At 38.5% G+C, this 229,274-nt stretch overlaps 15 protein-coding genes and 1 long non-coding RNA gene across 29 annotated transcripts; 6 read left to right on the plus strand and 10 right to left on the minus strand.

Moving 5' to 3' along the window:
* Positions 1 to 2,539: 2,539 nt before the first annotated feature.
* Positions 2,540 to 77,227, minus strand: LOC121650823 (septin-9-like). 7 transcript variants are annotated; one of them, XM_042002579.1, is made up of 12 exons: positions 76,917 to 77,227; positions 66,120 to 66,182; positions 44,203 to 44,958; positions 12,719 to 12,928; positions 10,603 to 10,731; positions 10,319 to 10,400; positions 9,869 to 10,006; positions 8,475 to 8,592; positions 8,096 to 8,191; positions 7,888 to 7,984; positions 6,996 to 7,047; positions 2,540 to 3,963 (listed from the first exon to the last, which is right to left on the minus strand). In XM_042002579.1, the coding sequence occupies exons 1-12, from the start codon at positions 76,936 to 76,938 to the stop codon at positions 3,822 to 3,824; spliced, it is 1,905 nt and encodes a 634-aa protein (XP_041858513.1). In that variant the 5' UTR covers positions 76,939 to 77,227; the 3' UTR covers positions 2,540 to 3,821. The 7 variants fall into 7 exon arrangements, with proteins under 7 accessions (XP_041858513.1, XP_041858527.1, XP_041858541.1 ...); XM_042002593.1 differs by lacking the exon at positions 76,917 to 77,227 and adding an exon at positions 68,568 to 68,821; XM_042002607.1 differs by lacking the exons at positions 66,120 to 66,182; positions 76,917 to 77,227 and adding an exon at positions 62,017 to 62,113.
* LOC121650860 lies at positions 25,296 to 28,699 on the plus strand. Its single transcript, XM_042002639.1, has 2 exons — positions 25,296 to 25,387; positions 26,818 to 28,699. Exon 2 carries the CDS (start codon positions 26,819 to 26,821, stop codon positions 28,301 to 28,303), a length of 1,485 nt encoding a protein of 494 aa, XP_041858573.1. The 5' UTR covers positions 25,296 to 25,387; position 26,818; the 3' UTR covers positions 28,304 to 28,699.
* Positions 32,069 to 34,142, plus strand: LOC121650867. Its single transcript, XM_042002652.1, has 2 exons — positions 32,069 to 32,133; positions 33,117 to 34,142. The coding sequence occupies exons 1-2, from the start codon at positions 32,107 to 32,109 to the stop codon at positions 33,840 to 33,842; spliced, it is 753 nt and encodes a 250-aa protein (XP_041858586.1). The 5' UTR covers positions 32,069 to 32,106; the 3' UTR covers positions 33,843 to 34,142.
* An 8,435-nt stretch (positions 77,228 to 85,662) lies between the features above and the next one.
* On the minus strand, positions 85,663 to 88,908 carry si:ch211-188c18.1. The gene is made up of 4 exons (XM_041995718.1): positions 88,777 to 88,908; positions 88,303 to 88,644; positions 87,758 to 87,873; positions 85,663 to 87,120 (listed from the first exon to the last, which is right to left on the minus strand). The coding sequence occupies exons 1-4, from the start codon at positions 88,841 to 88,843 to the stop codon at positions 87,028 to 87,030; spliced, it is 618 nt and encodes a 205-aa protein (XP_041851652.1). The 5' UTR covers positions 88,844 to 88,908; the 3' UTR covers positions 85,663 to 87,027.
* A 5,972-nt stretch (positions 88,909 to 94,880) lies between these two features.
* LOC121633570 (jupiter microtubule associated homolog 1-like) lies at positions 94,881 to 104,164 on the minus strand. Of its 2 annotated transcripts, none has more exons than XM_041975680.1 (5): positions 103,970 to 104,164; positions 101,413 to 101,555; positions 97,968 to 98,116; positions 97,484 to 97,514; positions 94,881 to 95,428 (listed from the first exon to the last, which is right to left on the minus strand). In XM_041975680.1, exons 1-5 carry the CDS (start codon positions 104,023 to 104,025, stop codon positions 95,280 to 95,282), a joined length of 528 nt encoding a protein of 175 aa, XP_041831614.1. In that variant the 5' UTR covers positions 104,026 to 104,164; the 3' UTR covers positions 94,881 to 95,279. The 2 variants fall into 2 exon arrangements, with proteins under 2 accessions (XP_041831614.1, XP_041831622.1); XM_041975688.1 differs by having other exon boundaries at positions 94,881 to 95,425; positions 103,970 to 104,163.
* Positions 104,165 to 104,472: 308 nt separating this feature from the next.
* LOC121648972 (small ubiquitin-related modifier 2) lies at positions 104,473 to 111,648 on the minus strand. Its single transcript, XM_041999499.1, has 4 exons — positions 111,534 to 111,648; positions 109,171 to 109,302; positions 106,493 to 106,564; positions 104,473 to 105,198 (listed from the first exon to the last, which is right to left on the minus strand). Exons 1-4 carry the CDS (start codon positions 111,552 to 111,554, stop codon positions 105,136 to 105,138), a joined length of 288 nt encoding a protein of 95 aa, XP_041855433.1. The 5' UTR covers positions 111,555 to 111,648; the 3' UTR covers positions 104,473 to 105,135.
* A 621-nt stretch (positions 111,649 to 112,269) lies between these two features.
* On the plus strand, positions 112,270 to 122,624 carry nup85 (nucleoporin 85). The gene is made up of 19 exons (XM_041999486.1): positions 112,270 to 112,459; positions 112,987 to 113,077; positions 113,172 to 113,328; positions 113,497 to 113,567; positions 113,656 to 113,699; positions 114,876 to 114,945; positions 115,063 to 115,184; positions 115,402 to 115,536; positions 117,821 to 117,943; positions 118,246 to 118,377; positions 118,465 to 118,571; positions 118,686 to 118,769; positions 118,858 to 118,923; positions 119,015 to 119,166; positions 119,289 to 119,406; positions 119,752 to 119,852; positions 120,401 to 120,552; positions 122,019 to 122,120; positions 122,414 to 122,624. The coding sequence occupies exons 1-19, from the start codon at positions 112,427 to 112,429 to the stop codon at positions 122,510 to 122,512; spliced, it is 1,959 nt and encodes a 652-aa protein (XP_041855420.1). The 5' UTR covers positions 112,270 to 112,426; the 3' UTR covers positions 122,513 to 122,624.
* Positions 122,625 to 122,665: 41 nt separating this feature from the next.
* gga3b (golgi associated, gamma adaptin ear containing, ARF binding protein 3b) lies at positions 122,666 to 133,181 on the minus strand. Its single transcript, XM_041999477.1, has 17 exons — positions 133,087 to 133,181; positions 128,979 to 129,063; positions 128,804 to 128,879; positions 128,634 to 128,732; positions 128,417 to 128,540; positions 128,211 to 128,314; positions 127,994 to 128,074; positions 127,747 to 127,884; positions 127,222 to 127,303; positions 126,995 to 127,120; positions 126,643 to 126,894; positions 126,230 to 126,312; positions 126,011 to 126,147; positions 125,595 to 125,887; positions 125,316 to 125,485; positions 124,501 to 124,611; positions 122,666 to 124,393 (listed from the first exon to the last, which is right to left on the minus strand). The coding sequence occupies exons 1-17, from the start codon at positions 133,124 to 133,126 to the stop codon at positions 124,283 to 124,285; spliced, it is 2,112 nt and encodes a 703-aa protein (XP_041855411.1). The 5' UTR covers positions 133,127 to 133,181; the 3' UTR covers positions 122,666 to 124,282.
* A 1,230-nt stretch (positions 133,182 to 134,411) lies between these two features.
* mrps7 (mitochondrial ribosomal protein S7) lies at positions 134,412 to 136,922 on the plus strand. Its single transcript, XM_042007033.1, has 5 exons — positions 134,412 to 134,475; positions 135,566 to 135,757; positions 135,893 to 135,956; positions 136,061 to 136,228; positions 136,400 to 136,922. Exons 1-5 carry the CDS (start codon positions 134,432 to 134,434, stop codon positions 136,619 to 136,621), a joined length of 690 nt encoding a protein of 229 aa, XP_041862967.1. The 5' UTR covers positions 134,412 to 134,431; the 3' UTR covers positions 136,622 to 136,922.
* A 950-nt stretch (positions 136,923 to 137,872) lies between these two features.
* On the minus strand, positions 137,873 to 141,609 carry mif4gdb (MIF4G domain containing b). 6 transcript variants are annotated; one of them, XM_042006977.1, is made up of 6 exons: positions 141,484 to 141,609; positions 140,557 to 140,661; positions 140,334 to 140,443; positions 139,988 to 140,143; positions 139,124 to 139,216; positions 137,873 to 138,530 (listed from the first exon to the last, which is right to left on the minus strand). In XM_042006977.1, the coding sequence occupies exons 2-6, from the start codon at positions 140,633 to 140,635 to the stop codon at positions 138,303 to 138,305; spliced, it is 666 nt and encodes a 221-aa protein (XP_041862911.1). In that variant the 5' UTR covers positions 140,636 to 140,661; positions 141,484 to 141,609; the 3' UTR covers positions 137,873 to 138,302. The 6 variants fall into 6 exon arrangements, with proteins under 6 accessions (XP_041862911.1, XP_041862902.1, XP_041862885.1 ...); XM_042006968.1 differs by having other exon boundaries at positions 140,557 to 140,644; positions 141,484 to 141,569; XM_042006951.1 differs by lacking the exon at positions 141,484 to 141,609 and adding an exon at positions 141,356 to 141,428 and having other exon boundaries at positions 140,557 to 140,644.
* Positions 141,468 to 146,224, plus strand: slc25a19 (solute carrier family 25 member 19). Its single transcript, XM_042006795.1, has 7 exons — positions 141,468 to 141,747; positions 142,023 to 142,173; positions 142,469 to 142,606; positions 142,695 to 142,865; positions 143,585 to 143,765; positions 144,630 to 144,760; positions 144,844 to 146,224. The coding sequence occupies exons 2-7, from the start codon at positions 142,042 to 142,044 to the stop codon at positions 145,057 to 145,059; spliced, it is 969 nt and encodes a 322-aa protein (XP_041862729.1). The 5' UTR covers positions 141,468 to 141,747; positions 142,023 to 142,041; the 3' UTR covers positions 145,060 to 146,224.
* Positions 146,225 to 146,681: 457 nt separating this feature from the next.
* On the minus strand, positions 146,682 to 206,236 carry LOC121653340 (cytoplasmic phosphatidylinositol transfer protein 1-like). Of its 2 annotated transcripts, none has more exons than XM_042006753.1 (9): positions 205,643 to 206,236; positions 163,589 to 163,737; positions 159,073 to 159,161; positions 156,827 to 156,834; positions 154,291 to 154,362; positions 151,755 to 151,859; positions 150,008 to 150,163; positions 149,338 to 149,401; positions 146,682 to 148,007 (listed from the first exon to the last, which is right to left on the minus strand). In XM_042006753.1, the coding sequence occupies exons 1-9, from the start codon at positions 205,688 to 205,690 to the stop codon at positions 147,697 to 147,699; spliced, it is 1,002 nt and encodes a 333-aa protein (XP_041862687.1). In that variant the 5' UTR covers positions 205,691 to 206,236; the 3' UTR covers positions 146,682 to 147,696. The 2 variants fall into 2 exon arrangements, with proteins under 2 accessions (XP_041862687.1, XP_041862696.1); XM_042006762.1 differs by having other exon boundaries at positions 151,764 to 151,859; positions 205,643 to 206,235.
* LOC121653401 (rano class II histocompatibility antigen, A beta chain-like) lies at positions 177,869 to 179,682 on the minus strand. The gene is made up of 5 exons (XM_042006877.1): positions 179,619 to 179,682; positions 179,249 to 179,515; positions 178,601 to 178,894; positions 178,376 to 178,510; positions 177,869 to 178,286 (listed from the first exon to the last, which is right to left on the minus strand). The coding sequence occupies exons 1-5, from the start codon at positions 179,665 to 179,667 to the stop codon at positions 178,225 to 178,227; spliced, it is 807 nt and encodes a 268-aa protein (XP_041862811.1). The 5' UTR covers positions 179,668 to 179,682; the 3' UTR covers positions 177,869 to 178,224.
* LOC121653446 (H-2 class II histocompatibility antigen, A-U alpha chain-like) lies at positions 180,247 to 182,000 on the minus strand. The gene is made up of 4 exons (XM_042006935.1): positions 181,844 to 182,000; positions 181,474 to 181,716; positions 181,111 to 181,392; positions 180,247 to 180,993 (listed from the first exon to the last, which is right to left on the minus strand). The coding sequence occupies exons 1-4, from the start codon at positions 181,929 to 181,931 to the stop codon at positions 180,860 to 180,862; spliced, it is 747 nt and encodes a 248-aa protein (XP_041862869.1). The 5' UTR covers positions 181,932 to 182,000; the 3' UTR covers positions 180,247 to 180,859.
* LOC121653545 lies at positions 187,252 to 187,881 on the plus strand. The gene is made up of 2 exons (XR_006012813.1): positions 187,252 to 187,372; positions 187,407 to 187,881. It is a non-coding gene; the product is annotated as an uncharacterized LOC121653545 (long non-coding RNA).
* Positions 206,237 to 221,219: 14,983 nt separating the features above from the next.
* On the minus strand, positions 221,220 to 222,833 carry LOC121653492 (H-2 class II histocompatibility antigen, A-Q alpha chain-like). Its single transcript, XM_042007022.1, has 4 exons — positions 222,719 to 222,833; positions 222,349 to 222,591; positions 221,986 to 222,267; positions 221,220 to 221,863 (listed from the first exon to the last, which is right to left on the minus strand). Exons 1-4 carry the CDS (start codon positions 222,804 to 222,806, stop codon positions 221,751 to 221,753), a joined length of 726 nt encoding a protein of 241 aa, XP_041862956.1. The 5' UTR covers positions 222,807 to 222,833; the 3' UTR covers positions 221,220 to 221,750.
* Positions 222,834 to 229,274: the final 6,441 nt, after the last annotated feature.

A 229,274-nucleotide genomic window follows, 5' to 3' on the forward strand; every position in this document is an offset into this window, starting at 1 on the left:
TGTCAACTAAGAGAAACAGTTCAGCAAACCACTGCAGAAGACACCAAAACTCAACAAAATTCATGACATTCACCTCTATTACATGCATAGGTATGCATACACAGGCATTCACATGCTTGCTCGCAATCTTTTTCCATGGCAGCAGTGCACTCACTGACACACATCTGCAACTGTTTTAATTACTTACATTAATTAGCCAGATGCAGGCGCTACCAATGATGCTCTCGTCTCTGTCTCACCTTCAGTCTGGATCCTTTTCTCTGTCTCTAGTGTTCTGTAAGAGTGTGTGTGTGCGTCAACCAGCTTGCCAGTATTGTGCATTGAGAAGCTCGCTTATAGTTTCTAGTAATAAAGCCAGTTACAATCATCAGTTACACATATCTGAGTTTATTCCCACAATAGATTGACCCTCTGAGCCTCCTTTTTCTAACCTATTTTAAACCCACTCTCCCCCAGAATCATCTTAACTGTGATTTCTTTGTTTTCCGAACTCTCGCTGGCACTTCGTTATGGAATTTTTTTATTTCAAACCTGCGTCACATCTATCTGAACAAACCCCTTTCCTCCCTCTCTTTTCACGTTGCTAATTGAATTTCAGCTGACTTTTAATTAACAGCAGGGCTGATTTGCATGAAGTCAGATCATTTGCATATGGCCGCAGCCCTTCCCCCCTTCTATGCGCATGTCTGAGTGCCTGGCATGGAGCCAAGAGGAGGGTGGAAACTGACTTTGGAGAGAGGAGGGAGGAGGAGAAGGTGAGGTGAGGTGCCTGCCAACAAAGGAGAGGAGAAACAGCAGACAGAAGAAGGAGGAGACAAATGGAGGTAACAGCTCCTCACGTCAAATTAGAGAAGGATGTAGATATGCAAATACACAATGGCATAAATATCTCCACCGGTTTTTGCAATCAGGCCGGCTAATTATAAAAATCAAAGTGGGGAAACATAACGCGATGCTGTATCGTTATGCTCGTTTTACAAACAGGTGTTAATTGGTAGCAGAGTGGCTCTATGCAGATTTGCTGGGCAGGCTTGTTAACAGGATGTAGCAATGAGGTGCAATGCATTTGTCAAACAAATAGAGGGGTGTTACAGGTTAGGTAACTGACAATCTGCTCAACTATCTGAAGCTCACCTTCTAGTTAATATTCAACAGAGCAAATTCACCTGTAAATATACTCTGGGACCACCTCATGCATATTCATGTGTTTATATCACTAAGGAGGATGAATTTGTGTAAAGATGGCTTCCATCTAGAGGGCTTGTCCAGCTCCGATAGGTGTCATCCATCAATGTGCCAGGCCTGACCAATGAGCATGCCTTTAATGTCCAATCTGTAATGCTTGGTATAGTGGTTTGTCCATCTTCCTATTGTTGGAGAGCAGAAAATATGCTCATCTGTGCTTAAGTCTGGCTGGAGTGTGGCAAAGCCGTTGTCGCCGAGCACTGAAACAGCTGGAACGGTGCAATCTGGCACAAACACCAGCTGATGTACTCAGTACAACTCAACATGCTTTCAAGCACATACATGAGCACAAACTGTATCTCGTCATTGTCTGAAATGCATCTCTGAATGTGCAAATCTTGTCAAACAAACTGCTTCTTTCACTTTTTTGGAGTTGCCAACTTCATTAGTATCCATAAAGCAAGCAGCTCATTAATGAACGTCATTAAAGCAGGCGGTGAAGAGCTGGGTGGGTGCCAACGAGACGGCTGCTGGGTGGCATGCAGGGAGGCGACGAGCCACGGCTGTGCGAGCAGAGATGCAGCTGCTTCTCTGTTGTTTCCAGGGGGACACGGAGGGAGAAAAGGAGTATGAGAATGCAAAACCCTCAGCTTATGAGATGAGGCGTTCAAAGTTCAAGGTCACGGGCGTCACTGGCATGCGCCACATAAACATCACGGAGGATGGGGTGTGGCAGACACCATTTTAAGGAACAAGGCTGCAAGTCGCCATTTTTAAAAGGCTCTGTGGTGAATCCTCCCTTTACACGAACATTTAAGCCCTGATTTGTAACCAGGTTTTCTGTGTTACATTGTTTATTTTTCATACCGTGATTTTTTGTTATTTTTTTTGTATAAAATAGCTTGTAGTTTGAGTTTCAACTTAATTCAAATGATCTATAATTCAAAACATATTGAGTATGAAAATATCTCGGAACAAGCGTGTTCTTTCTAAATTCTGCTGCTTCAGGACATGATGCTGATGTCTGCACAACCTCACTGGCATCTTCAGGTCCCGTCTGGAGTTTGTCTACTCCCATCTTTCTTACTGAGGACAAAAAGACTCACTCATGCATTCCAGTAATTAGCGCTAATCAGCTATGCACTGACCTGCTCGGCAGCCATATTGATTTCAGAAGCTAATCAAGGAAAGGCTTAATGACAACTTAACTGCTCCAGTAAGTGAATTACACCTGCAATTAAATGCTACGACTTTCCAGTGTTGCAGAAAATTATCTAAAAAGCCGTCCTCTAGGCCATGAGACGAAAATATCAGTTTCTAGGAGTCTTAAAGGGAAATTGCACAATCAGTAAAATATTTACAACTTCAATCTTTATTTCTTTAAAATAAGAAAAGGAAATTTTGTTATCAATAATACAAGTACAAAAATGTATCAGAACACAGTAGAATATACAAGACATGACAGTGACAGCATAGGGAATTATATATGGTTGAAAGAGAAAGATTTTTGGTACATTATGGAAAATAGATAAAAAAAAAACCATCCTGGTCAATGAACGACTACATTTTTCCAGATAAATGACAACAGGACTGAAAAATGTCTAAATGTGTTCTGGTTGGAACCAACAAACCTGCTCTCTTTCCAGTTTCAGCCAACAAGCTAACAAAACATCCAATAAATAAGGCACTACGGTGGGCCTAGAAGCAGGAAAAATATTAGTGTTTGTTTTTGTGTGTGTGCAAGAGTGTTTATTATCTAAGTGAACAACAACTGATGAAAAACATTCACATTTTATAACGTGCATAAATACTTTTTCATCTTAAATCACTCTTAAGATATTTCTATTAATAAACAAGGACATTTATAACTTGAAATTTAAAAAGATGTCAAGGACCTGACGTCTATATTCAACATGAACATATAACATTTAAAGCAAAACACAGGTTGAGACAAAAACATACAATGTGCTATTTGGTAACCTTTAGTTGTGGAGAGACCACTGAATGATGCTGCATGCGTTACATGTTGGGAAAATGCTGCCCAGCCTTCTTCCAACATACTTCATCAATGACAGATGATGTAGTGTGTCCAGTAAAACATGAATACTTTCATACATATTGATAAAAGTGTGTGCATAAAAGTAAAATACTGTTTCTCGAGGCACAAATTCCTACAAGAACTGCCGGGAAAAAAACCCAAAACAAAAAGAATGGCAAAACTAAGTGGATGAGATTAAATGTTACCTGTTAAAAGTAAATCTTCCACTGAGGAACACTGAGTTTAATTTGGTTTGGTAGAAAGACATTTTGGCATCACAAACAATAACTGTGAGATGTGTAAGCAGGTAAAAAAAAAAAAAAAAAATCAAGCTGCAGCACATTATGAAGACCGAATCTTCTCTTCACTGTCTTTAAGTAGAGCATAATGAGCAGATAAGGTTTGTTAAAGAGGCAATAAACTGACATCAATGTCCTTTCAGCTGAAAGGGAAAGTCACTGAAAATAAAGTCTCCCGGGCAGGCTTTGAAAAAATCTATCCCACCTGTGAGATGGGGGGCTGTAATGACGGGAAGACTGTCGTAGAAGATCAAAGTCTCATAGCTAATGCATTACGCTGCAGATGGAGCGGGCGGTGTCTACATCTCGTGGGCGGCCAGATGATGTTCTGGGATACCATTGGCGTGAGCCACTGCCGTGTTATTCTCATTTAGGCGCCTCACGCGATACATTTCATAGTGGATGCTGCTGGTGATGTCCTTAATGTTTTGCATGTGGGTCCTAAGAGCAAAACATAAAAAAACACACACATAGTAAACACTAAAAGACAGAGAAGAGAAAACAAACCAAACCATCATATAAGTCACTGATTTTTAGGTTCAAGATTAACTTAGCTCGTTCTGAAGCTGAAATCCCTGAATTTAAAGTTGTTGTTTTATTTTCTTTTGGTCATTTCAAATTTACTACACAACAAAACCAGGCAAATAAACAAATCTTATTAATCCAGAATTAATTTCAATGTGAAGAAACTGGACAAAAGTGTAGACTGAAGTCATAATTATTACACCCACAATCCTTCACATAGAAATATTCCAAAAGGCAAAACTAACTTCAACAAAGCAAAAATTAAATGAAATATAAAAAGAAAAAAGTCCTTTCTGAGACAAAATTTGTATTTTATAAATAATCATATCTCACTTTAGTATTTGTTGACCACCACATTTTTTAACATTATTTTCAATGTACATAATGAAGAACACCATCTCATATTCCTCATCACAATTACTCCACAAGTTTACCCTCTAACAGATATACATCTTTCTCTTATATCCATCCTGGCCCTTGCCTTCTTAAATAAGACTTGTCCTCGGACTTCATATTTCTTTTCTCCAAATTTAAACTGGATACAACATGGAAGGAGATTATTTTGTGCATCATCAATGCCGGGCTGAGCTCAACTGAATCATGAAATTTCAAAGACTAGACTTTAAAAAAAATATTCCTTCGACTCATTCATAATAGTCCAACCCGTTAACAATTCTTACAGCTTTCTTCTGCAGCATGTAAACTGGTTTAGTATAAACAGAAGTTGGTCCACTGATGTTTCTCTCCATCTGGCATCTGTTGGTTTATCCTTCATTCTTTCAAAGTTGCTTGTCATTGCTGTGCTGATGATTTGCAGTTATACACGCCAACAACTATTGGAAACATATCAGACATGTCCAACCTCAAGGCTTGTCTCGCAACTGTTATCTAAAACATTTCCTGCTACTTAACTTGGCGAAGACAGGAATGATATTGGACATTGGACCAGAAAAGTCATCATCTGACTTCTCACATTGATTATTGTAATGGCCTTCTGTTGGGTTTGCCTAAGAGAAGTTTTGGAGGCCTACAGATGGTGCAGAATGCTGCAGCTTGCATTTTAACGAGCTCAGGGGGAAAATGAACACCTTCCTCCTGTACTGATCCCTCTTCATTGGCCAGCCTATCAGGTTCAAGCTGATTTCAAGGTGCTGTTTCTCATTTATTAAGCTTGGCATTGCACCATCTTATTTTGTTGATCTTGTGCAACCTTATGTTCCTTCTCATGTTCGCTACTCCCAGGGAACTGGTTTTTAAAAGGGTTCCCAAAAAAAAACAAAACAAACAAAAAAAAAAGCAAAGCTAAAGACCCACCTGTTTACTTTATCATACGAGTCCTAATTTGTCCGTTTTACTCGTTTTAAGTCATTTAAATTGCAATGCACAGCACTTTGTTTATAATAATTTATAAAGTTATTATTATATTTTCTATGTGCTTCCTAAACCTCCACATATTAGGGAGCAATATAACACATATAATGATTTTTAATTCAATACATCTTTAATAATGCAGTGGCTTGGGACATGTTTGCTTTTAAGTTGTTTATGTGAGACTTCAAGTCAATTTGAAGTCAATTATCACACGCAAGAATCTGTTTTCATACACTCTTTCCATTTCAACATCCATCATGATTCTGAGCCGACTTCTGTTAATTTTTCCATTACTAAATATTATGAAGCACCTAAACTCGGTGTGCCTGTGCAGAAATGGTTTCTGACACAACAGATGATCTTCCACTGGATTCATTACAGCTGAATACGGCTGTAATTATCTCCAATTATGTTCTTGCTCTTTCCGTTTTAAACTGGAAACACACAAATGACTTAAATTTAATAGCCAATCCACTCGTAGAGCTCTACCCATGTGCTGGTCTACCATTGTGCAGATGCAATTTGTTCACATATGACATTTGATTAACTTTACATTTGAAAATTGCATATTCATAAGACTCAGGACATTTAAGATTAAATTTGTTTGATATTTGTTACCACAATATGACATGAAGACTCTGCATGCTCGGGAACATCAGTTGTAGTGAAATATTTTAGATAAAAAATTATGTTATGTTACTCTGTCAGCAGTACCTTGCAGCTGATGTCACAACAAAACAAAACTTTATTTTTATATCATTTATCAAAACCACAAACTGCTGTATAAAGAACACAAAGTCAGATCAAAAACCATTTCAATGTCCCTCCCCCCCCAAAAAAAGACTTAAAATATGTGTAATTATCATTTCGAGCCACTGAGCCACTCTACTGGCTCCTAGTATTGCAACATATCCAGTAGTTCCAGCTGCTCCTCCATACCTTCAAGGCCATCCATAACCTCACCCCTCCATATCTGTCTGATGATATCCATATTGCTACCCCATCTTGCTCCCTTAGATCCTCCTCCTCCATACATCTGACTGTGCCCTCTGCCCGTCCCTGGGGAGTCGTGCCTTCAGTCGCTCTGCTCCCAGCTTTGGAGCTCCATGCCACCACCCATCAGAAACTCTGATACTCTTGCCATTTTCAAAACCAAACTGAAAACTTACCTGTTCAAAACTGCCTACACACTATAACCACTAAAACACAAATTTACTCTGCCAGTCATCCATTTCTGTATTTTTTGTTCTTCTGTGCACTTTGTTGTTTTATTCTTAATTGCCTTTTATATTCTGTTGTTTTATGTTGTAAAGTGTCCTTGGGGGTCTTGAAAAGCACTTTGAAATAAAATGTATTATTATCATTTGTCACTATATTGGAGGTAGTTTTAAATAAAACAATGTTGTCATGAGGATGTCCACTTTTAAAAGGTCCAAATTCCTCTCAGAGTTGAAAATTCTCATCTGTATATATATATATATATATATATATATATATATATACACATACTCTATGGACATTAAAAAAATTAAACTTATCTGAGTTTTGGCTCTTATAAATCAATAAAATTCACTCACCTGATGAGGAGATCCCTTAAATAGGCAAACTCGCAGTGGGCGATGTTCTCAACTACAAGGAAGAGAAAAAGAGATTGAGCTGTTTAATTAAGTCACATAGAAACTCTTGTTGGTGCAACTGTCAACAACGGACCAAAACAATGTGAAAGCTGTGTGATTTGCTTACTGACTGCTTATTGTAGAGTTTCCTGACAACTCCACTAGGTGGAGTCATTGATCTTAGTGTCATGTTCCTAAAAACACTGAGACGCTTTACGTCTTTTCAACACTCAGATGCCCTCAGCTACTCCATAGATTAGTTACGTCCCTCTGAGGAGATAAGAATCACTACACAAAAACACTCCCACTGTGTGTGTGTGTGTGTGTCTGCACAGCACACTCAGGAAATGAAACTTCCTTAAAGAGACACTATGGGTGGGGCCTCCTCTCTGGAGTGGATAACATAATTAAATATTAAAAGCCCAATTCTACACTAAAAAACATAAATGGTGACAAACTAAACTAAGGGAGTAAAATGAGACTACAATGTTGATAAGTTTCAACTGTTTTACTAGATTTTAGAAAACAAAAGTAAATATAAATCATACATTGATGAAATTTAACGTCATCTTAATTCCTGTACAACAATCCGTCGTGCACTTCATCTTTGCGTCACTGGAGACAGAATAACAAATCAGAGCTCTTCAGACAGACTCACTGTTTGCTGCAGTCTGAGCCAACTGCATGGCACACGCCAGCAGTCTGGGCTGAAAGGAGCTTTGTTTATAGAGGTTGACTGCTTGCAACTCCCTCCCTTTTCTCCTCTTAATAAAACCACTTCCATTTCAATTGTGTATTTACTGTTGTTTTGACAGCTTCTTTTAAATAATAAAAAGGAGAAAAATATTTATACCTTCAATAGTTCCCCACTTTGTCTTTCTCCCTAACAGCCTCCTGCCATTAACCTGGTACTCCTGATCGCTGCCCACAACAGCAAACGGGATCATCTCCTGCTCCAAGAGCAAGGATAAACGAGTAGAGTTAGAAAACATTCAAGTTAGATTAAAAACAGTCACAACTCCTGCCAGCAATTTGTTTAAACCTTAAATGATCGGCCTCACCCTGATCTTTTCGTTAATCATTCTGTCTTCTGCATCCTCATCGAATTCCTTTTGGGGGTACACATCAATCCCATTGGCTCGCAGCTCTTCCCTGATCTGCAAAGGACATGTTCAAACATAGAGCAACCCTTTAACCCACTGGTTTCTTTGGGATACAGTCTAAGACTTTTAATTACAGGAGGAAATAGGCAAACATCAAATTAACTTAAATCTGCGTATCATACAGATTAGAGTTGGGATTAACACAAATTTTCATAAAAGATTTGAGATTAGTCATTGTGGTAAATAAAAAGTTCAGAGGATGGATTTTTATGACCTAATCTGTGTGGATGACAAGTACACAAAGAAATATATTAAAGAGAAAATAGACAAAAGTGACCTTCTTTTTGAAGAAGTCCCTCTCTTCCAGCGTGAGAGTATCTGCCTTGGCAATGACCGGGACAATGTTGACCACTTTACTGAGACGTCTCATGAATTCTACATCAAGAGGCCGAAGGCTGAGAAGGAAAGAGAAAACAAGACAGACAATGGGAAAGATTAAATATATGAACAAAAACATGAGATTTTACCACAAAACTCTCACCAGAGGGCAGATGTTCCTTACAATTCTCCCACATGGAAGAATGACTGTGAATAATGTTTAACTGTTGCATCCATGAGTGATTGTCATTTTTTACAGCCTGTGTTCGCAGCTGCTCAATGAGAGTGAAAAAGACTTGTCGTCCACTTACAAGCCAGTTCATTTCTTACTGTTTGAGACAGCATCTGCATGTTTTGGAGCAGTAGATTCTGGCCTGGCTAACACTACCCTGACAAATATAGCTTGGTGCACTCATGCAAGAGCACAATGAAGAAAGACAAAAGTGAATCATTGATCACATGCACCCACACACATAAAGACTTTGTCTCTGTTGTCCTTCCTGTATGCCAGCTTTTTAAGACAAGTCCTAAGTAGCTGCCGCTCAGACCGTGTGACATCTGCAGTGTTGGGTGGGGGAGGGGGGGGGTGTAAAGACAGGCCATGACACAAATGCCAACAGAGGTGCAGTACTTGAACAGTGCTCTGTTATCAACCGTGTCTGTTGGCTCAAAAGAAGCAGCTGCTTCAACATTTTTCCCAAAAATACTCGACTAGGGTTACGCTAATTAAAAAGAATGACTGCATGGCAAATATATCACTTGATGGACACACAAGAGTATGAGCACCCTCCCCCTAATTCCCTCTGCAAGTACACCCCAATCCCCTTAGCTCCAGTCATTGCAGGCCTGAGCCAACTTGAGTGCAGAGAGGCAAGACAGATTAAGCAGTTCGATCAGAGCCAGATGTGTTCATCTGTAAGAAACTTGGGACACTGTGCTGTTTCAAGACCTGGAGAGAACAGCCTTTCTTTCCAGTGAATGTGGGTTGGAATGGTGTTCTGGGATATCACTCCGCAGGGAAAGCACGGAGCGGGTGTGCATTCAATAAGAAGGATAACAAAGCAAAGATTTTTTAAATTGCTTCAAATTCTAAAACCTGAGAATAAACAAAAGGTAGTCTGTATAAATGCATGCAGACGAACACAGGAGACACGCAGAGTTTCAGCCTGTAATAATAGCAGCTGATGTAATTCTTCCAAAATGTCACCAAGTCAGGTCCCACCCCTTTTTTTTTAATATCAAAATGTGTTATTTTTGTGTTGAAGCATTTAGAAATCTATTTTCACTACATCCCTTTTTTTTGTGCATCTCAATTTCCCACATTGATCTGTTTACTAATTCATGTGTTGTTACCAGTGTCCGGTCGGGGGGATGAAGTATATGCAGCAGTGGACTCTGGAGTCGGGGATCCTTTTCTTTCGGTTGATGTTGATCTCTTCCTGCAGGTACGCTTCATATTGATCGTTAATGAACTTCATGATGGGCTGCCAGCTGAGTCATGGCAAGGATGCCGTAAGATAGTGATCATGGAGGAAGGGGACAGAAAAACAGGAAAGAAGGATGCAACACAGAAGTAGAAAGGAGCAAAGGAAGGAAAGTGGTGGATGATTGAAAGGAGAAAGGAGGAGGGGCTCATACGGGCCGACAAAGAAAAGGATGGAGATAAGAATACAGAGCACAAGATCAGACACAGGAAATGTAAGACAGGAAAAAGAGAGATAAGAGGACAAGTGTTTGGTTAGATGCTGATGTCAATACAACTCTCATTACTTATAGGTCATCGCATATATAGTAAAATTATACCAGTTCTCATTGTTGATCTGGTCCCCAAAGCCTGGCGTGTCAATGACTGTCAGCTTCATTCTCACTCCCTTCTCCTCAATGTCTGCACACAAAAATACACAAACTCAGCCAGTGACAGCACTGCATAGTCAAAAGCATGATTAGTGAATGTTAGATAATCATTTAAACTATGTGAATTGAAGAGGTTGCTGAAAAAAAAAACATACAACAAAAGCGTTCTTGTGTTAAAGAGAACAGCAGAGACAACACAAAGGTAGCACACAGTCAAGCTGTTTGAGCCATACCATGACTGATAGACTTGATTTCAATTGTTTTGGGGATCTTCTCCTGGGCTGTGGCCAGCACTGACTTCCGGCTGACTTTAGACTTGAACAGAGTGTTCATCAGAGTAGATTTTCCCAGGCCACTCTGTCCTGTAAGCAAAAAGACAGATGAGACATAACATCTCTACAGTGGCAGCTTGCACAATAAGGACACTACAGTTTGAATACTGATGCTATTATAAACCCAAATACAATCCATCCATCCATTTTTTATACCAGCTTATTCCAGTTCAGGGTCATGGGTGGGCTGGACCCTATCCCAGCCGCCATCAGGCAAGAGGCAGGATACACCCTGGACAGGTTGCCACCCAAACACAATTTGATAAAAAATATTTCAAGGTAATCTGAAACTCAGGATGGCTGCGGGTGTTGGCTGTCTGGCTGCTACAGTGATCAACCCACCTCTGCCTACAAAAACCTCAAGGCAAAGCAATTTTCTTCACTTTCATTTCTTAACAACCTCTGCAAGACTTTGTCTCTTTAATCTATGGTAACGTTTTCTTGAAGGAACATCAAAGTCTAATGAGTGTGGCAGTTTGTTTATTAAATACTCTATCTTGATAAAAGCAGACTAAAGCTGTACCATGATTACATGGCAAAATGCTGACAAAAGTTATGTTTTTTGGGGGGGTGTTCACTTGCAGGTGGCTATTCACAGTTCAAACTCAAGCAAAAATCAATAATTTATGGAGATAAACCCTGAAACACTTTGGCATAGGCTGCAAATGGCTAAATGCAACAAATGAAGCATCCCAACAGCTGGAGGCCTTAGGAGGCACCACATGATAAATCAGTAATGTATCTGCTGCAGATCTCTGACGGTATTAATTCCAACCTCTGCTGTATGCATACTCTCTAAAAACAGCTGCAAAGGGGTAACATTCTGTCACTGAGAGACATTTCAACATAGAGATGGGGCCAAAATCCCACACTTAGCCTCTGTATGTGGTAAGAATCCCATGGATTTTGTTTCAATTATGTTTAGAAGCTATGAGGAAACAAGACACCAATAGTGATCATGTTCTTACAGATGGGACTTTTTTTCCCCTCTCAAAACTGCTGCTCGTTTTCATCTTGTTGGCAGATACAAGGTGCTTTTTATGCGTTTTAAAATCAGATATTTAAGAAAAACTTCTGTACTCATTTGTTGACATCAGTACTTTGTCTCAAATCACACAGATAAACCCACCTTTCTATTTTTCACAAAAATCTTTCCTACGTTGTTCTCACATTGTTGGCAGAGTGATTTAACCTGAATGTAAAATCCACATGGAAACCAGACATGTCTCATTCTGTTTACCCTCGTCTCAACCCTGAGGCTGTTTCTCAAACAAGCTTTTTTTTTTTCTTTTTTAGAAACAGAAGCCAACCGTCAACATCAACCGGAGGAGACCAGCATTAGAGGGGTGTGATGGGTTTTATGGTGGCTTGTTTGCTGTTGAGGTGTGTGTAATTAACTCCTGCTTTAAAAGTGTCTGATCACAGTGATGAAGACTCAATGAGAGAGAGCATGTTGGAAATCTACTGTGAGCGACTGCTTACTAAAATGAGTTTGAAGCCTCAATTTTCTCAATTTTCCTCAATTTTCAAGAAATGATTAGAAAGAAAAGGACACATGAGTTGGCTGAGGTAGTCTTAAAATAGACATTGGAGTGCAATCGGAAGAGGTTGATAAGATTTAAAAAGCTCAAAGAATGAGGGGAGGAAAAAACAAGATGATGATGACTAAAAGTTTAAATGTAAACTTTTGTGAAAAGTTGCAGGAAGTTATAAGGTCAAAGAACAATTCCGATTCAGGATCATTTTTTTTTATTAAGCTATGATAGGGTAAAGAAATCTTGAACTAATTTTGTTATGCACACAAATAAGTTTAATCATATTTTAAATCATATTTTAAACCCTAATACCAGACAAGTCCATCCAGTTGCAAGAATCCCTACATATAAGATCCATCCATTTTCTATAATTACTCTGATTCAGGGTCATTAGAGCCCTGAATCTTTTGCTCTGTTATGCATTATTTGTGACATTTATATCATCTTAAAACATTTTAGTCAATGTGAAACATAGAACTTACCCACTACCATAATGTTAAGCTCAAAACCCTGCTTCATGGCCTTCCTCCTCATCTGCTCCAGAATGGCGTCAATGCCCACATAGCTGAAGTCTACCACGGGAGCAGAGGTCTTCTCCCCGTACAGACTGCCCATTGCTGGGGACACCATAGCATCAGGCACCACTGCCTCAGACATGGCACTGCTGCTGTAGCTGGAAATCACTTCTGGTCCTGATTTGAGACAGAGAAGGACAGAAAAGGTTAGAGGGATGATGCTAAGCTGAAATACGGAGGTGAAAAGTGTTTGACAGGAAGGAAGGGAGGTTAAGCAAAAAGATATGCAAGTTGTCTGATTAGCAATGCAGAGAATGTGAAAAACAGGTACTGCAGGTGAGATGAGGAAGTGGACAAAAAACTACCATAGCTCAGCTTCTTTTGGAAAATATCTATAAAACAACAACTCCAGGAATTTAGTTCCTTAGTTAGAAATGCCAAACAATTTGCAATGAACTGTTAAATTGCTTAGTAGGTAATTAACTGCTTTTGACACATGTAAATCAAGAAACAATTAAATTAGAAGATTTGGTTGAATTACCAGCCTTTTCATCAAAAGTCTGAAAGTCTGCAGTCTTACTGGCAGCACTGAGAGGATAAGCTTTGAGCTAAATGCTAGTGATAACACATTTATTATGTTAAAAGTTCACCAAAGCAAGAAGTCATTTAAAACCAGTTGGCTGGATTTTGGAGAGCAGCTGCCAAAAAACAGAATCAACCTTTGTCAATCTGCCCAATTCAAATAACTACACAAGTAAATGCATCATACCTGAGGTTGATGGGAGCTTTTAAGGGATTTGTTGAGGCATAAGTGTACACAGTAACTTTATTGACCAAACTGCATAACCGACACTGATAAAGATATTTCAGTAAAAATCAAAACTGCCAAAGTGGTTAAGGTGTTTAATAAATAAGTCGAGGTAACTGGACCCTGAAATGTCTGCATAACATTCCCTGCTAATTCATCTCATAGCTGTTAAGACATTTCAGTCAGGACACGAGGTGGTGGCCTGACTGACGGGCATTGCCAAACTTACTGCAACCCTGCTTAAAACACCTCATGAATTTAAAACAGAAGGGATGCCTGGTCTCACTCCAACACAGCCCCTGGTCTCAACAGAAAACTATTAGAAAATATGTTCTCTAGTATTAAAGTGCTTTAGACTTGGCAGAAGGTTACTCAAACAGTTTGTTTTGATAATGATTAACTTAATGTCCACTTGTGGAATGTTAACAATTGTATGTCTATTCATAAGATAAATATTCAACTTTTAATACATTTATCAAAGTTTGTATGTGCAGAGCGAGCCCATGTCTCTTAGCAACCATGTATTCAGTTCTCTCAGGTGAAGGATTTAGATGACAGTGTTTATATCTGTGTCTGTATGTGGCTGCTACCCTTCACAAGGCCTCCCATCCCCTCACTCTATAGAGCTGTGTTACTGTCCTGTTAACGCAAGACTGGAAAAGGGTCTGAAATCTGATCTACTCTCAGCCAAGCTGCCTCACACATACGCACACAAAGTCCCAGAATACATGCTAGAGTTTGTGCATTTAAGCACGCTGGCTTCAATAACCTCACAAAATGACCCTTTCCTTCGCCTGACAGTACAGCTGACAAGTAGACAAGACAAGGACAAAAACATGCAAACGTGAACATGCACATAACTGACTGCCAGCCAAGATTTTAACAGTTATTGGATTCCTGCCTGCTTCAAGATGAAGTAGTACAGACAACAAGCCAGTTCACTCAAATCACTTAAATCAGCAGGGACCAGCACCACTGCTGCTGGAAACGTGCACACACTTCAAACTGACTTTGGGCTGATTAATGAAAGAAATCAGTGAAGAATAACACTGCTGTGAAAACTCCAAATGTCAAGCTTTACTTTTATAATATGCCCCATTGTGTGAATCCATGTGTCATAGAGGCCCACTTATGGAAGCAGCTCTCCTGGCCTCCTTCGCCACTTCCCCATCCTGTTCCAGCGGTCAGTCAGCAACTTAATGCGATGCAATGCCCTCCACCTCTTCTCTGCTCCTCCCTTCTATCCATGCCTCTGCTTTTGCTTCTCGTTTTCCTCCCAATCTCACCCTTTCCATCTCAAAGTTTTACCTGTCTCCATTTTTGTTTACTTCTTCAGTTTGAAACTCATTTCTTTCCTTCATTCTTCTACTCTTCTGCTATTTAGTTGCATTTCTTTCACCATCTCAGAAAACCCCTTTTTTCCCATTAGATGCCATTGCTGATATCAATCATATGTCTCTGATCTTTTGGGCCAGCACACCTTCTCAGGCAAGGTTGTAACATTGTAAGAACAGTTTGACCGGAGGCACAATACCAGCAAAGCATCAAAGTAAATGGACATAAAATGAATGAGGTTTACTGAGATCTGAGATACATTAGCTTCAGACTGGTACTCAAATATCATCCCGCCACAGCGATGTATGCAAAACTCAAAAATATAATATTGCTATACACCTTCTACAGACTGTAAATTAATAATCTTAAGTTAAACTGTGAAAAATATCTAAAAGCTGAAACAGCTATTTGAGTGATTTCAGACTATTATAACTAGTCAGTTTCTTCTTGGCTTCATTGTGATAATTTGATGTGTTTTTCTATCATTAAAAGGTGAGCATCTTTGATTCTGCTCCTCTTTTCTTTTCCCAAATGTAACAGGAATAGAGATAATTGTATGTACATTTAGAGGGTTTTTGTTGCAGTGATATAGCTTACTAAACCAAGTGTTATCTATATACAAACAAGTTTAAGCTTCATCTTCCAATTTTGTAGCCCCCCTAATTTTGCAATGATCAGTGAGGTTTTAAAAGCATAAGAAACATAGGTGATAACAGTGTTATTGGAATAATTAAATGCGTAATGCGCCACTAAGATTTTTTTCCATTTTGCTATTCAACTGCTAATCTCTGGTCACCATTTATATCCTTTAAAAACTTTCTGTGAAAGTCAGTGTTTGCAACTGACATGAGGACTTCCTGAAATAAGTGGCACATTTCAGATAACAATACAGACCACATTTACTGTATCAACAAATGACCTGTTCTGTTTAACAAATAGTAAACATGCACTAATCTCCTTGTCTGAAAGGAAAAATCCTAAAGCCAACAAGAGACAGGGTGAATAGAGGTGACAGTAAAGAGTAGTCAGTAACTAAATGATTTCCCTGACCAGAGCAGCAAAGGATCTTCAAAGCATTGTTCACCGTCCTTCAAGAATGCAAACTACTAATTTTCCCAAGTCAAAGCAATGTCAAACACTGTAAACAACTTAGCAAACATGTAACACACAAAGAGCCAAAGAGTCCTTGACTACAACTGTGGGAAATCCAGCTTTTACTGAAAAACCACAATAAATCACTTTCATTACAGGTAGTAAACTGTCATCAACTTTAGTAAACAACAAGTCTCACAACGCAGAGATGTTGATACAAAGCATGTCAAGTTGTGAGTGAATTATACAATGTTAGAGCTGTTGTTTGGGGATTGATTGAAACCAGAATGGTGGAGGACTTCAGAGAAGCCTCCATCTGAATACACTGACTATTTATCAGGCAGAGGTATTCAGCACCTTCAGCTCATCTATGAGGTACTGTAGATTTGTAACGGGTCTCAGCAAATAAACACAGGTGTCAGGAAACAAGCAGTTCGTGCATAGTCATATAAATGTCAAAACACTTGACCTCCATCTGTAAAATATCTTGGACTGGGAGCTCACCAGCTGGTTATTTACCCAAACAGAGTGACCTGACTGCAAAAAAAGGGACTGTCAAGTTAAAGTGGGACATTAAGGACAGCTTTATGAAGAAACAAGGTTTTGCGTTAACCTTGGTGGATAATAAAGCATACCAATTTGTTTTTGGTAATTGAGTTAATGGAAACACTCAGCTGGAAGTTTACAGATACCACGTTTTAAACACTGTCATCCAAGATAGTTTCCTCTTAATTCTTGCTTTATATGCTTTTTCTGAGGTTTCAAGACTAAAGGAAAAAGGAATGCCTTTGATTTTAGTGTACCAATCACACTTAAACATTTGAAAATGAGATGGAAGTTGTAGAACAGGTTTTCAAGTTTTGCCATTAACTGTCAATACAATCCGACCCAACTTCAATCCTGATCAAGCAGTTTAGCTCCGTTTTTAAAGCTCACATTTCAGCTTCTTTCACTGAGACTGTAACTGATTTATTAATGAGCAGCTCATGTCTTTGGAGAAATATTTCAAGATTTCTTTACAGCGCTTGTAGTTTGAATTTAAAACCTCAGAGAGAAATATATTTTTACTAGCTTTATTAAGGAGTAAACGAGCCCTCAGTCCAGTTGTTTAAAAGGTTTTCTACTTGGTCCAGTATTGGTATGTCATAGCTATTGTGCTCCCTTTTAGTCTGTAAGACAGCTAAACTAATTTCAGCCATTGCAAAGCAGAGAATGACTCCATGGACTTGCTGTAATGCTGTTTTCAATTACAGTCACTAAAGATTTTTTTCTCCCAGAAGTATCAGATTGCATTGCTTTTCGTAAATACAGCCAACAGTGTTCTATACCACAAAGCATTTTTGAGAATAGAGGGGAAAACAAAAGCAGAGGAGACAAAAGGAGTATAAAGGAAGAAATGCAGAAGTGTGGGGATAAATGTGAGATAAAGTAAAGAAGAAGCAAAAAGGAAAAGGATAACTGAGTATGGGGGAGGTTAAAAAAAAAAGATAAAGGTCAGGGAAAGGAGGACACAGGAAAGCATGCAGAATGGAGGAGGGGGAAGGAAAAAGGAAAGACTGTGTGGACAGTTGAGTTGGTGATTTATTCCACTTTTGGGCCTGAGGCATTCCTCACTAACTACACACAGGCCTCTAAACCAGGATGCAAATACATTTCAAACCAGCTAAACATGTCCCTGTTCACTGCACGGACTTCTCAAAATGCACCAAAACAACGAGGAAATCTGTGACTGTTTTATGTGCTTAGTGGCGTTGTGGCCAAAACCACCGGGCCATGCCACAGCTGTCCAGAGTGTTGATCTTGACAGCGTGGCGAGCGGGTCAGAGGTCATGTTCCAGTTTAGGTTGGAAAGAAGCTGCGCTGAGGTTATTTCCCTTATGACAAACCAGTGGTTTGACCCTCTGTACAAACTGGCTTGAATCAGAAGAGAGGAATCCAGAGAGAGAAATGAACTGGAAACTTGGAGCAAGAGAAGAGTGTTATCTAGGACAGTGAGTCACTCTGATCTTACAAAGTGTTTCCCTTTATTTAGAACTTTTACAACTCCGTGATACATTATGTATCCTATTTTCTGCTATCTTAATGAGCTAAAATCCACCCTGATGTTTTCATTACAAGAATAAGACTCAGCTTAAAGACTGACTAAATAGTCATTTTCATACAGCTCATTCCTATCAGTGAATACAAATCAGAGAAATGTGCAATTATTACTTTTTTCATTTGATTATAATACAGTATATACTAGAAGCAAACTAAAATGTGCAGCAGTGTGCACCAATATCTAAATTACATATTACAGAATCCTTTATCAGTCTTCTTATCACATCATTTTGTTAGGATGCACCATGATTCACAATCCTTACAAGTGAAAGGGGAAGCCAGAATAAGTGTTCAAGTGCTTCTGTGGCGCACCAAGTCAAACACGCATTAGAAAACTAATCCACTAAAATCTTTTTATTTGTCCCTTCTAAAAATATTTACTCCTTTTAAGCTTTATTTACATTTCCATACAGGAGGCTTGCATTTCAGTGCCATCTTAACATTGCTAGATTTGTTTTGGAGGCTTAGTTACTTCTTGAGAAAAGTGTGTGAGTTGCAACCGATTCTATATAATTTGATGAATTTTTTTTTTTCCTGCGCTCAAGTCCTACTAGTGATTCTTCCTATAAGCACAGCAGATAAATCTGTGAATTACTTTAAAGTGGGTTTCAACCAGCCCTCCGATACAGAATCAATTTGATACCCCGGACCATGAGTTCATGACAGACATAAACAAGCATGCACACAAACACATTTTCCAACCCCCCCAGAGAGTGAATCCCTTAATAAGAGGGGGAAATTGGTGTGGTGGCAATGCAAACATGGCTTGTTGTGTTATTAAAGACAGAGGGTTTGTGCAGCAAGGCCAAGTTCCCAGAGTCTTCATCATTCAGCTTGCTGGAGAAATGCACCCTTTGACCCTGCAGGGTCTAACTCACCCATCATGTCACCTGGTACTGGACTGTGAGCAACTGCTTGTGCATTGCATATCAACTTGTCCTTCTATTCTAGGCAAGTGATGCACTTCATTTGCACACTATGTAGTATTTTCATATATGTTTAAAAACTAGCATCAGTAGCTAGGCGTTACTTTGTAGACACTGGAGAAATGCAAATTGCTGTAATGACAGTAGAAGCCCACAGGTTTGTCTAGACTGCCAGAGGAATGTGTTTGGTCTCCATACTGCGGTGGTGCACAAGAGAGCGGTTGTCTTTCTAGGCTCCTCGGCTGCTTCTGACACCAAGTTGCTCACAATAAAAAGGTTCCGAAGCATACTTTCAGGCTTCATCCACATATTCTGAGACACATGCATGCATCAATATACACAACAAATGCACAAAAACATGCAACAGTAGAGACAGACGAGCCAATCCAAGGCTCATGTTTAATTTCTATCTTAAAATCTACAATTATGGAAAGCAATTCCCCTGCAACTACATTCCTCACATAAATACAGCTGAGTGAATCTTTAAGCTTTTCTAAAATATACTATCCCAAATCAACTGGTATGCAATGTTGCCAGAGTTGTCGGTTTTCTGAAGCTCTCTACAAAGAGGCTGAATTATAAATAAGCTTGACATCAACTACCAGCTGCTCACTGTCAGGAGTTGGTAATGTCATTAGCCAGGCCGCGGTAGCCAGCCAATGTTTATCTAAGTGAAGAGGTCAAAATGTACCAGTGAAACGGTTGGCTGACCAAGTGTGGGTTTATAAGGGCTGGGAGGGGATTAGGAATCTGACCTTTGTCCTCACACATGCCTGACCTCAACAAATGTAAAGACCAACATAAATGCCAAATGGACATCTGTCAGAGGAAGTCTCACATATAACACACAATATCAACTTTTATTTTATTTTTCCAAGTCTATGGATCTAAATATATTCACTTTTTTAAAAAAATATATCTTCACATCTCACAATACCCAGAGTTGAGAAGTCAGACAAATTATAAAAGTTAAGGTGCTTTCACACAACATGACAAGCAACTGTCAAGGTTTCCAAGCCAACCGACAAATTAACTGTTTCACTAGTTGGGTGAATGTGGGTTAAAACATTCACACCATTTTCTCAACACAACCAAGAGTCCTCAGGCTCTTTGACACACTTTACTGTCTGCATGTGTGATATAATGGGTGTCACTGAGGTCTTCTCTAGGCATCAGCACCAGTATTTATGGAACATGACTGACCCAGATGCAAGACCCAAGAGTGTAGTAGTAGTCTAAAGGTTAAATATGAGTCATTATTTATGGTCTCCTTAACACTTTACTTTTAAAGTCTTTTAGCTTCATAATAAACATGTTTGCTGTCCGAGCAATACACTACACTTCCTGAAAGTAAGTACATTCCAGCTCTATCTTTAAATATAATACCATATGTGTCTGTATTATGCAGAAAAATTAGATTGTGCACAGGTTAATATAATGAAGTGGACACTGATGCTTGCTTAAAAAAGATACTCTGTGGTCCAAGTCATTTCTTTCTTTCTTTTTTTAACAATATAAAATGTTTTTTGAAAACCTGAAAATAATTCATTATTATGTTTATACAACTTACTTTAATGGGAGACCATGTCTTCTAGTGAACACAAAATGTACATGCTCCCACATGAAAGCTCAAACCAGCTATTCTGGGAATGTACACTGTCAGGCCACAGAAATTAAACCTTATCAATTTTACTTTACAGAGCATGATTACATTCACGAAATTTTTTGCATTTCAAAGATTTAATTCCACAGAAGATACATTATCTTACTCCATTGACTTACTCTGACTCAAAACATGCACAGGCACACAAAGAAGATACAAGATACAGAAGGTGAAAAGGACCTTTTCAGCATCCCATTAAACACTGGTGAAAGGCCACAGTCTGTTCTCGCCTGGCAATGCTCAGAAGCCACAACAGAGCTCCTTTCAACAGCTCAAACCCAAGTGTGTATGCATGCTTATGAGACAATCCAGAGGCGTATAACTCTCTGAAAAGGTGAGGGGTGGTTGTCATTTTTCAACAGTTTAAACCCAAGTTAAAAAAAAATAAGGCCTGGCCCCAAAAACTGTTGCCACATTGAAGTTAGCCAAAAGCTCTTGCCACAATGGCTGAAAAATGAAAGAGAAAAGCAACTTGAAAAGAAAAACTTATCTACATGGGGGTTAACAAGCTGGTCAAACAAAGCATTTCACAAAATAAGGAGGACACTGAAACTTTCCTGTTAGGTCTTGTAGTACTTTAATGTACTTTCCTGTACAAAAACTAAATTGTGAGATTCCTTTCCTCACACAATATAAACCCTTCTAACTATGACTATGCTCTTCTTAGTGCTTGTAACCTGATCTGGCACTATGTCTCTACGAGAAACAGAAAACACTAGAAGAAAAACAAATGTGAATTTAAACAGTGAATGCACAAGCCTCTTTATACATATACATGAGATCATGTGTGTTATGCAAATGCAGACTGAATACAAAGCATGCCAGTGAACAGACAGGGACAACACTAACGTAATAAAACACAGAAGGAAGAAAAACAAATGGACAACACTAATTACACACAAGAAACAAACACCTAAAATTAGTTCTGACTGTGAAACAGAACTACACTTTAAGTCTCGGCCACGTTTCTTTCAGCCAACATGCAAACAAAGCCTGACAATGATGTGATCTGAGCAGCTTAAAACAACACTGCTATTAACCAACAGATGGACTTTTAACAGCAGACAACCTCTTCAAGGAAAGAAGACAAACAAAAAAATAGAACAAAGGAAAAAATGTTAAAAAAAAACAAAAAAAAAACAAAAAACTTACTTCCTTTAGTTCCAACTGCTTCTCATACAAACACACACATTCACGCTCATGCACACATGTGCTCCTTCCCGGTATGCAAAGCACTCACCGCGTGTAAAGTGTGCGTGAGTGTGTGTGAGAATGATTTGTCCCCTGCTGAAGTAAAGCGGTCCAGTGAGAGGCCAAACTCTGCTGTGGCCGTGGAAGATCCCTGACTGCCCCTCCCACCCATGCCCATCATGTGACTCAGCATGTAAAGCAAAAAGATACGCCCACTTCCTTGAAGTAACTCCCCTCCCCTCCCAACACACGCACACACACACACACACACACAAAAAAGGGGGGGGGGGGGGGGGGGGGGGAGAGACACGACCTTAGTAGAGATCACAGTGAACAAAGACAGTATGTTAAGTGTTCGCAGTGTGTAAACAGCAGTGGAGACTGTGTGAGTGTCTATAAACAGACTGGATCAGTTTTATATCCCTCTCCTTAACTCCCACGATAATTTACAACCTTAATTACTTGACCTGACCCTCTCATCTGCTCCTTGCAGGCTGCATTCAACACATCCCACTAATTCCACTCACACACTCCTCACATCAGACTTCTGAGATTCTCTTGAATATTATCTGCAGCAGCAGCTAATTGCACATCCATAGAGTGGTGATCATTCTTCATATGGTAACCTGAATAAGAATGACACTTCCCCCTCAGAAATGGAGAAATTTGAAGTACTTGAACTGTGCTGAATAGTCTGAAATGCAGCATTTACTCACATTATGACAAAAAAATTTTTTTCCATTCAGACTGTTCTTATAAAGAATGTGTAAATTGTCATTTTAAAGATGAAGGAAACAGCTGTTTTCATCCTTACAGGAAGTGTAATTATACACTGCAGTGGCATGAAAGCAATGTTAAAAGCACACGAGCAGACACACATACTCGGAGCAGAACCTGCATACCTTGAAATGAATAATTAGGCTTCTGAAAAAACAGGAATAGGTTGGAAAGAACAATTTGTGGTCATTAATTTTGCAAATAAACACTTTTCTCAGTCCTCAATGTTGAATTCTTCTATGCAGTGCAGCGTTCCCTAAAAAGTCCAAAACATAAACAAAGATGATCATATAAGCCTGATAAAAACAGGTCTTACCAAATATGGAGTGAAAATAAGCACTTGCTGTACTTGTTTTACAATGTGGAAAACCCTCCATTTTCCCCAAACTAAGGTCCTCCTCCATTACAACCTGTCATTCTTTGCTTTTTTTCCTTTTCATCTCTCTCTTTGAAGCCCCACTTTACCTCGCCATAAAAACAATAACCACTTTTACACTGAAGAAACTAAAAATCCAGATAAAACCAGAGTTTTAGAGGCTGGTTTTTGCTTGCTGGATTAAAAAAAAAGCAACACAGCTTAATTTCATGTAAATAGAAGCAAGAAGCCTGTACAGTTTATTATGCCTTGTTCTGCTTTGCAAAGCTCATCTGTAGACTACACATGATCATATCAAGATATTATAATATGATCATTCATCTCAACAGTGCCAGATATTAAGGAAGCCACAATCACGCTAGTGGAGAATATGAAATGTATTTATCACATAAGTAAACAAATACCCTATGCTTTATGCTGTTTTATTAGAAGCGAACAATAATTAAGTCATATTTTAAACAAAATAGGGTGTTACCTGTTGTGTCTTTTATGTTGATTAAAAAGCTAAAAGGTTATTGGGGATAGTCTGAATAGCTTTCTGTTAACAATCTTGCCAACTCTGAGCAATAAATTTTCTTTCCTACATCACCGCCTCTCTGGAGCCAGTCTCTTCAGGTTTTATTGTAAGTTGTCTTTTTAACACCAAACCTTTGAGTTAACTTTCCTGAGCTCCAGAGTGAAAAACTGCTTCCCCTGTTGTCACAGATACCCTAGCACAGAGCTAAAGCCTGCAGTGATCTGCATTCTGCTGTCCTGCAGGTTTTAGTTATGTCCTTGCTCCAACACACGTATATAAAATCAAATGGACCTAACAGCTTCTTGTCAACTTCTTCACAATTACCCCTTAATTTTAGTCATGTGTGTTCAATCAGGGAAACAAAGAAAACCTGCAGGATACCGGCCTTCGGGGACCGGAGTCTGACCCTCCTGCCTTATAGCGTTCCTCGCAGCTGTTCATCAACTTTCACATCACAGAAATAATATAAAGAATAAGCAGAGTTGCTGTTTGAATGAAATTGAAGGCATCACACTTAACTTGATTTTTTGAAGAGGGTGAAAAAAGTTAAGTTATATAAAAGTTAAATATGATCCTTTGTATCATTAATATTTATATAACGTAATTCAGTAAGAAGCGAGTATATAGTGAGCTGCAGTGTACTGGAAAGGGAAATCATCAGCTCTTCTGTACAGTGTAACTATAAGACTATTATTTTTTTGGATGATGCTCTTGTGCTGCCCATGTGAACCATGTGGGTGGTGACCGCAGAGAAACTAAATGTTTCCTTTGTGTGCATTTTTTTAAACTCCTTTTCTGCCTTGCCTGAGGGGAATACCACAGCCTCTATTCAGGATCTCAATTCAAATTCAAGTGGACCTTTATTTAAACATATGTGGCCATATGTATGTAACCTGATTAAAATTACAGTGACACTGTAGGGACTTTACTGTTGTCTGGGAAAAAAAAAAATCTAATCATTACCATTTTAGGATGAAGATATAGAGTTAGGGTGAGGTTAGGTTAAGTTTAAGGGTTGGGTTTTGGTAAATCTCCAGGAACTTAATGGAAGTCAGTGAAATGTCCTCTAAAGTAATGGAAACATTGTGTGTGTGTGTGTGTGTGTGTGTGTTTATGGAGGTGTCACATGAATCCAGCTCTATGGGAAAAGCGGAAGTGCATCCTCGGTTTGCAGGATTTATAGTAAACAGTAAAATGAGACCTAGTTGGTGCTTTGGAAAACCGACTCTACAGCTTTATAACGTCTCTGAACCAAGTCATGTGCATGTCTGTATACTAACAAAGAGCCAGAAAACTAATCTATTGTTTGTATGTTTCTAACTCTCAACCGTGATGGAGTGCTTGAAAGATTTAGTACACTCCCGACTTGAAACCCTCCAGGTATAAGAAAAACTACCTGTGTGACAGCACCTCCTGCTGGTTAATGGCTGATTTGCAGCAGTAGAGGCATTATAGACACTATTGAACTATTTGTCACAAAAAAATAAATAAAAAAAATCAACCACAGTAGAGATACAAAAAAAGGACATTAAATGAATCTACTGTAATCAGCTATAAAACAACAAAGAAAAGTTGGATTCATTAGTTACTTCATGCTGCTAAATGTTTAATCAAAAATCTGATATGCTATTTACATTGGAACAGACACAAAGCTACTTAAACAAAAAACCCAAAACAGTTCCTTGAATGAAGAAAGAAGTTACAAATGAACAGCTGTACAACTAAACTTCCTGATAAGGCTGCCAATAAAACTCTCAGTCTAGTTTCATTATCCAGGAAATGGTAACCTAGATGGAGCAACAACTACTCTCACACAAACAACACTCGGTCGGCAGCAGCTCGGTAATGCAGGTAAGCTCTCTTATTTTCTAGTGTAACGGTACTGATTTGTTATAAACTGTAATTCAAATGTATAAATTTCTCTAAATTTGTCTTTTAAAAAAGAAAAAATACATAATGTTTAGTTCTTTTTTACTTCATGCATTAGACAGATATGGGAAAAGATGACACAGCACTTTGTATCAATATGCTAGTTATTTTTCCACATATAAGAAAAGGAGAGTTAATTTGTACAAAGCCTATCACAGCAGAATAAAAAAAAAAGTTTATATATATATATATATATATATATATAAATTTACACACACATATTTATTAAAAGTGGGTGTTCATTGATAATCTATAATAAATAAAAATAGCAGCTTACCAATATCACCAAATCAGTGGGGGTATCATGTTACAGTTAAACCACTAGCTTAAGCCTGGTACACACATAACAATATTTGGGCTGTTTTTGTCCCGATTTTGCCTCTTCCCGACCTCGGGTGGCAAACGCCTGATCATCATGAGATTTCCCTGTCCAATCATCATACGGTCTGTGGTGTGTTACGAGCCGATTTGTCCCGATAATCCACTCCGAAACGGGCTTTAGCAGACAATTGGGAACATTGAACATGTTCAACATTTCAGTGCTGATTTCTGAAGACTCATGGACTGTAGCCAATCAGAGCGCTGGCTGGGGAACAAGGAAGTAAATAAAGTCTGTGTTCACGCCGTCTCCAGTCTGTTATCTTTTTCAGTTCTGGCTTTTTCTGTTAACAATAGTCCCAAGACCACCATCATTCCCTCGTCCTATATATCCCCTTCCATGCTGTGTATTGTGTTTTCCGATTGTCAATATGTTTCTTCTTCTTCGTTTTTTGCTGGTTGTTGCTATGGTTCTTCTTTTACGTTTCGACATTTGTCTGGCTCGGAGGACTAGATTATAGAGGAGTTGCTGGACAGCATCGTCTTGTGTTTGTTGTTCTGTGATTACATTTTCGGAGCACACCACACACAGTACGATAAAAACTGATTTTTTTGATCTTCACATCAGGTCTCGACCAGAAAAAGAAAATCTCATAACATTAAAAAAAAATCATTATGTGTGTACCAGGCCTTAGACATGATGTATTTAATGTCATTATAGAACAATTAACATTTGATATTATGATTATTTTGAGTGTTTTCCCCACTTCTTTTTACCAGACCACTTGGAACCTTGTAAAATGCTTCATGGCCAGTTAACTGTCAATGATTCGATAGTTAGAGACACCTGAGTAATGCTGACAAAAAGCAAAACCCTTCAGTTTTCACATGACTGTGCTACTGAAAACAAGCATTTATTTTTAAGGTGTAATATTTCATTATATTTAATAGATGTGTCCATAGTTTGAAGCTAACCCTAACTATGAACAGTAACACGAAAAGATAAACAGTGACATTTCTAAATTTCTTTACAGGATGATGAAGACATCAAGATTGATCATGAGTTGCTGGATAATGCTGTTCCTTGCTCTGACCTCTGTGTCAGCAACGCAAAAGTTCAAAACAATCAATGACCTTAAGAAAATCAACTTTGGTCAATCGGTGCCATCACACAGTCTCTTGCTGCTGTACTGGTTTGCCAATGAAGTTGATATTGACAATAATCATGTCATCCGGCTGACCTTCAACCCAAACAATGGTGACTATGGCTCGCATCATTATGGAAATTATGAACGGCTGTTGGAACCGCTACCTCAGGGATATCGGTACTACACTGTTGGAAACCTCAACCAAGAGATGACGTCGATGCAACTTCCATCTTATGTTGTCCACCCTCGAATTGGGTTTGAAGGAAGAAACAGAGACCGGATTATTTTCAGGGTCAGGCAGCAAAATGTGGAATGGCAAGCTGGACAGATAATAGACAGAGTCTTCATCACACAGCATTATGAGACATCTGATAACCAGGGGACCAGGTACGACCCAGCACATACTTACCAAGTCACCAACAGCCTTTTAAGACATATCAGAGAGTTTTCAGCAGAAGAAAGTGGCGTGAACTTGCTGGTGAATCTCAGAGATCGATTTGGAAGTAATGCAGATGATGCCCAGCTTAGATACATTAGAAACTCGTGGGGGAACCTTGCTTGTCTTGGACTACTGCTGTTCATTGTGATCCAGGAAAAGAACACCGCAGACCATCACAACAACAGACGGCAGCCTAAACCAAAAAGGAACACACACCCTGATTTTGTTGTCAATATCCCAGAAAGAAGACAGAATGGTGTTTCTGGGATGTTTGTGAGTCTTCAGCTAGATCAGCCTGATGAGATAATACTTCAAGTGGTGACAGGCACAAATGGAAAAGCCAGCATTTTTTGGAACAATGTTCCTAAAAGTGATTTAAAAGAAGGTGTGATGGTTGTGCTTTATAAGAATAATGAAGACGAAAAAGCCTTGACCTACAAATTTATTGGGGACATGAAAACAGGTACTTATAAGACATCAGTACCCCTGAACGAAGGCCTTCAGGTTCGAATGCATAAAGTGAGGAAACTATGGTGCTTCTGGTCAGGCATCGGAGAGGAGATATACAGGGGGGATGAGTTTAAGAATCCCCCAGCAGTGAGTATAAGCGGCTACAACGCTAGCCTGCAACTTTTTGCAAAGGATGGAAAGGCTTGTGCTCGCTTATTTGTGAAGAAGTCTTTTAATGACTGGAGGTCCAAATTCAAAAATTCTTGGATTGGTTTCTACAGCTCTCCAGACAAAGCCACAAAGAACTATGAATGGTGGCAGTGGCAGTGGGCAACAAAATTAAACCTAAGCACAGATTATCAGGACTCTACTTATGATGTCTACGAGTATCACTCGGGTATGGCAATAGCTCCAGGGGTTCAGGTACGATTCATACTGCGGGATGAGGTAGAGCAAGCCCGCACCCCACGCTGGAGGGAATGAGGACTGTAACGAAAATGTGAAAAATCTTTTTATACAGAATGTACCATGTACAAAATGAGATGTATACTTAATATAATAATTTGTATTTTGATACTTGTTTTAAATCATACTTTTAGTTGTAAGGCACAGTGGTGTGGTGGTTAGCATTGCTGCCCACAGCAACACAGTCACTGGTTCGAGCCTTTATTGGGGACGGGTTTGAACAAGGGCCTGTCTTTGTGGAGTTTAGGGATGTCACGATTATTTTATTTTACAATGAATCGCAGTAATAAATGCTACAATCAATCATAAAGATCTCTCAGTATCATCCCTTTCAATAAAAGATTATGTATAAACCATATCAGCAGATTAGTGGAATGTCCACATGGAGCGAAAACAAAGTTTTGTTTCTGGGTTTTAAGAATAAAAAAAAAAAAAAAAAAAAAAAAAAAAAAAAAAAGACCAAGGTGTCACTGTGGAGGACGGCTCACCAGCCTGTTAAGCAGGACATAAAAAGTAGCAGAGAAGGGTGGAAGTATATCCAATATGTTTCACCACCTGCAGGATAACCAGCAGCAAAGGTAAATGCATCATGGCTAAATGATGCTAATATTTATCTAACATTAAAATGAGGTGTTATCCTGTCATTTGCTATTTTGTGATTATGTCTGACTCGGGTTGGTCTGAACGCTACTCTGAGTTATACAAATGATAAAAAAAAGACTAAATACGGATAGTTTTGCTGTTCAAACATATTTGAACAGGCATGAGATCCGTGGCCTTTAGTCATCAGTGTGCAATGGTCAGTTTGTTCTAAACAAACAACAACTACTCTGCTCAAGGACAGCTGGAAGTCAAAGTTAGTTAAATGTTTTTCCTGTGTTTCTAAATTCTTTTACAGAAAAATGCCGCCCATGTCCAGGTAGAGGACTTGTAGCCTTTTCCATCTGTTTTCTCCAGAAATCCAGAGTTAATATGTGGGATTTATTTATTCTTCAAACATCTGAGGAGATTTAGCTGAAATCAGACTTAGTTACTTTACTTTGTTGCATATTAATTAATTATCTTGGCATAAAAAGATAGGAATAAATAAAACTAATAGACACGAGGAGTGTTCAGGTGATTTTCCACATTATAGTGTCAGGAAATTAAATTATGTATAATCATTGTGATAATAGGAAAACCGTTATTTCTTTGAGAATAACTGTAAGAAAATCTATAAACATGACATCCCTAGTGGAGTAAGAATGTTCTCTTTGTGTAGTCTGGCTTCCTCTCACCATCCAAAGACATATGTGCTAGGTTAATTAATCCCTCTAGATTCTCCTTAGGAGCAAATGTGAGTGGTTGTTTGTCTCTCTTTCTTAGCCCTGTGATACCAGTGTTGTCCAGGGTGTAGCCTGCCCCCGCCTGCTCATTACCAGAGTAAGCTCCAGCCTACCTGTGACTAAGTTGGAATAAACAGAAAAAAAAAAAAAATCTTTCAAATGAGTTCATTATCAAAAATGCTTGTGTCCATGTATGTATATATTTTATTCTTAAATACTTTAAAGAGGATAATCACATTGTGGCAAAGTCCTTGTTTGTGTTTTATTTTGTATTTTTCTTTATGTTTTTATTGATTTAACTCAATTGATTCACCATTTTATTCTATTTATATATTAAGTGAATGTTTTATTTGTGAGTGAGAAGCTGGTGTCAGAATTCTCATATAAAAAACCCTTATGTCCTGTAAATAAATAAATAAAATTAAATAAAGGTATTTTGGGATTGTTACCCACAAGATTTGTAGTTTGAAACTGCAATAAAATTATGAAAAAGGAATATTTTTTTAAAATTCTTCTTTTTCCCCATTAAAGGGTTCTCTTTTTGTTAATATTATGATTTAATTAATCACCACCTTATAAACCTCTTATAACAAGCCGTGGCTAATTGGAGGATTCCTGATGTGCCACATAACTCTTGGGCTGGTGTGCAGGTTAAAAAAATGAATGAATGAATGAAGGAGGGAAGGAAGGAAGGAAGGAAGGAAGGAAGGAAGGAAGGAAGGAAGGAAGGGGCTTACGCTTTGATCCAAGCAGTTATTTAAAAAGACTCAGTATGATGGAGAATAACATCACTGTCTAGTTTGTTTTGACTGATGATTTAACAGAACTGTAAATGTAGGGATAAATAGATGTCGCTGTGTTGTTTAAAACAAGCTAAACTTACTGGTCCCATCCCAGTGTAGCCACTGCCAGAGAGCTGTGTTTAATAATTCCAGAGGCATCTATAGACTCCATGTAACATAAAAACAGCAGAGTTACAGTGTCACTATAGTAGATATATGTGTCTGAACAGATCACATTTTCTTTTTATTTGTGTACGTCATGAAAAACATTTCAGTGGGTGAAATCTAAAATGAACTCAGACATAAAGAGAAACTAAGGAAGGTGCAAAAAACAGACGAGAAGACAGGAAGTACAGATAGAAAACAGCAAAAAGAAAATGACAGAGAAAAGAGGAACAAAGAGAGGAAGAAGTTTGTATGAAACATAAGTTTCTTATTTTGGTCGTTATTGTGGTCTCTGGAGATGTGTGAGCAATAACAATCTCTCTATACTGCTCTGTTTGTTTAGCTTTGCACACCTATGAAAAGCATGGAAACTAATTTCTTTAATCAATATTTTTGTAATCTGGTGCATTAATACAGGAAATTAGATTTCCACAATAAAAACTACAAGATTCTAAGTAGTAAACAGATTTTTCTTTTTTTTTTTTCCTTTCTTTCTTTCTAAATACCATAATTCAATATTCTAAAAATAAATTTGACTTTATTAATCATTAGTGTCATCCACTGAACCATCAGATTAATAAGTGAGAAAACTTACATTGTTGCATTATTACTTTTTTAATGTGAGATAAAAAAAAGAAAAAGAAAAAGTTAAAATGGGACTATTAACCTCAATGTACCATAGACTTCCAATATAATATTTTTGTGGATAGGATTGCATTTTCTGACGTGCACTGGGGCAAAAGCGCCCTGCATGATAGAGCTGAGGAGAAATGATGTGCTGTCGTCTAAATAACACTAATAACCTCAGACTCAATAGAAATTGCCCTAATATAATTCATTTCTTTTGATGTCTCCTAGCGATTTACTAGATTTGTAAATCCCTGTTTCAAATCAGACTGGAGCATCTTTTGTTGCTGGTCATTCCTGTTCCACATCACATAGCACAACAAATAGACCAGCTCTGTGACTACTCAGTGATAAAACAGGGCTAAATCTATTTAAAATTTTATTTCATATTTTTAACAAGCATTAGCAACTCTGTGGTAATTAAGTTAAAAAGTTATAATCGTTACAGCGCAACAGAGCAGATTAGAATGGAAAAAAGAAAAATAAATAAATAAAACATTTAATTTATTCATTTTAAATGCCATATATAGTAGATGTTCATTTGCTCAGTATTTGTATTTGGGTGTGCGCAATAAAAAAAGTTAATTATAAATTCATAGATTACCAATTTTAGAAGCAGTAGAAATAACCACACTCAAACTAGAGCAACTAAACAGCAGGCTGCACAAAATTTGAGTGCACAGCCACGTCCGTACAATTCACATCAAACCAGACTGTCCACCACATGCGTACCTGCCTTATTTCTTTTTGTCAGTCCTGAGCTAATAGCTAAAACATGAAACAAAATAGGATGTGTAGTGTGGATAGCTTCTAGTTTCCATCTTGCTGTACAATAAGCAGTTGCTGTTGCTTAGGTTTCATTTTCTATGAAACAGCAACCGAAAGAGAGTCACCTCCCCTCTTGCACAAACCAGAAGAGCAGATGCTTGAAAACAGCCAACCAATGCAGGTAAGTTCTCTCTTTTTACTAATGAAAAGATTTGTATTTACTCCCAAATTCAACTATAATCTTTGTAATTCAATTGTTCTTAAGAAGGCCATGATGTTTAAGACAACACATTTACTAAAATTTGCATTTTAAAACAAGCACAGTGAAACTGAACATTCAGGAAGCTTGAGGGCATTATTTGCTTCCTTACTGTCTATGTGAACATGTGTGAAGGTTTACTGTAAAGGTTAATTAGATAAAATAATTGATTTAATTATAAATAAAATACTTTTATATTATATATATTTTACTTTATAGGTATGTGTAAGAGAATTCCACTAAATAAAATATTGTTTAACAATTTAAATGTAAAAAATATAGTTATAATTAACATCACAATGTATTTTGGCTTTACCCTGACACACAATATAGATTATTAGTGTTTTGAAATCTCCCCTAGAACGTTACGTAAATGTTGAATTTAACATTCTCATGCAAAAAAAAGACACCAGTAGGATTTAAATAAACATTAAAAAGGGAAAAATCACAATGAAGTTAAATTTAGCAACCTTTTTATTCTGAACCAGGGACCTGCACTCATAAGCTTTTAACAAAAAAAAAACAAAAAAAACAAAACAAAACAAAAAAAAAAAAAACACAGCACTTTCGCTGCTATTATAATTGTAGGGTGTTCCGACCGCCCCGTCACCCCGAGAAGATCAAGTTAATTTTATTTTCCATCATTACTTAAATATTATTTCATATTTTCTATAAACAATTATTTCATATTGGTTTAATATTATCAGTAACATGTTAATTCCACTGATCTCTTTGCATTAACACATTAATTATGACACCCTTAAAAAAAAAATTTGATTGTTCATATGACTAGATACCTACATCTGTAGTTATATACCTATAGTGATATTCAGATGCATTCAAGTTATAAAACTGTAACAAAATGTATAGTATGGATAACACTTCTAACAAAAATTCTTTTACAGGGAATAGAAATGTCAAGAAAAATCACAAGTTGCTGTGTGGCACTGTTGCTTGCCCTGACCTCAGTGTTTGGGGCTCAGCAAAGGCTAAACTCCATCAATGATGTGCAACTGCCTAGAGATATTCTTGAGCTGCTTCGCTGGTTCGCCACTCAAGTGACCATTAACAATGTCATCCAGCTAAACTTTGCCTGTGGTGAATATGGCTCACATCATTATGGAAATTTTGAAAGGCTGTTGGAAGAACCACGCAGAGGGTACCGATACTACACTATTGGTAATATCAATGAAGGTTCGTCTCATCTTGACCATCCCTGGACCCAGCATGCTGGACAGAACAAGGCTCGGATCATATTTAGCGTCAGGAACGAGTATGGAACTCAATGGACTGTGGACAGAGTCTACATCACACGGCATTATGACGCATCTAGTAGACAAGGAACAAGCGAGTATGATCCGGACCAAACATACGAAGTCTCTACCAACTTTTTAAGAGAAATCAGGAGGTTGTCCATTGAAGAAATCCAACGGATTGCTGGCGATTCCCAGTTCAGAAACAGATTAGGTGCCCGATCACAGGAATTTCACTTCCCCTACCAGAACAGCTCCAGACTTCAATCTACTACAAGAGCAACCGATCAGAGTGACCTGTGCTACAGAATTCTTGCAGTCATTGTTATCATTTTCTTATTCATTATTGTTGCCCCACAACTTAATGTGAATAAATAGCAAGACATTAAAGAGAACATGAATCCAGACAGATCAACCAAACTAATGATGGTGGCAAAAACCAGAAAGCCAGCAGAACCTTTAAATTGACTGGTGACAATTAAAAATTTACAAAACTTTGTACCACCAAGCGGCCACCAGGTGCTATTTTATTCAGTTGTGTGCTCAGCTTTACTGGAAACTAGGGCTGGGCAATTAATCGAATTTTAATCGCAATTACGATCTGGGTTTTCAACGATCATAAAAATGAAATGGTCCGATTATTTTTTGTCCTTTGATTTGTGCTGTTTTCAAATCAAGCGCAGCTGTCATTGCAGCGCTTTGCTGCAGACTCCTCCCACAGCCCCGACCGCTTTAGTTTTATTCAGAACGAGTTGCAGACAGCTGGACACACGGGAGGCGGCGTCGCTCCTTCTCCATCATTTTCTATGTAAACTTGCGCGAGGAAGCGAAAATCGCTGCCCTCCTCCAGCCAAGCGACAGGCGACAGTCGTGCATGTAAAATGTTGCGTTCGTGCACGCAGACGTGCACACGGGGGCTTGCGACGCAACACAAAAAAATAGAAAAATGTTCAAATTTTGTGAGTCGCAACTAAATAATCCACCAGCTCCCAGAGTCACAGAGAGACAAACGTTATAAACAGAACTTTTTTCTCAATTAACTCAGTGAACAATCCGGGATTTAAGAAACTCATCAACACTTTGGACAAACGGTATCACCGCCATCTCAACTCCATTTTAGTGGAGTGTCTCTCTCTGCCCTCTATGAGTGTAGTGAGGGTGTTGTGAAAGACGTGGTGACAGTCCGATGTTTCGCCACCGCTACGGACCTGTGGTAAAGCCGCACCAGAGCCGTATAGAAATGTACATTACAAGATACATTTTATTGACGCGGATTTCAACTTGAAAACGAAATGTCTCCAGACAATTTTTTTCCAGATCACACCAGACGGAACATAGCTGCTGGTCTGAGACAAACAATAGCTATGGGGACCTGGTGGAAAGAAACTAGTCTGCATTACCACAGTAAACACTTCAAATGTAACCCCCCCCCCCAAACCTCTTATCTATAATCGTGTTAAATAATCGAGATCTCAATTTCAATCAAAATAATCGTGATTATCATTTTTCCCATAATCGAGCAGCCCTACTGGAAACACTTGTTCTTTTTCTGTACAAAAATGCACTGCCATGCTTTTCTTTACATAATGTCTAATAATTGTGACTCACCACTGACTCATGATTCTGTGTACCACAGAACTGAAGAAAATATACAATCTTGATTAGCATTATTTTATTTTTACTTATGGCTTTGGATTCTTTCTGTACTGTTTTGTTGTAATTAATTTTATATGATGCTTTATTAACTTACTTTTTGAAATACTGTTCTTTAGACTGAGTGAAAGACAGGATGTAATATTCTTCAAATTAAAAAGGCAAAACTGTTTAAGAATCACAACTAAAACTGGAACATTAAAGCCTATTCACCAGATTTTTAACAAAACAGTCAATTTCTACAGAACTTCAGTAAAACATGCATCTTCCTCATTAAGCAATTAAGTTATCAGCACATAAAACGGTGAAATTAAAGAAAAATTCTGACTTGTTCTTGTTCTTTATGGTTTTATCAACATGACAGCTTAAATGTGATTTTAAAAAAATAAAGCTGATCTGAAACATATGTAAATATTCTAAGCTTTATCAAATCATCTATAAAAACAGCCATTTTTTAAATAAGCAAGATTTAATACATTTTTACTGCACAAACCTGTTCCTATTGTATACAGTAATGCTCTGCCTTGATTTTAAACATGTAATCTGTTATTATTGTGACTCATCTGATTCATCTCCTCTGTGATACAGCTGGAGAAAATATAAAAAGTTCTGTTAATTTTCATTGATACACAAGCATCTATTGTTGTTCACTTATGGTTTTGTATTTTTCTGTAAATATTCATTTAAAACTATATTTCTGAAGTAAGGCCTGTTCAATCCTTGCAGATCAAATCCAACCTTTGACTCATGTGTTCCTGCTGCTTCCATCAGGTACATCCTGCCAAGATGCAAGACTGCAGCCATTGCCTTGTTCAATAAGCTGCATCTATATATCAATATATCAAAGTCCTTTTAGATATTTTTACTGCTTGCTTTACAAAAAAAATACCATCACAGGAAAATAAAGATTCCTTGAACCTTGAACTCCTGTCAGTGATCTAATTTTAATCTCAAGAAAGCTGGGTGCAATAAAATGAGACACGTTATTACCTAACTTTTTTTTTTTTAAAGATTCCAACATGTGTTATGTGAAAATGCCCACTATCCCTCATCCCAATCCCAATGATTTACTGCAGAAATAATTAACATCCCTTGTGACAAGCACAAGTTGTTGTCTGTAGCCAAATTTCAGACAGACTTATCAATAGGCCTTTATGTTTGTGTGAAAAAGATGGATAGTGTTTTCTAAAATGGTGAAACAAGGGTAGCACTCAGCAGACCAGCACAAGACAGATCATGAGATGAGTCATCTTAAAGTTTTGCAGACTCATGGAGCAGAAAAATGAAGATCAAAAATTTTTTTTTTTTTTTTTTTTTAAATGAGAAAATGGTTAACAAAAGTTATTAGGCTAATTTGGGATTATGACATTTGCAGGCTTTGGTCCAAAGTGACTTTGGTTTTAGCTCATCTCAGACAAATCCCATTCATTTTCAATGGGGGGGTGCAGAGTCGAAACTGTGGGAGGAGATACATGCCAAAGTTTTGTGACAGAAATGGAAAAAGTGATAATAATATGTGTACCAATGCATTGGCACCCATAATTATGCTGTCATTAATGATAAACATAGTAGAAAAATGAAATCTGCAAATCCTTTACAGTACAGAACTTACCAAAACTACAACAGGGTTCGATATAACTTTTTTTGTCCAATGGCTACCCGAAAGCAAGAAGAGCATACTGCATGAATCTACCTTGATATACTTCCTTGCTTCCCCTTAGCTCAACTTCCCTGTATAATGTCATGTCATTGATAGAATTGATTAAAAAAATAAATAAAAAATAGAGATGCACAGATACCAATACCAGTATGTAGTATTGATCTGATACCGTGTGTGTAGTCGTACATGGTATTCCTAAAAGTGCTCTGACACTACAAAACAAATACCAATGTAAAGAAAAAAAAACACTAAAAGCCAGTAAATCAGGTGGAAAGTCCAAGACCAACACCCATGTTAGCAAACATGACATTATAGCACTACTAGCTGACCATAGATCATACCTGCTCTCTGAGCTCAAGACATCCTTCCAAAAACTTGACAAATTAGACAGACGGGTGATCAAGTGGACTGGTCGGGCTCTAGATTAAAGGATTATTAGGCGCACAAAAAAAAAGAGAATTAAAAAGGTAAACTACCATAGGTACAGCATATCAGCCTCATTTGATTCTTGTAACATTATCATAAATCCAGCAATCCTGACTCACAGCTCTACATCAAATTTTCTATAATATACAGTAGAACCAACATGAGTAATAAGTATTAAGGCTGTGCATCTTCACTGGTCTCACAATTTGACTACAGTAATCTTGTCAAATGATTCAATTTGATTTAGTGATGCATCATGATGCAGCCCTCCAAGGCTGGATACAGCTGCATATGGATACAGCCGATGCAACACGATGCATCACCGTGTTGTATCCTCTGTTTTCTTTGCTTCTTTATCAATGAATACAAGCAGTCAAATAATTATGAACTCCCTGTTTATTTATAATTATTTCAGAAATACATTTGAATTTCTTTATATTGACAAAAATACACATGTAAACAATGATGTTACTTTCAATTTCATTATTGAACTTTATTTTTCCATTGCTGGAAAATCAAGAAAAATGACTGAAATGTGACATTAATATCAAACTTCCTTACAGTAAAGCAGTGTGTTTTGTCCCTTCAGTCTTTCTGTAGTCAGAACAGACAGAAAATGAAACTAAAGAAGATTTTTTTCATGCTCTCCTTTATAGCCAAAAAACATTTGTCTGTAACAATTCTAGTCAGTTTTTTGTAGGACAAAGTTTATTAAATCCCTTTAGTCCATTTGTGCATGCTAACCACTAGCTTGCCAATAATATTTTCCATAGACATTAGCCTTAAGCTAACTTATTGGTTTTTATACATTTTCATGTGTAATCTTACGTGATTTCCCTGAGACAATGAATGTATTTCCAGTGAAATACTTACGTACTTTTTGTATGTTTAGTTTAACAGTTTTCCTAAGTGAAGCCTCTTCCAATAAGGACTAATAATTAACTAGTTTAGGGATTAGGAAGATTGTAATTTCAACAGTAAAATTACTTTAAGAATTTCTTATCTGAAGCACTTTCTTTCTGCATGTATTACCACACCCTGTCTTGTCATGCATGCATGAATACTGACACCAGAAGATAAAATTCTAACTATCCCTTTACACTGAAGTGTTTGTGGCTGTGTGAGTCAAGAAAAATGCTCCTTCACAATGTTGCAAAGTAGGGTAGGTTCATGCATTTCTTTTACAAAGACTGAGATATGCTTAATAGCAGCTTGAAAAATAAATCAATATCAAGACAAAGGACAAGAAACTGAGATGAGCAATGTCTGAAACGAATCAATGTTTTGGGTTTTTTTTCTGTGCGTGTTTAAATGTCTGTGTGTAAACATGAGATCACATCCTGTTGAGACCCTCCAAGACTGGATACAGCTGCTCATGGTTACAGCCGACAAATCAGCCGAAGCAAAGCATGTCATTACAGCACCTTGTGCTGCTCTTTAAAAAAAAAAAAAAAAAAGGAAAAAGAAAAAAAAAAGAAAAAAGTAAATTATCAGCCTGTTCTTCAGTCACTCTCCCCTGGGCTAGATATTCTTAAACCGTTGTAAGGATTAGTTTATACACTGTAAACATGTAAGAATATCAGAAATCATGCCCATAGACACCAAAAGCAGTTATACATGCAATAATTTAATGTGACAAACGGGCCACCCATGCATACCACTGGCTTCCAACTGGACACAGAGGTAACACAAGCAGCAACAGAAATAAAGAAAAATGTTCCAAAAATGTAAAACATTTCTAAAAAATAAATAGTTTAAAATTTGTGTTTTTTGAGTCTTTCCTGCATGAGACAACAGAAATCAAAATGGGGCATTGGGCATGTTGCTAAATCAGTGTGGTGTGTCTAATATAGTAATTTTTCCCCAAATGACTGAAGGCTAAGGGGGCTTTTCTTATTTAGTTTTCATTAAATCAGTTTCTTTCTTACACTGTTTACACTTACTTTAAATCTTTCCCCTCCCTTCCCCTCTGTGCAGGAATCCTCCTATTTTGTCTGTCTCTCTACTTCCTATCTCTTCCGCGCTCTCTCCTCCCAGACTTCTTTCTTGCAGGGCCTCCCTCCATATGCTCAGCTAAACAGGAAGGTGGTAATCTGAGCCAAATGTGGCAAGAACTTGAGGCTTAATCCTCTCCCTTTTCCTTGCTCATTTCCATTCTACTTACACAAGGCCACACTTCAGATATTTAGTGTACTCATGTGCTGAATGATTTACTCTACAGCAGTAGCGATACCCAACAAAATATAGTTAAAAAGTATCTTCAGTTAGAGCCAAAAATACAACTAAAGGTCTGGTTTTTTTAAAGGCTGTTTGGTGGATAAAGAAGGAAACAGCATATAACTTAAATAAGTAGAAACTGCAGTCTATTTTATGTGAAATGCTTTATGACCTCCGGATTTGGAATTTTATCACCTCCCTGCTGCCTACGCCTGGATACAGCTAAACCAAAGAGAGCAACCCAGATACACATCTGTATAAAGATGAAGTGTCTAATGGCACAAAAGAGGAAAACAACTTATTTTTCTATAGGTTTCAATTTCAAGCCTGCTGCACAAATAGGCACATTTTATGCTAATGGTGAAAAATGATATGCCAACTCTATTTCCATCTTCTTAATTGACATACCTTGCGCAGATCCCTGCTAAGACATTGTAATATTTTTCTGGGCCAATGATTGTGGGCAATATTTTTTAATTAGGGTGCCTTCACATTGGCACCGTTTGGTCCACTTTAAACAGCCCGTGGTCCTCGTCCATGGATAGTAGGATTCGTTTAGCAGTGTGAACACCAAGCGCACTTTGATGTTGACCACAGAGGTGTACCTTGGTCTGCTTAAAAGCCGGGGGTCTCGGTTCACTTGCAAGCGGACTATCCTGTGGACCAAAAATGACCGATGTATGCCAACAGTGATAAAGCAACAAGAAGATGATGATGAAGTAGGAGAAAATGGCATGAGGTATTGTTTGGGTAGGAGGAAAAGCAACGCCAACAGCATATGTCCAGAAAAATGTATATGTAATATTAGGCACCCCCAACCTCCTCATGGCTCCTTCCAGTTTTTAATTGCATTATAAATAGCCCACACTCATGCACACACAACTCAGGCAGGGGGGCAGGGGGTCTTCCTACGCCCTCGTGTCCTGGGATGCGCTCGGGGCTGCGGTGGGTGGAGGTTTCGGTGCCTGCCTGGAGTCCTGTGTGGGGTGCTGTTGGGCACGTGGGGGGCTGCCCTCGGTGCCGCATTTGGGGGACTGGTGAGACCACAGGGAGAATGTATGTGGTTGTGTGAGTGTGTGTATGTGGAGAGGGTCGGGTCTGGGGGCAGTAAAGGGGGTGCTGGTGGGACCTGAGGACATGTTCTTGTCCCTGGGGTGCCTAACATTGGTGTTGGGTTGGCGCGGCAAGCGGTGGTTTTGCCTGGGGCAGTCAGGCCCCGTTGGGTTCCTGTGCGGGGCTCTGCTGGGGGGAATGGGTGGCTCTTGGGCCTGTGGGGTGCCTACCCTCTGTGCGGCCCGCACCGCGGCGCCCAGTACCCGCTGGGCCTGCTCACCGTCACCCTAGGCTGCCCTTGCCCCGCTGCACCGGGGGGCTCCGGTCTGGGGGCCCCTCTGCTCTGGTCTGAGTGAGCCGCTGCTCTGTCTGCTTTGGCCATCCTGGGCTTGGTGCTCTGTGGACCTGCTGGGTCTTTGAGGCCAGGATTGCTAGAACATTCCTTGCAAAAAGTGCAAGGTTTGGAAATACTCTTGCAAGGCTCCACAATAAAAATCTGCATGATAAGTAAACACTGTCCTAGACTATTCTGACCACAAAAAATAAGAAAAGAAAAAAATCACTGTGACACACCCACACAAATGTAATCTGTCACTTTTACCCACAAAACAGCATTTTTGGGGGTTACCTGTTGGGTACCTGACCCGCTGCAGGACTCTGCCCAAGACTGCATCATTTACAGTTACAGTTTACTTGCAGTAAAGGAGCCGGTGATAGTGGAAAGATTTCCTCTTTCAGTCCTATCTAATCAAGAAGCCCGGTTTTCTTCTTCATCCTGCTTTTTCATTATTGATCAGTGGTTGTTTTGTGGAGCATTGCCCCCTAGTGAGGAGATGTTTTAACTATGTGGTGTTGTCCAGAAGGTTTGGTCTGCTTGAGTCTAACTGTAGTGTGAACACAAACCTCTAAGCTCTAACGGCAAAATTTCCCCCATCTCACCACAGTATATAATACTTTAAAAAAAAATCCTGGACCCAGCTGTGACCTGGATCACCCCCAAATTTAATCACTTGTTCATTATTCAACTTCTGAGATTTCCTGAAAAATTAATTAAAATCTGTCCATAACTTTGAGTTATGTTGCTAAAAGACAGAGCTGAAAAAATATCCTCCGCCTTGGCGGAGGAAACAAAACAACTAACGGGAGGCACTGCTCCTGATTCCCAGCCTTGTGCATCCAACTAGAGCAAACCAAAAGAGGCAAAACAGTAACACTTGCAGCCCCTAGACACTATAGTTAATTGAGGTTGGGGAAAACTAAGCAAATTTAGGTGTAAAACACTTTCAGTAATGCAGATGAAAATACAAATTTTCTCCTGAGAATGCTGCTAAAAAAGAAGTCATGGGTCATTAGCCTTCAAGATCAGGTTTAATTTAGTCAAAGATGTGTGAAATGCACAGTAGGGCTGCACAGTACACAAAAAATGATTATCATCACAGTATCTAAATGCCTAATATCAATATTACTAAATACTCTTTTCACAGCACACATTTTGACTTGACATAGGACAAGTACAAAGTGGAGCTTCTGCTTAGAGATAGTTCTGCTTTCCACAAGCTATTTAAGCAATGTGGCCAAAAATAGAAATGGTATACTTCCCTCTTAAATACACCTTATCTTAAGCTACATATATTGAAGTATCTTCAGTATTTAACAACCTATTATATATTTTCCTATTATCTTGCTGCACTCTGGTAAACAGCAATTAGTTTTCAGGCTTCCTTATTTTGTTTTGTTTTTTGTTTTGTTTGTTTTTTTAAGTGTTGAATCACAGCTTTTAGAGATTTTAGAGATTGAGATGTTAAGATACCATTTTTCTGTCAGATACCTATTCTGATACACGGTGTATCATTTAAATAAATTATATTTACTGTAGACTATTATTCAATGGCCTAGTATAGGTTAAACTTTAAATTAACACATGAAAAAAAAAGGCTAACAGAACATTTTTAATTATTGAGTAGTTAAATCAAAGAATTTTTATTAAAAAAAAATCTTGGAATTAGCTTTACAGTGGACGACAGTAGCTGGTCATCCAGCACAATAAATTATAAAAGCTTTCTTTTACAAATTCCTCCATTTTTTTTTAAAAGCATTTGCCAGTGTTTGTTGTTTCTGCAGTTTGTAGCGCTTTTCCTTTAACTCTTCAAAACCAGAGCCTCGACACAAAATGTCTAACATTCTTTGAAATACCTTAACTCTTCGACCGTTTAAGCTATCGATGACAGATTCTGAAAGCTGAGCAGCACAACTTTGCGTCGATATACACATTACAGTAGTAGCACCGCTGCCACAAAAGATGACATGCTGACATAACGGCAATGCTAAATGTTAGCAAACAGCGACATGTAGCTGCTTCTATGCTTACTAACTCAAAACAATTGCCACGCAAGATTGTGAAAATTCCTGTGTGTGTGGGGGGGTAGTGGTGTTTGGTCAAAAAGATAAATAAATAATTATCATTCTCTTTTCCCTGGTATCAGATGGTGTTAAGATAGAAATATTGCCTATACTGATCCCCTTAGTTTAGGCAGGATCAGTGAGTATTTCAATGCTAGCATCAGTATTGATATAAAACCAGTTAGTAGTGTCGGTATTGATACTAGTATCAGAAATAGGCAGTGTAATATCTTTAACTATAAACCAACACGGTGGACTAACCAGTCCAGTCATCAGAATGATTGAACACAACTGGCACAAAATAGAAAAATCAACATCACTCCAACACACTTCATTCAAAGCTTCATTGTGGGAGGACTACATGAGGAAAAGTCATTCTTCCACTCTTTAAACCTGACCTGGTCTGGTTCAGTGGTAAGTTCAACAAAACAGTTACACACAAGGATGTCGTAACTTCACCAATGCATATGGTGCAAGTTATTACAAAAACATGGGATGCTCGGTTTAAGCTTGGCAAGTCTTCTGTGCCATATGTCAGGGAGGTCAGTCAGCAGTGGCTAAAAGGTAAAACCCCTCCTTGACAAGAAAAAGGGTATATAATTTACATTCTTTATTCAATTATTCCATCAACACATTACAGCGTATGTGACAAAGATGAAGTAATAAAGATCTAAGAGACATTAACACATCTTAATTAAAGGAATTAACAAAAGTGAAAGCTACACAAAAACCCAACCACTATTTGATTTTGATGTGATTGCACATTTAACTCCAGGTTTGCTGCCCTGTTCAGCTGCCTGGTTGAGTTTATATTTTTTAAGTGCTGTTATGAAAGCAGCCCTGGAATTCTCATCATTGCCCTTCATGACCTAAATTCACAGACTACACTGACAAGCTCAAGCACTCGTGGTAAGCATCTTTTTTTGTTTGTTTGTTCACAACTGAACCTTGACTATTAAGTACAACAACCTTGAAAAAATACAAAACAAGCTCACAAAAAAGGAACATTTTAAAATGAGGATTTAACTGTGTGTGAAAAAATGTGTGTGTCAACACGACTGTCTAAAAATGACAGAAATTAGAAACTTAGCAACACAGGAAAGCAATCATCAAAAGATTTCATCATAGTTTAGCTGTTGCTGCTGAGCTGTTGCAAGTTTCTGGATTTAGAAAGATGCATCATGCTAAAACCAGTTACATCCGGTATTGACAACAACACTGCATTGAAAAACACAATTTGATTGGGTAGATCTCACAGGCTCTCTCACCTCCACAGACAAAATTTTCATTAGACTTTCTTATGTAATACTGAATTGAGAAGGTACTCACTTTCTGTTGGCCGAGTTGTGGGTGGATCTGTGATCGGCAAATTCACCCTTTCCACCCGTGGCTCTGCAAGGGAAGGCAGGGGGGCAGTGGGTGCAGGTGGTGGGTGGTTGCTGTTCTCCACCACATTGCCGGATACCAAACTGTCTGGCTGTCTGAATACAGGCATCTCTGGCCTCCTGAAGAGACCCTCAACTGGGCTGATGTTAAGGGACGTGGGTTCTGCTCTTCTTTGAGGAGGCTCAGGGATCCTAGAGGTTGGGGCAGAGGACAGCTGGGGGTCCATCCTCCTGGGAGGAGCAGGGGGCTCCTGTGACCGTGTCATGCTGAGCTCTGCCCGCCTGTTTGTGGTGCTGGAAATGGAGTTGGAGGAGCTATCCAACGGGTTACTCCGGTTGCTCAGGCTGACCTCTGGTCGCTTCAGGCCAAAGCGGGCGATACCAGCACTGGGTGAGTTGTCAATCTGCTTGGAGGAAACCTCAATGGACATTTCTGTGCGGCGGGAGGAGGCTGTGTCAGGGTTACGACCAGCTGATAACTCAATGCGACTCATGCCGGTCTTTGGGGAACGTAGACTGGAGGACTCTGAGCCAGAGGTTCTGGAAGAGGAGTAGTCTGAGGTGCGGGAGCTCAGGTCGTAGCTCCGCTGGCTGGATGTGGAAGATGTGGATGAGCGGAGGGAGCTGGTGGTACGGCGGGACAGGGGTGATGGGTTTGTGGATGTTTCTGTTTCCTCCACCTCAAACGACCGTTTCAGTGCTGCAAAACACAAAAAATCAGTGGTTAGGAAGAGAAGAATAACCTAAACAGTTTAATATTGACTTAAACACTTTCAAAATCATTATACAAAAGTAAAATAATAATAATTATGATAATAATAATAATAAAAAATAAATAAAAAAAAAGTAAAAATCATAAACCTACAAATAAAATGGCAAACACGAGGATTAAATAAAAAAAATAATTTTAAATGAAAATGAAAATAGTAATTCTGTAGCTAAATCGACTTATTTTTAAGGAGAGCTGCTTCTGTTGCAGCAATTTCACAGGTTATTTACAGGTAAGAAGCAAAATGTTTTCATGTGGGGAACGGTGATATTAATGACAACCGGAATTTTACAAAAATCGTTCAAACTCTTACTGAACAGGCTAATCTTACCCGACTTGACACGCTTCACGTAGCTCGTTAGCATTTCGTCTCGTCTGTAAATGGTAACTCAAGCAATAAAATACTTCCTAAATTTCACCACGTAGAGTCTACAATATATTTTTCCGCTAAAACCCACTGGAAGACAAAGCGGACTAACGTCTCACACACCTGTTAACGCCCCCGAGACGAGAGCCCCTAATTGATCACGTGACTCTCCCAACCGTCTCATATATATAAATTCCAACTTTTAGAAAACATAACTATATTAAATCACAAAATAATGTCAGTAGCCATTAACATTTCAGCCAAGACCAACTATTTTTGTTTGTTTAAATAAGGTAATGTCACCTTACAGTCACTGTATGAAAATTGGGAAAACGGTTTTAAATATAATTGTGCTGACACAACATTATCGACCTACATGCAATATTGTAGGAAACCTCTGCTTAATGCCTAAGAAATGTGCTACTGAATAGCTTTGTGCTAATATTCTATAAAGTTAATATTTTTTGTCAATCTAACCTCAGGAAAACTAAGGGGTAATGTGATTTAACAGTCTGGGTTTCTATCAGTTATTAATGGCTCCACCAGTGAGTCAGTGATAATGAATGATTTTTCTTTTTTAACTGCTCACATGGCTTCATTTTAATAAATGTGCAGATAATCAAATGATCTCATCAAAACTCAAAGATTAGAGAATGAGTCCAAAAACTAAAAACAGATTTTTGTCTCAGAACTTTGTTCTTCTCCTTTTTTTCCTCTCCCATTAATCATTTCCCAACCAGTAATTTTTTTCTAGTTTCAATAAATGCAAAAAAATCGTGTATCAAGACTCCACCTACTGCATCTACAGCAGTTACACTGTTTACATACTGAGTATTAACAATTTAGTGATGCTGTATGCAATTTAATATCAGTGAGAGTTGTGAAGTATTTGTTGTTAATGATTACGTTTTCTTGCATTACAAATTAATAAATTTAGCTATTTGATCCAAAACAACATACAAGTGACAAAACACCTCACAGTATTTTTGTTTAAATGTTTTTTTTTTTTTTGTTTTTTTTTTTACCCAGACAAAGAATCTTACTCCAGGCAATTTTATTTTTATTCTCTCCTGTGCTTGTTATACTGTAAAAACTGAAATGTATGTTTTGATCTGGACCAAACCTAAACTGAGCACTCCATCCATACCACCCAGCTTTGTCTTTAACTTAATATTTCTGTTGTTTTAGATGCTTTTTTCCTAACAGTTCATCTCCATGTCAGATGTTATGGGTGACTCCTGGCTCACCTCAGATCAGTTCAGAGCAGCTACAAAATCTGGAGCAGCAGCATGGCCTCCATCCCAGAAAATGCACAGGGATCTGGCCTGCTTCAACTCTGGCAAGTCAAGCACCAGCACGGGAGTTTTTTTTTTTTTTTTTTTTGTCTGAAAACACATGGTGCTTTAAAGAAATATCAGTAATCTAAACCTTTCCTTTCTGAATCTTAAAAATATTGAGTTGACATTTGAATCTTAAAAATATTGAGTTGACATTTGTTTGAGTGGGTTTATAGCTTTAAATGACAGCACAGTTAGTAATTCCAATCTTATTCTAATAGATAGGATTTCTTAAATATAAACCTCCATAAATGTGCATAATAATGGTCGCTCATAATGCCTTGTATACCTGCTCTGCCTCGTTATATTCTCTTTAATCCTATAGAAATTATTTAAATTCCTTTTACTCTACCTGCTTGTAAGTATTAAGCATGACAGGAAAAGTTCCAGAAAAAAACAAGCATGCGGTATACTGTTCAGCACATTTCCACCTTCAAAGATCATTTCATTGATCTGTGACAAAAAGCTCATTGTACTGCTCACAAGGAATTTTCCTGGAAGACATCGCTGTCCATCAGCCTTTTCAAGCAAGAGCCATTAACCACACAAATGAAACATGAGTAGGAAATATGCATCATCCACTGGAAGGACTGCTGCGACAGGAAAGGAAACATTTTTCAGAGGAAATAAAATGAACAATTAATGAGAAACTCTGCGTATCTGTTCTAAAAGCACATTTTAGTAATTTTTCAAAGGTTTCAAAGCCTGGTACATTTCCAAAAGAGGTTAGAATGACCAAAGTGGATGTAGCAAATGTTTTGCCTTATTTCAGCAGCAACAAACCAGCATTTGGGTTAGGTTTGGTTATCATCCCAGATAAGAAGAGCCTTTATTTTTAGTCTTTGGTCTTTTTAAATGGTTGTCATTACAAAGTTTGTCATTACAGTTGTGGAGCTGTTTAAGTTAGCAGCAAAAGTGTCACACACTTATAAAAAAAAGTGTGTTTGGCTGTTAATTTCCTATAATGACCTATTTGCCTTGAACTGTGCTCTGTGACTGGTAACAGAAGGCCAACACAGTGACGTCCTCTCAGACACACTGGAGACAGAGGCCTTGTCAGATGTGTTACTATCTCTCTGGATGTGTGTGTGTGTGTGTGCGTGTATATTTAAACACAGCTGGAGAGTAAAGCAAACACTGCCTGTTTTTTTTTCTCCAGTTGGAGCCAAACCCTCTGCCTTTGGTAACATCGCTGCATCATGGGATTTGCACATATTATGGATAACTGTTGAAGGAGAGATCACAATTTATCTTGTTTGTATTTGTATGAACAAAACTGAACATAAGCCTCTTTGCATTTCAGTGACGGTGTGTGTTCGGATGTTAATGCATGGCTGTGTACACGAAAAGGTTAAAAGGACAGTGTTTTAGGTTCACAGATATGTAAGCCTTTAAAATCAAGCACAGATAATACTAATAACAAAGTGAACTAAATTCCCTCCCTCCTTTTCCTTACCTCTTATTTAATCCCAAATGATCTCGAACTCTAAACAATACTGCAAATGATCTAACCACAAAATAAAGAAGAGATTTAGCCAATCACAATGTCTTTTTACTAAAATTTGCTCAGGCAAGGACTGGATCCATGTATTCCTCTGAAACATATTTACACTGCCAGAAAATCACATGATGTAGCCTCTGCAGTGTAGCATGTACTGACTGAGCACCACATTCTCTATGCCTCTTTGAGCATGACAGTGGATGACCTGCACTGGTCTGTGAGGAGCAGTTTGTCTTCTGCATTTGACAGTAAGCAAGAACTTTTGCCAACCCATTCATCTTAATTAGTTTCAAAAAGCTACAATCCAACTATGACCAACACCATACACAAGTATCAGCTGTAGTTTGGTACACTGTGCTTGTGTTGTATATTTTATAATCAATTTATTTTACTTTTCCATTTAGTAATTCAGCTGTTAAATGTGAAGTTTGTTATTCTACTTAGTTTAAGTTCGCCTTGCATACAAGAGGAAATACTGTGCATTTAACACAGCATCACTGCTAGTCAGTTTTTATTGAATCAAAATAGGCCTCACTGTTTACTGTAAGTATTAAGTTACAGTTAATGCAAACCAAATATTTTGCAGTGCAGCTGCTTCACGTTAAAATCCTTCAGCTGATGAGAAACAGGATGTTTTTTATTGTGAAGTCTTGGGAAACACACCTGAAGTTAACTGAAATATTGATCTAAAATGTGTTATTTTAAGAGTTTCTTTATAGTGCATTTGGAGAAACTTATTAAATACAGGATTTAGGGTTGCCCTAATTAAATGGTTTAGATCAAAAAGGCTCAATGGTGAAGCCAAAAGGTAGCAATACAGGCTACGCGTCCCTTCAGTGAACAAAAAAAAAGGTGACACAGCTGCTAGCAGTAACATTATACACCAAAAGTAACATTACAAAGCAAGCAAGTAACATTATAAAAGTAAAACTTCACATTAGAAGAATTTAACAAGTTCTTTCACTTTGACGGCATATGAGAAAAAACATAGATGGGGTCTCAGTATTTTTTAAATTAATTAGGCATACTATTATTATTCTTTTAATATTTTCTATTAGTCCTTTTACTAATGTAATACACTACACTGAATACAGAGACAATCACCAACTTTCTGTTAACGTAGCTGCACAGCAAGTACTTTCTGGAATATTATACAGCTGGTGCTGTTACCATCAAAGCCATGAATTATTCACAATAAAGATCAAATTAATTTATCTATACTCATCTTCTTTCTTTACAATATAGTGGCTTTTGTTTTAGAATGTGTTTTGGGCCACCAGACTTTGTAGTATTTTTGTAGTATATCAACAACAGGAACCAACAGAGTTCAAAATCAGTTCATCATAATCAGCTGAGAAGATAAAGTGTGCACTATATCAAGCTAAAAGTGACAAGAGAAAACTGACAAATAATCAGAGAAATAAAACAGTAATCTCTGATTATTTTCCACTGGTTATGATCTGAGGCACAAGTAGAAACAGCATCAATCTGTATAAGTCTAGAACATTAATTTGAAATTATTGCAAGATGAGGTCACTTCCTGGTCATGTTCATACGTTAACAAACTTAATTTGCATAATCTACCCCATTCCATAGAAAAAATACAAATGTCCAAGAACTAAAAGATTGTTTTAGCTTTTGGTAAAAAAAAGAAAAAAAGAAAAAAAAGGGTCATTTAAAAGACTCAGTGCTTTTGGTAGAAAATTGCCTTTTGTTTTCTAATACCTCGTTTCCACCAATGGAAACAAGTCAGGACGGGACCGTCAGGGTGCGGATATGGCCTTTAAACTGTAATCTCGTTGCGTTTCCACAGCCAAATGTAACCTTACTTGAGAGGCGAAGTATCAGGTTGATAGCGATAGCTGCATCAGCTACATAACAGCATGACGCCATCTCAGTGCAGCGCCTTCCTTAAGGTAAAACCGAAACATGACTCAGAAACAAAGGAGGAAAATGGCAGCCATCCAACAGTTTGTGTTCTTTCTTCTTGGCAGTGCTTCAAAATGTCCTTTAACAATTTACTTTTTTCTCAACCAATCAACGGATTGCAATGTGTCAACCTCCACCCTTTTGGGTCGGGTCGGTTAGATTGGTACCCGAACAGAAGGGTCCCAACAAAGTAGGATGGGTCGGGTTGAATATTAGGTTACCCTTTCCAGTTTTTAAGTGTGGAAACACAAAAAAATGCATCCCGACCCACCCGTGTCGGTGGAAACGCAGCTTAAAGGCTGTGTGTGGTGCTTAGTGACATATTGTGGCAAAACTGTAGACTGCCTCCAATTAAAAAAATGAAAAAGAAATAATAATAATTACTCATATTATTTCAAATTTAACAAACTCTTTCTGCAGCTAGAGTTAAGTTTGTCCACTCTGGGTTACTATACTAAGATTGCTGTGCAACATGATAGCAGAGAAACCATTTTTAGATATAACTCACTGGTATTAAATTTATTACCTTTATTAAAATGCTATGCTTTACCTTTTTCTTGCAAGTCTACAATAATAAAATGCATGAATACTATATTTAATTTCTATCAGTAAATGTTGTAGATTGTGACTTTAAATATTCTCAAAGCTCAACTTTCTGCTAACAGATTACTGTAAAATAAAAACATAAACACAACATAGCTTGGATTCACAGTACATAAGAAAATCTTTGATAATGAATTTTTATTTATTTATTTTTCTTTTTAGCCATAGTATGAAATGGGGCTGACTTTCACCACATGATTTTCCTTTACAAGACCATCTAAAATACAAAAAACAAACAAAAAAAAAACAAAACAAAAAAAACAGCACAGAGCAGATTTAAAGCCCTGCTGTTCGCTGTGCGGAGTGACCAACGGTGCTTCCCTGCAGCACCCAGCAGCTGCGTCATTACCAGGAAACCTGTTCTAGCTGGTGGGTTTGGAGAGGCCTGATCATAGTGATAAGGAAAGAGACTCGTGAGGAGGCTCCTCTGTGGGAAAACACTTCCTCCATCTCTCACACTGGGTCAGTAAGACAACCGAGTCTGACCGTTACTGGTTACATCTGTTCTTTAAAGAAAGAAACTATATCAAAAGCTGCTTAATGACACAGTTTCAGTTTCTTTACAGACTCTAGGGCAGCAACCTTACACAATTCCTGAAAAATTTCAAAGCCACGGTTAAGTGGCAGTTAGCCTATAATAACAGCTTTAATTTAAAAAGACGTTCGAGGCCCAGAGTTGCCCGATTCTTGCGCAGATTTCTCTCTGCTGCCATTAACGAGTTTTGTCCCACAAAACATGGCAGGCTGCCTATTTTAGATGAGACTGCTGAAACTGCTCTACACACGATTAAGAAACAGAGCATTTACTATGGCCTCAACTTCATATGACAAATGCTCTAATTTACACTATTATATAGTTTATAATCTTTTATAAAAATCTCTTGATTTCATTGATCTATTGCTGTCTGAAAGCCTTGTTTAATTTCAATGTAAAAGTCTTTGTTATTGTGATGCACTGGTGAGTGCCACACAGGCTGGGCCCCAAGCAGATCTGTAAAAAGAGGCCCAGCTGTGCTCAGATCCACTCCTCCACTGCCTACTCCAACATTTTCATCCACCACAGAAATCTACTCCTGTGGAATTTCCTCCCTTTGGACCAGCAATTGCCTCTAACATGCATTACAGAGAGAAATAAACAGTTGTCTTGGTAGTACTGGTGGAAGCAGAACTCACTAGGACTGACATTTTATTAACTTTACATATAAGTTTATATTGTCTGGCGTTCGACTGAAAATAATATCTTCAATTAAACAGACACAAGAAAGCTTTTTGCAAGACAAGTCAGAGAATATAAAAATATGAATTCTTGTTTAGAAGAAGACTCGGCTGTTTCACCAATGATCTGTGGCAGTTTGTGAGGCCGGGACCAGAGCTGAGGTCATCGGCCTTAAGGGCAAGAGGATCCCGTCTCTGTTTCAGCTTCTCACTGGAGCTGAACGCCCAGCATAATGCATTTCCAAACAAAATACTACGATTACAAATATTGAATTGGCTTAGATTTGATTGGCTGCAGGTGTGAGTGTCTTTGTTGTACACCTGCAGACTTGATGACGATCGATTAATTAAGTGCATTTAATTAGCAGCATCTGGTCGCTTCTCTCTCACATGGAAGCAAAAAGGGTGCACTTAGTTTTCCACACAATGGTTCTTCTTTTTGGCTGAGTGTTTGTTTGATAAATTAATTTATGATCTGGTGAGAACCAGAGGATTTTACATTGTCCTGATATGTAAAACTTTTCACTTGAAAGAGCATGCACTTTCTTTATTCATTGCTATAAGACCAAATGAATGGTAAAAAAGACAGAGCCTTTTCTACCATGTTTGAAAGTTGTCCTCACTAGCGCACACACCAGATGTCATGAAAGTGAAAACAGCTCAACCAGTTAAAAATAATGTTTTTCTAGAGTTAATGAATACTACACTCCTAACTGTACACAATGAGTAAGAGGAAAATATAGTCTGTTATAACAGGGTAAGGTTTAGGATAAAAAATAACACAAATACATCTTAAAAAAGCAGGAAAGTTATATTTTCAACTCCTCCTATCCACATATTACAATATACACATATATTTATCCTATGGTTGAAAATTGCTTTAAAAACACAATAAAGGTTTATATTTACTAAAACTAAGAGTCAGTAGTGTCAGTGTTGATGGAAATTAGAATAAAAAATTTCCAAATGGTAGAAATCAACTAAAAAAATCCTTTAAATTTAGTTAAATTTAGAGTTAGGAACCTCATCTGCCCTAAAAAAATCCAACATGGCTGCCTCATGCCTAAAAAGGTAATCGTATGAGATACACACATGATACTATCCAGCTCCTATCAGTGAACACATTATTTAAAATTACTTGCTCACTAAGAAAGCAAATAGGACATCCAACTGTAAATTTTAGTCATTATATACATGGAGGAATATAAATTTCAGTGTTGCAGAGATAATAAGGTAGTTTTATAACACCAAATGATTTTGAGGCAGAAAAATAATCTTTTTCTTATGCATGAAACAAAATTTGTTTATTTTCAAACTGGTGGTCTTTTTTTAATGTATATTTTAAATTATACATGTTCCTGACTCCAGATCCCAAACAGTGGTTGTCTGATGTGTTAAAAGTGGCTTATTCATAAAAATATGCCATATAATTTTAAAAGGTGCATGAAAATGCATTTTAGTTACAATAACATGACCACTATTTACTCAGTTTTCAAGCCTGATTCCCACAAGGTTCCCCTACTGTGTCAGAGTCCCACAGGGTCACGCATCATGGTCCACGATGGTGACACAAAGGTATTACCACTCTCTGAGCCCAACCAGGGGGCAACACAGTCCACTGACAATCACAACAGCAGCCCATTACACTGTTGTTCCAGAAGAGGCATGTCTAAAAGCATGACTTGAAGCCACAAGCAAACCTTTTCGCCCCTGATGCCCGTCTTTTCTGAACACCACTTATCTTTATGCTCTGTTGCACTGTGTAAGCCAGAGGTCTGAAGACCTAAAGACAGGAAGAGAGGCAGAGGCTCACCATACATACCACAAGCAAACTGGTGTTGACAGAGGAGAAGCTCTGGACAAGTGTGGATGCGTTTTTAATGGCTATGTGTTTGTGTGAGACAGCTTGGGAGACAGAAAGACAGGTTAGGGGAGAGGTGTCGGCCTGTCAACCCCCCGCCCACCCTCCCTTCTCGCATCCACTACCAGCCAGGCCAAGGGGCTGTGGATGGATGAGCCGCTGAGAGAGGCGAAGCCAGCGGAAGGAGAGGTGGAGGAGTGGAAGGAGAGGGATGACAGGGGGAATCTGTAGGTCTGGGGCAGAGGGATGACAAAGAAGGAGGAAAGATGGATAAGCAAGGGGGGGAGGAAGTCCAGGTGTTCACCTGACTCCTGTATGGTCAACTGCAGTCTCCTGAGGGCTCAAAATACAGTATCATTTTTGCCTTTCTGGGCTCTACAAAGAGTTCAAATCAGCTGCATACTTTCCTCTGAGCACAAAGTTTCTCTCTCAAACAAGTCATCCACAAAAAAACAACACACTTTCATGCCTCTCAACATCAGTTAAAGAGCACTAAAAAGCAACAGTTTAAGCAGGAGTTTTCCTTTCAAAACACCACACCTCACAGCAGACGTCAACAGACTCCGTTTTTCCAGATCCTGCTCGATCCCAATCAAACATGTGGAAGCTATCTAAAGTGTCCTCATGGCAGGGTTAAAGACAGCCTCGCTGCACAGAATGAGGAGAAGAAAAGCAGTGAAATGAAAGAAACTGACCTTCAAAGTCTGATATGATCCCTTCCAAGTGAGCGTTGACAGTGGAATCAGACATTTTGAGGCGCAAGTGTGTGTGTGCGTGTGTGTGTGTAATGTGAGAAAGGGAGCAGGGTTCCCTTTCCCCAGCAAAGGAAAAGTCTTCCTGAGGCGCAGTCCCACTTTTAAACAAATCCCAAATTAGGAGCCCTTGTAGAGTCGAGGGGAGAGTTAAAAAAAAAAAAAAACACAAGAGTTGAACAGCTTGATCTCTGCCTGTCTCTCCTGTTTCTTACAGCAGCAACTTACTTTTTTCTTCTCCTCCTTCCCTACTTCCACAGCTTGGAATGAGCCAGCACTGACAACCCCCCCACCGCCCTCCTCCTCCCTCTTTCCCTCTCTAGCTCACCACCTTCCCTCCCCCCCCCTTTCTCCTTCCCTCCATATTTCCCTCCCTGCCTGCAGCCCTCCTCTCAGATGGAGCTTCTTTCTATGAAACCTCTCATTTTCAACTGGGCCGGCTGAATCATTCAAATGCACTTCCTGTAGACACGATCACATGACCGATTGCACTTTTCCTGAAGTTTTGTTTTAAACCTGTTTGAATATGGCAACACTGATATCCTGTGAACACAGTAAACACCCGAAGAGAAGACCTAGTTTGCAGAAGATGGAGTGAAAAGTTAAACAAGAAATATCTGGAGTGAACGCTATGGACTAATATGGTCAGGGCAGGCTCACACAGGCGGCCAGTAGATGGTCAGATATGCTCAGTTGCTCTGGAGGCAGACATCAATAAATAAGTAGGCTAATGACTTAATGACCACATGAATGAGCCTCTGTGTGTGGGGACATAGGGGGAAGGGTGGACAAGGGTGTTGGTCAGTGAGTGTGTGAGGATGTATCTTGACGGAGGATGTAGCGGTTGGGGGATGTCTGTAACTGTGTGTCACTGAATGTATGTCAAGAATGCACATTGATTGCGTACGGCCCTTACAACTGCCTTATTTCTTGTATCTAAAGCCTTTCTCACCAGACATGTCCATTATTAACTTTAATTTACACTTTTTGTTTGAGCTGGAGTTAAACAGTTGTCTAACAAGCAATGCTTTGACACCCTTAGGCAACCATACAGGCAAATAACTGAAAACACACTGCTAAGGGCCTCAGTGTCATTCAGTAGTGAAGACAGCAAACACTAACAATGCAGTTGTCATGTTTGTGTGTGTGCATGTTAGCAGACTGTTTTCTCTTTTTTGACATACTGCTTTCTAAACTAAGGCAACCTTGGGAGTCATCATCATCGTCACCTGAGGCAGAAAAAACGAGAGGACTCAAAAATGAAAAATGTATTTGGAGAGGTGAAAGAAATTAAAGTGAAAGATATGGGTAATGATCCGAATTTAAGCTGCAATAAATTGCTCAAGTTGTAATAGGAACAGAATGAGTTTACGGTCCCCTCAATAGCAGCTGTCACTTGTTTGATTTATCATAATGGGCTTGAGATTTTGCATGTCTGGAAAGATTTCCCCCAATTTGTTGCTCACACTGGAATCAGAGTTAAAGCTTTCTGTTGATTTAGGCATGTTTACCGATCATAAACACAGATGTTCGCAAAGTGCACAAATACACAGTGATGTGATGATTTTGAGAATAAATATGAAGGTTTACTGAAGCAGAAACCTTCAAGTTGAGATTAATGTTACACCACATTTCTCTGTCACTGAACCATGCAAAGAATGTAACCAACAGAAAAAACTAGAAACGTCAGCGAATGTCTGATATCTTGAAATCCTTTTGAAATGACTGTTAAATATTTTTTTTCTGTCTCACTCATCTTTTTTCTTGCTTGCTCATACTCTCAGCCCCATCCAGATGTAATAGCCTAAATGTACACTTAAGTGTTTTTCTTACAGAAATAAGCTTTGAAATACATCGCAATGTGTCACTGCCTCCAGCAGAGGTCAGCATTACACTTGTATATCAAAGTTGTTGCTATGGGCAACAGTGTTAATGGTAACAGTGTCACTACCATAAAGTAATATAATCTGGAAATAGATAAAGATAGAGACATGAGGAGAATCTTGCTTCAGACACACCCTAGACCCACACAGCATATCCTACCCAACACGTGTGGTAAATTCCTTCACCATCGCACACACACATGCACACATGGGCTGCATGTGCTCACACAGACAATAAATATGTGCACAGCAGACACATGCAGAACTATGAACAAGCATGCACTCTGAGTCAAACACACAACCCTTATACTGAGGCACCAACATCTCTCTATCTTTGTGGGGACACAATGCAACCCTTGACTTGAATTTAAACCACTAACCCAGATCTCTACTTTATCTTTGGCTTAAGACTGTTCTAAAAAGAACCCTGAAACCAAGTGTGCACCTTCAATTGCACTTCACAAAGTAACTTCAAACAAAAAAAAAACTGGCCACACTAGGACAGGATGACATTTACACACTCATACACAAAACTGCATACTTCCTTTCACTGCAAATCCTTGCAAGCCCCAGCAAGCCCAGACAGCGCTAATCAAATCTGCTGTAACAACTGTCACACTGAGAAGGCTAGAATGTTTTTCACCCTGTAAGGAGCTTCATTCATATCATAGCGTTTATGCACTCGTTTTAAATCCCATTGCTTATCTGCTGTTTGCAGAACATGTACCTTGGATATGGCATAAAATGACTTGAATGTGTGTGAGAAATGTTTTAAAATGTGTTGCTTCCACATAGTATAACTACTATAACTTCAGCTTCATATGGTTTTAAATGCAGTACACTGCCTTTTCTTTCTTACAAACCTCATTTATCATCTGTAAAGCTGCACTCTCATTTTAAAATGGGTTTTGAATATGGGCGTTTTTGTTCTATCATGTATGTGAGTACGCAGCTGCTGGTGTTATGTTGCACTGCAACATACAGATGAAGAGAGACAGAGACAGCCGCCTGCTGTTTAAAGAAATCCACAGCACCAGCACCACTCTAGAGGGGCTCCAGCCACCCTAGGAGCTGAAAAATGAGAGGAGCGGATTGGGCTGAGAAGAGGATAACATCTATAAACAAATGCCAAGCCAGTGTGGCAGTTGTGGGGCTATGTCAGGGCAACAAGAAATTGCATATGTCAGTGGAGCACTTATGCACAAATGCAAGGAAACAAACAGCTTGTAGAAAAACAGTGAGCTAAGTTAAAAATAATAGTGTTATGTTTGATGATATCTCACAAGTATGTGAGAGGCTAAAGATTTGCTGGTGTGTATGGGATCGTTATCCTTTTAGTTTTGACTAACTGTTAGCTGTCAGACAGGTGGCTTCATTTTTTACCATAGACTCCAAATAGTTTGAAAAGGACTTTATAATCCTTCCCAGACTGACGAGCAGCAACATTAGCTTCTCTAAGATACCTGCTGATGTCTGTCCTCTTTGGCATTATAGTAACTTTCACCTGAATTTCCACCAGAAAACTGTCAAAGCTCCAGTCTTTATAAAGGTGTTCACATTTGCTAACAATCAATAAAGTACATTTGATTAGCAGAACCAGGCTGATACGTGAGATAGCTCAGTTTTTAATAACATAACACAAAAGTTATTTGTTTTTCTATCTGTGTTTTATTTCACACTGTGTCACTCTTAGACAGTCATTGTTACTTTCAACATAACCAGGACCAGTCATAGAGGAAACTCTGACTTCCTGCTGTGTTTGGTTTAAAACAACAAAGGTTTTGTTGGCTGTGAGGTGGACAACTCACCCATGAGTCAGGCCTTACCAAGGAAGCCATCTGGAGGAGCTAAAATCTGTGAGTTGGAATGTGCATGCGCTCATTTGCTTATGTATGTATATTTTGGATTTCACCGGACAGTTACTGCTACTCTGTTTACATGGCAACCTCTATAATAAGCAGATGTACCTGGCTCAGGGCTTCAGAGGGGATAAATAAGGCAAGAAGGAGAGGGGGGAAAAGGGAAAAAGGTGTGCCAGTTGTCTCCCTGAGCACTTAGGAAAAAGAGGGCTTAGTATAAAGGTATACGGAGATGCGAGGTGTCACTGAACCCCTGTGTCTTTCGTGGAAAGCTGGAAGAAGAGAGATATGCCTGCTGTGTGGGAAAAAGCAACACAGAGCAGTGCTAGCATGACTAATGCAAAAAGCCGTACTGTTAGCGTAAGCCCCACAAGAAAAGAGCTTGGCTTTCAGCACAGTACAGCACTGTGCTTTCAGTGATTTCAGCCAAATGTGTGAAAGAATGGCAGAGGAATCACCGCAAAGAGGATCTCTGACAGTCTGATATGCAACAGATTTCACTAATAAAACCCATGAACAGCCAAAGGTGCATGAATACAGTTACTAACACAGTGTCAGGGGCTGCATTAGGTCTGGAGACACACACACACATGCACATAAAACCCTTTCCAGGGTGCATGGCCAAGTAGCTTCATTTAAAGTAGATGCACAGCTGTGGTGACAGCAGCTGCCCTTAACCAAATGTTAAACATCAGCACCAAGCCAGGCTCCAGTAACTTTAATCAAATGCAGCACCTGTTGGAAACATGGCGTGACTGCCGCACACTACACGCATGGACGCACACACACGCACACACACACACACACACACACACACACATTTTGTTTGCAATGTTTGTGACACACATGCTGCTGCCTGCATATGTGTGTGTTCTCTCATGCGTAGGATGGGATGGCTTGGTAAATACTGAGAACAGCTGTCCACCACCAGACATAACTTTCAATAGCCCTCACTGTCTCTCTCTCTCTCTTCATCCTCCTCTGTCCTCTGCCTCATCTCTCCACCAAGTAACAGCTCTGTACTTGCAAGGCAGTACTTTCATATGCAGGCGCATATTGTTCTTGTCAGCATGTTACCATGGCAACTCATACAAAAACACCAGTTAACACCCCACTAGGAGTCTTAAAAAAAAGTTAACTGACGCAAAGATGACGGAAACATCAAAACAACACCTATTACTTTGTGTAAGTTTTCTCAACTGAATGAGGTTAATGTGTAAATAACTTAACAAAAAAATAAAGATTTATTTGACTCAGCATCTCCACCTGATAGGGGAAAGATATATTACACAACAAATAGAAAACGTTTAGCAGACTCAAGAGGTCTCTCTCTGTGAATTAGTTAAAGATTAGCAAGATGGTCAGAAAAGCCTGCTTAGCTATTCTAAAAGTCATGACCGGGAGATTTTATTGAGCCTCTGACTTTGTCTGTGTCACACCAGATCTCATCAGCTGATCTCACTGTGACTGGAATTAATGAGACCCGTCAGCCACTTCATGCTTTGTTCACAATCTCTGTGGTTCATGGAGAGTTTCTGTCGAAAACATCATCACTCCTGATTCAGGAGGGGGGACAGGAAGCAAAAACAGCCTGGCAAGTCATCATCAGCACCAGAGAGTGAGAAAGACTCGGGATTAATGTGAACTGAACTGAACAATAATGACTTCTAATTTAGCTGTGATTTTTTTCCCTATTCAAAGACTGTCCAAGAGCCAGATAAAGCATCTGAGGTACTATTTGAATATAGTTTCTTAAAGAGGATCACTGCAGACTTTCCCAGCTAACTGTGAGGAAGACCATGTCAACATAGAAAGATGATTATCAGGAACATGATGAATACCTGATTACACATTGTTATTAGTTTCGGTTATTAATATTTCTAGAGGAAAATAGTTGAGAAAAACAATCTTTGTTACTAATTTTGTAAAGTAATATTTTATATTTTCACAAAGACACCTCTTTACATTGCTCTCAACCTTCACAGAGGGGCATATTTTTAATGCAGTCATCTTTGCAATTAGCCATCTTCACTATCCAACACTTAGTTTCATACCAAAGCAGATCTTTATACTCTATGTTTTCTAGGCAGAGCAAAACTAAAGCACCAACAACAGTACCAGGAGCAGCCCATAGCTCAAATTGCTCCACATATTTGTGATACTGCTGCCAAATGGCAGCAAAATGCTCCAAAAAGAATGTGGATGTGTGTCTGTGGGAACTGTGAGCACTCTACTCTACTTGTAAACCCAGGGAGGCAAACAGACTGTGTTGACATCAAAGTTGCAGAATGCAGCCAGCTGAATGCCCTGCACCTTACCTTTTGTCAGTGTCCACTAAGCTACCAAGATAAAACCTTGGCTCTAAAGCCAGTGTTTGGTATGTCCCTTATGGGGTACAGTAGAAAGAAAGTGATGCAACATGGGAGACCTAATGGAAGAAAAAACTATGAGGTGCAAATTTTGATGTAAAGTAACAAAGAACAACTTTTGTTTTACTAGAACTCAACACTGACATTGTTGTCAGGAGCTCATTGTGTACACACAAAACATCCCACTGACCCGAAACAAATATATTCTGCATTAATGAAAATGTAAATACATGAAAAAATAAATAATTGAGTGAGTATTTAAACATGGCAGTAACATAGAGTGTCTGTCAAGCTGAAGCTGTTACATCCCCTGAAGGAAGCACCTGCACACAAAGGGGCAACATTTCATACAACCTGTAGGTGCTAGAAATGTTGTGTCACACACAGAAACCTCATCAACCACACTTCTACATGTTCACACATTGTATGTCTTATGCCCACAAGCACACACACACACACACACACACACACACACACAGTAACAGACGGCTGCAGCAACTTGACCATTTCCACTGCTGAGATTTTTTTCTTGCTTTTTCTTTCTTTTTTTTCCCAACATTCACACTAAAACCTGTAAACATTCCATAAAGAAGCAGACTGCTTTGCCTCACTGATGACTTTAACATAATGCACACACTTCTTTGAACACACACTGACATGTATTGAGACAAACCAGATGTAGACACATGATTATGAGTAATATATGGGTAAAGTTTGACTCTTCTTGTGAACTGGAGCAAGGTTTTCTCAGTCCTCTTAAATAAAGGAGGGACTCACTGATGGCCAAAGAGGGTTAAAAGCTGCAAGGGACAAGAGTAGTACTGTTCAAACAGAGCTCTTTCTTGTTTTCACACCAAGGAAGAGTGGGAGAGATGGAGGAAAGGTCTACGAAGAAAGTGATTATATTTTGTATTAAATGTAAAAAGAACTGAAAGTGATGGACAAGACTATGTGTGGAAAGGTGATAGTGACTAACGTGGAAAGACCAAAACATCCCACTGGAAACAATGAGACACAGGAGGGTTGAGAGACAGAAAAACATGCAAACTACATGAACAGGACAGATTAAGACCAAAGCGGGTCAGCTAAGCTGCTACACAAACGCTGCAGAGCTCCCAGCTCCAGCTCCAAACCCCAAAGAAAACATGCAGTCAGCAAACAGGGCAGAATGAGAGAGTGGAAAATACCACAGAAGGGGGAAATAGATTCATGCAGAAAAGTCACTCAATCACAGTAAAAGTGATGATTAAACTACACTCAAGAGAGAAACTTGAGCTCACCCAGTTTCAGAGACTGTAAAGAGTTTGTCTTACCTGAGAATTTGTCCCCCTCCATGACGGGATCACTCCCTCCACAGCCACATGTAGTGTCTGCTCTATGACTCCACTCTCTCCCACCCTGCCTTTTTTTAGACTTCCCTCGTCAATTGCTCCCTCACTCCTTCCCTCCTTCCCTCCCTCCCTCAGTTCCTCTTCCTCCCGATCTTGCTCTCTTTTTTCTTTCGGGCTCTCCGTTCTCCCTCCTTCTCCCCACTTTGATTCCTTCAGTGTGTCTTGCTAATGAATTCACAATTACGACATCCCCATGTGCTGATCATATGTTGCATTCGCTGCCCTTTCTTTCTCTTTCCTCTCTTTTTTTTTCAGATCAGACCAAAAGACTGAAGCTGCATTGTACTTTGAAAATAGAAACCATTAGCTCCGCCATGTGACATGGATGGGCTCCTTGTGGACAAAAATAATCATCAGGACTTGAAAACTCTTCTGTCAGCTTACTTTTAATGTTCCTTGTGTGTGTGTGCTGCAATTCATTTGACACCAACTGCAAACTTGTCGAGCTGCTGTGAGAGTTCGCCCCAAACTGTGTCAAGGTTTCCTCACGATGAAACAGATACAGTGAGACGACTGCAGCCTGCTGAACTAATACTGATGTGCAGAAACAATGAGGAAAGCGAGGGAGGAATTTGACTGACACTTTTCCAAAGCAGACAAAGCTTACTTGTGTTACAGATGAGGAAAAGTGACAGAAAGAGAAAACACCAGAGAGTGAACTAGCGTTTCTGAACACAACACCAGTCCTCGCTCTAAAATGTGTGTTCAGGAAACTCAGATGACCTCTGACTGTTGGCACGTCCCTCACACTGCGCCAGGGGTCAGAGGTCACATGGCAAGCGTCTGAACCCTGATAGAGAGCTCAAACACACTCTGACATGTCAGTCTGTTGTCTTGTGCAACACCCACATCCCCAGTGACCCATTGCATATGTTTGAGTTTGCATGGTAGGATTTGTTGTGTTTGTGTGACTGCTTTTGTCATTTTTATTAACTTGTATCTTCAACAAATCTTTATTTACAGCCAATCACAAAAGTTGAGTACACTGGTTCATGAAATATGAAAAATTTGTACACTGGCGGCCCCAAATGGCCAAAATGTGGAACTCTGGCGACTTATAAGTAAAGAACACAGAGTGCACATTAATTTAGGACTAAATACAGGAAGAGGGTTGATCTAAGGCAGAGGTAATCTAAGGTCACCACAATAGAGAATTTTTTAATCTATTATTACCCGGAGGGATGCACATAAACTTCATTAGGTACCAGGTTCAACCCCCTTTATGCCTTCAGAACTGCTTTAATTCTTTATGGTATACTTTCAACAAGGTGTTTGATATTTTAGTCCATCCTAACATGATAGCATTATACAGGTGATCCACTGGATTGAGATCTGGTGACTGTGGACAGGTCACTGGCTTACAGTAAACTGTCATCTTCAAGAAACCAGTTAGAGATGATTTGAGCTTTGTGACATGGTGCATTATCCTGCTGGAAGTAGCCATCAGAAGATGGTTTGCTGCGGTCATAAAGGAATAGACATGGTAGCTGACAAAATAAGGTAGGCTGTGGCATTTAAACAACTCGTAGTAAGAGGCTCCAATTCACAACACAGTCATCTCAGGGCCCGTTGCATACGATCAATTTGAGGCAATCCATTGTCATCCAATCAATACTAATACTTTCCATTTTATAAGAAATACTATCCTAGTTAAGGCTGTTATTTCAACACACTAATCAAACCAGGAAAATTTTTTTTCAGTCTTCTTCTGTCCATTTTCAGTGAGCATGTGTGAATTGTAGCCTCAGTTTCCTGTTCTTAGCTGACAGGAGTGGCATCCAGTGTGGCCCATCTGCAGGGCTAGTTTTGTGTGAAAATCCCAGTAGATCAACAGTTTCTAAAATACTCAGGCACCTACTACCATGCCTACATGCCCTTTCTTCCTCATTCTGATGCTCAGTTTGAACTGCAGCAAGTAATCTTGAACATGTGCAAATGCACTGAGTTGCTGCAATGTGATTGGCTGATGAGAGATTTTGCGGTAACAAATAGGTACCTAATAAAGTGTCTGCAGTGGTGAGTACAATATATTATAATATTAATAGTGAGCTGTGTAAGTTATACATGCCATTTGCAGCACTGCAACATCCTCTCCTCATCACAGCTGCTGGATTTTAACTGTTCTAATAGCAAGCAGGATGGTTCCATATGATCTTCCATAGGGTGATAAAAACTCCCTTCCTTCTGAATCATCTGAAAGACCCTGAAAAGATTCTGAGATGTTCTTTTTATACCCAGCGATTTCACTGACCTGTTACCAATTACCCGATTAGTCATGAGATGTCCCACCAGGTGATCCTTTAAGCATTACACCACTTTTCCGCTTTTTTGTCTTTGCTTTACTTTGTTTAAACTGCATATATAAATGGTTTGTAAGTCATTGCATTCTGTTTTTAATTATTTCATGTGCATGTGTGTATGTCTAATAAAGTCAGATCTGCCAACCCCCACATGAAAATTAACCACACACAAAAACAATAGGCTGAGCTGGTTACACATCCTCCTAAACACATGCCTGCAGGGTCTTAAATATGCCCTGTTGGCAGATTTGTTTTGTGTATGGAGCATCTCCCTGCAAATGCACACACACACACACATTTACACAGAAAATGCCCTACAGTGTCTGCATCGTCAGGGAGGTCTGCTGACATGCCGAGCCTTATCCGCAGCCTTAAGCACTTCCCAACAACCAGGGCATCAGTTTGTACTTTTAGATACTTTAACTGTGTTGAATCTGCTCTACTGGAACTTGTCTTTCACTAATGGTCCACATTGTTGGCTCCAGAACTCAGACTGGTCTGTGTAATGCCCCAGTAAAAGCTATACATTTCTATATACATTAAAAATACACACAGGGCCTTTAAATAAGTTTATCAAGTTTAGGAGTATAATGTTTTGTGTGTATTAAGTTTGCTCAGAATTTGAGTGATGTATAGAAGATTTTTTCCCACATAAACCATTTTCTTTGTGACAGAGTAACTGAGCAACGAAAGTTCCCTGAAATCAGTTATGACTCACACACTGTGCTGTGCTTGTTGTCTTGGTTTACAGTCATAGTAAATATGTAATGAGAAAAACTAAAACAAAATTTATTTTTCTGCGTGTCTCAGGGAAGAGTCAACTTCTGGAGTCTCATTTCTGAGTCTCACCCGAATTTGGAAGTGTTGTCTACACACAGATCACAAATGATGTCACCACTTTCTGTGTCAAGAAACAGCTTACATATTGCAAATTTCATAAAAGCCAGCTTTTGAAACACAGTCAATCACAGGGTGCATTTATGACTTTAAAGTGACAGCTGGTGGTGATTATGCTCAACCTCTGTATTAGGTTGTTTCCTGGGTCTACTTTTACTGATGCTTGTTTTATGTAACTGGCACAGCATCAACATGTTCGCATTACACCAGGGACACACAAATGCTAACTATTGAACATGTATGACATGGTGCTTTCTGTTCTTTGTTAAACCTCTCATGACTCATTATCAGCTGTTATCTGGACAGGAAGCAGTACCGACTCTGCCTGTACAGTTGAAGATTATTGACACAGATCTATGTAATAGTTCACAGGAGCAGTGAGCAATTACCTGAAAGTGGAAGAGGATTGTCTCTTCTTTTGCAATACCTCAATCTGTATGTGCAGCATACACATAGCAATTAATCATAGGTGCATGATGTACAAAACACTGCACAAGGTTATAAACATTATATGTCCAGTTACAATCTTATCCATCATCCATTACTCATTCCTACCAGGAACTGGCCTGATCTGTCATTCTGCAGCATGGTAACGACTTCAAACACTCAGTCAGAATCATATAGACCTGTCTTTTTCATTACTCAGAAGAGCAAGGAGCTCTGCAACGTATGGTATTGTTACTGACACATAGCCCTAATCTCTGGGATTGCATGAAGTTAATTGGAAAAGTCTTATAAGCATATGTAAATTCCTAAGTGTTTAGGTTGTTGTGAATGGATGTTGGGAGGAATGGATAGAATACAATGACAGTAGTGGACTCTACTTACTGGGACTGGTGATGCCAGATCCCTCCCTCTCTGTTCTCCTCATTCGGCCGCTGGCTGATCGTGCTGAAAAAAAGGCAGAACAACAAATTAATAAAATCTCCTGCATTTTGGCTTCATGTTAATAATGTTTGTGATATAACTCAGCCTTAAGAAAGAACTCCTTCATCAGCATCCAGTGTGGAAGGATATGACATATCTGAGTGGGTTCAAACTGCCCCAGAGGCTGCTGGTTCAGTGGTACTCTGAGGAGCACCAGCTACATCCACAGAGACATGAAGAGCCGCAAATGGAAAACAATTACTTCACATTATGTCCAAGGCCAAATTATCTTCAGTTGCTATGTAGAAAAATAAATTACACCCATGTTTAAATAATTCTTTTTCTTGGCTGACCACAGAGAGACAGACTAGTGAAGAAATGCCAGAAACTTTGGTTTGTTCTTGTTTTTCTGAACTGTTAAAATCAGACCAAAGCTGCAGTTACAAGAAAACGCTGCAATTTTTTTCCTTTTATGTTTGAGTATCACAGGCTTTTGTGGTAGTTAAAAGGTTAATTATAAATATGTTAAATTGAAATGTCAGAAATAAATACCAGAGATTATATTAACTGTTTACAGGAAGAGCCAAAAATGGTGCGCAGAAATCTAAAGATTTGCAGCTGTAGTTACCTTGTAACTATATCTTCTTTTCAAAGATACTTGACAGTCTTATAGTGAAAAGGGTTTACTAGACTTATATTCTCTCATACTAATATATACTATCATACTAATCTAACAAATCAGCATATATACAGCTGGGGCCTACATGACGTTGGCTGGTTTAGAATAGGATGAATACCTCTTCCTATTGACTGCTAATCTGATGCAATGCTTTCAATAATCTCTCATTGATCGTCTCTTGTGTGTATGTGTGCGTTCAGCTCTGCTGACTCACCAGCATGGAGGAAAGAGCTAAACACAAACACAAAAGTTGTCTGTTCAGATTGTGTTTCAGCTTTGCTAGACTAACCGTGACGGTTATTTTCTGGTAAGTATGTGACTACACGACTGCAGTGATTCTAGGGAATAATCCTACAAAGCACATTTAAAGTTAGCTTCTGTAAATATGCTGGATATTTGATCTGTATTATACAAGCCAGTTCTTAATGTCAAATCTAAAAGAACACAAAGTGAGAGCATGAATCACCATTTTTTTTTTTTTGTCAACATACAGCTTTACCAAGAAAAGCTTACTGCAGTTAAATGTTCACTTCAACTATTCCTAGAACAGGCAATGGCATGTTAACAAGGCGCCACATCTCTAAGGTCAACCACACTCGCTCTTTTCTCTTTCCACTTCCCGTCCTCTCCTGCATCAAATGCTGCTCAGATGAAGTAAACTAAGTTCATCCGGTAGCTGATGAGTCAGTTGTCCCGTCCTGTTTTTTTAAGTTGCTGCATATTCTTCTAACCACAAATAGACCTTTAGAGAAGTTTAGAGAATGATGTGACCTTCATTTTTTAAACCCATTTCACCATCCTTCTTTCACCCTTGTTGTTCAAACTGAAAGTGAGTGTTTATGGTTATTTGTCTCATTTCTCTTTGCGTCGGCTCGCTAAAATATAAGGATATTTGGATAAACTGAGAAAGCAAGTGACATTGCAGAATTAAATAAGCTTTATAGAAAGAATTGGGCTTAAGTTGTTGCAAATGACAGCTATTATAGTTCATTCAAAGAGGAATTATTAAGCACTAACTGTACCATCAGACTTACAAAAGGTAACAGAATCTGAGTTACCTGTACAAACCATATCTTTTCTCAAATGAATATGTAAGTGTGCTGTATTCACAGGCAACTATTAATGTCAAATAATCCATTAAAAAAAAAATCCTTCTTCACTTTGTTATCCTCAGATTTTGATCTGTTCAATCCAGTAGCAAGTGAGCCAAAATAACCGTATATTCTTCACTGATGCATCCAGACAACTTAATATATAAATAGTCTGTCCTAAGTTATGTAGTAGTTCCTGACTTTGTCAAAAACAGCCAAATTCTTCCAGAAATAATATATCTGAGTTCTTTAATCATATCACAAACAGTTATTCTTTTGATAAAAATGTTGTATTTCATCTGCTGCCCTTCCTCTCAGACAGTTTGGAGCCCTGCTAGAGGATACCCACCTCTTTCTTATGACGTGGAGCTAAGCTAACAGTTTTTCAAAAAGTAAGTTTTGCCTTAAAAAACACAAGACTGTGTTTACATGGTCACTTTTGCACCAGACAATTCTTGACTTTGTCCTTAGTCCTTATTTTCTCAGCTAAAGAATATCTGTCCTGCTCCTTGTCACTGCAGGCATGGTGGCTGTTATACACAACCGATCAGCTTTGACACAATATCTGCTTGTTTAATCCCAAAAACATCCATTTAGAGACTGTAAAAATAAACTCTAACCCTAGAAAAGAACACTTACCATGTTTTTACATCTTTCCAAAAGTATTGCCCAGAAGTAATCATTAAAAAAGTTTGTCACAACTCCTACAGCAGCTCATCCACACGCCATGATGCTGAGACTGAATGTGTTTTGTACACAGTGTCAGTCAGTGTTGGAAAATGTGCATAAAGTAGATACAGGGATAAAGTCAGAACACTCACGTACGCTCCTAATAACTGTAGTATATCCAAGAGTTTGAAATGTATGGAAAAAAAGTCAGTTAAATCTATCAGGCCTTGCAGCTAAAAAACATGTCTGTACCTATTTACTCTTGAAACTGGGAATTCAGCCTGAAAAGGAGTGAACACACAGATGCATAAACACACACACGCACTATTACCCACCCTTGCAGCAAAAACACTGTAAAGTTTACTGCTGCAACAAGGCAACAACTCACATAGGCAGCAGCACAAAGTTGAGCTGGTGTGTTGCTGTGTTGGGTTAAAATGACGTAAGTCAGCCATGTTGGAAACTGTGCGCAAACAGTAAAGCACATATACATTTGCTGTAATGCGAACCAAGAGAGTAACACCTGCAATACGTTGGTACAAAAGCGTATTTGTCTACATTATGTTACACGCACCTGCACAGTCTTGTCTAGGGCCACAAAAATACACACACACATGCACTCACACACACCATAATCCATGCCCCCTTTTTTTCCTTCAAGGGAATTTGTAATCTTATTATGTCATATTTGCTTTATGACACCACTATGTGCAGAGGAGGTCACTATATGTACATGATGTATAAGTATGGGAGCAGTATTTACACTTCTGGAAAATTTGCACCTTCTTGGGGGTGTTCCAAGTCATAAAACAACCCAGAGTCAACATATAGATCCCTTTGTGTTTGCTACAGGCCTCCACTGATTGATGTCGAATGCTATGTTTAGTGAGACTTAGCGTGTGTTTGTGTCATTGTGCGTGTTGCATGACCACTGAAGTGGGGCAATGCCTGGACAAATAACGTCAACTGATTAGTTGTTGATGCTAGAGAAGGTAAACAGAGGGAAGAGGGTGCTGCACTTTGACACACTCAAAGCACAAGAGCAATCACACATCCGTAGGAGCTTACTTCAATCTACAACTCTAACCCTTAAAGTTTGATCCCTCCAAAAGCCCATTGTGGGATACCTTCCTCCTCTACATACACAAACACATGCATTATGGCCAACAAAAGAAGGTGGATTGACTCACAAAATTTTAATGCATGTTCTGTCTCTGCAGAACACACAACCACCTGAGATTCTTGTGTTTGCTCAAGGAGGCCACGCCATTTGTATTTGAGCAGGAAGACAGAGGAGGTGAAGTATCTTTACCTTCCCTCTTTCATTCCCTCCCTGTCCCCCCTGACCTCTTTTAGTAACACACTAAAGCTACAACAATGTGATACAAGGCTTGTTTGAAAGAGAAAATAAAAAACAGTTACTTATGATTTACTCATTTTCAGTCCAGTCTTCCCTGGTCATTTTAATAGCAACATGTTTTTGTTTTAGTTTTTTCTTCTTTTTTTTTTTTTTTTTGTCTTGAAAAGCCATTCAAACATTTAAAAAGGCGCCTAACTCAGTGAATACTTTAGTGTTGTGTACACATATAACAGACAACCTAGCAAAGAAACTATTAAAAATTGCATCTTTTGGCACTTTGTTACCAGCAGCCTGTTGCAAAGTCACAGAACTTGTGCCCATTTCTATAATTGTATCTATTAAAAAATATAAAAGATAACACAGTTTTACATCCACAAAATAATCAATTATTACCACCTAGATGATTCCCAAAGAGGTTTAGTTTAAAAATTGGCATAACTCTGCTTGGTGTACACAGTTCTTTAAAGATAGGAGGAAACTGAGCTAAGGAGGGGGTAAAGAACAAAAGAAGTGGCAGACCTAAAAGATAAAATAAAATTGACAGAAGATAAAAAAATCTCTGAAAGTGATGTTCTTAAAGGTCCATTATTATGCAAAATTAACTTCCTAAAGGTTTTCTAACAGTCATACATGTCCTCATAGCCTGTGTATGAGGCCCAAAATTGAGAAAATTCTGTCTCCTCTCTCTTGCTTGCTCTACTTTTAGCGAATGTGTACTCAAACTGGTGAGTCTTAGATCTTTTACTTTGTGACCTCAGAAAGGAAAATAACCACTGCCCCCGGTAGCGGATACTGTCATTGACCTGCCCCCCGGCTAGCTGAGTCTGCCCTCTAAAATCACTGAGAGGGCACCAGCGAAAACCAGACCCTCTCCCAGGGAGTGACGTGGACAGGCACCACTCATGAACATTTAAAGGTTCAGACGCAGAAACAGCCCGCTCTCAGTAGAACTCACTGGAGCCACATTTGGAATGGCTGAGATTAAGGACCAAGGCTGACTTTAGGGTGATGAACTTTGAAAACAATGTTGCTGGACCTCTGACACCCATATGAAATTGTTGAAAAAATGTATGATACGGGACCTTTAATAAACATGAATAAATCCAGCAAAGACCTGACACAGGCCAGACAGCAGCCTCTGGCCCTTCAGTTGATCCAGCTACTTTCCATTTCTGTAAATTGCTATATTGATTCCCCCTTAAAAAATGAGGTGTGGCTCCAGACCTTTGCACACTAACCTCCTGCATAATAAGAAGAATTCTTTACAATCAGTCATCTCATTTTTCTCACAGCTTTGAAACTGTCAAACATTTTACAGCTCTGTTGTCTTCATTGTGTGGTAATTATGCACTTGATTTGAAAAACACTTGTATTACTGTGTAATCAAACCATCATTTATTTTCACATTAAGGTATAATTTATATTTTGATCATTTTTTCTTCATTTCGCATCTTAATAGCGACTTATGACTGCCTTTTACTGGAATATAGTGTTGTTCTGTTAAACCAAGATCAAATATATTATTTTAAGTAAGCAAAATGTTTCTCTTCCCTTTTTCTGTTTCTGTAAGTGTATATATATATATGTCTGTCTGCAGAGCCACATACCACAGGTTTTAGCATAGCTAAAGACGCTCAGTAGTACTGTAAGTATAGATAATTATCACACAATTACAATTTTTCAAGTTTAAATTACGATGTTAAAAAGTCCTACATCTTTAAGTCCCAGTTTCCTGCCTCTGTTCCCTTCCTGCTCATCCATCTGTTCCATTGTGTTTTTATGGCCCTCATAACATGTTATGGGTATGGAGCAAACAGCATTTCACAACTCTGAAAGAGCTGGGAGTGGATGGGGGGATGATGAGAAAGAGGTTGAGTGAAAGAACTAAAGCAACCAAGACCGACTTAATGGCAAGACAGCCATTTTTCAAGATTGTTTTTACAGCCCAGATAAGAACTTCACCTGTTTGCAGCCGAGCCAGCCCTGAAGTAAGAACTGCACCAAACACACCCTCACGCCCACACAGCGGCAGCCTCACACAAACATGTAGACACACACGTCGTTTGGAAAAGCCATTGGTCGTGACCCTGAACCGCACTCCTCCCAAATGAATAGCCGCTGTTCTGACGCTGAAGGAATAGGCTGGCAACACCTTTTCCTACCTATTTCTCACTCAGCCGGCTCATTGAAAACCAACACAGCTTTGCCAAACACACACAACCTCTGTGTTCTCCTCAAAAAGTCCACATGTCCACATTAAATACTAAAAAAGGTGTTTTAAAGTGGATTAGACAGGATGCTAGTGCAGTCCATAAAACAATACTGCTGTGGAAGATAAGGATCAACCCTCCCTCCTGTGAGTCTGTTAAAAGCACGAGAGCCAGTTAAATAGTCCATAGAGCTTTATGAGTTAAAACTCCCGCAGGAAATATGTACTTACAGTACTGTCCGCCATGAGTGAACAACTAAGTGGGTGTATGCACTTTTAGAGAAATGTTAGGGGGAAGGATTTAGAGTTAAGCTGCATTTTTAAAGGCATCTGCATGTTTGCAGAGATTTTCCAGTTTGCATGAAGGCGGAAAATGGAGACAACAAAATAAACAATGCAATTCCTTCTTCACACTGAAGCATGAAGCATCATATTCGCGATGCATGCATTGTACAGATTTTGTTTGTATATGGGAGCGAATGATCTCATGACTTCTGTAAACCAGCTTCTGATTTAGCACATAGCATCAAACAAATTAGAACTGATAATTATCTGATTATATGGACCTGAAAAATGATGCTCAAATTATAATGTTATAAAACATAGATGTCTCTGCAATGAGATGAAGACATGATTTCTACAAAATCCAGGATTTTCATGTAGTATTACTGTGTTAATTTGACTCTCTAACTGGTTCCCTGAACAAACATTAATCACAAACTTCAACCGATTGCCACATGCAGTAAAGTCTGAATTCAAGTCATGACAGGAAGCTGCTGCTCCTGCCAAAACATAGGAGTTGCTTTTATTTGAGCTCTGGCTCTTGGGTCTTCTTAACAACAAGCACTTGATCAAACGGTTAAATTGTCATTCCGATACTCATGTCTGGATGTCAGTGCACATGTTCCACATCAGAACCTCTCTGAGCCTGCCATTACCTTTTAACTGGCTCTGTCCCTGCCTCAGGCCTGCAGTACTGTACAGTACAGTAGTTGTTAAAACCCCAACAGCAGCAGTCTGCAACACAAAGCTGCATTCTTGGCTGCTGATGATAAACACAAAGCAGTGTGGACACTTCAGAGGCGGCTCCATGCGCCTGCAAGGGGAGAAGATTGAGAAGGACAGAGACAAGGCAGAGACTGTTGGTCTCCTGTAGCCAGAGGAACTCTTTGCTGCAGATGATACTGAGATGTGGATATTATTTATATTTGTAAATTAAATAATTCATCCACCCTTTAATATAACACAGAGAGGGATACAGCTGCTACATTTAATGTACATTTTTATATCTGAACATTTAGGACCTTTAGACATTCAAAAAGAAAAAAAAAATGAACTTTTGAACCCTACAGTGAGAGGATCCACTAGCATTATTCCTTTGTTTATCTTTTAATTCATCACTTATCTGACCAATTTTGGATAATGTTTCACTCTGTCACAGCTGGATTCTTGTTTCCTGAATACTCACTTTGCTACTTGTGGTTAGGGTTTAGGGTTATGGTTAGCTTTAGCAGCAGCCTGAGGTTAGTGACTGGTGAGAGTTACGGTGAGATAAAACACTGTAATGGAAGCAGACACCAATACAACAAGCTCTTTCACAAAGAAGAAATACATGCACTATTCATTAACTTTATCTTTCAACATGGTGTGGATGCAGACAAAATAATGTAATGTGGAATTCCCCCACACAGAGGTGCAGGGGTTTGCATGGTTGCCTCAAGTTTGAGTGTTTTACCTGCGCCTGTGTGGGTTGTCATGGAGTTTCTGAAGTCATACATAATTGGCTGTGAGTGTAAGCGTGCATGGCTGCATGTTTGTTTGTGTTAAGCTTTTGATTGTCAGTTGATCTGTCTGAAATGTAACTGGCTTTCTCTTCTTGCCCTGGATAGGCAGATTCAGCCTATGTCAAGATAAGATAAGATAAAAATAAGATAAGATAAGATAAGATAAGATAAGATGAGATAAGATGAGATAAGATAAGATTAGTTAATTATTTAGAAATTGTAAATATGGAGTAAGAACAGATTTAATAAACTCGTTGATCAATCAACCATTTGCCCTTTATTTATTTATTTATTTGGGAAAAGCAACATGCAACATAGAGTGTCTGCAGCATTAATCCAACAAAACATTCAAAAGACCAAAAAATAACGTCACTTCATTTATGTTTTATGTTTTATCATCATTCATTCATTCAACTCTGTTTTCTACGTGTCCAAAGCTCAAACATGTGGTTAAAAAACACCTCTATTTTAGATCATACAGACCATTGCACTGTACATGCATGTCCACATGCTCCAATACCTTATTAGTCCATTATTCACAGGCTTCTAGCTTCCAAAATTGAAGGTTAGGCCATCCTCGGCATGCTTTTTGCTAGATGACAGGGCAAATATGTCTCAACACAGTTTATAGCTTGACTTTTAAGTTTCCATCTAACAATCGCTTTGGGCTCTGAATCAAAGCCACGCTGACTCTCCAGTATAAACAGACTAAAAGCCGTAATGAAGCGCAGAGTGAGGCAGTTATCACACAGGTACAAGCAGAATTAAGTTTGTATGAGTGTGTTTTGAGTGTAACATGAAAGCACATACCAGGAGGCGTAGAAAATAATGACTGTGTGTTTGTGTGTGTGTGTGTGTGTGTGTGTTGGAGAGGGCTGTTATTCATACAGGTTACTCATTGATCCAGACAACCTTAGGGAGTGGTGTACAAGGCAGGGATCGGCTCCAAGAGCAGGATTCAGCTGTGAGGGGTTGCATGAGTGAACACACACACACAGACATATACACACAGAAAAACCACCCCTCTAACATGACATATTCACACACCATTTTTAAATGGGTCTAAAACAACCTTCACATGTGCCAGATACACAATCTGCTTGTCAATGTGTGTTTCTGCCAGGCCATTTGAGTACAAAACTTAAACACACACATGCCCCCACACACACACACATACACCCCTTCACATCCCTGATGCTTGCCTAAACACCCTTACACATTTCAGAGGAAGGGCTTTCAGAACACATCCATACATCAGACTACACACACACTTTGTTATTAGCTGAATCCCAAAGTGGAAGCTCTGACAAAGAATGTGACAGCTCCACACGTCGCACAGCACAGAGGGATAACACACACTCACACACACACTCAACAGGCAGAGGAGGAGGAGGAGAGGCAGCATGACCCAACATGCGCTTGGCTCCAATGGAAAACTGTCAGACGGTCCATCGCCACAAAGACTCTGGGAAGAGGAGCCGGGAAAGCCGGCATTCTGCGGGCCTGGACTGAGCCGCAGTTTGGAGAGAGACAGAAGGGGGGAGGAGGAGAGCCAGGGAGCTCTGAGGAAGATGAAGGTGATAAGAGAGCTGTAAGAAAAGAAAAGGAAAGTAAAAGAAACCTGACAGGGTAAAACAAAGAGAAGGAGAGAAAGGGAGATAAAGAACAATGCAAAGTTGTTTGACCTGTCCAGACATCTATATACTTATGCACAAATACAATCCATAGCATTACATTCATTCTAAAGTTCTATATCGATTCATTTGAACTCATTTCCCTTATTGAAGGTCAAACCCTTGTGCAACAGAAACTGCAGCTAAACTCTAAATCAGTCCTGCACATAAGTTTAGAGGAAGTAGACTATGATTCTCTGCACTAAACAGCTTTGCTGTTTACTTCGGTTAGGGGGATTTCCTTAATGAACCCACTAGTACGAACTGACTCAACATTGCCCAACAATTTCTCACTTTTTTTGCTGTTGCAGTGCTGAGCATAAAAACATTTGCTTGAGCTTAGATCATAATAAACCACATATAAACGACATATAAATTACATATAATTACATCTACACAAAACAACAAGCAGTAAAAACCTTACTCTATCAGAATTTCTGTTTTTTGTTTTGCTTTGTTTGTTTTTTTGTTTTTTGTTTTTTTTACACAAAATACAAAACTTGTCATAATCAACTATTATTCTTATACTTTTGCCACTAACAGGTATATAAAACTGGATCATTTCTCAACAAATAAATAAGCTACTTATTTTTTTTTCTCTCTTTTTGCTTAATGTGAATTTCTATATCTAATTTCAAGCTGGGTGGAATTTTGATGATGTTTTAGGTACAATGAGTGGACATGAGTAGTGGTGGGGTTGACAGATCTCTGTAAAGCCTCATTGCAGGAATCTGTTGAGTGTGTTCACCTCCACATCGAGATAAAAAAAAAACAAACCTGTAGCGTGTGTGGATTTGATTCAGATGCATAAAACAGGTCGGTCTTCAGGTATTGGAAAGAGTGAAGGAGCTGCACCACAAAGCTGTCATGTAAATTAATCTTGCACAACTTCTACCAATTTAAAATCTTCTGGGGGAATCTAGCGCATGCATTTAACTCCCCCCTTGTTTTTCAAAATGATAAAAAGAGACAGATACTCGGAAAAACGAGCTCAGCTCTGTCATGATGTCACAACCTGTCCCCTGTGTCTAGTCTTGTCAAAATTCAAACCTGAAAGAAATGTCTCAAAAACCACACCCACAGATCCCTGCGTGGGCCCTTTTGATAAAGGGAAAATTCAAACTCACTGACGTTCACCACGCAGTGAAAAAAAACGTGGGCTGCTTGCTTTAAATGTGCTGCAAATTATGTGAATTCTCGTCCTACACAGTAAACTTTTCCTATAAACCTGCTGCATGATGGGATTGTGCAAAATAACGCGCATTTACGCACTGCCACAGTCAACATGCTCACCTGGATATGAAGATTTCTTCATGATTGCAGGTTCTCCAAGTTGCTTGATGATTAATATTTAATAAACCGCTCCGACTTCTCATAAAATGTCAGGATGATGTTTGCATCCGTATATTTTCCAGTCAGTTTCTCTTTGTGCGTCTCTGCCTCCTTCAGTGTGTCACTTCTGTCACAAATCGGTTTAAAAACTCGCCTGGCGCAGGTTAACACACTCTTTTTTCTTTCTTTCTTTCTTGTTTGTAACTTCCTAACTTTATCCTTGTCTATATTTTCACGTCGGTCTACTGAAGGAGACAGTCTGCTGGGAATGCATACAATCACACCTGCGCCCCTATAACGCACGCCCAATCCAGGAGCGGGAGTGGTTTACAGTAAGTGCTTTTCCAATCAAAGCTCAGAGGTGAAATAAACGCGGCTGTCTTTGAATGATTTGGAGTGTGAGCTTTGGGCGTGAAGGGAGAAATCTGAAGTAAATTAAGCTCAGGGATCCTGGAATCCAGCAAAGCTTCGGTTAAAGTTTAAAGAGAGGACGTGTGCAAAAACTGTCCACAATGTCATCAAAATAATGTGTTTGTGTGAGGTCCTTTATCACTCTGTGCCATCACACACCCAGCACTACATGTGAGTAGTGTTAACAAGCATGTGTTGAGGGAGTGTGGAGCAGGAGGAGTTATCAAGTTTATGGTATAAAGCTTTGTCTCTTAGTGGAGCCACATGTGGAATCAGCTCACATCTCTTTAAGTGTGTAATTTTTTTTAATGACCTTTAACCTGCATGTATGTATGAAGTTTTAAGTTACTATAAGTTGCATGTATTAGCTTTATCGGAAACTCATTTGGATGTAAATATTGATAACTCTTCTGTGTTTATACATGGATATAATTTTTATAGGTATGATAGGAATATAAATGGGGGAGGAGTGGCATTTTACGTTCAGGATCACATACCGGTAAAGATTAGATCGGATCTTGGCCATATTGGTGTTGAAGCATTATGGTTGGAATTGCACTTACCATACATCCGACCTGTCCTAGTAGGTTGTTGTTATAGACCTCCAAATTCGCCAATGGTCTGTCTAGATCAGATTTGTTCTATGTTAGATAAAGCATGTGACTTAAATAAGGAGATCTACTTTACTGGAGATTTAAATATTGACTGGAGTCTGAATAATTGTTCTTTAAAAAATAAATTGCAATCTTTTACTGACACCTGTAATTTGGTACAAGTTGTGACAAAACCAACTAGAGTTTTTTACACATCTGATGGGAAAAAAAACCGCTACATGTATTGACTTAATGTTTACAAATTCTGTAGATTTCTGTTCAAAAGGAATTTCAGTTTGTGTTGGGTTCAGTGATCACAACTTAATTGCAATTAATAGAAAGACCAAAATCCCCAAATCAGGTCAGAAAATTATTATCAAACGTAATTTAAAAAATTTTAATGAAAGGAGTTATGAGGAAGAGGTCAGAAATATTGATTGGTCTCAGATATTACGAGAGGATGATCCGAATAGAGCCTTGGAGGTCTTCACTAGGTTATTAATGCCAATTATCAATAAACATGCTCCTCTGAGGAAAATGACAGTAAGGAATGCTGCTTCCCCCTGGCTTGATCCTGAACTTAAAGGGTTCATTAAGCAAAGAAACGAATTAAAGGCTGAAGCAATCCTATCGGATAACAGGGTATTGTGGAATAGGTATAAACAACTGAGGAATTATGTAACCAAATTAAACAGATCAAAGAAAAAGGCATATTATGGAAGAAAATTCGTAGATGTAAAATCAGATAGTAGTAAAATATGGAAAACCGTAAATGAATTGGTTGGTCGGAAAGCTAAATCTTTTCCAACATTTTTAGATGTAAATGATTCCTTCCTGACAAAACCAATAGACATAGCAAACTACTTAGGAGACTATTTTATGAGTAAAGTTCAAAATCTGCGAAAAGATATGATCTGTACACCAAAGATATCATCTCATCAAACAATCAAAGAAAGAATTATGTATAATAAATCATGTCAATTTAAATTTGATAAAGTGAGCATAATTACTGTAGAAAATGTGTTAAAGCAAATGAATTGATGAACTTGATGTAATGTTGTTGAAATTGGTGTCTGATGTGATTGCTATGCCAGTTTGTTATATTATTAATCTCAGTTTGGAAAAATGTATTTGCCCAACTGACTGGAAAATAGCTAAAATTGTGCCTCTTCTTAAAAATAACAAGGAACCATTTTCTGGAAAAAACTGTCGACCTATAGGTATTTTACCAGTTTTGAGTAAAATTATGGAGAAAATCGTTTACGATCAGATTAATTTGTATTTTAGTAAAAATGGTTTAAATTCAGTTTATCAGCATGCTTACAAGAAAGGGCACTCCACAATGTCAGCTTTAGCTCAAGTGACTGATGATTGGTTAAATGAAATTGAAAATAAAAAGTTAGTGGGTACTATATTATTAGATTTAAGTGCAGCTTTTGATTTATTAGATCATGAGCTATTGTTGGATAAGTTGATTTGGTATGGGTTTGAACTTTCTGCGGTTCAATGGATTAAAAGTTATCTTGTTAATCGAGAATTTAAAGTATTGTTTAATGGTAGCTACTCTGAGAAGAAGATGCTGTGTTGTGGTGTGCCACAAGGGAGTTGCCTTGGGCCACTTTTATTTTCTATTTATTTGAATGATTTATCATTTATTTTGAAACAGGCTACCATTGCTCTGTATGCGGACGATTCAACGGTTTATGTATCTGACACAAATGTACTTAATCTGAATGTAGTTCTGAATGAGGAGTTGAGACTGATTGAGAGCTGGTTTCATGAAAATAAGTTGGTGATTAATGCAGAGAAGACTAAATGTATTTTAATAGGATCAAGTTATCTTCTTAAAAAAGAATTTCCTGTTTTGAATTTGTTTATAGAAGGATGTCCTATAGAACAAGTGACTGAGGTCAAGTTGCTTGGGGTGACAGTGGACAGCATGTTAACTTGGGACAGTCAAATAAAGGAAATATTAAAGAAAATGGGTAGGAGTATGGCTTTAGTTAAGTACTGTAGAAAATGTGTACCAAACCAAATCAGGAAAACATTAGTTGAATCAATAGTTCTGTCACATATAGACTATTGTTCAATCATTTGGTCTAATACAACAGATACTAATCTAAATAAACTGCAGATAGCGCAAAATAAAGCAGCTCGACTTGTCTTAAGCTGCTCATTTAGAACAAATATTAGTGAGATGCATGGCCGGTTAGCCTGGCTGCATGTGAGGGGCAGGATAAAATATTCCTTAATCATGTTCCTTAGAAATATAATTATAAGGAAAACACCTGAAATATTGTATAGAAAGTTGACATTTTTCAAGGATGTGCATGAATATTCTACACGACAGATTGGTGAGAATCGTTTTTTGTTGCCGATTTGTCGTACCAGCCAGGGTCAGAGAATGGTTCGCTATAGGGCCATGGTGGCATGGAACTCACTACCACAGTTTCTGATTTCTAATATGTATACAACTAGTTTTTATAAAACAGTGCGATTGTTTTTATTTACTTTAGAATGAATATCATTTTATACTATGAACTATGACTGAACTTGTTAGATGGTGCCATTTGTGTAGGGCTTATTTGAGAATTACTATAATGACCTTAGTAAAATGAATGGAGATATCATAAATTTGAAATTATTTTGGTTTATTTGTGTTTTCATGTAGAGCTTTTATGTATATTTTATTAGTTTTTGTGGATGATATTTTGTAATTATGGTTCTGTATGTATTGATTTTGGGAATTATGTTTGTTATAATTTTTGTTAGGGAGAATGTTGTATGTACATTGTTAAATGTTTTTGCATTTATAGCCTGCTGATGTAGACCCCAGGAAGAATAGCTGTTGCTATGTCAGTAGCTAATGGTGGATCTAAATAAAATAAACAAATAATAAACAAAATAACCTTTGAGGATTCAGAATGTCAGACTGTAACAGCCTGTTTCATGTTAATCAAATTCACATCCTGATGACAGCTCCAAGCTGCAGAGACCTCTTGTGGTTGCTGCCAGGACACATCTTCCTCCTCCTCTTCCACACTAATTCTGCCACAGCTGGTAACTCAAATGTCTGGAGAATTAAAGGCAAAGAGTCTCTTGCTTACAGAATTGCTTAAAAATGACTGAGATAGATTTTTATCAGTTTTTTGGGAATCCTGTAAAATATTGAGTTGGTTTGAAATAATTTCCAGTTTTTGAAAAGTATGAAAAAATAAAAAGGAGTGGATAAAAATTTGTGTTTTCCAGAGTTTTTTCCTATCCTATTTTCTTAAAGATAAAAATCTGTTTTTCTATTTATTAAACTAACAGTGCTAAAATAAAAAAAAATTCAGCATGGGAACAAGCAATAAATGAGGTGAGTTGTAAAATCATGTACACTCTCTCTGCAGCAATCATCCCCTGCAGGGCTTTAAAAGCAGTGCAGCATGAGGTGCATCTGCGTTGGCTGTATTTTTCTGATCTGAATCCATTTTATGCAGATTTTATTTTTCATGGAAAAATTATTTACATAGTTTTTGGAGAGTGCAAATAAACTAGCAGATACCATATTTAATTTCTCATTACTTATTATTGTCATTTACACAAAAAAAAGAAGAATATAGTGGAACTAAAATACAATATGGCATATCTATGATATTACATTTTGACATGGAAAAATGAAAAAAAAAACACCTTGATCATCATCAGCCGCCATCACAATGCCTGCTTCCTAAGTGTGTCATCTGTTGGTGCTAAGCTGTGACATTTCCCCGTTCGATGCTTATCTTAAAGAAATGTGTTTTCCCAAGCATGTGAGTGAGAAGTGCTACGGAAACACAGTGTTGATCTGTTACAGAAAAACATTGGCAGTGTCACTTGTGGGTAGGTGTGTGAGCAGCATGACCCAAAAAACAGAAGAGCATCTGAATCACCTGCATAATCAGTCAAAGGCATGTGAATGTATTACAAATGAGTCTTCAGTCTTTCTCTTGTTGTTACAGATTTATCCCAAAACTTGGATGGGTAAAACCTTATAAAAAGTTAAATTGTGGTCAAACAGTGACCCATTAACTTGTTTACTTGTCATGATAACTATGATGTAAGACTTATTTAGACTGAAGGAAAAGTCCCCATTTAAACCCCTTCAGTTTGAAGTTGTCGCTGCAGTGAACTAGTTATTTTTATTTGCACCTTAACACACCATCAGTAGCCACAAACCTCATCAGGCCTTCTGCTGGGATGGGATAATGTCTCACATATGCTGAATCAGATAAAGAGTGCACAGGATGCTTCAGATTGTGGTGGCTTCAGGAGGAAGTGAAAACTGCATCTGGCACACAAACATGGCTCTCTTCTGTTTTTGTTTTCAATCCCTTCCTTCTACCCACCAGACAATCATCAGACTTTCAGTCTGCTCCCAGCTACCTGCCTACCATCCTACACTTGTATTTTCCAGGTTAGAGATCCAGTCTAGTAGTCCTAGGAAGGTTTCTAGCTAGGTGACATGAGCCAGAAGTATCAAATTTGCAGCCATCATAGGAGTTGATCAAATGAATTAAGAAAATAAGCTTCAATATTTCCTACAATATCAAAACAAGAGAAGTCATAAAAGTGAAATAAAATTTAATGTCTTTGCCTAGTGCCTTATTTGTTTGGCCCTACTAAAGAGAGGACAGGGCCCACTGACACAAAAACTTAAAACCTCTGTAGGAAACCCAGACAGTTGAGCTTCCCAGCACCCCATTTTTTTTGTTGTTGTTGTACTTACTTAATATTCATGCAGCTTGTTTCTTCTGGTGGAGAACTCTCTACACACTCTTTGGGGTTAATCTTAAGCTTAGGTTTTATCAACTTTAAAACTTCCTGTCTACCTGGTTTGTCTGCATTTTGATCATTCTACACAGCTCTTCTAATTCACAACAACACCTTCAGCAATGCTGATTAAAGTTGTGTCAGTGCTGTAAAACCCAAAGTTAAAGTTGCAGTTAACTCTATTCTCACCAACATCAACACTGCCGATTTGACATGGTGCCAATATTAAGCTCGAATACTTGCTAGACATTTTGGCCTAGATTCAGATTCACACAAACCACATAGGTCACCATCTGTCATAACAGAAAAAACCAACAGCAGTTAACGCCCTAAAATCCTTTAAATTTGACCTAAAACATGTTTTTAATCATAAAAGACGTGTTGTGGACCACCTAATTTACTGGACCCTTACCGATGTAACAGGTCAATTGCGGATTGTTGCCTAGTATGCGTCATTCAAATATCAAGTATCTTAGTTTTCCAATGGAACTTGAAAGGTAGACTGAGTAAAATACATATGTATTTCTCACTTAACGCCCAATGTACATCTAGTACCAACAGGTAAACAAGCTCAAAAGTAAGTCACAGCACATTTATATGTACTCATCATCCACAAATTTGAGTAAGATGAGGAAGTACTACTTAGTTTTCTGATAAATATCACTAAATTTAATTTTGCATTTGAGTAAAAGAGCATTTGACCTGTGCTCATAGATGTGAGGCGATTACCACATCCTGTTACTGCAGGTGAGATAAAGGTAGTTTAAGACATGTAAACATCCGCTTTAATCTTTGAAAAATTTCCAATTTGCATAGAAAAACTCTGAGCAAATAGGGCCACTTTGAAACCAGTAACTTTTGAAATCAAACACCTGCCCACACTTCTGAGAGCACCTACCGATCATAACAAGTTTCCACTTTTAGCTCTGCTACAAAAAACAGCTTCTCACATATTGTAAGTGCTCAAAACCCATCAGTGAACAATGCAGCTGCAGTTCAAGAACTGCTTTTATTCCTTAATCTTTGATTGATTGCATATGAGTGTGCATATAATTAGATCTGTTACTGAGGTGTGTGATTGTTGTAAACCTGATTGTCTGTGCTTGAGACTGTTTATTTTCTATTAATGTGTAGAACAGCACCTTTGGGGTGTTAATCTCTTGCTTTGTAATATCATCTGACTCTCATGTCTTCAGTGTTTCCTGTTACAAGTTATAACAGATATAGTATTTGCTGCAGTTGCACAATCAGAAGTTTTCCACTCTTGTTCAAGTTTTTTTTTTTCTTTTGTTTATACAAGGACTAGAAGAAGCTCTTTTCAGGGTGCAAAGAAATTGTGACATTGCGGTAAGGATGCTCAAAGTTCATTGTCTGTCAATGTGTTTGTACTGTTTTTCTTGTAAAAGGGGGTCTCAGTTTCCGTTTCACTCAGGCTACTCGCCTCTAACTATGGTTTCCATATGTCACCAGCCTTTGAACAAGTGGTCTTCAATGCATGCACACAGACGCACAACAAAACCTGCATGCTTGCACCCCGTACCCTGACATTTCCCCTGTAAACACACAAAAGGACATGCTTTACACGCGTATATCACTTAGTATCGCTTCACGGAGGAAAGCAGAAGTCACAGCTTTTGACCACACAGGTTCTACACAAGCAAACATTCAGCTAACTTGCAAACTGCAAGCAGATGAGATACTTTTTCAGCACTGAGCATTGACTCATACACTGTCTCTCAGCCCTGAGCTTGAATGCAACTTGTCTTGACTTATATTGTTTGAACGAATCCCTGATTTACAGTGTTTGAAGATTCAGTGTTTGTATAAGTGAACACATGCACTGACTTGACCCGGTGCTGGTAATAAATAATTGTCCCTTTTCTTTTGTGTGCTGCAGACTTTGAAATAAATAAAAACCTTAAAATACATTTTTAAAACAATTTACTGTACTATGTTATATTATATTAAAAGTGCTGCAGCCATGACAGTTTCAAAAAAGAAAACAATGTGGTATCAAACCATTTGATTTGATCTGGGCTGTAGGTGGATGCCTGGAAAATTTAAACCACAAACCAGGTGCAAAAAAATTATGAAATCACTCAAAGCTTTTTCTGTATCATAGTGCATCTTACTGTAAGAAGGTTAAAATGGTGCTGCCCATCATCATCACTGTTCAATTCTTCAATCTCTTCTGTACCACCAGGCTCAAGTTTTAAGGTTTATTGCAACTCCACATGACAAAAAGTTAGGATTGTATTAAAAATGCACATTTGAAAAAATAGGGTTACCTTCTATATTACAGCTAGGTTTTACACTGGCTTCCAGTCAGTCACAGAATAGATTTTAAAACCCTTCTGATTGTTTACAAATCCCAGAATGGTTTAGGCCCAGAATACATCTGTGATATGTTCAGCGAATATAAACCTAGCAGAGCTCTTAGATTCAATGATTCTGGTCAACTAGTCCAGAGCAGAGTCCAGACTAAACATGGAGAAGCAGCATTTAGCTGTTATGCTGCAAACAAGTGGAACAAACTGCCAGTGGAGATTAAAATTTCACCAAATGTAGACATTTTTAAATCCAGGTTAAAAACATTTCTTTTCTCATGTGTCCATGCATGAAATCTGCACAGTACCTTTTATCTTATCTTGCTTTTAATCATTTTAATGTAATTTATGATTTTATTGTGATTCATGCTATTTGTTGCTGCCTGTTACTATTTCTCAATATCTGTAATGCTTTTAATCTTTTGTGTAAAGCATGTTGAATTGTCCCGTACAGGAAATGTGCTATACAAATATATTGGTGGGGTATTGTTTAGATAATAAATATGTACTAGTCAAGAAGCATCTCGGCTTTCTGAAATGTCAGAATAAAGGCATTTTACCAGAGAGAAAGAAAGAGAAGAAAAAACCTTTTCAGACACAGCTATAAAAATTCCACAAATGAATTGATTTTTATTTATGTGAAAATGTATATCAGTGAAGGTTATTGTCACAATAGAAAAATATTATCAAAGCTGCATTCAAACATTACCTTAGTTTATTATAAGTAGTAATAAAAAGTTAGTGAACATCTGAAACTAGATATAGATATGAACATTTATTTACAGGGCTTCTCCATTAAGACAATGACTTTGAAAGAATTTTTGTAAAGTTTTCCCTGACAACAGGGCATATAAAGTGTGTTCAGTGGTTTTAAACTCCTCTTTTAGAGACACAACTGCTTTATGTAGGACCTCAGATGAGGTTCTATGGATTTTCCTCTGGAGTTTGTTCTGTGAAGTTCTTTCCAAAAGCATAATGTGCAATCCTGAAACAGCTGGAAAACAAAAATCTACAACCTTGCTAAAATCTGCATTAAAGGCTCCAACAGAACAATCCCTTTCTGACAAGCTGTACCATGTTATGTTTAGAGGGCAAAATGTCACTCCACATTAATACCAATAATCTCAGCAGAGTTTGATAGAAGGAACATCGTGGTTTGGTGCTGTTTTAAGGCTTTGCAGTCATGAAAGGACAATAAATTTAACCCATTAAGGCCCGACCCTTGAAAAAACGGTTAGAAAAGTCCAATTTTTTCAATATGAGGTCTTTATTTGGCCCTTTAAGAAAATGTGAAAAAATAAAATTACATTTTTGGTGGGAGGGGGGATCTACTATTTATTACCGTAGGATATTTTAAAAATATTATAATATGGTTTTCTGCTTCTTTGTATCTATTAGGGGACAGAAGACGAGTATCAGATTGTGTTCAACAGGATTTTGAGCAAAGTTTATACCATAAATTGAAACAAAATGTATGTAACAAATATGTCATGTCGGGCTTTTATGGGTTAGGATTATATGAGCCATCTGAGACTGTGACCCAAAGCAAACAAGTAATTTAATAACAAAGTTAAACATAGCTATAGAAAACATCTGATGGTGGGGGACATATAAATAAAACAACTTGTTCTTCCACCCTGCAGTGTGAGCGATTTTTAGATATTTACAATGATTCTATGAACAATTTAGCTCTTTGTGTGTCTCTATAATAACCTATTAGCATATTTTAAACTTGAAGAAAATGAAGAATCTTTAAAATTGAATATGCACATATTAACATAAAAAAAACAACTCAAACCATTGTTGGACTGCACCTGACACAAAGAGGTTGCAGAGTTTGTCCAAGAACAAGACGAATAGTTTCTTCACATGAAGCTCTCTTGACTCTGGGATGCACTTTACAGCTGTTGGGTTAGGGTTAGCTGACTCTTGCAGGTAAACACATCTTCACCGCCTCAATGTTCCTCTCATGTCCTCGTAAACATCATTGGTAACATTATGTTTTGATTTCCTTGTGGCTGACTTAGACCTGGTCTGAAACTGCAAAAGGATAGAAATGTTAAAATATGCAATTTCTTCTTGCTGAGGCCTTGGTCTAATATCTCTATGCTTTTGTGGTGCAAAAAACTGTTGATATTCTGCATTTCTGTCTATTTTCTAAGAGGGTTTATTTTCAAATTTAATTAAAAAGGTTAAAAGTCCTTTACATGTTAACTATTGTGACTAACATAGCATTGGTCCGTGAGGGCTACAGGTGTTTTTTTAATGGTTTCAGGGAGGTCTCGGTTTAATAGACTGGTTTTAGAAGCTGCAATTTGTGAAGAAGCAGAATATTGTATTAAGTGACACTGTTTATCTGCAGTGAAGACAGATCTTGAATAACACAAAAAAGCTCAGCAACATTACAAATGTTATCACTAAACAAACATTCCTGTTTGGTAAATTTGAATGAAAATATTCTAACAAGGGCATGTAGAAATTTTTTGAGCTATGAATGTTATAGTATATGGGACAGATTTAAAAAAGTCCAAGTGAGTGTTGGTGTTTGTCAGATTACAAGAAAGTGGAACCTGCCCCCATAATTCCAACAGGGCTCGTGAGTCAGATAGAAATACAGTCATCATCAAATCATAAAACACACTCTTACAGACCCAGAATGATTAACAACCAAAAGTACCTTGAGGGTGATCCATATGAATAATGCCGCGACGATAACCAGCAGCACAGTCCCAGCGATCACAACAGACACAATTACCAGACTCTGATCTGATGGGCCGCATTCCTGTTTGTTTCCTTGAAATTGCATTCAGAAGTCACTAAATTGTTCATTCAGTGAGGTTGTGATTAAAGCTGCGATCTGTGGCTTAAGAATCATTTTTAGAATGAGTCATTTAGCTTCTTGTTTTGCTATGTTTTAGCCTGAGAGCTGATAAACTTTCCCTGACACAAGTACTGGTGCAAAAGTGCTTCAGAAAAAATAATTACATTTCTATTCAGATTATAGGAAATAGAAAACTTTACTTTCTGTAACAATGTGTGTGAAGTGGATGTGAACCTCCTATCCTAGAATACCTAGAATTTCAATGACATGTATGATTGTACTGTTTGATGATAATCAATTACCTCTCTCACTTTGATACACACAGAAAATGTGCAGTAGAGTGAAAAGGTTAAGCTAAACTCCATAGATTTAATATAAATAAATAAATAAATAAAGCTCACCTTGATGAGGTTCACCTGTCACCACCAGGAGCACAGATCCTTGACCATTTATGATTTTTTGGTTTCCTTTTTCTCCTATTTTTTTGTACTCGCAATAATATGGTCCAATATCATTTAAAGTTAAGTTTTTGATGAGAATATCCACATTGGGGAAGTCTCCATTTGTCTGACTTCTTTCTTTAATTTCCTCTCCGAATAAAACTTTTTTGGACTTTTCTGTGAAAAGAAGTCTGACTGTCTTATTGAGACCTTGGAACAAACTCAGGAACTCATAATCATTAGAACCTCTGCACTGGATAGTGATGTCTTCTCCGACTTGTTTCCATACCACTCCTTTCTTTTCTACATGAAAAAGACACAAACGTTACACTTTCATGCCATATTATACTTGATATAACTCATTAATCCTTCTTATTGGATAATATTTACTTCAAAACACATGAAAATAGTTTTCTTTTACTACACCTATCTTACCTGCATCATTCAGCCCTGTGAAATAGAGACCAAGTAGAGTTATTATCGTCAGATGGAGAGAAGACATGTTGACAGTGACTGGCAAGGTTCACTAGAAATCTAACTCCTCAGTAAGTTTGCATACGCTTTATACATGCTGAAACATGATAGCTAAAAACAACACGTGACCTACATTATGCTGTTTGATGTGGGAGGAAAGACGTGAGCATAACTAGTGTGCAGAAAGTGAAATGTAGATCACCAAAATACACTTTTATTTTGAGATCAGGATACTGGCATAGGAAGTGAAAATGCACATTTGGCTTTTTTTCCCTGCTTGTCTGGACCATAAAACAACATGGGGCATATTGTGTTTGCAGCTTAAACCAGACTTGCTGACACAGATTTTTTTTTCTCAACATTTTCAAGTCCAGATATTACATTTTCAAAATTAAAATTAAAAATTAAATCAAGGCCTTAAAGACACATTACTCAACCTTTCAACCCTAAAACTGCAGGAAAAGGTGAAGAAATAAGCGAAAACTAAAAAGATGGAGCATCTAACTGCATTTTAATTATATTGGAAACTGTAAATATGAGTGCAGAATTTATAGAAATCAAATAGCTGTTTATTTCTAAGTTTAAATAAAATGTTGAACACTAGTAACAGTTTTAAAACTTAATGAAGAATTGATTACATACATACAAACCATTCATAATTGCTAAATTAGACTAAAATAGACACTGAATGATAATAAATGAAGAGCCATTTGGGAGATGCAAGAGTCTGACTCAGGGATCCCAAATCCTAGTCCTTGAGGTCCAGTGTCTGCATGTTTTTAGATGTTTCCCTGCTGCAACACACCTGATCTCAAATGGCTTGAAATTAAGCTCTACGCAAGCCTGTTAATGACTCATCAAGTTTTATTTACTTTTAGGTAAACATGTTAACCCTGTTGTTTCAGCACGTCTGCTCCTTTGAATAAATCCTAGTTTATATGTCCACCTCATCATCCTTCATCTGGGTCCTCCCCTCTTGTCACTTCTTAACTTTTACTCATTTTTGTAGTCATCTCTACTGGTGTCTTGAAAGTATTTCAGCAGCTTTAAAACTTGATGGCGAACAGCTACAGTCAAACAATCAAGCTTAAAGTGTTGAGTTCATGTGCAAAATACATTTCTAAGACAGTATATTTATTAATGAACGTCATGAAATATCTTAATAAAATCAAACAAAACAGAAGACAAACCAGAAGTATATCCTGTTATACATTGTTCACAGCTCACACACCTCATTCCTCAAGGGAAAATAAACACATTGTTCTACATTAAACCTGTTTAAAGGATTATGGCAGCGATATGTTTAGAGTCTGCTGTGGAGCTACAGTGCAACTCTGAAAGTAGGTCAGTTGTCTCAGTGTCAGCAGAGGTTGGAGGGCCTCTGTTTCAGCATTGGTACTGCCCTCTAGTGGCAGCAGAGCAAACGTGCCCCTGCATCAATCAATTAAATAATCACTTAAGGCAAAAGGTGCCTTGAACTTTTCCACATTTTGCCATGTCACAGCCACACACTTAAACATATCTACACCTACAACTACACCTACAACTACAACTACAACTCTTTGGTGCATGTCTCTACCACTTTTGCACTGAATTTTTTGTCCATTCTTCTTTGAAAATGGCTCTTATTTGGATGTAGGTCTGGACTTTGACTGGGTCACTTTAATGCCATCATCCAGCCCTTGGCTGTATGTATGTTTCAGGTTGTTGTCCTGCTGGAAGGTGAATCTCCACCCCAGTTTTTAGTTTTCTACAACTTCTAACAGGTTTTCTTCTTAGATTGCCCTGTATTCACCTCCCTATCAACCCGGCTTCCAGTTTCCCAGTCCCTGCTCAAGGAAAGCATCCCCACAGCATAATGCCGCTACCACCATGTTTCACAGTGAGGATGCTGTGTTCAGTATTAGTCTGTGTCACACAGCTTTTTGCATTTAGGACAAAAAGATTAACTTTTTGTGTCATATGATCAGATCGACTTATATCACTTTTTAATTTGAACCGTACATGGCTTGTGGCAAAGAACATCTTATGGCTTTCTTCTTGCCACTCTTTCATTGAGGTCTGATTTATGTGTATCATGTGGAAAGATCCCACCTGAGCTGTGGATCTCTGGACTCTTGGGTGCGTCTCTAAATAGTCAATCAACTAGTAAATTAGAATACTTGTTTTCCATTTAGTCAGTACCTTCTGTTTTATTTGTTTATTTGTTTTGAGGACCACCACCTGCCCATCCACCCTGTTTGCTTCTGTTTGATTGATTTCCACCTGCCACTTACGACAATAAACCCCTTGTTACTCCACCTTACATCCGGGCATCTTTATTCTATCTTACTTCCATTTTCTCAGCCAAGCTGGGTCGTAACATCTCTCTTTGCCCGGCCGATCAGTTCAGGTGGACGACCTTATCTTCACACATTATGAATCATATGGAAAAAGATTGTTAGAATAACCTCTGATGATTATTTGTGAATTATAATTTTAGATCCTTATTGTATAATATTAACCATTTAACATTTAAACAATGTTCTTAAGTGTTTTGCATAAAATATATGCAAGTGTTTACTTGATGCAGAGTATGACTCTAGTACAAAATTCATGGATGTTACTTAAGTGAAAGAATAAATTAGACAAAAAAATAAAAAAAATAAAAAAGACAAGACAAGACAAGACAAGAAGAACAGAAGACTGATCATACAAATTTAAGTCCAAACAAAAATATCCGGCCTTTTTGTGGATGATTTCACAATAATGCAGGTTTTTCTGCACTCAGAAATACTTTCTTATTCTGTGGTCTCAATGCACTTAATTAGCCTGATCAGTTTACAGAAAATCCTACTTTTAACACTAGTGTTTTTATTTCATTTTGCTATTTAAACCAAGGCTCTTAGGAAAAAAGAGATTTTGTTGCTTGTTGCTTAAGCTTGCACAAATAAGACCTCTAAATCTCATAATAATAGGGCAATATATAAGGTGACCAAAGTGGTTTGATGCTAAAAATTAAAACAGCAAACCCCATTAAGCTGCGAGAGTCCCTAGGGAATTGTAATCTCAAACAATCAATAAGCACATTACAGCCGTCCTCGGCTTTTGGAGGTAGAAAATTTACACTCACCACCTGCTTTTCTGTCTCCCTCGGGCGCAAAGCAAAACAAAAGCTCCCAGTCTAACCCATCACTCTTTTCTTCATCAGGCCCCCTCCTCTAGTCAAGGATGTTCAATATAAGGTGCAGGAGATGCTGCCATGAGGGCTTTTATGCTCCCTTTGTCACTACGGAAACAGCACAGTCCATTTGCCAATCAGTGCTTCCTGTTTTGGTCTCCTGGTGGGTGGGAGGCATTACATTTCTGAGCCTGTCAGATAATCAGGATTGTGTGTCTGTGGCTGCAGAGAGGCCAGGGAGACAAGAAAAACAGTATAAAAATGTCTCATCTAATCATTTAATTATACGTTTAAACAGACAGTGCAGCAAAATTAATCTTGCAGTTCTGTGTACTTTTCAGACCAACCCATTTACCAGAGACAGCCCAGAGAAGCTGCTGAGTCAGTCCAGTATCGATTGTCTGACTGTTGCCATGTCACTCAGAGATGACTCACCTCAATTTCCCAGTTAACTTCCACTCTTACATATCCTCTTCCTCCATAAAGACCTCCTGACACACAGATGGCCTCATCTGGACTGCATGATGTTAATAACCCTGTCAATACACCGAAGCTGCAAATGAGCAAAGATGCTAAAACATTCATCACAGACATCAGTTAAATAACTTGGCATATGGCTGTGGGGGGAGGAAAATGGTAATCTCTAGTCTTTGTAGAAAGATTAGTAGGATGATCAAGGCGGATTGACGAGAGAGTCTGTTTCCAAAGCAGTTTTACTGATTAGCTGTTGAGGAGGACAAAAGTGCAAATTGCAGAGCTGTATTTGGGAACCACAGACAAGTAAAATGTACAAAGCATTTTAAGCTCAAATGAGAGCTGAGTAGCAACATTAATCTCCTTTTTTAGTCTTTTGTACATACTAGAAGGTTATATGCAGTGTTGAAGGAGAAGAGTCTTTTCCTGAAGTAGGAGGGGTAGTACTAAAAATCAGATTAAAGCACCTCAAAGATGTGTTTGCCTTAATATATGTACTTGCATCCAGCTACTGGTCATATGTGCATCAGAAGGTGATAAGAGGAAAGTACCACAGATCCAGGCTGACTCTTGTAAAGGGCACAGGATTTTCCCTGTGGAAACAGCACTTACAGAAAACAAACACTCATTGAGCACGCTCTCAGATCCTGGCATTTCTCCAGGACAGGAAGTTCTTTTCCTGGTCCTGAGTGACCCATGCATGCCTTTCTGAGCAGATGAAGGCTGGAACACACCGCTGCTTCACAGCACTGGGCCGCTCATAGTTTAAGCCTGAAGGAGTTTGAGTTTTGGCTCACGAGGAAATGATAGACTGGAAATGTACTAGCAGTAAATTAGAGATATGGCTGATGCAGATGAACGGAACAAGTTTACTTGTAATTAAGTTGAAAGACTTGCAGGATACTAACATTAAATGTTGTAGCTTGGTTGGCACGTTAGGTAAAATGGCCCATTTCTGTCCTTTTCTTCTTCTAAATATTGTGTTTTAACAGTAAAACCTTAAGTTAGTGGAGCTAAGCTTTATTATGAATAATCTGAAGAGGAGGATCTGCCTTCTAGACCCCTTGTGCCTCTTAAAAGGAGGCTTACAAAGACTCAAGTCAACAATATACTGGCATTTAAATCAAGATTTTACACTGTAGACAAGAGGACTTAACTCAAAGTGGTCATGCTGCTGATATTCTGTCATACAGATAAGAACCTGTCTGTGAGATCTTAAAAAGAGTTTTTTTTTTCTTCTTAGAATTAAGCCCAGTAAATTCATTTGGGCACATGTGGTTCCCAGTCTGGCCCCTTTATCTCATTTCCTGATTTGTACATCCTAAATACATCTCCTCATGACAAGGATGTAAGGAGAACACACAAAGACGGAGGAAGTGAGATGATCAATATGTAACCCAGTTGCATCATCTGTCCATTCTTATGCTGCAACACACTGCTGGATTTGACTATTTCTTTTTTTATGTCAACTTTTTTTTTTTTTTTAAATCAATGTACAATGTGTTGTGCCCCTTTGACATGTCACGGATGCTGGAAAGCATTCTGCTCAGCTTCTCCAGCAAGCTTCGGATGCATTTTAAGAAGATTTCCATGTCACTCGGAATGATAGACAAGACCAAAAGTTGTAGAAGAATCTCAAGTCCCACAATGTTTATAGATGCCAAAAAGCATTAAAATGTTTGTATTTCTGGGATTTTGATCAGTTTAATATCTGTGCAGCTGCCTTTGATGTCACCTTTGACCCCTCAGACCACTTGACTTTTTTCCAATTATAAAATATCTTTCAAGCATCAATTGTTGAATAATCAAAGGATGGATAGAGCACAGTGCATGCTGCAGCTTGGTGATCATGTTGCAAAGATTCAAATCTTCACTATTCAACATTAAAAAGCAACCTCCCTTTTCCCCTTTTTGATGCTTAAGAAGGTAAAGGGTTCAGACTAAAACCAAATAAGGTATCTTTGAGCAAAGCTGCAAAAGTAATGTTTCATAAATAACATTACATCTTGAAGGGATCACTTTTCACCTTTTCTATCCGACTTTTGTTTCAAAAAGCCCAACCTTGACAAAATGCAACACCCACCTTAAATCAGAAATGCTCCGCAGAGCCAAATATTCACTGTATGATGTCATGAAAAGATAGTGCAGCTTTACTTTTGACATAACTAGCAGCAGCACTTTGGCCGGGCAGGTTTCCAGTCCTGAGCCTGTATTTGCTCTCAACTGCAGCCGTCTTTAGGCTCCATTTCAGATAACATAAATAATACGCAGCTCTTTGCTTCTGGATGTTTCTGCACATGGAAACCAAAAAAAAAATAATTAACTGAACCACTGCATCTATCTTTCTTTCTTTCACATGTCATTTGCAAACTGAACAACTGAATTATAACCCCATCTTTTCCATAAGAAGACAAAAATCAACCACAGCAAATTCATATGAATCTTTATTGTATTTAGAAATCCACGCATCAAATCTTTATTTTTTTTCTTTTACCATTTACAACAGGGGAGAATGAGGGACAAGCTAAATGTCTTGCCTTTCCCAGCAGGCGCAATGCACTACAGGATGGACTGAAATGGAGGGGGTGTGGGAGATACATAAAGTGCTTTTGTCAACAGTTTTCTTCTTCTAATAAAAAAGGGATCAAAACAAAAGGTTTGAGGGTGGAAAGAGGACACGAGGTCCTGTGGACGTGACAGCATGAGTGGTGAAGGAGGGGAGGTGGTGAGACGTTGAATGATGAGGAAGAGAGTGGTGGGGGTTTGTATCTTCAAAAAATATAAAAGCGTTTGAATGAAAAAAATGAGAGAGAGAAAAAAAGGAGGGGTTTCAACCCAGGATGAGGCTGGACTTGCCACCAGGAGGGTTTTTTCTGCCGCCTGCAGAAGCGGAGGCCCCTCCTGACGGGGCAGGAGGCTGTGATGTTTCCCTCTGCTCTTGCTCCTCCTGCTCCCCCTCCCCGTTGTCAGGGTATTCTGCTGAAACAGCAAAGACAGCAGGTGAGTCTGCAGGTTTGATTTACTCTTTTTTACATAAACATTCACAATTTCATTGCTGCTCATCACTTTTTCATCTTTTCAGATTAAAAATTCAGAAAAAAATAATAAAAAAATGTTCTTAATACATAAATATTGACAGTTAAAAGCACAAGCAAAAGAAAAAGACTGATGGCAAGTTGTGTAGAACATATACGATGATCACTTTTATCACTGTTGTGATGATAGATGTTTGTTTTCTGATGTATGTCTAAAATATTTATTACTTCCATCTGATTGATTCTCTGCACCTTACTGAGCCACGTGTGGTGGTGGTAGGGTGGTGTAAAGTTTTAGCCACTTAACTGTGACGCATTTAAATGCCACTAATTGCAATATTTACAGGAGATAGCTACTTTTTGCGGTTTCTTTAAATCCCAGTAATATTAGCCTCCGTGATGCTAATGCTAACAAAATTCAGTTTGGAATGAGCATATGACTTATATGTGATCACACAGTGCTGGATATCTAACTACATGTCACTGTCTGCTACTAGATTATAGTAGATCTTTTTGAGACCAAATTGCTTTATGTACACAGAATTTAGACAGTGCTAGAGTTGAACACAGCTGCTATATTTTAAAAAGGTGTGCAAAGGAAAGAGCATAAGTAGGTAGCAACACAACTGTCCCACAAAAGCAGAAAGTTTGAAAGAGATAGCTATTACCCTCAAATAATCTGTTTTAATTATTTTATAGAAAACACAGATGGAGCATATACAGTAGATATAAAAAAATCCTCCTCTGTGCCAACTGAGACATAACAGTAGTGAGGAGCTACAAGCTAATTTGTTGAAAGTTTTTTATTAATTAATTTAAAAAGATAAAACTAGAGCCAGAATGTAAGCAGATGTAGCGATGGCCATCTTACTTGCTAGTGATATCTGGGTTTAACCACTGCAAACTAAAAATAGGTCCGAGGCCATTTTTTTTTATTTCCTAAAAGAAAGCTGGTCAACACCACTCAGATACCCTCAAAGACAAAATTGTTAAAAAATAGTTACTGAGTCTCCAATAACTTTTCACTGAAGAGAGAAACTGATATGCATTTTGGCTTTGTAGGGAAGAGCAGAGAAGCTGTACAAGCAATCACTACTAATGCCAGAGGTTCTTGTTTATCCATTAGTGCCCAAAGTGCTGCTGCTTTTGCAAACAGAAGAGAATAAAACTAGCCCCTTTAAAGCTCTTAAAAATAGGGCATTTTTCATCAATTCAGTAATATTTTAAAGACAGAACAGACTGAAAGCTTCCAAGTATGACTTTCTTGACAGCAGCAGTGGAACAGCTGTTGTGACAACTCCATTCATCACAGGTTAATAAGAGCGGTGCCACAGATATTAGGACTGCATAGCTCTGTGAATGTGAACCCAGATGTTCGGACTTTTCCTTCCTCTCTAACTAAGAGACAGCAGACAGCATTTTATCTTCTCCAAACTGAATCTGGCTGAACTTCTCTGTATGACACGTTTGTTTTAAAGAGATGTTAGAATAATATATCGACTAACTTTTAAGTGCTTGAAAGGTTTTGCCAACATATATTATTATGCGTACACAATACATGTTTTTAAGTTTAATAAACTCCCCCCTTCCTGCTCCATTATCCAAGGAGCCAGCCACTCTCTTGCAAACATGCACCTGGAGGTTAATAAAGAGCTTTTCATACCAAGTGAGGCCTGCCATTAAAGAACAGCTGCCTGACTACAGATGTCATGCCACCATGACAGAGAAAAACCACATCAAAAGGGGTCATGTGTTGTTGACTTAGAAAGGGAGAACATGTGTACAGTAAGTTTAAAAAAAAAAAAAAAAGTTGTGGTATGACTGCCAGTAGATACAAAACTGGCCACCACAATCTGATGTGGAAGGGAGAGTGTAATTACCCGATCTGTTATTGAGCACCATGAAGCTCTTCACAGACTAATACGAGTCATACACTGCTGTTTAGACACAGTGTGGCAGACACTTCTTATAAAACAGCTGAAAAGCTCAGGATACTTACCATCGTTGGGTTGTTCGTCCCCGTTCTCAACCTACAATGAAAACATAGGACAAGATTATCAGCTGGCTCCCTAAAACACACTTTATTACAAAAATATCATGTTGAACAAAATCCAGAAGGCAAATGATTAAAATAATTGCTTCTGTGGCACTGTTTCTTTGTTTTCTCATAACTCCTGTTTCACAGCGTCTTTATTGAAACTCTTCAATTATAAAATTCTTTCCGTGTCTGACAGTGAGGACTAACAGAGTAAAAACCAAAAATCCACAAGGGATTACAAATGTCAGTGGATGTTTATCAAAAAGAGAAAAACCTGGACTACTTTCAAATAACCAGATCAAGTCGCCCATCCCCCCTCCCTCAATACATTTTCCTCTGAGCTATGTGAAACTACACTTTATCTATGACTGTTTGCTCATCAGCTCCAGCTAGGCTGTGTCTGTGTCTTGCAAGCAGAGGCTGTCTGACTAAAAATGATGAGTACCTCTTGTCTCTGGTTCCAGACCATGGCGGCCCCAGAGTTGTGGATGGTGGTCAGCTCCGGCTGGGAGTTCTTGGGGAAGAGGAGAGGCTGCTGGCAACGCCTCAGTGGGGCTGACGGCTCCCCACACAGGGTTCCAGTGGGTGCACCAGCTGGGTGGGTAAGAGAAAATTCTGCTTTAACACTGCGCGAACAATATATACTTGAACACTCACAGCCATGCTATTGTTTTCCTGTCTTTTACCTGGCTAACAGATTATGGTAAAGCCAAACAGGAAGCACAAATGACAAATCATGAGCAAGGCTTCAAAGCAGCAGAGTCATACCATATGGACACTAATCCAATTAGCCACAAAGCCAACCCAGACCTTAATGTCTCCTGTTCAACTGTGCTCACTACAAGCTTCATCTTCTCAGATTTGATGAAACACCAGCTTTATGAGTGACTCTGACTGAAATAATGCATGTCAAAATCTCTGGGAACCAACAGGAAACATAACCAAATCCGCTTGGGCGGCTGCAGCAGGCCCAGAAACGGGGTGGAAGACTTCCAAGCAGACAACCTGAGAGCCAAAACTCACAAAACCCTGTAGCGCCTGCATTCTCCTTTAGCAGAAAGAGCATTAAAACCCTGTGTTGGCCCACTGTGTGGAGGCAGGCTGTGCTTCCCAAAGCCACATAAGGTAACACAGCTATCGCCCAGAGGGCCAGGGAGGGGACGGACCATGTTTGTCAGGAGGAGCACAACGCCTGCTGAAGAAGCAGAAGAGTAGCCACTGCTGTTAAGGGAGTGAAGCGAATCATCAGCACTGTTGAAAGCCCATCACTCAACAAGAGCTCCATCTTTACAGGCTCAATATTTTTGAGTCTGATTAGTATAGTGTCCAGTAAACAACAATAAGAAGCACTAGAAGATTGAACTAGATTGATAGTGAAGACAAAGATGCATTATGTTATGATCAATACAAAACATTCTACTTATCCTGATGGGCCTCTAGGGTGCATAATAGAAGTGTATCAAAACAATAAGATCGGAAAAGCAATTGTAAGGCTGCTGGTAGTACAGCCTTCCTCTCTGGCAGAAAGTGCTTTTCATTGCGGCCAGGAGATGAACGCACTGCCTAATATCCTGCCCAACAACATGCCAAAGATTCTGGCCAACATTAATATGCCTCTATATGAGCCTAAACACAACATCACATTTAATTATTTCATCAAAATTATATAATTTAGTTATAACTGTCATTGGACGTTTCCTTTTTGGGGATAAAGCAACTGCAGGAAATGTAGTTAAAGCACTTCAAGTTAACCATTGTTTTATTTTAAATACCAACTATGTTTCCAGGTGTTGTTTAAGGGGATTTTTTGGGAGATTAATACATGTGTACTTCTCTGTGATTGAAAGTATACATTGCATATCTGAAGTGACTGCAAACTCAAATTCTCTGGCATAAATTAAATATACTTTACTTATCTGGTAGGGAAATTAAACAAACCTTACTTGGGACTGCCTACATCTGAAAAGAGCTTATCCAGCAGGCAGTTCTCATCTGTATCTCATCCCAGCTTCAAATCATGCTGCATTCATAGTACCTCTAAAGTGGGATGTTGGAAATCTTAATCTCTTGCCATTTTTTTTTTTGCTAATTTTCATAAGACTAATAATAAATAAATAAATAAAACAGACCATTTGATACAAGGGCTCTGGCTTCTGATTAGGAATTTTAAAAAACTTATTTTCATTTGTAATTAAATACACCACAAAAGCAGAACACCCCAATGAAAAAATGAAATACAAACATAAAACAATAACACCACCAGACAAGTGTTTAAATCTGTATTATGCGTGGTAGTGGGAGCTCCTTTGTGTGATATAAAACATTTGAAGGGTTATTGATTGAAACTTGTGTCCAAATTTACACTTGTGTGGTAGTGTAAAGCAGTGTGACTGATCACAAATGAGTAACACCCTAATTTAATGGAATAAGAAGCAGCTGAGAAAAGGGCTGTAAAGACAGGACTAAGTAATGAGCTGCTATACTGACTCATCATTAAAACTCAACCTAATTTAGTCAGTTTGGTAAAAAAAGAAAAAAAAAAAAAAAGATGGCATGACAGACTTCTTTTAATGTACACAAACATATCAGCTTTTTTGTGAAAATCGTTTAAATAAACAAGAGGCAGAAGCACTAGCGCAAGACAGCATTTCCGACTGAGTGCAATATTGTTCCAGATGGCCCAGACAAGTCCTTCGCCTATAAAACGCATTGTTGACCATTTACTAAGGAATTCAGACTGCACAGTTGCCAGAGGAACGGTTGTTCATTTACAGGCTGCACAGAAAGCACAACGCTCACAAAATGTGCTATTAAGGTAATCCATCATTCCAGAAGAAATTAACATCCTCATCCAGTTGCATGCATTAAAAAACAGTGGGACAAATCTGACAATCTCTCCCGAACTGGACAAGGCCCCAAGTGAAACAATGCAGGCAGGAAAAGGCTTTACAGTAATCAGCTGCAGGCTATAAAAGGTCAGAGGCTGAAGTAACAATTTTAGGCCAAATTCTTCATTGTCCACACGCCCAGAAAATTTGATATAAACAGTTTCTACAAAGCGGTCAGTGTAAAAACATGTGATTTCTGGAATCCTACCCATGTAGAGCCTGAAATTTCCTCTTTATGCACTTTATCAAATCTTAACCAAACAATGTCTTGCTTTGCTGGATAAGAGAATACTAAAAAGTGAATAATGTGTGACTGAAACTTTCCTGGGTTTAATATAAAAACACTGAAAGGCAATAATGTCAGATTACATTTAAACCTTTGTGCCTGTAAGTTCACACTGACCTTGAAATCTCAAAGCTTTCATATCTGCTGCTGCTTCACTTGTTCCTCCATGTCTAAGGCCATGCATTTCACTATGCCAGTGGTTCCCAAACTTTTTGAGTCATGACCCCTAAGATAACATAGGTTGGTGTTTCAGAACCCTCCCCCAGATTTGTTTTTTATGCATAAATGCATTAAAAAATTAACCTGTCCACAGATTCATCTCTTTGCATTACTGTTAAAACCATTAAAAAAAAACCTACTCTTCCCACAGAGAAGTGATCTAACCCTTATTTAACAAAGCCTAGCTTCAAATTACCCTTATCCCAGTAGTGTAGGGATTTTGGCTGTTACACACGTGGGATGTTGAGTCTGACAACTGAAATGGAAAACCCTAAATAACCCTGCAGTTTGTTTCCTTTCCTAGCTCAAGTCGAGGGAATTAATTCCATGGTGCTTTCTGCTTGCTTAAGACTTCTCATACTTCTGTCTGCTTTTGTAATAATGAGCTTGCCGACAGTTATCTGTTAAAAGTAAACGTGAAAGCGTTGATTGCTTTAGCTCTGATTTGTCACATGCAAAAAAAAAAGATGGATTAAAATGATGTTAGTTTAAATTACTGGGGGGATTGTTCCTCCGATGGGCGTGGGGGTCATCAGGTTCTGCAAAGATGCTAGAGGCCATCTTGTTCTTGCGCTGAGGGGTTGTGTTTTCATCTGTGCCAAAGGAGAAGCTAGAGTCCCCACCTGGCGGCCGAAGTACCCTTAAAAGAGTGAAACAATAAATTAATAAATAAACAGATTATAGTGTTACTTGATTGACATTGTTTCTAACGTGCTTCCATCCCCCTCTCTTTAGGGCCAAACTAAAACACAAGGCCATCGTGTCATCAGTCAATTTTCAGCTGAACAGAAGAAAAATCAATAGTCAAATAAAACATAACACCCCCCCCCCCCCCTCAGGTTCTTGGAGGCATCTCCCTACTCCACCCTATATATATATATATATATATATATATATATATATATATACACACACACACACTTCACACAAAAGACCCCCACACCAGCTAGCAGCATGGTCTCCACTCTCTGAGATGCGGCTGTCGGCCTATCAGACAAGCAGTCACAGTCTCTGCCCTGCAGCTGACTCCAGTCACATATAATCACAGAGTTAACTGGCTAGCTGCAGCTTCTCCACACAGATTCCTTTGCAATGACATGCAAGGTGACAGTGTTGTTTTTCATGTAGGACTGTTATCCTATATGAAAAGGATTATTTCACATTTGATTCTTCATTTAGAGCCAATATCACACAATAAGAGGTGAAAGGTCTGAGGTCCTAGGTGAAATAGGTCATCTGAGATCAGAATGTTCTAGAAAAATCTACAAAGTATAGAAGCAGAACAGTGAATTAAAACAAAAAGGCTGCTTTCCACTGATTTCCTTCTATCAGCTAAACAAAGGGAACTCAAAAGTGTAGGGAAACCCTTCTAGCATACTGTGCTGAGGGACAGTTGGGGTGGACGACAGACACCAGTGTGCTTCCACAGCCCATGCAGGACCCCTCCCTCTTTTTTCCAGCAAAGTCCTCTCCCTTCAGAGTCTCTGAAGCCACCAGCTGACACACCGAGCAGCTGTCCAAGGACCAGACAGGCAGATGGAGTTCAACAAACAGCTCTGCTCCACAACATACAAAGAAAGCAAGTACAGACAAATCTACAAAATGCACTGTATCAGCATGATCCCCCCTTCCATTCATTATTGTATGCACACTGGTGTCCGCCACACATGGCTGTGACAATAATGCCTAAACCAGACTTCACCTCCTAGCCAGAAAGGATGAGCTCATGGTTTCCACATGGACTGTGACAGGGAATTGCTTTTAGCTGTATGGCAGCAGACCCCACCCTAAAATCAAAGTGCAAATGATATCAATAAAATAGCACTGGATTGGTAGCAAGAGGACAATTTTTGAGGGAGGCAAAGCCAGGGCAGATGCAAAGACTCCACAGTCAAAGATGGCATGTCTGATAAAGAAAGGTAGGAGGCTTTTGATGGCCTACTAAGATTTTAGCCACATCTCTGGTAAACTTGCCTCTCTACAGCTCACTATAGTCAGACAGCAACAAAAATGACCAGCAGCTGGTAAAAAGGAGGCTTTAAGGACCACAAGAAAATCGCTAAGGAAAGATTTTCAGCCTTAGCTAGCCCCCACCCAAGCCCCTGCATCATCCGAAAACATCATGCGACTTCACGACGCTTGATGACTGGCCATTTGTCATGCTCACTCAGCAAAGTCTAGCAACACTAGATTTCCAAACAAAAAGAAAATGTAATTTGAACGCCCTAGAGGCATACAGAGGCAGCCATAATTTAAAAGGCATTGTTACACTCTTTACTGCAAAGGAGGAATTCATCCAGACGATACGCATCACTTACAGGAAAGGAATGACTGCATGCTTGGAGGATGAGTCTTTAGGTGGTTTTCCATTAAAGATCGCGTTTAACAACGTGTGCACACATACAATCTCGTAGCCAGATACATTAACACCACAGTAAATTAGTTTTATAACTTCCATTCACCCTGACCATATCAGATAAGGACTTATGCAGATCCAAGTCTGGTCCTGGATTCTTCCTGTAATAAATCACATGCTGCGATTTAGCGGCTATGAACAGTTGAAAATGAGAACCACCACTAAACTTAAATGAACACATTTAGACATCCTCACAGGAGAAAGGCTGAAACTTAAACTACAATAAGTTGTTTTGCCGTCAATAACAGCCAATAGAGACCCGACGTTAAGAAGTTTTATCCACATCCTGGAAAAGAAAATATAAGGAGAAAAAAAATCCCGTGGGCCACTTTGGATCTTTTTCTTTTCGACTCGTGTGAAGAAAGCCCACATAGGCTAACATAACTAACTTAGTGTAGCTAAAGGGTATGAAGCCACGGCAACCCAATAAGATTAACTCAATTAGCAAGACTATGTGACAGTTTAGCTCAATCCAGAAATATCCCTGCCCATCCTAAACGGGATAACATAAGTCACCAGTCTGCCTTTCCAAAAAAAAAAAAAAAAAAAAAAAAAAAGCTTTTGCTAGCGAAAAGGCTTGCCCGCATCCCACTTCTTTTGTTCCTCCATGAAAGGTTTTTTTTTTTGGCTCCTTTTACCTGGAACTGCTTTTAGCACCAGGGTCCATTCCTTGAAACGTGGTTGTCGTTGTCATCTTTAAGGGATATTTCAATGTCTTTGCAGTCGGAAACAGTCAAACTAATGTGAAAAAAATTAAAAATGACAGCCTCCTCCAAGCCCGCAGAGATGCGACGGGATATAGACTCCACCCGATACTGAAAAACATAACCAAGACCAGACCCGTTGGTTCTGCGGTGCCAACCCACGAAACCCAGCCCACCAGCATTTGACCCGCTCTGATTGGACAGGACTCAATAAAACTCCTCTCTCATTGGACAGAACCCCAGCGGTCAAATATCTTGTTGGTAACAGGTCTCAGATTCATGTCAGCGACCAGCTTGGATCCCTAAGGTTGTGGTCCACTATATATGTATCAACACTGATTGTGACAAGTCAAGAATGTTTTGATTGTCTGGGAAGTTTCTGGCACAGTAAAATTGTCATACATTAATGGAAAAGCAGACAAAATGAAAGTCTGGAAAAAAGACAATATCTTTATTTTAACAGGCATTTTAATAGACAACACAGATGTTTATTAACTGAAACATCCCTTCAGGCTTCCCAAAATTTGAAATGGCCAAGTGAACAATTAAGACACGTCTCTAAACATTCAATACTACAAAAAAAAAAAAAAAAAAAAAAAAAATATATAAAATCAAATATATTTTTTTGATGGCAACAGAAAGTAAATAGCAGAAGTCCCTTCCCAAACTGGATATATGTTGCATTAAGTGAAAACTGTATACCTTAACAGATTTGCTGGACAATGACCAAGCTTAGCTCAACAATCTTTGATCAATAGTCAGCAATCTCCATTCTCACCCAATTACTAGTCTTATCTGTCAACATCTTTAAAACAAACCCTTCAAACTAGGACTAGTGGTCCTCAACGTTTATCACAAAAACAGCACAAATAAAACCAGAACTTAAGGTGATCTGCATGTAGTTTATATACAAAGACAGAGTAGTAACAGGAATAAGAATGAAATTATTATACAGCAGTTAAGTGTAGCAGAGAAATGAAAACTTCCTCTGTAAGGAATTCTCTTGAGACAACTGGACGAGCTGCAAAGAGCCAGCCGCTGATTTCCAGGGGCTGGGGAAGTTGGGCGTGTTGAGAGAAAATGACGACATGTGCGGTTGATTAAAACAGGCCTCCCGTCTGTTGTTGAAACACGTCAATTGTGTCTTCATCTTCCATTTCCAACTGTACAGAAAAAAACAAAAACATGTATCACATGAATTTCACTGCTGTCAGTCAATGTTTCTTCAGATAATTTTGCTTTGTTTAGCAAGAATACTGAAGACAACTACAGAGCACAAGTTAAATGTCAAGATGTTGCAGTTATGTGTTGTGCGGCCTTAGGGGTGGCACTGTGTTGCCAACGTTTGCCTCCCATGACTTCAGTGTGCAGACGGACTTGTTAGCACTGCAAAAACAGACAACAAATTGCAACCACAAACTACAGGAACTGTAAATAGTAGTTGTCTACAGAGACACTTTCAACACCACACAAAAATTAAGATGTAGTTCAGTGCATTCTTACAGCCAGAGGCATCACAGTGATGTGTGACAGATTTCAGCCCACAGACATTATAATCTATGTCCCTAAATTGCTGTTGTCAAGAAGCTGAAAGACATTTGCAGAATTTTAATGTCTGTGTAAAATAACTTTAATCCCAACACGAATTAGAGTATAGAATATATATAGAAAATAAAGAGAACCAAAGTTAGAGTTTTGTATGAAATATGAAAAGAATGCATTAATACTCATGCATGACTGCACATGAAAGAAACATCATCTTAAAGGAATGATAAATAATGAAGTGCATGAAAGAGGCTGAAAGTGCTATTCAAAATCAGTTTGTAAAGTTGTTTAAAATATATTGGCTGCAGACATTTAAAAAGACTGATTATGTAGTACTGAACTGTGAGATAAAGGTCTTAACTGTCTTTCATAATTTTTGAGTTGTTTTTTTTTGGGTTGGCTCGGGAAACATGAATTAATGACAGAAGCTAAGCTGGCCTTGGCTATCACCATGACTGTTTCTTCTTCTGTGTAATGCAGTAACAACTGTCGGAGCATGTATATGTTTTTACTCCAGCCAATTTAAAATGCTGACTTGGTAGTGGGAGCGATGACTTGGCGAAAGTACTGTTATTGGCAGTTCATTGTAATATATGAGCTCTCTACAATACCTAAGAGGCCTAAGTTGACATGAGTAGATGTGAGAGCTGTCAATCAGAGCCTTTAGGAGATATGGCAGCAGAGCTTTAGAGTAGAGATCATTGCTTCATTTTTATGAGACTGAAACGTATTTTTTTTTTTTTTTTAAATTCCATGAATATTCTTTAATTCTTTAAAACTGTATACCTATGTAATACTTCTTTACATTGACTTCCAGGGCAACATGGTGCCTTCTAAGCTCTCCATGGGTGCCTAGATGTTCAGAAAATGGTCTGAACAACAAAAGTTAATGTTGTACAACTTCAGACTTACCTGTGCTGGCGTGTCTGTCTCATTTATCGGCTGTCCGTCAAATCTGAACCTGATTTGCCTCATTGACAGTCCCTGAAAAGACAAAAACTTTTTGAATCACATCCATTTCCTTCATTAGTAGACCCCCCTTCATTCCCTTTTGCGTGCCATTCTAGGACATTAAATGTCAAACAGCCAAGTCTGCTGTTGCTGGCAGTAACATACTAAACAATCTAGAGTTACATAAATAATCAGCCAAATAAAAAGCTAACTTAGCTTGATTGCCATGCTAGTAACCAAAGCAGTAGACATTTCAGAAGATAGCAAGGTTATGGCTGCTAGCCTTGCCATGCTAATCCCCAAATGCTAAAGTTACTGCTAAGTTCAAAATAAGTAAAAGATACTGAATCAAACTATACTAATAAGGGGTCTTTCTGTCACCGATTCGGGAGTGTGAAAACAGTCTTTATAGCAGTACTGAAGATGTTTGTTTTAATTAAAATGCCATTAGATTTGCTGTTGGCAATTAAAAAAGTCTGAGTGGGTATACAAAGAAGCCAAATCGAGCAACATATCTCCTAAAAGGGCAAGATTACACTCAAAGACTTACGTCTACAACTAGTAACATTTTCTTGCAGCCACACATCTGACTGCCATAAAAAAATGTTATTGGCATGTCAAACACGTGTGTTTATATTAAAGTAAACTGGGAGGTACAGTGTGCAAGAACTACTGACATCTAGTGGTAAAGATGGGGCTTCAAACACCGAGTGGTTGTGAATGGACAGTGGCTGTCGGTGGCCAAAACTCTTCCAGACATAAACAAGTTTTGATCTGCGAGTAAATTCAGTGGCGTCAGGTGCAGTGATGACTGCACTACAGGCAAATACTTTTGGTGTCTTCGGCGTTACTTAACCCAAACGGTGCTCTAGCACCTATCAAACAAAGCTGGTATTTCAGTTTTAAAGCTATGAGAGTTCTCACTTCATACACAAAGTTGTTTGTCTATTCAGAGACACCATTGTAGAAATGGTGGCATAAATATGGCAGCTGCCATGCATGCAGACCTATGGCAAACAGAAATGACTAATTTTTAAGAGAAAAAAGACATAAAAGTTTGAGTAGGGATTAGATCCTAATAGTCAACCACACTGCTTTTTAATTATATATAAACATTTTTCTGCCATTGACCTTTGATTTTGTTACATGCTGCATCTTTAAAAGATCACTTTCTGCGTGTTTCAGTTGATTAAATTTTAAGTGTCGTAAACAACTTATTTTTGGCTTCTTAAGATTTCTTTTTAAGCTTTTATTGTACCACAGAAGAAGAAGAAGATACAGTTGTCACTGTATGCAAGCTGAGGGACAAAACCAAAAGTCAACAACTCTGTAAGAAGTTACGTATAGTTTTGTCTAAAAAATTCATATCAGCCCAACATAACAATGTGATTTGATTGGAAATACTGCTTTACATCATCTGTGAGCATTTTGAACACATGGTGTGATAAATGACTCCTAATGGCTTCTTCCACTTACAGCTTTAGAAAAAGTCCTCCACTTCACCAAGCAATGTGTGTGTCAACGCTCAATTCTTGTAGCAAAGCTTTGTTTATTTTGCTTTTACATTGTGAAAAAACAATTAGCAGCTAATTATAATAGATTAAAACAAAGAATGGAAAAGGTTTAGACAGACAGGTTATTCTTTTCTTTAACACAATCTGACAGGTACCCCTCAGAAGCTGATCATGTTGAATCAAAAACAAAAAAAACATAATTTTTTCTTTTGGTACACACACACAACAGCTGCAGCTCAGACTGCAACTGTGTCGAAAGTGATACAGAAAATGTTACTTGGTTTGATTTTGTAAGATTGCTGCCACCACGTGAATGAGATTAATTTACATTGCCTACATGTTCAGTTGTTGTCAGATTAATGAAAAGCAGGACATATCTGAAGGTGCTTGTAAATGGTTACATAAACAGCTCTAAACTATATCAGTTCATCAAATATATTATAATATGAACTAATCATATTATATCATAATGTAAATGAAGAATCTAATTGAGTAGCCAATTTCAAATTCAAGTTATTTCGTATTTAAATCAAACATTTGCCTTCATATAGGCAGAGATTCCTGTAGATATATAAAAGACAAAGATGATGAAAACAAGCATGTGTTGCTGTGTTAAGATAGGGCTGCTAGGCTTTTAGCATCAATGTGCTGCTAGGAGTAAAACAAATGAATGAAGAATAAGAACATCTCCTCTTTCTGTGGTTTTTAAACTCAGCTAGATGATAAATGTATATTTGTTTATTAGTGGTAGTTCAGTGATTTAATGTTGGAATGAGATTACACTATCAAATAAAAACAAGGAATGTCAAATGTTGCGTAGCCAGAAGTTATGTGTAGGTGTTGAGAGAAGTGGATTTATTGGATAGAAGACAGGTGTAAAAGCTGAACACAGTAGTTTAGTTGTTTTTAAATCTAATTTTGCATTTCTTTTAAAAAGAGAATTTAGCACAGAAGGAGCACAGAGGAAAAATATATGGTTTAAAAAAGAAAACTTAAAAAAATAATTTAAAATGGATAAACTGCATGCGCAGTGCAGTTATATAAAGAAAACAGTTTGCTCCTGTGTGTGTGTTTTTTTTTAAATGAAACATAAACATTAGTATAATGATATATGTTTGTGCCCACCTGTCTCTCGCAGTAGGCCTTCATAAGTTTGATGAGCGGCGTGTGTCTTTTGATCTTGAACTGCACAACAGATCCATCCTGACCTGCTACCTTCAGGTTTATGTGTTCGTTGTTTTCCGTCTTCACTCCCTCCTAAGGAGAGGGAGAGAGACAAAGATACAAAACAAACAAACAAGAAGAAACAAACAGGGATTTAGAGCTGCAACTGTTATTCGTTTGTCGATCATTGTAAAAAGAAAAAATTAAAACTTCAAACCCCAATTTATCAGGTTTATGGAACAAAATGCTACACGATCACAATTTAGCAGATGCTACGAGCAGCATATTTCTCTGCTATTAGGAATCAGATATAGTGCCTTAGAGGAGTATTCATGTCCTCTGAAATACACATTTTTCTGTAACAGGCCATTCCAAAGTATAACTATGAAGTGGGAGTAAAATATACATGGTTTTCAATTTTTTTTGTTTTACAAATAAAAACCAGAAAAGTGTGATGATGTGCATTTTTAGTCAGCCCCTGTGAGTCAATGCCTGGTACCAGCACCTTCCTCTGCAATTACAGCTGTGACTCTTTTGGTGCCCGTCTCTACCAGCTTTGCACATCTAGAAACTGAAATTTTGCCCAATCTTCCTTCCAAAATAGCTTAAAAATCAGTCAGACTGGATAGAGAGCATCTGTAAACAGCATTTTATAAGTCTTTCCCCATATTCTCAACAGAATTTTGGTCTGGACTTTCTAACACATAAACATGGTTTGATCCAAACCAAGACATTGAAGCTATGGCTGTATTTTTTTGGGTCATTGTCCTGCTTTAAAGTGAACCTCTGCCCCAGTCTTTTCCACCCTCTAACAGGTTTTCTTCTAGGATTGCCCTGTATTTATCTTTTCATCAATTCTGACCAGCTCTGACCCAGACATTGCTGAAAAAACAAACAAACAAACAAAAAAAAAAACATATTCCCACAACATGATGCTGTCACCATCATGTTTTATGGTGAGGATGTTGTGTTCAGGGTGCAGTCTTCATTTCACCACAGATAGCAAAGATCAATTTTAAATTCATCTGACCAGAGCACCTTATTCCACATGTTTGACCCTTACATGACTCGTGGCAAACTGCAAACATGACTTATACTTCCATTAGGATCAGATTTGTGGAATACATAATTAATAGCTGTCCCGTGGACATATTTTCTCACCTGAGCAGTGGATCTCTACAGCTTCTTCAGAACTACCAGAAGCCTTTAGGCTGCTTCGCTGACTAGTGCCCTCTTTGCCTTCACAGAACAGCTGTATTTATACTAAGAATAAATTACACACAGGTGGAATCAATTTATTAATTAGGCAACTTATGAAGGCAAATCCTTGGACTGGATTTTATTTAGGGGTATCAGAGTACAGGGAGTCTCAATACAAACGCATGCCACACTTTTTAGATTTATATTTATAAATATATATATTTATATATATATATAAATATTTTGAAAACCATGTATACTTTTCTTCTATCACACAAAACCCCAATAAAATCTGTTTGGGTTTGTAGTTGTAATGTGACAAACTCTGGAAAGGTTCACGGTGTATGAATACTTTTTAAAGTACTGTAGTTTCATGCAGAAATCTCATTAAAGCTTTAATATTAAAATGAGCTGTTGACGAAAAAAAGTACATAAATGTAATTACACAGATCACCATGTAATACATGTATTTATGGATTCTTAAGAATAATTTGGTCCTACTTTGAATTCTCTGGTGCTTATTTTCCTTTTATTTGTATTTAGATTTAGCGTATGCAAAATCAGAACATGCCACAGAGATACCGATCAGAGAGCTATTAGATTTAACATATTAGTTGTAACGTATCTATGTCTACAGACGTTTCTGGGGGCACCAACTCCCACTCGCAAAAGCAGCGCAACCCTTTCTCACAAACAGATACACACATAAACATCGGGAATGACACCAGCTGGTTGGCTGTCTGTGATCAAGCTAAAAGCGATGTGCGCGCCTCGGGATGCGCGCTCACAAACCTTCCGGTCTATCAAAGTAGGTATTGATAGTTGAAATCTAGCGCGCAACTTTGGAAAAAAAATATAAATGAAGTACAGGCAAAATGCGCGTTACTGTCCATTTTTCTTTAATCTCCTACACCAAAGGCCCGGTGAAAAAACAGCAGTAATTTCAAACACAGTAAAGCCACTCACCTTTGGTTTTCATCAGCCATGAAATGTAGCACGCAACTTTGAAAAAATATATATAAAGGTACAGCCAAAATGCGTGTTACTGTCCCTTTTCTTAAATCTCCTAGGCCAAAGACCCGGTGAAAAATAGTAGTAATTTAAAACACAGTAAAGCCACTCACCTTTGGTTTTTCATCAGCCATGGTCACTCTTTTGGCGCTTCTCTACGCTGCCACACAAAGAATACGGGTGCGCGCACGTACTCGTCCCCCTTTAAATTATTCTTGCAAACGTGCGCGGCCATGCGCCAGTGCGCGTCCACCTCACGTGAAGGTAAGTGGCTACAAGTAGTCACGAGGACAAAAGCGCAGTCTGGGCATGGACGAGAGAGTCCGCCTGCGCGTTACAGAGATACCAAGCTTCTCGTGCACGCGCACAGCTATGTTTTCCCTTTTGTCTGTTGCTTAAAACGCACAGATATTCCACAATATCGCTGTCCTCACAGCGCTGATATCGTGATAGCGTTGCACCGTTCAGTCAGCATCATCAGACATTGCAGTATTTAAAATCGGAGTGCAATATGTGCATTTTTCGTTGTTGTTTTTATTTTAACCCTATATATTCCAGTGGCCATCTTGTTTTTTCTGGAAAGATGAAGACGTACTAAACGGTTTCCATATATAGAGTCAAGATTCCTCACAGCACTGATTTTTTAACAGATTCCAGTGAGAGTATCTGGCTTGCATGTGCACTATAATGACAATTTACACAATTTTATAATTTAGTTCCTTTCCGTTTTAACAATAAACAGTAAGTCATCATTGCTTTTTTACTTTTGGTCACTTGTGTGTGCTGCTGCGACAAGCGCTCATATCATGGTTTGAGAGCGCGACATAAAGACAGGCATAAGGATGGGCAGCCCTTCCTTGACGTTTTAACGCATGCGCCACAGGGGCTTTCGAGTGAAAGACAGAGGCGCGTAAGCAGAGCTCTTCTGCACATGTATTCAATGGTATGTTTATAGGTGATTTGGTGCAGTTTCGATTTCTTTTGTACCGATAAAAATTGATTCCTAATGGAGGAGGTAGACGTTGAGCCGGCAATTACTGTAAGTTATCTTTAAGTTTTTTATTTTTTTTTCCTTTTAGTATTTACACCCGCCTGACAGCGCTGCTAACAAGCTAGCTGTGTCTCGACAACCCATTTGTAATTATAAGTGTAAATATTTCTTTAATTATGAAACATACGAAAACATACGAAGCATATATTTAAGGCAGGCAACAGGAATGCATGGTCTTCAATAATGTTGCATGGTCGTCAGTAATGTTGAAACTCGACGTACTGAGAAGCGAATAGAGTCAAAGCTAATTTATTTAAGTGTTTGAAGGGCGACGTGCTCCTTGTCAGAAACTGGAATTTGAGCTACATCGTAGATCATCTAAATTGTAAAGATAAAAGATTCATTTTTAGTATTGAATAGTTGTGACAAAGAATGAACCCACTTAGACTAATTTAATATTGCTGTACCTGCTTCCGTGTTTCGAAGACATCCCAGCTTTTAATGGGTTGAAAATGCAATATTGTTATTACTACTTATTTAAGTGCATTCACTGTGATTCTGGTCTATAAATATAGAACATCCCTGTTATCAGACACGGGAAACATATGGGATTTGCATGGGGTCCTGGTGATATCCTTGTACATGAGACCATATACAAAGCTTCAGGTAAGAGTTAATATTGCTAAATACTATTTATTATCCCCCCCCCCCCCCTTATGTTTTTGTTTTTTTGTTTACGATCTCAATCTTCATGTTTCAGGTGCTTCAGGACCAGGATGCTCTTTCATCCATGAAGTCAGGAAAGATGAAGATATATATTCCCCCATTTTACGCAAGCTCTTTAATGAGTCACATCACATCTTTGTTGGCTTGCAGACCATCGGAGAAGACCTCCCCAGCAAGACCAAGAAACCCCAGTAAGGCCACTTTAAGTAATCCCATGGACTCTGTGCATGCTATTGGATTACTTTTCAGTTTCAAGTTTAAAAAGGGGGAAAAAATACATAAATAAATAAAATAAAACAAACAGATATGGTATACAAAATTAAACTGACTTAGAAACGTATACCTGACTTGTTCTGCAGATTTGTCAGCATCAGTAAAAACTATAGATCTGTGATCCGAGCCTGTATGGAGGAACTGCAGCAAGTTGCTGGTAGGATTTTTCTAATGTAGTAAGAATATATTGGCATCTAGTACATACTCAAGGATAATCAACTTAACTTATTTGTTTTATCTTGCAGTTTCTACAAAAGATGCAGAGATGGCAATGCAGTATGGAAATCAGGCATGTACCACTGCTACAGCTTGAAAAGACATCTTAGCACTTAGAACCATCTTTTTTGGCCCATTAAATGCAATTGGCATAAACCAGGGGTGGCCAACGTTGGTCCTCAACAGCCACAGTCCTGCAGGTTTTACATGCATCCCTGCACCGACACACCTGACTTAAACTAATGAGTCATTGCGCAGATTCTTACAGGCGTTTGGATCCATTTAATTTGAGTCAGGTGTGTTGGTGCAGGGATGCATGGAAAACCTGCAGGATTGTGGCTCTCGAGGACCGACGTTGGCCACCCCTGGCATAAACACTTTTTCATTGACAGGTTCAGCCTTTCTTTCCTTGTTCCATTATTTCATGATCAAAAAGATAAACGTTTGTATGTAATTTCAAGTGTGCTGTTTGCATATAGAAGGTGCTGCTGTGAACCCACAGCATGTGTTTTAAAAATTAAACAGGCCATTTGTAAGGTGCAGGAAAAACAAAAAACTAAAATTCATCAGAGAGAGTGAATAGAAGAGGTCAAATTAACAGTTTGATTTATTTAAATTTTTTTCATGATATCCAACCAAATGAGAACACTTTAGGAGAAAAGATGTATTGCACAGACTGTTGAGGTGCAAACCATTTTCAAGCCTCAAGAAAGGCCAAATAAGGGATGGGGAGAACATCGGCTAACTATGTTGGAGGGATGGCAAGATGAAAGAAGGCTTGGAAAGCGGGTGGATCAGATCATCTGTAAAACACATGGTGGCAGTGTGATGGCGTGGGCATCACCCATGCACATTTAATATGTTTTAGATGAAACCGAAGCAGCTGAATTCTGAAGTGACAGGAATATTCTTTTTGCTTAGATTCCCCCAAATTCAGCAAAGTAGTATTCCTAAACTGAGGCGAAGATCCTGAAATTAAAGGTGACAGTGTGCACTTTAAGCACGGGTTCATTGAAGTGTTTTTATTTATTCATTTATTTTCTTTAACAGCACTGAATATCAAGAAGGAGTTCAAACATCCTTGCTGGCCTGTATTTGTTTCACAACATAAATATAGGATAAATTAGAAAAGTAGACCTGTTCACACAGAAGACATGCTTCACATGTCTGAGCAGAAATTAACGTCTTTGTTTAGTGGCAGTTTCTGTTTCTCCTCATAACCTCTGTCTGGCCTTTTTCTTGATTTTAGGTGTCTATCCTCTTGGCCATAGAACTGATCTGGAATCTGTGTGAAGTGCTTTTCATCGATGCTGCTCCTGGTCAGGGTCTACCTTTGTGTTTAATCACATTTCTGTCTCTTTGGAATACATGTTATTGTGTAAGTTTGTGAATAGTGAAAACACCAAAAGCTGCAATGTGCTTGTGTGTTTTCTCAGCGGGCTCTCTTTTGCTTCATCTGCTGGACTGGGTAAGATTACACAAAGCGGATGTGGATGAGAAGGCCAGGGACGTGCTGCAGAGCGACAACCCTGCTGAGCATCAAGACTACTGGGATGTGGTATGTGAAGTACTTGTGTATATTTACATCTATCTCTAAGGCAGTTTACACACCAGGGTCTGACATGGATGATTGCTGTGAGATGTGGTGATGACTTTCCTTAGAGACATATTCATGCCCACAGCCATCAAGACTGTGTGTTCCTCATGAGTTGTTCCACCTGATGTGGACTAGGGTGGGAGATCTCAGTCACATGTTTTGTGTCTGTGCTGTGAAGGTGCTGAGTTACGTGCTGCAGGGCAGGTTGGAAGAAGCCAGACAGATGCTGGTGAAGCAGGCCACTCTTCAGCCTGCTGCAAGGAACATGTACAAACTGATGGATAGCTTACTCAGCAAAATGCCTTTTTACAATGTAAGTACATTGTAATGGATTTATAATTAACAAGTATCTCTGTGTTTTCCCTGTGATGGACCGGTGATTTGTCTAGGGTCCATCCTGCCTACAGCTGAAATAGGCTGCAGGCCCCTTGTGACAATGGGAAAAAAAAAGGGTTGTATAGTAAATTTCAGGCACAGGACAAACTGTTTCTTTTCTTACACCACAGCCCTGTTTGTGAAAAAGTCACACAAATGCATAATGTCCTCTGAACGAGAACAAGGGAATGACATGCCGCAAAGCTCCCTAACTGGACAAAATCAACACCCTGGGTCACAAGAATACCCCAAAACCACACCATTACCACTAACTCCCTAAGATAACTTACTAGAAAACAATTTATGATGATGTAGTGGTATAATATGAATGGGCTAACACTTCTAATGAGCTTTCTGTTACAGGGCTTTGCATCTTAATCTGCTACTGACCCAATCTACAGGACTGTCTCAGAAAATTAGAATATTGTGAAAAAGTTCTTTATTTCCTGTAATGCAATTAAAAAACATGAAATGCCATACATTCTGGATTCAGTACAAATCAACTGAGATATTGCAAGCCTTTTATTGTTTCAGTATCGCTGATTATGGCCTACAGCTTAAGAAAACTCAAAAATCCCATCTCAAAATATTAGAATATTTCCTCAGACCAAGTAAAAAAAAAAAATTACAACAGCAAAACAAAATCAAACACTTGAAAATGTCCATTAATGCACTCAGTACTTGGTTGGGAATCCTTTTGCATGGATTACTGCATCAATGCGGCGTGGCATGGAGGCAATCAGCCTGTGGCATTGCTGAGGTGTTATGGATGCCCAGGATGCTTCAATAGCGGCCTTTAGCTCATTTGCATTGTTGGGTCTGGTGTCTTTCATCTCCTTCTTCACAATACCCCACATATTCTCTATGGGGTTCAGGTCAGGGGAATTGGCAGGCCAATCGAGGACAGTAATGCCATGGTCGGTACACCAGTTACTGGTGGTTTTGGCACTGTGGGCAGGTGCCAGATCATGCTGGAAAATGAAATCATCATCTCCATAGAGCTTTTCAGCAGACGGAAGCATGTAGTGCTCTAAAATCTCTTGGTACACAGCTGCATTTACTCTGGACTTGATGAAACACAGTGGACCAACACCAGCAGCTGACATGGCTCCCCAAACCATCGCTGACTGTGGGAACTTCACACTGGATTTCAAGCAACCTGGATTTTGCGCCTCTCCAGCCTTTCTCCAGACTCTGGTGCCTTGACTCCCAAATGAAATACAAAACTTGCTTTCGTCTGAAAAGAGGACTTTGGACCACTCTGCAACTGTCCAGTGCTTCTTTTCCATAGCCCAGGTCAGACGCTTCTTCCGCTGTCTTGAGTTCAGAAGTGGCTTGACCATGGGAATACGGCTATTGTACCCCAGTTCCCTGACACGTCTGTGAACAGTGGCTTTTGATACCTGGACTCCAGCTTCAGTCCACTGTCTTTGAAGCTCCCCCAAATTCTGGAAGCGGCTCTTCTTCACAATGCTGTTAAGGCTGCGGTCATCTCTCTTGGTTGTGCAGCGTTTCCTGCCACATTTCCCCCTTCCAACAGACTTTTTGTGAATGTGCTTTGAAACTGCACTCTGTGAACAGCCTGCTCTTTGAGAAATTTCTTTTTGTGTCTTACCCTCCTGATGGAGAGTGTCAATGATGGTCCTCTGGACAGCAGTCAGATCAGCAGTCTTCCCCATACTTGTGATTTAGTTTACTGACCCAAGCTGAGTGTTTTTCAAGGCTCAGGAAACCCTTGCAGGTGTTTCGAGTTAATTAGACGATTCAAGTGATTAGTTGAATAGACCTACTAGTATACTTTTTCATCATATTCTAATATTTTGAGATAGGATATTTGGGTTTTCTTAAGCTGTAGGCCATAATCAGCGATATTGAAACAATAAAAGGCTTGCAATATTTCAGTTGATTTGTAATGAATCCAGAATGTATGACATTTCATGTTTTTTAATTGCATTACAGGAAATAAAGAACTTTTTCACAATATTCTAATTTTCTGAGACAATCTACTGTAGTTTGAGCCTCTGTATATTTCTAGGCTTTAAACAGACTTTTCTAAACTTTTTAACTCAAGTTCCTGACTGGCACGCCACTTTTCACATCATTCTAATAGTCAAAGGGAATAAACATACCATTTGTTTTCATCCTGTTTCACAGTTTAAAAATGATATTGAATCATCAACAGCCCAATGTTGTCTTTCTTCATTTCTATAATACTCTCTCAGCCTGGTGGCTCTCAGACTTTGACAGAATTTGATGTAAAATGGAGGCACTGGCATGAGGAAGTGGGGCGCTGCCTGCAGGACAATTCGTTTGCTAGCAACCAACATCTGGAGCTCATTTGCAAGGTCGGTACCCTTTGTGTTGTTTTTATGTTTTATGTAAAGCACTTTGAATTGTCCTGTACATGAAATGTGCTATACAAATAAACTGCCTTGCCTTGCCTTACTGAATTCTTTTTAAGTCTTTTTAGAATAATGTTATTGGTGTGTGTAGCACACAGGATGTCCTTTGTTAAGTTGCTGTACTGGGAAGCTGTGGAAGTCATTATTAGGACTGTGTTCTCATGATTCCAAAACAAATTCTCTTTATTGCACTGAATGATATGTAAACTTTTTCATTTCTGCTTTTCTTTTTCTTTCAATCTTAGATCTTGCTGGGTGATGAAGATACTTTGCTGGAGCATAAAGAACTGCTGAGTACCTGGTATCACTTCCTTGTCACAAGGCTACTTTTCTGCCATCCCACAGTAAAACCCACAGAGTTGCATTACTATGCACAGGTACACACATTCTGTACTGTTCACTATTTGTTCTCAATGCTACTGTGTTCATGTTTTACCTTACTTCTGCCTTTGTGTGCACTGCAGTCATGCATGACCATGTTTCTGGACTCAAGAAGTGTCCCGGAGCCTCTAGACAGCATCTTACTAGCTGCCTTTGAATTTGACATCCATCAAGTCATCAAAGACTGCAGGTTGGACAATGGGATTCCATCCAGTCATACATGAACATTTAAAGTACTTAACAAGCCACATACACGAACTTTTAACTCTTCCATCATTAAATCTTCTTCATTGTGTCCACTTAGCATTGCTCTGAACAACTGGTGGTTTGTGGCTCATTTAACAGACCTGCTGGACCACTGCAAACTCCTCCAGTCTCACAATCTACAGTAAGAGGCTGTGTGATTATTTTTGATCAGGAGATTATGAGATTTCACTCATTATTCCGGTTACATCAGTGCACCTGTTTGTTTTCAGCTTTGGGTCCAACTTGAGAGAGTTTCTCCTGCTAGAATATGCGTCTGGTCTCTTCACACATCACAGGTATGCTTATCTTTAGGCCCAGTATGATTGGCTCCCTCATGATTTTGTCATTTTGCTTACAGGAGTTTTTTTTGTGTGTATTTCTGTAAAGTCTTTGGCAGCTGGCAGTGGATTATTTCGACCACTGCCCAGAGTTTGGCCGCGTCTATCTGGAGTTGCAGATCGAGCGTGTCCCTTTGGAAACGGAGCGCAAAGCCCTGAAAGTCCTCCGGATTTGTGAGCAGAGGCAAATGTCAGAACAAGGTATCAGTCTTTCTTTCACTGTATCTCCACCTCTGTTAGACAAACACAGACACAAAGGGAGAGTTATGTTTTTTTTTTCCAGTGCAGTTCAGACTTGATGTTTATTTCTTGTTCTGGTTCAGTGCGGAGTATCTGTAAGATCATGGCTATGCGGGCTCTAAGAAACAACAGACTGGGTTCTGCTCTCTCCTGGAGCATCAGGGCCAAAGATGCTGCTTTCGCCACCCTCATCTCAGAGAGGTTTGTTCCATTAACAATGCAAATATCTGAATCTTCAAGGGCCCAAAAACTGAAGATCACAATGTGTTTTCTTGCCTCTTTAATGAGCATATCATGTCTTTATTCTCTACTATCAAACAATTCTATTCTTTTGAATCTTCCTCAGATTTATAATGAAAATTCATCTTATAATTATTGGGGTCATATGATGAACTTTTACAGAACAGTGTGGAAGTTCACAACTAAATGATCCAAAAGTTTCTGAACTCTCTGAGCTTTGTGGAGTCTATTTTTTTTTTCTTCCAAGCAGTTGTCTTTCCCAAATAAGTTTTGAATCACTTCTTTGTTTGTGTGTGTGTGTGTTAGGTTCCTACAGGATTACTGTGCCAGAGGGACTTTCTCTGATCTGGATCTGATTGATAACTTGGGTCCAGCAATGCTGCTCAGCGACAGACTCACTTTCCTCGGTATGAACAGGGAGCACACTCCATCACACACACTGTAGTAACAGTGGCACGACTCCTCTTGTGTGTCTGCTGCATCACTCTCACAAGTTCAGTCCACACATGAAGTGCCAGAACATTCAGTCAGAGAAGATTTTCACTTGGCAGCTTCCCTCCTTCTTTGGCAGTCACATGAGACTTGGACACAGAAACATCTGTCAGCTGAGATCCAAGCAGAGCTGTGTTGTGCTTAATGCAGCAGCATGTGATGCTGGGTTACTGGAGGAATATCCGATGGGAACATTTTACTGAAAAACTAATATGTGGATCTTTTTTTTTTTTTTTTATGGATAATGGCCTTTTGCAAACTGTAGATTACTTATTGTAGAAGCTGTATACAGAAAACCTTCCAGTAATCTGCATCTAAATTATCATTCTGGACATACAACAGTACATACAGCATAGTCACATTCAATACTTACCAATCAAACTGCAATGTATCAACATAGGTGGCAATCAAATCACTTTTCACTTCATGAGCAGTCTGAAAACATCACTTTTTTATTCACCAGGGAAGTATCGCGAGTTCCACAAGCTGTACGGAGAGAAGTGTTTCAAGGAGGCTGCAAAGTTGCTCCTCTCCCTCATGACAGCCAAGATTGCTCCCCGAAGCTTCTGGATGACTCTGCTGACCGATGCCCTGCCACTGCTGGAGCAGAAAGAGGTCAGTCATACAGGATTATAGTCTAAATTTAATTTGGTGTCAGTAGAAATGTGCACCCAAGGTGCTTTAAGGATGTCAGGTTCTTTTTAATTAGTCAAAATAGTCATGTTCACAGATGAATGTTGGATTCACTAGTTGCTGCCTCTCTATACCAAATTATTCCCCAGCTTATACTTAAAAAAACAGTTTTAAATACCTTTATTCACAGTATGAAGTGTCAAGTTTGTATTGGACTGTGGTTCAAAACATGTGATCCAGTTATTGCATAATAAAAGAGCAAACAATTTTTCCTGTTTTGAACACTTGGTCTTTGCAGTAGATGATCACAACATTTTTGTGTACATTTCTGGTTGTGTGGTACTTTTTTAAGAGAACTTTAGCTTTGCAGCCACTGTGTATTTGCTTGTTCAGCACATGTCTGTGAGTGAAACACAAATGTGTAACTGATTATAAGTCTGATCTTATAAGTTCTGTTATGGAAAGGATAAAAATGCAGTCGATATTAAGGTGTAGTATTCTGAGAAGAACAAAGTAGGACGCTGAAAGAGTGGTCTTTGTTGAAGAATAAATTCTTAAATGTACAAGGGGGGGAAAATGCTTCAAGGATGGATGAACCTAATGGCACAAATGTTGCAACTTCCACGTGCTACGCCTGCAGTAGATGATCTAATCACATGAAACCTTTCAGTCAGATTTAGCAATAAGGAGAGACTCATAATTTTGGCCCTGAACCATCATATTATGATAATTGTTTTGATTTTATGAAGACATTGTTGTAATATGGGTCATTATCAAAAGACACCAGCACCCTGATTTTGGATGTTCTTCAGATTTCATATCAAACAGGACACAACACATCAGATGTTAATTGTAAATTTCTGACTTTTTCCTTGAAAAGTTTGATATTTTTTTCCTGATAATCTTAAATGTAATTATTGTAAATAATAATTTAATATTTTTGTTGTAAGTTTGCAAATTGACTGTTCTATACGTAAACTTTGCATGGTTAAGCTCTGGCTTTGTGTCACAAAACCAAGTTGTATACTGATTTGCTTCATTAAGCCAAAGTGAATTACAATTTTTTTGTTGTTGTTGTTTTGGTGCAGATATTAACTTGATGGATTTTGCAGCTGTCCTCATCCTGTAGCCAAAATGTGTCTTTACTCCTGCAATTTCCCTTACGCAGGATTCCCACAGATGTGATTCCCACATGTTTACACTCACCGTTGGTTAAACCTGATGCTTGGAATTGTAAAAAACAATCAGTCATGAGAGCTGATGAAATTAGTTGGGTGATATGATCGGTTGGAACCTCCGCTTCTAAAAGCAAAAACACAAGATATGCTAGTAAAGCAATGCAACCGACCCATAATCGAACAATCCAATGCAAGACATCCCTCTGTTTAAACTAAATGTGCATGTGTGAATCTGGCCAACAATGTACAACTCTCATTTCATCTTTTCAGGTGATCTTCTCTGCAGATCAAACCTATGAACTGATGTTCTGTTTGGAAGAGCTCACCTCCTCATTGAACGCTGCAGCTCCCGGCACTGACAGACCCATGCAGGTACAAATAGCCTTTATTAAAGATTAAAGATGTTACTTTAATCTTCCAAATTAAACACATTGCTTGGGGCTTTTTATCTCAACAGAATTCTCCTGTTTACATTTAAAAAGGCCTTATAACTTGACGTGCATACTTAAGACCATTCATTAATTATTTTTCTGCTTCAAGGACAATTTTCCTCTCATGCTTTGCTTCTTCCACACAAATCCAAGCCTTAATGCACATCTCATCTAACAGCTGCTACAAACTGTTGCACCTCTCAGTCAATCATGTTTTTTTTTTTGTTTTCCCAGGAGGAAGACGTAGAGCTGACTAAAGTGGAGCTCCTGAGACTCGCTCTGGCCAGGAATCTGGCCACGGCCATCGTCAAAGAGGGGACAGCGGAAACATGAGGGAGGCTTGACATTTAAAGAGAAAGATTTTTCATTTTTTTTTGTACTGTGTGTATATATATATAAAAAATCGAGCAATCCAGATGTTTTGATAATAAAATACTTTTCATGTTCATTGAAATCTCTGAATTGATCAATAACTTAATATCAAGCAACCATGAAGAATTTATTTTATTTTTCTCATCAAGCAGCGAACAAATGGCACATGACAAGTTCACATAACTTGCCGTGCAACAAACAGCAAGTACATTACATTACACAAAATGAACAGTAAACACACAATTCTGTACATCAACATGATGATGAGTTGAGGACCACCAGACATGGAGCCCACAGTGGATTCAAAGATTTCATCAAGACCCCTTTAGTTTCTGCCATCATGAAACACTCGAGATGCTTCATTGACAAATGAAAACATGTTTTCAGGAAATTTAGCTGAATTATTTTGGGTCGAACTCAGAAAAGAGTTTAAACCCTCTTCTGTAACTTCAAGTTCGGTCTGTATTATTTGTTCAGTGTTTACAGCTTTATGTGGCTGAGGAACTGCAGTGGGATGTTTTCTAACCATTTTTGAGCTTTGAATCTCCTAAAAGAGCACTCCTGCACCAAAACACTGAAACCAGACGTCTTTAACCAAAATTAAACCACCTGTTGACAGACCTGAGGATGGCCACTCAGACGCTTGCCATCCAATCTCATGGAGCTTTAGTGCTGTAGTAAGTTACTGAATTAACCGTGTCAAAACTCTACTCTTTAGTGTGCAAGATAGAAAAGGATATGAACTGTTTCTGAATCCAGTTTAAAGGAAGGTAGATGGATTTATGAAGATATCTTTTCATCACTGGAAAATCTGCCTGCTGACACATTTAAGTGCTGAAATAACATGACAAAAAGGTCTAACTAACACAGGACAATAAATATAATTTAATACAGAAAACTAAATGCTCACTGGCAAAAATCTGTCTGAAATGTCGACAATTTGGCTGAGTCATCTTCATAATAAAAAAGTAAAAGCTAAAAGGAATCACAGAAATCCAGTGTTGGACTCAAGTCCATTATGGCTCATCTGCAGTTAGAAATCCCTTTAAGTAAAGTTGGTTGCTTCAAAAACAACACTGTCAACTAATCTAGCACATGGCTACATTAGCTAGTTAAACTAAAACAATTCAGTGAAGAATGTGAAAAATACTGATGAATAAAATAAATCGGCTCATCTTTATGAAGCAATGATATGTGACTGAATTCTTCATATAAACATCTATCCAGATCTTCACAACTCTGGATATATTCAAGTATTATTTGCAGGCTGTGTAAACGTTGAGCCAGAGCGATAAATAAAAGCAGATCTACTGGCTCTGGGACTTCAGAGTTAATTTCTTTTAAATATTTGTTCTGCTGTAGTGCATCAGTTGACAGGTTTAATGCAATAATTCTTTATAATACATTCAAATATGACTGATTAATCTCAGAGACAAAATAATGGTAATATATTAACTCAAATATCCTGTATACACCGTGGCCACATGTAGTATCTTTGCTTTGTTGAAGATCTGAGAAAAATAACAAGCACGTCATCAATAAATCTTTTTAAGTGTTTTTCTGTTTAACTCTCAGTGCCAGTGATAATGGTTAAAAAATGAATAGCTGTATTAAAGGCAGCGATCAGCTGAACATCCTCCTCTCCCGTCTCTCTGGGATGGATGTGAACACATGCACACACACCCCTTCATAGAGTAAAAACTGGCCTGTTCCTGCTGAGTCTTAATACTGCTATAGATGGCCCCATGTCTCTGGCGGGGGGAACTGGTCTACCTCTCCGACCTCGTTGCACAAGCGGTCTCCCACTGTGAAGGCCAGCTTGTAGCGCAGACGCACCTTTTCCTGTGAGGACACACAATCGTACGTCTCAACATCCAACATTTCACCCTCGCTGTGTTTTTGCAGCTTGGTATTTCATTGTGATTTGTGCGTTGCTTGATACCACCTACTTTTGCTGGATTGGCCAATAGCATGATTTGTGTAATGGAGGCTGGAGGTAAGATGGGGTTAAATGGGGCCAGTTCTGTTCCCGATGGAGGCTGCAGCTTCACCTTCATTGACTGGTGGAAGATGACAGAAAAGGGTAATGATGTGTGTGTGTGTGTGTGTGTGGGGGGGGGGGGGGGGGGGGTACTATTCCAACATAAGAAGCTTTACTCATCTATGTATACATGGTAATGACAGTATCATGGTATGGGCCTGTTTTGCATCATCTAGACCATCTATGACAAAGATTCATTTTAAACCTGTGAATTCTCAATTAAAATTTCATTAAGCTCCTCTGTCTATGAACTAACTCTAATGAGGAAAGGGGTCCCACAAAAGGACAACAGGTCTAACCACACAACCCATTCCACCAAAAAATGGTTATTAAACAATAACTTGTCCTTAAATAGGCCCTGACCTTGGCCCAGTAAAATGTGGAAGAACCTACAGTGAGCAATGCATGTGGTCAAACATGATTAAACTTAACATCTTAAAGCTGAAGCAGTACCATATACAGAAATGTGCCAGAATTCTTTAGAGCTGATATAAAGAGCTGGTTGATAAAGCTCAGCACCATGCACTGATGTATGTTCACTACCACTATGTTTCTCTTGGTTAAAATATGGAATTCAAATGGTGAAATTTTGAATATGTGCATGCAATGGCATAACCATATCAGAACTATTGATAAGCAAGACCAGACGATTTAGTCAACACAAGGTGATGTTTGCAGTGACTGTAAAACCAGGGACGTTGAAACATCAGTTTCTGCCTTTACCTTCGGCACAGCGGCTTGCAGGAGTACGTTGTGAACAGGTAGGGGTGCTGTGTTGAGCATCGACACCACGATTACCAACACGTCGGGTCTCCCAGGGGGGCAGTCAGAAGCAAAGTTAAGGAGCACACGAACACCATCCTTATCATAGGCAGTCACGGGTAAAACTTTACCTGAAGACAGACAGGGCACAGAAAATCCATAACAGGTAGACAAACAACCCTGTGAGCTGCTGAGGTATATAGAAACACTTAAGCTTAACCCCATATTGGTTGTTCTTACTGGGTCTGATGACTTCCAGAGGGACGTGCACGTTGCTAAGGGAAATGTCTGTGCCTCTGGCTGGGCTGCCTTGGAGGGGCGGGTGGCAAGGAGATAGAGAGCGAAACAGCGGGCTGCCTGGAGTCATGTCCAGGCTTGGAGCCTTGGAATGGGACAAGGCAGGAGAGCTGGGCATTGTGCTGTGGAGAAGTGAGGCTGCAGTGGAGGGAGAGCCCTGCTGGGGTACGAGGGGAGGTGCTGCTGCTGCTGGTATCCCAAAGCTGCTTCCTCTGGCCATCATTTGGCTGGACAATCTAAACAATCACATAGGACAGATTTCTAAAAGAACTCACAGTCCTGTCAGCTTAGTTAAGACAAACAAGGACAACAATGTTATGTTAATGTAAGAAATCTCTGAGCTTATGAGGTTTTTGTACTTCTGCTGATCTGAAAAGCCCATCATGGCTAGATCCTGCAGGCTCTGCAGACTGTGTGGGGCAGCTGGTTCAACTGGGGGCACCACTGGACCAGAGCAAGCAGAACTGCTAAACATATCCACACTAGCTGCCGGGGCCTGCAGAGAGCAAGCAGAGATCATTTACACTCCCCCTGTTACACAATGACCAACATTCTGGGTGTAATTACGTTACATTTACCTGCAAAGAAGTCCACTGACTGGAGATTTTATCCGACTGGGGTTTTGTTTGGCTGCTCATTGAGGTAGGAGGGTCATTGAGTCCTTAAAAAAGGGTGCAATCATTTGTATAAAAGACAATATACTTAAAGCTGCTGTTCAAAATTTTGAGAAACCTGAGTATTTCCTTTCTAGTTCAAAGAAATAGGAGGAAGCTGATACCACTTATCTGCACAATACATACAGCTAGAACCTGGAGTAGCTTAAAAAGGAGGCCTATATCCAGTCTGGACTACACTCACGGAGCAGTTGCCAAGCAACTGCTTAACATGTTTTTAGCGACTGACCATGGTGACTCATCTGAATAAATAAGGACATTTCTGAAAGAGTCTGGCCTTTTCTCCAACTTTATCAGCCAAAATTAGGATACTCTACCGAGAGACAGCAGCTCATCATCAAGTAAAGAGAGCGAAGTGGCCGTTGTGTTCTGGGAGGGGCCACTTGGACTCTTGCTCTGACTTCTGTGGGAACTGAGAAGGTGTTTTGGTGGAGGAGGCAAGACAGGGATGGGAGATGCTGGGGGGTCTTTGGACATAGGAAGTGAGGACTGAGAGGGAGGAGGAGCAGGGTGAGGGGTGCTGGGAGTACCAAGGCCACTTAGGTCAATCAATGTATCTGTTGTCTCTGCTGAATGACAGAAAAAAAGAAGAAACAAAAGACAGCAGCTGTTGAATTGATTGAAAGCAGCAGGATTTAAAAAAATAAATATTTTTTTTAAAAATCTCACCACTTTCACTCTGATCAACTGAAGACTGACGTTCTTCGTTGTCATCATTGATCTGCTGACCCTCGACAATCTTCTTATACGAGGTGATCACCCTGGAGAGATCATCACTGGCCTGGAGAATGTCACCTGAAAAGTCAAAGGAAAGTAGTCATAGATTATACATAATAACATGAGCAATCAAAAGACAGGACCCCCACAGAGGAAGAAAGAAAAAGAGAAAAACAAACCTAGGGTGGTGTCATTGTCTTCTGTCTCAGTGGCCATCTTGAAAGCAAAACGCCTCAACTTGTCACAGCGTTCGTAGAGCTCCTGAAAAGAAGAAAAGAAGCAGGTGCTGTATAGTTAAAACACTGCTTTTGCATGTGATACATAGATATTGCTGAAAATATGGAAGTTAAATGACTGAAAAGAGAAATTAAGTTCAAATAATATATAAGAATTGCATAGTAGTTTACACACTGTATTTTATTATTATTATGCAACAAGTTCTAATCATTAATGTTGCCTTCTGGATGCAGGATAGCCACTGACCTCCTTAACCCTACAAACAAGAGCATCCATGGTTCAACACAATTAACTTCTTATTTGAATACACTGCAGCCCAAAGACCATGACTCTTCAATATACTCTCAGTTTAAATGGGCCCATTAACTAATTTTACTGTCTCAAATTTTTGTTTTGAAACAGGGTCTCAGATAAAAGTTTGCCATGTTTTTTTTTGTTTTTTTTTTTGTCTATGTGCTTACACACACCTTAATGATCTCCTTGTCTGAGTCGCTGGAAGTGTTTTTATCGTAGTGGGACAACATCTCAGTCAGCAACTTGACGTTGATGGTTACCTCCTCCAAAGTGTTTGTTCGCTTTGTAACCTTCTGCACCCGAATCTCATCCTGATAACAACGAAACGTGACAACATTCGTGTCAGAAACACTGCAGGAGTGTATGTGAAATACAACATGCATTAAAAACATGCATTAAGACTTATCTGTCAAGTCTCACCTCTTTTACCATGTTTTTGATTAATCTGTTGGCCTCTTGAAGGTCTTCTGGATTTTTACTTCTGAGAAGCTCAGCAAGCAGCTACAGTTGCAGACACACAATTAAACATCAACATCTCCTGGAAACTTCAGTAATTTAGACAACATCTACACTTCCTTTGCATGTTTTTTTTAGCTGATTCAGAAAACTACACTGCAGTTTTTTTTCCATTTCTCACCTTTCCCATGTCCTCGTTGTCAAACACCGGGTGCTTAGGCCGTGTTGGAGGAGACTGAATCAGAGTCATTTCCACTGGTAGCTCCGGGTCATGTGTTACAAGGCCTGGGGAGAAGCTTGGATCAATGAGTTTCTGATGCAGCATTTTCATGACCATCATGTTGATCATACAAAATCATTTAGCCATAGATCAACAACCACACACACCTTGTACCCTCAGTGCATGGTAGGCTTCTTTGATCTTGGTTATATTGGGAAAAGCAACCGTCCAGCTGTACAGCAATTCTATAATCTTCTTCTTCACCTTCTCAGGCGTACTTTTGCCCACATACTGAAGACATAAAGTGGTTTAATAGATGCTGATGATCATTTGGCATCACTGTTTTAACATCATAAAATCTTAACTCTTTAAAAGGCAGCTCACCAGTGGAGAAACAAGTTTTACCAGCTCATTTAAAAACCGATATCTTCCCACCTCATTGTGAAACCTTCTCCCACAGTTCTTCATACATGCCTCTAATACCTGAAAATAAATATTTATGTTAACAGTTGGTTTTGGGTTGAGAGGGGGAAAAATGGACAACTATTTCTTACTGTCAAAGCCTGAAGAGCCTCCCATTCCTGTGAGTAGTAAATTTTCCGAACAAGCAGATTCACTGCTGTCTGCGGACTGAAAAAACAAAAACACAAAAACAAACAGGAAAAAAAATCCAAATAACTAACTTCTCCACAGTCGATAGAGATTTAAAAAAAAATGTATTATACATACCCTTCCAATTCCCTGTTTACTTGATCACAGAAGCCGATGATGTACTCCCAGTCCTCCTGTCTGTTTGCTGGATGGGTGGCTTTACCTATCAGAGGCATACACAAACCAAGCAGGTGTGTTTGAGGAACATATATGATGTACAACTCATATCATGCAAAGTAAAACTTATACTCACTACATTTACTGAAGATTTTAGAATTAAAAACTGTTATCTGCTTAAAAATCTACCACTGTTAATAAACTCAGCTAAAATCTGTTCAGAATACTCTATAAAAAAATGCAAATCAAAACTGGTTCCTAAACTAGTAAACACAACACCAGTTTGTGTGGGAAAGCTTTGAAAATTTTCAGGATGTAAATTGTGTCACTAGAAACTTCTGTTGAGTCTTTTGCACTTTCCCCTCTTCATTACAACTCAGCTGTCAGGTGTTGCATGGATATTTGACAAACAGTTTTTTTATCTCTGTTCTGTTTACACACACTTAAGATAATCTTGCATAAAACACTGTAGTTTTTAAGAAGAGACGAGTGACAGACAGTCCCTGCAATTGTAATTTCAAACAAAAACTGCATATTATAGTTTGCAATATAGCTTAAATTGTTATTAGGTCCCAAAAAGTAGACTTTTTCCACATTAAAAAAAAAAAATCCACCTGGAAACTAGGAAAGACAACTGTAATAATAAAAAAAAAGTTTTCTAGATAAATAACGTAATGTTTGCTTTTTTCCAAAGCTTGCAAAACTCCTGAATGGATAGAACAAGTTTGGTTTAGTCAACAATGGGCTGTTGATACCAACACTCAAGTCATTACACACCGATGCTTGGCCAAGAACCTTTGACAAGTTCACAAGATAAATGACTGAGCAAATCGTCATGGACTGCTTCAGGGTGCGCTTGTTTTAATTCACACAGTGACTTAGGCTAGTTAACAGTTCTGTTTTGTTTTGTTTTAGCCACCAAAATCTGTTTATTATAATCATTATATGCTTTTCCACTTTACTTTTAAAGTAGACACTTTTTTGCAAGTAATATTATGACTCATTGGGCCTCTGGTAAATCTAAGTGATCGGCTACTGCCTCAACTAAGATGACTTCCTGAGTGCACATAAAGCAGTGGTTGGCAACTGGCAGCCTGTGAGCCAGTAATATCTGGCCCATCAGATTACATTGAGATATGGTAATGTTGATAGCGCTGTTAAAAGAACAGTGTGGCCTCTTTAAGAATGGTCGAGCTGAGAGGAGAGAGAGACCCAAAGAGCAGAAGTTAGAGTGTTAGGAAGGGGAAGGGGAACTCGGAGCAGAGAAAGTCGCTGTGAGAAACTTCCAGTTCAACAGTGAATGTTTTGCCACCAACTTTAGCAATAAACACCACACAGCTCCTTTAGTTCCAGCAGAGTCCCGTGTCTGCTTCACCACTGCTGGGTAAAGTGAAGGGAGCTAACTGAAGCTAGCTGCAGCTTCACCCAGGAGTAATCACCTCTCCTCCACCTCCTGAGCTTAGTTTCAATGTGGAAAGTTTAACAGCTGTTGTTGGGAGTTTTCTGGGATAGTGGTGGCAACAGACCAGAGCTTTATGGATGGTAAACCATCAAAGAAATGTTGCATTTCAAGAACAAAAAGACCAGACAGAAAGAAAAGGAAAATAACTTTTGTTGTTGCTGTGGGTGCGGTGTTTAATTTAGCTGGCAAAGAAGCCGCCTCTTAAATGCAGAGGGATTAGATTCAATTTCATCATCTCCCTGACCCACTTTCTCATCTACTTGCTGAAAAATAAAGGACACTAAAGCCCCACAGTTAAAAAGATGAGATAAAAACAACACTTGTGTATGGAACACAGATTACACTAATAACATCTCATACATGTTTTATAATTATTTTCACCTGCAATTCAGTTGATCAGAAAAAAATTGGCCCCATGCCAAATGTAGCTGCCAGCCCCTTACATAAAGAGTAGAAAATAAAGATCTAAATCAGGACTGATTTAACAATCCCTTCAAGATGTGACATGGAAGCAGATACTGTAGCATTAATAGGGTTGAAATTTCGGAAAACTGGTTATTTTCATGTTATATTTTGTGAGAGAAAAAAAAACACATTTGAAATGTTTTAGTTGAGAAAGTGTTTCAAGGTTGACATCATGGTAATGCATCTCAGTTACTCAACACTATCAGTAGTACACTTTCTTAATCCTGCTACATGTTTAACAGACCTATACGAATAATGATCAGCTCCATGTGCACTGTAGACCGGTTCTACAGTACCATAGAAGCAGAAAATCTGTCTCAATTTATGATTTCCTTAGATAGGTACAGTTTCTAAAAGAGTACTTTTACTGTGAGTTAGCAAGTAACTGTGCTTGTCTTTCAGTGAAAAACACTCACATGCATATATTAAAAGAAAAGTATAATAAAAACATAATGCTTACTAGAGATTGCTTCTTTTGGTTAACCAGCTATGATCCCAGTAAAGTACCGATTTACTGTGTGCACTGAGTCAAGTAAAACAAGAGCACCCTGATGAAGATGGGGACTAGTTTCTCGATTTATCTAGTATTCTATTGGCTGGAGGACATTTGACAGACAGCTCTTTCAGCAACCCAAGAGAGAGGAAAAAATATCCAAGGGCATACGTTTTGAGAGCAGATAATGTATTTGAGTGTGAGAGAAAGAGACCAAGTCTGAGCGCAGGAGATTTGAACCTGCAACACTAAACTTGAGAAGAGGAGCAGAGTTTTGAAAGGAAGAATGATATATTTGAGAGCAAGAGGGGACTTTCTGAGTGTGAGAGCAGAGTTTTGAGAGAGAGCAAAATTATATTTGAGCGTGAAAACCAGAAATCTTTCTCTCAAATCAAACAATTATGCTCTTGATCAAAGATATGAAAATACCCCCGTAGTACTCCAGCTTCCTCCCACCGTCCAAAGACATGCATGTAAGGTTAACTGATAAATCTAAATTCTCCCTAGTAGTGAGTGTGAGCATGAATGGTCCAGGGTGTACCCTGCCACTCACCTGTTAAAATGCTGGGTTAGGCTCCATCTACCCAGCGGCCCTTAATGGACAAATATATACAGAAAGCTGGAGCCTATCCCAGCAATTAGCAGACAAGAGGCAAGGTACACCTGGGAAAGGTTGTCAGTCCATTGCAGGGCCAACACAGGGAGAAAAAACAACCACTCACCCTCACTTCGAGAGAGAATTTAGAGTGACCAACTAACCTAACATGTATGTCTTTGGACGGCTGGAGGAAGCCGGAGTACCCAGCGGAAACCATGCATACAAGGGAAAAACATGCATACTTCACATAGAAAAGCCACTGTTCGAACCTCCCCCAGGCGAGGTTTCAACCAGCTGTGAAGCTGTGTATATGAAGGTACATGAAATCTCTTTTAATATGAATGTAACTAAAAAACTATAACACTTACAAACTTTTTCACAAACATATAATGAAATATTTTTTCTTTTATTTTGTACACTGATGATTTGGGTTTGGGAGATTAGGATTGTTTTCTTGTTAGTAATGTTAGAAATCATTGTTTTAAATCAAACAACACAGTATATCATGAGTCAAATTTTATTACAGTAGCCAGAAAAAGAACTGTCAAATAACTAAAAGAGTACATTTTTCTTAATTGTGATGGTGTGAATATACAGGAGCATACATTGAGGGAGGAAAAACCTATAATTAATATAATTACTTAAAAAACACAAGGTACATGAACGTCCACTCCTCAAATCCTGCTGTCATTCTCAAATATGACCGTGTAACATTTGTTGTAACTGATAGGTTGTATATGATTCATTAATTAAACTATTTAATCTCTCTTTCTGTGCACTGAAACCTGCCTTGAGCTGTGTAAAGTGATAACAAATAGTAGAGCCTCATGTCTCTTAATCATTGCGCACACTGAGCTGATAACTGTGCCGCCGACACACCTCTCCACCCATTCTGCTAATAATGCAGACACAGCCTGGATTTCTGCAGGCTGACAAACAAACAGACAAACATCCTGCCTCTGCATTGATGGCTCCTTTGTCGAATCAAACGGAACAATCTATCGACCTAATTATGCATATTTTTAAATACATAACCGGATTAACGACTCACCGAGCCAAGATTCAAGCGTCTCCCCTTCCTGGTACGCCATAGCACTAAAGTATGGCACGCCAAATGTGCCATATTCGCACGATAATTTACGCAACTTTAACATGCTGTTTGCATGTTGTTTGGTAGATAAAGTATGTTTTAATTTTTCTCGTATTACAAATGCAGCCCTTAACTACACAGGCCGTTATCTACCAGCTGGAAAACAATTGACAGCCTATTATTTATTTATTTATTTTTTATTACTTTATTCAGTTGGAAGTAATATAGAACCAACTCAGTGAATGTCAACATTAACTAAAGTGTCCCATGATATGTAGAGCTTAGGAATTTCAGAAGTTTAAGTGAATCAAATGTTATTTAGTAATAACTAATCATGTCAGTTTAGTAAATTAATATAATGAGAATATTATGGTATAATTACACATTTATTAATTTATTATAAATTAGAATTATTATAAATGAGTATAATTACAGCATTCTATACAAAAACCTAATAATTTAATCATATAAATTTATTATTATGTCTTTATTTATTATTATTTATTAATTTAATGATTAATTTAACATTGTTAAAAAAAACATTAATAACATTAGCATTTGGTTTTCTGTCAATGTTCAGTGAATGTTGTTCCTATGGGAAATTCTAGGTAGGCTGTCACATTTCATGAACGGTAAGCAGCTTTAGGGTGCACACGTTACGTAGGATACTCCATAGCCTTCGTAGTCTGTGCACTCTGAAGTGTGTAGACTAGACCCTGAATTTGGACACAGCTTATGTCAAAGCCGTTGCCATGACATTAAAAAAAAAAAAAAAAAAAAAAAAAAAGCAAAACTTACATTTGTACACATTGCACAAAAGATACTAAATGTTTTATAAAGGAACGAGCAATGCTCTCAACTGCTGCTGGGGGGATGCTCTACTTTGAATGTGAAGATCTAAACCTCCATTACCTGAAAAAATAATATTTTAAAACAAAACTTTTATTATTATTATTAATAATAATAATAATAATAATAATAATAATAATAATAACCCCCCGTTCACCATTCTTCAACTTTCATGTCTTTTAACACCAAGTCATTGTATAAACAAAAGCATAAAGTATTGCCAAAAATGGCACCATTTGCATTCCATACATAAACATTCACCCGCATGTGCATGAGATGTTTACATAGTGATTAAAATAAATAGCATACATAGATATATTAAGTGATATATTGAGTCTGTTTATTCCATTAAAATTTGTCAGAATGCATGCATAATTTTCAAACCAGCATTTTTTTTTCCCTTAGGCATCATTAGGACCTACTAACCTAGGGTCCTAACAGGCACTCACGTTTCAAGATGGCTGCTTCCATCTCGGGATTATTAAAACCTTGGACACCAAGGTAATTTTTACATTTCATACTTCAGAAGTGTTAGCTCCTACATATTAACATACAATTGTATCATTTCCTTTTTGTTGTGTACACATGAAGATAACTGTTGTGGTTACTTTGAGCTGCAGTGTAACAGTAAAAGAGGATCCTAAACTAACACAGTAGTGGCAGGACTAAACCATTTAGTTTTCTGTAAAAATACGCTAATAACAGTTCAACGAAGAACAATAGTCTATCGTTCTCAACGCTACGCGTTAAATGATCAAAAATGACGAAGGCGTCAGGTATCGACGTCTTTCAAGGTCCCACATTTTTTCCTTCTTCAATGTCCCGAGCGTTGTCTTCATGCACTGTCACGTTTATCAAAAACAGTCTAAACTAAAATTTAACAGCTATAGTGGAGACACATAACTAACCTCGTCTTTTCATCGTATTCTTCTGTTTAGCATGGCTGGGATCGACTCATTCTGGATGCACGGTCCGAATGACTATAATTTTTATATGACTGACTAAATGGAATTTTAAATGCATAATCTATGTATTTAAAAAAAACTGGTTTTATCCAGTATTCAACTGAGATTTACATTTAGACAAACTCAGTAAAAAATAAAAAGGTTTAACATTTCCAAATAATAACCAGTGTGCAACAGCTTTTTATTTATTTCTTGTAAATGTTCTAATTAGGTAATTACTTGTGACATCCTTTCTCCAAACACATCCGACACCCTCCCCTTATTTAGTTTTCCATTTTGTGCACTCAATTCTCAACTCTTATTCATGGCTTACTCCCTCCTACCAGAGATGTGAACAGAAGAGTATTAAACCCAATGAGACGACCTTGCTTCTTATAGTCATTTTAAACTGATGTTAACTAAATATCAGATAGTGATTAAATCTATTTGAGTCATGGTAGAAATGTACTTTTAATTCCATTTAACATGCCACGTAACAAGCATCTTTTCTCCTTGATCCTCTCTTTGAGATGTCCTTTGCTTTTAATAGTTTCTGGGCCACGAGCAGGGGAATGGAGGAAGCAAAGGGGCTGAAATAAAAGAAATTAGATGAGCTGTTCGTTTTCTAATGTCTCCTTTATTGGCAGAGTGTTCCTGGTGAGATGGAGCAGATACAACCCTTACTATCTGGAGCCAGAGGTCAGGAAGGAGGTGTACAGCCAGCCAGAGTCAGAGCTGAGTGCTGAGGAGAAGGAGCAGCGGGAGCTCAAAACGCTACGACCCATTAAAGCAGCCACCAGCGCAACCTCCAGCTCTGTCTTTTACGACCCAGTCATCAGGTAGGACAAACACTGGTTACTGCAAAAGAATACCTCCTTTTTAGTCAAAAATCAGTGAAAGCTCAAACCAATAGATAATTTTTTTTGTTGTAACAAAAAAAAAACTATATGTATATAATTGTTTTTGCTTTTCAGTAAATTTATCAACATGATCATGAAACATGGGAACAAGGTGTTGGCTAGAGAGATCATGACAGAGGTAACCTACACCGACAAAAGGAAGCTTAAATCTTCAGAAGCATTTCTCGTGTTGAATAAATTATGCTCATTTCTTGGTGGCCTTCATATTTTTATTCCTTCCAGACACTGGAGAACATAAAGAAGAAACAGGTTGAGAAATACCATAAAGCTCCAGAGGGGAAGAAAGAAGAGATCGAGTGTAATCCCTACGCCATCTTTCATGAGGCCCTGGAGAACTGTAAGCCTGTTGTCGGGCTGGCCAGCATTAAGAAAGGTGGAAAGTTCTACCAGGTGAGTGACAAGGCAAATCCAGACTTTTCAGTTGGTTTACAGATTTTCTTAAATCATCTTTCGACAACTGAAACAACAAAAAAAAAAAAGAATCCGTCCTATTTGAAACCTTGTAATTGTTTGGCTGCAAATCACAAACATAAAGATGACTCTTGTTTTTCCTCCAACCAGGTCCCTATTCCACTTTCAGACAACAGACGCCGCTTCCTCGCTATGAAGTGGATGGTCACAGAGTGCAGGGAAAACAAACACAGGCGCACACTCATGTATGAAAAACTCTCCCAGGAGCTTTTGGCCGCTTTTGAAAAGGAGGGCAACGTTGTTAAGAAGAAACATGAGCTGCACAAGATGGCCGAAGCCAACAGAGCTTACGCCCACTACCGCTGGTGGTGAAAAGAAGCCTCTCACCAAATAAAGCTCTGTTGTAACGCAGATTCAAGCAGCTCTTCAGACAGATGGACATGATCACTCAAGCCGCTGTTGTAAACGGCAAACAGAACTATTCCTGTTGAAAGACTTCAATGTTCAAGGTGCACAGAGATGAGTAAAATATGTACAAGACCCAAGTATGGTTCACTCCCTTTTTGTACTGAGGAAATTGTATTGTGTATGTTAAAGTCTGCTCAGCTGTGTTTGTAGTTAATACGCATTAAATACAACAAGTTGAAAAAAGGATTTATTTGAACAAACAGATAAAATGTACAACCAAACGGTAGAAAAATGGAACAGTAATGTAAAAGTATTGCAAAACAATAAAATATTGGTACATAAACTGCAGTCAGGTTTGTGGCCTGTTAAGGGATTTTGAGGATTATATGCTGTAAAGTCTGCATTCAGACTTATTTCTGACTAAAACGTAATACACAAATCCTTTCTGGTTGTGTGTGTGTTTTTTTTTTTACCAAATAATATTTGGTTTAACATCGTGACAAACACCAAAGCTGCACATTTACCTCTTCTAAACCTGGAAAACTATAGTAATGAGAAGTTTTACTTGTTACTTCTGAGTTTGGAACCAAAGTCTTCTTGCTAACATGGATCATTATTTAAAATTTAGATTTTTAAAGGTCAAATTGGCATTAAGCCTAATGTACTTACATCTAGCAGGTACAGGCTGTAAACAGCATTTCAAAGAGGTGTAATTTTGCTGCACTATAAAATTGCAGTTATCTTTGTGTCAAAGTGATTTCAAGGCACAGCTTTGGTTTGGTGACCTTAACGCGATCACTGAGCGTCAACTGAGTTCAGTTATAACTGTGTTGCTTAGAGCTGATGGAACCTGGATTTGTATGAGAAAATACTTTGCCACTAACCTAAATGACCTGAAAATATACAAAGCACCATAACTGAAGCTGCACGGATTCACCCTACTGGATAATGCTGGTCATGTTCTGTTGGCACTACATGTTTGATAAGAATTATAAATCCATATATTAAAACCTATAGAAAAATGTTTCACTATGGAGTAACAAAATTTAACAAACTAAATAAAAAAAATCCCTGAATTAAGACAGCTGCTCCAATGACAAACCAACCATCGTAAAAACTGCCTTTGACTGCAATTCAGACTTTTTAGAAAGTATTAATTCTTCACCAGAATAAATTATTAACACACATTTCAACTGATTAAAACGATTTTTTTTAAAGAAAATCTATGAACAAATCAGTTTTTCTCTGAGCGAAGTGTCTTATCCAACTTTTTTAGATTTGGTAAACTAAGTAGAAATGTTCCAAAAACACAGGAATGCAAGAAAAATCAAAAACTTAAAAACAAAGTTCAAACTTTTCTCTGGAGTCAAACCTTAGAAAAAAAACTTCTAATCAGAATGTCTGAATGTGGCTAAACCTCATTAACTGAAACTGAAAGCTTTCTGAACTATTGCACATCCCACATCCACATGTCTGAGATTCACAAACTCAGCCAAATCTCCAGCAAAGTCAAAGTCTCCTTCATCTTCTTAAACTCCTCTGATTACCTGGAAGATGATTCTATCGTGAAGCTGCTGGTTTTATAATTCCTGGTGACTAAGGGAAGGTATCCAAGGTGCTCCGAGTGTCTCTCGTAATGTCCGTCTCAGTCTGCTATTTCGCTGTAATAGTATTTGTGGGCGGTGCTGCTGAGCATCCAGCCTCCGGCCCTGAACTCCAGGATCTCCAGCAGCAGCAGACGTGTCATGGAGGCGAGTCCCTCCTGGAGAAGGAAGCCGTCCCGCAGCAGAAAGAACAGCTCATCCATCCGCTGGCTGTTCATCTTCTCTAGCTGCTCTCCGATGCGATGCAGCTGCAACACCAGGCAGTCCACCTGAAGAGCATTACAATGAAGTCACACAGCACAATGACTGCTGGCTTGTTTTATGTTTTCTGTGTTGAAAGAGACTATTTTAATGTCATATTTAAAAATTGTACTTAAAAAATTATGTCTAATATCTCATAAATACTTGTAAACATTCAGGATAAATGACCTAACGTTTTTTTTTTTTTTACTTTCGCCTTCAGTGCAAATTTTGTATAAATGAATATTTACCTTGTTAATCCATTAACAAGTTGAGATCAAAATAAAAAAAAAAGAAAATGTCCTTCAAACTTTTGAGTATTTAATGGTAACAGGGACAATTAATGGACTGTAAATGCAGTAAAAACATGTCTCAAGTATGGATCTGAATAAAGTAAATTCATCAGCATATATAAAACATTTTAATGCCCTGTGTTTGCATCTACAAAAATAACCCAAAACAAAACAAAGAACATAACTTCCCACACAACCCAGCACTATCTAAGACATGGTTATAGATATATGGATATATAACATTAATACAAAGAAATTACTGATAAGGACTGTTATATTTCCCAATATAAAAAGCCACATGTATCCACAACACATGAATTTAATTTTACCTCTACTTCATTCATTAGAGCATCTGGTTTGGCCAGCCTCATCAGACAGTCATACACCGGATGGACCAGGGCCACCATCGGCATGTTGTTCACCTAATACAAAGTGAAGACAAGTGACTAGTGGTTGCAACGCCAAAGATCACAGGGGGAGCAGAGGTTTTCACTCCAGAGAAAATGTCAAAGTTAGATTTGCACAGCATGAAAAACACTGTTTTTACACTGGTGTGGTGTGTTGGTTGTGTATTTTATGGCACTGGAGGGAATAAAATAGTTCTTGAAAGGCCATAACAATCTATGCAGTCAGCTAACTGATGCTTTTTCAATTAAAAAGCCAAACGTGGGGACATAAACCCTTTACAATGATACAAACATGTGGATACAGAGTTCTAAATCAAACATGATGCAGGGGAAAAAAACTGAGACTGGTCTTACAGCGCAACGTGACACATTCACATCCACGTAAAGGTTCTCTAGCTTTCTGTCTGAGAGAAATTCTGAGTTAATATGTAGGATTTAGTTATTCTTTACACAGGAGAGGAGATTTAGTTGGAATGCAACGTCTTAGTTACTTTACTTTGTTGTGATATAAGTGATTTTTTTTTAGCATGAAAAGATAGAAATAAATAAAACTAATAAACATATAAGGAGTGTTCAGGTGTTTTTACACATCATAGTTTTGGGAAATTGATTTATACATAATAATCATGATAATCATAAAATTGTGATTATTTCTTAGACAATAATCGTACCAATAAAAGCTGTAATCGTGACATCCCGTTTCACAGTACTGCATAACTTGGTGTTTAGATTGAAATATTTTTAAGGAATCCCAGAGAAAAAGTTTAGAAAGTTTCTAGCTTATACCTTGAGGTAGTCAAAGATGTTGCAGATGAAGGTGACGTAGCACACCCACTCCTGCAGTGAGTGTCCCCTCATCGCTTCACGATCCTTGAACTCCTGTTGCAGTCGGTTCAGCAGGTTCGTCCTGAACATGTTTCCGCTGCTTTGCTTGGCCTCGGCCTGGACAAAGTGATCACAAGAGATTCACAACACATACCAAAAGGAGCAAAAAAAAACAAAAAAACAGGAAATACAGTAGTGTTGGTAATAATAGATGGGTTAGCATCCTGTTGATGTAACACAAAGTAGCAGTAAGGCATAATCAGGTATGCAGATACAATCATCATTGCCTTTTGGCCTTAGGTCAGACCTGCACAATGGTGTAGCAAATACGTCCAGCCTCTTTACTGAACATCTGATCCTTCAGAGACTGATCCACAATGACATCTGATACCTTCTTCAGGTTCACTGAACTTGGATCTGAAAGAAAGAAACTTGCTCTGAAAACAGGCTCATGGATGAAAAGGGTGCATGTGTTGAAATATGAAATATCAAACTAATCGAATCGTACATAAGAGAAATTAAAAGCTAACCTTTCAATGCAGTTTTTAGTAAAATCTGTGTTTCCACATCAAATGACTGGATCCTGTAGTCCTCAGTCGAGTTATCCATTATAGATGGCTGCGTACAAATAGCACCTGGAAGATGTCACGTTGTGATGATCAGTCTTTTTACTGCACTTTTTCCAGTAGAACAATACAACTTAATCCTTTAAAAAAAACGGAGGGCACATAATATATCAACGTTGCAGACAGTACTTGGGAAAACAATACACACAAAATCCTGTAGTCATCAGTTTGTCTGCTTCCCACAGTTCATTCACTCACGGATGGGGTAAATACTGCAAACTCAAGTCAACCAGACAGCCAAATACTGAAAACCAACAGGTCTAATTAAAGCACATGAACGATGTTTTCCCATTGAGAAATGTTAAATCCCAACGCGTTAACCACAAAATCGTTGCAAGTGAGCTAAAGCACATCAAGTTACACAAAAGCTTAGCTAAAATACACATTTAAAAATGGTGTTTTATTTAGTCGCTGCTTTGACCACGTAATTGAACAAAATAACAACAAATAAAGTGATGACTAAACAACTACTATTGCTAATCCATATATACTTTACTAGCTTGTGTGGCTCGGCTGTGGTGGCGAACATAGGCTGGCAAGACGAGGGTCAGGTTCAATATTTAACCGTGTTACAGCTACCCACCAAAAGAAAAAAATGCATAAATGTTACATATTTCAAGGTAATAAAAGTAAAGCTCAACCAATTCGCGCGGAACACGAACTTATGAGCTAAAAAGTACCTATTTAACGCATCTAATCATACCACTGAAGCCCCGGTAAGCACGTCCATCGACGTAACCGTCATGAGAAGTATCCGCATCGAGATAACTCCCTCCCTGTCTTCAACCCAAACTAAATAACGTAGACACAACCAAAAGAAGTAGACTTTACCTTGTTTTCTAACTTATTCTGGAAATCACAAAGCTAATCCAAAAACGATGCTACTCTTGATGTTGGTGGCGGTATTGTGAGCTCTGTTGGCGTGAAGCCGTGACATATCTTGTCGCGATATTTCCTCTTTGAAAGGTGGAGTACTCTGTGTCAACGGAAGTATCAGTAGTTTGTGGCAGGCTGTAGGAACCGTTTTTGTACTTCTCAAGTGTCGTTTTATATGTCATTGGTGTCAGTGCATTTATGAAGGGCCTTTTCTATAAGGTAAGGAAAAAAATCTATATACATTCCCGTATAAATACAGTAACAAGACAAACCGAGCAGCTGCTGTGTTTTTAGCTTAGCTTAGCTTGACCCAAGGTCCCCCTGCCTGTCCTCCACATGTTGAAATTGGTAATTTTTTTCTTTCTTTCGTTTCACCGATGAATAAAGTGATAAAAATTGTCATTCAGGGAGGATGCGACCCAACCGGTTATAAAAATACATTTATTTATTTATTTTTTTCCAGAATGAAACTAAAGCTAACAATTTGTTTTTAGTACTAACGTTTATAGGGACATGGTGGGCTATGATCCCGGAGCAAAGGGTGCTGCTTTCAGCCCAGAGGAGGCAGCCCTCGCTGGTTCAGCTGCTGGGATGGTTACCAGAGCCCTCATTAGCCCCTTCGATGTAATTAAAATCCGATTTCAGGTAATGATGTAACGTGGTTTCTATGTGACATGTCACTTTTGCATCCAGGTGGTGGCAGAGGAGAGCTAAATAAGGATGCATGCTGACTTTGGAGCTGCAGCATTAGCAGTTGCGATGATAATTAACATACTTTTGAGATGTGTAAACCAGCTTTAGTGATACATTGATATTATATACCACAGTGTATATATTGTGGATCAAAGTCCTGTGTATTATCATCATCATCATCACATGCTGCAGGGATAAAAATGCTGTTTGCATCATGTGCGCTTATCAGTACTACTGTGCCCTACAGTTACAGATAGAGCGGGAGGGAAAGTATCAGGGACTGTTTCAAGCAACTCGCTGCATATATGCAGAAGAGGGAGTCTCTGCTTTCTGGAAGGGTCACATTCCGGCACAGCTCCTCTCCATCTGCTACGGGGCTGTCCAGGTAGAGCTTGTGGATGGTAAACTGTCTATTAAAACTATCTGAGAAATTCTCAATAACTCAGACCTGATTGCATGTGTGTGCTTTGCAGTTTGCCAGTTTTGAGTTTCTGACGGAGGTTGTCCACAAGTCCACAGCATATGACAGTCAAACAGCAGGAGTTCACTTTATCTGTGGGGGCTTGGCAGCTTGCTCCGCTACAGTGGTATGCCAGCCTCTGGACACACTGCGGACGCGCTTTGCAGCTCAGGGAGAACCCAAGGTAGGACACACCACTGCTGATTAAATCAGCTGTCAGTTTTTAAGTGATTTTACTGTAATATATGGTTTTTAATTATTTAACGAGGTGAAGTAATCCCCACAACCACCAACAGCTATAAATCTGTTGGTGGGGGTGCATAGTGGTTCTCTTTAAGCCTTTATGTCTCCTCTGATGCTCATATTTCACCCCAGTAATAGCATGAAAAACAATTTGGCAGTCCTTTTTCAAAGATGAAAATAGAACATAAAAGTTATGTTGTATGAGTGTATGAAAACAATCAAGATTGGCTATTTTATAGCAAACCTTTATACCCTGTATTTTGGATGCATATTAAATAATTTGGGGGGATTTTGGAAACAGACCTTTTCAAACAGGACTATTCAAAGTATGAAATACTGGACAGCCTTGGATATTTTCTCTTAGGTATCATAGGCAATGCAGGTAGCTGTTTTTGAACAGTGTTATATAGTGAAATATCATTTAGCTATGAAGTAGCCTTGGCATTGTTCTGAACTGTGCTGTATTTGCCTGTTTTGATTTGATCAACAGTATCGCCTATTAATCCTTGTGTCCAGGCTTTGCTTTGTAATTATGTCTTGGTTGCAAAAATTTGAATCCATTATACCGTTAAATGAATTCTGCTGCTGGAAAGTGCTGAAACAATAAAAGAGGATTTACTTTCTTGGGCTGATATTAAAATCCCTCGCTTGTCTGTACAGGTATACGTTAACCTGCGGCATGCTGTTTCCACGATGTGGCGTTCAGAGGGAGCTCTGACATTTTTCCGCGGCTTGTCTCCTACACTGGTGGCAGTGTTTCCTTACGCTGGACTGCAGTTCTTCTTCTATAATGTCTTTAAGAAACTGTTGGTACCTCCACCCAAAGCTGGAGAATCAGGAGGTCAGTCGAGAACAATTTTGTAATCTTGTTCATTAATCCCTAAGATGCTGTCCTGGTGAGGTAGTTTAAAGTCAGAATCAGTGTGCTGGTTTTAGTATTCTGAGTTGTTTCTTCTTCCCTGCCACTGAACCTGAAACAGTTGTCTGACTCAGTGTTTCATCCACGCTGTATTTCACTTTAAATTCACTTTAAATATCAATTTAAATCAAGTGAGTATGATAGCTTTGAACAAACGTTTGTCATGATGTGATTGGTTGCTTGGAAAGAATGTAATTATTGTGGTGAACATGCCACATGCTTATCTTTTTATTTCTGTACAGTGTAGATGGTTGTAAATCTGAAACGGCTTAAATATTTTCAGACTTGATTAAACTTGGTTTACAGGGAAAACTTTATAGGTTGCAAATTATCTTGATGAATATTACCAGCATTTAATATTGAGGTTATTTTAAAATGGCATTGAGAAAGTATGTTGAATGTAAAAATGTAATCTAAAGGTGTACTTTCAGTTTGAATAATGACACCTTTTTACATGCAAATCACCTGATCATTAATTCTGGGACATGCTATGACTTTACAATTCATTCACCTTCAGTAGCTTTTATCCTTTAGGTTATAGTTGAACAAATACTCTAAATTTGATTTATCTTTTTATAGACAAATATATAAATCTGCATGTGCAAATATTCATATTTCTAGCTTCACTAGATTAAAATACAGTTTGTTTACATATAGATTATGAGATATCAGAGCTCCATGGATAGGTAAATTAACTTGGAGCTGGTTAAAACTAGCTCCTGGAACAGACTCTTCCATCACAATTGTTCACATATAAAAGCAGAAATCTTTCTGTGTTTCTTGAAGGAAGTATTAGAAGCTTGGTCTGTGGAAGTGGAGCTGGAATGATCAGCAAAACCATTACTTACCCTTTTGACTTGTTCAAAAAGAGACTGCAGGTGGGGGGCTTTGAGGCAGCCAGAGCTCAGTTTGGACAGGTATGCTCTCATCTAACACATTTTAAATGGCTGGAGTGAATAATCTGAGTCTTATGTAAATGTCTCCCGTTTCTTCTGTGCAGGTGAGGAGTTACAGAGGCCTGACAGAGTGCATGGTTAAAATAGCCAAAGAAGAGGGCGTCCGAGGCTTCTTTAAAGGCCTCTCACCAAGCCTTGTGAAGGCTGCACTGTCAACAGGCTTTACCTTTTTTTGGTATGAATTTTTCCTCAATGTCATACATAACTTCAAGGAGAGACGGACAACTAATGGCCACACCAAAGACCTGAAGGAGAGATAATGAAGAAAAAAAAGTACAGAAATTGAAAATTCTGTACATTAAAAATGCACGTTTGCACTGAAGATATCATGGTGGTTTCTGTTATGTTTACATAAAAGAACAGCAAAACATAACTACAACTAATATTATTTGTTTTGTCATTACATCATATGTTACACAAGCCCTGCGTTTCTCAAGTTGTATATCATCTGGGTTTTTGATGTGTCTTTATTTTATACACATTTTATATTTAAATGTTTTCGGAAATGTTTGGTATTGTATGTCAACAGTATACCTGTTTCTGCTCCAGGAATGATGAAAAAGTAATTTTGTCCAGAAACCTTTAGGTTTATAGATGATTTACCTGTGTCAGGAGATAAATATCAGAATAGTTTTTCATGTTCAAACTGAACATTGTAAATTTTGGATGAGTCACAGTTTTGCCATTAACTTAAATTTCTTAGATGGTTTGCCACTCAAATGGAAGATGGTATTATGCCAATATTTTAGCTTAAGAATTGTGTGGCGGTATTGTGCATATTTGATGTGCACTAGTGTACCACTTGATATTTTTTCTGTTATAAAGTCTTTTTCCTGGTAGACCAAGGTAACACTAAGTATGGAAGGTCACTGTTCAGTTAAACTCACCAAGAAGCCACTTTATTCGTGGTTGAGCTGATGTGTCTCGTCACTGTAATTCTCAGGGCTTTACTTGTCATGAGGTTGTGGTTATTTAATTTGAATACTTAATTTTTTGTAGCCCTTTGACCAGACTTCATATAAATGCTGGGTGTTTCACAGGTGTAACCATGTACAAGTGTTGTAGAGTACAACTGAAAATACAGTGGCCCATTGGTCCAGTTCCAAATCCTTCTGCACTTACCTTTTAGCTGTTTGCTGAGGGAAGGAGTTGCTTTTAAGAAGTAGTCATTATTTAGCTTTTTTTTTTTTAACCAAGCCTTTGAGGGTAAATACTTGATCCCTGAAAGAAAAGGGAGGTGTGGCCAAGTGAGGGAATTTGGATTTGGCCTTTTACTTTGGTCCAACACCTTTTTAAAATGATACTTATGTAAATAAGATTCAGTTTGGTAAACCTTCATTACTACTTGTCTGTATTTACCTGTTTTTTCCCCTGTTTTTTAATTCTTTGTTTTATTTCAACACTGATAGAGAATATTTCCCAGTGTGTGTTTGTGCTTTGCTTCTTGAAATGAAATTTTTAATTTAGTCGTCAAGAGACTGAGATGGAGGTAGATAGAATTAGATGTGAAGAAGATATTTGATTGCAGTTCACTCTCTGACTAGTAATATTATAAAAAGGGACACAAAATCAGCTTGGCAGAAATAAACAGAATTAGTTCCAATGGAGACATTACACACTGTCTGATTTTTGCCAGTCTGAAGACTTGCTTGATGTCCAGCTCTGCACAAGTCTGAGTCTGAATCAAGTGTGGTAAAACAGGGAAACCTCTGAAACCTGCAGGACAACGGCCCTAGTGGATCAGTATTGAGGATCCCCAATCTAAAACCTGCAGGACAACGGCCCTTGAGGACTGGGGTTTGATATTCCAAGGCTACAGGATTGTTGACTGTAGATTATGTTTAATTCAGATAAATTAAATTATTAAAGGCTTCTCACACTGTTATGGATGCACCAGTATTTAATATAATCTCATTAAAAGAATGAAAAACCCATTGCAAATATGTCTGAAAATAAACAAAACTAAAATGAATATAGCAGCAAAACAACACCACATGACCACTCTGTAAAACCTTAGGGTGAACACATCAAGTATAAGGATGGGATAACAAAGAAAACATTAAGTTAGTAAATATTTCAAACTGGGCTCAGCGTCAAAGTCATGCTGTCAACATGAGGACTTTGTGGCTGACAAAGGTCACTATGAGCAAACAAAAAAAAGCATTTCAACCATTACCTACTGCACACAACAAATTCCATCACAGCTTCATTACTGGACGTATGACATTGATTTGAAAGTACTTACATTTTATCAATTCAATGATTTTCATACTGTATATATAAGAATATTTCATCACTGTACACCTGACTGAAAACTATGATACTCAACTGACACAGTGGCCAATACAACCATTAAACCACAAGCTTCAGTTAATAAAGACAGATAACCAGATGTTTAAAGATAAAGAAGAAAAACAAAAATTCTGTATGTGTAAAATTTATATCTAGTAACTGAATCTTAGACACCCTGAGCTTGGATGGAAACAAGCTGATGCTCTGTGGGATAAAAGATTTCAGGAATGTACGCTACGCTCAGTTGGGCTTATTGGTCTCCATACTGACTGATGCAGAATGTAAGCTTTTTTTTCTAAATGAAGAGATGAATGAGGAGCCTGCAGCTGTTTTTTGTTAGACTCTCACAGGAATGGCCTTGACCTTCACACCTTGCAGGACTTCTTGCTGTGGAGATGAGGCTGCCTGTCTGTACCTGTGAAGACAGTCTGAGAGCTGCTGGCTTTGCTGTAACTTGGTGATTCCACTGAGGGGCAGGAATGACCAAGAGAGTGAAAAGTCTTCTTCACTACAGTTGGTTGTGAGGGGGAATTTTGGGAAGTGCTGGGCAGGCTTCCTCGACTAATCCACAGGTTGAGGGTGTATACAAGGAATGGAAGTCCCACTCATTCTGGCTGCGAGCTGGAGTTCCAGGAGAAAAAGCTGGGCAGTTTGAAGATTGAATCTCTGCGACCGGGATCCGGCAGGGTCAGAGTCTCGGGAGCAGACTTCTTCCTGGGACGCTCCTTGGGGACTGACAGGAAGTCTGGGGCTTCGGTGGAAAGGGGAGTGGAAGGAGCACTGTTGGGTCCACTGCGGGCGCTGGATGGTAGTGGGGTCTCTGAGATAGAAATGGCAGGGGGGAAGGTGCCAATCTTCAGGTTGGTGGCTTCCTGTGTGGCACGTTCGTATTCCCTCACCTCCTCCATGGTCATATCTGATGGGATGGAAGTAGAACAATGTTGGGGCTGTTTTGTAAACAAGACCTTGAGCAAATCTCAGTTTTTATCAACTTGTCTTAGAAAGTGTTGGCTCTGAAAATGAAACGTCCTATTTGACACCATGCCCATCCTAGCAATCAGCAGCCATGGACTCCTCTAAGCAGCTGTGCAGCACTGTGAAAACTGTAAGTAGGAAAAGATACTTCACAGCAGTAGTGGAATTAAACTTGAGCAAGCCCAAGAAAACTTGAGATTTGCTCCAATATAGCTGGAAAACCTAATCAATAAATCTACTGAAGTGCAAAAAAAAATTTTTTGGCAGAAAACTCTCAGGAGAGGTGGAATACTACTGTGTGCTGCAAGACAAAGTGTGAATGTCACACAAGAGTCATCAGAAAGAAAAAAAAATGCTGTATCTTTTTGGTGGTTTTTAGGGGGTAGTAACTAACTGGGTTTAGAGTTAAACTTTATAGAACAAAGTCCCTTTCAAATATCAGATCATGCACCTTGACACAGAATATTTTAATAGTAGAGGATGAATTCATTTCAATACAATTGTGCACTGAATGCAAACACTGGTGATTATTGAAATATGGTTTCTTCAGTTGGAGAATAATCAAAACACTTTTATATCCACTATGTTTTATGTCAACAAGTTTAAGCTAAAGATCTTATATGGCCCTCAGTCCTTCAATCTAAAAATGCTCACTGTGCATGCAGACAGGCCAAGAACTTAGAGTAAAAGGAAGTTTTTCGCAGGAAGATTTGATAAAAAAAAAAACAAAAAAAAACTAAATCAATGAATAAATAAAAAGATAGAATTGCTGGCTGCATTTAGAGTTACAACCTATGATACTTGGTACTTTTCCATTTTTCACAACTGAAACACTGACATAATGAAACAATTTAAATATATTAAAACTTAAAAACATTAAAGACATCTTACATATTTAAGATGTACATTTTGCAGGTCAGGTACTTTTTAAAGAAAAAAAAAAAAGAAAACCTGTTATTCATCATCATACAAATTATGACTTGGGGTACCCAAACATTTGCATTCTGGTCTAGAGTTATAATTTAATTTGACAGTCACCCTTTATTATCACTGTATTATGATAAACATAGTAATCACTCCATCATTCAGGAAACTAAACAGACCTTGTCACTCAGTCAGTTATTGTTATGTAAAGTAATCAGATTACCAGAAAAACTGTAAAAAAAAGTTACATGCATCTCTGACTTGATCAAATTGAAGTTTCAGGAGTCCTGGAGTGAATCTGTACTAAACTTTTTCACATTTAGTATTGCCATCTGTAATATACTTACCAATCCATTCATCCACCCAAGCAAAGGCCTGCCTGTGTCCTAGAAGCAGGACATCTCGAATCACCTGAAGACAATTAGAAAAGTAGGGACGAAAGGAATGAAGTCACACAAGAAGGGGGTTGAAGGAGGAAATTCAAGGTGAGAAGATGCGAATGATACTGCCTAAACTCTGCCAGTGAACGAGAAAGAGTTTAAAAACAGTTTGACTTTCTTAATGTTTCCATTCACTCCTGTGATTAATATGAGTCAGTCCAAGTGTAACTTTATGAGTAGTGACTGTGTGTGTGTTTGTGTGTGTGTTCCCTCCTAAAGTGAGCTTTAGGAGGGAACAGGAGACAGTTTGACCCAGGGACAGATGCTGCAGGGAACTGGGTGAAATGGGTACTGGGGAAATAGTAGATATGAAGTTTAAATGCTGCAGCCTGAGCTCACTGTGAGATGTAAATAGGACAGATACTGTAGAAGGTGATAATGGAAGAGATGATGTGGTTCATGGCTTTGCATCACATGTTGTCAGTACAGGAAATTGGATGCCTCTGGCACTGACAGCAATCTATGCAGGTCAAAAAGTTGGACAAAGCCAAGAGTGAATTTCAGCATTGGTGCAGAGAGAGAGAGAGAGAGAGAGGGCGAGAGAGAGAAAATCAGAAGACAACTTTTCTTTTCTGACCTTGTGTACAAACTGTTCCACACGTGTTTGCAGACCCCAGACTTCAAACTTGACAGTGACTAGTTTGTAAGAGCACATGATGGGGTCATGGTTGTTAATCCATCCTTCCTGAAGGTTCCCTCGGTTAGTCTTCTTCGACTTAAAATACCGAAGGTCCTGCAAGGACATAAGACATCAAGTTCAGAAAGATCATGCTTCTCTCTTTAAAAAAGAAGAAGAAGAAAAAGACTTATTTCTCATAAGATTTGCAACCCAGACCTAATTAGTGGGCTCTGTTGTTTCCTGGCATTTATCTTTCTCTCACACTCCCATTGATCTATCCTTCCCTGCCTACAGGACAGAAACACCTGCATTCATTATGAGACTCATGCAAAAAACAGCCAAGCTGCACAGATGGAGTCCCTCACCTCAAACTTTACATGCATTAATCACTGGTCCCTAAGGACTAATTATGCTGCGGTGCTCATTTTTCTTAGGGTCATGTATCTGGCTGTGACAGAATGTTTTCTTGGGGTGATACAACTCTCTGCATCCCTGCGGGAATGCAGTTGTGGTGGAGGTGGAAGAGGCCTGTTGAATTAGTCTCTGCATAAAACGTGCCACCTTTACAGCAGTGTATATTACACCAAAACCTGTATATACTGCTCAACATTCATTCTTTTTTCACGGATGCACGCGTTACCTATGCCATGCACACTGATGCGTCCCTGATAATATTACTGATGCAGGATTTTGAATAGTGTTTTGATGACCTGTCCTTGTCCTCATAGGCCTGGTAGATGTGGCATCCAACTCTTTCAAAAAGAATTTCACATTTTGATCCTTCAGACTCAAGAACAGTTTTTCCACTTTGTCTCAGTTTATCTTAAATTAAACTGGGCCTGTAGAAGGTTTCTGGATCTTGATTAGAAAAGTCTTCCTCTTGGTGTAGTAGAGTTTTAATTTTCCACTGAAGACAATCGGCCGAGTGTTGGTTTTTTGCTGTGAATACTCAGGCTCTCTAAAATGCTCTATTCTACTGTAATGAAGTTACATACATGTTTCCAATTAACCAAATAAGGGATGACATATTCTACCAGTTTTCTTTTTCTTTGTAATTTCTCTTTTAATGATGAAAAGAGGGTTGGTGAGCTCAGCATAAAACCTTTCCATAATGACCCAAAAAACTCTGATATAACAACTGAATTAGCAATACTTTTGACATCCTGTTGTCATAAAACTTATTTGTGTTTCAGCCAACCTAATTAAATACATTGATATTAACATTTGCCATCTGATATCTATCTTTAGCTCTGGACAGCATCTCTGTGCTATTCTTAGCTCTGAGTGTGTAAAAGCGGTGGCCCATAAAGCTCAGTGGGAGGTGTGTACGTCTGTGTGTGAGGGTGTCGATAATAAAACACCACTGCAGTGCTGTCATGACTCCTCCTGATTATAAATAGCTCTCCTCCTTATGACCATCACACCCTGATAGATGGGCCAACACACATGCATACAAATGTCAAATCCCCTCACTTAATGTCCATTGCCTCCCTCCGTACATCGACACACACATCCCTTCCTTCCATCACTCGGAGGGGACAGATGGCCAGCTGGTGGTCAGAAACCGGATGCTGTTGCTCATTATGGATAACACACCACTGCTCACATGCTATCCATGGTCTGCCTTTCTAATTTGTCAACATACTTTCATTCACAGTTTCTTTCTATGTCTGCATGTGCTCCTTCTTTCATTCACTGATCTCACTTCACTCACCTCTGACTCCTTGTAGTGGCGTTCAGGGATCTCATCGTAGGCAATGTCCACAACACACACCTCTGTTTCTTCCTCTCTGGGCTCAGTGCCAAAGATCTAAGGAGCCGGGAACAATTAGGTGTGAGAGGACAGTCAGTCAATACGGCTTGTTAAATGTTAACAGATGCTGTGGGATGATGTGCTGTGACTGTCCCGTGTCACTGAAACATAACTATAAAGCACGTTCATATCTGAGGTTCATAGAGCATTCAGATAATTTCCTACTGGACATAAAAGTACAGAAGTGTCTGTCTTTCTGAATTTTTCTCCCAGACAATACTCTAAACAAGCTATCATTTGCACCTTGTGTTAAGTTTCCTGCCTGACTCACACAAGAGGAAATCAGTTTGAAAACTATTTTACTCCTGTGACAGTGACTCTTCAGTAAACCTTCTACACACTTGAAGCTCTTATACAGCTGAAGCAAAAGGGAGAAAAAGCAGGTAGATGAATGGAGATGTTAGTAAAAAGAGAAGAGAACCAGAAGAGAAAGAACAGTGGTGATTGGATAAATGGTGGAGGCAGTGAGGTGGTGACATGAGAGAATAGGAAGCAAACCCTTTATTGAATGTTTTTACACCCCCATTTGTTACAATCACTTACAAAAGTGAAGTTAAGACCATCTGTGAGAGCGTCATAATGCAGCTGTAGTTCCTCTGGCCTACCACCAAGTGGCGCTGTAGCCTTTTGTTTTCAGCTAATTATGGATGTAAGCAATATTGCACAATTTTTGTGTCCATTCTGCCAATTCAAAGTGTTGAGTGGCTCTGAGGACAAGGTGGCGAGCAAGCAAGTAGCTTTTTACTGCAATGAAAGGACTGCTTTCACATGTGATAGTCAATATTTAATTTTTCATGTAAAGTTTTTCCTTTCAAATTTTTGTGTAATATTAAATGTGTTAATGTAATAGCCAGTTGTTAATATTAACGGAAAGGAAATGTTTGTTATAGCTGTTGATAATATAGTTACAACACTGAGGCTGCGGCAACAGTTTCACTTCTTTTTTTTTTATTATAATAATTTAACTAAGCTCTGAAAAATATCCCAAACTTTCCTGAAAAACTCTACTGGAATTAAAAAAAACTTTAAAAGAAACATCACATGGATTTGGATAGATTTGTGAATCATAGCATCTTTTGCATAAATATGACCTCATGAATTTTTCACACAGGGCATAACAGTAGACAAAAAGTGCCCATCTATCTTTTCAATACCCGCTTAATCCAATTTAGGGTCATGGGAATGCTGGCGCCTATCCCAGTTGCCTTCAGGGACAGGTCACCAGTCTTTCACGGGGTCACAAACACAAATGAGACAAACAACCACTCATGCTCGGTCCTAGGGTGAATTTAAAATTTCCAATTAACCTCACATGGATGGTTTTAGATGGTGGAAGGGGGCATTGACAGATATGGAGAGCATGCAAACTCCAAAGAGAAAGGCCACAGCTGAAGTTTAAACCAGGAACCTTGTTGCTCTGAGGCGACAGTGCTAACCAACACCAGTTTGGAGAAGTTTTAGTCCTTTCCTCTTCAGACAACAGCTCAGGAATATTAGCAAGATTTCTCACCTGAACTACTCGACTTGTACAACATCTCTCTTGGATTAAAGCATTTAATTTTATTCTTCTTCAACTATTTGCTATAATGGCATGCTTTGGGTCACTGTGGTACTTTATGACCCACTCTCTGTTAAGATTCAGTTTGCAGACAGATATCCCAACATTATTCTTTATTTTTAGTGGTGTGATTTAGAATAAATTCATCCACGCTCAAACCATGATACTATGTTTAACATATGGGATAAGCGTCTTAAGCTGCAATGCAATGTTTTGAGAGATGGTGGACTCATGAACATTAATATCAACTACCATGTGAGAGGAGTTCTGTTCTGAGTTATGTTGCACTCTTCACCACCCTGTGGATATTTGTCTTCTGAGAGCCTTAGAAATCTTACGTGTTTGTACTCAGATGTACTCAGATCCTTAAAAACCATCTTTGTACTCAGATACACTTCTACAAACAAGTGGATGGATCCTTGTTCTTCAACCTATTGATTAAATACACCTTTAAGAAACTATAATTCTTAAGCTCTGTGGAATTGAAAAACAGTATTTTTGCTGCAAGGTTAAACCTATTTTGCTTGTATGAGATGCCAGTGAGGTCAAATTTATTTGAAAAAGAATAATACAGACAAATTCAATAATGCTGTGTGTAAAAAGTCTGCAGGAATGTGAACATTGCAGAATGAATCTCTTTATAGTCTTCAGTCACAATGATGCAATAACCCTGTCACAAAGAGAATTTATTAGTTTTAATATGGAGGCTCTGAAGCATGGAGATTGATAAAGCATATGAAAAAAATGAAGTGATAGAACAGATAAATAGAGGAATTGCATGTGCACAAGAAATGAGAAAAATGCTTAACCTGAAAAACCAAGCTGAGACCCCCCCCTTAAGTAACACCTTGTGTCTTTGTGCTTACTCACATTATCATTGCTGCCTTTGTTGTCCTCATATTTAGACTCTATGTGGATGGAAAACTTGGGCAGAAAGGAGCACTGGAGGGGGAAAAAGACTGAACAGTGAGAAATCAATGTGCACTATTACGATTTTGCCATGATTGCCTGTCTTAATGTTGTTTGAACAACATCAGACTGACACGTGAGACTAATTGCACATCTCTATTACTGAATTATATCATGCAAAGCAAATAAGCAGCACCGGTTAGTTTCCTGCTTTATAGATTTATATCATCACACATGCATAATTTCTTCATGCTCAGACTTAAAGATAGAATTTATAGCCTTAGGACACGTTGAATTCTGTACATCAGCGCTTAAACACAATAAAATGGTAAGACACTTCCAATCATACAACAAAAGAGTGAAGTACTGATTACATAAGCTGTTAAAGTAAATGCGAGGTGTGTAAGATCCCTTATGCAGCACAGGAAAGAGTGAGATTTTGATCAAGTTGTTGTGTGACTTTGAGTGTGTATTGTGCGTTCCCAATCTATCAAGTAGGTTGTGTTCCAAACAATTACTCATTAGACCACTAATACTGCCAAGTGAAAATTATAACAAGACTACCTATTTTTAATTGTAGAGCCATTGTCATTGCCACAACCTATCATTATCTTCATCTTATGCATCAACATCAGCCACCTCAGGCAAACTATAACAGAACATTCCCAAGATAAATAAGTCCCAGGAGGCTGCATGACTACATACGCACCATCAACACACTCTATAAATACTCATTTAACTTTTTAAGTGGACCTCAGGCTTTCAATGGGCTCTCGAAAAATATTTGAAAAGTGAAATAGTTTCTCAAAGTAGCTGTACTAACTTTAGGAAAAGATCAGCCGTCTGCTTTTTTTCTGCTACATTGATGTTTCTGTGTTGCTTACGACATACAGTGGGCAGTGTGTGTGTGTGTGTGTGTGTGTGTGTGTGTGTGTGTGTGTGTGCAGGCAGCTTATAGGTCACTACTCCCAGAGTAAATCAATGTTTTTTTTTTTGGCAGCAGTCAAATATCCAGTCATACAGCTGAGAGCTGCGGGGTTGTGAACATCTTTGATGAGGAAATTTCCCTGATTAGTTTATATTGACAAGTGGACTGGTGCAGCATGGTGAGCAACACTGAAGCAGGTGTTGCATCTCATCTGAGCCAGCAGGTGAAGCCCATACACATCCCTGCTTAGATCTGTAATCATGTGTGATGCGGTTGTTGGTGAAACAATCTGATTTCAGATGCAAGTGCACAATATGAGCTTCATTTACCGGGTGAGTGGGTCTTATCCCACATGGATGGGGAGAGGAGTTCAAATATCCTGAGCACCTTCCTGTGGGGGCTGGCACGACATTTTTACAGCTCACTGAGAGATGCACATATTCACACTACTCTGAGGAAGCCACACAATCTCTAAGAACTTACAGGATGAAGGAGCAAAGACTGACTGATGAATAATTCAGCCTTAAAGGTGGTCTTTTAAGGTGACATCAATATTCTTTTTGACCTGGGTTTCCAATATTTTTCTGTTTTGCTTTAAATTCTTGCTCTACTCATTATCTCCAGTGATGCACAGCAGGAAACCACAATGAAGATAAATACATTAAGTAATTCTACAATAGAGAAGATTTAATCACTGCTTCACATACTTTTTATGTTAAATTAATTCATCTTAGCGAGCAGTGGTTGTAAATGTCACAGCATGGAGATTCTAAAATGCTGTTTCTGCTTTGATTAGACTTTATGTGCTGTGAGCACGGGTTGATGAAAGAAGGTCAGAATAATAAACACAAAGTCACATACATGTGCACAACTCTCTAACTGATGCTCTGACAGCCTAAAGATTTTATAGTTTTGCAATGTGGCACTAATGTCAAAAACAGAAATACAGCAGTTTGTGATATATTGCAATATCTGTGTAATGAAAGAAATAAACATAAATTTAAAAAAGAACTAATGTTTCAGAAAGAAGTCACTTATTTTTTTCAATGCACTATTGCATGTGTCCGTATCCCAGCTGGGTCTTTCAATAATTACGCAATAGATATGGGCATAAAGTGGCTCTCAGCTTTAACTTGAGGGTGTTGCCATTCAAATGGGATGAAGGGTTTAGGCATTAAAATGTGAAACCCTGTGTTGATTTCAGGGGCTAAAATATTCATAATTTCTTCATCAATTAAACAGGTTTATAGTAGACTATTTTAAAAGCTGCTACCAGGTAGGAAACATCAATTGAAACAGTAGACATGTGGAGGGTTATGAGACACACTGGGGTAAATGCATAACATTGTCATTCCCACAAATATTGGATGTGACAAAGTCTGGCTCTGATGATTTACTGCACAAATAATGGCAAATAAAGAAGTATGCAATACACAATCCTAAAATGCATAAATTTCTGCAATGCCAACTTTGACCTCAACAATGCAAGCCATGCATGCCAGCTGTTGGATCAAAGGTTTTTTTTTTATTAATGTGTATGTATGCATGCAGACACTAAAAACTACTCACCGTGTACTCTGATCAGATTGTCAGCAGAGACCGTCAGTATCAAGAGGAGGAATGGGAAGTGAGGGGGAAGGGGAAAGACAAGAGTAAGGGAAAAAAAAAATGAAACAGTATGAAAACACAGGGAAGAAAAAATTGGAAAGGACCATTAAACCTCAGCAAAAAGCACTATAGCCTCAGTAAAAGCACACGACAAGGATTTTTGCAGTGACATTTCCATTTTCTATAAGTCTTTGTGACACTGAAACTTTATGTGCATGTTTCCAATGATTTAGACACTTTGGACAGACAAACAGACAGAAGAGTGGCTTATTCCTGCTCAGCTAATTCTCTGTTTTTTGTTCTTGAAAGGTAAACAGAATGGCGAGGCTTTGTGATATTTGCAGGCTGCTGTATTGTGGGGACTTTTTAAACTTTTTCAGAAAACTGCTAAAGTTTCAAATCATACTCTTCAAAAATATCATATTAAACTAATTTATTTATGACATTTTCACAAATATTGACTAAATCTTGTAGTAGTAGTAGCATGTAGTCTGAGGTGGATTCTCAAAAAGTGAAGAGTAACATTGTAAAATGCAGTGTGACATATAATAAGGCTTTAAATGTGGCTAATAACAGATATTGTCACATTTTATACAACACATGCAAAGGTCTCTCGTTGATAAGTTACAAACATGCTATAATCCCTTTAAATCCTTCAATTTTTGCCTAAAATGTGTTTTCATGGATTAGACTGGTGATGGACCAACTATTTTACTGAGCTTCTTTAACTGAACCATCGCTGATGTAACAGGACTGTTTTTGTTCCAGGACTATAGTATGACTTCAAAGATTAACTCCATTTGTGACTAGTCTGAAATGAGAGTTGAATGCTTAATCTACAGCAATGATTGTAGCCTGGAATGGTACCCATCATTTAAATCTCAGGAATCTTAGCTTTCCAATAGCATTTAACATACAGGTACTTCAAAGGGAAACTGATTAAACATAATTATTTGTCATGTCACGCCCACAGGATGTCTGGTACCAACAGTTTAAAGCACTTGGGAGCTAAGGAGACCTCGGGTCCCCTAAATTGCAGATGAGATCTCCTGAAACCACCCAGTCATCTGAAAAATAGTCCACTTTCAGGTTATGCTCTATTTTGTTTTCCATAAGGTTTCCAATTAAAGGAGTAGCATTAAGCTGTCAGTTGTATGTTTATTATTTTACTACATCAAACCTAAAAATATTTCTTTACTATTTGAGATGATTTTGCTTTGAGGCTATTTGTGACCATGCATGCATAGTGACACTTTACTGTAATTACTGGACTGACACAGCCACTCTTAATGCTCATGTGTGGCAACCAGTTTGTGGAAAAGTGTAATAATAACTGTTTTGCAGCCCAGGCCACTGTGACTTGAGGTAGAATAATAAACAGGATTGACCTCAATCCTGTTCAACTTTGGTGTATTTTAGGATTTTGATGATGATACAAACATGTTTCTAAAATAAGACACAGGTGATCCATTCTGTTTAAGTGACTAACTCATGACTGGAGCTGTTGTTTCAGCACCATGGAGAGCAGATTAGTTTGTTTGTTGAACCACCATGAGTGGTGACCATTTAATTTGCTTGCCTTTAGTGGTTGTAATAGAATTTTCCATTCCTTTTTCGATTTTTGATTTCTGTTGAAATCTACAGGTAAAAAGTCAGAAATGCATGTACATTGCTTGGTGCACACTGTGGTACATGCCCCAAATCCTGAAATAAGGCTGCCTCCAAAGCCCTGATTGCAAGTAAACAAAGCCAGAACTTTTTCATTATTATTCTCCAGGTTGGTTCACTCCATACTCATTTAAGAATGGCCTGTATTGAAAAAGTTTGAGCCCTTTTTCAATAACTCTAATCACAAATAACAATCTGAACCCACAGAGAGAGCATTTGAGACTTCACTATCTATCCCTACTCCATTTTCGTTGCACGGACAGTTGGTTCCACATTGTTTTGCCCTCTTAGTGATCCCATATACCTGCTGTTAGCAGGTGAACAGGGTCATGTTTGTTGGGATCTGCAGTAAATTTGTTGTTATTACAGAAGTAACAATCTTCACAATGAGAAACACTTTCCTTTATTTGGAAGCAGTTATTTTCTTCACCAAAGCACTGGAGATAAAAACTGGTTGAAAAAATATATACATGTAAACCTATACTCTTGCATGATTGCTCACTTATAAAGAAGACAAGGATATACAATGAAAAAATTACCTGTGATAGTGTACGGGTAATAGTTCCACGCCTTTTCTGTGACATAGAAAATTTTGGGGACCACAGCTCTGGCCCAACTGGGCAGCTTGCTGAAACACATACAAAGAGAGGCAGATAGGTTAATAAAACTGAAAAGGAAGAAGGAAAAAAGGGAGGACTGATGAGGCAAATAAACGGTGTGCTGCAGAGTTATATTGGTCTTCTCTTGAAGCTTCACAACCTTTTTCCCTTTGCCCTGACAGGCAGAACTTTCAGTGAAAAACATCCAGCTGTATGGAGCCATAATGGAGGCTGGACAATGCAGTCATGATGGCCCCCGGGAAAGCTGATTACACTGATTATGCTCTGCAAGCTGCAAGGGAGTTTCACTAGAGCTTGCTCTGTGACAAATACAGGGGGGGAGGGAAGGCAAATCAAAAAGAAAATTAGCAAAACTAGCCGTGGATCAGCACAAATGGATTCTAAATGGTCAGCTGCAGGACAATTAGGGGGTCATGGATTTGAGAAATACATTAAATCACAGGTAGATAGAGGAGGTTAACTTTCTAAAAACATCTCCTGATTGGCATTTGATATTAGCAGAAAAGACGGTACTGACAGCCAATTATTCAGTCTCATCGGAAACAGTTCAGCCCAAATCACATTTAGTCTGAATTTCTTTTGTCTGGATATCAGCCTATCATGTACAGCAAATAATCCTGCACAGGAAATGGATACATCCATCAGTTGAGCTGTGCCAGGTTTTATTTGCAGGTTATTCTCTTTAAGTATCAGATCATCCTCTTTTCTTATTCTGTGTCTAGAAATGACAGGTTGCCCATGTCTTTAAAGACTACAGGGACATGGGACAGACGGTTCCTAGTCCCTCTCCAATGGCCTGTCAAACAGCCAGGGGAGTATCCAAACTCAGCAGAATGGTCACATGTCCTCACACTGTCTTATTTAAAAGCCACACACACACATCCACAGACTGCGGCTATAACACGGTAACAGGTGGTTTGTGGGTGGAGAGAGGCAGGCTTGGCGTCCGATAGCGACTGCTCAAATTATCCATCACGTACACTGACCTCATCTCACTCTGCCCCCGCACACAGCGACAAGCCCAACCAAGCACACTATGTCTTCTTTTTCTCTGAGTTTGTAAGTGACAGTTCATTTCCCAAATGCACACTGGCTTGCCTTCTCACCACAAAACGTCACCTCTTGGTTTTGCAGCTCTCTTTTAGTCTTTTGGGAATAAGAGAAACCAGCGGTCTGTTACAGAACTTAATTGTTACCACTATGCACTCTGACTTTCATTTAGCCAACATTAGATATAGGGGAGGATATTCTGTAAAAATATTGTGAAACTACAGTCAGGAAAGAAAATGACTGTATATGAAATCAAAATGCTTTTCTTCAGCTTAAACTTTTAAGATATAAATGATTTATCAAAGTGTAAGTGTGCTGCATTTTAACTGCAGAGAAATAAAATAATGCCCCTGGTAGATAGCTGTTACACTACACATTACTTTGTGTATATACCATACATACATGTATGCATAATATTTTTGGTTATTTTTTAAAACGTTTTGTTAAAGGGTCAAATAAACAGAAAAAGAATTTTCTGTCTGGTATTTATTGGGTTAGGAACCAAAGGGTTAAAAAATAGCACATAATCCAAAGCTTCAAAACTTTTAGGACTCCAAGTCTGCAAAGGCTTGACAGAGGAGGAATATCCAAGCATTAAGGCGATCCGAAAGCACAGCTCAAAAATCACAAACCTATAAAAAGAAAAGAAAAGAAAAGAAAAGAAAAAAGAAAAGAAAACTTTAGCCTGGTGACCTGTCTAAATGGAAGCAACACAAACCCTCCATACTGATAAATATTGAGTCTGTCATCAAAAACTCATCAAAAACGTCAACTTGGTACATTAAAGTCCTGGAAACAACTCAGTGGTTTGACTTTGACACATTAAGGTATGATTTACTGTATCATATTGTTCTGGACTGAGCTGTCATCCATGTGAACATTTTTCACTTTATGTGTCACAAAACATATAAATCATATCAGCTAAAACGTAGCCAGCCAAGACTACTTTCTAACTCTGGAAGGAAATCTATCATTTTAAAGGAAATTACTTTGATGGATTTGTACTCCTGTTGAGCCTAAACAGGGGATGAGATGCCTGCAGCCCATAATTGTTCACAAACTAAATAATTTACTGTTATCTATTGAAGGACCAATCAAAAATGCATGAAAACTTCTTTAAAACCACCCAAAACACTAAAGTATTTCATACAATATACCCAGTATAGAGCACAATAATATTTGTCTGATAAACCCAAGCCTCTCTTATCTGTCAGCATTAAAATTCTCCCCAGGCTCATCTTTCTTTTTGTCTATATTTCAATCTTAATAGCCTGAGTTTTCTCTCAGCTAGATTCCCCTCATCGGTCTGCTTGATAAGAGTCCAACTCTTCATATTTCTTCCAAAGGCTCAAATCTTCTTTTGCAGTGATGCTTCACAGAAAAAAAAAGCTTTTGTGGGTGATAACAGGTCAAATTCTGAGGAAATTCCTACAAAGAGTGAGGAGGCTACACACCGAAGCTAATTCAATTGTAGTCTACTTAACAGAAAATCAAACACCCAATTTCATGCTTATCAATTTTCATAAAGGGTCAAACAGTCAAAGCTGAAAACATGCATAGAGAAGGATGAAAAGGGACATTAAATTATGTGCTTACACTGTCAATGTCTACAAAATGACTGCAGTGATTACTACGGCTTCAAGGTCTCATCTGACATGATTACAATATGAACAGCTTGCTGATAAGAATTTATTGTCTGGTTTTGAACAAACAGATCATTAGACAGTCCAGCATGGATAATAAAACGTTAGCACCAAGGGTTGCTCAAAGATGAGTGTCAACGACTGCTATGCAATGATAGGAAGTCACATAATCTTTTCTTTATCAAATCTCTCCTGGGAGCTTTATTAGAAGCAGTTCAATAACTAGGGCTCTGTGCTAGAATGCTGAGGATTATTAGTGTGAGATGAAATATTAGTGGGATATAAAGTCTTTAGCTGGATGTGTGGGATTTGACATTTCTGAGGGGACACCTTTGTTCCTCCTATGACAAATAAATGAGTATTAAGTACAATAATAATTACAGATTTAATATAATTAACATTATTAAACTGAAGTGTATACATTTTTTAGCCATACTTAAACATGTCAGAATTTAACATCTGGTAAGAACATGTCAAGCTTTTTCAAGGCTTCATGGGTTTTGTTATTTTTAGTTCTGTTTTATGAGTTCATAGATTATCTGCTTTTCTTTATGATCTAAGTCTTATCTGTTTTTTGTTTTTCTTTAATGCTGTGACAGCATTTTGATTAATTTAAATTGAAGTTTGTTGTTTTCGCTCATCTGAGAGATCACACTTGTCTACAAAGATGAATTCTACGAAACTAGCTTGGTTTTCTGAAAAAAAAAACCAAGATACACTGTACTAACATACAGCTAACAAACTGAAATACATAACAAAGAGTATGTTTTTATTTCTGTTAAGGCAGATGATGGTAAATGATGGATTTTTCAAAAGACTTCTCTTTGCCATGATTGTTTATTCAGCAATTTATAATAATTGCGTTAAAGCAGACAGCCCCCAGGAGCAATCAGAAATCTCATGGGAGCTAATAGGTTAATATAGCAATGCACAGGAGATTGTAGTCAGAAAAAAAATAGTTGATATCAGTTATAGTATTTAGCTGGTTAAGACTGAAGTGATGGAATCAACAAACTATACTGAGTGGAGTACAAACACAAAGTTGAGTATATTAGAAAGACTAAAAACAGGGAGGGGTTGTTTTTCCTCATGTTGAGGTGTGTTCGTGACAGAAACTAAAGATGGATGTTGTTGGTTATGCCTGGTTTTGCTGCCATACAGCCGTGTCTATGTGAGATGATTCAAACATCTTGTGGAAGTGATGTTTACTGCATGTTGTTCTCAGGATAATTGTAGTTATTGTAAACATTACATCTTTTGGCTATTTCAATTTATACTGCTGGCAATATTTTTAATATGTAGTTGTGTGATGTTAGTTTGTTGAGTAAATATTAATTTATCAGTTGCAGGACTTTTCTGAGATACATTAAAGAAAGAAATTTCAGTTGCTTTTACAATCCCTTGTCTGTACCTTCCCTTGTGGGGCAGATATCAGAGCGACAGGTGCTGCTGTGAGTAGAGAAGCCAGTTAGCTGGGTGCTGTCCTGTTTGCCTGAGACACTTGAGCGCAATATCCAACAAGAAACCAATGTTGCATTACTTTAAGATGTAGTTCCACTTAAGCTCAAATAAGACATGTTTAGCTTATCTGAACTTCTACTTTTTAAAGGCTGTTTCCAAACTCTAAACCAAAAATGGGATTAATCATTTTTTGTAAGAAGTACAGTCATGTGAAAATGACGTAACCATCTTGGTACTTTTTTCCGTCACTGTAAGGAAAATGGCAGGGGTGAGACACTCACTTGTTGAGGTAGATTCGTTTCTCTGTGAACTGGCCTGATCCATGCTCGGGATCCTCGTATGGCTCATTCTGCACCACCTCCACACCTTCCCCACGTTCACTCTGTTCATGACTGTGTTTACTGATCATGTACAGCTGGCCGATTCGGTACTGAAAAACAGACAGGAGACAAATAAACAGAGAAACCCAATTGATGCTAATGAGGAATCAAAATCAATTAATGTTCTTATAGCAGCAAACAGATGCAAATGGACGAAGAGGTGACTGAATGGAAAGAAAATCTTTGTAGTTAGAGTCCAGCAACTGACTTAGCTGTATAATTTTACAGCAAGCATTAAAAATAAATGCAGAAGGGAAAATGCCGGGATTACTGCTCATAAACATTCCCATCACATGGGAGAAGTTGTCATAGAGGAAGCAACTAGTGGATTAGGAGCTGCATAGTGACAAAGACCTCATATCAAACAACAGAAACAGAAGCAAGAGCCATTTAGGTGACCCCCTCCCACAGTCCCTTGTGACTCATCAGTCAGCACCCACAATCTTTTACTCATCGCTCATTGACCCACTTGGCCAAGTCACAATGTCCCTTTGAGCCGCCATTACAGGTCAGACTTTGGAGTCACATGTCAACTATTTTCCATACATTTGGAAAATGACAAGGGCTGGAATGAGGATGCTCCATGACAGAGATTTTCAACTGCTTGTGGACCTATTTCTGGCTTGGGGAAACCAATACAGCCCTGATGGTGACTTGTGCTGCTCTGCTGGAATGCTGAGGGGTCATGAAGGACTTAACTGACACACAGTATTACTCCAACCAAGGATAGCTGTGTTAAGCTGATGGAAAAAAGGACAAGGACCGCTTGGGATGTTGAACTTGCGACTCAACTACTAAAAGCCAAGAATGAAGAGAAATGTAATAGCGGAAAAAAAAAAAAAAAAAGAAAAAAAAAAAAAAAAAAAAAATATATATATATATATATATATATATATATATATATATAGCTAGTTTATATGGAGCAACAGGCAGCGAGTGGAACTTGTTATATCATAATGCCAAATTTTTCCATCTGCTGACCATGAAAGAAAAGCAATGAGCTGTGAAAGAGAATTCCCAGCTGGAATGTTGATGGCGGTGTGTTTCTGACTGCACAGCTGTTGGAGTCTGGCAGAATTTTTCTGCCACAATAACACAGTCACAGGCCAGGCATGCTAGAGGAGGAAGCTGTACTTAGACACGCACAAGCACAAATGCCTGTGGAGATTTATAGCTTGATCAATCATATGGCCAATGAACATATTATGGAGATTTATAATCCTAAAGTGGTTTTCAGTAGTTTTTACAGAACTGAAATATTTTTTAAAATAAAAAAATAAATATAAATAAATATATTTAAAACGTTATTTTCTCTGTTTAACATTTTGATTTGTAGTCTGTTTGACAAAGTGCTATATAGATAAAGATTGAGTGACTGATTATGGTAAACATTTATTGATTTCAGCTTCTCAGATATGACAGTTTGCTGCTTATTTTGCCTTAAAAAGAAACTGGTTATATATTATGGCTTTAAGGATTCTTGTTTAAATCAGAAAAAACCCCCAAAACACTTTCATAGCATCATCATGGTTGAAACGAGTCATCAACAAGAAAATAATCCCATACTGACTGGTCAGTCATTGCATTTGTTGTAAATGTAGAGGGTTTCCACAAATTAAATATTTGGGATATGCAGGGTTTCCTGAGCCAGTAACACAAAAGTTGTGGTGCTCATTGCCAAGAAAAAATGTCAGGTATTTTTGTGACTGGGTATTGCATGTTAACCTCAAGCAGGCAGTTCGAAAACTAGTGTGAAGCACCAGAGATGAAACCAAAGAGAGGAAATTATCAGGATGTCAGGAATGAGCAGTTAGTAGCGCTGCCACTCCTCTGCATCAGAATGAACTAGTGGAAGGGGTTTGAACACCTGACCAGTATACCCCTCTAGACACCTGCCAGGGGAAGCGGTATAGACATTACCCAAAGGAAAAAGATCTTAGGGCAGACCTTAGACTTGTTGGAGAAATTGTACCTCTCAGCTGGCTTGGGAATGCTACAGAGTTCTTCTAAATAAGCTGAATGAGGTAGCTGGGGAAAGGGAGAACTGGGGATCTCTACTGAGACAATTGTAAAACTTGAACCAGTTACAGAAAAGACAGGAAGCGAATGACAAACTGTGATGGTTGAACAAGAATCCTATATTAGGGAATTTGTTTGCTATCTTCTCTCCTCCCTTCCAACCTTCTTAAGCAGTTTGTATTATTTATTAAAAAAGGAAGCAATTAATAATGTTTCCCTGGTTGTGTTTAACCCTCTAAGCGCAGGAGTCACAAACTTGCGACAAGAACCAGGCCATGTCTGTAGAAAGAAAGCTTTAACCGGTTACCAGTTTCCACTGTTAAATGGCAGACATATAAATCGACCCCTAACAATCAGCCATGGTTCGTCAACAATCAGCCGTTGCTGATTTTATATATATATATATATATTTATATAGAGTTGATTACTGCCTCAGAAGAATATCTGGAGATACACACATACACTGTCAGTCAGTAGTCTTTGCATTGGAAAGTAACAGTAAAGGGATAACCCATGCTTAAAAAACTGTTGTGAAAGGTTCTTGGCCAAGCCTCGGTGTGTAATGACTTGAATGTCGGTATTAAAAACCTGCTGAGTTTTGTAAGCTTTGTAAAAAAGCAAACATTCTGCTATTTATCTTGAAAACCACTGGAAAAATCACCAGCTACAAATGAAAAATCTGCATTCTGTTGTGCTAGCAAACATACATCTCAGAAGAAGAGGATGCTGTTATGTTTACACAAACTTCATAATCTAAATGGATTACAATGCTACATGCCAGAGGAAAACATAATAAAGAGTGTGCATTTCTTAAAAATATCTTCCATCTCAAAATAACAAATAAGATTTATCTTCGTTATTGTGTACACAAACACAAGTGCCTCATTTAAGGGATAAAGTAATTTCTGTTAGGTCTTACTGATGCCTTATTTTGTCCACCTCTATAGTTAACAAAGATGCTTTGTTAAGTATAGAAATAAAAATAGGTTGTTGCTTCACTCAAGAGACACCATTTTGAGTGAAACAAATGTAAAAGATGGTGAGTAGCAAATGCAAATCTTTCCAGTGGATGCTTATTACAAAGTGAGAGTGCCCATTTTAGAGGACCTCTCAGTATCTTTGATCACACTGATGGGTAGCAACAGTGAATTAACAATAAGCACCATCTTTTTCTGGCCTCCCCTCCCCCAGCCCTATCGACTAAATCAGGGTTCAGATGTTTTGTGTAAACAAGCCAGCTATTGTGCCATTTTTCCTACCTGTCTTTGTATGTAGCTCCTGGCGTACATTCAAACTAAAAGCTACAGCTGATGAATGAGATGCTGCTTTCATTATTGTCTTTGGAAATCCCACTCTAATGACCAGAAAGAAGAAGTGGCTGGCGTTTTGGGTAGAGTGGCCATGAATAATTGCTTATTATTTCCCTTTCTCTCCCTCTAAAGACTGCAGAGCCATGGGGTAGGATCAAGGGCTGACAAGAGGGGGAAATATCTCGTGTTCAGGTGTAATTGCTTTTCTACGCTTCTTTTCACCTGTCACTGGATTTATCTGCCTTTTCTTTTTCAATTGTCTTCTGTAGTGTTCCTCCTTATCCTCAGAGTTTCAGCCTTTTTACCTAACTTTTCTCCAAACTTTGCTCTCAGCTTAATATGTTCTTTCCATTATTGCAGCTCAGCCGCCCCCAGCACTACTACACCTGATAGCTTGAGTATCATGTCATACCTCATGTAGTGACTTTTACTACTAGTAATAGCAGTTTGTTAGAAAAAGAGCCAACGGAAGAGTTGAACATGATGAACTATTCCAAGGAATGGAAATTCCCCTTTTCATTAAAGGAAATGTCATCTAATAAAAACAAACATCAACTGAATATGTTGAGTAATATGTTATTACAATCTACAATACAATACAATACCATAGATACAATACAATCAAAGGTAGATGTTTCCGCAAGGCAGTTATAACAGTGTGAAAGACTATAATTTCACCACACTTGGTGAAGTCCAGGGCTAATTCCTTCATGTCAACAGAGAACCTAGTGACAGAGAACCTAGTTTGAAATACTCATGTCATTCATTTCTAACTCTGTGGACGGTGTGATGGTTGAGGTAGAAGGACTTGTTGACTTTTCAGGATCAAATAAAGAAAGGGAAAATGGGATTTATTTTAATTGTTGGAATTCAAATTTTGCAGTATTGCGAAGCAATAGTTTTGATCAAAAGCTGGAATAGACTTGCTAAAAGAAGGATGGGATTTTTTAAATATACAGAAATTAAGTAATCTGGTTTCAAAAATTGGGAATCATGGTTAACAACCATTTAGTTTTCTACATAAGTGCAACCGTATTCCCTAGCTTTGGAGTTGTTTGTTGGTATCCATCCAGTCATTTTCTACAGCTTATTTAAGGTTGCAGCAGCTCAAGCAGAAAAGCCCAGTCTTCCCTTTCTCAGGTCACTTCTTCCAGATCTTCCAGGGGAATCCAAGGTGTTCCCAGGCCAGCCGAGAGACATAGTACATCTAGTGTGTCCTGGGTTTTCCTGGAGGCTTCCTCCTGCTGGGATATGCCTAGAACACCTACTTGGGTAACATCCAGGAGGCAGATGCCTGGGCTACCTCATCTCAGTTGCAGAGAGGCAGCGACTCAACCCTACACCACATCTGGATGCCCAAGCGTCTCTATTTCTATGGGAGAGCCCAAATGCCCTGCAGAGGAAACTTTTTCCGGCCACTTGTATCAAATATCTCATTCTTTCGGCCAACACCCACAGCTTGGGGGAAGGAATATAGATCGACTGGTCAATCAACTTTTGAATTTCTCAGCTCCTTCTTTACCACAACAGACTGATATAGCATTTGCATTACACCTCATGCTGCACTGACCCACCTTTTGATCTTCAGCTATATTCTTCCCACACTCATGAAGAAGATCCTGAGATACTTGAACTCCTCCACTTGTGGAAGGATCTCATTTTCAGCCTGGAGACAGCATTCCACCTTTTTCTGGTTGAGGATCGTGGTCTTGGAATTGAATTTTTAGTACCCCTGGATACATCAAGACTAGTCTTTGGTTTGTTGGTTGTTGTTTAATAAACATCACTGGAAAAGGAAGATGCACATAACTTAAATGGCTACATAAGTTGTGGGATGTATGACTATCTAAGGTTAAAACAGAGAGAACACATTCGCTCACTGATACAGAATTATCTAAGTCATTCTGGGACAACAACAGTCTTGAGGTTACATCTCCGAATAAATTACATATCAGCAATTAACTATCAAAATTACACTGACATGGGTGGCACCTGGCTTCTCGCTTGTCACAACTGAAAGAATAAGAGGATGCTCCATGCTTGTCCTAAAATAATTTTATTTAATAAACCACATCCTGATTTTTGGGAGTTCAAAAAATGAACAAAAAATAAAGAATAAAGAAACCACAGTAAAGTTTAAGAGTGATGCTGTTTGATTCTAATATACACACCTGAGTCACTGTGGATTAACATGTAAATGTACAATGTGAAGCACCATTTACAGATGACAGCATTAAGCCTATACTGTGATCAAACTGTGTTTTTCTGTCTCTTTGTTCTAACACAGCAGCAGGTGGCGGGGAACTGTGGTAATCGTGCCACTGCCAAGGAGTGTGTTACTGTGAGTGTAAGATAAGAATCCTCACTGACAACACACACACTGAGTTACAAACATGAGACAATACTGGACACAATGCTAGGATGTAATTAAAATTCAAGCTCAGACAGAGTAATTACTGCTCTGAGTGCTCAGTATTCTGGGATAAATGACTGTTCTCCTGAGATGTTAAGCCTCTGCACTAAATGTCCATTTTAATCTGTGTTCTTGTGTTTGTTAAAGACAGAGATGTACAAGCACAAGCAGAAAGATTGTACTTTATTTAAATGCTGCAGTAAAATCTCATGTTCTTATTAGGGTTACTGTTCTGTTCACACAACAGTCATTATCATTTACACGTGAAAACCAAAAATATCTAAAGTGTGTAGGATTGTCCAAACAGTACATGGTGTTCAACAGAGTTATCCAGCCTCTCACAGCTGATTTACACAACAGTGGCCAAACAAGAAATTCAGAAATGTAAATGGAGACAGATTTATTTAGACTGGCTGAGGCTGATCCTGAGCTTTCATATGCGAACCATGTGCCAACAAAACAGTGCCAGTCAAAAATTTGGACACACTTTCTCATTAAATCCAATAGGCAAATGTGTCTAAACATTTGACTGGTGAAGCAAATTATGAACCTTGGACTGCAAATGCTGTTGTCCTTTATCTGGATAAATGTGTGACACATCCTGTACTAGCCCAGCTTCAGTACAATTAAAATGCAATCTAAGCCTTTCTGATGACATTAGTTGACACGTCATTTATTACAGGTGTGTAGCAAACGTGTTTGTCAATTTAAATGCAAAAAAGAATTGGAAAAATAAAATAAAAAACTGAGGTACATACTGTAATATCCCTTCAGGATTTGTGAAATTGCAACTTCTATTTTCTTTTTCATCAGACAGGAAACAAGAATCATTCATCAGATTGAAAAACTCCATTAAAAACATTGTAGAGAGGCTCAGCATCTGCCATAAACTACATTTTGCTCAGAGGAAGAGTTTTTTCATGTAAGCATGACCAATCCATGGAGTTGAGAAACCATGGCTGACATTTTTAGTTTATATGTTTATATCAGCATTGTTTTAGGTAAGTAAAAATGGAAGAGACGATAATGAAGCATGTAAAATAGAGGAAAAAACCCAACATCTGTGGAACATTACAGGCTTTTTAAAAAAGAGGAAAAATTCCTGATGTTTATGATTGAGAATGTTGTATAATGAGAAGCCTGGAGAGCTCAATACAGCAACTTCAGCCCTACGTGAGCTGAGCACCGCTGCTTATTCTTATGTCTCTGTCAGACTACCCAGCACCATGGGACATATAAATCACCATAACATCTCCTAGTTAAGTGCTTTCAAATATTGCTTCACGCAGATGAACTGAAACAATAGCCGTAAGTAATTTAATGTGAAGAGAAACATTTGTACGTATTTGTGAGCTGAAGTATTTAAGAGAAAGTTAAAGTTCCTGTTTTTGAGCAATTGTTTCTCAGCAACCACACAGTGAATGACAGAAATGCCAGAGCACATTCACCTCATTAACTCACAAACTAAGGCAAGCATTAAGTATTTTTTTTCCATCCAATCTCAAAACCCACATTTTCATTCTTTCTGTCTTCTTTCTCTTCTTTTTTTTTTTTTTTTACTTCTCTGGGAATAAAATGAAAGCACCCCCCCCCCCACCACCACACACACACACACACACACTCTTATATACACATTGCTGTGTCAGCAGAAGTGTGGAAATGCTCTCAAGAGTGTGCTTATACAAATTCACTTGGCACAGACGTGACATATGCAGTGCAGCAGGATGTAGAGCGGCAAAGCACTTATGTGACGTAATTTTATGGATCCATTTTTTAAATCATAAATCATATGGTTAAAAAACATAATTTATCGGACATACCTTGTGTTAAGAGGTTTTAGTGTTGGTCAGGGCTGAGCTTTATTCCCTATACCTTTCTGGTCCATAGGCACTGCACTGCAAAGCAAAGCAGCTGCAATATGTTCTGACATATTTCATCACAGCATGCATTCATGGTTTCAGCTGTTTGTGCTGCAGCAGCTCCTCTGAACCAAATACCCTGTGCAGCAGCCTGGGTTTTAGCTGATTACTGTTTCTTTTTTATCTTATGTTCCCTGAGAGTGAAAAACAAGGTGAAATTTAAGGGCAGAATAAAAGGCCTAAACAACAAACTGAAAAGCCATCAATTAAAGTGTTCAGCAACCTCTCTTCAGATGAGCAACCATTATAGATATGTGTGTAGAAAATGGTTTTAAAGAACCAATTTTGAAGAAATGCATCTCACTGAAGACGAATGGTATTTTTATTATTCGTGGTGCTCAGAACGAGCACAAAGGGGAAATTTAGCAGTGACAACAAAAGTAACTACTATGAATGCACCTGAAGAGAGCTCCTCTCAGGGCCCCAAGAGCAGATTACATAAACTGTTTCACAGACGTGTGCTGGGGTGTAACTTATTTATACTGATCGTTGCTGGTGGGAAAGAGCACCTTCCTCTCCTGCCTCCCTTTCTACCCATTTTCTTCCCCCCTCTGTCCTCTAATACTGGATCTCTGCAGTGTCTGGGGTCACTGAACTACAGATTATATAACGCCAAGATCACTCACTACAGATCACTCCAGCATTCATCATCTTTACTCCCTGCCTTGCAGCACATTGGAGAGATGTGTTTATATGCATGTATGAAATGGAGAGAAAAGAGTGTGCGAGGGAGAGAGAGGGGGAAGGAAATGGTCTGAGGTAAAGACAGGGGAAAGGAGAAGAAAGAGTGAAGTGCTGAAATATGTTCAGGAAACTGTTGTGACATTACATAAGAGAACTTGACTGAGGACAGCTGTCTTTTGCCCTCTTCACAGTTGCTTTCCTAATCTATATTCTCCTTGATGCATATTAGTTTCTCTTTCAGCCTTTGCTCTGTACACATTCACTTGCTGAATCTTTCCCTTTTTCAGTTTTTCTCATTTCCTCTCCTTTGTCTTTGCATATCGTCTTAATGCAGGTTTGGCAGAATTATTCAGCCATGCTAAAAGAGTCATGAGGAAGACAGCATTGAAGCCGTTTCACTTGAACATGTCTGAATTAAAATCAGTTTGACAATACATCAAAACAAATTTGATGTCTCCTGGTCAGATGACATGAAGTTATTGTGCTTATTGAGCACTTGCTAATTCCTGCATTATATTCCAGTGTACTTCCAGTTATTTGTATGTTAACATTTGCTTTATGTCATATTTGGTGAGTTTTGTTTGGAGCAGAAAGGGCAAGACGGAGAATCTAAATGTAGGAGATGACTAAGTAGGGGATATAGCATTTTAATAAAACTGCACAAAACCAAGTAGGTCTCAAAGAGAGAAAATCAAACACAAGAAGTAAACAAGAGCAAGAAAAGACACACAAGGAATGTAACACTACATCTCAATGAATAATGAAGCAAAACCCAAAATATATCTTTAAACTTGTGCCTTTTTTAACTGTTTGTCAATTTGCGTGAATTCATATTGGCAGTGTAGAGTAATATTAAACTATAATAAAACAGCAACAGAGTAATTCCATCTCTGACTTGTTGATCTCCTGACTGACACAATTAACCTCAATCATTAGTTAGTTTTTCCGTATGTGACCAAGCAACTGCAAAATATTTCCCCAGTGTAATACTTCATGTAATCGTCTTTGCTTGGGAGCAAATGAGAGAAATAAATCTTCAGAACTTCAGTCTGCTGCACTGTAATGACCATGAGAACCTAATGTCAGTGTAGAAATAACTACAAATGTGTTCCAAAGCTCGATTTGGGTCTGAAGATTAATAAAAAACTATATGTAAATCTCTGTTTGTAAAATGAGCTCGGGTATTTGTAATCCATAAACATAGATATGCAACCTATGTACACAGATGGTACATTAATGCTGACACTTTTGCAATCTTGGATACCCACAGATATACATCCTATGCGAAAAAGAGATTTGTAAGCAACTTCATTCTTCGAATGAGCAAGGAACTGCTCACAAGTCAGTGTGGCTGCAAAGACCATGTTGTTGCTGTCATAAGTCTCTAGAGTCTGTTTCTGCCCTTCTGTTTCCTTTTCCCGTTTCCCCATGTGTCTTTGCAGTATGGGTGTGGGTGTCTCTCTGCTCTGTCAGGTTCCTTAAGCACAGCTGCAACTCACCATAACACCAACTCTGCACTTTCAGTGAAAAAATTCTTCCAAGTGAATCATTTCAAGCTTTGTCCGTAAACATCACTGTACTTAAAGCTCAAATATCCTGTCTGCTCTTTGAGTCCAGAAACTTGCCACTATGACAGGAGCCCAGTTGTCTTTTATCATTTAGATGTCTCCAGTTTTTAGATTAAACTTTCCTTAACTGAAGTGGTTCTTGATTATATGAACTGAAAAGAAAACATTAATTTACAAACCAATAAGAAGACAAAAATCTGTCTTTTTTTTTTTTTTTTTTTTTTTTGTAATATTGGTTAACTTACTAAAATCCAAAGGTGCAGAGAAGACAAGATACACCTTACAAAGATCCACCTCAAAATTCAATGTTGCATGGCAGCCGTTCCTTATTTACACTAAAAGTTAAAAAATGATTATTGTTAAAATACGTCAGAAATTGAACCCCCCCCCCCCCCCCCCCCCCCACCCCCCCCCCCTTTTTTTAAATTATTAATACATTTTTATTTTATTATATTATTTTCCCTTTTTTTCTTTCTTTCTTCTTCTCTTTTCCTCCTCATTCTTCGGCAGGTCTTGTGGGTGGCAGGGTAAATGGGACTTTCTGTGGGTTTAGTGTGTTCCTGTCCATTTGTTGTAAAGTGTTGTGTACTCGTGCTGGTATTTTGGTACTGATAATGCACCTACCAGTCCATGTTGGAAATGCATATATCTGCATGATCTATAAACATGTAAGTTTGGTTGTATTGCATATTATCTGAATTGGGGTACATATATATATGAGTGCACAGGCATCACTTAAAAAAAAAAAAAGCTTGGTTAAGAAAAAACAATAAAACAAAAAAGAATAAAGCAAAAAAATCCAAAAGTGCCATCAGTTTTCTTAACAAGGTGTGCAGAACTCATGGCTAATCTTTCTCAGATGAGGATGTAATTTCCAGATTACATAAACCTTTGGGGTTGCACAATTGTTATGTAAAAGAAGGGAACAAGCAGAGAAATAAAAACATATTACTCATACAAGTCTGGCTGGTAGTTCACATAAAAACATGCATTTTGAAATTGTGATGTTCAGGGGATGGAATCATTATAGATGAAGTGGACTCTATTAGAGCCATTTCAAGTAACAAAAAACCAGAAATATATTTTACTCCTTTAGCTTGATTCCCCAGTCAATAGAAACATAGAACAGGTGGTAATCAATCTAGCCCCCTGAGGAGAACAAAGAGGAAGTGAAGCTCACAAGGTCATGCTGATGTGCAACAGGAGCACAGATTTTACGAATTGATTTTATTATAATTGATCCAGTTTTGTTTTTGAATGTGTCACAAATGGTGATGTTTTACTCTAATATCTATCACAATATTTAACTCCAGCTGATTCATGAACACATTCCCTGATATGTAAACCTTTTGTCCCTTTTGTTGCAGTTTGGGTGTTTTGAAATTTCAGATAGCTTGGGGAAAACAATCTTATTTATTACGTATCAAGAGAGCATTGGGCATTTCTTTCAGCCCTGCTGAGATACAGAGAAGGAAAAACTAACAAGAAGATCAGCAAGGGAAAAGAGATGAGAGAGAAAATGAGAGATGTTTAATGTTGTTTTGCTTTGGTCTCCTGTACTTAATGACATTTTCTTATGCTTTTCGTAGCATCCTGATATCGGTCGCTGTGATGTAGAGGTGTGCTGATAGTGAGGCTGCAGATGTACAGTTTTTCTGTTCTTGGAAAAAAACAGGCTGAGGAGAAATTGGAGATAGTGAAGCATGAAACTTGATAATTTTTTTTAAATCTTAAAAAAACCAAAAACAAAACCAAAAACAACTTTATCACCAACATCGTATTTTCTCTTCAAATTCTGATAACTCGTAAACTGTCCATCCTCTAAGAGTGTTTGCTTTCTAATTCTAATGTAAATGCTACAATTGGATTCATGCCTGAACCTAAACCCCTTAACAAATGTTGATGCCCCACCAAGGCCTGGGTCGGAAAAGCCCTGTACATCCCATTCCATGTCCTTCCAACATGATTCAGAATCTGGTTTACACCAACAAGCTACAACCCTCAGCAGCTGAGTAAGAATATTCTCTTAAATTTGGTAGAATCATACCCCTTTTTCCTTTAGGAAACTTAAGTGTTTTATATTACACTCCGGGGTTCACTCCTGTTCCATATTATCCTCCTTTGTTTGGTCTTTTCAAACACACCTCTTTATTCATCAGATATTACATGTATTGTTTAGAGTATTCCCATACCTATAATCCTAAAGCTTTGGTCCCTTTATAGATGACTTACTGAAATTAAAACTCTTACTGAACCATTAGAGCAGTTCTACATACTCTGTGTTGAATACTTTTAAGTAGTTTTCCAAAAATTAATGCCTCGTTATTAACTACATTGTTATTTTCTTATTTGTTATACATTTGACTTATTGTTCAAAATACCCACATTAAGTCTCCATATAGAATATTTATTTTTCATCCAAATGATATATCCAAATGTATAGTTATACCTGTTTTATTATGAACTTTTTGTTTGAACCAAAAAGTCAAATCTGCTGTGTGTCTCTGTGACAAACTGGTAAATATGTATGTAAATAGATAGCGGATTGTTTCTGGAGCTTTACGGTGGTTTCAAGTACACATGCTAAGCCATGGAAATTAGTTTTGGGTGTTGTTTTAAACAGAAAACAACTATAAGAAACAAGAAAACTATAAGAAACAACTTATTTCTTTTATTAATGAGACACCATTATACAAAACATAAAATGATTATTAGTCACTACTAAAAAGTTTATGTTCAAACAAAATCTAGGTTAAGAGTGTGGAGTCACTGTGTGAAGTAAAACAAGGGCAACCTGATGAAGGTGAGGACTATTTATAATTATCTTGTATTCCATTGGCTGGAGGAGGTTTGACAGACAGCTCTTTCAACAATCCAAGAGAGAGGAAAAAATATCCAAGAGCAGAAGTTTTGAAAGAGCAGAGAATGTGTCTGAGTGTGAGGGAAAGAGACCAAGTCTGAGGGCAGTTTTGAAAGAAAGAAAAATATATTTGAGATCAGAGTTTTGAGAGAGAGCAAAATGATATTTGAGTGTGAAAATTAGAAATCTTGCTCTCAAAGCAAACAATTACGCTCTTGAAAAAAGATAGAAAAATACCCCCGTACCTGAACAGTTACTGTGTTCCTACAAATTGATTTGGATGGTATTGCATGCTCTTTTCCAGTCTGGCCCTTTTGGGCTACAAACAGTGGACCACATTAAAATGTCCAGCATCATAGCAAGCAGAATGATAGTCTGGATGCTGTGCTGTGCCGTTTGCTTTGCCAAGGGGAGGCTTATAAGTATAAGGCTCCTCTTGATAGTCATTTATTTATTTATTTACTTTGAATCATGGAATCTATGTAATCTTGCTGGACCTGACCGGAGGGGACAGAAAAAGAAGGAAGACAGCAAAAAAAAAAAAAAAAAAAAAAAAGTGGAAGCAGAAAGAAGAAAGAGGAGACAAAAACAACACAGACAGAAGGCAACCACCCTGCAATCCACACGATTACCAGACAACAAACTGTAACACTCGTACATAAATACACCAGTAAATTTCCTACGGCTTTTACAGAAAAACAGAGCTGTCAGTGATTAAGAATTCTTACATATTAACCAAATCAAAAAGAAATGTCACAAATGTATCACAACACCAACCAGATACAAACTCACAGAAAAAAGCATGCAGAGGATGGGGAGTAGGGAGTGATCTATGATGAGGAGTGATGAGTGAGATCATGCAAATGCGACCATGACTCTATAGAAGCTAGAGGCAGACTAGGGCAGCCCAGAGACCCGGGCCATCAGCAGCAACCCCGCAGCACAAACCCAAACTACCCCACCCCGATGTTGTCCCCAGCCCCATCCGGAGGGTGGCAGAGGAGAACCCCAGCCAGAGCTGCCCGCAATCCTGGGGCACAGGTCCCAATGGGCCAAGACTGTGGCCCCGCCGGGGACCGGCTATCCAGGGTGGCCCGAGCGAAGGGTCCAGGGCCCCAGGAGCCCAGGGACAACCCCCCCCCCCCCCTCACCATGCCCCATGGTGGACAACCCAGGCAAGCCGGAGAACAGCGAGCCCCGAGCCCGGGATACACTAACACCCCCAGCCACCCCTCCCCACCCCACCCTAATGCGGCAGACCGGACATTCCCCAGAGCCAGCAGCCCATCAGCGCAGTCAAACAGGGGTGCCAGCTCCCGGGCCAGCCACTTCCCCCTGCCCACCCCCGGCCACACCCCGGGGGAACAGGGGTGTGAGAGGTCCCCATTACCCTCCCCCTCCCCGCTCCTGACTGTTTATGAAGTGTGTGTTGTTTGCAATTAAAATTGATGGGCAGTGACCACATTGACCTTAGTGGCCTCGCCAACCATGCACTACATGGCACGCCCCCCAGATGTTGTTTATGTGTTGTTTTTTTTGTGTTTTGAAGTCTAAGTGCAATTAAAACTGAGAGGCGCGTTGCCACAGGGTGCACCACGGGAAACCACCAAGAACCGGCAACCACCAGCAACTCCCCGCCATTTTCCAACCCCCAAAGTATTTTTAGGAAGAGTGTGCAGCAGAAAGCTAAGAAGCTGAAACCCATCTCCAGACATAGAGACATATATTCAGAACATCACGGATTGTTTGTAATTATGGTGTTTGTTAAAGCTGCTCCGTTGCTCCCGCTGGAGGGGTGTGTTCCACAGGAATCCATGTTTGTGTTGCTGAAACAAAGATAGAAACATTACTTACTACTATAGTATGTAAAAAAAAAAAAGAAAAAAGTTTATCGTATTTAGTTTAACGTCGTCACCTCGGCAGAATGTAACTTGTTTAGCTGATTTTTTCTTATAGTAAAACAATCCAGAACTCAGAAATATTAAACCAAAGATGAGTCCACACAGTCCAATAATAATTTGAATTTGTGCTTCAGCAGGGAGGGAGTCATCTAAAACAGTCAGGAAACAAAAGATTATTATGAAGCATCTGCACATTGTACATTTTTTCCTTCCATTTTTCATCAAAGAGTCAAACTTACCCCAGACCACAATTTTTGGTTCAGAAAGACTGGCGTGTTCAACCATGCAGGTGATGGTTTCTCCTAAAGTCGGAGTGTACTGCAGAAATAAATGCATCTGGTAATAAAGATCGCCATCAGCCATCACATCCGAATAACTGACTCCTGTTATTACTTCTTGTTTGTTTCGCAACCACGTTATCCTGACTTGCTTTGGGAAGAAGTTATAGGCGCTGCATACAAGCATGGCTGGGTGTCCACCGCTGGACTGCTTCACTAACTTAATTTTGACAGTGGGGGTTGTTGAGAGATTTCCTGGAAGATAAATACATTTCTCACTGTTTCTGAGTAATAAATTTATTTTGCAAGTTGTATATACTTAAATTGATTTCCTGTATTGTGAATCACTGCATTTCCTGAAATAATTGCACTGTGACTGATGGGAAAAGTATTGAAAAGTAATTGTATTCATAGGGAAAACTGAAATTCTGATATTGCTTTAATGGCATTAAATCAGAGTTGAGTGCATAATGTGCATATCAGAGTCACCATTCATGTTAATTTAAACTAAACTTAAATATTATATAATGTATGATATGTCAATATTTTAAAATCCTATTATAAACAAATTATTTCCTTAATAAAACAAAATGAATAAAGATATCTTACCAAGGCTTTGGATATAGTGTACATTGTCTTCACACAACAATTTGATTTCAAATTTTCTTTCAAGTGCATCGTATGGATCACCGTTCCAATGTCTTGAAGCTGCTATTGAATAAGGTGTGAATCCAGTCCAGTTGCCTCTTGTGCTGTTGTACTCCATCATTTTATTTTTATTAAAACTAGATATAATTGTATACTCTATATCTTCAAAGTGCGGCCCCTTGTATGAACAACATGCTCTGACTTGGTAGTAATCTTCATCAGTGAAAACTGTAATAAAAACAAATTTATTGATCACATTTCAATTACTATGATAACATCTTAAACTAAAAATGATACATAAGCATTCAAATAGAAAAATTATATGACTCACCTGGACTGAAAAGAAAGAAAACCAAACAAAACACATGATGAATGTGCATGTTTCCTCACAAGACGGAAACCAGACTAAGGAAACTTCTCCTGGGTGCAGCGTTTATGTTTGTTTAGATAAGAGGAAATGAAAGCAGACCACAATTTACAAAATAAAAGTATGCCTTCTCATGTTTGCTCAGTTAAAACATCCTCCTTACAAAACACAATTTATCGTTAAAATAAATCTAGCAATCATTCTAATCAGCTTCCTAAGTAAATGCCATTATTCATTCATACTTGACTTGAGTTTAATCAAATAGTTGTTTTCTTGCATTGGATTCTATTTCTTTCAATTACAAGTGTGCCAATCATTAAATTATTGTACAAGAGCATCAAGAAAGGGAATAAGAATAAGAATAAACCTTTATCAGTCCCTCAGTGGGGAAATTGCTTTGTTGCAACAGTACAGGTGCAGTAAACAGAAGCACAGAGGTGATATAAAAAAGAACACACACAAAAATAATAAGTAATAATATGTACAGTATATGGTGTGTACAGTATATAAATATGTACAGAAACATGTATATGTTGTATCTAGATCATCTCAGACTAAATAAAGAAAAAGGAAAAGAAGACAATTCCAATTATTGATAAAATACCTAAAATGCACAGAAATATAATCATAATAATAATAATAATAATAGGGACACTTTTTGGATAAAGTGAATGATATTTAGTATCATCAATTCCACTACAGTCAGTTTACATGGCTTCAATTTTACAACAAAATGAAACATTTACAGAAACATTTGAAGGGTGTTGATTTTAGCTAATAGTATGAAATTTGCACAGTATATGTTGCAGAAATATGACTTTTTGAAATATAATAAATCACATGACAATGAAGATGATAGAGCTGTCTTTTCTGTCTGTGAGACAAATTTGGGGTTAACTGGTTGCAGTGGTGGTTTTTAAGTATATTACATGATACAGATACATGCACCTATCACATCATATAATTATCAGGACTTGGCACTTAGGAAAGAAAACCAGCGAGTAGTTCTACAGAGGAAACTAACAACGAAGGGCAGATGTGAAAATTATTAAGCTGAATTTGATATTTTCCTCCAAGATAGTTTAGGAATTTTATTTTTCTTAATTTATTAGTCAGATGTACTTTATTTATCCCATACTGGGAAATTACATCCAGTTATGATTTGCAAGGATGATGCATTCAGAGTAATATAAAGACATGATAGATTAACGAGCACAGTCTTGTATGCAGTGTCCCTTTACATAAAAAAATGTTCCTGCAGTAACTCCTAGAAGTCCAAGACTCACGCCAAGCCCACAGAAAACAGCCGGGCCACAACTTATCTCTTCTGTTTCAACTTCTAGAGAAAAAAAGAAAAATATTTCAAATTTAAAGACATTTCCCAACGTTATTTTAGATTCTGGTCAATTTCACATGTCAAGTTTTTAAATAATATGAATTCTTTTAGGTTTCTTACCCCAAAACCTGGTCTGAGGCTCCTCCAGTGCTTCGTGCTCCACAGTGCAGCTGTAGATGTCTCCTTGTTTTGGAACAAAGTTCAGGTAGGAGAAGACATGAAAAGTCCCATCGGGATTAGCTATAGTTTTGATGAAAGGATCTCCCTCTGCTACTTCTTTGTTGTTCTGTGTCCACCTGATGTTGATTTTAGGAGGAAAGAAGTTGTTGCTCAAACAGATGAGGGTATTGTCTTCATCTTTTATCACTTCATCTCTGGGATAGAGGATCATTTCTGGAGCTTCTGTTGGTTTAATTATATTTGTGTCATTGTTGTATAAGTCAATAGAAACCAAGGCAAATTAATAAGGTAGGTATCCCTTACCTTTAGACCTTGTAACTGATTCATCTGGTTTCCATCTGGATATATCCTGCTTACACACAGTTTGCTGTGAAACTGCATATTCGTAAGACCATTCAGCACGAATAGTTGTTGGTACTTTGCTGTCCCAAACAAAGGTCCCCTTTTTAAAGTCTGCATAGCAGATTTCATCACCATCCAGTGTCACACAGAGTTGAGTATCACTTGAGTCAAAGCATCCATAGCTATAACAAACTTTGTGACCTCCTAGGAAAATGTAAATGAAACAATTGTAATCATGACAAACAAATTCAAAACACATTTCCAATACACCTGTTTAAGTTAATATACAAGTAAACAGATGCAGCAGCTGCTTGGAAATATTTCTACTTACTTTCTGTAAAGATGTAAACTGCTCTTGAGAAAATAATTAGAATTCCAAAACAGATTTTCTTTAATCTGTACCAATTTAAGTGTCCCATCACGGTTTCTCAGGTTCTCTGTCAGCATTCAGCAAGTATGAGGCTTGGCAAGGCTGGCTGTCTTAGATGAAACTTCCTCTTTTCTACGTGTCATACTGCTAGCAATGAAAACAGGAAGTCTGAAGTAAGTAGAAAGACCAGTTTGAACCTCAATAACAATAGACTACAAAATAAATCTTCATTAAGGAGGATCTGTTCCATCGTGTGTGTTTTCCTTTTCTGTTCAGGCTTAATTCAGCTCCATTTTGTCACTTTATTTTCTTATGTCATCAAACTCATCTGATTTCATTGGTCTTCTTGTCTGTTACTTTTCCGAATGGAGATCAGCGTAATCTCCATTCTTTGAAACAGTTTTTTTGTTTTGTCATCTTCCCTCCTCACTGACTTTCACACAATGTTCCTCATTTCCATCCTCACCTTGTCAACAGAGGCTTCAGAGAAGCCTCATCAAAAGTCCCTATCATGTCCAAACTCTCCTCATCCAATTCTAGTAACCACCTGATTTTGTTAGATGAAACCTTCCTAATTTCTGAGTAACATGTTAATACTTCTGGGAACAAAAAGGGGAGGTTTTAAGGAGGCAAAGGAGTTTTAAATGTGTCTCTCTCTTATCAATTTCTTATAGATTAATTTACAGTGGTTTAATATCTAAACAATACACACTGTTTTGGGTGTTTGTTAAAAAAAAAAAGCTACACAAAAAACATAAACTGAGAAAAAATAGTTAAAGAAAGATGCTTTTAACCAAAGTAACTCACATTTGAGAGTAAGAACAACACAAGCAAGAATTCAAACAAGATGGGACATCATAATTAAGTGGTAGTCAGACTGCTGTGAGTCCACTTGGACCCAGATGTTGTCATGTAGTGCTAGAGGCAGTGCATATATATGTATATATATAAATATATATATATATTTTGTAAGTCATTTTGTTTAAATACAAGATCAAGATTTCATCACACAATATCATCTTGGGCATATGTGCACGCAGCTTATTCAGTACTTGAGCCAAAGAGCTGGACAAGAGGAGAAGAGTTAAGATTAGTGCGGAAATGCTCCTTAAACAACTGAGTCTTTAACTTGCTTTTAAAAGTGGAAAAGGACTCTGCCGATTGGACTGAGTTAGGTAGATTGTTCCACCACTGGAGGACAACAGAGGAGAAGAGTCTAACTACTGATTTTGTTCCATGTGGTGGTGGGAGCAGTAGGTGTCTTTCACTGCCAGAGCGTAACTGTCGAGAGGGAGTGTAGCTCTGGATTAAGGAGTGAAGGTAGACCGGAGCTGTTTGGGTTATTGTTTTGTAAGCCAGAAGCAGAGCTTTGAATTTGATGCGTGCTGCAACTGAAAGCCAGTGAAGAGCGATTAGCAGCAGAGTGATAATGAGCTCATTTAGACTGGTTGAAGGCCAATGTGCTGCTGCATTCTGGATCATCTGCAGAGGTTTAATTGAGCATGCAGGCTGGCCAGCCAGTAAGGAGTTGCAGTAGTCAAAGCATGAAATGACCAGAGCCTGGATCAAGAGCTGTGCCGTGTGTTCAGTCAGGTAGGTTCTGATCCTCCTGATGTTGTAGAGAGCAAATCGGCAAGACCGGGCAACCGAGGCAACATGGTCCTTAAAGGTCAGCTGGTTGTCTACCATGACACCAAGATTCCTGGTAGAAGATGTAGGCACAAGCGTGATAGAGTCAAGCTGAACACTTATCTGTGGAGGTAAGGAAGGATTGGCTGGAAAGACAATAAGCTCGGTCTTGGACAGATTTAGCTGAAAGTGGCGATCCTTCATCCACGTGGAGATATCAGCAAGGCGTGCTGATATTCGCATTGAGACGGTTGTGTCATCAGGTGGGAAAGAAAGAAAAAGCTGAGTGTCATCTAATATAAAATATCATTAATGAGGCTATGTAGGTAATGTTCTTATGACAAAAAGTCATAACAAATCATTATTAGTCAATTTTCTTTAACATATCATTGATGCCCTTCTGTTTAAATTGTTTAAAAAACTATTCACTGGAAACCCTTCAAATTTTCTCTGTTTTCTAACCAAATGGTACTCTCCAATGTCTATACCTTTAATTTGGCTCTTATCACAAGCTGCCTGTCAGTCTAAACTTTCAACCTTTTTGGCTACATAAACATTCAAATGAAAACACATTATAATAAAAAAACAAACAAACAAACAAACAAGCAAAACCCAAAACAATCTGTTTAAAATACAAGGCACTGCACGGTCTTGTATGTCCCCCACTGATGGAATTTATAATTTATATTGATGGAATCACTTTCAACAAACCTCAAACAAACATGTGAGCCTCCACTAGAGGAGACTTTGAAATAACATACAGGCGCACAACATTCAGTCAGATGGTCATGTTGGTCCAGGGTGGTAGTCTATGGAACGTTTTACCACAACAGTGAGAGATAAACTAAAAAACTGTCTAAAGTTAAACCAAGACAGCACTCACCTAAAATGTTAAACAGACGGTACTTGTATAGCACTTTTCTAGTCATATTGACCCATCAAAGTGCTTTACACCACATGTCAAATTCACCCATTCACACACACTCATTCAGCACTTATACTGAGTGCTTTTGGTCTATAGACACATTGGGTGGCAATGTAGGGTTGAGTGTCTTGCCCAAGGACACTTCAGCATGCAGTCAGGGAAAACCTGGAATCAATAACTTTCAAGTTGGCAGACGACTGCTCTTCCTCCTGACCTACAGCCCCCCCCCCCCCATATATAGTATTTTGCAGATATGCTGATAACTATGTGTAAAGGTTGTTCATATGTGTGTATGGGATGTCACTGTGCATTTATGTATATAAGCCATTTTTTTAAAATTCTGATTATTTACTATTATATCTATTTGTTATATTTTTAAACCCCGATTTTAAACTTTTCCAGGGACAATGGCTGGAAATTACCCTTTAAATAAAATCTAAAAAATGAAAAAAAAAAAAAAAAAATTGAATAGATCAAGAAAACTAGTTTATTTAAGTTAATATGAATATTGGAATATTAAGTCTGCTGTCATTTCTTTCATATAAAAAAAATATTCTGGCTTTAACAACATTAAAAAGGGGTCAACTGCTTTTTAATGTTGTTAAAGCTGCAAACTTGCATCATGATCACAGATAATTATAATGATGATATCATTTCCCCCCCAGTATTAAATTATATCCATCATATCCTATAATATAATGATGTTTCAAATTAAAATAGTTTTTGTTCATAGACAAAAGAAGGATGCAGATGAATACCATCAACAGAATTCTGATATATTTGTCTTCTTAATGCTACATATTTTCTTAGGTTTGAAGTCTGTCTGCTGGCAGGTGTGTTTACCTGTGTGTGCATACTCGTGTCTGTGTGTGCATATCAGGACAGAGGAGAAGTGCAAATGCGAGACCATAGTCAACAACTCTGGTCCTCAAGATTTAACACTCTGTAAGTTTTAGTGTTTTCCTGCTGCAACACACCTGACTCAAATCAATCTTTAACAGCAGAAGTTGTTGGAGAACCTTTTGATTTGAATCAGGTGTGTTATAACAGGTAAACACTAAAATTTGACCAATTTGACCACTGATGGAGAGACAGAAATGACAAAAGATTGATGACATAAGACTGTCTAGTTCTACCTTCTTTGAGACGTTGTCTACATTAAACCAGGTCCTGCTTGAAAGAAACTGGATTGAATTATTCTTCAGGTATTGTAATTAATTAATTTATTAACACAATTTCTGATTCTTGAAATCTTTATTCTGTTTGTGAAAATTCAAATAAGGCTTGTTTTAGTTTTTTTAAATTTTTTTTATGGCATTTATTTTATACTTTTGAGTTAGCCTGCAATACTTTTGTGTTTCCTCAAAAAAAGGGATGGTTCAGGTTTCCCGTAAATAACAGCTGATGAATGACACGTTACAGTGGTCAGATGACGTTTCTGAGGCAGAATGCTGATGAAATAGTCTAAATAAAGAAGATTAAATTATCCTTTTTGAGCCAGAACATCCTCAAGAGAAGCCAGAGTCACATTTTTTTTTACAATATTAGCCTAAGTTCCTCCTAATAATAAGCTGTAGCAGTTAATAATTCAGTCGTTAAAATGAATGAAAATTGGAGTTTATTTAATCACATCCTTTAAATCACATCAATCTCACTTTTCAGTCTGAACACAAGCAGCCAAAACAGTAAAGTTTGATACAGTTTCTGATTACAGCAAATCTATTTGTCTGCACTTATAATTAATCCGTGAAAGCAATACGTTACAACAACACACTTCCTCTGTTAACGTGGAAATAAAATCATTGTCAGGTGTGCGTGTTACGTTGACTTGATGCTGAGAGGGGCAGATGCAGAGTAGAAACACATAAAGAAACTGAGCAAAACGGCTTTAACAGGTTGTGCTCGCTCTCGGACCATCCCTTTTTTGTGAAGGAATGCAAAAGTATTGCAAGGTAACGCAAAAGTATTGCGAGGGAATGCGAAAGTATTGTGTATTGCTACTATCCTTTATTTGTATTACTGTTAAAATTAGCTTTGCTAAATCTATCAAGTGCCAATATGGCAGGCAAGTTGCTGTGAAACAAAGTGGTCTGTAATTTCAAAAAGGAAAATCATTTAAAATGAAGCATTTATTTCAAAAGTAATGTGTCGCACACTTTACTTTAACTTTAAAAGTACTGCTTTAAACAAATAAACTGCAGGATATTTCCATTACACAGCTGTAGTTAACGTATATTCAGTTAATCTCAACTTAAATGTTAATGTAATAAAATCAAATTAATATGACAAAGAATCAATTAAAATTTGAGGATTTGTTTGTTAAAAGGTAACAAGTCAATATTGTGAATTCCAAAGCTGTGTTTAGCTTCCTTCTATCTAAACAAAGAGGGAACATTATCTGAGTGAATTTCCAGCTATCAGGTGGGTTGCTCTGGTGGAAAAGACTAAAAGCAGAATTAGAATCCAGCTACTTCTACACTGTAAGGAAGAAAGTGATGTTTTAAGAGAAAAATAAAGATAATGAACTCAAACTTAATATTAAGTCAATCTATAAGTCTACTTTTCGTCTTTAAATTTTTGTTATAACATTTAAGCAGTAGGAGAAAAGTGACACTTATGAGTAACAAGGCAGTGACGTTATTAGCCTGTAGAAAAGGTGTTTGAATGGAAATATTTTCACATAAAATCTGCATTCAAAGTGAAAACTCTCAACCCATTATAAAAGCTTTGTGTTCATTATGACATTTGTTACGGATGAAGACAGAAGTTTCACGAGAACATGCGGAAAGTCTGGTTTTTAATAATGGCCTTTATACTTTGTGTAGTAATTCTGTAAAATTAGCTCAAAATGTTTTCAGTGGACGCATGCTTCTTTCTCGGTGTGGAGAGAATGGAAATTCGGAAGAGCTGAAGGAAGAACACAGACATTTACATATGTATACCTGTGTGTGTGTGTGTGTGAACGACCAGAATTTGACATGACAAATGCCAGTTGGATCAACTCAGCACATGTAGATTCATGGGGGCATAGTAATGAGAGGTACTCTGGAAAACTGGCTGAGTCAAGTTATAGAATATTTATTTTCTTTGTTTGTGTTTTTTTCTTTTACATTTGTGCTCCTCTTACACATTAGTGATGTGCCACGTGCGAAAGAGCCGGCTCTGAGAGCCGATGCTTTGGAGTGAATCAGAAGAGCTGGCTCCCATCAAGTGAGAGCCAGCTCCCAGTTTTTTTTTTTTTCTCCTTTTGCTGCGTGTTTCGCTCTCAGGGCTCGGCCTCAGCTCTGCCCTCAGTAATGCTTTGTTTGGATTGGCCTGCATGGACAGGCGGTCAAAAACATGTGTGGATATAGGATCTTACCATTTAGTTTGGTTCTCGTTCTGTTTTGTGAATTTGTTTGCTGTTTTTTGTTCACTTGTGCAATACAGGATTTTTGTTGAAATAGGAAACAAAAGTAAGTGGTTTTGTATCAAAATAAATGCAGAAAAGGAGGCAAATATAAGGCTTCTCGTAAAAATGCTTAACACAAAACAGATTTCAAAACACAATTCATTAATTTTTGATAAATTAGGGCATTTTATGGGGCTAAAAAATAGGCTAAATTACAACATATTGTACCCCGAGTAACCTCTTCACCCATGTAACCCCCCCCAACAATAATGGTGAGTGTTAAAGCTGCTACATGGGCTTAACAAACTGAGTGTATGATGAAAATAGGTTAAAACTTGAACTTGGCTTTAAAGTTTAAAGATATGAAAAATATAAAAACTGTTCTTACCAACAGGAAGATCTGGCTTTGTATTTCCAGTGTAAAAATGTATTGAATAATTAAGTAGTTATTCATTTTTGGAATTAGAGGGAAAGTATTTTTATAAAAACAAAAACTATTTTAGTGGGCATGAGAATAAACATTTTTAATAGAATATAATATTGATTGATATTGAAGTTTAATTATTTTTTAATGGTTACAAACCTCAATAGAAATTAAAATTAAAAGTAAAATATACTTAGAATGTCAGGCTCAGAAAGTTTTAGCAACATACAGTATATTCATTAAACAATTTTTGCTTTATATATGATCAGAATAGAGAGGGAGATGCAGAGTAAGGTAGAGGTGGCAAAGGCCAAACAAAGAGCTTATGATGACTTGTATGCTAGGTTGGACAGTAAGGAGGGAAAGGATGACTTGTACAGGTTAGCAAGGCAGAGAAATAGGACTGGGAAGAATGTGCAGCAAGTTAAGGATAAGCGTTGGTAATGTACTGACAGATACTGAAAGTGAGATAGGAAGATGGAAAGAGTACTTTGAAGAGTTGATGAATGAGGTAAATGAAAGAGAACAAAGAGTAGAAGAGGTGACTGCCGCGGACCAGGAAGTAGCAAGGATTAGTAAGGATGAAGTTAGGAGGACACTGAAGAGGATGAAGAGTGGAAAGGCAGTTGGTCCTGATGATACACCTGTGGAGGTATGGAGGTGTCTAAGGGGGGTAACTGTAAAGTTTTTTTACTAGGTTGTTCAACAAGATCTTAGAGAATGAGAAGATGCCTGAAGAATGGAGAAATGTGATGGTGCCAGTTTTTAAGAAAGCGGAAGATGTGCCGAGTTGTGGCAACTGCAGGGGTATAAAGTTGATGAGTCATACAATAAAGTTATGGGAAAGAGCAGTGGAAGCTAGACTGAGGACAGAAGTGAGCATTTGCGAGCAGCAGTGTGATTTCATGACAGGAAAGAGTACTACAGATGCAATATTTGCTTTGTGGTTGTTGATAGAGAAGTACAGAGAAGGTCAGAGGGAGCTGCATTGTGTGTGTGGATTTAGAGAAAGCATATAACAGGGTGCTGAGAGAAGAAATGTGGTACTGTATGAGAAAGTCTGGAGTGGCAGAGAAGTATGTTAGAGTGGTAGAGGACATGTATGAGAGCTGTAAGACAGTGTGCCATAGGTACGACAGAGGAGTTCAGGGTGGAGGTGGGACTGCATCAAGAATCAGCTCTGAGCCCCTTCTTGGCATGCAGGAAAGATTGTGGCTGACCCCTCCCACCCCAGTCACAAACGCTTCGAGATGCTCCCCTCTGGCAAGAGGCTGAGGTCTTTCAGGACCAAAACCTCACGCCATAAAAAAAGTTTCTTCCCCTCTGCAACCGGCCTCATCAACATGGCCTGGGACCCCCCCTATGACTTTGACACTGGTTCAACCATAGACACAAAAGCTGGAGAGGTGGCAGTATGCCCTGGAAAGGAGAGGAATGAAGGTTTGTCGAAGCAAAACAGAATACATGTGTGTGAATGTGAGGGAACCGAGTAGAACAGTAAAGTTTCAGGGAGTAGACATAAAAAAATGGAGTATTTCAAGTACTTAGGATCAACAGTTCAGCGCAATGAAGAGTGTTGAATAGAGGTGAAGAAGCAAGTACAAGCAGGTTGGAACGGGTGGAGAAAAGTGTCAGGTGTGATGTGCAATAAAAGAGTATCGGCTAGAATGAAAGTAAAGATGTACAAGACTGTGGTGAGGACAATGATGTATGGTATAGAGACAGAAGCACTAAAGAAAAGACAGGAGGCAGAGCTTGAGGTTGCAGAGACTAAAATGTTGAGGTTCTCTTTAGGAGTGATGAAGATGGATAGGATCAGGAATGAGGACATCAGAGGGACAGCACATGTTAGATGTTTTGGAGAAAAAGCCAGAGAGACCAGACTGAAATGGTTTGGACATGTACTGAGGAGGGATAGTGAATATATTGGTAGAAGGATGCTGAGGTTAGGAACGGTCAGGCAGGAGGCCTAGAGGATGACTAAAGAGGAAATTTATGGATGTTGTGAGAGAGGATGTGAAGGTAGTTGGTGTGAGAGAAGAGGATGATTTTATTGAGTGTGTTTGTGGTCTACTGGGAGCAATGCTGGTTTCCAGTCTGCTGCAGGAGCCATGGAAATTGTGTCTGACTGTTAAGTTTACTGATCACTCATTCACACAATTACACGTATACACCATGACTGTAGCCCCTCCCCAGCTGTCACTGAGGACTCTTTTGGTCAATAATATCAGGTGTGACACAGTAACACTTAGTTTTAAACCCAACTTAATCATCGTGTTATCTTGAGAAAACAAGTTTCATTTTCTTGAGGTAATGAGATACATTATCTCATTATTACAAGAAAACAGTCCTTATTATGTCGAGATAACAAGAACATTTACTTGTTATCTTGAGATAAAGATTAAAAACAGAATAATAGTTGAGCATTGATCAATTATCCGCCAAGCAGGTAAAAGGCCGGGAGTTGATTCCTGGTGTGGCATTTGCATTTGTAATCTGGGGCTGTGAAATCACAACATGCAGTCAAAGAAGCTGTAAGTGGGTGTGAAACAGACCATCCTTTGGCTGAAGAAAAGAAGAAATCCATCAGAGGGATAGTTGAAATGTTAGGAGTGACAAAATTAACAGTTTGGTACACAAAAAGAGTGAAATTATAAGCTTGGGAACTAATGGATGTCCATGCAAGAGAACAGAGGTGGAAGCTTGCGGGATTCTTTCCATAGTGATGAAAAAACCCTTCACAACTTCCACCCAAGTGAAGAGTACTCTCCAAATGTAGTTGTATCAATGCTTAAACCATTCATAAAGAGAAGACTTCATGAGGCAGAGGGTTCACCAAAAGGTGCAAACCATTAATCAGCCAGAAGAATAGAAAGTCCAGATTAGACTTTAAGAAAAACCATTTAAAGATGGCATTCTTTGGACAGATGCCACTAAGATCAACCTGTACCACAATGATGGGAAGAAGAAAGTATGGAGAAGGCTTGGAATAGCTTGTGGTGCAAAGTACACGGATAGAGGAGGTAGTTAGATGATGGAGGTAGTTGGATGGCATAGGGGATACATGGCTTCCAATAGCTCTGAGTTACTGTTGATGATGTGACAGCAGACAGAAGCAGTAGGATGAAATCTGAAGTTATAGCGATATACTTTCTGTTCAACCCAGGCAAATAAATGGAAAAGTATGTCAGTTGTTTCATTTGAAGTCCATTGTGTTGGCATAGAGCCCAAATAATGAAAATTGTGTTATTGTCCAAATATTCCTGGGCATAAGTGTATAGTCCACCATGGAGTTTTTATTTGAATTGGGTAACTAATGCATATTATGTGTACATTTTATGTTATGTTTTAAAGTAAATTCATAAGTTGCCACACCATTTAAACCATGTTCTCAAGAAACTACCATTTGCCCCGATAATAAAGATTGTTGCTCCTATTTGTGATGTTAGGGGACAGTTTGTTGCTGACAGTAAACAAGAGACATGCAATAGACATGGACATATAGTATGTACAGTGGACTTAGGTTGTAGCAGCTGCACAAAGGTTTAACAGCCCCCTCACACACACTCCCACACACCAAGACTCCCTCACATGCTCTCCCAGACAGTCAGCCACTGATATTTTATGAGACCCGTGTCCATGGCGACTGTGTGTGAATGCCTATTAGGGACAAAGTGAACTTCACCCAACAAGCACTGTTTGTGACGTAAGGACACTGTGTGTTACAGAGAGACATGTGTACTTACGTATACATATTTCACTCAACTGGCAAAGAGATCACCTTTAAACTGAAAGTTTGGAGGTTTGACAATATTTTGTGTCATTTTTAAAAACAATGTTAAAAATAAAAAAGAGGACCTTAAAACTACCACCAGAACATAGAACTAGTTATTTTGTCCTTCACAAGATAAGTATCTTCATGTAAAAAGTTTCCATTTACTTTCAAATAGTTTTTTTTTTTTCCGCTGTCCTATCCAGCATTCCAACATACAGAATGGCGGACTGTGTGCCATATTTTCCCAGATTTGCTCTACCAAGGGAGAAATGTTATATAAATGGCTGCCTTTGATGTTTGTAATATTTTTATAATTTTTATTGTATTCTTATTTTCTTTAGTCTTGAAATGTCAGTGCTGAAACTGACAGGGAGATAGAGGAAGCGAGAAACAGGAAGGAAAAAAAAAAAGGAGAAAAGGACAGAACTGAAATGTGGAAATAAAACTTGGCTAGGCTGCCTAAATCACATCAGTATTCACAAAAGCAATATAAACTACCACAGTACTACATGATACATAAAGAAAATAGGATAATGATGATGTGAAAAAGTACAACAGTCATAAAATGTACCTGTAGATAAATGTACCAACACACAAACATAAGAAACATCTAGACGGAAGTGGATGGAGAAAGGAGCATGTTTGTGAGCATACACGTGTGTGACCGTGCAACATGGAAGAAATGTGTGCTTGCAAGGGGGCCGTGACCCTGCCGCCCCCCCGCCCCCACCCAACCCAGAGGCCCAGGCAGGGTCTCCCTGGCCCAGAGGTTTAGGACATGCAGGAATGTTACATCTAACCCATGTTGATAAATCCTCACAAATCTTATTCCAGAACTTTTGGACAGGTGAACAGAGCCATAAAGCATAAGTTTCGGGGTATGTAAAAATCTGCTGTGCTACCTGTGCACTGTGTGCAGATATCTGATTAAGACCCATCTTGAACATCCTTTGTCCTGTGTAATGTTTTTTTTTTTTTAAAAAAAGAATCCCACCAGGCTGTCAGAGAAGTGCTTATGTTGACACTTGACGCTTTGATGTTCGCACTTTAGTTTTTTTATTCATAAACTAAAAAAATGAAAATTAGAAATTTCCAAATTATCACAAAATGTTTGTTCTATATCTATCCACAGGTCATCTAGTGGAGTCGGTTAAAGCCATTTTAAGACATATTGCAACCTATTAGCTAAGAAATAATGTTGAAAGTTAGGTAAGTCTAATTCTCCCCTATCTTTAGGCTTCTGCAAAGTTTTTAAACAGATCTGGGGTGTTTTTTTTCCAGAGAAATTGGGAGATGTGCGATTCTAGCGATTTAAACCAGGTGAGGGGGGTTTCATAGGAATCATAGAAAAGAAGTAGTTGATTTTGTGTGGAACCATAATTTTTATAGTGGCAACTCTCCCCATAAGTGAAATTGGTAGAGATTGCCAGTGAGCGAGATCATCTTCTATAGTCTAAGGTAAATGTGATTAAGCTTTGTTAGTTCTAAGAGCCTGGAGGGAATATTTACACCCAAGTATTTAATGTTATCTGATTGCAATGTGAAGCTGGGTGGATTTTGAAAGCTACAGTTAATGGGTAGAACTGTGCTCTTAGATCAGTTAATAGTGTAGTCCGAGAGTGATGAGAATTTATTAATTAGTGAGACTGTTTGAGATAGAGATCTTTGTGAGTTCTGGAGATATAGTACAACGTCATCAGCATAAAGGCTTGTTTTGTGAATTATATTTTTGGACTGAATGCCTTTAATAGCTTGGTTTTGTCTAATTGCAGTGATCTTCAGCTCTCACTGGAGTGATTCGCAGCCGAGTGTGAAGTGGCTGGGATGAGAATCAGCACCTCCAAATCCGAGAACATTGGTCCTCAGCCGGAAAAGGGTGAAGTGCTCTCTTCGGGTCTGCAATAGGGTCCTGCCCCAAACGGAGGAGTCATTGTATCTCAGGGTCATGTTCACAAATGAGGGAAGGATGGAGTGGAAGATCAACAGGCGGATCGGTGCGGCATCTGCAGTGATGCAGACTCTTCATCGGTCTGTCGTGGTGAAGAGGAGGTGAGCCAAAAGGCAAAGCTCTTGATTTACTGGTCAATCTTCGTTCCTACCCTCACCTATGGTCATGAGCTGCGGGGAGTGACCGAAAGAACGAGATCGTGAATACAAGCGGCCAAAATGAGTTTTCTCCGCAGGGTGGCGGGGCTCTCTCTTAGAGATAGGGTGAGAAGCTCGGTGCTCAGGGAGGGGCTCAGAGTAGAGCCGCTGCTCCTCCACATCGAGAGGACCCAGATGAAGTGGCTCGGGCATCTGGTTAGGATGCCTCCTGGACTCCTCCCTGGTGAGGTGTTCCGGGCACATCCCACCGGAACGAGGCCCCAGGGAAGACCTAGGACACACTGGATGGACTACATCTCTCAGCTGGCCTGGGAACGCCTCGGGATCCCTCCGGATGAGCTGGTGAATGTGGCCGGGGAGAGGGAAGTCTGGGTTTTCCTGCTTTGGTAGCTGCCCCCGTGGCCCGACTGCGGCTAAGTGGCAGAAAATGGATGGATGGATGGATCTAAAGATATTGTTTATTGCATCTGGGACATGTGTGATATTACCTGCTGAATCTTTAACAGCTAATATTGTAGATTTTTCCTTGTTTGCTTTTTATTGATTAGCTGAAAATCTTCCAGATGTATTACTGTGTTCAAACGTCTCCAAGCGTAATCTTTGCACCAGAAATTCTGTTCTCTTGTTGATTATTTCATTTAATTTTAGTCTAGCCTTCCTTATTTGGTTCATCATTGATTCATTTGGTGAAGAAATATAGGAGTTCTCTAATGATTTAATTCTTAGTTTTAATTCTTATATTTTTTAGTTTTCTTTCCTTTTTAATGTGATAAAAAAGATCATCATTTTGCCTCGCATTACTGCCTTCCCTGTTTCTCACAGAACACTTGCTGAGACTCCTCGTTTGTCATTGTTTTCTAAGTATATAGTCCATTCTTTTGTGAAATAGCTAATAAAGGCAGGATCTTTAAGCAACACTGAATTAAATCTCAAGTTTTTAGCCGGTGGTGTGATTCTTGTGTTCCTCAAAGTGAGGGAAACTGGTGCATGGTTGTTGATAGTGATGGGATGAATCTGGGTCTCTGAAATCTCACTCACCAAAGTGCTGCTAATCAGAAAATAATCTAACCTAATCTAATAATCTAAGTATGAATGGTGAAAAGTAAAAGGGCTTCTTTTTGTTTAGTGACAGCAGGTGAAGTAAAATCTTGTTTAAGCACAAAAATGCAGCAGATATCAAAGTATCCAGTCAATATCATTATTAATACTATTCACACATTTATACTATTGTAAAAAGCCAAACATTGACTACTACTGAGAAATTTTATAAAAAATACAAAAAACAGATAAATGATAATTTATTTATGTTTATGTTGTGTCTTTCAAAAGTCATGCATAGAGTGAATCTGCATGAAAAATGATAGACTTTTGCTTATCTGGATGCAAGAAATAAATCTTTGAAACAGCAGGGGTGCAACAGCACAGAGATTTGGCAAAGAAACACAGAAAAAGTGTTTAAAAAGGCTCTGCTCTTGCTGCAGGGACACAATGACATCTGGAAAGACATATCTGTCTTCTAGTTTATTGTGTAAACACTGCACTTCTGTGTAATGCTGTACCCAAAGCAACATGTTTTCATGCATACTTTTCCCTGTGGTGTTTTATTACATGAGTTAATATTACTTTAAATGTCAGGTCGATATTTGGAGTCAGTTTTTGATTCAGAAAGGATATATTTTTAAGTAGTTTTCCAGTGGTATCATCTGCGTTTACATAATTTCTTGCACTGTTTTTAATGTACAAAAAACTAAGTAACACATGGACACATACAAAATACATACATACATACAAAATCATAGACACACAAATGGCAACACACACACACTCAGACCATCTGGTGTTTTGGATTTGAAGTTTGCAGTTCCACTGCAAATGCTGAACTTTCTAGCGACACTGTCACTGCCCCACTTCCAACATCTGCTCAACAGATTTTCAGGACTTTCAAAACACATTAAGAATAAGTAAAACTGTATAAATATTTTTATTATAAAAACACTGAGATGAGAAATAAGGCTTTTATCTATGTGCCCCTTCGTTTGCTTCGTTTTAGACCAGTTTGCTGTGTCTGCACACATGCAAAAAGCCACTTCGTCATCAAAGAGATTTCTAATCAACTGTGAACTGCTGATGTTACTATGACAACTGGGGGCACTTGTACCTGTTATTGTGGTATGCACATTGTGAAGCCATGCACGTGTCCACATATGCAGATGAGCCAAGACATATTTCTATGTATATGCGTGTGTCACGGTCAATACATCAAACAGCTGGTATGCAGCACCCATTTTGCAGGTCTAATAGTTTACCAAGAAAAAGGCTGCTTGACTTTGAAGCAGCTCTTTGATGTTCTGTGGTTCAGATATGATATCTTTAAAGCCTCTTGTGGGAAGGTTACTGGGACAAACAGAGAAAGCTTTAACGTTGGAAATTTAATTGCATTGTGGTAATTACCAGGTTGGAGAAGCTGATTAGGTTTGTGCCAACGGGGTGCTGAGTGGGTGTCTCCTAGTTACCCTTTAAAAGCTTTTAAAAGGATCAAACGATAATTATGCAGCTCATTGACTGAATTGGTCAAATCACTTGCTTTGATTTGCAAAAAGAAATTAATTAATGGCACGTTAAATTCTTGTTCACTTCTAGAGAATAAGTGCTGCCATGATTAGTATCTGCATCAGCGTGATGCCACAGTAATGTTATTGTCCAATTAAAAAGAAAATAAAAATGTAAATTGTGTTATTTTCTGGAGAACTAACACAGATTTGATTGCCTAAGATGTAGACAACAACTAGAATGGTAATCTACATATTGCATATTTTCTTGTAAGACTCAGTTGTTTCGCTTCAGACAAGGCGACATCTATAAAGATATTCTTTCTGTACAGCATATACATGTGTATGCGGTGTTACCACAAACTGTATGAAGTACGCAGAAATATCAAATGGAAATTCGCTTTGTATTAGTTGCTTGCTTGGAATTATCTAAAAACCGAGTTGTATGTTTACTTTACTGTAGCTTTATTTAAAAAGTCTGCACTCTCCAGTTCTGAAAAAAAAAGAAAAAAAAGCTTTCTAAATATTTCCCAAAGACTGCGACTCAAAGTGCTTCACAAAACAGGAAGTTTGTATTTGTAAAAGGATGAAAGAAGACAACTTTTCACCTAAATATGAAAGCACCTTTAAAGCTGGCACAGTACTCTATTGTATGATCGCACACTACTGACACTGAAATAAAGTGGAAAAACTTAGTTTAAAGATTTCATGTATTTATTAGTAAGATTGCAGACAGTGTGGAAATGCATATCTGAAAGTCTGTCTTTGAATTTATATGTATATTTATTTTCATTTAATTTATGAACTAAAGCTGGAATTGTCATTGTTTTCCTATTTGTTCGCATTCATGTTACATACATTATATAAAGTTTAAATATGTTTCTCAGCAGTAACAGGTTTTGCAAAAGATCACAAGAGAAAACTGTTTTGAAAGAAAGTTTTTCGAATGCAAATAGCAAGAAATGCAATTTCTAATGCTCAACAAGAAGCGGGTTTGTAACAGTTCTATGCTGAGAAATGAAAATGTATGTATTAGTTTTTCTTGCAGTTTAATTTTAACAACGAATAATTGTGTTCATTTAATATTAAAAATGACTCAACATATCACCACATTATCATATAGAAGGTCTGATCATGCACACAATCCATCACAAGAGAACACAAATGGTTCTGATGCATGTTGAGTTCATTTTGGTTTGGCATGGCCAGCTGCTCCCTTCACGTGCTGCATCTCTCCTTACACCTGCTTCATAACTCTACGGATACATTCACAGTGTGTCAACACAGCTTCTATTCTCAGCAGCCTTTGTTTGTCCTTGTTTAGACAGAATGTTGACAGAGGTTTGAGTGGACAGGAAGAGTGGCAGAAATGGACATGCGACTCAGAGTTTCCTTTTCCAGTAAGGTGAATGAACACTGTTAGATTTCTACTTGTTGCTCTGATATCCATCATAACTCTGATCACAAAACAAAAATATCTAAAATACTAAACTTTTAAGACAATTCATCAGACAAACAGAAGAGAAAATAACCTTTTAGAAGAAACAATGACATTTCTGAAACATTTCTTAATACACTGATATTTGCCCATTTAAAAGTCTCAGTGCTCTGGGGGCTGAGTAGTTAGCAAGGTTTAACAAGCTTTTATTATCTGCACAGAATCAAATGAACATGGGAAGGTTATCCACTTTCACAAAAGTCATTTTTTTGTAATTTAATGTATAGTGCGGTGCTTATGTGGGTTCAAGCAGAGCGAGGAAAGATGATGTGGCTTCAAAGGTCTTCACTTCATCTCTGTTCAGCAGCATTCTGCAGGTATGTCACTCCACTGCTTCAAAACAAATACTAATTCAGTTTAGTTGCTATTTTACTGAATTCAATCTGTATAGCCAATTTCTTTGGATATGTTGGCATAGTGAGTGTTAAGTGTGACGTGTCCGTATGTGTATGTGTTTGTGTGTGGAGGGGTGCATTAGAAAAACATGATACCATTTTCTCTAAGCCCAGGGGACCTGTGTTTGAAGCTCCAAATTCTGATGTGAGGAGTTTCAAACACATAGCTGGAGGCAGTAGCAGTATGGCACAACTGTTACAGATGTCGAGCGTTGGAACGAGAAGAGACAGAAGCAGAAAGCCATCATTTTAGATTAAGTTTCATTTTCAAATAATTGAATCATACATGAACCGATACTGCACAAGAAACTCTTTTATTGACTGCAAAAGCAGCACTTTCCTCTGCCTTTCACATCACTATCAGATTTAAGAAAACACTGTCAGACTGCTGTTTTGAGTTTGTTTTTTTTTGAGTGTGTATTTCAATAAGTTCTCTCATTTTTGTTTGACATTTTTGAGAAAATTTGCATTAAATATTAAAACATCCAAGTTTATTTTGGTTTTCATTCAGACCTTGGTGTATTTCTGTGACTTGGTGAAAGGGACTAATTGAGGCTAAAGAACATTATTGTACTGCATTTATCATAAAGGTCTAAATATTAAGTTTTCCGGCTTTTTATCCTAACTAGTTGGCTAGTAGCTGTTCCACTGGGTTGTTCTGATGCCCAGTGAAGGGATACAATGGGTTGTTTAGATTCACATTCAAGCTTCCCATTACCAGGAAATCAGGCATCACATCCTGATTGGTCAGTTCAGTAACTGACTTGGCAAGAAAATAACCAATATCTACTTCTGACTTCTGAGTGAACCTGGTCATTTTGTCCCTTTACCAGAACCATATAGTTCTACCACAATGACCTAGTTTTTTTTTTTTTTTTTTTTTTTTAACATTTTTTTAGTTTTCTTTTTTTTTTATTTTTATTTTTCACTTGTTGGTAATTATTCTGTCCAACAGAAATGAGATTTTTTCTTAGACTTGTCTTATCCTTCTCGTAAACCCACAGGATTAATGTTGCTTAAAGACACATCTAAAGATGTCAATGCTTTTAAGGTAGAAATCAAAAATTCTGTTTTCACCAGTGATTGTATTTCACTATTTTCCAGTATAAGCTAAAATATCCAGCCATTAATTCACAAATCACAAAAAAATGGATCAACAGAAAAAGAAAAGCTGCAATAAACATTCCTTATTTGAACAAAATCTCAAAAAGTTCTAAATGTTTGTTTCTGTATGCTTTGTGCAACAAATTTCTTACTTTCTGTTGACTGCATGTCTTCAGTTGAATAAACATTCAATCAATAATATTTAGGCATAACTAATTCACATGTTGAGACAATTTCTCTGTGCCATGGTGACACGGGAAGGACTTGTTCTATTTCTCACCTGTCCATTAGTCACCTATGTACTCACAACCTCCAGACACCTGACCAACAGCTCCAGCACAACTACTCTTAATTTAGCTCTCTGCTCTTGGCTATAAAAAGAAAAGTGTTGACCCTCCATGTTTATCAGATCATTAGTGTTGCTACGGGGCAGAGCCATTTCCGCCTGCTTGTTCTTTCCAGCTTGTAACTCTTCCTCTGTTTCTTACGATGCTACCTTGATGGCTCTATACCTGCCAGTTTTAAGACATTTCTACAATAACCATCAAGGATTAGGGCAGATTTGATCTCATGTGGATTTCAAATGCAAAAACTTTCTGTTCCATCCTGAAGAATAAGAATATTTGTGCTTAGCTTTTATATCATGACAGCATGGACGATGAGACAAAGCAGCTTATCAGAACATTAAGTATTTGCAATCTTAATGTTTGTTACAGGTAAAAAGGTTTCTTTACATTTGTGGAACTTTTCATTTGTGAAAGAAATATATTAATTCAGTTTTGCACATGTAAATAATCCAACATGATCAGAAAATAATTCTGTTTTGGCAGTGCTCTGTAGATGTGTTGTTTTTGCATGACCTTGAAATCTGAAGATCTATAAAGATGTGCAGACACAAAGAGAACTAAAAACATAAACAGACAGATACCTGAGTTGATTCAACCTATGAATACATCAAGGACATCACTCAGGAGCCCTTATGTATGGTATCAAAATTACAATTGATAGGAACCCAAAGACAGAACTAGGTGCCTTAATTAACTCTAACTCCCAGCTGTGTCCCAAATAATTATTATTACCATCTATAATGGAATTTTTCTCAATGCACTGATGTATATTTTGCAGAGGAAAGGGGACACCAGCTAGAGTCTGGAAATGTTTTCAGCAGGAAAAGCACAGACATTCTGATTTAATAGAAAGGCTTTAATCTAAGAAAACGTCTTGGAGCAAAATCTCAAAAATATACAACCATCATTAATTATCCTTTTACTGAGGACTCAGCCAGTCTGCCAGACTGCCTCATGCAAAACCAGAAAAACAGGACAAATTAGAGCAAGAAAGATTTAAAATACCATCTTTTTTCTAAGCTAAAAACAAAAATATTGTAAGCGCTTTGTTTGTTCAACCTTCAACCTCGTACAGTCCAAAATTTTGCAGTCATACACAAAGCAAAACAATTATTGGATCATGCCGCACTTTACACACTTTACTGTTCACTAGTTTAGCCACATTTACATTACTGTGCTGAGATTTGGGGAAAAACGAATAAAACTTCATTACATTCACTTATTATCCTGTAGTAAAGGGCAATAAGGGCTATTCACAAGGTAGAACACACAGATCCAGGTTTTATAGTCAAAACTACTGAAATTCACTGATACTGTATCTTACCAAACTGTAATCATCATGTTGTAACGAATTCACCTGACAAATAAAGACTGGAACTTTTGTTTAATCTCCTGACTGAATTAAACCTTTGATGGACTTCTTTACAGACAGCTCAGTTCCTTCTCCCTCCCAGTAAGGAGTGGGAGTTCTGTTAAGACATCATGCAGGAACTTTTTTTTGACTTGGTTCTATTTCCACAGGTCACAGGTCAACCCTGACTTGGGAAGGAGTGGACTTTAAGTTATATCTGTGTGGTGGTGCCCGAGGTATAATCACTATTAACATTAATAATTCATAATTTTAGGTAATTATTAAAATTCATATTCATATTAAACATTTTTTATGTTTAATGATGCTAAATCACTACAATGTATAAGGCAAAAAACAGACAATTATTGGAAAATACTCAAAATTTATACAGCAATCGGGAGGGATGTTATCAATTAAGAAGGGAACATAAATTCAAAATTGTAACGATACAAACAACTTTTAAAAGTTATTATTTTTTTCATTACTCGTTAATTGAGATGACATGGAGATGACAGACCGGAAGTCTATGTGTATGCAGCATATGCATATATATGTATATACGTTACTTTAATTTTTACAAAGGGGTGGGAGCCAAGAAGCTATGCTTCTTCTCACTCTTGTTCTCACTTGAATATGTCAACTATTTTCTCTTTTGTATGTATTTATTATGCTTCTATAAATTCCTTCTATATTGTGCTGTGCAAAGAACGTGTTTGTAGTAAATGGGAAGCCTAGTATTATCTGCATATTTGGAATAAACAATATATAAGCATGAATGAGCTCTGTACAAGCCACCAACCTCTCATTTAATGGCAAAAAATTAAATAATTCTGTTGTTATTACATTTATTGTAAAAATAGCTTAAAGCAGAGGGTTTAAAAGTGCTCATTTTGTGAGTGTTTGTGGCCTTATTTTATTTTTTTTAATAAGGTCATGTGGTTAACTTGAGACTCTTTGTGGTGGTTTTGAGTCTTTATGGTTCATTTGCATTTATTGGTGGTTGTTTGGACTGCCTGAGCTTGTTTTGTGTGCATTTGGGAAATTCCCCCAAAACTGATGTGTCTGTGAGCTGTCTTTATTGTCATTCAGTATTATTCACGATTACAGTGAACAAAACAAAATTCCATTTCAGTGGCTTCAGAAAAAAAGGAAAATAAAGAATATACTATAAAAAAAAATATGTATCACCAAAAAGAAATTCATTCATTCATTCATTCATTCTCTGTTCTTTTGGGATGGGCTCCAGCTTACCCACCACCCGTAATGAACCAAAAAGAAACAAGTTATAAAATAGTGGTATTTACATAGTAACAAAGTATTTACATAACAATAAAATTCTCATGTAATTTTCTATGTCGTGTCACAGCTAACATATTTCCTCTCATCCATTTACTGAGCCACACTTAAAGTTATTTGGATTATTTACAAATGATTGACAACAAGCTATTGTTTATAATTTGCCTTTATACAGAGTGTAAACAAATTCCCTGACCAACAATTAGACAAATTCCCCACACACATACTCTGTCACCGGCCCCTGATGTCTGGCAGATTGTCTGATTGTGCATGCTACCTACCATCTGGTGTGTGTGTACCCGGTCACTTTCTGGCTGAGTGACAAGCTCCTCGGGGAGCAAGGTTGAAACGGGCTTCTCATTAGTCAGAGCACCGAATCTTCACTCTTTAGACGTAAACAAGATCTTGGGTCTGAGCTTTGAGGTGATGTGGATCAGCTCAGTACACAGGGACACAAACAAGCCAGTGCTAACCTCTAAATTCTTACACTGTCTTGTCATCTTCATCTAAACATGTGTGTGTTTGTCATCCTGCAGACATGGAGAGATGTTTAGTGTTTTGAGCACAAACACAGTCATATTGCAAACTGGTAGAAGACATTACACACTCTGCTCTTTAAATAGAGACATAGAGGAAACATGTCATTGGAACATTTAAGCATGAAACATTGTTTAAGCAATATCTGACTTCCTACTTTGCTCATATGCTCTGTGCCGCTTCACAGAGGATCAGGGAATATTTGGTGTGTGTTCTGAGCGGAGAAGAGAAACATCTGCAACAATTTTAACATTACAAACACAATCTTTAGCAGTGCTAAAGACTGAGCTGCAGCAGCTGAAACTGCAGCTGGAAAAGCCACAATAACCTATAAAACAAACAAACAAAAACAAACAAACAACAACAATAACAACAAATAAACATTTAACAAATTCAATCTGCTACTAATAGTAATGGATAGAAACATTACATCTATGCAACATTAAGGCTGCTAACATTTTCTGTTTAACTCAGGTCTGGATGGTCTGGTAACAATGTAAAATCATGCGCTATCCTAACATGCACTGAGAAGCTGAAATCACTCTTTGGTCTTTTTGGTCCATTTTTAAGCAGAAATTTAGCTTCACCGCTTCCATAAGATGAATCTCTTATGAAGAAGTTTGCTGGTGTTTTTGCTATTAAATTTCTTGTCATGTCTTTTGTATTTGTCCGAAATGCCGTTTGTACGATACCACTGCAAAGTCATTTGAGGATATTCTTATTTGTGTCTTGAGATGAGGTGGTAAATGAGGCAAACAATAGAAACAGTCTGATTTCATCATGTTTTCAAGGTGGGAATTGAAGACATGTTTTGTCATGCATCAAAATTCCACATGAGCATCTAACAGTGCATTATGAAATTTGCATCACTACAGATGATTCCACCACATAATAACGACTACCTCTAAATACCATTTGTTCATTCTGCACCAAATTTCGGCTGGAAAATACATTAACTTCCTTTTCATTTTTTTAATTTGAATTTAAAAATATAAAAAGAAGGGAAGACAGAATTAGAAAGGCGAATATAAGCTATAAGTTGTTGTATGTCTGTTTCTTGTTGTGTTCAAAACATCCAAACTGTGAGAATAAGAACATACATGTGTGTCTGATGACACCATAAATTATGTATTTTTCTGCTTACAGATGCACATTTGTAAGACGCAAACATAAATTGTTTACTAATGTTCATTTGCTGAGTCATTGGAAGATCAATAGATTAGGTTGGACAGCATTATTGTCATTACAACAACAGATGGAATAGCCTTTGGCTGGCTATGGAAGACAGCTGCATGTTTCATCACCAACAGAGCGAAGCAAAGCACAGAAACCAATCAGCCTCAGGACAAGATGTGATAAAGCTGCATAGTAGAAATACTTAAAGGTCCAAAGATCAATAGATTTCAAAGGGACACTGTTAAATCCAGCTCTCTTATTGAAAGCACAATAAAAATAACTTAAATTTAATCTTCATTCAGTCCAAGAACACAACAGTATGTCTTTGCTTGATGGAAGCAAAGGACTGAGAGGTGTACAGTCTCCCAACCAGTAAAAACTGTCTCATCATAAACTACACAAACCTTTACAGCACCGTTCAACTTAATAAAACTGCTCAGCTGGAACATCTGTAGTGTTGGCCAAGGTAGCACTGGAGTGAATAATCTTAAGACTTTCTTTCTTTGAAGCAAAGTCCCAGATGCAGTTATCTTTCACCACATTTTTCACCTCTGCTGCTGTTAAAATGTCCATGATGATCCTAAAATCTGAATACGTTTCTTAAAGATGTTTAATTTATTTTTCAAGAAGCTTCTTTAACTTTAACTGACTCGGGGTACTAGGTGTTTGACTGCTTCAGGGGCTTTCGGCACTCTGAAACTATCAAAAGTCAAATGTATGTCTCTGATCAACTCAGTCGAGATATGGGTCATTAGAATCACATGAGTCAAGGTGCAACTGTGGTTAAAACAGCCTGGGGATGATGTCAGTGCTGAATGCCTGAAAATGTGTAGACACATTGTTGTCTGTGGTGTAAAGAAATTAGAATAAAGGAATTGAGAACAGAGGACTTTGTGTCTTATTCTTTCGTAACTCAGTACAATCCAAATGTTCTAGATAAAGAAGATAAAAGTCCTTCACTACCAACAAGCACATAACTCCCTCTGCTGCTTCTGTTACCGCTTAAATGCTTCTACTTCTGTGTGTTGCACAAACAAGCAGCAAAACGAGACAACAACAGCTCCACCCGGCGGTGGCTGCAGGACTACAGCTCTGCTGTAGTTGCCTTGGTGCAAAATACAGTGCAGGCACATCACTGCCAACTCTATAACAATCAGTTCAGCAAAAAAGAAAGAAAAAAAGATTTAGTATGAAAGAGTAGACAACAAACGGCAGAGCTGAACATGTAACAATGAAAACTGAGAAAACTTCACCTACCTCCTCCACTGTGAGGGGCATGCAGATGCGGTACTCCTTCATCAACATTGTCCTCGCACAAAGCTGATGCCACAAGGAGGAAGCTGTAGATTGTCGAAGTTCAGTGTTGGAAGTGATCCACAAAATCACCAAATTCCTTCTTTACTTCTGCATCACAACACCTCCAGCAATCGTTCCGCAGTGTCCAAGCTTCTCTGCGCACACCCGCTCCTTAAGTACAAGAGGTTCTTCCAAATCATGAAATAACCCCACCGCGAGTAGTAGTTACCAGTTCTCCAAACTATTCCTCAGGCATCTATTTTATTCTTGGATAACTCAGAAGCGAAAAAAACAAAACACACGGCAAAAACTCCTAAACAAGTCCTCTACAACACCACGAGCAGCTTCAAGCGACGTATTGTTGCCGCATGAGTTCAAGAGCAGAGCTGAGTTTTTTTTCCCACAGATATATGTTCCTCATTGATCAGTTTTCAGTTAATCATATCCACCAGCACGTCCCCTCGTCTTTTTTAGTTTTCTTTTAACAGATCCTTCCAGAGATGCGCGGCGGTGCGCAGCAGCTGCGTCAAGTGAGCTGGAGCGGAGCTATACAGGAAATGAGAGGACGGAGCCCTCACTGTAAAAGCATCCTTGCAGCAACCGAGGAAACAGACAATCTATATAGCAGAGGACTGCTTTGGAGCAGATTGAGTGAGTTGATCTTACTCTAGCATTTGGCTTTATTGCTGTAGACAAGACGTTTTCTTTTCTCATGGTCAGAAGTCATGCGTATTTTCTTAATTATTTAACACATTTGCTCAGAATAAACAGCTGAGTTTCAGGGATTCAGGTCACGAATTTATAGAGACTAACACATGTGAGAACAACATCTCACAGGACTTATATAGCACTTATAGCAATGTCTCCAGGCTCTTCCCTCATGTTTCTTTCTTGATCCCGAGGTTCCGACCGTGCACTGTCATCAGTGGTTCTGATCATGGACTGAACGCAGCTCTGGAACTGGCCTTGGTCCTTAATTGGAGCTGACCATGGTTCTGAAATTTTGTCAAGACTCAAAGAATTCCACACATGCAGTCAGATAAACGGTTTGTTTGTTTGTTTATTTATTTATTTATTTATTTATCAAAACTCATTTTCTCTTTAATAATCTGGCTAATTAAATAAACAGTTTGTATTTTAGCCAACTGTTTTTTTTCCTCAAAAATTGTTTATTACTATTTTTGGTAATCATTTAAAAAATTTCATAAATATATTGTCTTCAGTAAATAGGTTAATAATAAAAAGTGATAATATTTATTTCTGATGCAGAAACTGAATGAAACTACTTCGTAGTCGTATTATCCGACTTGTGTACAAGTGGGTTGTATTCCATGTCTCTATTGTTGAGGCAGCCAACCAGAGCTGAAGCTGTGTGCCTGTCAGGGCAGAAATCATCAAACTCATTGGTGTTCACCGGCAGTGCGAGATGCCGTCAAGCTGAATGAAGAGTCTTACCAGGTCTTTTTGGCCTGTGGGACTCTGAAGGCAGCTGATGGGTATCGGCAGGCTAAGCAGGACGCGGCTTCAGCTTGGAGATGCCATGGAGAATGACTTCTGGATGGTTTTGAGGAGGTTCTGGTCCACTATCTGAAGGCTCAGGAGGGTGAAGCAGTGCTCCATCAATAGTGTGTACAGTGGGGATGGAGGGCTGCTGACATTGACTCGAGATGTTGTGGGCTGGTGGAAGGAATAATAAAAAGACTTCCTCAATCCTATCTTCTGATAAGCAAGCAGAATTGGAAGACCCAAGAGTGGCCTTTCCCATTTCTACCCTTAGACACAGGCTGAGAAGCTTTGTCATGTGGAAGGAGTTCAGAGTAAAGTCACTGCTCCTCTGCACCATGAGGAGCCAGATGAGGTGGCTCAGGCAATTGGTTAAGATGGCCCCTGAATGCCTTCCTAGTGAGATACTCCAGGCATGTCCCACCAGGAGGAGGCCCCGGGGAAGATCCAGGACACACTGGATGGAAAACATCTCTTGGCTGGTCTGGGACACCTAAGGATCCCCCCAGATGAGCTGGCAAATGTGGCTGGGAAGAGGGAAGTCTGGGATTCCTTGCTTAGATAGCTGCTCCCATAACCAGACCCTGGATAAGAGGCAAGCAAATGGATGGATGGATGGATGCTTTCTTACAGGCTATCTTTCTTTATTGTCTTTGTCTTCTTTAAAATGTAAATCACAAATTATATTTCTGTTTACAATGAAAACGTGGATCATTTTGGCTCAAGGTTGATTTAATATGTCTTTGCTTTAGTTTAATAGAAAATTTAGATGCCATAACAAATAAATAAATAAATAAATAAATAAATAAATAAATAAATAAATAAATAAATGACCTGCAGCCCATCACTGCGTGAGCTACACATTCACATAATGTGTTCAGAGAAATATTCAAAGATGCAATCAAACTATATTAATTACTGGACAATATCATAGCATTAAAAAGAAAGAAAGAAAGAAAGAAAGAAAGAAAGAAAGAAAGAAAGAAAGAAAGAAAGAAAGAAAACAACCCAAAAACAAACAAAAAATAAGACATAAGGCGTTTAAGAGAAGGGATGCACTACATCTTTTTCCAGGTAGATGTCACTAGAGGTCTTTAACGTGAGATTACTTTATAAAGAAGACAGTAGTCTGTGTTTAATTTGTTTGAAAACAATGTTTTCACTGGACATTAAGTATTCACGAATACTGCTGTGCTTACATATGGTGAATTTTCATTAGATACACAGTGGCAGAGCTGTGAGAGTCTATATCCTCTGGGAAAAACTTACAAGATGATGAATTTTTAATATCTAATGGTTGGAGGATAGAATTTCTATGATTTACATGTAAGAAGATGGAGTATACATAAATAGAGACTTACAAATTGATAGCCTTCAAAAAGAAACAACTCTTTTCCATTTTATCTTTTCTTTACCATGTATATCTTCTTTAAATTACTTTTCTTGCTGTTTGGTACAATAAAACACAAATTCCAATCCCAAACATAGATATTCAGATATAAATAGTTTGTGTGTTTAAAAGATATGACAATAAATGTTGCATTAAATGCAATATTAAAACATATTTTGTCATTAGATGAAGAATCATTACAATATAGAATAAAATTGGTAAAATATGTTTTAGAAATATTAGTATTGTGAGCTGGCAGTGGACAGTATTTATAAATAAGTTCATAGCTATTTATCGGTCTTTCATGCTTTACAGTAAGACATTTTCACTTTTTAACTCACTTTAAAATATAGCCAAAAACTGAAATATAAAAAAATCTGCCACTCACTGGATCTGCTGCAAGCTAATGTCTAACCTCAAGAGGGTGCAACACACTTACATGTAGTGTGTGTTTCAAATACATCTCTTATACCATTGGTGTCAGACAGGAGGCATTCACAACCACACAGCCTCATGTAAACATGTGGAGAGAACATAAATGTGCCAGGCTGCACACTGCAGCTTTAACTTATAGTAAAGGCACAAATAAAGGGGAAAACATGTCATGCTTCAACACACACTTAGGATGATACAAAGAAAGATAAATGCTTGCTTTTTACATTAAACTGGCTAAAAGTTCTAGAAAATGTAGTCAGTATGAAGTCAAAACTTTAATTTTTTTTATTGACCAATAGATTTATTCAGTAATGTTTCTTTAGGACTGAAATTCTTTCAGTACTGGCACCTGAAAACCTACACTTTTTATTTACAACATAATCACATATAAAGCATCAGAACAAATCACATGGTTATTTGAAGAACAGGGGTGTGTGCGCGTGTGTGTGACCTACATTAATTCTACACTGTTACGTCTCAACAGAAGCAATCTTTACAGTCAAAATTGTACCTGGCAGCAGGTGAAAATAAAGTACAAGAACATATTTCAGAGTGTTAGGTAGCCTCTGAAATACTGTATTTGTTCAAAACATCTATTGAGCTGTAGCTTCATATGTTGGTGGTGCTGGTGACCTGAATGCCCTTTGAACTAAGTGTGAAAACTCTGCAGGGTCATTATAAAAAGGCCAAGCCATGATTACCAAAAATCTATGTCTTTCTCTTTCAATTTAAATTAGCTTTCTCTTTCTCTATGTTGCGCTACAACAATTAGTTTTAATGAATACCATGTTCTTTTTAATTTAATTTCATGTTCAGTACTTGTATAGTTGCATTTCTTAAGTTGCATTGCTGCTGCCCGATTTATTGCTTTTTTGGGACAGTGACAGTGGTGATATGATAACATTAACAACAAGTGTTATTTATTTTACAGAGTGACTGAAGGCTCCCATGATGCTGAGGCGGACAGGGGGCACAGTCAGATTCATGGAGGAGGAGGATCTAAGGGAGCGGGATGGGGTGGTGATGTGGATGGTATTGAGCAAATATGGAGGAGTGAGGTTATGAATGGTGTTGAATGTATAGAGGAACAGTTTGAACTGGTTATGGTGCAATACTGGTAGCCAGTGGAGTTACTGTAGGATTGGTGTGATGTAGTGATATGAAGGGGATTTAGTGATGATCTGAGCAACTGAGTTCTGGACCAGTTGAAGCTTATGAAGGGTCTTTTGAGGAAGGCCAAACAGGTGGGAGTTGCAGTAATCAATGCATGACATGACGAGACTGTTAACAAGGATAGCAGCAGCATGGGGGGTGAGGGAGAGGTGGAGTCGATTGATGTCTCGTAGATGGAAATATGCAGACCGGGTAACATTATTGATGTGAGATTGAAATGACAATGTACTGTCAAGGTTGACACCCAGGCTCTTAACCTGAGGAGAAGGGGAGACTGTGGCGTCGGCAATGGTTACAGAGAAACTGTTTACTTTGGATAACTTAGATTTTGTTCCAACTAGAAGAATTTCTGTTTTATTACTGTTTAGTTTCAGGAAGTTTGAGATGAACCAGATTTTAATTTCAGTCAAATCATGTCAACTGATGTTCATGTTTTGATTTTAGAACTTGGTCAACAAAATGTGGATTGGTGTAGCTTCACAAGACAAGATGGAGATTCGTAGCTGCCTGCCCAAACTCCTGCTCGCTCAGCACAAATCTGTGCCCTACTTCATTCGTAACAAACTTTGCAAAGTCATTGTGGACATTGGTCGCCAGGACAGGCCGATGAAGGAGGAGGGTGGGAGAGTGGAGGGGCTTGGATGAGAGGTAGAGCTGGGTGTCATCCGCAAAACAGTGAAAATTAATTTCAAATTTGCAGAATATATGGCCAAGAGGAAAGCGGTGTGTGATGAAGAGAAGGGACCCCAGGACAGCGCCCTGGGGAACACCTGTAGTGACTGGGGAGGGGTCAGATCTGAATGATTTTAACTGTATGAACTGAGTGCAGCCAGAGAGATATGAGTTAAACATTCAAGGGGAGTGTGACTTATACCAATGGAGGAGAGTCTACTGAGGAGAATGGGGTGAAAGATTGTATCAAAGACCGCACTCAGATCAAGAAAGACGAGAATGGAGAATAAACTGGAGTTAGCTGTAATGAGGTCATTTGTAATTTTTATGAGGGCTGTTTCTGTGCTGTGATGGGGGCAAAAACCCGACTGGAAGGGCTCATAGAAGTTATTTTGACACAGGTGTGACTGGAGTTGAGTGGCAACTACTCTTTCTAGAATTTTAGAGATGAATGGTAAGTTAGAGATGGGACAGAGGTTATTGAAATTGTTTGGATCTCTACTAGTTTTTTTCTAGAAAAAGGAGTGATGGATGCACTTTTGAATGATGATGGCACAATACCAGAGGTGAGTGACGAGTGAATAATGGTGGTTGTCATGGATCAGCAAACTGGACCACAATAGAGTCAGAACTGAGGATTGGGTGAGGTTTTTTTTTAAATGATGATAGTATATCTAGGTGAGCCGAGTCTGGTCTCGCAGTCTGCCAGCCTGAGAGGGTAGGAGAACCAAGGTGAGATAAAGCGTTATCAGGCGGGAATGTGTAAGATAATGCTCACATACCAGCAGAGGGGATGGAAGCCGGCCGGGAGGTTTTCTGGAACCGAAATGACTGCAATGGGGCTGTGGCAACTGCTGAACCAAAAAACAGTTAGTTGGGTCTGATAGTGACAAGAGCTGAGTTATCCACACTGGATAAATCCTGATAGATAGATCCAGGTAATTTCTCTAGATTATCCAGACGGGAGAGAGACAGGTTCCGAAATCCAAATCCAAATTCTGGGGACAGTCCAAGGGTCAGAGTATCAGCAGAATCAAACGGCAGACAGAGTTACCAGACAGGGGGCAGGCAGAATCAGGATATCCAGGTTGAAAAACAGGTCAAAGATCAGGAACAGGTTTGCAGGAGTTATCAGACAGGGGGGCAGGCAGAATCAGGATATTCAGGTCAAAACACAGGTCAAAGATCAGGAACAGGTTGGCAGGCAGAAGATCAGGGCTGGACGTGTGCAGGGATAAACCGAGACGATCTGGCAGAGAAGAGTTGTCACAGGCTGGTATTTAAAGGGCATAGCGCAGGTGGAGCGCATCAGCAATCAGCTGTGCTGGAGGGAGAATGCCTTCAGGGATGGCTGGGAAATCCCAGTGCCAGCTATGCACCGTGACAGGTGGTTATGAGGAGAAGCAGTGAGAAGAGGCAAAATTTGATCAGGGATGTGGGGAGGGGGTAAAGGTAACAGGTGGTGGGCTTAGATTTGCGGATGAGGTCAGAGTTTTCAGAAACACAGGGAAGTTGAAAGCTAGAGAAGGGCTGGCAGTGGAAGGGAGGTTCAGGAATGGCAGGAGGTGTTAAATTTAAACATAGCTGCTGGTGAATATTGTGAATTTTCTCTGTGAAAAACAGCATTTTGGAGTTACATGTGACAGTTGAGAACAGGTGGGGGGTAGGAAGCTGGGTGGCTAGAGAATCTCATTTAGTAGTGAAAACAGTATTTTGGTGTTTCCTTCATTTGAGACTATCAGGCTGGAGTAGTAGTTTGATTTGTATTGAGAAATCTTGTCCTTGTAATGTAATAAATGAGCTCTGTACATTTCTTTATGAACCATGAGACCAGTTTTCTTATGGAACCGCTCAAGCTGGCGAACTTTTGCTTTCATTGTCCGAAGTTCAGGGGTATACCAGGGGGCAGGTGAGGAGAAGGAAACAGACCGTGTTTTCACTGGGGTAAGGGTATTGAGGATGTTGCTTAAACTATTGTTGTAGTGAGCTACAAAGTCATCCGGGTTGAAAAGATCATCTGGAAGTGGACGATTTTCAATACTGAAGTGGAGAGCATCTACATAAGTGTCCTTTATATTGCAATATGTGATGGTACGTGGTGGCTTGATTGCAGAAAGACTAAGTGTAACATTAAATGAGAGGAAGAAATGTTCGGTTACATGAAGTTCATCAGCTTTGCAATTAGAGTGAATGAGACCAGAGCAGCAGATTGAATCAAGAGTATGACCTTTTGTGTGAGTGGGAATGTCCATGTGTTGACAGAAACCAAAGCTTTCCAAAGAAGATGAAAAGTCTCTGGTAAGAGGCAGATAAGTATTATGCATGTGTAGATTGAAGTCCCCCAGCAATATTATGTTTGTTGATAGGGTGGATAGATGCTTGGCAATCAAAACCCTAGCCAGGGTTTCTATGAAGGCGATGATTTGTGAACCAGAAGGACTTTATTGATTTAGAGTTTTCGTGAGAGAAATTCCTGTGGGACCCACGATGGATGTATCTACGGCGAATTAGAAAGGCAATGTCTGGGTGATGATGGAGCACTGGTGGTGAAGGTTCAGGCAGATGCTAGTGGTGCCAGCAAAGCTCAGTGCCTGTATATCGGAATAAGCCTGCCACTTGATGCTGGCAGAGCAAGAGAAACGTCCAGATAAGAGCAAACCAAATAGAAAGCTTGATTGATGCTTCCCTGTGACCCTGAACTGGACTAAGCAATACAGAAAATGGATGGGTAGTCAAACTGACTACTCCTTCCATCGTTACAACACCAGTCATAGTGCTACTTCAATTCAGGACACTGATGCTCCTGAATTGTTCCTCTGACCTTACAGAGAGAATAAAACCACAGCCTAAATCAGTGGTTTCTAACTTATTGTCCTTCAGGAGCCCCTTCATGCAAATACTAAAACCCATGGACCCCCTGTCCCACCTCATGCTGAAACCATAGTTGGTTTATTTATTTCAAAAGTGAGATTCTCACAGAAAATACTGTATTCTGGCTTAGTCCTGTCCTTCGATAAGGCCTAAGTTAAATGAACAATATATAGCCTTACTTTTTTCTTAAAATAGGGACAATGTGTGGATATTAATCACAATGACTCTGAATGATCAAGGCCTCAAGGACCCCCTGTGCTCTTTCAGGGACCCCCACTGGGGATCCCAGACCCCAGGTTGGGAACCACTGTCCTAAGTGATGATTAATTGATGAAACCACAGCCACACACAAACAACCAACACACAGCAACAGTAAGCACTGAGAAAACAAAGAAAAAGTTTTTAAACGAGAATAACAGACATCACTTTTCACCAGAGATAAACGTTAAAATGGTAAATGGTCCATATTTATTTACTTTACGGTACCTGGAACAATACCCAAACTGCTTTACATCATACATCACATTCACACACACATTCATGCAATGATGGCGGAAGCTGCTATGCAAGACACTCAACCACCACCCATCAGGAGCAATTAGGGGTTCAGTGTCTTGCCTAAGGACACCTCGACATGAACTCGACTTGGCCGAGGATCGAACTGGCAACCCTCAGGTTACAAGACGGCCGCTCCACCTTGCTGAGCCACGCAGCCCCAGAGATAAGGGATTAGAATGTGATAAGAAATGTTCATCATGTCCAGAAAGAGTTATTTTATGCTGGCTGTTAGCATGTAGTGATCTAGCATCATTAAAGAATAAAAAATGTTTAAACAAAATATTATTTTTTTAACAACCAATATAAAATTTTAAATTTATTAATATTAATATTGAAGCGACATCAAGCTTTTCATTTGTTTAATGGAAGCCTGCAAAACCACTAAAATACTAGATGAATTAATAGAATAAATTAATTAAGTCACGCTAGCCAAATCAAATCTAATCAAACCAATTTCAAGAGGCTAATGACTTGAGTTCAAAATTCTAAGAAGTTCTTACATGATTCAAAGGGAAAAATCACAAGCCATGACCAGTTAAAATAAATGTAAATATTTATTATAAACATGCATAATGTCAGAGGGATTTTTACAGAGGTTAAATGGGACAAACATAAATCAAACAACATCAAAAATTTGAAGTGTGAGGTTCAAAACAGAATATTACTGTAAAGTAATGTAGTATGTGGAGAAAACTGAAAACAGAAGTTAATTAACTTGTAGTGTTAATCAAACTAATGTTTAAAAGAGGGCTAGAAAGGATTTCTGAATCCTAAGAAAGCTAAAAAGAGTCTTATCTGTTTAAGCCGGAAGCTTAACTGAAAAGCAAATAATTTCACTAAACCTGTCAGACAAATAACCATTTCTTAGCAGACAAGCAAAGAATGATGAGGCAGGACTCGTCCGGTTCCATTGAATTGAGCCGACCCACTTACGACCGTTGTGGTGACACTCCAGCGCACAGGAGAGAAAGCCTGGATGGGTGGTTTGAATCCTGGCTTGGCTTCCAGGAAGGCCCAAAGATTCGTCACACCTGGTGGTCCACAGGTCTGGGTCTGCAGGTTCTGTCTGCTTATCCGGTCTCATCCTGAGACGTTGCTGGATCTGTGGTGTCAAGAGATAATAAAATAGTAAATATTGTCTGCTGCATTATGGCCTAAATGATCAATGTTCCAGCTTTGATGAGCCAAAAAGAAAAAGGAAAACTTTGTATAACTGGTGCTGAAGCATGAAAAGCCTGAAAAGTTATCAAAATCAGTATAAAAAAGTAATACTAGTTATACTGAGCACTGCTGGTGGGAGAGAGCACTCTTCTCTCCTGCCTCCCTTTCTACCCATTTTCTTACCCCCTATGTCCCCTAGCAGTGTCTGGGGTCACTGAACTACAGATAACGCCAAGATCACTCACTACAGATCACTCCAGCATTCATCATCTTTACTCCCTGCCTTGCAGCACATTGGAGAGATGTGTTTATATGCTTGTATGAAATGGAGAGAAAAGAGCGTATAAGGGAGAGAGATGGGGAAGGAAATGGTCTGAGGTAAAGACAGGGGAAAGGGGAAGAAAGAGTGAAGTGCTGAAATATGTTCAGGAAACTGTTGTGACATTACATAAGAGAACTTGACTGAGGACAGTTGTCTTTTGCCCTCTTCACAGCTGCTTTCCTAATCTATATTCTCCTTGATGCATATTAGTTTCTCTTTCAGCCTTTGCTCTGTACACATTCACTTGCTGTATCTTTCTCTTTTTCAGTTTTTCTCATTTCCTCTCCTTTGTCTTTGCATATTGTCTTCATGCAGGTTTGGCAGAATTATTCAGCCATGCTAAAAGAGTCATGAGGAAGACAACATTGAAGCCTTTTCACTTTCACTTTTCACAAAGTCTGAATTAAAATCATTTTGACAATACATCAAAACACATTTGATGTCTTCTGGGCAGATGACATAAAGTTATTGTGCTTATTGAGCACTTGCTAATTCCTGCATTATATTCCAGTGTACTTCCAGTTATTTGTATGTTAACATTTGCTTTATGTCATATTTGGTGAGTTTTGTCAGGAGCAGAAAGGGCAAGACGGAGAATCTAAATGTAGGAGATGACTATGGGGTGGATATAGCATTTTAATAAAACTGCACAAAACCAAGTAGGTCTCAAAGAGAGAAAATCCAAATACAAGACGTAAACAAGAACTAGGAAAGACACACAAGGAATGTACCACTACATCTTAATAAATAATGAAGCAAAACCCCAAACATGTCTTTAAACTTGTGCCTTTTATTTGTCAATTTTTATGCATTAATTTTGGCTATCTAGAGTAATATTAAGCTAACACAGTAACATACTCGTTGATCCCCTGACTGACACAATTAACCTCAATCATTAGTTACTTTTTCCGTATGTGACCAAGCAACTGCAAAATATTTCCCCAGTGCAATACTTCATGTAATTGTCTTTGCTTGGGATTAAATGAGAGAAATAAATCTTCAGAACTTCAGTCTGCTGCACTGTAATGACCATGTGAACCTAATGTCAGTGTAGAAATAACTACAAATGTGTTCCAAAGCTCGATTTGGGTCAGAAGAGTAGTAAATAACTATATGTAAATCTCTGTTTGTAAAATGAGCTCAGGTATTTGTAATCCATAAACATAGATATGCAACCTATGGACACAGATGGTACATTAATGCTGACACTTTTGCAATCTTGGATTCAATATCCACAGATATACATCCTATGCAAAAAAGAGATTTGTAAGCAACTTCATTCTTCAAGTGAGCAAGGAACTGCTCACAAGTCAGCGTGGCTGCAAAGACCATGTTGGTGCTGTCATAAGTCTCTAGAGTCTGTTGTCTGCCCTTCTGTTTCCTTTTCCCGTTTCCCCATGTGTCTTTGCAGTATGGGTGTGGGTGTCTCTCTGCTCTGTCAGGTTCCTGAAGCACAGCTGCAACTCACCATAACACCAACTCTGCACTTTTAGTGAAAAAAATTCTTCCAAGTGAATCATTTCAAGCGTTGTCCGTAAACATCACTGTACTTAAAGCTCAAATTTCCTGTCTGCTCTTTGAGTCCAGAAACTTGCCACTATGACAGGAGCCCAGTTGTCTTTTATCATTTAGATGTCTCCAGTTTTTAGATTAAACTTTCCTTAACTGAAGTGGTTCTTGATTATATGAACTAAAAAGCAAACATCAATTTACAAACCAATAAGAAGACAAAAATCTGTCTTTTTTTTTTTTTTTGGCATTTTATATGTTGACTGCTGTGCCATGCCTTATTGGCCAGATCTTCCCGAAAAAAGGGACAGTAGTCACAAGGGTCTTTCTGGTTTACTAAAAGTTAAATAATAAATTAAATTTGATCAAAAGCTAACATCCTGTAATATTGGTTAACTTACTAAAATCCAAAGGTGCAGAGAAGATAAGATACACCTTATAAAGATCCACCTCAAAATTCAATGTTGCATGGCAGCCGTTCCTTATTTACACTAAAAGTTAGAAATGATTATTGTTAAAATACATCAGAAATTGAACCCCCCCCCCCCCCCCTTTTTTTTAAAATTATTAATACATTTTTATTTTATTATATTATCTTCCCATTTTTTCTTTCTTTCTTCTTCTATTTTCCTCCTCATTCTTCGGCAGGTCTTGTGAGTGGCAGGGTAAATCGGACTTTCTGTGGGTTTAGTGTGCTCCTGTCCATTTGTTGTAAAGTGTTGTGTACTCGTGCTGGTATTTTGGTATTGATAATGCACCTACCAGTCCATGTTGGAAATGCATGTATCTGCATGATCTATAAACATGTAAGTTTGGTTGTATTGAATATTATCTGAATTTGGGTACATATATTTATGATTACATCCTCATCTTTGTCATATGAGGATGTAATTTCCAGATAACATAAATATTTGGGGTTGCACAATTGTTATGTATAAGAAGAGAACAAGCAGAGAAATAAAAACATATTACTCATACAAGTCTGGCTGGTAGTTCACATAAAAACATGCATTTTGAAATTGTGATGTTCAGGGGATGGAATCATTATAGATGAAGTGGACTCTATTAGAGCCATTTCAAGTAACAAAAAACCAGAAATATATTTTACTCCTTTAGCTTGATTCCCCAGTCAATAGAAACATAGAACAGGTGGTAATCAATCTAGCCCCCTGAGGAGAACAAAGAGGTAGTGAAGCTCACAAGTTCATGCTGATGTGCAACAGGAGCACAGATTTTTAAAATTGATTTTACTGATCCAGTTTTGTTTTTGAATGTGTAGCAAATGGTGATGTTTTACTCTAATATCTATCACAATATTCAACTCCAGCTGATTCATGAATATCCCTCCCTGATACGTAAACCTTTTGTCCCTTTTGTTGCAGTCTGGGTGTTTTGAAATTTCAGATAGCTTGGGGAAAACTATCTTATTTATTACGTATCAAGAGAGCATTGGGCATTTCTTTCAGCCCTGCTGAGATACAGAGAAGGAAAAACAAACAAGATCAGCAAGGGAAAAAGGATAAAAGAAAATGAGAGATGTTTAATATTGTCTTGCTTTGGTCTCCGGTACTTAATGACTTTTCCTAGGCTTTTCGTAACATCCTGATATCAGTCGCTGTGATGTAGAGGTGTGCTGATAGTGAGGCTGCAGATGTACAGTTTTTCTGTTCTTGGAAAAAACAGGTTGAGGAGAAATTGGATAAAGGGAAGCATGAAAGGAGCTGTACACTGTGGATTACTTAGATGAGTGTCACTATTACTGTTACAAACCTTTAATGTCTAGGGGAAAAAGGACCAGTAACAAAGCAAGAATCAGAATCCTGTATAAAACTAATTTATTTACAATATGTACACAAATAAAACCCAGAAAACCCAAAGTAATACAACAGGTTCAATATGAACCAACACAACATGCCCAAGAAATAAATAAATACCAAGTCCAACAATTAACCCAAAGCTCATTTAAACCAAAAGAAAACTTAACTGAAAGTGTCCTGTGACAGGTGTAAGGCCTTACTGGCAGTTTACATATACCTAACAGAAAATAAACACACAGCAGGTAAGTTCTGCAGTTGCTCAGGTTTTAGCCAAAACAAAATAAAGCAACCTCACAGCTCTTTTATCAGACAACCCACTAATACCCACACTGGGTAGCATCCAACTTTCTCACAAGGAGATCAGTCCCAAGTGGTGAACTGTCCTGATAGTACACAGCTGCCTCTAACGAAGATGGTCCACAGTATTTAAAGGTGAAGCATCTTCCTAAATGGCCGGCCTGAAGGGTCCTGAACAGCCAGCGACCAGTCCTGGTGGAGGATCCTCTCGATGCATCGGCAAAGCAGCATTTGTATAAACGGCTGCAGGATGACAAGCCTGCGGCCGTAACAATTACCACCACAGTCAAAAAGTACTGTCAGTCAAAAAACAGGGAATTCTTCCACCCTGTTTTTATGGAATGTTTTTCTATTATTCTTAAAACTACCTCTGATTTTTAAGAACTATTATATCTCAACAATGAAGACTCTGGTTTGATAACAACAGCTGGGCCAAGATGAATTGTCATGTTAATGCTTCAGCAGGAACAGTCCATGAAAATATTTACATAACATAAAATCAGGTGTCTGGTGCTGTTTGGGTATTTTCCATCAGAACATTATAACAGACTTTCAATTAGTTGGCATTATTTTCTTTGTAAATATGCCATTATATAAAATTTATTCATAAAATGTTTTTGTTGACCCTCAAAAAATATATCAGTTTCTCCAAAACATACATATCATTTAAAATTACTAGCCATTGTTGTTGATTTGGAACATTTATACTTAGCCATTGATTTTGATTCCATCTCTTAAGATATTTTTGACAATGTAATTTATATTTGCCAAGTACAGTTTTACATGAGAACAGTTTCAGAAAATATGCGAGTGATTGATTTAAGGCTCCCGTTCTGTCTCCAGGAGAAATATTGATCAGCAAGTTGTTTGCTTTTTATTTTTGGTGTTAAAAAAATACTAGTTTAAATCTTCCAGCAGAGTTCCCTCCTTAATAATTAGCTCGTGGATGTGCACTGTGTCTCACGTGCCATGCTTTCTCTATTATTTCAATATTCAACTCTGTTTCCCATTTTCCCTAATGTAAATGGTTGATTCCCTGCTGTTTTCCACCAAAGCTTGATAATTTTTTTTAAAATCTTAAAAAACCAAACAAAACAAAACAAATTTTAACACCAAGATCTTACTTTCTCTTCAAATTCTGATAACTTGTAAACTGTCCATCTTCTGAGAGTGTTTGCTGTTATGCCTTTTTACATCCAAGTTTTTAGGTGGGTTGGGTCAGGTGCCCCAGGTTTAAACTTCAGACCGTGTACATAAACTCAATATACAAGCCTATTTTTCTAATTTAAATTACTTTATAAATTACTATAATTTCCCATAATTGTAATTATATTCTTCTAATTCTATTATTGGGTTCATGCATGACCCCAAGCCCCTTAACAGATGTTGATGCTCCACCAAGGCCTGGGTCAGATAGCTCTGTACATCCCATTTCATGTCCTTCCAACATGGTAATAATCTCTTAGGTTTGGTAGAGACATACCCCCTTTTTGTTTAGGAAACTTAAGTGTTTTATATTTCACTCTTAGGTTTTCCCATTCCATATTAATTTAGATATCATCTTATCCATTTTTATTCATTTCTCTTAAATCGGTCCTTCGGCCCCTAATAAATCCAGTTTCATTTAATTAATTTTTTCAAATCTTTTACAAATTATTGAAGTGAATAATTTGCATTCAGAATTTTGCAGTGAGATCGGTCAATCACTTTTAATTCCATGATAAATGCTCACAACACTAAAAGAAAAAGAAAGAAATGCTCTGACTTTGTTTTATAATCTGTATTTAAATAGAAATAATTACAGATATAAACCTATATTCTTGATTCAATTATGAAAATATGTACAAATACCTTCAAAACCCAATGCAGTATAATATGTTCACAGAAACATTTGAAAGGTGTTGGTTTCAGCTCATAGTATGAGACTTGCACATTATATGTTGCAGAAATATGACTTTTTAAAAAATAATAAATCACATATAAATGATAGAGCTGTCTTTTCTGTCTGTGAGCAGACATAAACCAAATTTGGGGTTAACTGGTTACAGTGGTGGTTTTTAAGTATATTACATGATACAGATACATGCACGTATCACATCATATAATTATCAGCAGTGAAAACCAGCAAGTAGTTCTACAGAGGAAACTAACAATGAAGGGCAGATATGAAAATTATTAAGCTGAATTTCATATTTTTTCCAAGGTAATTTAGGAATTAAATTTTTTTTTATTTATTAGTCAGATGTACTTTATTTATCCCATACTGGGAAATTCCTTCCAGTTATGATTTGCAAGGATGATGCATTCAGAGTAATATATAGACATGATAGATTAACGAGCACAGTCTTGTATGCAGCGATGCTAGTGTCCCATCACATAAAAAAAAGTTCCTGCAGCAACTCCAAGAAGTCCAAGACTCACGCCAAGCCCACAGGAAACAGCCGGGCCACAACTTACCTCTTCTGTTTCAGCTTCTAGAGAAAAAAAAAGAAAAAAACATTTAAAATTTAAAAAACATTTCTTAAAGTGATTTTAGATTCTGGCCAATTTCACTTGTCGAGTTTCTAAATAATATGAATTCTTTTAGGTTTCTTACCCCAAAACCTGGTCTGAGGCTCCTCCAGTGCTTCATGCTCCATCCTGCAGCTGTAGATGTCTCCTTGTTTTGGAACAAAGTTCAGGTAGGAGACGACGTGAAACGTCCCATCAGAATTTGGTATAGTTTTGATTAAAGGATCTCCCTCTGCTACTTCTTTATTGTTCTTTGTCCACTTGATTTTGATTTTAGGAGGAAAAAAGTTGTTGCTTAAACAGATGAGGGTATTGTCTTCATCTGTTATCACTTTATCTCTGGGATAGAGGATCGTTTCTGGAGCTTCTGTTGGTTTAATTATATTTATGTCATTGTTGTATAAGTCAATAGAAACCAAGGCAAATTAATAATGTAGGTATCCCTTACCTTTAGACCTTGTAACTGATTCATCTGGTTTCCATCTGGATATATCATGCTTACACACAGTTCGGCATATCATCGCATATTCATAAGCCCATTCGGCACGAAAAGTTGTTGGTACTTTGCTGTCCCAAACACCAGTCCCCTTTTTAAAGTCTGCATAGCAGATTTCATCACCATCCAGAGTAATGCCGGCTTGAGTATCACTTGAGTCAAAGCATCCATAGCTAAAACAAAGTTTGTAACCTCCTAGGAAAATGTAAATGAAACAATTGTAATCATGATGAACAAATTCAAAACACACTTTCAATACACATGTTTAAGTTAAGATACAAGTAAACAGATGCAGCAGCTGCTTGGAAATATTTCTACTTACTTTCTGCAAAGATGTAAACTGCTCTTGAGAAAATAATTAGAATTCCAAAACAGATTTTATTTAATCTGTACCTATTTAAGTGTCCCATCACGGTTTCTCAAGCTCTCTGTCAGCATTCAGCAAGTATGAGGCTTGGCAAGGCTGGCTGTCTTAGATAAAACTTCCTCTTTTCTACGTGTCATACTGCTAGCAATGAAAATAGGAAGTCTGAAGGAAGTAGAAAGACCAGTTTGAAACTCAATGACAATAGACTACAAAATAAATCTTCATTAAGGAGGATCTGTTCCATCGTGTGTGTTTTCCTTTTTTGTTCAGGCTTAATTCAGCTCCATTTTGTCACTTTATTTTCTTATGTCATCAAACTCATCTCATTTTATTGGTCTTCTTGTCTGTTACTTTTCCGAATGGAGATAAGTTCACAGAATCTCCATTCTGTGAAACAGTTTTTTTGTTTTGTCATCTTCCCTCCTCACTGACTTTCACACAATGTTCCTCATTTCCATCCCCACCTTGTCAACAGAGGCTTCAGAGAAGCCTCATCAAAAGTCCCTATCATGTCCAAACTCTCCTCATCCAATTCTAGTAACCACCTGATTTTGTTAGATGAAACCTTCCTAATTTCTGAGTAACATGTTAATACTTCTGGCAACAAAAAGGGGAGGTTTTGAGGAGGCAAAGGAGTTTTAAATGTGTCTCTCTCTTATCAATTTCTTATAGATTAATTTACAGTGGTTTAATATCTAAACAATTCACACTGTTTTGGGTGTTTGTTAAAAAAAAAAAAGCTACACAAAAAACATAAACTGAGAAAAAATAGTTAAAGAAAGATGCTTTTAACCAAAGTAACTCACATTTGAGAGTAAGAACAACACAAGCAAGAATTCAAACAAGATGGGATGTCATAATTTCATACATATATATATATACATATATATATATATATATATATATAAGATCAAGATTTCATCACACAGTATCAAGTGCACGCAGCTTATTCAGTACTTGACTGAGCCAAAGAGCTGGACAAATCTTTCTAACTCATTCCGAAGAGGAGAAGAGTTAAGATTAGAGCCGAAATGCTCCTTAAACAACTGAGTCTTTAACTTGCTTTTAAAAGTGGAAAAGGACTCTGGGGATGGGACTGAGTTACGTAGATTGTTCCACCACTGGAGAACAACAGAGGAGAAGAGTCTAACTACTGATTTTGTTTCATGTGGTGGTGGGAGCAGTACGGTGTCTTTCACTGCCAGAGCGTAACTGTCGAGAGGGAGTGTAGCTCTGGATTAAGGAGTGAAGGTAGACAGGAGCTGTTTGGGTTATTGTTTTGTAAGCCAGAAGCAGAGCTTTGAATTTGATGCGTGCTGCAACTGGAAGGCAGTGAAGAACGATTAGCAGCAGAGTGATATGAGCTCTTTTGGGCTGATTGAAGGCCAATGTGCTGCTGCATTCTGGATCATCTGCAGAGGTTTAACTGAGCATGCAGGCTGGCCAGCCAGTAAGGAGTTGCAGTAGTCAACGCATGAAGTGACCAGAGCCTGGATCAAGAGCTGTGCCGTGTGTTCAATCAGGTAGGTTCTGATCCTCCTGATGTTGTAGAGAGCAAATCGGCAAGACAGGGCAACCGAGGCAACATGGTCCTTAAAGGTCAGCTGGTTGTCTACCATGACACCAAGATTCCTGGTAGAAGACGTAGGCACAAGTGTGATAGAGTCAAGCTGAACACTTATCTGTGGAGGTAAGGAAGGACTGGCTGGAAAGACACTAGCGATATACTTTCTGTTCAACCCAGGCAAATGATTGGAAAAGTATGTCAGATGTTTCATTTGAAGTCCATTGTGTTGGCATAGAGCCCAAATAATGAAAATTGTGTTATTGTCCAAATATTTCTGGGCATAAGTGTATAGTCCAACATGGAGTATTTTTTTGGATTAGGTAACTAATGCATATTATGTGTACATTTTATGTTATGTTTTAAAGTAAATTCATAAGTTGCCCACACCATGTAAACCATGTTCTCAAGAAACTACCATTTGCCCCGATAATAAAGATTGCTGCTCCTATTTGTGATGTTAGGGGACAGTTTGCTGCTGACAGTAAACAAGGAGACATGCAATAGACATGGACATATAGTATGTACAGTGGACTTAGGTTGTAGCAGGCTGCACAAAGGTTAACAGCCCCCTCACACACACACCCACACACCAAGACTCCTCACATGCTCTCCCAGATAGTCAGCCACTGATATTTTATTGAGACCCGTGTCCATGGCGACTGTGTGTGAATGCCTATTAGGGACAACGTGAACTTCACCCAACAAGCACTGTTTGTGACATAAGGACACTGTGTGTTACAGAGAGACATGTGTCCTTAACAAGATAAGTATCTTCATGTAAAAACTTTCCATTTACTTTCAAATAGTTTTTTTTTTTTTTTTTTTCGCTGTCCTATCCAGCATTCCAACATACAGAATGGCGGACTGTGTGCCATATTTTGCCAGATATGCTCTACCAAGGGAGAAATGTTATATAAATGGCTGCCTTTGATGTTTGTAATATTTTTATAATTTTTATTGTATTCTTATTTCTTTAGTCTTGAAATGTCAGTGCTGAACCTGACAGGGAGATAAAGGAAGTGAGAAAAAGGACAGAAAAAGGAGAAAAGGACAGAACTGAAATGTGGAAATAAAACTTGGCTAGGCTGCCTAAATCACATCAGCATTCACAAAAAGCAATATAAACTACCACAGTACTACATGATACATAAAGAAAATAGGATAATGATGATGTGAAAAAGTACAACAGTCATCAAATGTACCTGTAGATAAGTGTACCAACACACAAACATAAGAAACATCTAATCGAAGTGGATGGGAGATAGGAGCATGTTTGTGAGCATACACGTGTGTGACCGTGCAACATGGAAGAAATGTTGTGCTTGCAAGGGGGCCGTGACCCTGCCGCCCCCCCGCCCCCACCCAACCCAGAGGCCCAGGCAGGGTCTCCCTGGCCCAGAGGTTTAGGACATGCAGGAATGTTACATCTAACCCATGTTGATAAATCCTCACAAATCTTATTCCAGAACTTTGGACAGGATGAACAGAGCCATAAAGCGTGTAAGATTCGGGGTATGTAACAATCTGCTGTGTTACCTGTGCACTGTGTGCAGATATTGTGATTGATTAAGACCCACCTCGACACTCCTTTGTCCTGTGTAATGTTTTTCTTTTAAAAAGAATCCCACCAGGCTTCGTTCTGACACTTGCATTAGGAGAGCGTATAGCATTTTAATCCAGTTAATGAAAGACGGTCCAAAGCCAAATCTGTTTAAAGTAGCTAGTAAATATTTCCAGTTAACTCAATCAAAAGCTTTCTCTGCATCTAAAGAAACTATTATTGTTTTCCAAGTCATTAATAGTGAACTAATCTATTATCTTAGTTAGTCTCCACATGTTAACAGAGGAATATCTACCCTTTAGAAAGCCTATTTGATCAGGGTGTATAATGAGAGGAGTTCCTTTCTCTAACTTTCTGCTTTGCAGGATCATTTTAGATCTGCATTTATCAGTGATATTGGTCTGTAGCTGGATGGTATTGTGGGGACTTTACCCCGGTTTTAATAGTACAGTAATAGTGGCAGAGGGGATGGGGTCCTGACTGTTTTATGCTTATGCACCAAACAGCAGTTCAGAGTACCCACCATTTTTGGAGTCCTTGGAGGGGGTGTTGAGAGAGCACTCCTTCCGGGGACTCCCTTGTTCTGCTGGGGGACTTAAAGGCTCACGTGGGCAATGACAGCGAGACCTGGAGGGGTGTGATTGGGAGGAACGCCCCCCCTTATCTAAATCCGAGTGGTGTTTTGTTGTTTGACTCTGTGCTCGTCATGGACTGTCCATAACAAACACCTTGTTCAGACATAAGAGTGTCCACATGTGCACTTGCACGAGGACACTCTAGGCCGCAGTTTGATGATCAACTTTGTAGGTGTGTAGTCGCATGTTCTGGACACTCGTGTGATGGAGAGGGGCAGAGCTGTCAACTGATCACCACCTGGTGGTGAGTTGGCTCAGATGGTGGGGGAGGAGCCAGTAAGGATCCTGGCAGACCCATGCGTGTTGTGACGGTCTGCTGGGAACGTCTGGCAGAGTCCCTGTCAGAAAGAGTTTCAACTCCATCTCTGGCAGAGCTTCAACCATGTCCCGGGTGAGGCGGGGGACACTGAAGTGCTCTGTCCTGCCCCAAGTGGAGGAGTTCACGTATCTCGGGGATCTGTTCAGGGAGTGAGGGAAGGATGGAACGGGAGATCGACAGGCGGATCGATGCTGCGTCTGCGGTGATTGCAGACTCTGCATCGGCCCTGTCATGGTGAAGAGGGAGCTGAGCCCAAATGCAAAGCTCTTGATTTACTGGTTGATCTACGTTCCTACCCTCACCTATGGTGAATGAATGATCGCGAATACAAGTGGCCGAAATGAGTTTTCTCCGCAGGGCGGCTGGGCTCTCCCATAGAGATAGGTTGAGAAGCTCGGTGCTCAGGGAGGGGCTCAGAGTAGAGCCGCTGCTCCTCCCACAATCGAGGAGGAGCCAGAGTGGCTCGGGCATCTGGTTAGGATGCCTCCTGGACGCCTCCCTGGTGAGGTGTTCCGGGCATGTCCCACCAGATCGAGGCCCGGGAAGACCAAGGACACGCTGGACTGACTACATCTCTCAGCTGGCCTGGGAAAGCCTCAGGATCCCGTCCGGATGAGCTGGTGAATGTGGCCGGGGAGAAAGAAGTCTGGGTTTCCTTGCTTAAGCAGCTGCCCCCCGTGGCCACACTCCGAATAAGCTGCAGAAAATGGATGGATGGATGGATCTAAGATATTGTTCATTGCATCTGGGACATGAGTGATATTACCTGCTGAATCTTTAACAGCTAATATTGCAGATTTTTCCTTGTTAGTTTTTTATTGATCAGCTGAAAATCTTCCAGATTTATTACTGTGTTCAAATGTCTCCAAGCGTAATCTTTGCACCAGAAATTCTGTTCTCTTGTTGATTATTGCATTTAATTTGAGTCTAGCCTACCTTATTTGGTTCATCATTGATTCATTTGGTGAAGAACTATAGAAGTTCTCTAATGATTTAATTCTTAGTTTTAATTCTTATATTTTTTAGTTTTCTTTCCTTTTTTATGTGATGAAAAAGATCATCATTTTGCCTCACATTACTGCCTTCCCTGTTTCTCACAGAACACTTGCTGAGACTCCTCGTTTGTCATTGTTTTCTAAGTATATAGCCCATTTTTTTGTGAAATAGCTAATAAAGGCAGGATCTTTAAGCAACACTGAATTAAATTTCAAGTTTTTAGCCGGTGGTGTGATTCTTGTGATCCTCAAAGTGAAGGAAACTGGTGCATGGTTGCTGATAGTGATGGGATGAATCTGGGTCTCTGAAATCTCACTCAGCAAAGAGCTGCTAACCAGAAAATAATCTAACCTAATCTAATAATCTAAGTATGAATGGTGAAAAGTAAAAGGGTTTCTTTTTGTTTAGTGACAGCAGGTGAAGTAAAATCTTGTTTGCTGATGTTTCAGTACAAAAATGCAGCAGATATCAAAGTATCCAGTCAATATTATTATTAATACTATTCACACTTTTATACTATTGTAAAAAGCCAAATATTGACTACTGCTGAGAAATTTTATAAAAAATAAAAAAAACAGATAAATGATAATTTATTTATGTTTATGTTGTGTCTTTCAAAAGTCATGCATAGAGTGAATCTGCATGAAAAATGATAGACTTTTGCTTATCTGGATACAAGAAATAAATCTTTGAAACAGCAGGGGTGCAAAAGCACAGAGATTTGGCAAAGAAACACACAGAAAAAGTGTTTATAAAGGCTCTGCTCTTGCTGCAGGGACACAATGACATCTGGAAAGACATATCTGTCTTCTAGTTTATTGTGTAAACACTGCACTTCTGTGTAATGCTGTACCCAAAGCAACATGTTTTCATGCATACTGTTAGAGTAAGCGAAGTTGACAATTTAAAGTTAACAGTTTAAACTTTCTCCCTTAAGGATGGGTAATGATTTGCGGTCTCACCCACCCTGCAGAGGACAGGATGTGGTGGTCACAGCTCTGTGTGATAAGGGTCATAAAGTGTTGTATGCTAATGTGTTTCCCTGTTTGAAGGTTCTCGGTCTCACCCACCCTGCAGAGGACAGGATGTGGTGGTCACAGCTCTGTGTGATAAGGGTCATAAAGTGTTGTATGCTAATGTGTTTCCCTGTTTGAAGGTTCTCGGTCTCACCCACCCTGCAGAGGACAGGATGTGGTGGTCACAGCTCTGTGTGATAAGGGTCATAAAGTGTTGTATGCTAATGTGTTTCCCTGTTTGAAGTTTGCGAGAACTTTGCTTGCTCTTCTGAAGTGTGATAGCTGCTCAATAAAAAGGGTGCACTGGGGTTGAGACTTCGGAGTTGACACCAGACACTCTCTGAGTGCTGAACCACAGTCTCTCCCCATCGCAATGAAGCTGACTTCACTCTGAGTTCTTTGTGTCTTATTTTATGA

This window comes from Melanotaenia boesemani, chromosome 2 (assembly GCF_017639745.1).
Source record: "Melanotaenia boesemani isolate fMelBoe1 chromosome 2, fMelBoe1.pri, whole genome shotgun sequence".
Lineage (NCBI taxonomy): Eukaryota > Metazoa > Chordata > Actinopteri > Atheriniformes > Melanotaeniidae > Melanotaenia > Melanotaenia boesemani.

Excerpts from the sequence above, each read along its gene's own strand:
- mrps7 (XM_042007033.1), top strand. The coding sequence starts at position 134,432 with ATGGCTGCTTCCATCTCGGGATTATTAAAACCTTGGACACCAAG. Across the intron at positions 134,476-135,565 it reads TTAAAACCTTGGACACCAAG|AGTGTTCCTGGTGAGATGGA; the intron begins GTAATTTTTACA and ends CTTTATTGGCAG. Across the intron at positions 136,229-136,399 it reads AAGGTGGAAAGTTCTACCAG|GTCCCTATTCCACTTTCAGA; the intron begins GTGAGTGACAAG and ends TCCTCCAACCAG.
- LOC121653401 (XM_042006877.1), bottom strand. The coding sequence starts at position 179,667 with ATGCACATTCATCATGTGTTTTGTTTGGTTTTCTTTCTTTTCAGTCCA. Across the intron at positions 179,516-179,618 it reads TTTCTTTCTTTTCAGTCCAG|TTTTCACTGATGAAGATTAC; the intron begins GTGAGTCATATA and ends TTTTTATTACAG. Across the intron at positions 178,511-178,600 it reads ACCAAAAATTGTGGTCTGGG|ATGACTCCCTCCCTGCTGAA; the intron begins GTAAGTTTGACT and ends TGACTGTTTTAG.
- LOC121653340 (XM_042006753.1), bottom strand. The coding sequence starts at position 205,690 with ATGTTGATGAAGGAGTACCGCATCTGCATGCCCCTCACAGTGGAGGAG. Across the intron at positions 163,738-205,642 it reads TGCCCCTCACAGTGGAGGAG|TACCGAATCGGCCAGCTGTA; the intron begins GTAGGTGAAGTT and ends TCTGTTTTTCAG. Across the intron at positions 149,402-150,007 it reads TGGAACAGTTTGTACACAAG|GTGATTCGAGATGTCCTGCT; the intron begins GTCAGAAAAGAA and ends AATTGTCTTCAG.
- si:ch211-188c18.1 (XM_041995718.1), bottom strand. The coding sequence starts at position 88,843 with ATGTCTTCTCTCCATCTGACGATAATAACTCTACTTGGTCTCTATTTC. Across the intron at positions 88,645-88,776 it reads CACAGGGCTGAATGATGCAG|AAAAGAAAGGAGTGGTATGG; the intron begins GTAAGATAGGTG and ends TTTTTCATGTAG. Across the intron at positions 87,874-88,302 it reads GACAGGTGAACCTCATCAAG|GAAACAAACAGGAATGCGGC; the intron begins GTGAGCTTTATT and ends TGCAATTTCAAG.
- mif4gdb (XM_042006951.1), bottom strand. The coding sequence starts at position 141,412 with ATGCGGATACTTCTCATGACGGTTACGTCGATGGACGTGCTTACCGGG. Across the intron at positions 140,645-141,355 it reads TGCTTACCGGGGCTTCAGTG|CCATCTATAATGGATAACTC; the intron begins GTATGATTAGAT and ends ATTTGTACGCAG. Across the intron at positions 139,217-139,987 it reads ACATCTTTGACTACCTCAAG|GTGAACAACATGCCGATGGT; the intron begins GTATAAGCTAGA and ends ACTTTGTATTAG.
- LOC121650867 (XM_042002652.1), top strand. The coding sequence starts at position 32,107 with ATGCTTGAAAACAGCCAACCAATGCAG. Across the intron at positions 32,134-33,116 it reads AAAACAGCCAACCAATGCAG|GGAATAGAAATGTCAAGAAA; the intron begins GTAAGTTCTCTC and ends ATTCTTTTACAG.
- LOC121633570 (XM_041975680.1), bottom strand. The coding sequence starts at position 104,025 with ATGACAACGACAACCACGTTTCAAGGAATGGACCCTGGTGCTAAAAGC. Across the intron at positions 101,556-103,969 it reads GGTGCTAAAAGCAGTTCCAG|GGTACTTCGGCCGCCAGGTG; the intron begins GTAAAAGGAGCC and ends CACTCTTTTAAG. Across the intron at positions 98,117-101,412 it reads TCGGAGGAACAATCCCCCCA|CTGGTGCACCCACTGGAACC; the intron begins GTAATTTAAACT and ends TTACCCACCCAG.
- nup85 (XM_041999486.1), top strand. The coding sequence starts at position 112,427 with ATGGAGGAGGTAGACGTTGAGCCGGCAATTACT. Across the intron at positions 114,946-115,062 it reads TTTCATCGATGCTGCTCCTG|CGGGCTCTCTTTTGCTTCAT; the intron begins GTCAGGGTCTAC and ends GTGTTTTCTCAG. Across the intron at positions 118,572-118,685 it reads CAAGTCATCAAAGACTGCAG|CATTGCTCTGAACAACTGGT; the intron begins GTTGGACAATGG and ends GTGTCCACTTAG.
- LOC121653446 (XM_042006935.1), bottom strand. The coding sequence starts at position 181,931 with ATGGGACACTTAAATTGGTACAGATTAAAGAAAATCTGTTTTGGAATT. Across the intron at positions 181,717-181,843 it reads AGTTTACATCTTTACAGAAA|GAGGTCACAAAGTTTGTTAT; the intron begins GTAAGTAGAAAT and ends ACATTTTCCTAG. Across the intron at positions 180,994-181,110 it reads GCCTCAGACCAGGTTTTGGG|AAGTTGAAACAGAAGAGATA; the intron begins GTAAGAAACCTA and ends TTTTTTCTCTAG.
- slc25a19 (XM_042006795.1), top strand. The coding sequence starts at position 142,042 with ATGGTGGGCTATGATCCCGGAGCAAAGGGTGCTGCTTTCAGCCCAGAG. Across the intron at positions 142,174-142,468 it reads TAATTAAAATCCGATTTCAG|TTACAGATAGAGCGGGAGGG; the intron begins GTAATGATGTAA and ends TGTGCCCTACAG. Across the intron at positions 144,761-144,843 it reads CCAGAGCTCAGTTTGGACAG|GTGAGGAGTTACAGAGGCCT; the intron begins GTATGCTCTCAT and ends TCTTCTGTGCAG.
- gga3b (XM_041999477.1), bottom strand. The coding sequence starts at position 133,126 with ATGGCGTACCAGGAAGGGGAGACGCTTGAATCTTGGCTCG. Across the intron at positions 128,315-128,416 it reads CCATGCACTGAGGGTACAAG|GCCTTGTAACACATGACCCG; the intron begins GTGTGTGTGGTT and ends GCTTCTCCCCAG. Across the intron at positions 125,888-126,010 it reads GGCTTTTCAGATCAGCAGAA|ATTGTCCAGCCAAATGATGG; the intron begins GTACAAAAACCT and ends GTGATTGTTTAG.
- LOC121650860 (XM_042002639.1), top strand. The coding sequence starts at position 26,819 with ATGATGAAGACATCAAGATTGATCATGAGTTGCTGGATAATGCTGTTC.
- LOC121650823 (XM_042002579.1), bottom strand. The coding sequence starts at position 76,938 with ATGAAGAAATCTTCATATCCAG. Across the intron at positions 10,401-10,602 it reads AATCAAGTCTATCAGTCATG|ACATTGAGGAGAAGGGAGTG; the intron begins GTATGGCTCAAA and ends TTTTGTGTGCAG. Across the intron at positions 7,985-8,095 it reads TGATTAACGAAAAGATCAGG|GAGATGATCCCGTTTGCTGT; the intron begins GTGAGGCCGATC and ends CTCTTGGAGCAG.
- LOC121653492 (XM_042007022.1), bottom strand. The coding sequence starts at position 222,806 with ATGGGACACTTAAATAGGTACAGATTAAATAAAATCTGTTTTGGAATT. Across the intron at positions 222,592-222,718 it reads AGTTTACATCTTTGCAGAAA|GAGGTTACAAACTTTGTTTT; the intron begins GTAAGTAGAAAT and ends ACATTTTCCTAG. Across the intron at positions 221,864-221,985 it reads GCCTCAGACCAGGTTTTGGG|AAGCTGAAACAGAAGAGGTA; the intron begins GTAAGAAACCTA and ends TTTTTTCTCTAG.
- LOC121648972 (XM_041999499.1), bottom strand. The coding sequence starts at position 111,554 with ATGGCTGATGAAAAACCAAAG. Across the intron at positions 109,303-111,533 it reads TGGCTGATGAAAAACCAAAG|GAGGGAGTGAAGACGGAAAA; the intron begins GTGAGTGGCTTT and ends CCCTCTCCTTAG. Across the intron at positions 105,199-106,492 it reads AGACAGACACGCCAGCACAG|TTGGAAATGGAAGATGAAGA; the intron begins GTAAGTCTGAAG and ends TTTTCTGTACAG.